This window comes from Drosophila persimilis, unplaced genomic scaffold (assembly GCF_003286085.1).
Source record: "Drosophila persimilis strain 14011-0111.01,24,50 unplaced genomic scaffold, DperRS2 tig00000191-arrow-pilon, whole genome shotgun sequence".
Lineage (NCBI taxonomy): Eukaryota > Metazoa > Arthropoda > Insecta > Diptera > Drosophilidae > Drosophila > Drosophila persimilis.
In genome coordinates, this window is record NW_020825298.1 from 11240306 (window position 1) to 11507554 (window position 267249).

A 267249-nucleotide genomic window follows, 5' to 3' on the forward strand; every position below is an offset into this window, starting at 1 on the left:
AAGCAAAAAAAATTAAATTAAATGCAGTGAACCATTAAACGGGCACATAATCATTGATCTTTTAATCAATTTGGGCAGGGCCAATAAAACAGGGAGAGCAGAGGGACAGCGAGAGAGAAAGAGAGAAGGCGAGAGAAAGCCAGAGTCATAAAACATTGTCTATATGTAAGTTTACCTTTGGGTACGGTACGGGGTCCGTCCGCTTGTGCAGATTAGGCCAACTTTTAAATGGTTTTAATGTGCTTTTTATGGTCGAGTCTTTGGAACCTACGACTACAACCAATGCAGGGAATACGAGGGGTAACAAGGTATGGCAGGGCCAAGCACTGAGCGAAAACACTAGGGATAGCCTGAAAGTTTGTAATTCGATTCGAATTTTTAGCAGTTTTCACAGAAAACACTCATTATTGTACCCTGTACTTGTAAGAGGAGCGGGTAATCTGGCACTCACTCTAAGACACAAGACACAAGAGCCGAGCGTAAGCACACAGTCGGTTATACCCTCGGCGATCACTCGGTAATCCAAAGCATTCGATCGCATCGGCGCGTCTCGGTTTTTGCCTTCCTTCATTCCACCCCAACGACGTCGAGCAGCCGTATTCCCTTGCTTAGGCAGAAAGAGAACGCAATACAAATGCAAAATATATTGCTTTTGCTTTGCCTTCTGCCTGCAAATATTTATCAGCCGAACGATCAGCCGCGCGGGCAGAAGCCAATGCAAATCGCAACAACAATTTTTCCTAGTTCTCGCTTAGCCGTCGCTTTGTCACCTTCGAGTCGTGTACCTGCAGGGACTTTCCAGGCAAGGCAGGCAGGCCCCATAAAGTATGGGAATTTTTTGTATTCTTTAATGGGAACTAGTCCCTCAATAATTTAGCTAATTTCTGCTTAGTTTTGTGTATTTATCAGTGCATGGCATACAGTCTTATAGCAGGGATCGGCAGGCATATTTGTGACATGTTTTTACAGCGTGTGTGTGAGCGGCAGAGGACTTTTCTATGCACATAGAATGGGGGCTTGCCGATTGCTGATATATTCTTATAGAATTTTACCGCTGGCATGACTATAGCTGTAATTTCTGCGTGTCTTATAGTAACTCCCTCATTATCGCTCGTTTCGTTCCTTCTTTTCTCCCCGTGTAGTAATCATTTCACCTTCCTTCCTGGCATTTCCTGGCATTCGCTGGCATATGAGTAATGAGAGTTTTAGTATGCTGCATTGATTTTTCATTTCATTTCAGGACCGGACCCCCCCTCCCCCCAAACTCGACCCTAATTACAGGACCTCCTCCTTTGGGTCCTTCTGTTTTGGGGCCTGTCACAAGATTAGAGGAGGGAAAAGCAAAGTTTTTTCTGGCTCCCGAAAAACTTCTCTCTCGGCCTGGACCTCTGGAGGCTCTGTTATGACATTGTAAGCGACCGATAAGCAAATGTCATAGAGGAGAAAAGTCAGAGGGGGTCAGAGGGGGGTAAGCGGTCATGGATAGGGTCAAAGTTGCAGTCGCCTTCTGCCATTTGTCATTTAAATTTTCCAGTGAAAGGGCAAAAATGTCGGAAGAACGAGCAAAATAAAACGGCGAAACACACACAGAGGCATGGAGACACGGAGACTCTATAGAGAACTCGGAGAAAGCAGCAGCAGCAGCCGGTCTCTGGGTTTCTTGGGGCGGAATTTGCATCTGTCTCTGGTATAGACCTCTTTCATCTGTTCCTTTGTTTTGCCTTTTTTGGTTTTTATCTTCGGGGCTCCACTCTCCCGTTTGCGGCTCCAATCTCCTGATGCCCCCAATGCTGTGCCGAATAAAAAAAGTTGAAGTGAAAAAGTTAAGCAATTAACAAGCTGATAACTTTTTCGGGGCCCCCACTTGCAGCCTTCTCGCTCTCTTTGGCTTTCTCCAAGCCTTCTCCGAGGCTTCTTTTATGCCCTACCCCCTCCCATCCCCCCCCCCCCCCCTTTCGGTCGTATCACTTTTCATTTACTGTTTGCATACAATTCGGTGTCAGTTTTCGTTGGTTTTTGGGGTCAAACGGGAGTGCTGCCTGCCTCACTTTTTGGGCTAAGAGTTTTATAGCCACAAGGGTCTGCCGCCATAAAGAGAGAGAGTGGGCATATCCCGGGGGCTATAAGCGTATCCGGGGTTTATGTGCTCATACGGTTCATAATTGCGGTGCGGTAATTGGCCTGACAATTGCTACACGAATGCCGCACACAAAAATGCTTCACTGCCCGCTTAAGTATGCTATACAAAAAAAAGTGCTCCATTCTTCTTTGTGCTCCGACTGGGAGAGGTACAATAGAGTGAATGAGGGAGCCTGTTGGATGTGTCATCTGTGGTAGAGATGGACAGGGCTTCGAATTCGAAGTCTGGATGGAAACGATAGAAACTCACGAATTTGCACAGCCCAAAAAACCTTATAGGGATATCTGATAGGTACAGCCTTTTTGTCGCTTTTTTCCACAAAATTTTTCAAAAATTATACTACAAAAAAGTAATAAAAGAATGGAATTTATAAATCTTCAAGAAGTCTTAGAATCCATTAAAAAATCACCTATTTGAATTTTCTTATTATTTCCGATGAAACTAATATTTAAAAAATATTAATAATATACTAATAAATAATATTAATACTAATTAGAATTTCAATCAATTTTTTCGTTAAATAAATTAAGCTAAATACTGATTCGTAATCTAATATATTTTTAATAATTTGTAGGCACAAATTTCATGCACGAATTCCCCCATCACAAGTCCTTTTTGTCACGCGGAATACCTCCTTCTAAGACCATCTCTTAAGCGAGTTGCAACCTTGTTGAAAGGTTATCAAGTTTAATGCAGCAGACATGTAAAACAATGAACACGAAATGCTGCCTTTTAGCTCTTTTATGAAAGACAATTAAAAGGGAAACACAAACCAAAAGGCTTTAAAAAAATTCCCTTGTATTTCCATCTTTAAATCTGCCTAAATATAAACCCAAGAAAACCCATACGGATTAATAAGCTTTATTAATGTCCCAAACTTTTCCCAATAGTTGATTAATTGTTCCGCAAAGTTTTGGCCCATAGAAAACTTTTTTGCAACAAAATTTATGCATTTTTCAATTAAAATCCACATGTCGCCAATAAAAATGGACATAAAAAAGATTCAAATGAAACGAAAGGAAAATTCAAGCCTAATAAACAAAATATAACTAAATAAATCTTATCTTTCTTTTATACAAATATTTCCCCCAGAGAAAGTTCCATCGAATTTGAGCCCCACAATAAAGCACTTAATATTCAAATTAAGCCAATTCCCAGAACATATCCGACTAAAATACCAATAAAAAATGTGAATCATGTGATTTCCATTTCAAAAAACTAAACTGCAAAACCGCTTCATGGACTGTCAACCCCTTGAAGGGAGTGGCATGCCACAGGCCATTTGACACATTCCGCCAGCTAATGCTAATGCACAGTTCTCTGGAGTTTACAAAAGAAGATAAAGGAAATGTTCTTTCCCAGAGAGGGGGAGCGAGACAGATCCAGAGAGAGAGAGAGATTGAGATAGAAAGTGGGTTGGGGGATTGGGGGGTTGGGGAGGGGCTGAGAAAGATGGCCATCTTTATGTTTGGGGCCAAAAACTGACAGAAATAAAGTGAAGTTGGTCATAAATTTGCTTTTACGCCAAGATGACTTCATAAAGCGACAAATACGCAAAGCATAATGCCGAGTGCAGTCAACCTAAGACTGGAGGGAAAGAGAGGCAAGTACACAGCGAGAGAGAGAGGGAGAGTTATATGGGGCGTAAGCAGCAGAGGCGCCGCAATGCAGGCAGGCACCCAAAAATTGTTGTGTTTTGTGTCTGGGGCTTTGGCATTGTCGCCGGATCAAAGATGCAGGAGAAGGAGGCGCAGCTGGAGCTGTTGGAGGGGGTGTAGAAGACAAGAGACAGCGGTGCCAGGGCCCTGTGCCTGTGCCTGTCCTGTCGCCCGTTCCCAGACGACGCTGATTTATATGCATATCTCACACACACCAAGAGAGAGAGAGGGAGAGAGAGAGGGGGGTGGTGGGCGGCCATAGAGATAGGGACAGCCAGGCAGCAGCCGAAAAGTGGATCCTGGATCCCTGGAAGAGGAGATGGACGACGCCGTCGGAGGTGCTGCCACGCGCATTTTTTCCGATTTTGCATTGCATACTTTTTGGCTGAACGCGTCGCTGCCTGTTCAATGTGTGTGGGGCAAAGGGAGAAGAAGAACGCGGGGGGGTGGAAGATGGTGGAGCGAGGAAGGAGGCGCATGGATGACACTGTGCAAAAGTAGCAGAAGAAAAGGTAAGGGCCAAGACACGGTATGAGAAACAGAAGGTGCGACCGTGCGAGATTTCGATTCCAGAAATCCGTGACCGCGCGCAGGAACTGTAGAAGGGATCTGCTTTACCTGTGGTTTAATAAACGTTTGGGTAGAGAGGCGCAAAAGAATGGATCGAGAACTAGAACTGGAGAAGGGAATATGAGTACAGAAGAGAGAGGAGCTGGACACAAGTATACTAAGAAAAGGAAATGATTTTCCAGAGATCGCTCCCACGATAGGGACATATTTATGGCACGTCCTGGTTTTAGATTTTGTAGATTCGCAGTCGAAGGCATAGTGTGACTGCCTCACCTCACATCAACACACCCTGCACCTATGAGAGGAAGAGTAGAGGGAGGGAGTAGCCATCCACAAGAAGAAGTGCAAAAAACGTCTCCGATTTTTTTCACTTTGAACACAAATATTGAACGTTTACATTACTACCAACCGATTCACCCCACCCCCACCTCCCACCCCTGTTCCCCATGAATGCCCGCGTACATCCCCCCTGCCTTGCCCCGCCCCCTTGCATTCCGTCCGCTCCTCGTTCAGCCGTCTGCTACGCATGAGAGCATTGCAAGTCAGCAACGCGAACGAAGAGAAATTGCCAAAACGAAGCAAAAGCAAAAGGAACCCAAAAAAAAAACAGTAAGCAGCAAAGGCAACAACAACAAGAGATGGGAAGCTACTCGTAGGTTCGATGATCGAGGGTCTGAATACCCTAAGAGAACAATCTTTGTTTTGGCAGGGATAGGGAAACGTTTAATAATGAGATACATATTTGTTTTCCGAACGATCGTTCCTATGGCAGATCCAAAAGATATCCTTAAATGAAAGATCTGTGACCTTTTTTTGCGAGAGGTAGCTGAAAAAAAGAGATCTTAAATCAATGGAAACAGACAGATGGAAAGAAGGATCATCGTTGATTGATGGAAAACAAGAATATACATATGTAATATATAGGGCCTTCCTTTCTTCATGACAAACCTCTTCCCAAAACCAATATACCCTATCTCTGGGGGGGTATAACAATAACGACAATAACGGAGCCATGCAAAAGATAGCGGCACCAAAGGGAAGCAGCAGTCTGCGTGAGTGAGCGAGAGGGGGGTGGGGCGAGAGCGGTACGTAGGGAGAGCGGAAAGGCGGAATGGAATTGTGAGCAAAGAATATGCAGAAGAGGAAGCGGGATGATGACAGCAGCAGCAGCAGAAGAAGGAGAAGGAGAAAGGAGAGGGAGAGGGGGAGGTGGCACGAAGGAAGCTTACAAGCGCATTTCGATTATTGTTGATGTAATCATAATTTTTCATTTCCAAAGTAAACGATACGCCAGGCCACGCCTCCTTCCAATGCCTGTCTGTGGCACACCCCCTTCTCCCCTTCCTCCCCCTCTTTTTCACATAAAGAATCGACGAGAATTAAACGAACTTTTCATTTATTTACACGAAAAGCATGAGAAACGCGTTTAAAACGCGCTCCGCGTCGATGATTTAAGCAAACAAACAGTAAAGGGAGAAGTGGAGGGAGAAGCGACTGTGGGATACCCTAGAAAGAGGGAAAGCCATATCTTTTTCAGAGATCATGGATGGATGGCATCTCGTGATGCACTGCCTGCCTGCGGTTTTTTTGTAAATCCCTTTTCGAGGGTATGAAAAAACAAACAAAGGCGCAGGACACACAGGATGACAAGGCCTACCCGGATCTGGCAGAGATTTTCGGTTTGGAGCCGACTGTGGTCTGTACGCGGGGGAGAGGAGCAGCAGCAGCAGCAGCGGATGGGGCCGGGCCGGGCCGGGCCGGCTGTCTTGCATCATTAATTACAATTTGAGCTGCACACGCAGAGCCGAGATTCGAGGGAATAAACAGCTGGAGAGCAGGAGGCTGGTGTGGCGGGGCGGGGGGGAGCGTTACATAACCAATACTGGCCCGGGAAGCCTACATTGTATATCTGTATATGTAGCGATATCCCTGGCAGACTGTGGGCTGCGCTGACATTTTAATTGCACTCCATGACTCCAGTAATTCGCTTAATTAATCAACATTTTTTTTTCGCTTATCAATATCGGAAGGAAGGCGTTTTTAAAGGAACACGCCCATAAACTGCCAAACAAATTGGCATGAAAATTCAATAATTTGTCTTCTAAAAAGGAAAACACATTAATCATTAAAGGATTCTACAGTTTTTAAAGATTCCATTTAACCATTCAAACACTTCTTGTGTCCCACATAATTTTCATATTTTAAGTATCCCCACATTCCCCAAAAACAAATTCCAAAAGGCACTAAAAAAATGTTCAGGCAATTTCCAGAGCAATTGTTTTAAGGATCCTTGGTATCCGCTTGAGGTCTGGGGCTTCCAAAACCTAATGCGTAAATTACCATCGTTGCCACATCAGCTGAGCCATAAAATCAGCACACAAAAGCATTTGCCGTGGTTATATGGGTCAAAATAGGGGAGCCCCCGCCCCCCAGAGTGGGGGAAGGAGGAAGGCCGAGGAAGGAGACCAAGAAGGAAACGGTGTAGAAGCCAGGTGACGCGGGTCGGTAATTTTGCAGTAATTGAAACCATCAAAGCATAGGTGGGTGCCATTTGTGCGACAGGAATGGAATGGAATGGAATGGAGAGAGAGGGAGAGGGAGAGGGAGAGACCGAGAATGGACATGGACTGAGGAGAGTGAGATGGCCAGATGTGGCCGTGTTGGGCAATTACAAACACACACAGGCACACACACACACAGACACTGGGACACACACGACAAAACGATAATATTAATGCATATGGAGGCGGTCACCTGCACTTGCAGTGGGGCCTCCTGAACGCTCGGTCTGCTCGACCCTTATCGCAAATGCGGCGAATATTATCTGCGATAATGAGAAAACTAATTGTGAGCTATGCAAATGTGGCACCAACAGATGCACCTGTACATCAGTTCTGTGTGCTTGTGTGTGTGTGTGTGTGTGTGCGCTTACCAACACTGGCCAAGTGTGAAAGCAATTAAATTTGATAGTTTATCAGAGAGGGGGGTGGCAGTGGGAGAGGGAGGGTTCATTTGAATAAACGGAAATTGGAACGACGACAAACACTCGACTGCACTCGAGTTGCCAGCCTTACTTTTGTTCGTTCAATGAGCAGCACAGCAATCATTAGAGATAACCAAATTGGAGACTTAAAGCTTAATTTCTCGTCTAAGAGCAGCTCTGTTTAAAGGCGATACCTCTCCGCAGCGCAGTGCAATTACCAATGCAAATGCCGGGCAAAAACTTTAAGGACAAATGGGAGAGACTCTTGGGGGCCGAAAAGTGAAAGTCGATAGGCGTCCCCTTCCCCAAAATGGCCGCCGCTGATGAGAGCAGCGATGCAACTTGAGAGCTTAATTGCAATGTCAGTGGTGACGATCTCTCTCACGGTTGTATCCTCCCACTCTTCCACGCTTTTTACGCCCATTTACTACCTCTCTCTCTCCCTTTGAGTCCCTCTCACACTTTAAGCTGCTCATTTTCCAACGGCAGTTGCAGCCCAAGGTATGATTTGACAAGGTGGGGCTTTGAATAACATTTCTGTGGCACATAACGAGTGGGATACTGTATACCTCACCTTTTTCAAATACACCTTGTTCCTGTTAGCTGATTATGTTCCCCCTTGAAACTTAAAGACGCAGCCTTCTCACTCACTCGCACACTCTTTCCCCCTTTTTGTCTCCCTAAGCTCTGTTCAATTTGCAATTCAAATTGTTCGTTCAACAATTACCCTGGGCAGATGGCATGATGATTTTTATCAGATGTTTGCAACGTGGAAGCAGACCTGAAACAAAATTAATGCATAAGGTTCAGCTTACCTTTTCCTTAACGAAATAAAGATGAAATTGAAAGAACTTGCATCGCTCTCTTCATTTTATTGCATTACAGGAATTAGAGGGTGGAAGCTGATGCTCGAAGCGGGAGAGAGTCAGATCTCCAGTATTTGGAATGCCTCTCACGCCAAAATGAGCTTCACTTTGAACGCTCTCACATTCCGTTTTGATGCTCTTCTTCACTGCGATATTTCATGATGAGTGCGAAAGGGACATGACTTCGCGTCTTTTTTGCCAATTTTCCAAAAACGCGCACAGAACGGAAAAAAAAAATAAAATAAATACAGCTGTATCACACTTTCCGCACTTCTCCGCTGCCGAGCTGCCTTTTTGTTGCCATCTTGCGCTGCCGCTCTTGATTTAACGCATTTTCTTGCATTGCACACACATTTTTTGCACATTTATATCTAATCACTACAGCAAACTTTATTTCACACACCAGCAACATATTTCCCATTGGATTTTTCACCATTTTCCGCATTTTCAGGGATAGAAGCGCGGAGCTAATTTGCCGACGGGCGCTTGGGCCGGGTAAAAAAAATTGGAGTGAGATCGGCGCTAATGCATGCGTTGTTCGATCTTCTGCTCCTCTTCCTATTTGCTCTCTCTCCCACGATCTATTCGGGTGCTTTTGCGAAAACGAAACGAAAAAAAAGTGAGAAAACGGCAAAATAACGCATTGTTTATTTCTGCACATGAAAAAAAAAGAATTTATGCAAAAATAATTTGTTTGTCAACATATACATATATCACATATCAAATATATACACTTATGTACATACATATATATATGTACATATATCACACATTGCTGCACTTTTCCTTCGTAGATCTGCTTTTTTTCGCCATTTGCCTTTTTGTGAGCCCTCGCCTTTGATCAAACACATTTTCTTCCACCAAAACACACTTTGTTGTACATAATCACTGCACCAATACACTAAGCTTTACTTCACACACCTGCGCCCGATTTTTCCCATTGGATTTTCCACCATTTTCCGCATTTTCAGGGAATAAAACACGGAGCTGACTTGCCGACGGGCGCTTGGGCCGGGTGAAAAAACTGGAGTGAGAGCGGCGCTAATGCATTCGTTCTTCGATCTCCTCTTCCCATTTGCTCTCTCTCCCACGCTCTCCCAGCTACTTTTGCTTATGATGTGCAAGGTGGTCCGCTAGCTCTACAGCACTACTGAGAGCGCTATGACGTCATGTTTGCTGTTGTACTAAGCAAAGTAAATGTAGCGGTATAAGTATAGAGTGGCGGCCCTAGCTGCGTTTCATGTTGTGGTTCTATGCGATTGCCGCTGTCGCTGCGCTGTCTGTGGCAGTGACTGAGGCCGCTGGCAGAATCAGAAGCTGAAGCAGCAGCAGAGGCGTTGAGTATGAAAATTAATTCAAGCGAATTCCAGGTGTGCATTTGACATCCACCTGACAGGCATATTGGGCCACTTTTGTCACATTATAAACAATTCATTTGCAATTTGATTGCAGTCATTGGGATTGGATTGTGTATTGAACAAAGACACGGCATTAAGTGGCAATCGATGGATATGGAGCTGTGCAAATGCAGATGGAGATTGACAGGGTAATTACGCTATGGGCGTTATATCTGGGGTGGCTTTGGTCTAGCAATCACAGACATGGGGGCGATTCCGTAATTAAATTGAATATCCAAAGCACTTGTTGCATTTATTAAATATTTAGCACTAGCATTTGTCTTCTGTTTTGTCTTTATCCCTGATGAAAATCCAAAAACTGTCAACATTTCTATCGCTTTAAGTTTGCACAGTTTCAGAACTCTGCTCTGTAGGGACATCTTTCCATCCCAGCCTCCCTCGCTGCCAAGAACTGCAATGAAAACCACAATTTTGATTAGAAAATTGCACAAAGTTCTGGTTCCCGTTGTGCTGGCTTGCATAGCAATCCAAAGGGCCCCAAGTGCCCCTCATGCCCCACCTAATTGACGGTTAGCTAGTGCGGTGGCTGACTCTTATCTAACCCTTACTTTTACCCTTTACCTATACCCAACCTTTACCCTTTTGTCTTGGCCAGCACAAACCACCGAAACACGTGCTAAATTGTTTGCACTTTACCTTTTGTTCCTCCGCCTTCACTCTTCACCCTTCTTCCTTGTTCCTTGCACCTTGTATTTTCTTTATCAGCAGGTTCCACCGCCCTACCAGAGCCCAGCCCACACAAAAGCCACAAAGTGGACAGCTCTGGTTATAACGGTGACAGCTGTTCTCACGTTGACAGCTCATTACATAACCTCAATCTTCTCCCGCTCCCCACCCACACCCGCTCCGCACTGTCTTCTCTGGTAGCCGCTCTATTAGTGGGGCAACGCTGTAACGCTGTAAGTGTAATTTGCAGTTCAATTACCTCACTAATATGGCATGTCGATATGGTCGCCGCGGTGGTCTCGGGGCGACAGTCTCCCCCACTGTCATTGGCCTTCGGGCTCCTCATATGCTCTGCCCACGCATGTAACTCGAATTCGTTAATTATTTTGACAGTCGGACGGTCATGTCGACAGCGGTAGGCGAAAGGGGGCCTGACGAAGACTGATTACTCTCTCTCCAGAGAGCGGTTATGATTCCAAATGGCAGATCTCATTCCAGGCCAACAAGTAGCCATTCCCAAAATGTGGGTAAACTTTCCGAATGGCCGAAACCAACGTTCGCTGTAGGACAAACCGCACGACAAAGTTGACCGACCCTCATCAATGTCCCGGTCCCGGTGACCGAAGAAGTTACCAACTCGAGAAGTCCTGTTGTGGCCACACATGAAACTTGCATGACTCTCTCTGTCCTTCCGGCTCTTCTTCTTCTTCCGCCGCGCCTCCTACTACTTCGAGGCAGTAAGCCAATGTAACTGTAATTTGTGTGGCAGCCACAGCCACAGCACAGCACAGCGCCCAGTCATTTTGGCCAGCCACTGATTATGCTATCCCGAAATGGACATGATGTCAAATTGCCGGAGACACATGTACCAGGGTACGGCGTACATAATTTACGGAACACACACAAACAACTGTGACAACCCAGTGAGAGAGATTTTGAGTGGGATACATGCCAAAAACAGGGCGGGGTTAGATATATATTAATTCAATTCACTTAAGATCTATTTACACGCGCGTGCCAGTCGGAGGCTCCAGCGGCACCGGCAGCAGCATCTCCACCAGCAGCCAGCCCAGCAGTAGGGCATAGGCCACAACGGTCCAGAGCAGCCGCCGACGCCGCCACTATATGATCGTGGTCTTCTCCTTCTCTTCGTTATCATCTTTGTAATTATTATTATTACTGAGGAAATCGCGACGCAGGGCATTCCAATTGGGCGCCGGATGATCCTTAAGCAGGCTCCAGTTGGGCGAATGCACATCCGGAGACAGCCAGTTGAAGTCCGCCACATCCGTGTAGTTATTCTGGGATTTGTTCAGTCCAGAAGCGGAATAGTCGGCCTCTAGTTCCGGGTAGTCGTAGTTGAACTCCCCAATCTCGATTTTCTTGCAATCCTCGATGATGGCCCGACAGGTGACATGGAGATAGATGCGTGTGGAATGGGAGGAATGCAGGCGCAGCTGCTGACAGGCTATGGCCACGGTGCAGCGATCCAGTTGCTCGGCAAAGAAGGAACGCGCCACGGGCCCACACAGCAGGGTGCACTGACTGGCCTTGGAGACCTGCACAGAGCCGGGATGACCCTGTAGCTCCACCAGGCATTGACTTAAGTTGGAAATGGTTATATCCTGGCCATTGACTTCGTCTGCGCTCAGTACAATATGAGCATTCCTGCGATTGGCAATGGTCCAGGTGAAGTTGCTGCCGCTCTGCTCCTTCTTTGGTGTCTTCTTGTCCTGTGGTTCGCCATCGACGACCACCGGCAACGACTTTTGCTTGGGAGCCGTCTTCTTGCCGCTGAAACCAAACTTCTTTTTGGGCATTAGCCGCTGACGGGCCTCATCGTTGCTGCTGGTCAGGGCGTTTAGCATATTCTGACAAGACTTGATTTTGAAATCCGAAAGAAACATCGTCGATGCGGTTAGATAACGCTGCAGTTCCTGTATCTGGAGAGTAATCTCTGGCAGCCTCTTGCTGAGATCGGGTAGCGGTGCATCCCCACTGTTCATGTCCAGCATGAGGATGCTCTTCTCTATGTCGTAGGCACGCTGGCCAAACGTCTGAGCAAAGAAGTCCACGCCCTCGTTCTGGATCGTCTCTTTTGAGCGCTGCTCCAACTTTACATCCAAATAGTTTTTCCTGTCCTTGTTGCGCTTGTTAATGCGATCCAGTATGAGATCCTTGCGGGCGCCGGTATCCCCATCCACGGAGTCCTCCATTATATTGCTTATCTGCAATGGAAGTAGTGTTAAAAATCAATTTATATCCCAAACTTCTTTCAAAGAGATGAATCACAACGCAGTTGTTGCTGTGTTTCAGTGTTGTTGGGGCTGCGCAGCTGCAGCAAAAATCGACAAAATCTTTGCTCTTCTTTCTCGGTCAGTCACTCTTTTCAGGTTTTTGGGTATTGCCATATCAAAATGGTGTAATATTTGTGCAGTTTATTAACCTTTTTAGTCTTTCCTTTTGCTTAATTTTCCAATTAAAAAAAGAACAACAAATGAGCGGGGGTGTCAGCTGTAACCGAAAAAGCACTAAAAAATACCCCAGCCATAGTACAGCTAACACTAATAATAACCAGTGTGACCGCGGTATAGCCAGTATATCAAAATATACCATCTCATTTTAAAAATATACCATAAATATACTGACGAATTAAAGTTCTATTATACATATTCCTCGATTTTGATATTCCGTCGAATATTATTAGCTAGATAGAACATTTTGCAATGCCCACATAGTTTTATACAATTGATGAATCAATTTTGTACTTGACTGGCCCATTCTTAATACTTGCTTTTATTTGATTTCTATATACCGTTGAAAATGAAATTTAATAGTTTGATAAATTTTGATAAATACCACAGCCATACCACAGTGTAATGTTAAAGTAAGTACATGTGTAATGTTAATGTTAAGTGTCGAATGTTAATGTTAAAGATAGAGCGCGGTTGCAAAATTTCAAATAGCCCGCGAAATTCAAATCAAATCAATTCCTTTCATATTCTATGAAAATGTCTTGCTATACTCAAAAACTCTCAAAACTTTCGTGGCTTCCTTCAGTTTTTTTTTTATTTTATTTTAAATCAAAACTACAGGCAACAGATTGAAGTTTTTTTTTGTTTTTTGAAGCGGTCTTTGAGTGGGGTTTATTTTTGAGGTGGTTGTGGGTTCTGGAGTGGGGGTGTCTGCGAGTGGGTGGCGTCTACTCGTGAATTGCTTACAATTGGGCTTACAATTATGAATTTTAACATATTTACAATTGAATTTTCGTTAAATACATAAACATAATATGTAAAGTTAGGTATAGTATATATATATATATATATATATATATGAATATAAAGAGTATATATAGATAGTTGTGTGTGTGTGCTTGAATGTGTGCCCTATATTGCATGCAAATGTACTAAACAGCATTTGTACTTTTAACTTTCGTTAATTAGCAACATTTTCAACACTTAAGTACTAGAAAAACTATTAAATACATCTTGATTTCGTTTGTTCTTTCTCACTGCTCGTTCCTTCCTTGGTTGCTATTTCTTTCTGTTTTGATCTGAGTTTATCTCGTCTTCTCTTGTTTTGTTGTTGGTTATTTTCTTTTATAAGGCACCTGGACACATTCCTGAATATAATGTGCGTTTCATATGATAGCGTTATTTAATTTTTAAACAAATTAAAATCTATTGACTACACAACGAATTGATATAAACACGAAAATTCGTTACGGAATTAGTACTCCAACGGAGGGTAAGGTATCAAATTCTATAATTCATATGACCAGCAAATGACTAAAAATCATCATCGAAAATGATTGGATGATGAGCGAATCAATAAAAACATTCTACATCAATAAAAGTACGTTTTTTTCGGAAATGTTTCTCTGCTTCTTTCAGCACGAAATCAATCGTAGGTCCCCCAATCCTTATATAGATCATGAGAGCTCGCCAATGGGTGCATTCTGCAGCCACAGATCGTGAATGAAATTGTACAGATTATCGCTGACGGAAACCTGGGAAACGACAATAAAATCATTATAAATTACACAACATTTGATGGGTTTTCTGCCTCACCTTATAGGGCGTTGGGTTCAGCGTACGCTTGTGATCATTCCTCAGCGTCTTCAATGAGATTTGCACCTTTTCGCGCACCTGCTCGAGAGTCGGCAACTGCTGGCATATCTTGCCCGACTTCCAGTACACCTTGTACAGTGACTCCACGTGCGAGGGTATGACATAGGCGCGCTTTGACTCCTGGAACGGATGACGACACAGCACCTTCTGGCCCACAGCTGGCGGGGGTTCCGAGACCTTCTGCAGCAGATCGATGAGTGCATGTCCATCGGCACTGTACAAACGATAGGCATTCTTATTCCCCGGCATGGTGACCTTCTCCACATCCTGGCTCAGCTTGATCCTGGGCTGGCCATTGATCTCCACCAGCTTGTAGACACAGCCCAAGGCAGGCTGACGCTGACAGGTCACTGGGGAAGAGACGAAACCATTAAAATCTGATCAAATAGGCTTGCTTTGAAAAGACTCACCCAAATGCGTCCCTATGCCAAAGCAATCAATCTTATGTCCTTGCTCATTTAGGCTCAAGATAGTATCCTCGTTAATGTCATTGGAGGCCACAATAGTCAGCTTATTGAACCATGGCACCTTGAAGCGCTCGGCCACCTTCTCGAAGGTCTCTCGCGCCAAACAGCTGAGATATGCCAAGTCTCCCGAATCAATCCTTATGCCCAGTGCATGATAGCCCAAATCGTTGAGGGCCAAAGCCACGGCACTAAAATTCAGCAGACCGCTCCTATGGAAAAAGCAAGAAAACACCGAAAAATGTGATTAAAAAGGATGCCTATAAATGCCATCAAGTGCTGCTGGGCTTTGGTTCTCAATTCAACAAAAATATCTTTCTCTTTAAGTATTTCGTTTGCCACTAAATTGAAAGCGAAAGTTTATACAAAAATATATATTTTAAGGTGGAGGGTGTAGCTCTATAAACGTGATGGAACCACATTGGGTTCTCTTTGGATTTTGCAAGTGCCTCTAGGGAAAACCATTTCCTGTGTTGGAATTTTCATTGTATTTTTGCTCATTTTAGAGAGCAGCACAAAATGTTGAATATTCTTATTTTTTTTCTTTTGTTCATTAAGCCATGCAGTGTGCTCTCTCGGACGCTTTCTTTCAACTATTTACAGGTAAAAAATACTAAAGAAAAATTGTTGAAAAATATTTAAGGGATTTCTCTTCGAAATTTCTTCAAGGGTTCCATAGGCATAATGGTTCTAACATAAAAGACAACGAATTTATCCAATTCAAAAAATAATGGGAATCATTTTCGATGTAAACAGAAAATAAATGAATTTGGTTCCCACAAAATGTTAAAGAAATCGAACAAAATGTTTTTTGCGGAGAGTTGTTTCAGGACAAAGGACAAGTTCTAGTATCACAGGGTTAGGCGGAGGTCTATGACAGCATTAGGGTGATTCAGTGTGTGTTTTTAATATTGTTTCCCAACAAAGTGCATAAAACAATTGGTAATTCTTTAATTCTTTAAAGTATTCTTTAAATTTGTAAAAATTTTTAAAGTTTGATCTTTAAGTGCACGATTTACAAGAAGATGTATACAAAAAATCTCAGGGTTATTATGTATTAGGTTTCCTAATGTCGCGTGACGTGTGCCTCAACCTAAATGTTAAGATTGTTTTTTTTACAATACTGTTTAGAAATATTAGCTTTCAGCATTGTTCTTTTTTTATTTTTTTATAAAACATTTACTATTTAAGATCTTTTTAAATATTTTACATTACAATTTGCTTGATTATGCAATTGATTTTCTAGTAAAAAATATGCCAAAATATTTGTTCAAGTATTTTTAAAATTTTTCCTGCATTATTTATTTTTTTTTGCCATCTTAAGACTCTTTTGCAATTGTTTTATGCACCTTTGGGTTAAATGTAGGCTCTAAAATCATATATTTATGCATCGAACACATGGTATATGGTTTTTGGTGGCTTTTGTGGGTGAGCGGAGGGGGGATAATGCCATATGAGATCATAGTGTAATTATTTGTTGTGTTGGTTGTTTCTGTACGAGTAACTTTGAAGACGTGTGTTTTACATACCTCTGCCAAAATAGTGCCGGAAGTCATTTTGTTTACTATGTTAGAATAGGAAATTCTTTTGCTATGTTTCAAATTTTGTATTCATGGGGTTTTTTCTGATTCGTTTTCACATAATGTTTTATTAGAGGGGAGGCACATTTATTAAACATTCGGGACGATCAAAAAATAAAAAGCCATACGTAACGAAAGTGAGTTAAAATGAATGTTAAAAAGGTAAATATGGTTTAAAATGATAAAGGGAACAGGAACAGAAAAATGTTGAAAAGCAAGAGTATACAAAAATTAGTGAAGAAAATATAAAATTAGAGCCGGAAAGGAAGCATTGAAAGGTAAAGGTCAAAAACTTACTTCAAATGAAAGCAGAAAGAATAGATTAAAAGAGTAGAAGAGTAAAAAAAGGCGAAAGTTCAAAGAGAAGTACAAAAACGGAAGAAACTTCACCTGTTTTTCTGCATTTATCTTTAGCGTTTTTCCAATTTTCCCAATTATACGAGGACTTAAGGACCAATGTAAGGACTTAAGGACCATTAAAAGTAGCAGGACACACACACATAGACATACAATATATATGTATTTGCATGTTTATGGATGGCTTGTAATTTTACAAATTTAATAGCAATAATTTAGGATAGTTTTCAATGGATGTTTTTTGATGATTTTTAGTGGTGAAGGAAGGGGGGGAATCATGCAGCACCCAAGACCATAGGAAAAAACCACCCAAAACAAAAAGAGATCTAGAATAAAAGCTTAAGTTAAACAAATAGCAGTGGAAATTTTTTATAAAATAATGTACATGATTCACATGAATAGAAATGTTTCGGGTTAGGTTATTTCTTTTCTTTTTTGTTTCCTATTTTAAAATTCGTTTTTGTTTCTGGGGGGGGAGGACATTTACCTGAATGACTTCTCGACATATTTTGGTAGGTATGCCGTCCCATTGGACGTTGTTCTTGTTAACGTTGTAGCTGTTGCTGTAGCAGTTGTTGTTGTTTCAGCTGTTTTTGTTGTTGTACTGAGATTCGTATCGTATATTGTATCTTTAACGGGCGATCTACAACTACCAACACCACCACTACCACCGTTCTGTGAAGCAGTACCATTCTGATGGCCCTTGTGATTGTGTGTCTTGTGTCCATTGGCTGATGACTGGCTCTTGCCATTCGTTATTGGCTGTCTCTGTTTTTGGCCATTTACAGTGTGGCTCTGCGGCTTTGACGGACTGCCGCTTTTGCCGTCTTTTTTTGATTTGATATCATTTTGGGTACTCGATAGAAGATCTTGTGTAAGTTGTTCTGTTTCTCGGCTGTTGGATAATACTTGTTGTTGTTATTATTACCAATACAAAATCAAAGCAAAATTTATGAACAGAAAAAGCATTTTTGGGGGCAGGAGACTATGATCATTAAACAACTGAAGGATGAATTTAAGTATTAAAAAAGTTACAGGAGTTTTGACTAAATTCCGCTGTTTTATATAGTTACTCTTTGGGTTGTTGTAGTTTGGTGCACGTCTCAAAAGTTTCAAGTTATACACATACAAAAAAGATCAAATCTAGGACTCAAAAACAACACATAGGAAAATTGAAGGTTCAAAGGATGAAGGAGAGTTCTAAGGAGAGGAATGATCACAAAAAGGAGCATAATACCCCTGTTCCACTAACGCACATTCGTTGAATGATTAGGAAGGACAAATTTCACACAAGCGAACGGCTACATTCGTTACCGTTGAATGCGCTGCTAGTGGAACTGTGGTATTTCGACGACACGACGGAAGAATGGCATTTGGGAGAGTCCTTAAAGGAATAATGGCAGTATGATATTCAGGAAAGTTCTAGGGACAGCAAGGAACACAATCAGGAGTCTCACAAAGAGGGGAAAAAAGGGTTCCAAACACACAAAATCATAATAAAAGACACAACAAAAAATACAACAAAAACCCGACGTTCCGAGAGAATCTGCCTAAAAGCGAAATACCTCTTAACATCGTACGTATCGACAAGTGCCATAAATCCATCCGGAAATGCAATGGCATATGAGACCATTGCCGCCAGTTCTCCCTCACTGGACTCCTCCGTGGAGACATCCAAGACATGGGACAACATCCCGCGATGCCTGACTGCATGCTCCAACAGATCCTCCATCACACCTAAAAGAGAAGACATATATAAAGCTGTTTCTTTCTTTTATTCAAAGACGGGTTACACTCACCCGTTTGCTTGTGCTTGAGAAGACGCGTCTTGAGCTCTCCAATGCTGCTGAAGCTCGTGATGTATGCATGGGCATGGGTGCCCTTAACGGGGATGTTGAAGAGTTTTCCTGCGAGCACATTGGAGGTGCCATCAAAGCCACCTAAAGGTAGGAAGGGATAGTTTTATTGTATCATATGGAACACATTAAGGAACCAAAATATCATAGAATACGATTTCAGAAGACTTTTCCATGAAATAAACTCTGAAAAACCCTGAAACCTCTTTGTTGCCCCAATTTCTGACATCATACGTCTTAGTATCCGCCTCAATCCATTAACTACAACAATGTTTCCCTCAAACGTTTCAATTTGAAAGCCTGCCTAACCCATTCTTTCGGAAGCCTTGACAAGAACCTTGACGCCAACTGGACGCCGCGTGAGTCACGCGCACGCGAACCCATCGATTGTTTGGATAAACCCTATCACCCTCACCCCCCACCCCCACACGAGCGCCCCCAAGCTAGCCTCCAACAATAATTTGGAACGCATTAAAAAGTTGGAGCGTTGCTTGCCAAACAAAAAGATTGAAGCGGAACCCAGAAGTTACGATGTGTGAGCGCCAATTGAAAGGAGCCCCTGCTCGATGGAGGTACCTGCCAGAGACCTGGCACCGATTTCCCCAGTGCATGGACACCCCACACGGATCTCCCACATAACATTCTTTATCATGGGCGATGGGCATTGCGTGTGCCACCCACTTTTAGGGATTTCTTTACAGCCTTTGGGGCGCACATTTAGTTTAACACATAAACAAGAGTTCTTGAACTTTGTCCCACTAGAGGAGAGATGTATTGTAGGTGGAATGGAATGGAATGGAAGGAAAGGAAGGAGGCCTTGAGCTGGGAGGAGGAGCCTTGGTTCTAGGAGAATCCTTGGCAGGGTAGTGGTAGGAGGTTGATGCCTAGGTTTCTGACAGTGACACGTGCTTTGCATGCATGCACATCATAAAAACTCAGGCACAAAACAATATGAAAAGCGGTGTTTTTCTTCTGTTAGTCACCCATAACCCACAGAAAACGATCAATGCGGAAGATGTAGGGAATAGTTGGGTGCTTGCAATACCCCTTAAAATTATTTTAGGTCATATGGATTCTATTACAATTTTGCTTTTTGCCATTAAACAGAACAAAATGATTTTAGTTCCTAAGAATAAAAACATTTTTTTATTTGAAATAATTTCCTTAGTGATATAATTAATTAAATCAGTTAAAACTCCTTTGTTTTGGAGAGAGGCACTTTGGGAGAACCAAAACCTGGTAAAGATATATCATCTGGATAGGAATCCTAATATTCCTATTCCTGAAATGGCATATATTTGCATTTAATAAAACCCTTTTCAACGCTCCTATGACAACCATTTAGTATCATTTAAAACCACAAACAATGCGAGTCGGTAACGTTGGTTTTAATTATCAAAAGATGTCAAACAAGTTTGTGGTTTCGATAGCCGTTTCACGACTAAGAATATACTACAAAGATATAATTTCAAGGCGTTCAAAGGCATACATGCAATTTGTTTCATTCAGATAATTAAATTTACAGGATTTCCAGATAAAATTCTGATGTTTACAACGTATAAAACCATGTACAACCAAGATAACTTAATAACTAAAACACTACTCAAAGTATTTCCCCCAACATCAACAAATATTCAATGTTTCCTATAAAAATTAGCACTTCACAACTTTCAAAATCCCTCCTTTCGCAGCTAACCAACTTCCCAAAAAACCCATACAACCACTACTTCCATGGAATTTCCAAAATAAAATCATTTTTGGAAGTGACTATGACTCCGCGTTGATTCCATCCTTCCTTTGCCCATTTCTCCCCCCCATTCCTCTTAATTGATAATGAGCTGTCTGCATGCAATTTGGCAATGCCAAAAAATGTATGTTTATATCGCACACGGATGACCTTACTTGTCACGGCGCTGGCGAAGAGAGCAGTAGGAGGATGAGGCGTGTGAAAGTTGCAGCTATTTTTTATGATATATATTGTTTGATTTTGTATAGTACCTGTGTAGGAATATTTCGATGCGGATAGGCCCCCGTCGGGTCCCTGGGCACGACGCAGTCCAAATTCCAATAGGTTGACATGTTTGCCGGCTACCATGCGATACCTGGCTGCATTCGTGGCCATTAAACTGTTATTGTGAGGGGTAATATATTATTACAAATACACCAAGTACAAGCGATATATACGATACAATACCTAGCATAGTTGACTAGTGTTAGGAGTGTGGTCTCCAGGATCTGTACAATGATCAGGGGTCCCTCAATCTTAATGATGGGCACACTGTGGAACAAAAGGATGTCATTAGAATTTGTTTAGCCACATGAATCGTGTAAATTGTTGTTTGTTTCTTGAGTTATCTCTTCGACTATGATCTTTATTATGTATGCTTAGAGATGTGCTATATCTCAGCTCTTAATATTCATAATCTTTTGGGCTATAATGATATTTGAGATAGTATTTCTTGTTGTTCTAAGAATATCTCAAGGTTGTACTTAAATCCATAACATAAAACTTTTTTTAGTCCTGTTCCTTTTTTGATTCGCTGCACAAATTTCTCCTAAGCGAATGGACACATGACATTCACGTGTGAACGTCGCATAAAACATACCATCATTTCCGCAAATGATGATAGTACTATTTATTTTGCCATTCCAAACCTCTATAGAGGTCAAAACTCACCGTGGAAATGCCACAGTGCCCTCATCAATGGCATACAAGGTGACCTCCCGCGCTGTTAGATTGCCCAAGTACTCGAAAAACTCATTCTCAATGCCCTCGGGCAGTGTTTGCTTGAGGTATTCAATATCTGAAAGTAACAAAAATATTGATTAAAGCAATATTGATATATATAGTAGATGCAGTACTTACCGCTTTGGGAATAGTGGAAGCTATCCAGGAATTTGAGGCACTCCTCTAGGCCAGCGAATATGGTGAATTCACCATGGAATGGATTGTTTCGAAAGAATAGATCGAATACCGCCTGATCGTCGATCTTATCCGATTTCCAGTATGCGTATGCCATTGTTATTTGATATAAATCTGCAAATATGCACAAGTAATCCAATAAAAGTCTAGACATTGATGTATGTTGGCTTTTGATATATATGTAACCTCAACTCAACCGTTTATGTGGTGGCAAGCAAACTCTAACCTAATTGGCCAAAGGCGATAAGATAAGCGGGAAAAAGTCCAATGGCAAATACGAAATGAACCAAATGCAAATTCTTATCTAAGTGCAAAGACCTACAGATCGTGCATTGTATTTGCTCGCCTACATTGTTTTCCATGTGTCTGTGTTTGTATCTCTGTCTATAAATACAAGTATTTGGCTATATATATGTATGCACATATATATCGTACTCGTAGTAGCATCGCAACGCGCGGGGCTATATAAATGTCAATCCGCTTGAGTTTTTTTGGAACGAGTTTCAAATATAAAAAGCGAGATTTTATGCGATTGGTACTAGCAGTATAAATTTAGGTATACCTATTTTTCAGACACCAATATGGTCTTTAATTGGGAGATATTTCACATTTCTTCCTCTATGCTGGTTCCTCTAACATACTCTATGCTGGTATATACGTCGGATCTTATCCCATTATCAGCCACATATTCCATAGCATCAACAAAACAACAAATATTCATTGTATCCTACCAAAAATCGAATTGTTTTGTATACCATTTAGTTATATATCATCATCTGATAAGATGGTACGAAGAGGAATCAAGACTTAAATAAGGCTACAATGGTATTTCTATATCTCTATTTGTATTTCTACGGATATTTGATGATCATGTTTTACATATGTACATATGTCGTTTTTTACTTACAGTCATACATATCTCGCTATTTTATACAAAATTCTTGGGTAGTCATCCCGATATTTTACTCATATATGTATAAGCTGTAACCTTAATATAAGTCGTGAGCCGAACGAGCCTCCTAGTTCTTATATGTATTATATCACAAAAATACCCCACTAATATCATTCAATCTCAAGTACTTCACAAATATTCAGTTCCCAATTTCCTATTCCCGCCAAAAAAAAAAACAAACATAAGCACCTTTAAACCCCGAGAAAACCCAATCTACACCGAGAAAACCCAATCTACAGATAAAGTATCAATTCAGCGCCAGAATTTCAATTTCCACTTACCGGTTAGCAATGGCTGGACAACGCCATTCTGATTCATTCGTCCGCGATCCATAAACTGGCCGCCCGCATTGCAGCTCAATTCACGGTCATTCATTTTGTCGCCGATCCGATCTGCTGTTCCGATGGATGATATTTCTGTGTGTTCTCTACCGAATGCCGTTGAACTTTTGTCGGATATCTGTAAAGGCAGCAAAATTGGTATTTGTTTGTATGGTTTACAATTGCGTTTGTTCAATTATATCGTTGTAATTGTAAATTGCTGACGATGATGTTGCCTCTTGATGACGTAACCGATTAGGGGTCGCCACTGGAGCACCCAATGTCCGCCTGTCGTTTGTGTTGAAATAATTCAGCATAAGAATGCAATAGAAATTATATGGGAAGGTTATTACGAGTAGGGGGGACGGACTACCCTGGATAGTAGAATATATTCGTTGTGGATTGCACTTCTACTATTTTTGAGGGTTCTTTTAATTCTCACTGGAAAATGCAATCTGAAAGTAAATCTTTTGTTTTTCATATTTTTAATTTTAATTTTATCCGAAAATAATGATTTTTGTCATATTGGTAGATAATAACATCATAAATCACTCTCCCAAAAAAGAGAATTCTATCACAACTTTTTCTAAATTTTGTTTCTAAGTTTTTCTACAATTTTGATCTGATGGTAGATGGCTTTTCATTAAATTAAGTTCCTTAGCTCTTATAATACCATAGATTCAGTTTGATATACAGACAAACTCTATAGAGAGAGCACACAAGCCAACAAACCCCTGCACTCTACGATTGCAGGGTACCAAAATACAACGCAAAAATAAAACACCAAATCAGTGAAACATTGGAAACGATTATGAAATACAAATTAGCATACGAGAAGCGAAAGAGGCGGCAAGCGGCCAAAGAAATATAGATAGACGCGTCTTATCAATTGGCTAATCACGATATTATTGTATTCAGGCACTGGGTCAGACGGCCGGCTGTCAGGTTGATAACGCGGGCGAATCGACTAACGTTGATCACTTTTTTTAGATTTGTCGGATGTGTCTCACGGAACGAAAGCTTGGCGCAAAACTTTTCCGCTGAGCGTTTGGGGCTCAACTGAGCAAAAAAGCTGCGACGCAAGCGAGTTAACTGCGAGTCGGTGCACAGTGGGTGTCGCTATCCGAAAAGCATTCAATAAATCAAACCCATTGGTTGAACGTTTTGGTCAAGGCACACGGAAAAATACTTGCATGTTTTTGGAATAAATTTCCTTCTTGTGATGAAAGCGATTTTACTTTTGGTTGGTTTATATTTAAATATGGGCCAATTATCACATGAATGATGTCTTGGTTTTCTTTGGCGCAGGCCCCACTGTCCGTTGGCAGCGACGCGAGCAGCAAAAGCGATTGAGCAGAGAGCGAGAGAGCACAAAGAAGAGAGCGATTGAGCGGGAGAGTGCAACAAACAGATGCAGTTATGATGTGCTAGCAGAGGGTATGATGTTTTAGTAACGCAGAAGGAATGCACTGTGGACTTTATGAATATTCTTGACCAGCATCAACACCGAAGTCTTATCATATATAGATCACTATACATATATACGTATGTATATGCATGGAAAATTTAATATAAATCAAATGACTATCAAAGCCACAATCGATCTGCGAGGGTATCAAGCTCTTCAGTCCTCTGTCTGTCTGTCTGTCTCTCTCTCTCTCTGCGGCCATCCTCTCTTGTTTTGATTGAATTGTTAGCGCGTAGAATTTGTTGATTGTCGGTTACCCCTGGCAGCCGGCAGAGGGCGGTGAGGGAGCCATAGAACTTTTTTGGGGTATTTTGTTTGTTTCAGCGGCTGCTGGTGGCTGCTGCTGGTGCCGCTCCCTGGCTTCTGCCTGCCCCCTGATGACGCTGCTCCTGCCACTGTCACTGCTCCTATTGCTGATTCTATTGATTACACACAACGTGTTGCTGCATGTTTTGTGGCCTGAAGGTTGTGTGAAGGTCGGAGACGCTACCAAAACGCTTCATTTCGCACGATTTACACAAACACAACACCGAGACACGCGCGCGCAAGTTAACGTACCCAATTCCATTGAGCTCTTATACGAGTTGTAAACAATCTTTGGCTTTCCAAAACGAAAACAATTTCAATCTTGGGCCTCCGCCTAATTGATTTCTAAGATGTACAATCTCAAGCGCCCCCGCCGCAACCCCAATCTTTGACACTCGCCTAAATGGAAAACCAATGTTTGCCCACACCCGGCTTCTCATAAACAATCTCACTCCCGGCTTTCTGCAGATCCTGCACTTTAGGCCTTTTACAGTTCTCTCTTTGGATGACGAAATCCAATACTCGGGATGGCGAAATCAATTGAAATGTTTATAGAAAAACGATTCCCGAAAGGGATCAACGATGCAAAGATCAGAAAGTTCAAATCAGTCTTGATCCAGCAGCGACACCGCAAAGTCTAGCTAAATATTAAGATCGCGCAATCCCTTGGCCCGGAATTCCTTTGTGACCCTCTACTTAAATCTATATCAGTGAAGTTCGAAGTAAAATAAAAACTTTTTAAAAACACAATCCGCTACCGCAGTTGTTTAATTGGCGCCCAACGTGGGGCGACGTTGTCTAAAAAGCACCGAATGATAAAAGTGTTGCGTCGTGCCGAAACCCGAAGGACAATTAATTAATGGAATAAATCCTTCAAAATTAAAAACGCGGAGTGACTGTGTGATATAGATAAAAAAAGTGAGATAAAAAGGAAACAAACCGGAGCTTAGGGTGTGCAAAAACAAATACAAATACAAATACAAATACAAATACAAATACAAATACAAATACAACGCAAAATACAAATAAAACAAAAAGCTAATCAAGGCAATTCGTAAATACAAAAAAAACCAAAGAAACCCAAAGTTTTTAAAAAAACAAAACCAACAAAACCGACAAAACCAAAATACAAAGAAAGTGAAACGATCAGCGAAGCCAAAGAAGGAAGACCCCCAGAAGACCCAGCTGAGCAAAGAAATTTAAGAAGGAAGACCCGTTCGAAGATCTGCCAAACTAAGAAGGACGACCCCTACCGGATATTTCGTGAGCAAGAGTTGTATTAATAAATATATAAGTTCAATTAGGATATATAAGATTATAAAAACTAACATATAAGAAAAATTAAAAGTGGATCAGCTAACTTTAGATTTTGAAAAACTAAAAATGATTAACTCTCAAGCAAGGACCGATCTCACAGCAGATCTGGTCAAACAATTGATAGCACTTCAAATTTCACAAGTACAAGAGCAAATTGTAAATTTAAAACAGCAAATAGAAACTAAATCCGATCAGGTATCGGATTATCAGGCAGAAACAATAGACGAGACAATAAGAGACGACACCACATTGAAGGTAATAGAATCCCTACCAATTTTTAATGGTGGATTAAACCAATATGTAGGATGGAGGGAAGCTGCAGAAACTGCAGTGAAGTTATATAAGAAAGGAAGTAAGCAATATTATATTGCATTAACAATTTTGAGAAACAAAATAACAGGACCAGCACATGACGCACTGACCAACCACGGGACAGTTCTAAATTTTGATGCCATACTTTCACGGCTTGACTTTGTTTACAGTGACAAGAGACCTATTTACATAATAGAACAGGAATTAAGCGTTCTCCGACAAGGGAACCTTTCAATTATAGATTTCTATAACGAGGTTAACAAGAAAATGACCTTGTTAATAAATAAGACAATAATGACTCACGGAAAGGACAGTGAGATCACCAAGGAATCAAATAAAAAAATTAGAGACAATGCCTTACGCATTTTTGTCACTGGCCTAAACGGCGGCATTGCTGAAATCCTATTTTCATTGAATCCCCCAGATTTACCGAATGCCTTAGCAAAGGTACAGGAATTGCAATCTAATAACATTCGGGCCCAATTTGCCTACCAATTCAGCGGTCCCAGAAATTCAGGGAATAATAATTTTAATACCTTAAGATTCAACCAACGACAACCTAGGACTAACAGTTCACCATTCGACCAAAAAAGGGATTTGCAGAGGAATAACATGTCTTGGGGACAACCCTATTTCTTGGGTAATAGACAACAAAATCAGGCCCCAGAACCAATGGAGGTAGACGAATCTATACAAATCCGGAACCGACAGAACAGCAATCAATTCAGGGGAAATAATAACAATAGAAATTATCGGGAGAATACTAACGGTTATTTTAGGAGAAATAATAACAATTATAGCCAAGCCCAGCATTTTAGGGCAAACGTAGTCCCGAATAATCAGTCTAACGACAATCCAGCGCAGAAACGAAAACTAAACGAAATGTCGGAACAACCGGCTAATAAAGCAATGAGGATAAATAACATTGAGGAGGATCATTTTTTAGATCAGCCCCCGAAGTAGGTCTGCCCTACCTAAAAAGAGTAGACAAAAAATAAACAGAGAATTAAAAGTTTTGATAGATACGGGAGCAACTTCCTGTTATATAAAAAAAGGAATTTACGACAATAAAAATGAATTACCAATCTATAAGAAAGTTGCTACAGTGAATGGGTTTTCAATAATTAAATATTTCCATAATATAACAATTTTCAACACAAAGCAAGTGTTTTATGAAATAGATGGAATGGAGGCAGATTTACTAATAGGATTTAACCTATTAAAGAAAATCGGAGCGGTTATTGATACAGGAAAGGGGACTTTAAGTTATAAAGACAATGAGGAGAAACTAATATATGACGAGGTCCTTTCTTTAAACAAATTAACCTTTATAGAAGGAAAAACCATCCTTCCGTTGAAGGAATATATAATAAAAAAATATTTTGAAGAAGAAAAAGAAATGAAAAGCGATTCAGTAAAGGTAGAAGGAAGTTTATATAGCTTGGGATCAAAAAATCCTGAGCACGCCGACGAAGAATTATCCGTCAATAGTTTGGGATTCAAATATCCTGAGCCCGCCGTCGTTGAATTATCCGACATCCAAAGTTTTAATAGTTTGGGATTAAAATATCCTGAGCACGCCGTCGTTGAATTATCCGACACTAAAAGTTCGAATAGTTTGGGATTAAAGAATCCTGAACACGCCGTCGTTGAATTATCCGACAATAAACAATTTAAAAGTTTGGGATGCAAAAATCCTGAACGCGCCGTCGTAGAAATATCCGACATTCAAAATTATGCAAATTCTGAATTGAAAAAAATGAAATTGTATAACACAATAACCTACAAAGAGGACAATTTAGAAAATCTCAGAGAGAAAATGGTATCTATCATCGAAGAAGACCATGCCAATATAAATTTACAGTTACCGTTCAGAACGGATATAAAAGGAGAGATTAACACTGAACACGATAGACCGGTATATGGCAAGCAGTATCCATACGCTTATTCGGTTAACGATTTCGTTAATAACGAAATAAGTAAAATGTTAGATGAAGGTATAATCAGACCTAGTAAAAGCCCATATAATTCACCGGTAATAGTAGTACCAAAGAAGGGAGTAAATGAGGACGGAACTCCTAAGCATAGATTAGTAATAGACTTTAAGAAACTTAATGAAAACACTATACCGGATAGATACCCTATGCAAGATCCTTCAGTAATCCTTGCCAATTTAGGTAAAGCAAAATATTTCTCGGCCATTGACTTAGAGTCAGGTTTCTATCAGATTTTAATGAGGGAATCAGATATTGAAAAAACATCTTTTTCCATAAATAACGGCAAATATGAATTTCTAAGAATGCCTATGGGATTGACGAACGCTCCCAGAATTTTCCAAAGGGCAATGGACGATATACTTAGAGAACAAGTTGGGAAAACTTGTCACGTTTATATGGACGATATAATAATATTTTCAAAAACTATAGAACAACATTATAAAGATCTAATTCATATAATTCAGATATTGCAAAACGCTAACATGAAAATTTCACTTGAAAAGTCTAAATTCTTTCAATTGGAAACCAAATTTCTGGGATACATTGTTTCCCAAAATATCATTAAAACAGATCCAGACAAAATCTCCACAATACAAAACTATCCAATTCCTAAAAATATCAGAGAGCTACGTAGCTTCTTAGGACTAACAGGGTATTACAGAAAATTTGTCCGAAATTATGCCACAATTGCCAAACCTTTAACAAAATATCTGAGCGGAGTAAATGGGAAAGTTTCACGAAGGGCATCCAAGAAAGCATTAATACAGCTGGATGAACCAGCAATTGGAGCATTTAATAATTTAAAGGACAGTTTAATAGCACATATTGAATTAGTACAACCAGATTACAATAAAAAATTCACATTAACCATAGATGCATCGGACATAGCAATAGGTGCAGTTTTGTCGCAAGATGGGAATCCCATAACATTTATTTCTAAAACTTTAAGTAAAACCGAGCAATTATATGCTACTAATAAAAAAGAATTATTAGCTATTGTATGGGCATTAAAAAATTTGCGAAATTATTTATACGGAGTGAGTGGAATTGAAATACATACAGATCACCAACCTTTGTCCTTTGCAATGTCGCAAAAAAATCCAAATGTTGAAATGAAACGTTGGTATTACTTCATAGAAAGTTTCACACCAAAAATCATTTATAAGCCAGGCTCAACTAACGTAGTAGCGGACGCGTTATCTCGGATTAAAATAAATCATATGACAGATAGTGATGTCGACCAGACAGAATCAGAATCAGACATAAATACTCAGCATTCAGCAGAGAGTAGTTTCGAAAACGTCATTCAAGAGACTAGCAAGCCTCTAAACCAATTTAAACAGCAGCTACTATTAGCGCAAGGGAGATTCACAGTTCATGAGTTAGTAAGAGTTTATGAAAATACCCGACATATTATTGAATTTGATACGGTTGACAATCTGCTAATCATTTTAAAAGAATTTATTCAGCCTCACTTAACCACAGGAATACACTGCACTTTAGAAGATTTATACCTTATCCAAAATAAGCTAAAGGAAAACTTCATAAATAAATTTCTCTTCACAAGAAAGTTCCTCCAAGATGTAGTAAATTCAGAAGATAAAGCTATAATTATAGAAGAAACACATTGCAGAGCCCATAGAGGACTAGACGAAAATTACAAACAAATAACTAAGCTGTATTATTGGCCAAACCTGCACAAAAAATTAAAAGAATATATAAAAAATTGTGAGATCTGTAACAAAAACAAATATCGGAGACACCCTGTAAAAATTCCAATTGGGGAAGCTCCCATTCCAGCAAAAGAAGGAGATCAATTACACTTAGACATATACTATGCCCAAAACCTAACATTCATAACTTGTATAGATTCTTATTCCAAATACTTGGTGGTCAAGGAAATTCAAAGTAAATTAAACATTGAAAATAAGGTAATGGAAATTTTACAACACTTTCCGTTAGCAACATCATTAATGACTGACAACGAACCAAGCTTTACTTCAGCACAATTTAGATCATTCATACAAAGAAGTAACTTAACTATTTATTATGCTGATCCCAGACACAGCACCTCAAATGGTCAGGTAGAAAGGGTACATTCCACACTAACAGAAATAGCGCGGTGCATCAAGGATGAACTAAATCTAACAGATTATTCAGAAATAATAATAAGGGCGGCACTGAAATATAACCTGACGATACATTCAACGACCAATCAAATGCCATATGACATATTGTATAACAAAATAGAACACAAACATAATCCAATATTACTTAAGGAAGCTCAGACCAAAATGCTTAAGATACATAACAAAGATAGAAGAGAAAAAGATTATAAAATAGGAGAAGTAGTCTATGAAAAGAAATTCGGGGAAAGAAATAAACTTCAATCCCGATACAAAAAGCAGGTAGTTAAGGAAAATCGACCGAATAAAATTATAATCAACAATAGAAACAGAATTATACATAAAGATAACATCAAATATTAAATATTTTTTCCAGAAAATGTATGCGAATATACTAATACTGACTTTTGTTATATTGACGACTGCGGAAGTAATTGACTATACGCATAGTGACTATCTATTGCTCAAAGACGACAGAGACGTTTACACTTATGAAACATACGCTGAACTTTTCCATATTACTAATTTGAGTTTTTATAGAGAGATAATTGATAAAGAATCCAAATATGTCAACAAATCAATTAATTCAGACGATGAGTGGGAAATATCAATGGACTTAAGTCTATTAAAATTAATGATTTCAGAATTAGTTCCAAAACGGAAAGAAAGGGGAATAAATGAATTAGGTACCATTTGGAAATGGATAGCAGGCAGCCCTGATCATGACGACTTTTTGAAAATACAAAATAAAGTAAATGAATTAACTGAAAATAATAATAAACAATTTGTAATAAATTCCAAATTTTTCAAAGAAATTGAATTGCTATCAAATTCATTAAAGAATGTCATCTTCAATGAAGAAACGATACTGAGAAAGCATCGTTTAAAATTAATAACTTTTGACCTACTAAATTTAGTTGATACCATAACCCTCTTAAAAGTAAACATTTTCAATACAAAAATTTTAAATAAAAACGAAATAGAGGACATTTATAAGCATGAAAAACATAATGTTGAACTGTCTGATCTGTTGGACATTGCAACGGTTAAAATAATTCGAAATGCAGATTTAATAATCATTTACATAAAATATCCTCAAATTAAAGATATTTGCAAGTTTTACCATGCAAGAGCCATCTCACAAAATGATGGAATGTTAGTTATAAGTGAAAAAGTTTGTGAATGTAAGGAGAAATACTATTTAATGAATAATTTTAAAAGTGAAACTTTTAACAATTACGCACAAATAAATTTAAAGAGTACCTGTTTCACCAATTTACTTAATGGCTTTAAAGCCAACTGCACTAAAAAAAGGGAAAAAAAACAAAGAAATAGACATCATTCAGGATGGTGCCATATTAGTTTCAGGCAAAAATATCGTAGACAATACTACTTTGTTAGGATCGTATCTCCTTATATTCAACAACACAATTGTAATAAATAATATAAGCCACATAAATGATAAGGGTAAAATTCTAAAATATATATCGCATCATAGATATAGCGATTTTGAATTAGTTGATTATATACAATCAAATGATAAGCAATTTTCTTTTGATAATGTTAATATTTTAAATCCCCTTATAACATTAGGTAATACGGCCTTACCATTAACAACATTATTTTTAATCATTTTGATATTGTTAATGTTATTTTACTTCTGCTATAAATTAACCAAATTTGTACTTATTAAATCAATAAGAATACCGTCAGAAGAAATAGTGGAAAGCAACATTCAAATACTGTCAGAAGAAATTAGAGCTCTATCAGAACTTCAAAATGTATCGGGACGAAACATTTAAGAATGGGGGGAGTTAACGTACCCAATTCCATTGAGCTCTTATACGAGTTGTAAACAATCTTTGGCTTTCCAAAACGAAAACAATTTCAATCTTGGGCCTCCGCCTAATTGATTTCTAAGATGTACAATCTCAAGCGCCCCCGCCGCAACCCCAATCTTTGACACTCGCCTAAATGGAAAACCAATGTTTGCCCACACCCGGCTTCTCATAAACAATCTCACTCCCGGCTTTCTGCAGATCCTGCACTTTAGGCCTTTTACAGTTCTCTCTTTGGATGACGAAATCCAATACTCGGGATGGCGAAATCAATTGAAATGTTTATAGAAAAACGATTCCCGAAAGGGATCAACGATGCAAAGATCAGAAAGTTCAAATCAGTCTTGATCCAGCAGCGACACCGCAAAGTCTAGCTAAATATTAAGATCGCGCAATCCCTTGGCCCGGAATTCCTTTGTGACCCTCTACTTAAATCTATATCAGTGAAGTTCGAAGTAAAATAAAAACTTTTTAAAAACACAATCCGCTACCGCAGTTGTTTAATTCGCATATGCATTAGGAGGGTGTTTGAGGAGTCGAAGGCTTTTACTCCCAAAGTGGGCGTGGACCATGGATAGATGCTCTATGTATTTGCAAATGCAACACTCACTTTCGATTTTTGCGCACGTTTCAATACAACAATTTGTACAAATTCCAGCGGCTATTTCGGTTTTATTTGTATGCCACTTATTAATAGCACAGAACTTTGTAGCAGGTGGACCAGAGAGGAAAGTGGCCGTTCCAAGTCGAGTTATTTCAAGGACAGGAAGTCAATGCACCAGGCAACCAGTATCGGACCTGTAGTATACGCCAATGTCCATTAATACACTTTTTTATTTCATTGAATAGACGGCAGCCTGGAGGCGCACGCTCCAGCTGATAAGAAATAGTGATGGTTCATGAACGAACTGAACTGGCTCGTGAGCTGCCAGTCGCGAGCAGTGCTGCAAAGGGCAAGATTTGAACTCATTTCAACGTAATTTTTGTACAAAAAACTTTTATTGGGCAACAGAATTATCCACCTCGGGCGGCCAGTCCAGATCAATGCCCACCACATCAAGGGCCTGTATATCTATGGGTTTGCCTATAATTGATGAGAACGAAGGCGTGGTCCTGCCGAATTCGCCGTGAACCAATTCTTTGATGTAAGTGCCCGCCTGGGTGACTATGTCGATGACCAGCACCAGGGGATTGTCACGTTGCAGTCGCGCCTTTACGCTGTAGATTGTGCGAGGTCGTGTGTGCAGCGGCCGACGATGCAGGACCCTTATGGGAGTCTTCTGTTGAATGTCAAAGCTCTCGGAGATCTGCAGTTTTTGAAGCATTTCCAACGTAGCGGGCTCTTTGAGGGCACACAATGCGCGATAATATTTGCGTTTCTGCTCCTCGCCCGTCTTGATGTTCATCGCCTGCTCACGGGGCACCACCTGGAGATTGAGTATGGATACTTTGCCAGATGTATCCACTGCTTGTTCCATGGCCAGGGCCTGCTCTCTTGTCAGTGTGCTTCTCCTGGAATTGGGTATCTCCAGAACAAAGGGACGACCCTTGCCCAGGCAACGCACATCCACATCCTCCCTTCCGCTGGACATGAAGGTGATCTTTGGCACGGTCTCTGTGAAATGCGGTCCCACACTCCGTATGATAATCTCCTCGATGCTGTCCTCCATCTGCCGCACTCCTTGCAGCAGCCATGGGGTGTGGGAGAGCTCGCGGCTCAGCTTCCGGTACCGGCCTGCCACACAGACCATGGGACCCTGAAGATCCACGGACTTGAGACTGAGGGACTCGTCCACAGCTGGGGGCGGAATGGGCAAATACTTCTCGAACGTCTCCGCCTTCACACGTGACGGCTGGTATTGCTTCTCCAGCAATCCACGGGAGATTTCAACGCGTCTCAATGCCTTGCCGGGAAAGGCCGCACGATTCAGTTCCACCAGTTTGTCCACCTCTTCCTCCTCCACCTTGTGTCGCAGATCAATGCTGATCACCAGTCCATTGGCATCGTACTTCTTGTCCAGCTTTTTGCATATTATGGGATGTAGAATCAGCTTCACCGCCTCCTTGATGGGCACATCTGGCGGGGAATTGCTGTGAACAGTGGATCCAAACTTCCTCTGGAGGGCAAACCACATGGAGAGCTGTCGCAGCTGCAGGCTCATGGGCATTGTAATGGCCAAAACGATGCCCTCGCTATCATATTTGCCAAATTCCGAAGCGATGATGCCCTCGATCAGCTCCCGCTGAAAGTCCTCGGAGAAGATGCCCAAACAGGTTGAGCAGTGGGTTAGACGGGGCTTCTTGAGCGGCTGTTCGTCTGTGGAGATGACATTATCTTCATCCTCTACCTGATCTTCAGTCACTTTTACTCCCAGCTGTAGAAAAGTATACGTTTGAAATATTGTCTTGCCAGTAATGCCTATTTTTACTCACCCGCTGGAGAGATTTGTGGATATCATTGTACTCGGAACCGCGTGCCCTAAGATAACGTAACTGACAAACCTTGCAGACGCCACAGGACATCAAATAGTCCACGAGTTCTTGGTTTTTCATTTTGATTTAAACAAAACGTGGAGTGCGTCCGGTGCCGCTAAAAGCACTATCAGCTGTCGGGCGATTCAAACGTTAGCCAACACTAAGCGCTGGTCGGTTCAAGAAAAACACGGAAAGAAATTGTTTTCATTGCCAATTTATTGGAATTTAAGGTGCGTGGCGAGTCAATTTATAAGAAAATCCTACAAAAGAACGAATTAAATGAGCAAATTCACTATTTAAGTCTAATTGCAAGCCAAAGTGTGCCTTCTATGAGCTTTGTTATGGTTACGTCACAGAAGGAACAGACAAAATCTCCATACTGACTCTCATGGATATGTTTTTCTTTAATACGCAGGCAACATGTCTCTGACGCCCTTCCTGCGCCTGCCCCTCACGGATCTGACCGGCTGTCTGATCAACCATCAGACCTACGACAAATGTGGAAAATTTGAAATGAAAATGATGGACTGCTTGGAGGCCTACGGCCTGGAGCGCGGCAAAAAGGAGTGCGCCGATCTCATTGCGGACTTCCAGGAGTGCGTGGGCATGAACAAGCAACTCATGCGTTTCCATGTGGGTTTTCTTACGTCTAAGAAGCAAGGAATTGCTTAAAACTTCATTTTAAATCTCTGTTTTAGGCCATGAGGAACGAGCGCTATAAGCAGTGGCTGTTGGGAGAGCGTAAGAAGGCTGAACTCTTTGCTGAGGCACCGCGCGTAGATGCCTATTAAGAAAGGGAGCAATTTCGTGTATAACTTCATATGAATAGCCGCAAATTGTATAAAAAAAATAAATAAAATAAAACGAAATCTGTATCATCTGATTTGGACAGTCTGGCAACCCTCCCAATAGTTGAAGTGCTGTACAATGACGAATTCCAGAAATATTGAATTTTGACTCATTGAATAAAAAAATAATTAAATAATAATTGTAATAAAACTCTAATTCAATGCCAATTTTTTTATAATAGTTTAACAGAGAAAACTTGTAAAATAAATAATGGAAAATTAGTATCGCAGTCTGGCATCACTGGCTGACATCAAATTGTCATCTCTAGTTGTTTTTTTGCCGAAAAAATTTCTGCCTTCTACGAATTTTGTAATATTTCTGTATAAAATAAAATAAAATGGGCACTAAACGACCCCACAACAGTGTGGTACCAGCCCAGGAGACAAAGCGCAGTAAAAATGATATAATAGCATATACAAATCGGGATAAAGCGCTCTTGGAATCGGTAAGCGTGGTGGAAAGAAGAAGCATCAGGATTTCCCTATGGAAATTTGTTAAATTTGTTATTTTTCAGGGTGTAAGAAGAACATCCAATCTGCAGGCACCCATAATGCAATTGGAGGGACATGAGGGAGAGATCTTTACGACAGAATTCCATCCGGAAGGAGAACTTTTGCTGTCCTCTGGCTTCGATCGCCAGCTTTGTAAGAAAAACCCATCTAAAACCATGGGAAAAACACTACCAGTCAATTTTCATTTAATTTCCTAGATATTTGGCAAGTCTATGATGACTGTGAGAATGTAATGGCCATGTCCGGACACACTGGAGCCGTGATGGAAGCCCATTTTACCCCCGATGGCTCCCACATCTTCACCTGCTCCACAGACAAAACGCTGGCCATTTGGGATATAGTCACGGGCCAAAGATTGCGTCGTTTCAAGGGCCACACGAGCTTTGTGAACAGTGTCCAGGGCACGAGGAGGGGACAACAGCTGCTGTGCTCCGGCAGCGATGATCGGGGCATCAGGATTTGGGATGCCAGAAAAAAGCACGCCGTGCAGACCCTGGAGTCGCCATACCAGGTGACATCCGTGTGCTTTGGCGACACTGGAGAGCAGGTCATCACCGGCGGCATCGATAATGAGCTGAAGATCTGGGACATACGCAAGCAGGAGGTGCTGCACCATCTGCGCGGACACACGGACACCATCACGGGAATGTCCCTCTCGCCAGAAGGTGACTTTATCCTCACCAACTCCATGGATAACACCTTGAGGGTGTGGGATGTGCGTCCCTATGCCCCGGGCGAACGGTGTGTGAAGGTCTTTCAGGGACATCAGCACAATTTCGAAAAGAATCTGTTGCGATGTGCTTGGGCCCCAGGCAGCGATAAGGTCTCTGCTGGTTCCGCTGATCGGCAGGTCTATATTTGGGATGTGAACACAAGGAGGATACTGTACAAGCTCCCTGGACATAATGGCAGTGTAAACGATGTCGACTTCAGCCCCAAAGAGCCGCTTATACTCTCCGCCTCCAGCGATAAGACTTTGTATCTGGGAGAGATTGAGGAATGACACTACTTCGGAGACATTTGATGATTAATAAACCTTATAATGTCGATTCTTTTGTTTTAATTGTATCACAAATAAGTTTTGTTTTGGATTTATCGTAGGGCTAAATAAATTATTTCGTTGTGTGCGCGCGGGCTCTGCCACCGTTTCACACCGGCAAAGCACTGGTTGAGGCGGAGACGCTGCTCTTGAAGAGCTGTCCAAAGAATTTCAAGCCAGTGGCTCCACCCGGCACCATGCCCAGGACCATGAATAGCAAGGCAATGATCTGGGCTACGGCAAAGAGCACTGTAAAGGCTGTACTTTTGGCCACCAGAGCGCAGTAGAGGGTCAGCACCAGGCAGGAGCTGTAGGAGATCGATGAGAGCAGCCGCGGCTTGGAGAACATCTGCTTGAGGAAGGCCCCAAACCCAGAGAGAAAGCAGAAGGCCATGATAAAAAAGAGACTGCCTAATGTGTAAAGCAGGGCAAATTTCCGCGCTTTGAGGATCAGCACGGGAATGTAGAAGGTGGAGAGCGTCATGCAGAGTCCTCCCATACCCAGACACGCCACGAAGCCAACAATACGCTGCAGGCGGGACTAAAAAGAAAAGGGTTACGTTACACACTCTTTATATGCCATTTGCTGTAGGTTATAGACGGCTCACAAGCTTGGGGCAGCACGAGTCCTGTGTGTCCTTCAGCCAACTGTTGGCCTCCTGGGGCTCTGTCTGGCGCGAAAAGATGCCCCCCAGGCTGGGCACCTTCAGCTGTGGCATCTTTACATTGAAATTCTTCTTCTGATCGCTCTGCAGCAGCAGATATTCGTCCAAATCCTGTTTTAAATTGCTCATCGCGTGTCAAAAAACTTCTTCCAAAACAAAACAAAAGTGGGTTTCGGTGTGACGGCAGATATTTCGATCAAATATACGGTCTTACCCTCAGAAATATACCCAAAATATTACCGTAAATATACAAGTTCCATCATACATATTCCTCGTTTTTGATATTCCGTCGAATATTATTAGCTAGATAGAAAATTTTGCAATGCCCACATAGTTTTATACAATTGATGAATAAATTTTCTACTTAACTGGCTTATTCTAAATACTTGCTTTTATTTGATCTTGTCTAAAAATAGGTTTTAGTGAAATTGGTCAAACAAAAAAAGGATTTACCAAAATAGGTCACACTAAAAAACAAAAGAGTATTGTCGTTCATATTGTTCAATTTTTATATTCCCTTGAATAATTCTGGCTAACTAAAACTCTTAGTTCTGCCCACATAATTTTAGGCCGTTGATGAATAAATTTTCTTCAAGATTGGATAGTTTTTAGTCCTTGCTTTTATTGTATTTTGACTAAACCAAGGCTTAAACAAAATAGTTCAACAGTTCAGTCGCAATGTTGCTGATATTTGAAGTCTTGATGCGTGTATAGGCCTTGGTATACTCTATTTCGTTAATTCATGGAAATTATTAGTATCTTGTATATATGTACATATCTCCATCCTGATACCTATTGAATGAGCTTTAAAATGTCGTTGAAATAGGTTTAAAACAGAGACTAAAATTGGAGCCTGGGATGACAAACATTTTCGCAGTCCTATAACATCCATTTCCCCCAGGGTATGTGTGCATGGAATGGGACTCATTGTTGTCAACCGGTAATGACGACTAATTCCTGGTTATTCTTTCTTCCGTCGAATATTTTGCCCAGATAATTTTATATGATTGATGAATCAATTTTGATCAAGATTAACTACTTTTAAGTACTCCATTTTATTATATTGTGTGTGCGCAACGAAATTTGTTTTGAGTTGCGCGCCTTGGCCGCAGAAAGAATGCTAGAGACTTAGTTAGATCTAGCTTTTCTTGAAACTGGGCTTTGACTACATATATATGTGCCAAGGCAATAGCTCATTGAAAACTCACCCACAATTGGGTGCACTATGGACAATATGCAAAGAGCGCCTTCAACTCTTTGTTCACTGTATTTCCAACGTCATACACAAAAATTGTTCTCGAACACGGCCAACCACATTCCAATTTTCGTCGAGCACAACAAATTCGACGAAGAAGTTCGACTGTGTATACCCACCTTTAACAGAAATATCCACCGTGCTTTAAATATTAGTAAATTTAGTCCTTTTAAATTTAACGGCTCCCGTACCGATCTATTGCTAACGAAAATATCGATATAGCGCAATACATCGCTGTGCTGCACCACCGATAAAAACAACCTGAGAGAGCAGAACAGTGTTGGCCACTTCTTAGCCAAAAAATAGCTATAGTTTTTTAAAAAGATGGCCAACTTTTTTGTAACAACTAATTTATTAATATATTGTGGCATCATTGCATTTTGAAATATTTTAGGAAGAAAAGCAAACATGGCTAAATATGTAGTTGAAATAACCAGATTTCTGCCTAATTTGAAAGTTCAAGAAATCTACATTATATATAGCCAAAACAACTGTAAAATAGCTAGATTCCCAACGCCGGAGAGGAGAGCGGGACCGCAATGACCGAGTGGGGGAGATTGAGAGCAAGAAAAAGCGCCAACGCTGCAATGTAATTTTCAGTTTACTTTTGTTTTGGAGCTCTCTCGAGCAGCAGTTGATAAATTTTCGTTGGATCCCGTGCGCTCCATTTTGACCGTGCGCTGCCGTGTTCGTTACGGTATTTGAAAAATAGAAAACAGAATTAATCTAAAGCTTGCTTTGAGAATGTTGTTGAATGGAAATCGCACATATGTATATTTCCTAATGTCAAATTTCCGTTAATAAATTTACAGTTTTAAATTGAAAATAACCCAAAAAAAATACGATTTCCCCAAAATTAAGTGTTATGTTGTGTGGAGTGTGGTGTGGCTGCTGCTCCAATACAGATCCTGTGCATATCCATACATAGCCGTTGCGGGAAGCTAATAACAGTTTGGTGAGTCTCCTTCTTCCAATACGCCATGCCCACGTACTACGTTCCAATTAGAAACTGTGTAACTGTAAAAACCCCTGCCACCCATTCCCAGATAGAACCACGAAAATAGTCCAGAAATGGTTCCGTTCCCCCAAAAATTGATTACGCAGTACTACACATCCCATCCAAGTCTTCTTCGTCGCCAGTTCGGGTTTCTTTTTCAGTTTTGTGTTGGGTTTTTGTTGAAAAATGCGTTGGTTGCTTTTATTAATACAACACACACACACACACAGCCCACTGAGAGAGCGAGAGAGAGAGAGAGAGAAAGAGCGCCATATAAAAGCCGCAGAAGCGCAAGTGTAAATGAGAGGACGTTTGGAGCACGGAGAGCCGGAGAGAGCGGCTAAACCAGCTTTTCAGAGAGATGGAGCATGCGCAGTGGTAGGCAAGAGCGGCAATTGGCCGTGTTGTTTTTATACCCCGTACTCAGAATAATGTACAAAGGTAGATTACCATAGCCAGATTCGATGAGATCAATAAGATCAATCAATTTGAAGAAAATAATAGCTAGAAAAAGTGTATGTTTCCGCCTCTAAAACTAAGAAAAACAAGATCCAGTGGCACTTGTAGATGCTAGTATTCCATATGGCTCCACCGGACACTTGGTAATGGGCATATCTTTGTCGAATCACTCGACTTAATCGGTCTCTCTAGCTGGTTAGTGGGCGGGTGACGTTAGGGGGGGAGGTGGCTCTTGCAGGTGAATGCTGTTGCCGTTGTAATGTGGATTTGTTGTGGTATGTGCGCGCGGCAAAAATCGCTGGCCTGCCACGGCACCGCGTCCATATTCCCCAACTGAAAACTAACTTTGAAAACGTATAGCATCGTATTCAATCGCCAATGCATTGAAATTAAACAACTGCGGTAGCGGATTGTGTTTTTAAAAAGTTTTTATTTTACTTCGAACTTCACTGATATAGATTTAAGTAGAGGGTCACAAAGGAATTCCGGGCCAAGGGATTGCGCGATCTTAATATTTAGCTAGACTTTGCGGTGTCGCTGCTGGATCAAGACTGATTTGAACTTTCTGATCTTTGCATCGTTGATCCCTTTCGGGAATCGTTTTTCTATAAACATTTCAATTGATTTCGCCATCCCGAGTATTAGATTTCGTCATCCAAAGAGAGAACTGTAAAAGGCCTAAAGTGCAGGATCTGCAGAAAGCCGGGAGTGAGATTGTTTATGAGAAGCCGGGTGTGGGCAAACATTGGTTTTCCATTTAGGCGAGTGTCAAAGAATGGGATTGCGGCGGGGGCGCTTGAGATTGTACATCTTAGAAATCAATTAGGCGGAGGCCCAAGATTGAAATTGTTTTCGTTTTGGAAAACCAAAGATTGTTTACAACTCGTATAAGAGCTCAATGGAATTGGGTACGTTAACTCCCCCCATTCTTAAATGTTTCGTCCCGATACATTTTGAAGTTCTGATAGAGCTCTAATTTCTTCTGACAGTATTTGAATGTTGCTTTCCACTATTTCTTCTGACGGTATTCTTATTGATTTAATAAGTACAAATTTGGTTAATTTATAGCAGAAGTAAAATAACATTAACAATATCAAAATGATTAAAAATAATGTTGTTAATGGTAAGGCCGTATTACCTAATGTTATAAGGGGATTTAAAATATTAACATTATCAAAAGAAAATTGCTTATCATTTGATTGTATATAATCAACTAATTCAAAATCGCTATATCTATGATGCGATATATATTTTAGAATTTTACCCTTATCATTTATGTGGCTTATATTATTTATTACAATTGTGTTGTTGAATATAAGGAGATACGATCCTAACAAAGTAGTATTGTCTACGATATTTTTGCCTGAAACTAATATGGCACCATCCTGAATGATGTCTATTTCTTTGTTTTTTTTCCCTTTTTTTAGTGCAGTTGGCTTTAAAGCCATTAAGTAAATTGGTGAAACAGGTACTCTTTAAATTTATTTGTGCGTAATTGTTAAAAGTTTCACTTTTAAAATTATTCATTAAATAGTATTTCTCCTTACATTCACAAACTTTTTCACTTATAACTAACATTCCATCATTTTGTGAGATGGCTCTTGCATGGTAAAACTTGCAAATATCTTTAATTTGAGGATATTTTATGTAAATGATTATTAAATCTGCATTTCGAATTATTTTAACCGTTGCAATGTCCAACAGATCAGACAGTTCAACATTATGTTTTTCATGCTTATAAATGTCCTCTATTTCGTTTTTATTTAAAATTTTTGTATTGAAAATGTTTACTTTTAAGAGGGTTATGGTATCAACTAAATTTAGTAGGTCAAAAGTTATTAATTTTAAACGATGCTTTCTCAGTATCGTTTCTTCATTGAAGATGACATTCTTTAATGAATTTGATAGCAATTCAATTTCTTTGAAAAATTTGGAATTTATTACAAATTGTTTATTATTATTTTCAGTTAATTCATTTACTTTATTTTGTATTTTCAAAAAGTCGTCATGATCAGGGCTGCCTGCTATCCATTTCCAAATGGTACCTAATTCATTTATTCCCCTTTCTTTCCGTTTTGGAACTAATTCTGAAATCATTAATTTTAATAGACTTAAGTCCATTGATATTTCCCACTCATCGTCTGAATTAATTGATTTGTTGACATATTTGGATTCTTTATCAATTATCTCTCTATAAAAACTCAAATTAGTAATATGGAAAAGTTCAGCGTATGTTTCATAAGTGTAAACGTCTCTGTCGTCTTTGAGCAATAGATAGTCACTATGCGTATAGTCAATTACTTCCGCAGTCGTCAATATAACAAAAGTCAGTATTAGTATATTCGCATACATTTTCTGGAAAAAATATTTAATATTTGATGTTATCTTTATGTATAATTCTGTTTCTATTGTTGATTATAATTTTATTCGGTCGATTTTCCTTAACTACCTGCTTTTTGTATCGGGATTGAAGTTTATTTCTTTCCCCGAATTTCTTTTCATAGACTACTTCTCCTATTTTATAATCTTTTTCTCTTCTATCTTTGTTATGTATCTTAAGCATTTTGGTCTGAGCTTCCTTAAGTAATATTGGATTATGTTTGTGTTCTATTTTGTTATACAATATGTCATATGGCATTTGATTGGTCGTTGAATGTATCGTCAGGTTATATTTCAGTGCCGCCCTTATTATTATTTCTGAATAATCTGTTAGATTTAGTTCATCCTTGATGCACCGCGCTATTTCTGTTAGTGTGGAATGTACCCTTTCTACCTGACCATTTGAGGTGCTGTGTCTGGGATCAGCATAATAAATAGTTAAGTTACTTCTTTGTATGAATGATCTAAATTGTGCTGAAGTAAAGCTTGGTTCGTTGTCAGTCATTAATGATGTTGCTAACGGAAAGTGTTGTAAAATTTCCATTACCTTATTTTCAATGTTTAATTTACTTTGAATTTCCTTGACCACCAAGTATTTGGAATAAGAATCTATACAAGTTATGAATGTTAGGTTTTGGGCATAGTATATGTCTAAGTGTAATTGATCTCCTTCTTTTGCTGGAATGGGAGCTTCCCCAATTGGAATTTTTACAGGGTGTCTCCGATATTTGTTTTTGTTACAGATCTCACAATTTTTTATATATTCTTTTAATTTTTTGTGCAGGTTTGGCCAATAATACAGCTTAGTTATTTGTTTGTAATTTTCGTCTAGTCCTCTATGGGCTCTGCAATGTGTTTCTTTTATAATTATAGCTTTATCTTCTGAATTTACTACATCTTGGAGGAACTTTCTTGTGAAGAGAAATTTATTTATGAAGTTTTCCTTTAGCTTATTTTGGATAAGGTATAAATCTTCTAAAGTGCAGTGTATTCCTGTGGTTAAGTGAGGCTGAATAAATTCTTTTAAAATGATTAGCAGATTGTCAACCGTATCAAATTCAATAATATGTCGGGTATTTTCATAAACTCTTACTAACTCATGAACTGTGAATCTCCCTTGCGCTAATAGTAGCTGCTGTTTAAATTGGTTTAGAGGCTTGCTAGTCTCTTGAATGACGTTTTCGAAACTACTCTCTGCTGAATGCTGAGTATTTATGTCTGATTCTGATTCTGTCTGGTCGACATCACTATCTGTCATATGATTTATTTTAATCCGAGATAACGCGTCCGCTACTACGTTAGTTGAGCCTGGCTTATAAATGATTTTTGGTGTGAAACTTTCTATGAAGTAATACCAACGTTTCATTTCAACATTTGGATTTTTTTGCGACATTGCAAAGGACAAAGGTTGGTGATCTGTATGTATTTCAATTCCACTCACTCCGTATAAATAATTTCGCAAATTTTTTAATGCCCATACAATAGCTAATAATTCTTTTTTATTAGTAGCATATAATTGCTCGGTTTTACTTAAAGTTTTAGAAATAAATGTTATGGGATTCCCATCTTGCGACAAAACTGCACCTATTGCTATGTCCGATGCATCTGTGGTTAATGTGAATTTTTTATTGTAATCTGGTTGTACTAATTCAATATGTGCTATTAAACTGTCCTTTAAATTATTAAATGCTCCAATTGCTGGTTCATCCAGCTGTATTAATGCTTTCTTGGATGCCCTTCGTGAAACTTTCCCATTTACTCCGCTCAGATATTTTGTTAAAGGTTTGGCAATTGTGGCATAATTTCGGACAAATTTTCTGTAATACCCTGTTAGTCCTAAGAAGCTACGTAGCTCTCTGATATTTTTAGGAATTGGATAGTTTTGTATTGTGGAGATTTTGTCTGGATCTGTTTTAATGATATTTTGGGAAACAATGTATCCCAGAAATTTGGTTTCCAATTGAAAGAATTTAGACTTTTCAAGTGAAATTTTCATGTTAGCGTTTTGCAATATCTGAATTATATGAATTAGATCTTTATAATGTTGTTCTATAGTTTTTGAAAATATTATTATATCGTCCATATAAACGTGACAAGTTTTCCCAACTTGTTCTCTAAGTATATCGTCCATTGCCCTTTGGAAAATTCTGGGAGCGTTCGTCAATCCCATAGGCATTCTTAGAAATTCATATTTGCCGTTATTTATGGAAAAAGATGTTTTTTCAATATCTGATTCCCTCATTAAAATCTGATAGAAACCTGACTCTAAGTCAATGGCCGAGAAATATTTCGCTTTACCTAAATTGGCAAGGATTACTGAAGGATCTTGCATAGGGTATCTATCCGGTATAGTGTTTTCATTAAGTTTCTTAAAGTCTATTACTAATCTATGCTTAGGAGTTCCGTCCTCATTTACTCCCTTCTTTGGTACTACTATTACCGGTGAATTATATGGGCTTTTACTAGGTCTGATTATACCTTCATCTAACATTTTACTTATTTCGTTATTAACGAAATCGTTAACCGAATAAGCGTATGGATACTGCTTGCCATATACCGGTCTATCGTGTTCAGTGTTAATCTCTCCTTTTATATCCGTTCTGAACGGTAACTGTAAATTTATATTGGCATGGTCTTCTTCGATGATAGATACCATTTTCTCTCTGAGATTTTCTAAATTGTCCTCTTTGTAGGTTATTGTGTTATACAATTTCATTTTTTTCAATTCAGAATTTGCATAATTTTGAATGTCGGATATTTCTACGACGGCGCGTTCAGGATTTTTGCATCCCAAACTTTTAAATTGTTTATTGTCGGATAATTCAACGACGGCGTGTTCAGGATTCTTTAATCCCAAACTATTCGAACTTTTAGTGTCGGATAATTCAACGACGGCGTGCTCAGGATATTTTAATCCCAAACTATTAAAACTTTGGATGTCGGATAATTCAACGACGGCGGGCTCAGGATATTTGAATCCCAAACTATTGACGGATAATTCTTCGTCGGCGTGCTCAGGATTTTTTGATCCCAAGCTATATAAACTTCCTTCTACCTTTACTGAATCGCTTTTCATTTCTTTTTCTTCTTCAAAATATTTTTTTATTATATATTCCTTCAACGGAAGGATGGTTTTTCCTTCTATAAAGGTTAATTTGTTTAAAGAAAGGACCTCGTCATATATTAGTTTCTCCTCATTGTCTTTATAACTTAAAGTCCCCTTTCCTGTATCAATAACCGCTCCGATTTTCTTTAATAGGTTAAATCCTATTAGTAAATCTGCCTCCATTCCATCTATTTCATAAAACACTTGCTTTGTGTTGAAAATTGTTATATTATGGAAATATTTAATTATTGAAAACCCATTCACTGTAGCAACTTTCTTATAGATTGGTAATTCATTTTTATTGTCGTAAATTCCTTTTTTTATATAACAGGAAGTTGCTCCCGTATCTATCAAAACTTTTAATTCTCTGTTTATTTTTTTGTCTACTCTTTTTAGGTAGGGCAGACCTACTTCGGGGGCTGATCTAAAAAATGATCCTCCTCAATGTTATTTATCCTCATTGCTTTATTAGCCGGTTGTTCCGACATTTCGTTTAGTTTTCGTTTCTGCGCTGGATTGTCGTTAGACTGATTATTCGGGACTACGTTTGCCCTAAAATGCTGGGCTTGGCTATAATTGTTATTATTTCTCCTAAAATAACCGTTAGTATTCTCCCGATAATTTCTATTGTTATTATTTCCCCTGAATTGATTGCTGTTCTGTCGGTTCCGGATTTGTATAGATTCGTCTACCTCCATTGGTTCTGGGGCCTGATTTTGTTGTCTATTACCCAAGAAATAGGGTTGTCCCCAAGACATGTTATTCCTCTGCAAATCCCTTTTTTGGTCGAATGGTGAACTGTTAGTCCTAGGTTGTCGTTGGTTGAATCTTAAGGTATTAAAATTATTATTCCCTGAATTTCTGGGACCGCTGAATTGGTAGGCAAATTGGGCCCGAATGTTATTAGATTGCAATTCCTGTACCTTTGCTAAGGCATTCGGTAAATCTGGGGGATTCAATGAAAATAGGATTTCAGCAATGCCGCCGTTTAGGCCAGTGACAAAAATGCGTAAGGCATTGTCTCTAATTTTTTTATTTGATTCCTTGGTGATCTCACTGTCCTTTCCGTGAGTCATTATTGTCTTATTTATTAACAAGGTCATTTTCTTGTTAACCTCGTTATAGAAATCTATAATTGAAAGGTTCCCTTGTCGGAGAACGCTTAATTCCTGTTCTATTATGTAAATAGGTCTCTTGTCACTGTAAACAAAGTCAAGCCGTGAAAGTATGGCATCAAAATTTAGAACTGTCCCGTGGTTGGTCAGTGCGTCATGTGCTGGTCCTGTTATTTTGTTTCTCAAAATTGTTAATGCAATATAATATTGCTTACTTCCTTTCTTATATAACTTCACTGCAGTTTCTGCAGCTTCCCTCCATCCTACATATTGGTTTAATCCACCATTAAAAATTGGTAGGGATTCTATTACCTTCAATGTGGTGTCGTCTCTTATTGTCTCGTCTATTGTTTCTGCCTGATAATCCGATACCTGATCGGATTTAGTTTCTATTTGTTGTTTTAAATTTACAATTTGCTCTTGTACTTGTGAAATTTGAAGTGCTATCAATTGTTTGACCAGATCTGCTGTGAGATCGGTCCTTGCTTGAGAGTTAATCATTTTTAGTTTTTCAAAATCTAAAGTTAGCTGATCCACTTTTAATTTTTCTTATATGTTAGTTTTTATAATCTTATATATCCTAATTGAACTTATATATTTATTAATACAACTCTTGCTCACGAAATATCCGGTAGGGGTCGTCCTTCTTAGTTTGGCAGATCTTCGAACGGGTCTTCCTTCTTAAATTTCTTTGCTCAGCTGGGTCTTCTGGGGGTCTTCCTTCTTTGGCTTCGCTGATCGTTTCACTTTCTTTGTATTTTGGTTTTGTCGGTTTTGTTGGTTTTGTTTTTTTAAAAACTTTGGGTTTCTTTGGTTTTTTTTGTATTTACGAATTGCCTTGATTAGCTTTTTGTTTTATTTGTATTTTGCGTTGTATTTGTATTTGTATTTGTATTTGTATTTGTATTTGTATTTGTATTTGTTTTTGCACACCCTAAGCTCCGGTTTGTTTCCTTTTTATCTCACTTTTTTTTATCTATATCACACAGTCACTCCGCGTTTTTAATTTTGAAGGATTTATTCCATTAATTAATTGTCCTTCGGGTTTCGGCACGACGCAACACTTTTATCATTCGGTGCTTTTTAGACAACGTCGCCCCACGTTGGGCGCCAATTAAACAACTGCGGTAGCGGATTGTGTTTTTAAAAAGTTTTTATTTTACTTCGAACTTCACTGATATAGATTTAAGTAGAGGGTCACAAAGGAATTCCGGGCCAAGGGATTGCGCGATCTTAATATTTAGCTAGACTTTGCGGTGTCGCTGCTGGATCAAGACTGATTTGAACTTTCTGATCTTTGCATCGTTGATCCCTTTCGGGAATCGTTTTTCTATAAACATTTCAATTGATTTCGCCATCCCGAGTATTAGATTTCGTCATCCAAAGAGAGAACTGTAAAAGGCCTAAAGTGCAGGATCTGCAGAAAGCCGGGAGTGAGATTGTTTATGAGAAGCCGGGTGTGGGCAAACATTGGTTTTCCATTTAGGCGAGTGTCAAAGAATGGGATTGCGGCGGGGGCGCTTGAGATTGTACATCTTAGAAATCAATTAGGCGGAGGCCCAAGATTGAAATTGTTTTCGTTTTGGAAAACCAAAGATTGTTTACAACTCGTATAAGAGCTCAATGGAATTGGGTACGTTAACTTTGACGTTGCTTTTAGTTTTGCTCGCTTTTCTCTGTCGTTGCTATTGTCATTCTTGGCTATTTGTGCCTGGGCTGTAGTCGTGCTGTAGGTGACGTCACACACTGGGCCCAGCTACATATATTTAAAACTCGTTTCGACGCTTTTCAAATGGCCATTGTTTTCGGAATAGTCGCCAGTGCCTAGCCCAAGCCATATTCCAGCTGAAGGTAAGGCACACCCAGACCAATGGAGCTGTCTCCAGTTGGCACCCAAACCAGATTCAATCGGAGATCGGGATTAGACTACCTTCTGTTTAATATACCTTGCCCTAGCCCATCTCCCATTTCCAACTGTAGGAGGAGTGCTCTCCGTCCAGGGTCGCCTTTCTATCGCATTCTACTCACTCTTTTATGTTTGCTTTTCCACTCGTCTTTTCAATGTTTAAACAGAACAGCGATAAGCCCGATTAAGTGTGTGTGTGTGTTTGTTTGTGGCTGATATGATTTCGATGTCGTCACGTGGGAGTTGTCGTTGGAGTTCTCCACAGCACAGAATGGAAGAGAAAGATAGAGAGGCGGAGAGTAAATTGCATACTCCTGCTGATAGTGTCGTCAATTAGCGGGTCGCTATATTTAGAAATGATCTTCGTTCCAGCGAGAAAGATAGAGAGAGAAAGAAAGAGAGAGAGTTGGAAATGTTCTTCGATTCAGCGCATCGAAAAGGAGTAGCGAAAGGGGGATAGAAAGAGTTCCAAATTCGAAATATTCGATTGAACAGTGAATGAAGTAGGAAGAAAAAGAGAGAAAGAGAGAAAGAGAGAGAGAGAGAGCTGGGAGCTGGGAGCTAAACATAGAACAAAAACAGAGAGAAAGAAAGCTTCGGATAGCATTGCATATCGATCGTTGCTATATGAATGAGAATTTGCAGTTAGCCTTTGTCCTAGAGAGCGCCCCATCAAGTACCGTAAATGTACTATGGTATGGGCGGTAGCGGTAGTGCCCTATATCTCAATATCTTCATCTATTTTTGCTTCCGTTATTCGCACGGCCCGCCCCAATGTCATGCGATATAAGTAGTACCTACACCTTTGGCGCCCGGCTTGCCACCTATCTTTGGATCTGGGCTTAGTCGACATGCAAATGTGCCATAAAAAGCCCTCCGGCGTCTTGACTTTTCAACTTTAAAATCAGGAAAAGGAAGTGCATGGAGGGGTGGGCAGGGGTGGACAGACGTTGGAGCGCATCGTATAACCCAGCTGAGGTCCAAAATTCTCTAAAGGCACGCCAACTGCTGCTTAGCTTTGGAAAAGGTTACAAATTTGCATAAAATCGAACATTTACATGTGTTTTCCTATGGGCATGGGTATGGGTATGGCTGTGTGTGTGCGTAACAGTTTCGATGATGGGGTCAACATCGTAAACCTTCTTCTGGTGGGACCGCAGACCCATAAAATACATTCTCTTATGCAGATTAGTAGATGAAGGCACGCCCTTAGACCTACAGAATAATCCGCCCTTTGGGGAAATTGATAGGAGAAAACTTTAGATAAGGGAACTTAAGAGATCGGAAAATATATGGGATACAGGGGAAAATGTATGGAAATTTCCTTGGAACAGTTAAATAAACCAAAACCAAACGGTGTACCCCTTCAATCATCATATTTCCAAGATACTCCATCCACTTTCCCCTGTTTATTTTCTTGGATCCTTCGCGAAAGAGTGTTCCCCATTCGAGACTACAGGCTGTTACCATCAATTGTTTATGGGATTTATGTTTATGCGGATGCCAGCAAAACTGACGACTTGATAGAATGACTGAATGACGGAGGGAGGGACTGCGGAGTGATGGCTATATGCATATGTATGTACATATGTATATCGATATGGAAGCCATCACCTACATACAATATATGACTACGACGAAAGGAAAAGTGGAGCAAATAAGGCAAAAGAATTGTGTCTTGCGGGTGGGGGAGCACTCTGCCTAGATGGGTAGGGTAATGGGTAATGGTTGGGGGCAAGACCACTCATAAAGTTGGTAAAAGCGACAAACAGATCACATGTTTCCACTCAATACATAGACACACTCATACATACATATATGAAGGCGCCATACATATAGGTGGAACACCCTTTGCGGAAAACATCATTTATTTCCATCCAATTAAGGCAAAGTCAGGTCTCTCTCAGGTCTCACTGTGCAGGCGGCCTTTGTGTGTCTGCGTGACTGTGTGTGGGCGCATTTGTTGCTAACAAACGAAAGAAAGAACAAAAGCTTATAGTAGAAATGTTATATTCCAGGGGTTACGACTAAGAGATACCACCCATCTACTGATAGACTGCGAGGAATACAGGTATTTTTGTGTATCATTATCATTGATCGGTTTCACCTGTCAAGCTGTCGCATCCATTCACTTCTATAGGGTACTCGAATAATAGTAAACAATCGAATTTGTTAATGAAAGATCGCATGCGGAAGCGGCAAACCAAAGACCCCGTGTGTGTGGGCTTTCCAGAAGTGATTTAAGACACTTTGGCGAGAGTTTTACTGCTTTACTGTTGCTGCAGAGCCATTCAAAAGTTTTGTAATAAATGTAGATTCTTTTATATTGTTGCAGTCGCCAAGCAGCAGTCGTTGGTGTTGTCTCCGTGCCCCCTTAGACGTAGCCGTAGCCGTAGCCGTGTCCGATTCCGAGTCCGAGCCCCATATCCGCTATGATGCTGGACGATGACAACTCAGATCTCTTGGTCTGTGCATCAGAAATGATGAAAGGTAAGTGAATAATCGAACTTCCTTCGAGTCTCTACAGACGCCTAATACTTGTATCTCCCCCTGTAGACCGTTTGTATTTTGTGGCGTTCAAGAAGAACATCAAGCCCAAGAATACCGTCAACACGCACTACTTCAGCATCGATGAGGAGTTCATCTACGAGAACTTTTACAGCGATTTTGGTCCCCTCAATATCTGCATGCTGTATCGATACTGCATGAAGCTCAACACGAAGCTGAGTGCCAAGTGCCATGCCAACAGAAAGATTGTCCACTACACCTCCATGAATCCGGCCAAGCGGCTCAATGCGGCATATCTGATCGGTTCGTATGCCGTAAGTATGGCATGAAGATCACTTGAAAAGAGCCAAAGTAATATGAATTTTCCTTGATTATAGATTATCTACCTGAATAAGACGCCTCTGGAGGCCTATAGGCCTCTGGTGTCTGGCGAAATACCCGCCTATACGCGCTTCTGCGATGCCAGCTATGGTCCCAGCAGTTTCAAGATCTCCCTGCTGGATTGCCTGAATGCCGTGCACAAGGGCCTGCAGGCGGGCTTCTTCAATTTCGATGACTTTGATGCCGAGGAGTACGAGTACTTTGAGCGCGTGGAGAACGGCGACTTCAATTGGATTGTCCCCCAGAAGTTTATTGCCTTTTGTGGGCCACATCAGAAGAGCAAGACCCTGCCCAATGGGTATCCGTGCCATGCACCGGAGCGATACTTTTCCTACTTTCGGGAGAACCATGTGACCACCGTTATTCGACTGAATGCGAAGGTCTACCATGCCTCCTCGTTTGAGAATGCCGGCTTCGATCACAAGGATCTGTTCTTCATCGATGGAAGCACACCAAGCGATGCCATCATGAAGAAGTTCCTCTCCATCTGTGAGACCACAAAGGGTGCCATAGCCGTGCACTGCAAGGCGGGACTAGGTCGCACGGGCAGCCTCATTGGAGCGTATATGATGAAGCATTATGGTTTTACCGCACTAGAGGCCATTGCCTGGCTAAGGCTGTGCCGCCCGGGTTCCGTGATTGGCCATCAGCAGCAGTGGATGGAGGAGTATGTACAGATATAGCCAGGAGTATAGTAATCCCACTAATCCCCTGCATTCTCTTTACAGCAAACAAAGCTGGTTGTGGTCCGAGGGCGAACGTATGCGCCGTCGCACTGGTGTTCCCATGCTACGGCACACGTATGGCATCTACAGCCTGGAGCTGAAGACCAAACTGACCGAAGCCTCCGCCGCCTCGAATCCCCCCGTGGATCTGCTGATGAATCGAGTCAAGGGGATTTCCCAACGTGTGGACACAATGCATCTGAATGACCAGGACACAGCCCTGGATTCGGGTGCCGACCAGACGGACGAAGAGATCTCCGAGCAGCGGCGCCTAGAGCGGAACGAACGAGCGCTGTACCAGCGCTGCACCACGGAAGATCCCAATTGCAATGTCAGCGACAACGACACGGATACGGCCAGCGCACCGGCCGAAGCCCCACCGCTGGCCGCCACCTACACAATGTCAACGCGACGCCGCAAGTCCCCGTCGGCGGCCAACAAACCCACAGTGATTGCCAACTCCCTGAGGCGCCTGGTCAATCCGGTGGTCACCCATCGTAGTGTGCACAGCGCCACCCCACTGATGACAACTCCGGGTGTTGTTTATGCCACGCCCGACGTCACCACCTGCACTGAGAAGAAGCTGCGGAAGCCCAGTGGCAATGTATTCGATGCGGCCCGCCATACCATCGCATCGACTGTGCGGATGACGCAGACGGCGCTGGAGAAGAAACAGGCCCAGACGCAGGGCGACAAACTGAATCAGATCAAGGCGCTGCGACGGCACCATTCGCGCTCCGTAAATGTTAACAGCAACAAGTAAGTCGCAGAAAATCCCTTAAATATTCGTACAGATTAGCATTTGCAATCTATCTTTTTTAGCGAGCTGGACTCGAATCTGAGGCATACGCGAGCCCGTTCTCAGCCCTTCCGGAACAACAACAATGGGGTGACGGCGACAACCCACGCGACGATAACCGCGAGATGTGCAACGCAGACCACGCCCTCCCTGCTGCAAGGAACAGTGCCGGGAGTGTCGGCGGCAGCGGTGGCGGTTGCTTTGGCCAACAATCTGAACAATAACACCAGCAATAGTACCCTCTCTCACAGCAGTACTCTAAACCCATCCCTGAATAACCAGAATTATAATCAGAACAAAAACAACAATGATGGCACCACTAACAATCTCCTGCCCGGCAGTCGCACCCGCAGCCTGGCGATCTACAGCAAGAGGTAAGTGGTGACCCCTCTACCTCGCCAGAGCTCGAACTCGAAGCTTCCTCCCTCTCGAAATGTAGTCAATAGAAGCCTCAATATTTATGTTGGATTCCATTTGTTCCGTGTGGGCGCGCGGGCTTGCTTAAATCATTTTTTATTGCCCTATTTCGTTGCCTCACCCCCATTCCCGCCCCCATTCCTTGAGTTGTATATAGAGTGTATCTTTATAGGTATTTCCATTAATTTTCCGACCCCTCCCGTAATATAATTTGCACCAAATTAAACCAAACACTAACCTATCAGGAACTATCGATAATTATCGACCACCAAATGATCGATTACTAAATTAAGCTACAACATGGCTTATGTACAGCCACACTATCTATTGATAACCAGGAGAAATCGATCATCAATCGATTATAATTGATATTGATCGAAGATCGATTAAAAACTTAGTTACAAAACGGCGTATGTACAGCCAGACTAATCCAGGAACTATCGAATGATCACTGATCAATTATCGTTGATCGATTACTAAATTTAGCTACTAACTTAGTTTAGAGAAAAAAAAACATTTTGTATTTGGCATTCTCTGCAGTTTGTTTTAAACATTCCGTTTAGTGCATGCCCAAAAATTTGCAAAAAAAAAAAAACAAAAATTTATTTGCGCAAAAAATAAACTATCAAAAAACTTATCAAAATTGTATGTAAGCTTGCGATTATTATTTTGTTTATCGAATGTTTTGGCCTTGTTTTGCTGTTGGTTTGGCATTATGTTTTCCGTAGCATCCCCCTCTGTCTCCTTTGATCTGTATCCGTACCCCCGGTATCCATACTCTGTATCTCTTTATCTGTATCTTTATCTCTTGTGCCGCCATACGCCATACGCTCCATATATGCTCTCCTCCCAGAATGGAATTGAAACACCTGCGCAAGGCGGAACAGCAGGAGCAGCCGGTATCCACTACAACGAACAGCGTCAAGCCGCCACCGTATGCCACCATCAACGAGAGCAAGATCCCTGTGGTGATGATGAGCAGTGCTGCCGCTGGCAGCTCGGCCACCATTCCCCCCACGCGCGGCAGTGCCGCCCGCACCTCGCACCACCATATGACTCTGCGCGGTCGCTCGCGTATCCGCTATCAGCGTCCAGCGGCCGGAGAGCCCGCGCCTGCGGCCGCTCAGGCACAGCCCTGTACGGTGGCGACGGCGCGCTACTATCGCGATGTGTCCGCCATACCCACCGCCATGTCGTCGTTGATTGCTTTGGGAACTAGTTCTTCCAACTCTGCTTCCACTTGTACTACTTCTACTGCTGGTTCTGGTTGCTATAATATAGCCACACGATCCTCCTCCGCTACGCTCGATCTGAACTCGAATCCATTGCCAGCGGCCACACAAGGCACTGGGAGTGGGACTGGGGCTGGGGCCAAGTCCAAGCTATCCAACAACACGAACAACAACCTCAACAACAACTGCAATTTGAGTAATGCCCATTCTTCTGTTTCTCCTCCACCCAACCACAACCACAACCACCACCTCCCATCATCCTCTCCAGACACAGGCCGTCTTAGTGGGCGCGGCAGTGCCGAACTGGAGGCAATCATCGAGCACGTGGGAGCGAGGCGGAACAAGCGATCTCTGAGCTCCACGCGCCTGGACAAGGACAAGTGCGACGAATACAACACGAAACTACTGCGTAAGACGAGCATCGTAGCAGCGGCCGCCGTAGCAGCAGCAGCCTCCGCACCCACTCCTGCCAACCACAATCCGAACAACAACAACCATAGTGGAGGCAGCAGCAAATACAGCAGCAACAGTGGCACACCCACAACACCCAGCACTGGAGGCAGCTTCAAGTTGTCGCGTCGGGTGTTTGGTGAATCGGGTTCCTCGGCATCGACATCGGCCTCCAACTCGGGCATACCCACGCCAACGGCACCGGCACCGTCATCCACGCAGCAGTGGCAGCAGCACCATGTGGCACCACGTGTTGGTAGCCGCCTGTCCAGCGATCGGGAGCGAGAGCGCCAACAGCAGGAGCAGCAACAGTCGCTGAAGCTGCGCAAGAAGATCAGCTACTGAGCAGGAGAAGATTCCCTGTCCTTCCTTGTTGCCTTTAGTTTTACAAACATACAACATAATCCTTTGTTAAATAGTGAGAAATTAAACTTTTGGGAATCTATAGATTATGTCGGAATCCGAATCCCCTCTCCAAATAGAAAGAGTTTCCCCCGCTTTAAATCATATATTGCCTTTGCAATTCTTGTACAAAGTTAACGAATCATTAAAATCAATTTAAACTTCTTGATGTTTTATCACACACGAACCCAAATCCTTTTAGATTGTATTAACGAACGAAATTTATGTGCATTATTCAGACTCGTTTAGAGTGTAAATAGGATACAAGTTTATTTAGTTGTAAGGACCACTATATATATAGCAAAAATAAAAATGTTAATAATATAATATACTTATACTTTGGGAACGTCTAGATTCTCATTAGTATTACAGGGGTGGCTGAAGTTTTGAATGATAAATGAAGCTTTTAATTTTCAACAAAAAATTTCTGGGTAGTCTGGGATTTAATCCGTTCTGCGACCCTCATTATAGAATTTGTAGTAGAAAAATGCCAGTTCCGGAAAATTACAAATTATAGATATGTTTCTAGTCAAGCATATCCTTGAAGTAGCCAATCATGTAGCCATAGATATCGTTCTCATAATCAATAAAAACGCGATCAAAATCAACGTTTAGCTCAATTTTGACCATTGTCTTCATGGATTTTGCTGGAACTGTTGAGAATTCAGGTGTGATATTCAGGGCTTTCAGAATGTCCATAAGCTGATCCTTTTCGTTTTCGTACTCTGTGGAATTGATGACCTCAAAAGCGGCCTTCTTCAGGTGCGGAAAGAAGTCCTTATAATAGTTGTGGGCATCGCACACTTTGCGCCCATAGAATTCCGTTCGGCCCGAGTCGGTGAGGTCCCGGTAGGTGGAGAACATAAGACGACGTTCGGTCTCTATGTCGTTGTTGGCATCGACTATAGGAATTGTCCCCTGATCCGAGGGCTTGGTGCTGACAACTTCCATTTCGGTTACCTTGCCCATATCGGTTGAGATGACCGACAGCATTTCGATGGCGGCCCGCTGGCGGGCATCCTTCTTCTTGTCCGACTTGCCGTAACGCTTGATGGAGGCCACCGAGCAGCAGGCCAGGAATTCGGGAGCGTCTGGTGTGCCGCACTGCTGCACAATCTCTATAAGGGGCAGCGGCATTTCATGGCGAACGCAGTAGTCGCGTAGCTCCTTGAGCATATCCCGATTAAGGTTCTTTAGCTCATCGTACAAATCCGAACTATTGTCACCGATATCGTCCGACAGATGCTCACTGAGGCCCGGCAGTCTGCGCAATTTCTTTATGATATTTGAGGCCGCCAGGTGTTTGGAGTCACGCTTTGAGCGGCCTTTTAAACGGGGAAATGGATGGAACTAATGAGTTGAAAGTACATACATATGTACATATGTCGAGAAGAACTTCAGCATGTAATTACCATTGCCATAGGATTCTATATCCATAAGAACGATTTTGCAAATGTATCCTCCATCTTCCCCATCGATATAGTCGTATTTCGGCACCGGTATCTTGCTCTTGGCGCAAAATTCCTGCAAATTCGAAACGGCTGACTTTTTATCCATCTGCGTTTCAAAACTTCAAATTTTATTTTATTCTATTGCAATTTATTAGTGTGACTGTAGTGTTGTGTTGCAGTGTGACCAGAAATATACGAGCTTAGCCCACTCGCCCCCTCAATTTAAAATGGTTAACAGCCTGAGTTAAACCGCGGGAAAAAACACTGAATGTAAAATATTCCTATAGAATTATCCTAGCCTTCCTTTTTATCTACAATCAACATACGTATTCACGATATCTGTCCCTTGAACTGCGCTAAAACTCTTCAAGATTCATATTTGTTGTGGTTGTATAACAACTTGCTGGTCGAAGATGGATTAATCGTTGATTTTCGAGCTTAGAGATGAGCGATATTAGCGGAAAAATATCAAGTCACAGCGATGTTTTGAAAATAATTCGCTAATACTGTATAGAAACACGGAATTCAAATGTTTTTAGCCTTCGAAGGTTATGTTAATAGCCACTGCGGCAATGAAATAGGTAGCGTACAATTTAATATGCATACACGTCAGCGTATGCTACCAGCAGGTTGGCAGCTCCCAAGAGTCAAGGCAACCCTGTTGCTGAATGTATTGTGTTAACAAGTGTTGCTGCCAGAGATGAGCAGGAGAGACAGCCCCAAGTCACAAGAGATATATATATTATTTTTATAAAAGTGCTACTAAGAAAAAAATATACTCTAAAATAATAATAATTTGATTAACCAGTAGATATAAAATCAGTAGTTGTGAAATTATGTATTCTAGCCTGCAGTATTTGATATTTTTCAGCAGCGTAAACTGTGACTTTTAAAATACTTGCGACAAGTAGCAGGCGAGTGAGGAACAAGTCATCTCCAGTTTCAGATCAGAATCAGAAACGAAGGCGAAAATTCCGACTCAGGCCACGGACGGACGTTTATAACTTCGTTTCATAATCAATAATTTCTCTGCTGAAAGCAGCACAACACACGAAACGAAACGGAAACATATCGTTTTCCATCAGAAAGTACAGCATTCCAAACTATTTTCGGTAGCAAAACAAAGGGGAAAAGAGCCAAATCAAATGTAAAAGTTTGTCTAAACATACAAACATCAATCGTGCGCGAGCCCGAGAATAGGAAGAAGTGAACAACATTGGGGCAGCAGCGAGTGCGAAGCTGAAACGGAATCACAAGATCACTAGCAGTAGAAAGTGCGTTCGGAGCTAGCGTTGGGGGTCACACAATTATGGACGATACTGCCGCATCGCCCGCAGCGGCCACAGCAGCTGGCTGTGATGCTGCCCGTGACAAAACAAACGCTGGCGTTGCTGTTGCCGCCGCCGCAGCGGCCAGCAGCACAAGTGTGAGGCTCCTAATTAAGTCGTCAAATCAACAGTATGACGACATGAACGTCGACAGTGATCTCTCCTGGACGGTGCAGCGTCTGAAGAAGCAACTGTCCCTGGTGTATCCTGGCAAACCGGTAAGCGTCCCCTCATTAATTTCACTCGCTGTTGTGTCATTGTTATCGTAGTTTACGTCAGCTGTGGCGTGTGGATTGGCCCCGCTATCTTATCGTGTTATGTTTTCGGTTAGCGTTCCATTCAAGTCGATTCTGTGCAATTTGCGTCTTAGTTTAGTACCAAGTACACGTCAGTACATCCAGCGGCAGGCAGAGAGGCCTTGCATCAAGCTGTAATTTATAGCATTCGTCATGTTTCTTGCGTCATGGAGCAGCGTGCAAATTTAAAACCGTAGCAGACTCAAGAGTGTGTATTTCTCTGCTTGCAGGACATCAACGATCAAAAGCTCATTTACTCTGGCAAACTGTTGGATGATGCCCAGAAGTTGTCGGAGGTCATACGCAGCTACAAGGACGTCTACCAGCAGCATCACATCTTTCACCTGGTCTGTGCCAATAAGCACTTTGCCAAGACCCCGGCAATGCCCACTGCAGTGCCGAAGAACGCAGCCCCACGCCAGGAGGGCAACCTCAACGCCAGCACCAACGAGATTCGTCAGCGTCATGCCACAAATCAGCAGCAGCAGCAGCCGCCGCTGCAACTGCCCCAACAGCAGGCCGGTGTCGACAGTTTCCTGCACGGGGATGTTAATAATCTCGCATTTAGAACATGGTATCCCCTCTGGCTACAGCAGCAACAGGCGGCCACCCATCCCGATCCGCATGTGGCCTACCAGCAGCGGGTACTTCTCTACAACGCCTGGATGAGTCAGGTCTATGACGCATACTTGCAGGATCTGATGCGGGGGTGAGTTCCAGCATTTTATGTGGCATCTCTGTGGCATTTTTAATCAACGTAAATCCTCCACAGCGCGGAGTCACCGCCTGGGAACAGAGTTCCCCTTCTGCCGAATATGATGCCGCAATGGGAATTGCAGGCCCAGCAGCAGATGGCTGCGCATGCCGCCGCATCTGCAGCTGCGGCCCAACAGAATCCGGCGCCTGTCGCCCAGCCGGCGGAGGCCGCGCAGCCAGCAGCTAACAGACCAAACTTCCCCCTCATCCAGGAGGAACCCGAGAACCGGGACTGGCTCGACAGTTTCTTTAGCTTCACGCGCCTGGCCATTTTCGTGACTGTCTTGTACTTCAATTCGTCGCCGCTGCGTTGCCTCCTGGTGATGTTCATTGCCGGGGTGATTTATCTGTGAGTGGCTCTCTACAATGCTTTTGAATTTAGGCTAAAGTCTTTCATCTCCCTGTTAGATATCATATTGGTGTTCTGCGACGTCGTCGTGAGCGAAACAATAACAACATAAATCGCAACAATAATGCTGGCCATCCTGTTGCTGCCTTCGCCGCAGTGCAACAGATCCAACGCATGATGGATGCCGTGGAGCGTGAGAACAACGATCCACAGGCTGCAGTCGAGCCAGTGGCCGCCGGTCAGGATGCACCCGATGCTCCTCTCGGTGCAGCGGCTGATGCTCCTGCTGATCCAGCTGCTGCTCCTGCCGCCGCTGCTCCTGCAGCGCCAGTTCCAGCCAGTGCTGCTGGACCCGAACAGGCGGCTGCCGTTTCAGCCGAAGCTGCTGCAGTGGAACCACCAAATGCCAATAACTCTGTGATTTCCGCTGTGCGCACCTTTGTCATTACGTTCTTCACCTCGCTGCTGCCCGAGGCACCGGCGCTGTAGAGGAATCTGTACTTCTACTATAACCATTCGCGGGCGCATCCGCTTTCAGCCACCACACCACACACACCCCCCCATAATCAAAATGTTATAACTTCTTCCTTTCGTTTTTGACTACCTGTCAAAGTAGGTAGCAAAAGCACTTTGTTTTTCTAGCTTTAAGGATTTAGTATATTTATTTAATGTCTGTGCGTGCGCGCTCCGTGGCTGCTGCTCGCTGCTCCTCCCTTCCTCCGTGTAGCCCTTAGACATTAGCTAATTAAGAGAAGAAACACTGTTTTTGATGTGAATACCAATGCGAAAGGGAGATGATCTGCTCTGGACGACTGCCAGAGACGAAACTATGAATCCAAGATGCAATTACAAATAAAAATTATGCTTTAACACTGAAACCAAACACAGAACTGCTCAAATTGTACTCTTAATTCGCAGCGAAACTCTCTTATCAGCAGGAATGGAAAATTTTCAGCCAAAAATTCGGAATTAGGATCGCTCTCTCCTCCGCGGGTAAGTAGATTTCTCTCTGCCTCTCTGCTAACGCACTCAAATTTTGGTTTCTTTTAGCTTCGAGCGGAGATGAGATTGGAACTGAGAGCGGCTTATCGGTGGGGTTTATGGCTCGGTCTGGCTGCTGATTAGGGGCTGGTCTCCGTCGTCTCGGGATTGCCTTTAGAACACCGCGAACACTCAGAGCAGACGGATCGCATCCACGTACTGAAACTGAAAACTGAAGAATATTCTGAAATCCGCATTCAACTGCTGCCGAACCATGTGGCGAGTGATTCAACAGCGCGCAACAATCGCGCATCCGCTGGTCAGACAGCGCCATGTAAGTTGATTGACCCGCCCAACAATGCCGCCCAATTATAGCTGGGTATTCTTCTCATTTTCAGAGTCGAGTGATTGCCATAAGACGCGAGGATCAGTCCGTGTGGGAGCGACGGGCTCCGTTCGGACCCACCCATGTCCAGAAACTGGTCAAGCAGAATGTTAAGGTCATCGTACAGCCCTCCAATCGTCGCGCCTATCCCATGCAGGTGAGCCAGCATCAGAAGAGATTCTCCTGTAATTTTCCATGCCAACGAAATTATGGAACCACCTTCCAATCGCTTTCCGAAAATCATATCAGAAGTCATGCCAGATAGATTAAACGCATTATATGTGTAGCAACACGCCCCCCACAGTGCCGCACCATAAATATATCCGTTTGATAAGCCTCTTCCAGTTCATAGAGCTCTAAATTTGGCAATTGCGGCCAGGCCTTGAAAAATACCAAAAACAAAGGCAGAAAAGCGAAGAGAAATCAACAAGGCTTATCTCCACGGAGCGGAATGATTCTATGGTAGCTATAGGCTATAGACAGAAATGATTTTAATGAATGATAGGAACGATAAGCGAACGACGAAGTTTTTAAAGAGCAAACGTGAGGATTGATACGAAGCAGAAGCAATATTTTGAGATAATACGCCATAATAATAGTATAATAACAATAATGTTTGTGGTTTTCATTGAAAATATATAGATAAAAGATTTCTATGGATAGGTGGAGATAGTAAGCTGGAATTACTTTAATAATTGAATCTTTGAGAGTTCAATTATAATCATACCTTCCTTCTTTGGATGATTCTTTTGATAAAGATATGTTCTATACAAAACTATACAAGACTAATGAAAAAATATAAATATTTATAGAATAACCCTTTGAGAGAATAATGATAACAATATCAAGTATCCCCTCACCCTTTGTCGAGGAACTAATTTTTGTAAAATATTTGTATACTCAATACAATTTAAACAAACATTTCATTAAATGATAGACCAACTCCTTGAGATTATAGTATTTTGCAACAATAATACTGCTCATTCCTCAAAAGATAAACCATAAACACACACAAATTAAATAAGATAACAGATAATAATGTTTTCTTTGTGATACCCAGGCCTATATGCAAGCTGGAGCTCACATTCAGGAGGACATCAGCGAGGCCTCTGTCATATTTGGCGTCAAACAAGTGCCCATCGATGCTTTGATACCAGGAAAGACATACTGCTTCTTTTCGCACACGATCAAGGCCCAGGAATCGAACATGCCACTGCTGGATGCTGTCTTAGAGAAGGTTTGTGTTGTCCATCACTCCCCCCATTCGAACTTTAATAAATATATCTCTTATCTTGTCTATGATCTGCCATATAGAAAATCCGTCTCATCGATTATGAACGCATCATCGACGAACGCGGCGCTCGTCAGGTGGCCTTTGGCAAATACGCTGGCGTCGCTGGCATGGTGAACATTCTTCATGGGATCGGGCTGCGTCTGCTGGCCCTGGGGCATCACACACCCTTCATGCACATTGGTCCCGCTCACAACTATCGCAATTCGTCGATGGCCCGCCAGGCCATACGCGACTGCGGCTATGAGATCTCTCTGGGAATGATGCCCAAGTCGATCGGACCTCTGACCTTTGTCTTCACCGGCTCCGGTAATGTGTCGCAGGGCGCCCAGGAGGTATTCTCGGAGCTGCCCATTGAATATGTTCCACCAGAGATGCTGCGTAAGGTGGCAGAGCATGGAAGTGAGTGGAAATTGTTTTGGAAATCATGTGAATCTCATTAATATTGTATTCCTTACAGATCAGAATAAGTTGTATGGCTGCGAGGTGAGCCGTTCTGATCACCTGGAGCGTCGCGATGGCGGCGGCTTCGATGCCAAGGAGTACGACGAGTACCCCGAGCGTTATATATCCACTTTGAGCACAAAGATAGCACCCTATGCCTCTGTCATAGTGAACGGCATTTACTGGGCGGTCGGAAGTCCGAAGTTAATCAGCATACCAGATGCCAAGAACCTGCTGCGTCCCGCCAACACACCCTGGCTGCCGGTGAGCAAGGGCAGTCCTGCCCTGCCCCATCGCATGCTGGCCATTTGCGACATCTCTGCGGATCCGGGCGGCTCCATTGAGTTCATGAACGAGTGCACCACCATCGACACGCCTTTTTGCCTGTACGATGCGGACAGGAATAAGGATACCAAAAGCTTCAAGGGACCTGGTGTGCTTGTGTGTTCCATTGACAATATGCCCACGCAGCTGCCGCGCGAGTCAACGGATCTGTTTGGGGAGCTGCTGGCCCCCCATGTCCACGATATCATCAAGAGCGATGCCAAGAAGCCGCTGTCCGAGGAGCAGTTCTCGTACCCCATCCAATCGGTGAGACCTTATCAGCGTCTATCTGTGTTATCAGCTATTTAATACCCAACCCCCTCAGGCGATTATCGCGAGCAATGGAGAGCTGACCGAGGGCTTTCAGTACATTCAGGAACTGCGCGAGTCCCAGAGCAATCGTTCGCGCCACAAGATGGAAGGCAGCTCCGAATCGCACAAAAAAGTACTAGTGCTGGGCGCCGGCATGGTCTCTGCTCCTTTGGTGGAGTGGCTGCACCGCGAGAAGGACGTGAACATCACCGTCTGCTCGCAGGTCAAGGACGAGGCCGATCGGCTGGCCAATCAATACGCGGGCGTGGACAGCGTCTACCTGGATGTCAACGAGAGCACGGGCCATCTGCAGGAGCTCTGCGGTAAGGCGGACGTGGTCGTCTCCCTGCTCCCCTACAGCCTTCATGGCATGGTCGCTCGCTACTGCGTGGCTGAGGGCACACACATGGTCACGGCCAGCTATCTGAACGATGAGATCTCTGGACTGCACGATGAGGCCAAGGCCAAGGGTGTCACCATCATGAATGAGGTGGGATTGGATCCGGGCATTGATCATCTGCTGGCGCTGGAGTGCATTCACGAGGTTCAGGAGAAGGGAGCAGTCGTCGAGTCTTTCGTGAGCTATTGTGGCGGTTTGCCAGCCCCCGAGCACTCGAACAATGCCCTGCGCTACAAGTTCTCATGGTCGCCGCGCGGCGTCCTGCTCAACACCCTCTCTGCGGCCAAGTATCTGAGTCGCGGCCAGATCGTGGAGATATCGGGCGGCGGGGAGCTCATGTCCACGCCTCGCAGTCTCGACTTTTTGCCAGGATTTGCCCTGGAGGGCTTCCCCAATCGGGACTCCACCAAGTACGGCTCCCTCTATGGGTTGGGCAGGGATGTGCACACCCTGCTCCGTGGCACCATACGGTATAAGGGCTTCTCAGAGTCCATTAAGCCCATGCAGCTGCTGGGCCTGATTGACCCGGAGCCACATTCCATGCTGCATCCCAGCGGACCGGATGTCACCTGGCGGCAGCTTGTGATCCACCTGCTGGGCATGTCCGATTCGAGCATCTTCTACGAGAACCTCAAGCAGAAGCTGAACGAACGCATCGGCGATGTCGATTGCATTGAGAGCTTGGGTCTGCTAGAAGAGACGCCCGTTGTTAAGCTCAACACACCCTTGGACACGCTTAGTCACTATCTGTCCAAGAGATTGGCCTTTGGTGGGTATTTCTAGCGGGTATTTCCTGCATACTCTTATCTAATTTCTGATAATTTCCTTTGCAGAAAGGGAAGAGCGTGATCTGGTTGTGTTGCGCCATGAGGTGGGCATCCGCTGGCCCGACGGCCGTCGTGAGGAGCGTGGCATCAACTTCGTGGTCTATGGCCAGCCCCAGGGACACTCTGCTATGGCTATGACGGTGGGCAAGCCCGCCGCAATAGCAGCCAAAATGATACTAGATGGTGAGTCTCCTATAGGATCGGTACTAGTTCGTATAACCCTTTTCTAATTCTGGTAACTCTTATTTTTCCAGGTGAGATCCAGGAACGCGGCGTCTTGCTGCCTTTTACCCCCGACATCTATCGTCCCATGCTGCAGCGTCTGCGCTCCGAGGGTCTGACTGCCACGGAGACCTCCAGATGGTTGAATTAGTCTGAAACGAACCGAATCGAACAGAACCGTACTGCCGGGAATAGTATATCCCTTAGGCTTAAGTCATGAGTGCCTTTCATTCATTCATTCATTCAGCCATAATTTGTGTTGCTGTTTTTATCGCTGTACTTTTTGGTGTTACTTTTTGTTGGTCGATAAGACATGTTAACGTTATCTTTCTACCAAAATAAGTTTTATGGTTAAAGCTACTTGAGTGCACAAACACTACGTTCAAGTTGATGTCGAACTTGTGAAATTTGTTTCCCCTGCGGGAATTATTATTGATGGACGAATGATTTGAAAAGAATGTGGAAAATTATAACGAAATTCTATAATATTCAATTGGTTTTATTTGAGAAATTATTGGAGGAACTGTAATGAAGTCAATTTTTAATAATTTTCAGATGTGGATTCCATTTTGATTCCATAAATTCTTCATTCCCATATACAGCTATAAAAGGTTTCAAAACATAAGGAAGCTATTAATTGGAAAACGGTTTACCATTATGGAGATAATAATGATATATTATTGGATACATGTGTCTAATTATGAAAAAAACTTTATTTTTCTTTCTTTTTTAAAATGTGGATTTCATTTATGACTTCAAGACGATTTCTTATCTCTGAACCCATTTTAAACGCAAAATGATTTCGGTTTCTATTTCAATTTTGATTAAAAAAATGCACATAACTAGAAGAATTCGGAATATTGTAACACAAATTAGGAGTAATTTACTTTTATTTTTTTAAATGAAAAATAGTTTCAGGGAGTCGTTTTAATGTGCTTTCATGGTTAAAGGTAAGAATGTGGTTTCAAAATAACAATTTTCCTGCATTAAGAAATTCCACTTCTTCCAATGTGGGACCCATTCAATATTGTACGTAAAAGCAATATCCTCTTTAGGAATCTGTTAGCATCTGCTCCTTAATATATTTAATTATATTTATAATTTAATAATAGGTTAGGAAGACTACTTACCCCTTTTACACGAGCTTGCATATTTTTAAAAACCTTTAACGAAGAGTTTTTGAACAGTGAGATAGGGAATATACTCATATTATTCACATTCACATTTACATATAATATTTCTATCAAAAATATTTACTGAGCCATTGGTTATCTTATTCCAATAATATTTATAACATTACCCATCACTTTCATTTACTTAAAATGTTTCAACCATCACTCATAAGAACGGAAACCCATCAAAGCGGACATTTATTTCTGATCATTGTGATGTTCCAATTCCGTTTAATCTTCAAGTTTCAATTTCCGTTTGGCATCGCCCCCATGGCAACCCGCTCCCCGGCTCGAAGGGTTATCGCCTGAACTTGAACCACAGAGCTGTGGAAACTCTACTACTACCGACGAAAAATTGAACATTACTTCGATTAAGAATCAATTCTATATTTAGGTCCAATGCCTGCACGAGCATGACATGATGATGATTACAGGGGTTTTCAGAGCCGGATCCGATTCGAACCGTTCCGTTCCGATCAGATGATTGTACCTAGAGCATACACGACTGCACCCATGGGGATCCGAAACCGAAGCGTTCCGAACCAATCCGTCCCCGGTCATTAGCGTCGGTTATAATTGTAATAAACAACAGCCCATATGATGGTGCACTTGGTGTCCAAGATTGGGGGCTATCATCGGGCCTCCGCCTGATAACCTCTGCTGGCGTCTCTGCCCGCTGCTGCCCACAGTTCTAGGAGCGGGGGCGCAGGCTCTGTGGATTTTACAAATTTCAATTCATATTCATTCAATGCAAATACACACACACACACAACACAGAATTCAAAACAACAAAATTCTTGTCACCGCGATAGCAATGTGTGTAATGGGATTTGTGTTTGTTTTTATTTTTGTGGAACTTAAGCCAGCGCCGGCAGCGACGTCTACGCTGGCGTTGTGAATTAAGCGCTGGGAATTTGGGGCTGTGCTACGCTCCATTCGTCTTCAGTCTTGATAATACGACCGAGCGCGGCGTCCGGCCAGTCAGCAGTCACTAGCACCAGTTGTCGCCGTTGTCCGCGTCCACAGAGGCAGGGGCAGAGCAGACCATATATTCCACAATCCAATGTCTACGTCCACGTCCACCTCGCCTTCTTCGCTTCTTTACTCGATTTAAGTCTTACAGTTATTCTTGTTCGCTCTTTAATAACGGTTGTTTGCGTGTTGCGTGTGCGAAAGGGAGGAAGCGATTATTTAATTTAAGTACTGGCCGTACCGCGTGTGAGAACGAACAGCCGCCGTGTGTGTGGGTGTATGTGTGTGGAACCGCATCGAAATTCCAGATATTATACATTATACAATAAGCCTCAGTGAAGTGTAGTTTTCAGTTGTTTATTGGCACCATAACCAGTACCAGAAACAAAGGTCAACTCAAGCCCGATATCCGATAGCCGGAGTGGAGCGATTGCCTGGACTCTCACTCTCTCTAACCGATTTCCCCGATCCAAGTTCAACGGTGCATTCGCTCTCGCATTATCTCTTCTAAAGTTCTTCCCGCTCTCTCTCTCGCGCTGTCGCTGTCGCCTCTCTTTGGATCTGTTATCAGTAGTGCAGTAGCAACAGAAACTACATAGAAAATGGGTTGCACCGGCGGCTATTTGTCGGAGGCTCATTTGCGGGGCTTCGAGCGTTACAAGGTGAGTACTGGGGCACCTAGGGCTGGAGCTGCCCACCAATAAAAAATCAATGTCCTGCCCATCTGTGCCGTGCCCCAAAAGACACGACACCCCGTTCCTCCACTGCTCCCTGCTCACATATGCACTGAGTGAATCAATTGTTATTAAATTATATATAAAGCAAGACGATTATCGTTGGACAATTCAATACAATGCGTGTACCAGTTCCGGTTGCTTCTGCTTCTGTTTCTGTTTCTGTTTCTGCCTTTGCCTGGCGATTAGGCAACGAATGTGTGGAAATTGCCGTACTATCAATAATTTTTAATGAATTACTAGTGTACTCATAGGGTCATCAATCCAGGGAGATAGGAAATAGACATAGACATAGGCTCAGTCAAACAAATGTTTCGCAAACGTTCTCTAATAGAAGGCATTGAACTGTCTCTGGATCGATGTTCCATGTGTTCGTTCCGCGTAGCCTTCCAATACTTGGACAATAGATAGGGAAAGAGTGGAATTTGTACTTGTGAAGATTACAATTACAGGGTTCTGTAACATTTCATATACACGTACATACAAGATGAAGTAATGGAGTTGGGGAGAAGTAGTTCATGAAAATTTCACTATCTTTTTCCCATAGTACAACTGCATAGACACTGGTTTCGTCAGTGTCTATATAATGCACCCATTCTGGAACTATTGTGTTAAGGTAAGTGATCTATTTTCACACCAAAGAAACGTATTGAAACTCTCTTCTAAATGGACAGTTCTTGCCCAGATGGCTGGCCCCCAATCTGCTCACGTTTGTGGGCTTCCTCATGACCGTAGTGAACTTTATACTGATCTCCTACTACGACTGGGACTTCAAGGCCGCCAACGACAAGGAGATCGGCAATACAGTGCCCGCCTGGGTGTGGACTGTGGCGGCCATTAACATATTGATCTACTACAATTTGGGTGAGTATTAAACGGAGGATCGATCCCCTCGAAAATGTCATTATATTAATGTGAATGTGTGTGTTCTCCAACAGATGGCATGGATGGCAAGCAGGCGCGTCGCACTGGCACGAGTGGACCGCTGGGAGAGCTGTTCGATCACGGACTGGACTCCTATTCCGCAGCACTGATACCCATATATATCTTCTCCCTGTTCGGCACCCAAGACCTGCCGCCTATTCGAATGTTCTTCGTGATATGGAACGTTTTCCTTAATTTCTACCTAACTCATGTGGAAAAGTACAATACGGGTGTGATGTTTCTGCCATGGGGCTATGACTTCACCATGTGGGTGAGTGGTATACGATCTCTTTTAAGGTTTGAGGCCCCATTTTCATTGGAATCCCGTTTCCTCTTTCAGGGCGTGAGTGGAATTCTCTTTCTGGCCACTGTTTTTGGACCGGGAATCTATCGTTTCAGCATGTACGGCATTACGATTGCCAATGTGTTTGAGTTTACGCTAATTGGATCTGGCATGGTTTCAAGTCATCCTATTATAGCCAGAAACATCTACCTGTAAGTGTAATGCACTTTCTTTAAGCCAAGATAATCTACTTGTTTCCCTTTAAGTTCCTACAAGAATAAGACGGGCAAGATGCGTCCCATGTGGGAGATGCTGCGTCCCTTCTTTGCCTTCGTCTGGCTGTTTGTGATCACCGTGATCTGGTCGTTCTTCTCGCGGAACGATGTGATCAACCTAGAGCCGCGCATTCTATGGATACTCTATGGCACCATATTCTCCAACATAGCCGTAAGATCGGACAGAACAACATTTTGACGGACAGTTGCGTAATTTCTAATGTTCCCCTGCGTTTAGTGCCGTTTGATTGTGGCCCAAATGTCGGATACCCGTTGCGATGGCTTCAATGTGCTCATGTGGCCCCTGGCGGCCACTGTGGGGGTCTGCTGTTTCCCCTACTACGAGCAGGTCTTCGGAATGGATCTCACAGCGGACGGAGAGCGTTGGATAGTCCAGGGTCTGACCATATTCTCTACCTTAGCGCACTGGCACTACGGCTATAGTGTGGTAAGTACTTTATATATTCCCTGATTCTGCAATCCAGTCAAATCTATTCTCGAACCCCTTCTAGGTCTCTGAAATGTGCAATCACTTCCATATCAGATGCTTCAAAGTAAGACAAACTCGCAGCCAAATGGCAGATCCACAATCACAACAATCCCTGCAGAATAATAACAAAATCAAGGGCCATTGAAACTAATTCGCTCACTAACACCCCCGCTCCCAAAGAAACATCATCAACGACAAGGCCACAAACAAATCAACCAACCATCTTGTGATATATATATATATATATTTATATGGGGATCGATCCGAAAAAACAAAAAAACATTTAACTTTATACCTCGCCATCGCCATCGCCCTCGTTTCGGCCAAGTCCGAGTCTAGGTCCAAGTGGTCCATACTCAATTCTAAACACTTAACCGATACTCTTTCTCCTTCTACTCATGCGGTGTGCATATAACGTGGTAAAGTCCATACGAAGCTACTATTATACCCTACTACAAAATACCTAACCCTAGTCCTAAGCAGCTAATCAGCCAGTACTTAACTCTTTTGATAAGACTCTTAGACTCGTAAGTGCATCCGAACCGATCCGTCTTTGAAGGCAGCTTTAACCCGCATGTGCTATGAGAGATCTCTAACCGCATGACCCGATAAGTATTATGTGCCTGAAGAGTGACTATTGAATGAATGGCAATTGCTGCAATGCTCTACTGACTGTACCGCCTCCATCCAATTGTAATTTCTGTAGATCAAAAAACAACCGACTGTCGCCGCGGAACAGGAACTGCAGGAGGAGTCCAAAGCCATAGAGCCCACGGAAACGGAAAACGTAAACATTGAAGAAGTCTAAGCCCCAGCAGCAGTCGATTCTACTCTTTCGCTTTTGTGTGTTGTGTTTAAATTCGTTTGCTAGTGTTCAATTATTAAGCAATGTTCAAAGTGTCTGTAGGTTAAGTATGAAATGGCAATGAAAAATACATTTGTTAGTCGAAAAGAGAGAGATAGAGAGATTTGAGATGATTTTGGGGGAGCTATGAGAGCTTTTGGGGATAAGAAATTATAACAATTCCATCACTCATGGATACAAATATCTAAAGCACAGATCAGCAGGATTATCCATATAAAAGACTCAAAGAGCCATGAAACGTGGGAGCCGAAAACTATGAAAGTTACTTCCTTGTTTTGTTGGAACCTCTCTTGAACGAGTGTTAATCCTGTGCTTAAATTTTATTCAGAATACTAACTTCGATTGAATATATGAAAATAATTTAGCAAAACTTTCATTATCTTACATTATAAACATAGCGCGCGTCATGGTATCCCGCATCCGCATCTATCGCTCTAATTAAGCAGCAGTTGTGCCACAATGCTGTTGTCGTCGGATGGATTCGATGAGTGCAGGCCGGAGCCGCTTTCGAGAAACTCGCGCAGCTCGTTCTCCAGATCGCCAGCGACACCGCCACTGGGCTCATCCTGCTCGTCAATGTCCATAGGCACTGGCGGCAGCTGGGGCAGGGCCACAGGCTGCTGGAGAAGTTCCGGCAGTTGGACGCGCGGTGAGGCGGGCGGTGGTGGCGGCAAACCAGCTACGGGAACAGAAATTTTATAATTAAAAGGGGGAAACTAAAGAAAAGGAAAATCGGTCTTATGATTACTCACCATAAGACATTCCCATGGCCTTTCGCAGAGCAAAGGGATCTGCTATGGCGGAGGGCGGCAGCTTCTTGGCCAAGTCGCTGATCTGCTGCGTCAGTTGCTGCGCGGTTTGGGCCTCCTCCTGACCCGCTGGCTGCACTAGACCCAGGTGGCTGGGCAGCGGTTGGGAGAGGCGTTCGTGCTGGGTTACCCGCAGCTTCTCGATTAGAGTGAGATTATTGCTTAGATGCTCGTGCATACGGCGGTTGAGCTCAAAAGTCTTCATTTCCGTCTCCATGCTGTCCAGGAAGCTCACATCGATGCCCAGTTCCTTGAGGGATTGCAAGCGCTTGAAGTCCACGCGAGTGTTCTTGTACTTCTCGTACTCTTGCTCAATTTGCTCTTGGGTTTCCTGTGGCTGGGCCTGCGCAGTGGATGACTCCTCGGTGTCGAAGCATTTCTCGATTTCCTGATGCTCGTACGAGTGCAGCTGCATGTTGTAGAGCTCGTCTAGGGACTTGCTGTGCTCCCCGTTGGTGAGAATGTCCAGCAGGCCGTTGGCTATGTTGGTGCCAAAGCTAGAGTCCTTGGTGAACTGAAGAATGCTCTCGGCGTACTCCGCGCTGGAGGCATCGCCGTAAGTACGCAGCACGAGCTTCGTCTCCTCGGCACTCAGCGTGGAGAATCGGGAGTCGAAGGTGGGCGCGAAGCTGGCATAGGCTCCGTAGCTCAGCGGCTTCACGGGCTTCACCACATTGCGGCTATCGACCTGACGCACTTGCAGCTGAGTGCTGCCGGTCTGGAGTTTACCCACCAGATCGCCAATGGTTACGACCCGCTCGGGGCCCTCGGTTTCCTCTTTTATGAGCAGATTCAAGGTGGTGCTGCCATCGCGGCCTTGACGCAGGAAACCCATTTTGTGGGCATTCTTCTTGGCGTTCACACGCTGTTTGGCCTGTTGGGCGGCGTTCTGTACCTGGGCTAGGATCTCCTCGCCAGTCAGGTCATCTACATACGGCTCGAAATGGTTTTTGGGTGCATTCTCCAGGCGCAAGGCTCTCTTGCGCTCCTCCTCCTCCAGTTGAGCTGGTGTGGGTGGCTCTTCTGCCCCCGTTGAGGCTCCTTCATCCGCCGAATCATGCAGATCGTAGCCCATCTCATTTGAGCTCAACTCAAAGCCCAGCTCCTTGGCCGTCAGCTCTCGCATGAAACCAGAGAGGGGCTTGAGACTCCTCATCATATTCTCCGGCTGCAAATGCTTCATTCCGACCTGGAGCAGCTTCTTGGCCGCCTTGTTGTAGACCGTGTCCACGTGGTTGTATTTAATGGCGTTGTCGCACATCAGCTTGAAGTCATCGCTGAATTCGGTCAATGTGGAGTACTCGTGGCCATCGATCTTTTGGCGCATGGTGGAGAAGTCCATGGGCTTGCTGATGATCGACGAGTAATTGGGGGCAATGTCGTCTGTGACGGGCCAGGCGAAGAACTGGTGCGGATCCCGCTTCTCCAGGAAGCGCAGCAGATGCTCAAGCAGCTTGTTGAGCGGCGATTTCTGCTGCTTCAGCTTGAGGACGCAGGTTCGTGGCTCTCGGCCGGACTCACTGCTGCTGCTTGGAGTTCTCGGCGCCTCCAGAGCTTTAGGTGTTAAAGTATTCTGGGAGCTGGCGCCGCCTGGTGTGGAAGGTGATGGGATATGGAGCTACAAAAGGAAACTCAGTTGACCCACAAAAATTAATTTCATATTCGAGACACTCACGTCTGGTAGTGGCTTGGTGGGACTGCTGCCTGCCAGGCCCAGCGATGACGATGGCAGTGATGATGATGCGGGCGAGGAAGCCATTAGTATCTCATCCAGTTTGCGCGGGGCAATCGGCTTGCTCACCGGGCAATTGGACGGAGAGTTGTCGGTGGTGATGCCGGCGTAAAAAAGTATATTCTCTGGAAGCGGCTGCGACTGATCGTCGTCCATGAAGCTGAAGCCGTCCTGGCTCGAGTCGGCATCAATTGGTGGCGGTATAACCGCCTGTTGCGAGCCAAATCCACTGCAGGCCGCATCATCGTTGAGCGCTGCAAGTTCTTCATCCACCGAGTCCACATCTCGATGTTTGTCGCGGCTCTTGTGGCGCTTCTCCTTGTGGTGCTTGTGCTTCTTCTCACGGTCCTTCTTCTTTTTCTTTTTCTTGGACTTTTTGTGGCGCTCACGGTGACCACCCGTTTCCTGCAATTCATCAGGCACCGGAGACATCATGGCCTCGGCCGCCGTGGGGGGTCCATCTACCGCGCTGGACGTCATGTGGGAGTTGGAGCTGTACTCAGGAGTGGCCACTTTCAGGATGAGCTTCAGTCCCCGCTGCAGATGGGCCGGATTCTGGTGCTGGCTATATTCTGCACGAACGAACGCAAGCGGCAAAAATGTGTCAGTGGTGTCTCCTCGTCGGGGCGGCTGCGCCATCCACTTACCTTCATATTTATCCCGGCGCTCTGATTTGTTCTTTTTGTGCTTCTTGGAGGAGCCCATGGTCCTGGTGAATGTGCCACCAGTTAGGAAAACAAGTGATAAATTAATTTAATATAAACGAAAAAAAAAGCCAGCGAAAAGACGCGTGTGTCAGTGTGACCAGATCGATAAATATACCGTCCGACTCTCAGAAATATACCAAAATATACAGTGTCGTTACGAAAATATACCGGAAATATACTGACGAATTAAGTTCTATTATACATATTCCTCGTTTTTGATATTCCGTCGAATATTAAATCCTTTTGATGAATCAATTTTCTACAGGATTTACTTCTTTCAACTACTCCCATTTATTGTACTTTGTCTAAAACAAGGTTTAAACAAAAAAGTTCAACAAAAAGGTACATTTTTGTACATGGTAATTACATAGTTGGTACATATTAACTACATATTTATGACATGTGGGCATTTGTGTACTTTACAGCACTTAAGCGATGTATCGATATGCGGTCGATTTAGAAATGCCGCCCTCTCGTCAGCCCTTTGTTATTTCAAACACGTACTTAATTTTATGTTGATTGCTAATCTGTGCTAATTTTATTTAATAGATTTCAGAGCCGTGATTTGTTTAAAGTAAAGTTTGTTTTTGAGACTCCCAGCTAATATTAGAGAATAGCATAAGTCCTAGAAATTTTTCCCTGACCCGCGGCGTTTTGATGGCGAGCGATCTGACATTCGACGCTTATGAACGATGCCACTCGATCGGCTACTGGGAGAAGCAGCATTCATCAGTCGACGGCCCGGTGAAGCAATCCTGAAAGGTCGGCGACCCGGAGAGGCAGCACTGAACGGTCGCCGACCCGAGGCCAAAGAGACCACCTTAATGCCTGAGTTCTTCTTAGCCTTCGCTATGGTGCCTGTGATAGTGCGAGTAGCTGTGAGGCCCTGGAGCGACGTATCCAACTTGTGTCGGATCTTTTCCAGATCGTGACGCATCCGCTGTATGTCCAGAGCTATGGTCTGCCTGTCGCGCTGCAGTCTCTTGTGCTGCAACAGCATTTGCTCCAGCATTACCTTCTGCTGCAACACCTCTCGAATGCGACGCTGATTGTGGAAACTCTTGCCACCAGTATCGTTCAATCCGCGCCGCATCATTACCATTACCTTCTGGTCCAGATCGGCCTTCATGGCCGAAAGGGGAAGGTTTTTCGAATTGCCAGTCGTCACCACACCCGTGGTACTGCCCCGGTTTGAGGAACTGCCGCCTCCTTTGAAGCGCGAGGACCTGCTGCGCGTCACAGACCTGCCGCGCGAGGCGGATCTACTGCGGAGGGACCTGCTGCGTACTGACTTGCTGCGCTTCCGAAAAGTTTTCTGTGGTGGTGCATTCGGAATCACAGCTATGGGCGCTGGTATCGTGGGAATTGCTCTCCGCGGCGGTTGAGTAGCTGTGGCCATAGCGTGCTCGATTTACGATGATTCGCACTTAATTTCCACTCAAGACTTACCCTTCATGGTGGAGTGTATGGTCGACACCATTTTATCAAAGGTCTTGATCACATCCGGCTTCTCGGAAAAATAGGTATCATTGGGAATCTGTTCCTTCGGTTTGATCTTCATGGCGGTCTTATCTCTTTTGTTGCCCAGCTTAAAAATCCCCCCACCCTGCACACGGGGTTCGTTCTGCAGCTGATTCTGCAATATATGAGGCAAATTCAGTCGCTGTGTCATCGTGCCGCAAGCTTATACTCTTCTTGATATTTTGCTAAGGATCAAAAATAATTTAGGTTGCGAATTTTGATGCCAAATGATGCTAAAAGTTTGAAAAAATTAGAATTTTAGACGAAATTGATCTCTCATTTTAGAATTTAGAAATTGAATGCACAAATTTTGTTAACACATATCTCCAGCACTCTATTTTTGAATTCGAATTTAAATTGGAAATAAATCGCCCCCCGAGGCGTGCTTTGCAGCACTGTTGATTGCGATTACCATTCCGATACTATTCCCATCGATTGTTTGATTGTTTTGTTTGCGCTTTTTCTCACATTTTCGTATTTATTTAATTTTGTGCTATATTTATGCTAAATCGTACTAAAGATCGGTGTTATAGATGGCTACTGATGTTCTTGCGGGCCAGCTGGGCATAGATGGTGCCATGCGGCTTGTCCACCGGGATGAAAACCTCATTATTGTCCCCAGGTACAATCTTCTGGAAAGGCTTCGTATCGAAGTTGAAATAATGCTTGTTCGGCATGGTCATGGAGATGACCGACACCTGCGGAATCACATCCAGAACCTGCTTCTCGCTCAGGTACAGGGTGTGCTGGACGGAGGGCGAGGAGACGCCCACCTGTGGATCGCCGGCAAAGTTCCTCAAGATGATATTCTTCACCGTTTGCCAGGCACGCGAAAAGTTGACCGTCTCTGTGTCCGAGTACTCCCAGGAGCAGTCCACTACAGTGCTGAAGATGCGATCATATTGGTCCGGCAGCGAGCGAAACTCATCGTTGACAAAGTTGACGAACGAGGATTGAGTGGTCTTCAGGACGCGAAGGCCCTTGATGCCAGTGATGACAGTTTGCTTGGGATCTACAAGTCACAAGTGGAAGTGGAGTTAAGTAATACTCGATTTGTATTGTCCTGGCACCCACCTGTCCTACGGATTACCACATCGCAGTAGTGCAACGCCGTGGGCGTAAAGATGAAGGCGTGGTTGTGCAGCGAGCGATTGTCAATGGAAGTGAAGTTGTTGCAGCTGCCCTGACCCTGATTATTGACAGACTTTGTCTCATCCTGGCAGACACGCTGCCAGGGATAGGTCTCCACATGGACGTGGGCCTCCTCCACATGCGAGTACTTGTTGAGGAAGTGCTGCCCCAGCATCAGAGCAAACTTCTCGGGACTCTCGATGCCATACTTCTTGGCCAGCAGGTAGACGGTGTTCTTCTGCGAGTCGGTGGCCACGATGTCCGAGTTGTTGCCCTGGTAGTAGTCCTTCTTGCTGTACAGCTTCAGGTGAGTGCCCACCTCGAACTCCTGGATGGTGTGCACGGGTCCCTTCCTGCTTACGTGCAGCACCTTTACAGCATCCTTGCCGTAGCCGTGATCGGTGATCTCGTACTGAAACGGCGTCTCCTGGCCATCCATTGAGACTGCTGGCCTAGCACCGCTGGCATTGGTGGGCTGTCTTAGGGGCGTGGCAAACATTCTAACTGCAATTCTGTTCGGATAATGACTGACTGATGCCTAATCGCCTCCAGGCCGATCTTTTTATACAAGCGCAATCTTGATCACAGTCACGTAGTGCAAGTGTACCACGGGATTTGATGCGCAAAATTTAGTAGAAAGTGGAGCGGACCGTGTGCGCCGTTTATCTTTTCCCCCAACTTAAGTTCTTAGAGGGCTTACGAGTGCTCATTCTACGTACATTTCTACAGAAGCCCATTTAACGCCTTGCTGCATGCAAATATGACTAATCCCCGAATGATTGTCAAGGTCTGGAGCCCTGTTGTCAAGCTTTCTATCTCCAGACCATGTAATGACCATGCTTACTTTCTTTGGGTATAATATTTGAACACTATTTTGCAAGTGATAAGGTGTACATATAGAAATGTTATTACAAAGTCTGAGAAGTTGTAAGATTTTACTGCTTCTCTTAATTCACAATCTCCACCGGCTCTCTTTCTTGGTAACATTTTTAGTTGAATATTGTAAATACTTTATAGATCCTAAGTGATCAGTAGGGTAATAGGGCACTATATCTTACAATATCTTAGGAATGGATATAGAATTTTAGCAATCTCCTCAAAGAAAAAAATTCATAGAGTTTTGGACCTTGGACCTGGAAAATAATGACTGTTACGCCTTTGAAAGAAAAATTGAACACCTTTCATCAGAGCTTTATATATCAAGATCCCAAGATTTTCTATAACATTCTTAGGCTAGACCAAGCGAAAGGCGCATAATGATGTGATCGTTTTTTGGTTCTATTCATTCGAGACTCCTTTACTGATTTATAGATCTTTCTCCACACCGATATAGTCATAAATTGTATATTTTATGAGTTTCTCAATTAAATTTAGGGATCGGAGACTATAAGTAAATGATGACTATAAGTTGAACCTGAAATTAAAGCTATAAACCACACCTGGAAGGCCTTTGGGAACTGCTTCTGCTTGAGATTTAAAAGCTACTCTCTTAGAAGCTTAGAAATCTTCATAGCACCGCTTATCAGGCAAAGTCTTTGCCAAATTCTGGGTAGGATTCATGGTAATTCCCCATGTCAACAGCCAAAAGCAACCCAAGAGGAGATATATATGGTATGGTCACAAAAAGCTGTTTTATTTACTTGACACTGTTTTTGTTTTGTTGTAGGCAAGATGCAAGACGCTCCCACGACTCGAAATATTTGCGTTTAGCTCATCGGCAGTTACATAAGTGCCATGGCTATGGAGCCCCGAACCCAGCGGAAATATAAAACGTTTCGTTTTTGATCAATGTTTGTGAAGTGAGAGTTGGAAATGGTTTTACACGGGGCAAACTTCCGATTTTAAGCAACAACCCAAGAGGAAAATATTTGAACAGCTGCCAGAACAAACAAACAAGTGAGAGCGATAAGTGCGACACATCAACTTTATAGCTAAGGGGATTATCCGGTGGTATATGTTCTGCCCCGAAATGAAATGCGACTTATATGATCTTGGATGATGGTAGATCATAAACGGAGGAGCTACCCCAGAAGTCGCAGGAGACTTCTGATGAATGGAATAAGAATAAGAATGAATGGTGATTAGATATGCACTCGGCATATTTGTATGATCTTGATGATGGAAGAACCCTCCCCTCACATGTGGGTGAATCATCTTTGCCAAACTTTAGCTTGGAATGCAATCTAATAGTTGGTGTTTTTATGAGGCTTTTGGCACCTCGAATACTTGCTGTCCACCTGTTAGGAGTACTCCCTACTTGGCAACAGGTTCAGTGAACTAAAATGCCAGTTATGAATGAGATGGGGCCCAGTCTGGGGGACAAGTGATGGCTTTTGTTGTGCGGTCGACAAACAAAAGTGCAAATTGTTTGGGCCTGCGGCAGAGTGAAAACCCAAGCGACGCACCCCACATATTTTCGGAGGCAAACAGCAGTTCGAACTGCGAAGTGAACCGCAACGAGTTAGTTGCGTTTCAGAGCGCTTTAACAGCGGACGGACACATCGGACACATGGCCCTCAAGGAGCTACCACCAGCAATTATTGCGTTCGTGCTGAGTCTCGTCTGTGGGGGACTCCAGGCAGCCGTGCACGATGAGCTGCCCCAGTGCGGGCTCCATGGCATCTACAGGCAGCGGCAGAGCCTCATCGAGTCGCCCAACTATCCGGACAACTATCCGGTGAACACCTGCTGGGATTACGTGATACGCTCGCCCTACCGCTGCCCCACCAAGTTCCACATCCAATTCCTCGACTTTAAGCTAGAACTCTCGGAGAAGTGCAGCCGGGATTACCTGGCCATTGGCCTGGAGAACGACGGCGAGGACATGGATGTGCTCTGCGGTCAGGTGCTGGGCATCAAGAAGTATCACACACCCGACGGCGTCCTGCGGTTGCGCTTCCTCAGCGACGAGTCGCCATGGACTACAGGAGGAGGCTTCCGACTGCTGGTCACACGTTTGGCCTGTGAGAGAGAGGACCTGGCCGCCCGGGGCTTGGATGCCGACGACGAGGACGGTGTGGATGTGGGTGATGATGACACGGTGCAAGTGAATGCCAAACTGCCGTCCAAGAAGCAACATCATCATCACCATCTTCTGCAGCCGCAGCAGCCGCAACAGCAGCTGCCATTGAACTTTACCCAGCAAAGTCCTTGGGGATTCAACGTGGGCTGGCCTGCTTCTGTGCCGCCTCCACTCTATCCCCAAGGAGGACCACCTGGAGGCTTCTACCTGCCTCCTTCAGGACTGCCACCTCAGCACTCACCGCCCTGTGTGCCACAACAGCAGAAGGAGCAACTGTTGCAACAACAGCAGCAATTTCTACAGCAGCAGCAGCAGCAATACCTACAGCAGCAACAACTTTTGCAGCAGAATCCCTTACAACAGCAGAACCTTCTACAGCAGCAGCAACTGCAGCAACAGCGACAGCTGCAACAATTGCAACAGCAGCAGCAACTTCTGCAACAGAATCCACTGCAACAGCAGCAGCAGCAGCAACAATTGCAACAGCAGCAGCAACAATTGCCGCTAATCTCTGACCAGTATCAAACAAGTGCCTTCCAGCCTCAGGCGGTGACCCTCAAGGACTACGACTCCCAGGGTCTGCAGCAGTTTGGTGGATCGCTGGATCTGTGCTGTTCCAGTAGCTTCAATCAGAATCACTTCTATCTGTCGAGTCCTGGCTTCCCAAGGACTGTCCTGAACGCCTTGCTGCCCAATCAACAGAGAGATTGCGTATTCTACATCGAGAAGAGTTCCCCGAACGTCTGCCGTCTGAGGATTCAGTTCAAGTTCTTTGATTTTGGCCAGAATTCAGGAGGAATAGGAAACGGAATTGCTGGAGGCCTGGGTGGAGCAGGCATCGGTGGCGGATTGGGAGGAGGCTTTGGAGGAGGCGGTTTCAGTGGAGGCTTGGGTGGACAACAATCCTGCACTGGCGACTTCTTGGAACTGGATGGTCAACGGTATTGCGGCTGTCGTTCCGGCTACGTCCACAAATCCCACTGGGGCCAGGGCCGCAAGGCATTGCGCATGCGGATGGGCCAGTCGGGCAGCACAACTTCCAATGGCTTCCTGCTGGAGATATACCAGGACCAGGACTCCGATGGCTGCCGTCAGGATCCCGGAGCTGGCTTAGGACTGGGCTTGGGCGTGGGTCTGCAACAGCAGCCGCAGCAGCAACAGCAACCGCAGGCAGGCCTGGGTCTAGGTCTAGGCCTCTGGCCCCAAGGGGGATATCCTTCGCTGCAGCAGCCACTGCACTCTCAGATCTGGCCCATGCAAGGAGGCTACCCGGGATACTTGAATCCAGGCTATCCACTGCCATTTGCTGCCTCTCCATATCGTCAAAGCAGACGCGTGTCCTGGGCTCGGGGCTTGGATGAACATCAGCCTTCGCGGGTGGTCGAAACCAACTCCACGCGTAAGGAGTTCTACTACTTTGATGGCGACGAGGCTTTTGCCCGCTCTGCCTTGGACGACGAAGAGGACAAACTTCCTGTTGGAGTGCAAGTACAGCCACAGGCGCTATCCCAGACCCAGACACAGCCTCAATCCCAGCTGGCCACGAAGGCCTTTGAGCAGAGCAGCTGCACATTCGACTACATGGAGGTCCTGAAGCTATCCGTGGACACACTCTGGCTGACGAAACCGCTGTGCTTTTCCCCGCTGAGGAGCTGGTTCCCCAATATCTTTGGCTAGGCGGAGCGGAGTATTTAATGTAGTTGAATATTGTTTCATCAAGTAGATGACGCGGCTTTGTGTGTTCTATCCCCTAATCTGCGATCTTAGCTCTCTGTATCTGTATCTTTGTATCTCCACGAGGCAATTGTGTTGACGTCATACCAAATGCATGAAATATATGACAGAAAAAGTGCCTTGCCTGTAGTCTCTCTCTCTCTGCTTAGTCATCGGTGTGGGGCACTCTCACACGCACTGTGGTCATTACCAAGAATGAGGCACGAGCTTCCCGCCTGGCCCTCCTCCCCACCCACTTACTGTGACGCTACCCGCTTCCGCTGTCATCCACAGCAGCTCGGTCTCTTCATATAGATAACCTCTGTGGCAAGTTGTTGTCTGACAGCAAACACAAGAGCACCGAGAATCTCTGCTCAATGTCAGGGCAGAGCCAGTGCCAGTGCCGGCGCTAGCGCCTTGCCAGCATTCTAGCATTCACACTTCCATCCAAGGTGTCACCTCGTTTTCACAATCACAGTACTTATGTGGGATAAACAAAGAAGGGGATTTGTAATGGAAGTGGACATGGCCGAGGCTTACAAAATCTCTCTTTGAGTCATTGTATTCTCTGGAAAGTTAGCCTCCAAAGATCTAACCTTGAATCTCCAAGGAAATTGAATGGTAATTGGGACAAGGCATTGGATTAGTGCCAAAGAAAAGATCTTAGTACTAAACAAAGTACTCGCATTTCAAATTTAATAGAAAGGCTCTCGCATAGTATTTGCGTGAATCAATAGCTGATTCGCAACCAAAGCTAAGTGTCTCATGGAACTCCAAAGCATTCGAAACATATGGATCGTATGCATTCAAAAAGATTCGAATCAACAGGAATCATTAAACAGTTGTGCAGATCTGGAATCATGTTACGTTGTGTTTCGAGTCCAGGCACTAAAGTATTCCTAAACTTTCTTTGCTTTTCCTTTACATTTATAAGTTCTTCTTATAAATTTCTTATCTAAATCTGATTGTTATTCCTATATTATTAATGAAAAATATTATTCACTATCTCTATTTTTTTCTGCTGTGAAATACTCTTTTGAAATAATTGTTCTTTCATTTAAGATTCATGTATTCTTCAATTAATTTCGAGAAAACAATCTTTTTTTGTTGGATTTGTTGACACATTCTTCTCCATTATCTGATCTCTCTTCTTTCCACCCAATCGAAAGAAAAACTCACTTTGCCGTATATAATTGCACAGGAATAATTGTATTTTAAGGATTTATTTATCGACTTTACATTATATATAGCAGATAATACATACACATAGATATTAGTACACACGTAGATATATCGGTATATATATACACATTGATATAGCAATGATATTTAGTTGCGGGGCTCCGTTTATTGGATTATAATACTCGTGGCTTGGACCGTGAGGGAGAGACGGGACCGTTCACGGGACGATTAAAACGTTTTAATGATATGGCAACATATATTTTTTGTTCGTAATCGTTTCGTTTAGCAATTAACACTTGGAACGAGAACGAGAACAATAGAACTTTGTCTAAATAGTTAGTATATACAACACATTGAGAGCTACTATAAAAGTTTTAATTGTCTACAATTAGAGTTAAGGTAGAAGGGGTTGTGGGGGCGAGGGCAGAAAGGAGCACGAGATATCCGCTCTAAATGTTCTCTACAAAGTTTGCTTTAGTTAGTTAGTTTAGGCTAATTGTTAGTGCTTGTTGTTCTCCAGTTTAGCGCTCGACTTTGTCAGCAATATACAATTGATGCTTGGTATACATATGTGTGTCCTCTGTACGTGTGTGTGGCTGTGTGTTTGTGTGTGTGTGTGTGTCCTCTAGGGTCCTATAGGAGAGTCCGTCTTCTTCTTAGCCCAGAAATCGTATATTGGTGAAGACCGCCTTGGCCGGACGCTTGCGATTGCAAAAGTTCACGGTCTTGCTGTGATTGCCCTTGCGATTCTCATGGAGATTGATGAGAAGCTTCAGGATATCCTCCTTGCTGGGCGTACAGGCGTAACGCAGCTCCGGTTCATAGTTGCTGTTGATAGAATTCATGTAAGAACTGATAATGGATAACAGTTATGTAATTAGAAAGATCTTTCACGATATCACGTTCATTAGACGGTAGTAATATTCGCAGAGGGTTGGTTGGTTCTCAGTTGGGATTCGGTTTCAGTGTGTCTTTCTGTGTGTGGCCTAGAGAGACTCTTAGAGATGGCATTAGACATGTTATAGACATTTAATGTTCGGGGTTGCTCCTCAAAAGGCCAGAACGGATTCCGATCGGAAACTATGGTTTTGAAGCTTAAGTTTTTGGGGAATCCTCTGCTGGCGCTTTGAGCAACATTCCCCTGATTATTTCTATGGTTTCGAAACAAAAAAAAAACTAGAAGGTTATCCTGGGTTTAAGCTACTACCAAAAACATTCACTAACTACAAACAAAAACGTTGGGGGGGTAGCGGGGGGAAAGGTAACTAGGGATCTAAGACTATGGCAAAGCTAGCAAGTGTTTTTGGGGGAGATTGGAGTGTTTTGGGTGATTGTGTGGGATGGAAATGGAGACCTACCCGCGATTCTTGTTGTGACGCTTCCACGGATAGCGACGGTAGTAGCGCGAACGCTTCGGCTTGCTCTGGCCCAGGACCAGGTCCTGAACGCTGTTCTCAATTTCGGCATACTCATCCGTGGCCGTGGCCGGGGCGGAAGCAATCACGCCCTCGGGCTGCTCCTCCTCCTCTTCGACGTAAACCAGGGGCAAAGTCTCCAGCGTGGGGTCCTGAACGAAACACAAGAGGTTCAGCTAGCTATTTCCTTTACGTTTCCTCCCACTCGCGTCTTCACGTACCTCCAGCATTTTCATGAGCAAAGCGGATTTGTCCACCAACTCCTGCTCGGCCCGTAAATCCTCCTCCAGCTTCTTGAGCGTCTCAAACTGATTGGCCAACTCCAGTTCATTGTAAACGGTGTCCGCATAGTCGGGCTGCTGCTGCTGCTGCTGGGGGATCATTGCCATGCCCAGTCTAAGGCCCAGCTCCTGCTCCTGCTCCTGCTCCCGCTCACGCTCCTCTTCGGCATTCAGGGCGTGCAGCAGCTCTGCCATGAAATGAGCAAACCAAAGTCCTTATTTGCGGTTTTAATGTTTACTCAAGTTGCCGCTAATCCGGCCACAACTTCCTTCAACCATTTCCTACTCTCGGAGATGGATGCCCCGCCCTGCCTCCTGCCCCCTCCCATGAGCACTTCCGCCGTTTGACATTTGAAAGTTTGAATAGTTTGTGTTTGTTTGTGTCTGTCGACTGCCTGACGCCTCCTCGGCTACCGCCGCTCCATTCCGAGGCTTAAAAAACATATTTTCCCTTTGCGTCGTTTCAATACTCGTACACGGACGGAAATTGACTGGCGGCAATGAGTTTCACTCTATATTCAGTCGCATCTCCATCTCTTTTGCGTAGCCCTATTCCCGTCTTGTTGACGTCAACAGTCAGTCAGTCCGTCCGTCCGTCCGTCCGTCTGTTGACTGCTGCAGTCTGCCTTTTGTCTCCTGTCTGCCTGTCACTCTACACCCGGAGGCTTTGTGTTCTCCCCGGTTTCAACCTACAGAGTGAGGCCCTTCACAGTGAAGTTCAGCCAAAAATGCCTAAAAGTGCAACTCTTTGATCCAAAGGAGGTTTAAAATGCTTGCTAAATCACTGCTTTGATATCATTGATAGATGGTAATCATAGGCACTTAAGCTTCTATTGTTTGAAGTGTTTCCTAGAAATATGCCATAAAGGGAGCGACTGTACTTGCACTGTATTTGGTAGAATGTTAAAGAATGCCTTAGGCCATTTCCATTTGCTCGTATAAAAAATCAATTGAAAAACCAGTCGAATTATCAATATTCAGTGATAGCAGTGGGCGCAAAGGGTAGGGTTGCCAATGCTGCTGAAGTGGAACTGGAACCGGAGCCTTGGGGTGACGTAAAACGCAAACGTCAAATCAAATTCATCAAAGAACTCAAAAAAATAGCGACAAAACTGTGGGCGTGTTAAGTGCTGTACACACACACACACACACAGAGGGCCACAAGGACACAAGTCAATACATGTGTTAAAGGCACTTCAAAAATTGTTCATTGACCGAAAAATGTTCAGCGAGCAATCCCTATCTTCACCCATTGTGTCCATTATAATCACGGACGATGGCGCACGGGCAGTGGTTCCAGTGGTTACGGCTAAGTGCATGCCATGTATCACCATTCCCCCCGTGTGCCGCCCCCGTCCATGCCCTTCTGTTTGGGTCGCCTAAAAGTCGGCAAACACAAAATTTGTCCACAAATGAGATTCCCCGGTTGCCTGGCGACGAACTTTGACCCATTTAATTGTCATATCAATGCCTTTTAGATGTGCCCTTGGGCGATTTTCCAATCGAAGTGGGATTAGCCACGCCCTGCACCTGGACTAAGTCCCTCAAGATTGCCTGCCTGTTGGGGCCATTGGCAGCAACTCTTCAAGTAATTCAAGTTTATGACTCACCATCGCCGGGATCGTAAACCGCTCGTTCCTGGGCATCGGCATCCAGCGATGGGGGGCCCTGACGACGCGCCTGATGGGACTGGAGGCCACCAAAGATGGGCGCCAGATGTAGTCTCTGTGGCGAGGATGCACCATCGACGCCACCATCCACTGTGGCGGGTGCTGCGGCTGCGGCCGTTTGGCTCTGGGAAGTCAGAAAGCCAAAGACGTGCCGTGTGCTACAGCCCAAGATCAGGGTGGCCAGAATGCAGACGGAGAGCAGGTCGGGCTTCATGTTGGCGCTGTTGCCGTTGCTGTTTGCACTGGTTGTATGTTGTTGTCCTCGGGATTACTGCAAGGCAGAAATGGAGATGTATGTACATGATGGTAATTACCGTCACTACCATTACAGCTAGAGCTGAATGCCACTCCCACTCCCACTCCCGCCTCCAGCCTCCCTCCGTTTCGGTGCGTGTGCGTGTGGGCGCCTCGCTTTTTGTGTTTAAGCAAACAATGCACGCATAAACACGCAAACAAGACAGGAACCCACGAAGAAGGAGGCGACAAACGAAGAGTGTGAGAGAGGGAGAGGGAGCAGCTCCAAAAGCGTCTGTTAGATAACTTCGCAGCTCCCTTTCGTTGCTTCTCTCCCTCTCTCCGCCTTCTTCCTTGCTTAATCTGTCTTCTCGCGCGCGTGCACAGTGGAATGGCATGCGATGACAAAAAGTGTGTCATTTGTCATTTACAATATTATATTTTCTTGCATTTCCGCATTACGAGCTTGGGCGACATGGGCGTTCGATTTGCAGTCATTTATCATTATTGGTATACAGCCACAGTTAAAGGCCAAAGGTCTAGACTAAACACTGAAAAACATCAGACAATTCTTGAGGTGAACATTGAAAAAGGTTCCCCAACAGTTCACCATATCTCAAGTATCTCAAGACATTACAAAACTTCAGACAAGAATCAAAAATAATACACTTCTTCAGGTAGCATTGAAAAAGGTTCCCTTATGGTTATGTCCTTTATATCTTCCATAAGGAACTGCTAATTCCTTGGTCGTTCCCCTGGTATCCCTATTTCTTGCAGCTCTTTTTCGCCCCACCTTGAACCACTGTTCGCTGGCGGGGTCCTGTTGTTTTTGGTGCTGCTTTGTCATGGACTGCACCGCGTTTCCATTATGCGGCCACTGTGGTATGCGTTGTTGTCGTCTCATTTAATTAGCTGGTGGGGCGGGGAAGTCGGGTGTTGGCGGCGATGACAAGGAACGAGTGGGTGCTGCTGGGGGACTAGGACCGAAGGTCGGCTTAACCCTTCCGATGTGGATTTGCAGCCCATTAGCCGAGGCTGAGCCCCGAGCCCAGGAGCCCTGGAAGGGGCTTCTCCTAGTCTTTTATCTTGTTTTTTCTTGCTTCGTTTAATAACTTTTGCCCTGATGAATATTATAAATGGGTTGCAGGGAACTTTTGGCACTTGTGGCCGCGTGGAGACGTCTAGGATTGGCTTAATTTGTTAGCCAAAGGAAACCGAGAAAAAGCAGCAAAGAGAAAACAGAACCAAGGAAGAAAACCCGATGTTTACTCTAAAAATATAACAGCGTGAATGGGGCTCAAAAGTGTGAAGACTTATCCAGTGAAAAGTGATGAAAAGTAATTTCTAAAAATGGTTGAGGCTTTGTTGGCCGCAGCTTTATTTTCCATTTATTTCCAGCCATTTTCAGCAGGAGACAATAAAATTCCAATAAAATGTCTTGCCTGCGGAAAACATTTCCCATGTAAATTCAATAAAATTATACGCCTAATTAGCCTCATGAACCCGAACATATAAATCAACTCATACACGCCCCAATCAAAGAAAAAGAAACCACGAAATCTGCTACAATTTCCCATTTGCCAATTTATTAAAATTGTCTCTGGGAGGCAGATATTTTCTGTTTACCATTTCCCGGCACGTTTCGATTCAGCTTGATTGAAATCATTCAACTCAAGTGTGAAGCTTTTAATTTGCATAAAACAAAAGAAAATTCTTCCTGTTTGCATGTGACATCGACATTTTGCTGGTAATTGTGGCCAAAAATAAAGTTTTTCACTTCATTTCGCACTGTATTTTTCTTGAAATGCAAATAATGATAATTCTCAACATAAATTGCAATAAATCTCTGGCTTCGGGCACTACCTCTCACCAGGGAACAGGGAAAACTTTTTCAATTACTTCATTTTGATTGGCACTCAAAAGTAGGCAACACTTTTCGGGCTCGTTGTTGAAGAGCGGAAGTTCAAGAGAATTGGAGTAAACGAGTGGGAGCTTCAGAGAGAAAGTGAGTCCGAAAAGAGAGTGTCAGGAGGGAAAAACAAACAAAAACGGAATCGTTGTCAAAATGCTTTAATTAACTTGTTGACACAAAGTCCAAAAGTGGATGAAGACCGAAAAAAAAACCAGTAACAAATTAGAACTATAGGATACCCAATAAAGAAAAGATTGGGCAGTACTTTCTACAAGATCTTCGTTGGCATTGATGAGACTTCCATTGGAAGTAGTTTTCTTCATTGTAGGTTTACCCCGATCCCAATACTAGTAGGCAGATCCTTCCAACAAGGAGTTAGATATTCTATGGAGTCCATAACACTTCCTTCTGCCATACAATATACCCTCAAACATCCTACGAACATTTGGGGTACAAAAGTGTCCCAGAGGTAAAATGAAATTAATTTAGTGGCCAGAACGGGGGGCAGGACGAGGGGCAAAATAAGTGAGTGTATGGCAACTGTAACAGCATATCCTTCCTGTCACCTGTTTTTCCTCCTTTGTTTTTTCGTGTGTGCCATTCGTTTTCGCAATAACCGCACGGCTAATTGCTAAATTGAGCAAAAATACAGAAGAAACTGGGCCCTTGCCCAACGGGGAACATGGGGTAAGGTTTGCGTGGGCTTTGACTTTCTCCCACCTCCGCAAAACTTGACATTTGTAGTGCACTGTAGGGCAAAAACTTGTTTAATTAACGTTGACTAAGCGTGATTAAACGGTAGGATAAACCTGGACATGGTGGGAATTCGGCTTGAGGCGAGACAAGTGCATCTGACATATGGCCGAGGACCAGAGCCAATTAGTCAGGCTCTGCCCGATGTCCTAATCCCCAAGAGATGCCTTTACAGTCCATGCCTTTGCAGTTGATGTCGATTATATAATTCCATATTTATTGGATTGGACCAGCTGGGGCACCTGTTAAAAGTACCATTCAATGGTGGCGAGACAGTGTCCAAATTTGGCAGGAAATTTCAAAGGTTACATAAAAATGTTGAAGGCGAAACAGATGTCGGAGAGTAGCCCGTATTTTTGGGGTTACAGTTGTGGGTGGATAGCTCTGTACTAATTTCATCTGAGTATTTTCGGGTGCACTTTCATCAGCAATAAACCAGAATAAAATCTCCATTGATGAGGCCTACCCTAGGCAGTATTTAAGCCTAGCAACGGACCCTGCTTAAGACCTTCATCGCAGGCAATATTCAGTCAAGTACGAGCCTCACATGATATGGGATATTAGGAGCGATCTTAGAGGGGGAATGGTACTGCCTGCGGTCTTGAATTTGATCCCCAGGATAGTTGGAGAAGGCCACATACAGAAATAGTACAGGACAAATGCCAGTGGGGGACACCGATGGAACACCTTCGATTTCTCTTGTATTTTCAATAATTTCTTCTTTACTTTTGATTCCATTCTCAAGGAATTTTCGCACGTGATACACAACGGGTTTGAGCAAAACGGAAATGGAGGGAGAGCCAATGTCACCTCGACAACATTTTTCTGCAAGTACTCGTATTCAAGGCGTCTATTTTTTTCTATATTTGTTTCCCAAAGAGTCTTCTGCATTGGTTTATTTGCGCTTGACATTTATGTCTGTACTCGAGGGGAATTCCTTGAAGCTGTGAGCATTTATAAAATATTTAATCAATGCTCTGGACAGGCAACAAAAGTTTTTAAATTTTTAAACATTTGAAACAGTCGTCATTACTTTTTTGTGTGATTAAAATGGCACTAAAAATGCTACCTATAAAAAATGGTTGGATAGGTGATGGATTAATTGTTAAAAAATAAAAGAGTCTTTCCGAAATTACAAAAGGAAGTTCGTTTTTCAAATAGAAGAATGAGAGGCGTTAGAAGTTGTGTAGGAAACTATCGAAATTTTATAGAATCACAAAAATTCCGGACCAAGAATTTTGAAGGTTATTAATTTGTAAATAAAACTTTTACTTTTGTTTTGAAATCATAGTACATCCATTCTACCCAAACTTTAGAATTAGTTTTTATTTTTTTTATGTCACTTTTAAATATATTTTAGCCAAGGGCCAAGCTCATAAGCAAGTATTGTTCTCATTAAAATGTCTTCTATTTTTTTTGATATTATATACTTCTGAAGTTCTTTAGGTTACACCCACAACAAGTAAAACCTTTCATTTGACACGCATTCTGTCCGACATTAAAGTTGATGACGAAAGCGACGGCATTTCTAAGATTTCGCGTTGGGTCTTTGAGTATCCTTTAGGCTTTACGCTTTAGGCAAATGTCTTTAAACACTGACCCCAAAACTGAGTTTATTTTGGGAATATCTTTCAGGGGTTTACATATCGTTTATTCCGTTTGGCGGCGTACTGCGTTCTGCACTCACTTTCAAGTATCGTTTTAATCCGTTTCACTTGCTTCTCTCCTTGGATGGACACTGGGAACTGGGAACCTGGAACCTGGAGGACTGGTCTGTCTGGTCTGGTGTCAACTGTTGCTCCTACTACTTGTTGAGCACTGCGTGGTTGACTCGCCTAGCCGACTCCTTTTATAAAGGCCACGCATATGCCGAACCGACGGCGAACCCGATACCGACTGGGGACGAACGATGACGAGGCCCCTCCCGACCGGGGCGGTTGTGGGACTCCACATCCGATGTTAAGGCGCCAAAAAAATTGCCTAAAAGCTTGCAAAGCTTTCACGAGCCGCCACCAAAAGTGCGTGGCTTCCTTTGCACTCTCCTCCGTCGGGTCAGGTCTTTAGATTCCCAAAAATGTTTTTCTTCTTATCAATGAAATATTTAGCTCGCATTTAGAAAAATTTAGCGCCCGCTCGCGATATTGTCTGATGAAAAATTTGGGGGCGTAAAACAAAGCCAAATTTTAGGCAATTATTTAACGAAAAACAAGGATATGCGCCGCTAAGTAGGCAACAAGTCAGCGAGGAACAGGCGTCACAGGGTCAACACCTAGGGAAAAGTGACGGGAGCAGGTCCTGGCTGCCTGCCACAGAGAGTGGGATTTGTTGACAATACACCGCGTGGAATATGCCAGTGCGACGCGGCTTTTGATTCGTGGAATTTCCAAGAAGCGTGGGCGCGTCTTTGCCCTCTTAGGGGACCTCTCCGATGATGACGTCGCGGAAATCCCTATAATGCAAATCCTTCTAGAATTTAAAGCGATTTTGGACTTTGTTTTCTCCCCTTCCAAAAGCTGCATTGTCATGATTCGACTGGCGGGATATACATACCAATGAGGTTCCGAAATAACCATTTATTAATAGTTTATTAATAGACTGGTGTGATGATTGTGGTAATGTGGGGCACAAATAGACCGACGGGATCATAAATCTCTGATTGAGGGTGTTGATTGGGGGAGGGCTAATAAATCTGGGGTGTAGTACTGGCACTGCAAGTGTTGACTGCCAAAAATTAGCCGGAACTTAATATAGGGTGATTCAATGGTAGGGGTCTATGGGTTGGAGACTGGAGTACTGGAGCTATCGATAAATTATCATTAAATTATTGTTCTATATCGATAAATGTTCGATCTGAGCTATTTATAACCCCTCCATTTCCATTTGTTAACTCGAATTGAAGAACTTTCCTCCAGGTTTCCATTATCCTTCACCTCACTCAATCGTCTCACATAAGCCTTCTCTTCTTTCACTTCCTCAGGAACAAATCCCCGGCAAAGGCAGACACAAACAGCCCGCAAACCTGAAACCGTGTGGGGGCAGAGCGGCGGAGCGAGAGGGGCAGGACCACTCAGAAGTCAACAACCGCCGTGGCGACTGGCCGCAGGCCAAGAATAAAAGACACTTTAAAGTGAAATGGCCGTGAGTAATGGAGAACAATTCCACCTGATTTGCATGCGCTACGATTGTCCCCCTTCGATCCCCCCTCGGTTTTGTTTTCAGTGTGTGTTGTTTTGGCCTAAAAGGCGGCACAAGAAAATAAGCATATATAGGGTTTTCTGGCCAATTGCCTGGGGCAACCGAAGATGACACTTACCCTCCAAACAAAAAAAAAAAAAAGAAAACAAAAACCAATAGCAATATCTCGCTGAAAAGTTAAAGTGTTCCATGAGGGAAGAAATGGGGGGAAGCCATATAGGGGCTGAGAAAAGTCATATTTTTGGATATAAACAGGACTATTTTTAGTCATTCTCTTGTTTTGTTTTCTTTTCTATCTCCGTGTCCTTCACGTTGGAATTGTCTTAAACGGTTTCTGCGAATTGCATCAGTCCGAAATTCCCCGAACCCACCCACACACCCACACTCCACGGGAGGGCCTCTTTCAAGTGCGTCACGGTGGGGCTTGTGCAATCGGGGCATATGTGTCGCGTCGCTCAAAAAGCGGGCGACGTGCAATTGATAATGAAATTATCGCTAACTAATTACGCTGAGATTTTCCAGGGGTGTTCTGGAAGACTCTTTCGCTGGCAATCCGCTTAGAGTAATGATTGAAACATAATCCTAATTGATTTCAATCAGTTTTCTTAGTCTTCAACGTCTTTTTCCAGTTGAGAGATTTTCAGGCGAAACTGTTTCGCAGAACATCCCCCATATCTCCCGCTGGTCGTATCACAAAGCAAATATTTGTAGCATACTTGTCGGCGGGCCCGTGAAATGTCCAATAAATAGCCGATGAGTCTTCCGCTCAGTAACTGGTGTGTTTTTGTATGATTTTTCGGTACGTTTTATTGGTATGATTATACGGGACTATCGGCTCGTCAGCTCGTTACAGCCTTAATTAAACCTCCATGACAGATATCAACAATCAAATCATAGCGTCTGATGGACAGTTCTGCTGACGTTTCCCAATGATTGTATTCTTGTAACAACAACAAATCGATGAGGTTTCTGCAAAATTTGTGTGAAATATTTCAAAACCAACAGGGAAATGAAATATTTGTCCAATCTTTTAAAAAACTGTTGTTTGGAAATGGAAGCAGGAGAAGCAACTGATGGTTCTCTCTGCCGAACGATGATAAACGTTGAATAAAAGCCTCTGGAGCTTAGGCTGGCTTGGCCTCCGGCTCATGATCGGAGCTGGGTACTTCGATCTCTTGCTCCTCGGCACCCTCCTCTTCGCCCTCTTCGACCTCCTCAATGATGTCGCCCATTATGATCTCTTCAGCCAGTAAATACAGCTCGCGAATATCCTGGAAAAGAAAACGATATTAGAACGATTTTCCCATGTTGAGCCTCTTTCGGAGCCACCTTGGCATTGCGGAGGGCCACAATCTTCTCATCCTCGAAGCGCAGCTGATCGTACTGCTGCTTGGAGATGAGCAAGCCTCTGTTGAACTCGTCCTCCATCTCGGCCTCCAGCTCCTCGGCGTACTGCTGCTTGGCCAGGGTCAGGCTGACGGCATCCTCACTGATAATGGTCTCGTCGGAGACATCGGTGATATCGTCCATGTACTTGGTCGGCAGTTGACCATGGATCGAGTCCAACGATGTATCCCGAATGGTCGTCTCATTGCTGCCGCGGTGCGCCTCCTCCATGAACTCGTTCAACTCCTGGCCCGTAATCTGGGTGTTGCCGTCCTTCAGTTTGCCCTCCAGCTGGTTCCGTATACGCAGCTCCGTTTCGCGGAACTTTTGTCTAAAAACAGACGACTTTCGGGTGACACATGCGGCAGGGTTTGTACTGAACACCTTACCTAGCCCTCACTATGTTCTGTATGTCCAACGGATCCGACGAGAAGGGCTGGGAAACGCGCAAGGAACGCTCCTTCATTTTGGCACGCTCCGACTCAAGGAACTCCTTCAGGCTCTGCTCGCACTCGCGCCAATCCTCGTTCTCAATGCTGTGGGCGAAGGCGGAAAGGCAAAGGTTTTTTTTTCATTAGCCTCGCGATTCCGTAACATTCAACTCATGCATACTAATGGGCGGGCTCCTGGCTAAAATGCTTTAGCGACAGCAAAACGCTTCTATCGTACAATACCCTTCTTGGCATAGGGTTATTAGGGTGATTAGAAGGGAGTACCTTTCGGAATCGTTTAGCGGATTGTATCGATAGAACTCCTTAATGAATGTTAGCAGAGAAGAGCTGCACTTTAAAGGAAGAACATGATAGATTTAGGAAGTGGTAACTGTTCTTCTTCTGGATGAAGTATGATTAAAAAATTTCAAATACCTATAGGTAGGTTTTGTAAAATCAGAAGTAGGAGAAATTCATATTATCTAACCATTTATAATACCTTATGTGTCTTTCCTGTTCCTTTTAACAGATCGGTTTGAAGATATTTTGAAAAAGTAGGACAGACTTTTCAGAGTTGAAATTTAAAAGGGATATCTTCTTCAAGGATTCTTACGTTACTTCAAAGGGTATACCTTTTCTATCATAATTCCTATACTATACCAAATGATCATCTAATCTTTCTTCAAAAACATTAGAGTATATCTAGAATCACAGTCAAAACTTGGTCATAATTTCTCGCCTTGTAGCCCATTTAAGCCATTGGGTTTATCTTGACATATCTCTCCGCCCACGTTCCGCGAAGGATAAAATGCTTCCCAGGCGGCGTTAAGCGACAACGCGGAATAATGTACTGTTATTGTTGTGCCTTTTTTTAATTTTGCCAACTTTCGCCCGCACATTAAAGACTCATTAAAGGCGGAGGAAGGACTTACCGCAACAGGTCCATGCCTCGCTCGGCATCCTCCGTTCGGTACTGTTCCACCAGGAGCTTTTGGGCGCGCTGCCTCTCGCGTTTCTTGGCCAGGAGCTCGGCCTCCTGGGCCGCATGCTGGAGGCGCTCCCGTTCCCATTTCACGCCCTGCAGCTTCAGACGTTCCGCATTCTTCTCCCGACTCGTCTTCAACTGCAAGGTGCAAGACGATGGGATGAGGCTGTGGTCTTGATCTGGGCCCGGGAACTCACCTTGGAGCGCTCCTTCTGTATCTCCAGGTTGGCATCTTTGTTGACCATGAATATGGGATCGTCGGCCAGTTCGTCTGGTATCACATCCGATTTACCCTCAATAATAAGCATGCGTTCGCGTTCCACTTCTTTCATCTAAGAACATATTAATTTCGTGGCACACAATATCTTTAGTAGAGTTCCCTTGATGACATTACAAGCTGTTAGCCCCAAATATTTGTGGCCGTTTTTGATTAACGATTTGGTTTGTGGTTTATATTAGGGACGAATGCTGTGGTTAATCGCTACAGAGCCTCTTGTTATACCCAGTAAAAGGAGGGTAAAAGAGGTGTGCTACTTTTTCGGAAATATTTGTTAAGGAAAGAACATCTGGATCTCACAGAATATATAAAATCTAAAGCAATAAAACGCCGCTTTAGCAGGTAAATCTCTCTAATATATGAGAATCCTTTGGGTCGTCGTAGTTTTACTCATATCGGCGTTACCGAGGTTGAGCAAGTGAGCCGAACAACCGAAGCGAGTGAGCCGGGGTCGTCGCACGAGCGACTTGGCAGGGGGCTTGCCCTTAGTCTCTACTTTAAAGAGCAAATGGAGGAGTTATATTCCCGTTTCTTTTAGACACATTTTAAGAGACTGTTTACCATTTACAGGATATCTTTTATTCGAAATATCCCCTATAGTGTAGCCTCTTTCTTCATTAAAGATTTGTCTGCGGCTAATATCAAAGCCAAATGTCCCGAGTAATAGCTTCTGAGCCTCTTAGCGGCTGGCAAAGCTTTTATTTTGTCTTTGGTCTAATTTGAGGAGTCCTTGGCGCCCGTTGCTCCCTAAAGAAATGCCTCTTAGCACTCAAGGGCCATTTCCTGACACCTTATACTACTGTCTGGTACTCGTGCCGCATTGCGCAGCACTCGTCAACAGTGCAATTGGAAGCGTGAACAAAGTTAACCTTCTTCGAGGAGCTGCAACTGCATTTAAGGACTCGTATCGGGACGGACAGATCTCTAAGTATCTGTATCCGCAGTGAAGCACAATGTACTTCATAGTTTTGGCCCCCCCCCTCGCATGTCTCACAGACATAAAAGGCGCTCCAAAAGAAGGCTGCTCCAAGTATCTGTACGGACCGTGTATCTGTGTCGGTTTCTGGTCTAATTTTTATTACTTTGACGGCTTGGATTTGCCATTTTCATGTCGGGGGCTCATTGAATTCAATTGTTTGTGCTTTGGAGCCAGGCCCCCCAGAAAATCCCCTCCCCTAAAAGAGGAGTCGCAAGAGAAAAATGAGTGGGCGATGGCGGTGTCGGCGTCATTGAAAAACTTTGGGACACTTTCGCTGAAAAAAGGGCAAACTTGAGAAGGGTAGGCAAGAAAATGAAATCGCAGCCAATAAACAAGTGGAAAATGAAGCAAACAAAAGCCAATCGACTGGGGGATACCTAAAGTACAAGAGTGGGAAATTGTATTTAAAAAATGGAACGAAATAAGAAGGGTAGAAGGTGTCTTTTTAGTGGAAGAAATGTTACCTAAATGGTTAATTGTTCGATGTTATGGAATGAGTAAATATTTATATGTCTATACGGTGTTTATTGAATAAAACTATGGAAGAGTGTATCAGTGGAAAAAGATCAAGGGTCTATAAAGGGAAGATATATTAAAATTAAGTTTAAATAAATATTATAAGAGCTATAGTTCTGGATAGGCAGACATTCCTTAATTCTTATTTGAGGAATAGTTTGTCAATAAACGTCTTGAAAAATCATTCTAGTACTCGTAAAGTTAAGAGCCCCATAAATTCACACAATTAAAACTAGACATTAAACACTTTATGCAATATCTTGAACACCTTGTACCACTTAATAAGTCAATACTCCATAAAAGGAATAGGGAGAGTCGTTACTTGTTACCACAAATGAATCAGTGGATGATATTGTAACTCAAACCGATTCTAAGCTGCGGTTCAACCTCTAAAAGTAATCCTGAAGTGGGAACTATGATTATCTTCATAGAATTTACACATAAAACTCTTCAAAACCCTTCCCTATACCAATTTTGGAAGACTTAAAGTTCCATCTTTCGTTACAAATGCACCCTCAAATCGAGTAGAACCCTTCCTCCTCCTTCATTTTGCTCTTCTACGTGACTCTGGGGCGTCAAATTTGTTTAGGACTCTTGTCTCAGATTCTTTTTTGTTGGGGAACTTTATGAAAATTGAATTACCAACCAAACAAATTGGTCACATTTGTGCGTCGTCCGCTCCCACCTCAAAACTCAAAGCTAATTGGGGTACAAAATAAAGATGTGCCAGATTTGGGTCCTTACCTCGCGGGCCCGGATGCGGGACAGCAGCTGCTTGCGGTAGTCCTCGTCGATGCGTTCCCGCAGCTCCTTCATGTAGGCGCGATCCGTCAGCTTGACCACATTGGTGCCCATGAGGCGCTCCAGTCGGGCGCTAATGCGCGGCAAATTGAAACTGTTGTGGGCGAAACGGAAAGGTGCAAATATAGTAGCAGGACTGGACAAGCGAATATTAATGACCAGGGGTTAATGTGAGTCAATAATTTTTGCCGGTTAATTACAGGCCGAACCTTTCTAATCCTCCCACCGACCGAGTGGCCGCCGGCGCTCTCTCTCTTCTAGGTGGGCGAATCCCACATGGAACCGCGGTCCGCACCGCGTTTTGAGCGCTTGTAACTCCGGGCAACGAATGAGGTCGGGCCGCATATTTTTTGTGTTACTATAGCGTCGTAGCTGTTCATACGCTGCGTTCGCCAACTGCCGCCGCCAGTCAGTCAGACAGTCAGGGGATTTTATTTTATTTTATTTTGGTTGCCAAACACCCGAAACCGACAACACAAGGACAAGGAGCACCGATAGGACACCGCTCCGCCGACATTCGTTGCTCCTCTCCGCCCCAACCCACTCAAACACTCTCTCTAAGGCACAGTGGGGCAAAATCGAAGCTTAAAGGGTTCTTCAAATGCTCAAATCAATAATTGCAGGCAGGATTCTTTGAGGGGAAAGACAGCATCTTTGGATAGAGCTTACAAAGGTTTTAAGGAGAGCAAAATCGTCTGATAATTGCAGTCCCTAGAAGCTTTAAAGGGTAAAGCCAGAGGATAAGTGTTCTAACTAGAATTCACTATATAACAATTACTAAAAGTTTCAAAAACTCTGGGAAAGTTTGTGCTATATTCTTCCATGTCAGAAGGGAATTACCATTGCTTTATCTATATGCAATAGTCACCTTAAATCTGTGTATCTTTATACCCCCAAAACAGCATAGGTCTTTCCATTAAAATCTTAGCTGAGAAAAACTACATAGATATAGCCATGTACCTCTCCCGTTTACTAAAAATGTGATCATTTCACTATACTATAATATTATACTATAGTAGGTCTATCTAAGAGTATTCTCAATATATCCACCATCTATGAGCTATAAAGAAAGTGAATAAACTACAATGGGCTATAGAAATAGATATTACAGATCAAATGCAAGCTATTCAAATGAAAATCTCAAGGAGTTCTATTCCAGAATGACTGCAGTATTTTAACACTTAATTTACACATTCCCCAAAGCGATAGCCTTATATTTTCCCCCAAATTAGTTCCAAAGTAAAGGCATTTATTTTAAATACAACAATTTAAGTTTAGATTGAGTTCTAAAGCTTATCCTCAATTAAAAACCTATAACTTTCGCACCTTCCTTTGGTTCTTTTCCACCCGGCACAATCCACTGTTCCCACGAGCCTGGGGCTCATATTTTCCACATGATATAAACACCAGCCAGCAAGAATAACAAGAACAATATATAACCTCGCCTCACCCGCAGTACTACACCTCCCACCTCCCCAAGCCGACAATTTAGTGTAATTTTAGACATGCAGACTAGAACTCTGAGCTCTAAGCTCTGAGCAATGGATGTGGATGTGGATGTGGATGGGTTTTTAGAAGGAGTACCACTGGGGGGCGGAGGAAGACTGTCTCGACTCGTCAGAGACTTTCGCTAGGCTTTTTAGCAGAATAGCAGACAGAGGAGGGCTCACATGGCGCATTCTTTATATGGTAAATAGGTATTTTATTTCTACATGCCATAAAGGAGTTTAATGCAGTCAGGTCATGAGATGCCGGTGTATCCCCTTGGTTGCGGATTAGTCAGCTCTAGTTAATCATTGTCGTTCAGCTGACAATTAGATAGGGTATAGCCATTGGCCTGATTCGTGGCCACAGGATTGCCTGACTGCGGTTGCCGTTTGGTTCAGAGCCAAGAAATTATCTCTATCGTTTTGGGAGTCATGCATTCCAATCAGAATGATTCTTCTACCCTTTTAAAACACTTTCAACAGATAAAACATTGTAAGCTTTGATGTCTCAACTGCGACTGCGACTGCGATTGCGACGACCTCCGAAAATCGCAATTCGCAATAGTTCAAAGTCGTCAAAGTTCAATTCAATCAATTTCCAATAGGGGACAGACAGGTGGATTCTCCCCCTTTATTTCAGCATTGACATTGATAATGAAATTTCAGGACATCAAAACATCAATGGATGTTGTCGTCGTATCAATAACTTAGGTCGTGTGTCACATGGCACTGGGACTGGAGCTGGAGCTGGGGCTGGGACTGGGGCTGGCGACACATGCATAAATTATCGTCTGGAGTAGGGAGCCTAGAGGAACCAATCTGTCATGTCTGTGTGGCCTACAAGAACGAAACCCCTGCTCTTACGAGCTTCGATTTATGTCCTGCCCAGGCCTTCCTTCCACGACTTGATGAACGGAAGTACTACCTACAGGAGATATCCACCTCGTGGGTGGCGCGTTTTTATTGCAACTTCCGCGTAACCTAACGCGAGTGCAACTCCCATGACATTTGCACTGCTCATCGTCGCCGCATCCGCTCTTCCTGTCACGAATGCTCGCACAGGTGGGCCATGATTTATGGCCCTCCGATTCGCCTTGCAACTTCGCCTCCGTTTCTATGATTATTACACCATTTGCGCAGGAGTTGGGTCGAGAGTGCAATGCGTGGGCTGTCGTTCTGTGAGTGTTCACTGAATGTTCACTGAATGGGTTAACCGCCAATACGTATTTGCCCTTAGCCATTTGTGGCCATATTCCGCTCAATCCCAGGCAAACCATAAAAAATATGGGATTTATGCATGGTTATAGCTGTAGCTGTGGGCCCTTTGGGTTTCAGTAATATCCATTTCCATAGTAAATCTTACGCACTTTATGAACTTGTTTTTTGTATATTCGATCGGTTTTGCATGTACAGAAGATATCAAAAAGGGCTATAACAGGGGACTCTTGGTAACGGAAAGGGTTCTGGAAAGGTATAGGGTTCCCCAAGTGAATACTCTCTTCAGGGGTATAATGAATGAATGGAGAGACCGCTTGCCAGATGTACTTTTAGCTAAAGGGTCTCTCCTTCCTTCCCTACTAGATTCCCTAACGTTTGAGGACATTTCAGAAGAAATGTATAGTCTATTGGTTTCTATTGGCTTTCGTACCATATTTGGGTACTATTTCGGTGAGATTTAAGAACATATATAGTACCTTTGATAGAAAAATACAATTTGTTAAGAATCTTGTCTTCTTTAAGGAACAGTTCCCGGCTTTGAAGTACTTTCCTTTAGTTATAGTCGGTATTTTATTCAGGTTTTTATGTTGTTTAGCTTTTTTGGGGTGTGTTCTGTACTCAGGGACTTCTGAAGTACCTTTATAATACAACCATCACATTTCAATACTACTTTATTTGAGAAGATTTTGTCCCGAACTTTTTTGCAGCTTCATTTCTGATATTCATTTAGGGACAGTCTTATTTAAGATCTCTTCAAACTGCTGGGTTGTAATCCCAGTTCCCATTTATATATAAATCCCTATAGCCCTCCATTACTTTCACTTCTGCTCTTGTTTCTTATATATGTCCTCTCATGGAAATTTTCTAGCCATCTGAGACTCCATTGCAAAGTGACAGAAAAGAAGAGGCTGGTCTCCATCGCATCGATGACATTTATGACTTAATTAGCGACTCTTTTCTTTGGCCTTTTGTGAGGGAAATGGAACCATATTAGTTTACAGCCTGGCTCTTCGTCATCGTTGTCATTGGCTAATTGAAAGGGAACTATAAAACTTGGGAACAGGAGAACTTCCTTCGTTTGGCAGGATGCCCTGCAAGTGTGTGCAACGCTAATTAATGCCTGGGACGTGCATAAATTTACCGAAGAGCCTGACATTTATGCCCTTTGCCATTCGCCATTCGCCATTTTGCCATTAAAATTGATAATTGCCCCACGTAGAGGGGCGACAATAAATATCCCCAGGATGCTGAGTGCCGAAGAGGCGCAGTGGGTGGAATATTGAAATGTGATTCTCTCGTGGGAGATCCTTTGTCGCGGGATTTACCTCGATTCCGGCTCCAGATTGCACTGCACAAAGTCAATGAGGAAATCCTCCTCGATCTGGATCTCCCTCAAGTGCGAGTGTTTTCGTATACGTTTCTTCTTCGATTTCGTGGACATCTTTGGTCAACTTTGGCCTCAAGGAGGCACTGGCACGTTAGTCACTCATTTTTGCACGGGGATTCAACGCGGGACGACTGGCTTATGCGGGAGGAACTTGGCGGAACTTTCACGGAACAAAGGCGACCGGCGAATGGGACGACCTTTGACTGGGATTCCTGGTTTTGGTGCCGCTCGTGGCACACATGTGTGTGGCGTCGAGTGGCAGACGCCAGCTCCCACTATGCTTCACTTTTACTTTTACTTTTGCTGTCGGCGTCGCCGCCGCCGACGCCGTCGCCGTTTCGCCCTCTCATGCCGCATGGCTTCGCGTTTCAGTCAGCCCCGATTTCAGTCCTGGCATTGCCTTTCCAGTTCTGGCATTGTCCTGGTGGTAGTCCCATCGCATGTTGTTGTGCGGGAACCCAGCGTAAAGCGTTTAATGCTAGGCGTAATGACATGACACCATGTCAATATAATGACAAAGTATACGACGCAGTGTGTCAACAAGTTCCCCATTGTACGACCACATACACTGGCGAAAGATTTGTGGACTCTAAAGGAAGTCCACAAGCTTTAAAGGATTGGTGGAGATGGCAACTGTTAACAAAGAGAGCTCATTTTTAGTAGGCATGGGGTTTAGCCAGACAGGAGGTGATATTTAAAAAAAAATCCACCATTAATGGTGCAATGGGAACTTGAAGTCACCAACCCTGGGGTGAATGAACCAGTAGGTGCTGTTATGAGCGTGATGAACGAGGTATTTTTTGATAATTACAGAGAGAGAAGATCGCTTGACTCTTCTACAGAGTATCTGTCGCTCGTTTTGGTGAGGAAGAGGATTCAAAGATGTTTTAGTCTTTCATTTGTTTAAAATTACTTAGAGATTGTGGAAGGAATTTCTTTTAATTTTTGTAATCCAACAAAAATCAGAAAAATTAGATATCCTCTATCTAAGATTGAATTAGGTGCACAGTTCTACTGGAGGTGTATCGTATCCTCTCCCTGTCGAAGGGGAACGAGATATAAAGGCTGGTGTTGCTGTGAGAAGAGGGAGAGAGCGGTACAGAAGCTGATGGGAAACATCAAATCAATCACAGGCGGTTTTTATTCTTTTTCAGTGTTTTTTTTTCCTAATGTCTTTGTTCTTGTCAACCTATCCTACCATAAGTGTATTCTAAATACCTTCTCCATGGGATTTTCTAGAGCTTTAATTATGAAAATTCTCAAAGAACCTTATCCATTTGTAACGTACCTTTCTACATTCAAAGAGTTTCCTCTAGTTACTGTCTTTGGAAGATCCTTCCCTCTTTCGTTCAGTGCAATGAAAACGCCGAAAAGTTTCGAACGTTTTCCAGCCTGTAGGTCTGCAGGTGACAACTCTATTTCTATGCCGCGGGACTGGAAATCAGCTCCTCGTACTAACCATTTCCCATACTCCCTTTCGGTGTTTATTTCACCGTTAGAACTCGTTTTTCCTTGTCACAGTATCTGCATGTGTGTGTGTGTGTGTGTTTAGTTTTTGTGAGCACGAAATCGGCGACTTAAAGTTTCCCCCGCAAGAGAATGGCACGGGCCTGGACTCGGAAGGGAGTCTCACATTACCGCTGAAACCAGATAACAATTTCGCTTTAGGGCCGTCTTTCATGCGAACAAGACATACAATAATTTCCTCTAATCGACTCGGAGCGCGGAAATTGAGCAAACACTTTGTATCGAGCTCGGGGATTCCATTGGTTAGAGGTGGGTACGGTACCTCCTTCGCTCTGACACTGACATTGCAACGTGCAACAACGATGGCAGCCACTTTCCGAAACTCGTCTCGTATTTGTTGGCAACGCCCTGTTATTTCCGGTCTATGCCACTGTGCAATTTTGAGGCATCTTTGCCCCCCAAAAACTTTAATTGCAACGTCTTCCGTCTTCCGACATCGCGAAAAGGTTTCCGCTGACATTTCAACAAATAACTTTGATTGTTGCGTTCCGTTCCGTTTCGTTTTTCGTTTTAAGCACTTTCATCTCTTCGTTTTTGAGTCCTTTGTGGCTTCATAGGATACTCCACAGTCAGCTCCACTTTATGTCTGGTTTGTGCGTTAACTTAGGGGGTCTTCTGGGAGGCAATGCAACTGCAGCTTGCTTCTTCCTCTAAAACTGCTTCATTCCATTGGAGTGTCATTTACTACATGTTTCTGAGTGAAATCACATTATGAATTTATTAAATTCTGGAAATCTGATATCTCTAGTCTTTGTTGAACTATTTTCCTTCCAAAGTTCTAGTTAAAGGGCACAACTAGGTGCCCATCTTTCAATCCTCCTCTACCTCCAAAAACACTTTACGAGTGGGGTTGTGTCTTTGCTAAACATTGAAAGGAACACGCGCGGGTGTTTGTCCCCGCTAAGCTTTTGAAAAGACTTTTTCTGCGGTACACTGAAAACATTATTGGCACTTTGAATGGCAACAAATCGTGCTCTAGAGAAACTATGAAATGTGGAGAATAGATCCAACTAAATATGGATTTAGCACTAAAATCCTCCGCAAATATGTATTATCAAATCAAATCCCTGTAAATTAATCCATAGCTCTGGCCATATCACCTTTATACTAAGCTCTCAAAATTCAGTTTTTATTCTGAACACTATCAAAAATCCTTTTATAGAAGGAGAATCGGAAGAACACGATTATGAAACACAGGTCCCCGAGATGACCAAATTTGAGACGGAGTCTTGGTAAAGACGCGAATATAAATACATATCTCATAACTCATATAATCTTTGCTTCCAAAATCGAATTCAGTAGGTACTGGTCAAGATATATGGAACTCAGATTCTATATAAGAAATATATTAAAACACAGCTCTGTACTTTGATAAAAGAATCCCAAATCCCCAATCCTAAATAAAACAGTCCTTCAACTAATTTAAACCTTCTCCACAATATACCCCACTTTCTCTAGCAAACACCGTATAATCCTTACGTGCACTTGACCAGATCCTCCAGGTCCTCCGCTGACAAAGCGTACTCGGGATCCAAGCTCGGGCCATGGCGTTTTTTGGTTCTACTGCGATGCTTGCGACGGAGTCCGCTCGAAGGCTTCGAACCGGATCTCAGAGGAAGGTTATCGCTCGACTGGACACTGGTTCTGGGTACAGGTGTATCCGCAATGATGGCCATGCCGCTGGTGGAGCGATCGTCGGGGTACTTGGCCGCTGTGGCGGCGGCGCTGGCGGCCGCCACCTCCTCGGCCTTGGCCTTCTCCGCGAAGCTGTCGCGTCGCCAGGAGGGCGTGAGAGTGCGCAGGATATTCTGGGTGTCCGCATAGCCCTCGTAGTTGTAGCGCTTCCGGAGGCTCAGCCCGGACAGATACTCGAGCGTCTGCCACACGTTCATCTTGTTCGCACTGTAGCAGGGCTCGTCGTCGACTGACCAGCAAGCGTTGCGTGCTATGCGCTGGGCCAGGAGCATCGTTACGGTGGCACAGCGCTTGCCTGGCGGCGGTGGGGCCCATTCCAGCGACTCTGAGCGAGCAACAGTCGCCCCCCCGATTCCTCCGGCCTGAGCGCCTGTGAGTGACATATGCGGAACAGTTTGTTTAGCAACGTCCCAGAGTCCCAACGCCCCAACGTCCCACGACGTCCAGGTGTACGGTTCACGTCAGTTGTCTTGGGTAGCACAAATTGAAATGTAATTAAGTTTCCTTCGGCGTTGTGCATTTAAAACTTCGTCCTCATCCTGCTTCTATTTTGATGGGACTACTATACGACTATACTGTGGCGTGCGAAGCCTCCGACGACCGAACTTCATGTGAGACCCCAGCCGATCGGCGCTGGGTGGCGTTATCCGTGTATCTGCTGTATCCGTGCCCGTGCCCGTGTCCGTGTCCGTTGCGTGGCAGCCACGCGTTCGTACTCGGGTGTTTATTGTATCCATTTTGCGCCATTAAAAATAATATCATTCTGATTGAGTGACGCGCCGCTTAAGTACTTTCTTCGCTGTCCCCGTACTGACACCGTTTTCCGCTTCATTCGCTTCACTTTGATTTCCCTTTTTATTGAACACGCAAAGAGTGGGCTCGGGGCCGGGGGGCACCGAAAGAATAGAGGACATTACCCCGTTCTCGGTTCCATTATATTCCGATCCATTGTGGGATACGCAGCTTAGACGAAAGTTTGCCCTTGCCCCCTTCTTCGGGCCATAAACTTTAGATTGATGGGTGTTTTTATGGACAAGGGAAGACGCTTTATCTATTGATATGGCAAAGAGTTATGGCCAAGAAATGGTAGTAAGTAGAGGGCTAAGAAGTTGTACTGTTGAAGGTCAAAAGGTTGACTGATCGATTATAAATTCAGTCTTTTGAGTATGGGTTCTGACTGATCAACAGAAACATGTTTATGGATAAAAAATCTGCCTTTTATAGGGGGTTCTATGGAGGTACTTAGAAGCTATTTTATCTGTTGACTTTTTTAGGGGTTATCTTTAGGATATGGCAGAGAATTTCTCAGCGGAAGAAACTATCTTTTCTTCATAGAGAAAACTTTCGGGTTGTCGTCGATCCGATGGGCGAGCTAAGCAAGTGAGTCAGGGGTTGACGCACGAGGGCAGGTGGCAGGGATTCAAAACGAATGAAGAAGGACGGAACGGAAGTGCTAAAAGGCTGCTTCCACGCCAATCCGAATGAGTATATCTTTTCTAGAGAATGTGTGGAACACATCGACCTACGAATGAGGCCTCAAAAAGTTCGTGTTTCAAGCTTAGAAATACTTTGGAAGATAAAAATAACGAAAGGCTATTCAAAGTTTATTCCATTAAGAACAGGAAAAAGTCAAGAAGGGAACACCCACTGTAACTAATAGTTTCTTATTCCATTCACACTTTCCTTAACCTTGAAGGCGGATTCCATGAACATTGACACCACAGAGAACACAGCCCCCCCCGCACATAGACAAGCCACGAAACCCGAGTGAACCGACGACCCAGTGAGCAAAAACCAAAGCCAATTTCCCTTTTCCATCACTTGTTCCCCAATTACTTGGAAAAGTTTTGCCGACAGCCGATGGCTGCACTTGCTCCTCCGAACCCCCCCAGACTGGTGTTCATTTGCATTGGAGGAGGCACTGAGGCATCTATCAAATGCTTCGTTAGCATCGCGTGACTAAACTTAGTCCGGAAATTAGCGACCTCCACTCGAGGAACGGGGCTGCCAGAGGAATGGTGCTCCAAAAGGAGCGAATTTTGGCAAGTTTTAAGTTTTAGGAAGCGCATTGAGGAAACGTGAGAGAACCAGAGATAGTCTTATCAGACAATGTGATGCAATCGTGTGTAAGTATTTCCCGCGAGAGAGTGGGGGCCACGATAATTGCCATGGAAATATTTCTGGGTGTGGCTCTTGCGCCTGACACTCTGATGGATGCAATAAAATATTATGAGCATGGCTGTGGCAAAGAATCTTAATTGAATGGCAGTGGCAGCGGCAGCGGTGGTTCCTTCACCGGCGCCAATCGATGTCAGAGCGAAACGACCACTCGACGGCAATGGGAGCTGGCACACGTGTCGTGTGTTTGAGGCTGAGAGCGATTCAATGGTCTGTACTCACGCAACAATGACATCGGGATCCTCCCACCACTTCTTGTGCGAGGGCTGCAGCAGCAGACTAACCTGACGCCAGTGGTTCTTGTGCACCACCTAGGTATATGGCCATATCATTTTATTATTCCCACTTTTTGCCAGGGCTCCAACTTACTTTGTACTTTTTGGGATCGTAGGCACTGTGATCTTTGTCGGAGAACACCAGACGAGCCATTCTGCCGCGCTTCCGGGTATTCTTTCTACCTTTTTTGGTTTATGTTGTTTTCTGTTTTGGGGGAAATATTTTATATGTTATATTGCAGGACTGATGATTTTGTGTGTTTGCCAACTTGTCGCACTGACAGTTGACTGAAAGGGGACCATGAAATGGAATTATTTCCGATATTTTATTCAACCACAAAATGTACTACATATATGAATCGATGGATTCAGTTTTCAGCTTTCGGAATACGAAAGAAATATGTATTATTTATGAATCGATTATTGGTTCGTTCAGAGGCTAGCTCTCCATCTAAAGATTTCTTCCACAGAGCTATAAGTTCTAGATAGTCCTGGGATCTGGTAAAGCATATAATAGTAACAGAATAGTAGTCTTATTCTCTATGGAGTTTTGAAGGTCTTACTAGTGATAACAAATATTTTTTTTTCATCAAAAATTTTGCATAAAGACCTTATTTCAATTCAAATATAATATGTAGAAGACGTACAAGGAGAATGTCTGTCAATAAAACTATCTTTTGGATCAGTTTTCAAAGATTTCTTGTACCTAGATCTCAGATATAAGCATTTCTCGGACTCTAAGGCTCTGTTAAGAGAGACCCTCTTCGAACACCTTTCTTAGATCGAAGGAAAACCCACCACTCCATGGTTTTGTTGCATCCCAATTCTTTTTGAGTCTCATTTTAGGCACCACTCTATCCCACAGCCGCGAGCATAGCCCCCGCATTGGCTGCATTAGCGATATGCAAATCGGTATATGTATCTATATAGTATTTATACATATATCTGCATCGATCGAGACCAAAATGGTTCGGTCCAACGCCTGGCGGCGGCTGGGGCATTAATTTCAGGGCAGACTTATTGAACTGGATATAATTATATTCAGCTGATGAAATTTTAATGGACAGCCGAGTGTTCGACTGTGTACTGTATTGTACTGTACTGTGCGAGTGAGTGAGTGAGTGGTTCGCCCATCCATTGTTGTTAGGGGAGATATTACAGACATGTGGGGTGGAGGCTGGGGCTGGGGGTTTGGGGGGCTGTTGTTTGCGCCGTTTTCAATTGATTGGCCGAATCAAATGTGTCTTGTCCGGTTGGTATCTTGTCAACCGGCGTGGCTAATTGTCGCCGCACTTGAACGGTGTCTATGGCCCATGGGCTCGGAGATCTCTTTGCCCTGGCCATGAGCAGAATCGAGTTTGTTTGTTCTCCAGGGGCCACTGGCCAGTTTCCGCATTAGTGCAGCAAACATACCGAGAACTGGCCTTATATGCTAAATGGTATTATGGATCTCTCGCTCTCGGTCGTTAGAGCTATAAAAACGCCGTGACCACCGGCAGATGTCAGTTAGTAACGTTTCAATCGTCGCTTAGATCACCAGAAGCCAACATGAAGGTAGGATACTCGCACTTCTCCCTACAACCAGCCAGGAATTAACTCTCTCTCTCTCTCTCTCGCTTCCAGTTCGCCGTTGTCGTAGTCTTGTTCGCCCTGGCCTATGGAGTCAACAGCTCTGTGGTGCCGCTGCTGACCAGCATCCATGGCGGCCATGTGCTGGTGGGTGCCGGACCCGCCGTTGCCGGTTCTGTGGCCATCCAGGCCTCTGCTGTGCCCGCTGCCGTGCCCCTGGTCCTGTCCCCAGCTGGACCCGTGCTCATCCAGTCGGCCCCAGCCCATGCCACCATTGTGGCTGCCCATCCGCCCGCTGTGGTCGCAGTGGCTGCTCCCCCTGCCAGCTATGTGGCCAAGACCCGTGGCGCCGTCCACGTGGCACCCCTGCCCGGACACTCGCAGTCGGCGGCCTCCGTCAACCTGGAGCCCGCACCAGGCACCTGGTAATCATCCACTGAAACGGAACCCCCTGGATAAACGATCCCCCTTTGACCTTGCCAGCGATTGTCTCTGTCGCGCCGTCTCTCTGTCTCTATCTTCAAGTCATGTTTGGTTTTAGTTTCCCAAAGGTTTTTCCACTTGCCATCTGCCGCGGACCTCACGCACTCCTCACAAAACTTTCTTCAGCAAATCTAAGTCAATCTCTGAGTCCTTCCTATCGATTTCTGCTTTATTTTCTCTTATGTTATCATCTGAAAAAATTGTTTCTTTGAATAAAAAACTGTTATCAAAACAAATACGGGAAAGGTGCTTTTTCGAAGGGGATTTCTTAGGGATCAGCTTTCGATCCCAGTTCTATCCATATTCCCTACTCCCACGCCTTCAAAGTCTTGAAGTCTCTGCAAATAGCTCTCAAAACGAATCTCGATCGATTGACGATTACCGATTACCGATGCCGGCAATTAATCAATTCCGGGGCCGCCTCGATCCAGCATCGATCAGCAAGCTACTTTGAACCAGACCCAAAGCAGGGGCGTTGACAAAGCCGCTCTCTGGAAAAGCAGCCAAAGACAAGCCCAGGCAGCTGGACTACATTGTTGCCAACTGGTTGGAGACCCCAGAGACCAGAGACCAGAGACCAACAAAACTGAAATCGAGAGTACCGAGAGTACGGGTACGAGTACCCGATAAACTGGAGCAGGGGGCGGTTTGCCTTGATCGCCGCACACTCGCACTTGCAATTATTAATAGAAAATGTGGCGCGTAATAGACGGTAACAAAAGCCACAGCTTTATATGGCCAAGACGGCGACAGAGCACGGAGGACAGAGCACAGACCCCGGTTAAGTAATGTGTCTATGCAAATGCAGTTGCAGTTCAGATCCGCCTCAACGCCCACTGGGGGCTCTTAAGAGCCCCGCTTTAGTGCTTTTCGTTCCCGTTTCCGCAGCCCAAGACTTCGAATTGACCAAAATAATGATAAGCCAAAAAGTGCTCTGAGCTTTCAATAAAAGTGTCAATCGTGGGGGTAAAAACAAGCGAGGAATTTGACACTTTAGAGGGTCGACACTTTTGATACCCTTGCAGAACTTTTGGCACCAAAATCTCAGCTCTAGTACCCCCTGGTTGGAGGGTACAACAGACGCCATCAGAAGGGGAGACAAACAGCAAACAGCAGCATTTTTGCCGCTGTTGTTCGGTGTCGTGTCGGCAGCCAAGCCCCATAGCAATTGGCCATAAATCTGGTCCCCAGCCCCAGCCACCATTCACTTTTGTTTCTTACTCGATCAGCGGCCCCTGGCCCCACCCTGCTGCTGTTAGCTGCGTGCGTGTAAATGCAAGACGCAAGACGCATGACGCAGCCACTGCAACTGCCTCCTCCTCCTCCTCCTCCTCCATCTCTGGTGGCAAGTTCAAGTTTACGCACTGCTCTGTCTGCGGTCTGTGGTCTGTGGGCTTCCTGCTCGACAGGTTCAACGGACGGCAACGCACTTGAGCAAAACGCATTCGTAGTCGCATTTTCTTGGTTTCTGGTTTTTTGGCACGCAGCACGCATGGAATCGAGTTCAAGTTGGCCCACTAAAACCCCTTTTTGTGGGGTATTATCTCATACCGCTTTTTGCTGCGTTGCGTGTGTGGGCGATGAGTCATTGAATAAGGTCAGTAGACCAATAAAGGATCGGATCGGGTCTTTAAGCGAAGTGATTCATTCGAAACAGAACCGAGACCACGAGACCACGAGAACATATGGCTGCCAGACCTGCCAGTGGGAGTCGGTAAGCCATTTGCTGGACTCGCAAGACATGACCGAATGCCAGCAAAAAGTATTTCGTAATAGCCCTGGTGTACAGTCTGGTGTACAGCTTTCTTATCCGCACCCACAACTGGTTGGCTGGTTGGCTGGTGGCCTAAATATAGTAACAACCTGTAACCAAATATACGCCACAGAAACAGAGAGACAACCACTCGTATCTCGTGTTGCATGAACCGCCTGGAACTGGAAGCAGCCACTTGCTAACGTCATAAACACACTACACAACGTGGCCCATAGAACTTGTTCAATTGGCCATTCTGCGGGCACTAGAGCTCTCTGTTAGTTGTGACAGTTGTGACTACGATTTAGTGACAGCCGCGACCGCGTAAGTGGGTAATTATTGGCTTCGCCTAATGACCATTAACCGATGCCTTAGCATACTAATTGTATCTGGATTAATTGCCCCCAGATCTTGATCGTAAACCAACGGTTTTCAATCGATTACGTCTACGATTGGCCATTGCATCATCAGCACAGAGCACAGTCCCAAAAAATAGTAACAATTGCACTTCGGAGGCCACATCGACCGAACGGCCGACCACTCGAAAATTCCTCGCAACGGAGTCGAGTGTGATTGCCTGTGTGTACGTTAATTAAATTAACTTAAATCGTCTAGAAATTAAAACGGATACAAGTTGCTGGAATAGTCGACGGGGAATTGCTCTTGGCTCCTAGATAGCCTTCCAACACTTTAATTGATCAGTGCTGCAAAGAGAACCGACTTTCTGCTTCCCCCTTTAGTGTTGCTTCAGTAGGGTACTGTACTTCCAGCCTTGATTTCCACATAGGCATCTGAAGCTAAGATTTACATCCGTTCCACATTCAAAACTCCCTTTTAGGGCTTTCAGATTGCACATTTGAACATTCAACATTTCAAAACCCTATTATATTCAAAGCTTTTCTGAACCAGTGCTGGAAAGCGTGCCTTCCTTTAGCTGTACATAAGTTCTTTATCACATATTCAGTGCCTTAAAGCGCATCTTTAGCCTTTGAAGTCTTGTTTTGTACTCAGTTTTCCCATTCTCAAACCAGTGTTGCCTGGATTTCTATGCCGCTGCCAGTGTTGAATAACAAAGGGCTAGGAGTACACTAGTACCCTTCAGTCTTCACTGTTGAGTAGAGTATGAAAACCAAATTAAATAATGGGTAACACGCCAAAGGTGTTGGCGGAGTGGGTGGAAATGCTGCTGCAACCAAATTCGTTGGACTGCCACCGTGCCACACCGCCCCACTGGCCCGGTCAGCGCTTGTTTGCAGTTGTAGCAACAATTGGCAGCAGCAACAGTCGGCCGGCGGCCAAATTGAATTCAAGCGTGGCTAACATTGATTTCCTAGCCCCGTCGCGGGCCCCACCGCCATTCACCATAATTAGTTTTATTCTGTTTATGCGATTTTAATATGGAATTCGCATTAATCTCGCCGGAAAAGTGGGCGGCAACCGGGTCTGGACTGTGATAAGGACCTGGCTCTGTGCACCACGGACTGTGGCGGCTGATGCATGATGCAATCGACCAGTGAGATTGCAACAAAAGGCTGGAGAACGCGGGGCTTTGCTATTAAAATGCCATTAAAATTGGGCCAAACGGTGGAAATACTCGTACGAAATATGTTTATGTTTTGGGGCAGCACCGTGGTGCCGCCCGGTCCATTGTTTGGCGTCGGTTGTGCAACCGTGTCAATCTGATTTATGCCACTTGACCGAACGAGTGCCATGTCGCGTTGGTTAACGCTTTGCCGCTTGGACGCCTGCGCCACACGACACGTACACCCCAGTCGAGGAAGGGGCAAGATCAATGCCACCTCGGCGGCGATTTGCATTGAGCGAGCATACTCGTACACCCGTGTACCCATGGTTCTACGGAATTCTGGGAGGGGCCTGCTGCTGCTTTATTGAATGCACCTGGTCGCAAAACATGTGTCTTGTGTACTGTGTAGGGGGGTATCATGTCTGTGTAACGTAGCAAGAATTGAGGAAACATTTCGGAGTGCTTAGACCTTGTAGCCCACAAAGTGGCGACGTCCGATCACCTCGCCCATGTAGAACCAGGTGATTACCTCGACGGTGACCAGGATGTTCAGCCAGGCCTCGCGCACTGTGACCTGGCCGAGACGGCCGCCCAAGCCCTTCACATCCGTCTTGAGTTTCTTCGTGGACTTGGCCGCGGTCTGCAGCTTCTGGAAGTCGCCGGGCAACGGCGGCGACAGCTCCACTTTGGCATATTTCCAGAATTCCTTCAGCTGCGGACGTGCCAAAGCAGCAAGATCTGCGAATACATACCCAATACAGAATACAGAATATATTATTATGATGAATGGAAAACTTACTATTGGCGAGTGCAGTGGCCTTGGCAACGTATTGACTCATCTTGGAGCGAATTTTATTCAGTTTCTGTGTTTCTTTCCAGCAAAGACGACACAATAGTGCTGCCAGACAGTTGAAAGCTAAACGATAGACTGCTTTGATGGCAGGCGATAGGCCACACACGAATCCCAGGGGGACGAATGCCCAGGCAAATGTGTTTTTGGTTAAATTTGCATAATTGCCCAGTTGTCGAATGAAATCTGCGCCAATTATGCGATTTTGCGGCGATAAACTGACCGATCATTACGGCACCGACAAGATAGTTATTAGTAGAGCGCGCGGCTCAAGATCCCCGCCCACTGGCCAGTGGAAGACAATAGCCATGGGAGAGAATATGAAAAAAGCAAAGAGCCAAAAGCACGCCCTAACAAATTGGCCCAGACATCGATGGCCTGCATTGTCTTCGGGACTACGGAGCTGAGGAGTATTTCATCATCGGGTTGGCTGTTGTTGGGTGGGTTTCCATAATGTTAATGGATCACAAATGGCCACTAAGCCAGTGAAGGGCTCTCATTCTGCCAAGGAAATTGGTCCAGTACGAGTGCTAGTATATCGTATTACTAATTGAGAATGACATTCCAAACACAGACCCGTTGTGCTGTTGCCGTTGCCCTATGCATAATCATTAATAAGATGTGATTAATGCTTCATAAATTTGTTTCTTGCGCCCGTCACTTGTGCCATGCAGCTGTCTTCTAAATGGTTTGGTTCCACTCTCACATTCGGGCCGTTCTGACACTTTGACCCTCGTCCGAAAACGTGGCCAAAGTTGATTTGCATTCCTATGACAATTTCAAGTTGAGGCGCTGCCATTTCATGGGGGGATTGCTATGGTTTGGATTCGGTTAAGAGCTAAGAGCCCCCACCAAACATGGAAATGTAGTCCAACAATTCGTTTCGCTATTTTGCATTTTTATTGTTTGCCAATGCTGACAGCGTTTGATTATATTTATTCTTGGGCGTTGGCCCCGCAATGCCTTCCTATTTCTGGGGGAGCAGCGCAGTGCAGTGCAGGCCCCACCGCAAACCGAAAATCGAATACCGAAAACCGAAAACCGGGCATGAGCTGCAAAAGCTAATTGTTTATTTAGAACACTGCGCAAAAGTTCCATGGGTTTTGGTTGGGGGAGATTACGCGATTTGATGCTGGCATTGTTGGGCACTGGGGCTGTCATAGTTTTGCTTCCCCTGAAGACTCTTTATAGGCCTAGAGATTGATTGCTAATTTCGGGGGATTTGTTTTGCTTAAGTCTTTAAAGAAAGGTAAGAATTGTAGCTATCGATTTGGCGACTTATCGCTGGGCAGTCCTGCAGGTGCGATAGGTGCGCATCTATCGATTGTTGAAGTCCTTTTTCATTGCTGAGGTTTTTTTCTGAGCTGATAGATGTATGATGATGTTACACTGTGCAACAAAATGCAACTTTTGATAAGTATTTTGCACCAGACAAAAATAAGACTTGCCGTATGCTCCCAAAATATTTAAAGAAAATTCAAAAACTGCATATTTATATAATTTTCATTAGGTATTTGCAGCACCGATATCTTCAACAATTGATGATCATATTGATGATTGAATTGATGATTAAATTGACGATTATACGACCTTTTGCAGGGCGTTTGATTCCTGTTGATAGAGTGGATTACACCTGAAGATCCAGCGATCCAAAGTAAAAGTTTTAAACCATTTTTAATCATTTAATTATCGTACCAAAAGGCTCTCAAGAAAAATTTCGAAGAGATTAAAAATGTTTAATAATTGCCACGTTTTTTTTTAAATGTTGTTTTTTATGGTATGTTCCTACATATTATTAGGATCTAATTCTTTAGTGCCATTAACTCTTTCGAAAGAATATTAAAGGTACGTGCTATTGCGTAAATCCAACCCATTTCATAATACCTCAAACATTCATGTATATTTTTCTGTAAATTGTTATTGTTTAATCAATCTATAGAAAAGGCATACCATCGCTATTGCCCATCACTTAAGATATTTCACAGTTGACTGCCGCTGCGGCTGCTCGATGGTTATGGTTATGGTTATTGTTATTTTATTTAAACATTAATTAAGTCATTGTAAAAGGCAAAGGCAAAGTTCTTAGCCTGCCTTGGGCAATGGCCAATATTCAATTGTTTTTGCAGTGTAGGCACGCGACTCTAGTGGAAATTCCATGCCCCAACTAGCGGCAGCACTCACATTTGAGTTGCAGGCAACACGGACGGACAGATAGACAGACAGACAGACAGAAACAGAAACAAAAACAACAAAATAAATATATAATTGCAACAAAGAATTCTGAGCCGCGTTGCGACTTTGGGGCCTGCTGCTGCCATTGCAAATTGAATGCTTTGGGCCACATGCTTATGACTTTTTAAATGTGTTTGTGCTTTATCAGTATAATTTGGTGTTTGTGGCAATTTTCATGTTGCTGATTGGGCTCCCCGATTGGCTGGAGCCCGCGTACTAGCTGTGTGTGTGTGTGTGTGTGTGTGTGTGTGTGTGTATGTGGATCTGTGCTCGTATTACCCTCGGCTCTAAATTCTTGTTTATAGTAATTTGCGCAACCATTGACAGCACCGTAGCGCCCCATGCCCCACGCCCCCTATGCCCCGCCATGAACCTGGAGAGAGGAGGGAGCATTGGTGCTATCGCCACCCAAGGCAGATCTCAGACGGACGATTGACGCAGCTGGGCAGTGAAAGGTCCCGGCGTCAGAGCACCCGGAGCACCACAGATCCAAAGTGTACTCCAGTTCTCGTCGTCGTCGTCGTCGTGGTCGTCGGCACGAGCCCCAGTCTTGGGCGTCGGCGTCAGAGGCTCTCGTTTTTTGTTTTGTTTTCGTTTTTTTGATATACATTTTCTTGGCTGTGACTGTGACTGCGCGGCGGCGGCAGCTCCGGCACAGGTTTCCATTCGGAAAAGCCAGGCAGGTCTTTTGGTATAAAAGTTGCCACAATTTGGTAGTCGAAATCAGAATCAACTCGTTCGCTGAGTATTCAACACAAGTTTTCCTTCTTCTCCTCCAACAACCACTTCTTCAACACCCCCCCCAAAAGCAACATGAAGGTAAGCCACCCACCAGGCAGGAGCCCCGCCTAGGATCCACCTTCTGACTCTCCGACTCCTGATTCTCCCTCCTCCTGCAGTTCGCCGCCGCCGTAGTCATGCTTGTGTGCGCCCTGATCGGAGCCGAGGCCTCGTGGAACGCACTCCAGATCGCCCCTGGCGTCTCCTACGTGAACTCTGTGGCCCATGGAGCCGGTGCGTGGGGCGGCCCATGGAACGGTGCCTGGAACGGCGGCTGGAACGGTGCCTGGAACGGTGGCTGGAACGGCGCCTGGGGTGCACCCGCCGCCGTGGCTGTCCATGCTGGTGCCGGTGCTCCCTGGGGTCTGACCGGTCCCGGCTGGCATGGCGCCTCTGTGCCCGGCATTGCCCTGGCCCAGGGACCCGGTCTTGCCGCTGGACACGGACATGAGGGTGTCTACGTGGCCAAGACCCGTGGTGCCATCCACACCGCCCCCCTGGCCGGACACATCAACTCGGCCACCTCCGTGAACGTGGCCCCCGCCCCGGGAACCCTGTAAGTCAATCGCCATCCACCGCCGACCACCACCACGACCGACCTATGATGTCTCACCAACCGATGCCAAACGGATGTGGCGGACGGGGCGGATGGGCCAGGAGCCAGGAGCCACCTTCGATCTCCTCCATCTGCTTCAGCGACCGACCTTCCACGACTCTAACCGGATACTTCCCCCCAACTCTCTCTACACACCTATTGTTAAGCACACACCGCTCTTAGTCCCCCCCCTTCGCCCCCGATACGAACACGATCCTGATCTTGAGGCGATCCCTCAGCAATTTAAGTCCAACAACAATTACAACAACTACAAGAAACCAACAAACGACAGCATGTTAATTTTATTATTTGAGAACTATATCTTTCAAATGCCTTCCCATCTTCCACTCTCCACTCTCCTCCACCATCACCACTTTTCTCTGTACTTTCTATATGCTTTCCTATATCTATCACTATCTGTCTCTCTCTATACATATCTGGCGTGTCTTTACGAAGAGATATGCTTTGACCAAACTGTAAATATCCATTCCCTGTACTCTAGTAATCTGCAACAATGTAAAGATTGACGAAAGCGTTATAAATAAACTCAAACAGCGTTTTTTATACGAAAATTTCTATGGAAGATCATATGGGGGCTTTGGGGGTGGCAGTTATTAAGAATCCTTGAGTTTTTACCCAGGTTTCCATGGAGATGTCAACCCTGTGGCCCGTGGAGCCGGCCCGTGGGTCTAGAGTTTCTCTACTTCTCTGCTCTACTTCTAGAGTTTCTTCCTTAAAGATTCAGGGACTGTCTCTAGTTTCTCCTGGGTCTCTCATTCATTGAAACCTTCTAGTAACTTCCCTTACGACCTTGAAGCACCTGTACTTCTGTGCACCCCCGATTATATCTAAACACTAATATAATCTAATTATTGGCTTGACTGGGGGTGTGGCTCTGTTTCATTGGGGTTTAGTTTTTGCACCTGCTGGACCTTGAATGGATCGCTGAAGAATGTCTAGATCAAATGTGTCTTTGTCTTTTAAGTGTACTATTATTACGGCAATCCCAATTTGTTTGAGCACACACAGAACAGCAGCCGCTGAACGGTAGTCAAGTTGGAGGCCAATGGTCATTAGATCGAGTTAATTGTCCAGCTACGATACATCTACATCTGCAGTGTATTGGGAGCACAGGGCGTATGCTTAATTATGCAAACGCTTAAACGATAATTACAGAACCAAGACTTAGTTTCAGTCAGCACCTGGTCTTCGAGTGCAGCTAAATAATTGACTTATGAGGCAAATTATAGCAGTGGCTAATTACAGACTATCATCGAGAGATCTCAACTTGAACTCTTTCGGATCTCTGCCCCCACATCCATGGAAATGGAAACCAGTTCTAAAGCTTTCCAAACACCTCCGCCACTGCCGAATCGAAGGCTTTTTTCGGCATGATTGAATTGTCTAATGGGGCCTGGGCCATGTGGGAAGCCTGCAGACACCCACCCACACTGTTCCTGCCACGCCACTCCATTAAAACCCAGGGAATGTTGTGGCTACATCTATTAGGTAATCCGAAAGGGACTTCTTTGGGTAATTCCATTCCCCTTTCTCATGGTTTGCCCAGGCAAATCCCACGCCCAACCAACGACAGATCTCGGTTATGGCCCTTAAGACACATAAATCAGTTATTAGCTGGCCGCATTCAGGATATGGATCAGACCATAATTAGATTTGCTTATAAATCATACTGAAATGCTAATCGAACACAAACAACAATTAAGTAATTAAACCGACGCGTCGGTGTGATGGAGTGAAAAGCAACTTACCGGAACTGCAGCTTAAAAGTGGGTTGGGCGCACTCAAAGCCACTCAGAGAGATAGAAACACTCACTCGGAATGCACTTCTGGGGCGGTGCAAGTCGTCAGAGGTGTGCAGATCCGTGTCCGTTCCGATGGGAGCTGTTTCCAGGCTAAAGAAACTCAGAGGGAACCACGAGTTGGTTCAAGATTCGAGTTCTTGCAGGAATTATATCAGAACCAGTCGGAACGTTTCCTGCAAAAGCACACGTCCCTCGATATCAAGATACAACTTTGTATCTCTAGGAAAAAAGACACTTATACCAGATCAGATGGCAGGAAGGATAGGGCTATATTTGGGAGAGTGCTGGCCGTGGAGAGAGTAGCTTTAAATCAGGTTCCCAGAACCATATTTCACTGCAATCTAAACAGGAACGAAACTATTTCTATAACTATCCGTAGAACTAGTTCTCGGAAACGATCAGCTCTGAGATAGTGAGGCAGAGCGCAGCGGGCGGGTGCAGGGCGAGCAAACAATGTCTCAGTCAAGGCGGTGATCTGTGAGATCGCTCAGACGATAGATCGATAGATCGGTGTAAGTCATGTCATTTGCTCTGGCAGCATATGCAAGCGGACCACTGTCCCGTGTCTGAACAATGTGTGAACTCTCACTTTCATGAACCTTTGTCGTTGTCGCCGGTGCGCGCGCTGGTGGTCAGCCATGTGGGGCCTGCAGTGGGTATAAAACTGGCCGGCAGAACCGTCCAGAGATCAGTTCAGAACAAGAGTTCAACAAGAGCGCTACCAAACCCAAACCCAAACCAACAGCAAAATGAAAGTGAGTTTGGGTCGGGACTGCCACACGGCGAATCCTTTGCTAATCCGGCTATCCTTTTCCAGTTCGCCATCGCCGTTGTCTTCACTGTGGCCCTTGCCATGGGCGTCCAGTCGTCGGTGATTCCCCTGCTCTCGCAGGTGGCCGGACACGGACTCTCCTACACGGCCGTGTCGGGACCCGCTGTGATCGCCTCTCCCTGGGCCCATGCCGCCGCCCCCTGGGGTCATCCCGCCGCCGCCTGGCCCGCAGCCGTGACCGTTGGCGCCTGGCCCCCAGCAGCCCCCGCTGTCGTTGCCGCCCACTCCCCCGCTGTTGTGGTCGGCCCCGTGGCCCATGAGGGTGTCTACACAGCCCAGACCCGTGGTGCCATCCACACCGCTCCCCTGGCCGGACACATCCAGTCGGTGGCCTCCATCAACGCTGCCCCCGCTCCCGGAACCCTGTAAGTGAGAGGATCTCCTGATGGACTACAATCCACCACCACCGATCGGACCGCCCCGCCATGCCAAGGAACTGCCATTGATGGATCCTCCCTCCCCGGGGGGCTCCTCAACTCAACCCCAATACTGTTGTACATAAATGTATATAGATCTATATAGACAGGGTACTCGCACCTAGCACTTGAACTTCAACCACCCCTACCATAACTAGCCATCAAAATTCCCTTTCGACCCAAGCACCGGCCAACACTGGCTGTGTCCCTTGCGCTCTTTATTTATTTCGAATACATGTTCCAAGCATTCCTGTGAAAACTAGGCAGAAGGACTTTCCTTTGAAGGAATGCCACGACCATTCCCTGGGGAAATGTTTGAAATTTTGCAAATAAAGAAAATGTAACCAACTCGAAATGTGATTTATTTGGGAAGAGGCCTTAGAGATTGGAGTACAGTTTGAAAAGGATCTGTGATTGGTTGATTGAAGATTCAACAAAGTATTCTAAAGATCCCACTACTATATTTAATAATTAAGACCCCTCTGAAGCGATTTGTTTTGAAATTTCGCTAACAAAATCCGAATTCCAAGTAAAAATCATAAATCTCCGTCTCTAGCATTGGTTTTGTCACGTAACAAGCCATAAAAGCGACAAATATTGGACTTTAGATTTGTCTCAAGCTCGTAATGGATCAATTAAGCGCATAATAGACGCCTCTTAAACGGGTTTAAATTACACAGCTAGTCCATGATCGACTGGAAAATACCTTGCATCTCAGGCATTCTCCGGCGTGGAGTCAATTAGTAAACACAGTCCGTTGGCCGATGACTACAATGATTTTCACAGTGTTACGCCTCCGTATGCATTTGATTGATTCATTGACTCAAATGGGAACATGAGCCTCCACTGAGTATCCATCCCCCTTGCTCCTCCACTCCTCTAACTATCCCCAATGCTACAGTTCTCTGAACAGAGCGACGCAATTGAACGAAAAGGCTGAAATGTCAAGTTCATGCGCATGCGCAGCGTTCAACGTTCAATGGCGCAATGCATCCACAAATCAAATCAGAGCATTCGCACCCCTGCCCCGGCCCCACCGCTGACCACAACAGAATCCAACTGTTGCTCTGGCAACCCAATGCGTGACTGCCCGACCCCCCCTCTGCGATTCCCTCGCTTGGTTTTCTATTCCCACTCTGCGTTTCACGCGCTTGTTTTTGGTACCCTTTAAAGAGGGTATACCGATTGTCCACAGAGGATTGTAACACAGAGAAAAAGTGTACGAAAAGACAAACAATACATTCGAGATTATCAATAGATTTATGTGGGTTGGTGTACAGTACGCTGATCCCTAGACACAACGAGAGTTAGGGAAGATACGATCCCTAAGGGAACGACGAGCAACGAGGATCCCATTGCTAGGAAGACGACGAGGAACGAAGAGAGAGAACGAAAGAGTGTGTTCACAGAAAGAAGACATTTATTCGAAATTTATGAAACATGAACTAAAAATTAACTATGAAACCTAAAATAGATAAGGACCCCACATAGACTTCTTTATATCACTATCCCCAAGGGTATTACTAGATTCGGCTCCCGAAATCCGCATTGCTATCTTGTTTTTCATGTTTCGCATTGCTGCCGCATTTGGCTGTTGAATGAAATGCGTCAGTGTACCCTGCGCCTCGCCCCCCGCACTCCAGCAACCACACCCCCTTTTGGAATAGAGCATTTGGCGATTGAACGGACTCACTTGACTGCCGTGATTTATTGCCTGCCCGCGGCCAAGAGTCAATCGTCGTCAATCGTGTCGACAGTCTCCCCTTACTGGGAGCACGGCTCGGACTCGTACCCGTACTCGTAAATGGTAAGAAATTTCCTACTGGGCTTCCTTTTGGCCAGGCCCGGTAATTGTTATAGCAAAGAGAAAAGAGCACACAAAAGTTGGGGGGGGGGGGGGGTCACAGCGAACTGTCGGTGCTCTTACTACCCAAACACGTGACACTCTTTGCGTGACCCCTTATGCCCCTTGCCCTTTGGCAGGATTTTGGGTTATGAGCGAACACGGTATGCTCTTGGGAGTTTGTCTCTTTGGCTAGGACTGGAGAGCATTTAAACGTCATGACGACTCGTTGCTGCTCTCACTGCCTTTTGTTTGCCACTCTTTAGCACCTTTATTGCCTAGAGTATTTTAGGGTACACTTCCTTCTCAAGTAATTTCCTTTGCCTGTCTATGTAGGCTACAACTGTAGAGCATTCGGAGGTCGCTCACATTTCCAGAGCATCAAAGCCGTGTAATAGACAGGCACGCTCTCTCTCTCTCTCTCTCTATCACTCTCTTTTTGCATTTCTCCCAACAACAACCAAATTGGCAAAAGAGTAAAAATAGCAAAAACAGCAGACGGCAAACGGCAGACGGCAGCGATAAGAGACAGCAGCAGCAGCAGCAGCATTCGGCGACTATCTGGCTGCGTCCGAGGCAGAGCTGCCTCAGTCGTTCAGTTGGAAGCAACGTGCCGTCGGATTGGGAATCGGAGAATCGCAGAATCGGAGAATCGCGCAGAACAGAAATCAAAGTGCATGGGAAATACGTGCGTGATTGCAAAAACTGTCGCCGGCTGCAACTGTGAAGTGCAAAGAGAGGCAGCGAGTGGAGAGTGTATGCAAATGTGAGTGCCAGGTGCGTGATTAGATTGGAGGCGGGCGATAAGCCCGTTAAGGCGGCGCCTGTGCCGCTGTCTTTGTTTGAATTGTCTTGTGCGAAGGCGAAGAAGAAGAAGGAGCAGGATGGATGTGGACGGAGCTGGGAGAGGGAGAGGTGGAGGTGGAGCAGACTTGGCTACCACTTGAGACGCCAACTTTTTGCGTCTTTTTGCTTGGCCATATGTATCGTGTACACAAATATGTACATATGTATAACGATGTGCGATTGTTCGGTTATGGTTAGACTTTCTTGAACATTTCTTTTTGCAAATTTATTGCGCTTTATAAACATTTCGTTTCGACTAATTGGACACGTTTGCCGCACTCTCTGGTGGCAGCGGCCACCACCCGCAGAAATAAACAAACAAACTTCAAGTCCACTGCGAATTACACAATGCGGGAGAGGCACAAACAAAAAACAGCTGATTTACACCGCCCTCCCTCCCCGTGTGCCCTCCCGCAATGTTTCACACCCCTGGTTCTACACTTGTTGAAGCGTTTCGGCGAAGAGAGCGGCCTCTCTCGGGCTTTCGTTTCGGACGAGCAATGTCAAGCAAGGTGTATTGGGCGAGAGGTAAGGCAGTCGAACCTCGCAGCGACTGCCGGCAGTGGGACTCTGGCAATGCCTTACCTCACTCACACCTTGGCACACACCTTGGCAGAGACCTCCGGCATTGAGAGAGAGAGAGCGATTGAGAGAGAGCGTAAGAGAGGGCAAGTGCAGCATCAGCTGGTGCTGTGTGTGTGTCCGTCCATTGCCCTCGTTGGCCATCCCATTGCGACGTCTATTTACTTCCATTCCGTTCCGATTGTGATTCGATTTGATTTAAATAAAACATCGCGCTCCCTGTCTTTGTTTGCGGATTAATTCCGATTTGTTTTGCTTCCCATGTCGCGACTTGTTGGTTGGAATCCTCCTTTGTTTGCTCTTATCGATGCCCACGAGTACGGAGTATTTTTACTGCATATATGAGCTATTTGCGTCCGTCCGACCGCCAACGAACTACGGCTAACGGCAGGGCAATGTCATGGCACAGTGGAACACGCTCCCATATATACCCTCTAGTCTTGCCACTTTTCCCAGCCCTCGTCCCACTGTACTCGCACACGCATGCACAAAAAAAAAATAGTATTTATTATTTAATTAAATTCGTGATTTGCTGCGCTCTTTGTTGCTGTTGTTGCTATTGCCGCTTTTATTATTTTGCTTCATTTAGTGGCGGAGAGTGAGAGCGGGGAGTGCCCCATCAAATCGCATCATTTGTCGCTGAGCATCTGATGCGACCGCTTGGTTCCGACTGCGCTTGGAGTTCGTATAATACAAAGTCTCGGTGCCGGATCGGTCTGTCGGTCTCTGGGGTGAAGTGTCGCGTCGTGACGAGTCTCGATTTCAATTAAAGACTGCTGCTGGCAGCTATAACATCTTATTAAGTCTCGACTACTGGCCCATTCAGAAGATTATCCATAGACAAGCCAGCGAAAAAAAGACTGCTACCTCGGACTGACCCAGAAACTCCGGGGAAACTGGGTCAAAGTGCGGTACGAAACGGAATGAACTTGGAACGAGGAGAGCAAATAGTGCCAAAAAAAAAGCTGCGCCATCGTAAGTGAGATTCTCAGGGGAATCTCAGGTGTTGCGGAGACACTTCCGTGGGTGGAATACATGACGTTGGTCCGCCCATCATGAAAGGCATCTGCGGGGAGCAGCTCAACAACTGCATGCTGCTGGGCGACTGCGAAAACGGTGGAGATGAAGCCGCAGCAGCTGGAGTAGAAGATGGAGTTGCTGTTGGAGGAGGCGGAGGCGGAGGAGGAGGATTGGCTGCCTCAACGCGCCGCGTCCGTCTGCGGCAGGTGCAGAGCATGGCCGTGCCCACGACCAGCGCCTACGACACCCTGGAGCGGCCCTACCGCCACGACAAGGCACGCGGACGCTGGGCCAAGTCGGCGGACTTTTACTTCGCCAGCTGCACCCATGCCTTCACCCCGCTGATGTTCTCGGAACTCCCCACCTTCGGCCTCGTACACGGCGGATGGGGTAAGTGCCAACGGTCCCATTCCCGTTCTCATTATAATTTCTTATCAACAGATTTCAATTAACCAAAGCAAAGGTTATCGGGGGGACTGCGTTAATCGCTGGGGATTCTGTGCGTTTTTATTATATTATGCATAATATTAATTTGGCGAGCGATAAGCTGGAAGATTTGAAGACGACAGCAGGCAGGGTTGTCATCGAGCCAGAGAAACCACAACAATAGAAAGAGAGTAGTAGTTTCGTCAGAAACCACGACAATAGAAAGAGAGAACGATTCATCATAAACGGGGGTATAATCATCTGCCAACTGGTTACGAACAGATATAATCGGTGGCGATTGTGGGGTCATTAGTTAATGACATAATTACACTCGTTCTATACACGATTCTAGATAAGGCGAATAATGACGGAGTGCTGCGGCAGATAAATCTCTCGAGGGAGAGCATATTAATAGCACTTTTATGCGACCGCAGATCAAGGGTCTAGAGAATCCTGAAATGAATCATTATCAAGCATTATGTTTATTGAAATTTCACTCTACAGCATTTACTCCACCAATCCCTTTATCCAATTCCTCTTCTTTTCGATCTCTTTACAGTATTAATTATTATCGCCTATCTTATGGGTATTTTCTTCTACTCCCTGCCCATATTTTTGATCCAAGCATTTCTGGGACAGTTTTCCACTTCCGGATCTATTTCAGCATTTCGTGTGGCGCCCATTTTCAAAGGTACTCAGAAACCGCTTGCAAAACACTCACTTGTTCGGGTTGTAATGGGGCATACTTTCAGGCATCGGATATTCCATACTGCTCATAAATCTGGGTACACTCTCGTACTACAGCATTGGGGCAGTGGTGCCGCTCATCTACGCGGTCAACGCCTTGCACGCGGTGATTCCATGGACGCACTGCAACAATACGTGGAACAGCGACGACTGCTCCACCCATGACAACTACGATCCCGATGTGAGTGGAGTAAAGGCAAATCTTACTCTATCGTGCTTATTTTATCTGCTTTCTTTACAGAGTCTCGCTGTCGATCCACATTCCACTGTGGAGTTCTTTCGGTGGGTAGTAGAACCATTCAATTACGAGTTTAAGATTGATATCTTTCGATGATTCCAGGTCGATGATTGCCTCCACAGGCGAAGGCTCTACTGCAATGACCATCTCCTTGTCCATGCTCGTGGCTGTGGGGGCCATCTGGCTGCTGGTTCTGGCCCTCCTGCTTAAGCCTGTTGCCTTTGTGAGTGTCTTTCTTGTTACACAGCATCTTTAATCCTTTGTGGTGATATCCCTCTAGATTGGCAAGACCCTGCGTTGTGCCTGTGTCCTGATGTTTGCCTGCTTTGTGGCCGTGTTCTTCTATTTGGCCATTCACGAGGGAGTGGACCTGGGAACCTTTCACAGCTACCTGCTGCCTCCGTTCTACAACGTGCAGGATCTTTTGGGAGTTGGAAGCCGTGCCTTCGTAATGGCCGGCCTGGCCCTCGGCCCCGGCTGTGGCAGCATCATCAATCTGGCCAGCTACAACAGCTTTCGCAGCGACGCCGAGCGGATGAGCGTCTGGGTGTGCCTGACCCATGCCACCATTGGCCTCATGGCCGTGCTCTGCTGCAATGTGGCCCACGATCATTTCGAAGGTGACAGTCCCACTGGATGCCTAAGTTTCTGTGACTATATTCCTATATTCCTTCCTTGCAGATCACGTGGGCATGCTGCCGTTTCATGTGGATGAGAAGCATGATTTGCAGTACTTGTATCTCAGCTTCTCGTACCTCTTTGGCCGCTTTAGTACTGTGCCCAATCTCTGGGCTTTCCTGTTTTTTGTCGTCATCTTTCTGGCCGAGCTATCAGCATTGGTGGGTCTCTATTTCCAGCTATTTCCAGGGCCTTTTCTTAATGGTTTCGTTTCTATTGCAGGTGATCCAGCTTCTGTCTGTGGTGACATCCCTCTTCGATGAATTTGAGTGTTTGAGGCCTAGAAAGATGCCTATTATCTGTACGCTGATATTCTGCCTTGCGGCCACATCCGTGTACTTTTGTACGCAGGTGAGTGAGGGATTTCCTATAAAAGATATCACTTTTATAGCTTTATTATTGCTCTTTCAGTTGGGCTTCAGTCAGTTGAATCTGCTGCCACGAATGGCCCTGTTCTCTAATGTCCTCATTTCGGGTGTTCTCGTGCTGATGGCCACTGTGGTCTATGGCCGAGTGCGCTTCCAGTGCGATCTGCAGTTCATGCTGGGCAAAACGATCTCAAGCTTCACCATATTCTTCATACGCTTTGGCACACCAATCTTTCTCGGGCTGTGTCTGGTAGGCAATCGATGTTCCGTCTCCCGATTCCGAAGATCCTAAGATTCTTTCGTTCTTTCGTTTTAGGGTCAGCTCGTCTACTATTTGATAACCTTCAATGAAATCCATCAAGGTGTCATGTGGCTGAGCCAGGGACTGCTGTTCCTCCTGGCCATCGTTTATATGGTCTACAGGGTGACCAAAACGAACGGCAGCTTTCGGCAGCGGCTGCAACAGTGCCTGGCGCCACATGACTGGCATCCGGTGGATGCGGACAACCGACGCTTTTACGAGGAGATCATGGGCATCTCCGAGATGCTGGTGATCGATGCCAATGCCAACAACACATAGTGCCTGTATCTTAGAATACTCTTAGAATCGAATCAAAACAGCGCCTCCTCCCAAAGGGATCGCATTCGTACTTACTTAAGTCGCAGCCCCCATGACACGCGAAGGACCTCTCTGCCGCAGGTCGCGGCGCGAACTGAAACTCACTTTTATTATACACCCATACACGACATCCCTCGGAATCAAAACACGGATCAAGGGCAATTGCTGATGGCTGATTTTTGATGGAGCTGTACTGATATTTTCCAAATGCTAGCTATAGTCAACAATAAACTGGTGATATTTAGTAGTTGCCTACAAAAAACCGAAACTAAAAACTAAACTTTGCCAAAAACAAACGGAAGTTCCACGAACTTTGGCCAAAAATAATGTTTAAAACAATAAAATTTGAACACACAAATGCATTCATCTGCGGACAGTTGTAGCTTAGAAAGGGAATGAAAGTGGAGAAAGTATTTTTCCGAACGGAGTAATTCTTAGGGTTTGGCTTTCTTTTTAATTTCATTAATTTAATTTCATCATCGAAGAAAGCTCAACGCTCATTACAGCCATGAGACATCTTATGACGATGCTCTCCAGCCCCAACCTCAAGAGAGAAAAATGAGAGATGCCCTCGGATTTCATGCTGTGTGGCTTCGTGTTGATTATTCTTCGAGAGGGGTTTTCAGATGATTCAGTTCCAGAAATACAGTATTATGTTCTTTATTGAAAACAACAGATTAACATATGTACATATGTACAAATATCAGCGGTCAGTTTATTCTGAAAATTGTTTCTAGATGATACTTGTAAATGGGGTCACGCTATCGACTGGAATCCTGTGGATATGGAAAATGGAAAAAGTGTGGGGAAGCTGTGGGAAACAACGAGAAGGAAGCTGACTGCATCTGTTCGATTCAAATATTTCTGGTAATTTAGGTATCTCCCCACCCATTTTTGTAAAAATCCATTTCAGAACACAACCGCTTTGTAGATAGCACTTGTTGATACAGATTCGCCTACGCAGCGGCCCCAGCCGAGTCTTATATAACTGCGCCTACTGCTCTGTCGCGTCTCCCTTTACACGTTTACTTCCTCACTTCTACTGCTTGCTCTCCTTCTTGGTCTCTCTTTTTGCATGCTGTGTGTGGTACACAAAAAACAGAAAAAACAAACAATACTCGGGAAACGAAACATTGATACCCTTGCAGTCTCGTTTCCATGGTAGCAATACGATAAATAGTCATATTAACTAGCCAATGGCTACTAATGAAGAATATATGTACATAAGAGATTTATGAATTTAAAGATGCTTGTCAAACATTTCGCTATAACCCGAACACACACCCTGCAAGGGTATGCATCGAATAAGACAAGGCAAAAAGAAACAGAATATGCATACATATGTATGTATGTACATACTTACACACTCACACCGCACACATGATCGCAGACTGGAGGCCGCATAGCTTCACGAGATATTATTTTTTTATTTACACCGACGCGACCGATGCCGAAAATATTAGTACCCGATTATATTCCGTTGTTACTGCAGAGATTTGTCATTTCTTTCTTTTCAAATAGACACTCGCTTACACACACGTACACAACATAACGGTGTACTCGGTGTAGAGGCATCGCAAGATACGCGCCAAAATGCAAAGAGAGCGGCATATCAAGAAAAAATGCACTAAAACACTAGAAAAAAACACACACACAAAAAATAACTATGGCAAACTCTGCACAGCACTTTCACAAACAAAATAAACACTAAATTACAGTTTAACAACGATTTTAAACGAAATAAACACAGGCAGAGAGCGAGGAACCGAGCAACTGATCAAAGCCGTGATTTGGGCACACTGCGATTGCAGACCTATCGACCTATCGAAAATAAAAAGAGGTGGCTGAAGACTGCGGAGGATTTAAGCTAGCCATAAAATTATTATCAATAGATTTTAAAGGGATCCCTAACCAGCAGACCTATTAATTTAAGATATTGAAGTAAAAAAGATATCACAGATGAGAATTGGCCACACTGCAACGACCTATCGAGTGCCATTTTATCCACTACACAACACTGCCAGAAGCTTCTCAAATTTTCGTTTGAACCGCAACAATGCGTATAAATAAGAAAAACAAGAAAAATGTGGAAACCAAAGCCAACGGCGCCATCAAGAAGGCTCCGCAACCTGGCTTGGGGGATTTCCATCACCATGTGGATAACAATGATAAAGTGCATGCAGAACTACAGCTGAAAAGCCCATGCCAAGCATTAGAGCGGGAACTTGGCGTAATGTGCGAGAGCAAGACAGCAAGCAGTTCAAGGGGATGCGGCGCCAACGACAGAGAGCAGAAAATCTCCAGCGGGATGCCAAGGGCTACCCAAGTGCCACCAAAACCCTTGGGACAGTTATCGACACCTGAATTTAATGGCCACAACATCTCTAAGAAAGTACCCGAGTCGGTTGAAGCCGGTTCGGTACGGAAAATGTACGGAAACCGGAACAGAAAGAAACCAAAAGACCCATGTGATGTTTCCCAGCGGGCAACGCCTGAAATGAATTGTCACGAGGTCCCATACGTCCACAATATCTATAGCGAAATATCCGAGCTGTACCCGAAACCTTCGGGACAGAGTGTCCGATTCGTACCCCAAAGACGCGACGGCGGGTCCACTGGCAAAACGAGACGCGAAGAAGAGGACAACTTTAACGGAATAGACCAAAAGCCACTAAATACCTGGGAAAAAGCACTAGCTGCAATGTATGGGCATGGAAACTCCGACGACCACATCTACCGCGGAGTATCCGAGCTGTTTCCGGAACCTTCGACCCAGAGCCAGAGTAGCCCATTCGTACCCCTGCGAGTGGCCAACAACTACAAACAGATCAGCCGCGTGGAAGGGGAACCCTCCAAGGCTCGGATACCCTGTGTACAGGCACGCAAAGAGCCGCAAATCAAAATTATGAAGAGGCCGGAGCCAGACAAAGTTACGTTCACAATTAAGAATGAGCCGATCCGGGGACTGCCTCGCGGTAAGGTCAGAGTGCAATCCTGCCACCCGAAAGCACCGCCAGCGCGTTGCGTGCCGAAGGAACTGGAACAGGTGGATCGCATGACATCGGCAGACTTCCGGCACGACAACAACGCCCACATGCTGAACATGCGCACGCAGCTCAAAAACCAGGACCACATGCACTACTTTGCGATGGTCATCAGAGAGAATGCGCATCTGTTCAAGGGGCGCGTCATCCTCGTCCTGTCCTGCGGCGTGGGCACCTTGGCCCTGATGGCCGCCCGCATTGGGGGGGCGAAGCGTGTGTACGCCGTGGACCACTCGATGGTGACTAACTACGCGGAGCTGGTGGTGAAGCAGAATCACTTCGAGCACACCGTGAAGGTGCTGCACGGGCGCATAGCCGATCTGAAGCTGCCCGAGAAAGTGGACGGAATTGTGTGCAACTGGATGGGGCACTCGCTGCTGTGGAACTCTGAGATCCTGGAGGTGCTCGAGGCACGGGATCGCTGGCTGAAGAAGAATGGCTTCATACTGCCCGATCTGGGCGCTCTCTATCTGGTGGGAGCCGCGGAGCCAGAGCTGAAGGGCCTTTGCGACTGGTGGCGAAGCGTCTACTACTTCAAAATGAACGCCATGCGTCGGTGTGCCCTCTCCGAGCCTCGTTACGCGAAGACCCACGCCGACTGTGTCCTTACCCTTGCCCATCGCGTGCTGGCGCTCAATCTGAAGAGGGCCACCCCGGAGGATCTGCAGATAGATCGCGATATACGGCTGAAGGTCACCAAGGATGGGCACCTGGAGTGCTTCACTCTGTACTTCGATGTGGCGTTCAGCCAATGCCATCGCCAGCGCACCCTCAGCTGCAATCCCTGTCTCTCCAGCGGTTACAATTCGCTCTGGCTGCAGACGGTTCTCTTCGTCGAGAGGTCCTTTGTGCTCCGTGAGAACCTGCACTACGCAGGTCGCTTCATCTTCCGCCCCTTGGAGAGATTCGACACAAATCAGTTCGAGATTGTCATCAAGCTCTCTGAGAGCAGGCGCTTCGAGGGGGAAATGCCGGGGTTCTTTGGCAATCGTTTGGTCAGCAAGCGCTGGCTGATGATGGACCGCCACCAGACGGTGGCCGAGGTGGACAGCTGTCAGGACGAGGATAATTGAGTGTAATAGTCATATATTATATGCTTATGATCGCTTCTTCCCTTCGTCCATCGATTAATTTTCTTCTCTCTCTGCAGGGATCAATTTAGATGTAGAGTGCGCGCAGATGCGCTCCAGGCACGTGAGCTCTTGGCTGCTCAACAGCAGCAGCAACCATCATTCCATCTCCATCATCACAATAATAAGCAAAAACATTACCACTATCAGCATCAGCAGCAACGCATGACAACTCGAAAGACGCAAAGCTCCAGCTTTGCACTTGCACCGGCACCGGCACCGGTTGTACAGCACTCAACAACAAGAATAAGAATAGTATTAGTAGTAATGTATGGCAACACGGGGAGCAGGAGCTCTTCCTCATTGCCTTCGAGTGGCTCCTCGCTGCAGAGCCACAGCAACGACCACCATCAACCGCGGGCAGGACCGTCACCTGCAGATCAGTAGTATCTACCAGGTAAGTCCTTCGGCAGTAAATGGAAAGCCCAACGTGTACTTCTATTTGACTTTTCGAAAACAGCAATCGGAGATGACCAGATCCAAACACCAAACCGTCGCCCAATAAGACTAAGGAATGTGCCCGAGCAAATCTCGGCGGTCTGTGATTCAAGGCCTCCGCCACGGGTGGCATCAGCAGCGACTCGTCAACGTACACAGCCTCCGCGTTATCCACCTCTAAGCCTAAGCCAAACGCCATAACCAAGCTCCTCTCACGCATCAGATCTGGAAAGTCTCCGCCGGCTTATTTTTAAAATACCGTATATATACGTACTGTTCGTAAGTACATTGTGCTCGTGTCTTAAATCGTGATCAGCGATAAGAGCTAATCCTAATCTTTAATCAGTGATGCGAAAAAGTTGTGTTTATAAATTTGTATAAATCTATTAAAACGATTCCCGACACTGTGAAATCTATTTCGCTTTCGGGCATTTCCTTTCTGATGCTCAACGAGATCACTTCGATTATCAGAACGAAAACTATTCTCTGAATAAAAAATTATTGAATAATTAGCTTTCAATTCAACTTGTCAACAAATGATTCAAAGTTTATTTATATTCTTGTTCCAAATAGTATTCAGTGTTCAAATGCTTCTAAGAAATGTTATTCCTACTATAAGCAATTATTGATTGATGGTTATCTGAATCAGCATATCAGAAAGTGTGTAAACTGTAGAGTTTTTGTTGGATCTACAATCGGATTCGATGTTATTGCGGTTCCGTCCGTCCGCCCATTTTTCCCAAACACACAAATATCAGATCGGTTTCCATTCTACGCCATATGAAATTTTCCAAATGAACTTGGCGATGTGTGATGTCCCGCACAAGTGGCACAGTCGGGCCATAGACACAGATAAAAGAGCGTTGATAATGAAAAAATGCAAAAATAAATGTATAGTCGAGGAGGTATATACCCTAACCAAAGAACTTTAGAGTAAGCTACCCCTTACATTCTTATATACGCTTCAGCTATCATATATGTCGTTCTTCCAGCTAATCTTTGGCCAGGTTCTCCCTTTAGGTACTCATAATATGGACACAGAATCACACTTTTGTTCTGTACTGCTCTGCTAATCAGCCTCCCAGCTTTCTCCCACCTCCTACAAAAGTAGGAATACCCCGCTTGAGGGTAGCCACATCTGTCGTCCACTGGGATGAGCTCGACGGCGGCTTGCAGTCCGATTTGGATTCAGTTTGCCGGCATCGGCTCTACTAATTAGTCCGTCAATTTAAAGTAAAAACGCGCACGGATCGTTCGCAGCAAAACCAAATAAACATACATATATTATAGGACCAGCTGTTTTCAAAAATCATCTGTAATTCTTTGGTCCAGACATTGGCAAACATTAAACCAAGGCTGCCATGGTCTATGAGACATCTTATGGCACGGGCCAGAAGCCCTTCAGCCCGGACCTCGATCGTGGAAAATGGGAAAAGCCCACCGATTTCCTATTCGCCTGCTTTGGACTCGCCCTGAAGCTGGACATCTTTGTGGCCTCGTATTGGTTCTTCTTCGATATGGGAAGTGAGTAATGGGAATATTGAACTGCACTTTTAGCTAGGAATAGAATCAGAGCACTACGTATTATACATATGGTAGATAGAAGCTCCTAATCTTTTTAGGGGCGTTCCATTACCTGACCTACAGAACTCGCATATAACTGAAATGATTCATCGGATCGGTTTTCGTTGCATATTGCAACTGAGAGACGACAAGATCTTGAGTTGCCATGAGAGATCGATTGAAAGACAACAGACAAATTTTTCTCAAGATTAAATAATTTCTTTCCAGTTTGCGGCATACTTCCCTACTACATATACATGGTCATCTATTTGGTCCCGATTCTGGTGATACATTCCTTCATGGGGCAGTTTTCCAGCAGCGGCTTCATATCAGCATTTCGTGTGTCGCCGTTTTTCAAGGGTAAGCTACGGAAGAACTGCTTTTACTTTGGAGGATCTTTAATCTTTACCCTATGTTTTGTTATGTTTTCAGGCATGGGGTATGTCAGCACCTTCTTAACCATCTCCATGCTCATCTACTATGGGATCTTTGCGGCTGTACCGCTTTTGTTCATCATCAACTCTGTTCATCCCACGCTGCCATGGAGTTGTGAGGGCATGAAGTCCTGGCACAATGAATCCAGTGACCAACTGACCGTGAGAATAGAGCTTCCAAAGTTTCAGCTAACTATAATTAACCATTTTCATTCTTTAGATTTGCAATTTTTCAAAAACCGAGGAGGACTTACTCTATCTAAACGACAACGGAACAGTCGACTATTACACAAAGATACTCCATGTACCATCGGTTCTCTATTTCCAGTGAGGCACTGAAAGCATTTACATATTCCTCATTTATGTCTTATGCTCTTCTGTTTTTGTAGAAAACACTTTGACACCCTTGATGACTCTAGGTTTCCCGATCTGAGTCGGGAGTACGAGCTATCCTGGCACTTTGTGGGCTTCTTTATCCTGGTCTGGGCCATCATTGGCTTCATCTTTTACAAGTTCTCGGAGACTGCAAAGTTCGGAAAGTTGCTGAGGTTCATGGTCTTGATTACACTGGGTCTTTTGGGAGTCTGCTTTGTGCGGTTCCTCTTCCTACCCGGATCCATCAATGGACTTTTGAATTACTTGACGCCGCGCCGCGAGGACTTGATAATGGGAAGCGGCTCCACCTTTATTATGGTGCTGCAGGCCTTCGGAGCTGGCTGGGGAAGTGTGATGGCGCTCTCCAGCTTCAACGGCTTCAAAACGAACATAATGTCCTACAGTTGGATTATTTCCTTTGGCCAGATCTTCATTTATATATTTTTCGGATTGGTCACCTTTATGCTCGAACATTACTACGAAGGTGGGTAATGTGTTGAATTGAATTGGGACTGTTTAAGATGCAAAAACCCTTCTTATGGTCCAGAAATGAAAACCGAAAACTTTGACACACATGTCATAAACCATTGGCTGTTGTTCCTGTCGAGTGCCAGTGCTTTGGCCTCCATGGAGTGGCCCAACATGTGGACCGTGATATACTACTCGATGCTACTGCTGGCAGCCCTCATTGTGATGGTATGTGGAAACCCCTTCTGAGAGTTCTCGTTCTCATTCTCATTCTCATTTGCAGATCACTCAAATATTCACGGTACTCACGAGTGTGTTTGACGAGTTCGAGGGGCTACGAAAGTACAAACAGGAAGTGACCTTTGGCCTGATTGGTGGCCTGGCCCTCTGCTCCTTCTTTTTTTGCACAAATGTAAGTAGAGTTGTGTATGCTTCGTATTCTTAATTTCTGTAAGTCCTTCCCCGCAGCATGGCATCGTGTACTTCTCTGCTTTGGCTCTGGATGCCATCTGGTCGCATAGCATTCTTCATTTGCTGCTGCTGTTGGTGGTTCTGTGGATCTATGGACGGGAACGCTTTCAGCGGGACATTGAGTTCATGTTGGGCCAGCCTTTTGCCTCATGGAAGATTTTCATTCTCCGCTTCATAGCTCCCCTTATACTGATAGTGTCGCTGGTTTGTTTTTCATTTTTGACTGGCAATACTTGTCCTTATACTGTCTTTACCCTCTGTATTTCGTAGTTGATGGGCATAGCCGTGGCCATAATGGAGCACTCTTATTCCTCGATGATTGTTTTGGTGATCAGTGTGTTTCTGGTGGTGATACCATTGCTGGTGATACCCGGCTATGGGCTGTACAACATGTACCAGAGCACAGGCAGCTGTTGGGAGCGGTTCAGGCGAACATGCCGCCCCACCGATTGGTATCCTGTGGAGATGGAGCATCGACAGCAGTACGAGGAGGCTGTGGGCAACACCGATGTGACCCATCAACTGTTCGAGGTCACCGACGAGGTCAACTAATGCGTGCTGTAAATACAAATCAGTCTTTATTGACAATCACTTAGTTTTGTATTGTAAAAGTTAAAGATGTTTGGCATTAGGATTGGGGATTATTTCATCCCCTCCGCGTCTGTGTCAGACATGAAGGCCGGCATTCTGCGCTGACGACGGAAGGCCTCGTACTTTTCGCGATCTTCCGGATCGGCAGGGGTCCAGTCCAGGGGCTTCAATCGCTTCTTGAGGCTGTCGCACATAGTCTCCCGCTTGCGGATCATGATGTACAGGACGTACAGCGGTATCCACATGACGGACGACACGAAACTTGCCCATCCAATAATGATGGCCCATTGGGGGAAGACTTTACCATGGTAACTGATGGTCCGTATGAAGATGATGCTCATGAAAAAAATGAACTGCAAGGAGCTCAGAAAAAGGTGGAAAAAGATATCCGAAAGATCGCTGGATTCTACTTACGACTAGAACTATAGGAGTGACCCACTTCCAGAGGATCTTCCAAATGATGGAGGGGCGCTTTCCCATCATGAACTCCACATCCAGCATGAAGTTGTCTATGCCGTAGATGAAGGACACCATGATGATCTCCACGAGACAGATGGCTATCACGGATATGGCCGAGGAGTACCAGTCGAACAGTTGCAGGATATACATGCCGCCCTGGGAAAAAGTTGGGGGACCTTTAGGACCCATGCGAATGATGTCCGACGTCTACTTACATGCGTGGTCATTATAATCGCGCAAAGGAAGAAAAAAGTGCAGCACACAAGCGTGAGCTTCCACTTGTGATTCCTGAACCACCTTATTTCGTCCAGTATTGAGGAGGTGATGGCTTCCAGTTGTACAAACTGCGGGTGGAATGAAGGAGCTAGTATCAGAAAATACCCAATAGCATGTGGAGGCACAGAGGATAACGATAACCTACCACACTGTCGATACCCAGGAGGAAGAGCATGACGAAGAACATGATGGCCCACAGCTGTGGCACCGGAAGCTTTGCTATGGCCTCTGGATAGGTGACAAACGCCAGTCCGGGACCAGAGGTGGCCACCGTAGCCACGGGGATGCCCGACTTCTCTGACAAGAAACCCAAAACGGAGAACACCACAAAACCGGCAAAGATGCTGGTGAACACATTGACGGTGACAATTAGAATGGAGTCGAACTTCGCGTCGTTCCGGAAATCGCTGAAGCTGGCCATGTTGACGATGCCACCCCATCCGGGGCCGAGGCCGAAGAACATTTGTATGGCCGCATCAGCCCAGACTTTTAGATCAAGGAGGCGGTCCCATTCGGGGTACATGTAGAACTTGATGCCAGTCCAGGCCCCTGGCAGGGTGATGCCCCGTACGAACAGAATGAAAAGCAGTACATAGGGAAAGGGTGCCGTAAAGTAGACAACCTTGCCCACCTACACCAGAAAACACTTTAGCCGTGAGCAACACTTGGTGAGCCTTTCGGTGTACGATTCTTACCGATTGAATCCCTCGAGACACACATAAATAGATGATAATCCATGATAGAAAGAGGCTAAGGGTCTGCTCCCACACAATGCCGCCAAGATCGTCGATGCCACTTGAAAGTTGAAGCACTTCGCGACTGAAAATACAGAAATGTGACAGTTTGATACAGAACAAAACTTGCACAAAGAACTTACTGAAAGAACTCGTCCGCTGATGTCACAAAGTCCGACGAATTTTGTTTTTTCAGCTATAATATTGATTGTCAGAGCTGGGGGATTGAACAAATAATAGGGCCGTACTCACATCATCTATGTTAACACAGTTGTCAGTGTTCCACGAATGGTCGCAGTCCACCCAAGGAACTGTCTTGTAGAAACAGTAGGATATCATGCGAATGGGATATGATAGGATAACCGAGTAGTAGCACACACAGTACATGTTGACGATGACCTGGGCTATCCCTGTGCCCTTCAGTATCGGCGTCAGGCGGAACATTCCCGTGCAGCCCGTGCCCGAGAACTGGCCGATGAGTACCTCCAAATAGAACAGCGGTATACCAGCCAGAAGAACCATTAAACAGTACGGCACAAGGAAGGCACCTGGAAAAAGAAGAAAATGAAGCCACAAAAAAGATATCCTTCGAGCCGGATTTGAACCAGCGACCTATGGATTTCAACATATCGCGAATCATTAACTGGTGGTGCAAGAGTAGGCGCTGTCTGGGTGCCGTGGTATTGTTAGGCCCAGAGTCCTGCCGCTGCTCGTCGCACATCACCAAGCCTCGGAAACTCTACAGTCCACCGCTCTACCAACTGAGCTATCGAAGGCGTCCCCCACAGACCGGCAAAGAGGCCATCATAAGCGACGAAGCTTTTGTCCAGCTTTCACTCAAAAGCTAAATGAAATGGGGCTAAAAATAGCCCCAGCCCCAGCCAGAGCCCCAGCCCTGACCCCACTGCACTGCACTCCCACTTGGACAGCGCTATTTTCTGCTAGTGAAATGAGCTTCAAAGAGAGAACGTGGCGACTAGGTGGGGCACTGAGTGAGGTGGGCGAGTGATGAGACTTACCGCCGCCGCTGCGGTAACAGAGATATGGAAAGCGCCAAACATTGCCAATGCCGATGGCATAGCCGATGAGCGAGAGTATGAACTCGGTTTTGGACTTCCACTTGCCGCGATTCGTGTCGCGTTCGATGCGCTTTGACTTCTTCGGTGGTGGCGGGGTGGTATTCGCCATTCAGTGTTAAATTTTCGGCTTGTTTATGTTTATGTTGAATTGATCATTCTGATTTTGAAGTAAACCACTCGGATATGTGAGAGATTTATACTTGAGAACAAGCCCAACATGAATTTGTTTTTCTGCTTAATTTGTTTAATTTTTTTTGTTATGCTCATAACTTTATGTATCTGATTGCCAGATCGTGTCTGATATAAAGTTATCTGTAAATGAGATACGAAAAATTAAAAAATAAAATAAAAAGCAGCTAAGCAAAAGGAGACTCTGTGGGTGATAAATAGAAAGGAAATATTAAGAGCAATTGTAGACTATTATTTTAAAAATAAAATGTATGTCTCTAAAGAACTAGGCACAAAATTAACTAACAAAATAATACAAATGTTACCTAATGATAAAATTAATGATTACTTTGAGCCTACAAACGGACGTTCTAAGCTATATATGTGTTTCATGAATATATTCAAGGCTGAGCTAATATAAATTATAATTTTTAGAACATATAATATATATAAAATAACATATGAATATTGTCCAGGGGCACGAAAAAATAGGATAAACATTTTTCCTAGCATAGATCAGATCAGATTTCCGTCCTCAGTAATCGTAACTTTTGTTTAAGGCCTACAATCAAACTATCACACTATCAACTATCACTATCACTTATGGACTTTAAACTATGGACCATAAACGATAAATAATAATGTAAATCCTATGACTTTTATTAAATATGTAATGCGTTGAGTTTTAATATTAAGAAAGGTATTCTTTTTGTTTTAAATATATATACATATATATCGTGTTGGCCCTGCGTGCGTGCCGACCTGCCGTTACCTTGCCGGCATCCATTTTACACATATAATATCATACAAATCATACAAAGATTTTTTATCCGCTTCACATATGTTACATTTCCTTTTCGAACAATACCAAAACCTATTAGAAATGCTGGAAAAAGAATAGGAAATCACCTTCTGTGCCAGTTTCAGCATATAAAGAATATATATACTTAATGGGATCGTAAACGCTTCCTTCTGTACGTTACACACATCCATTTTAACCACAAATCTAATAAACCCCTATTTATCGGGTATAAAAAGCACATCTCAGAACTCACTGATACTCGTACTGTGCTAGGGTTTTAGTAAATGTTATAACACTTTATTGGCAACATTTTAGCATCATTAGATGTACTTAGCTCGGGTTTAGTTCACGGCTTAGATTAGTCTAACTTAGGCACTATGTGAGTGGGTTTTTGTTAAAGCTTCGATTTCCTTGTGGTTTCCACCCGCAGTGGACAAAACCTCTACCAGATCAGGGCCCCTAAAAGAGTCACCACTACCATGGGGAGAGCCTTGAGTCCTTGACCGGAACTATGACCCGCAATGGCCGTGAAGTCATCTGGTCCTCGGGAGGCTCGTTTCTCTGCCTTCTCGCAGAGATTGCCACAGTTGGCATGTTCGCAGATATCGCAGATATTAGACTTGGGAGCCCGATAGAACTGTCTGGCACGTCGCGCTAAAATGTAAGAAGTGACCCCGTGAGATCTATGGGAAAACGAGGAAGTTATGGGCTCTCTTACCGCTGTCATAGTAGTCATACATGACGACGGCCACCGGGCGATGCTTGGTCACCTTGACCGTCTTGTAGGCATGCAGCGTGGGGCAGACCTCTCGTCTGTCCAGAAAGTCAAAGTAGATGACGACCTTGGTGTCTCGGTTCTGGGTCTCCACCTTCTTGATCCGCTCACTCGACTCCAGCGTCGGCAGAGTGTCGGTGTCGACGACAAAGCCGCTGGGTAGCTGTACCTCCATCACAGCCATGTTGGATCTCTGCTCCGGCTCACCCACCACGGAAACGAAGCTGGCACAGGCCGAAAGGTGCAAATAGTCGGCATGGGAGTTGCGATTCACCGTGGGATCCAGTACAAAACGCGGCCAAGCACTGGTCACATTGGTGTTGTATCTGTAGCTAACTTGGGCCAAAGCCATGCCCCGACCAGTGGCGGAAATACTCAGGTTCTTCAGGTTGCTGGGAAGCTAATTTGGAAAAGGGGATGGATACTTTAGCAGATACTTTAGGTTTGGAGTCTATGGTCTCCTACCTCAACAGTTTGCAGTGCCAGCGAGTTCTCAGCATTCACGTTGAGTATGGTTTCGGCTCCTTCGCCGTAGTGAAAGCCAATCTGCAGATTGTTTCCCTGGCTGGAGAAGCGTTCCGCGAACAGGAGCAGTGCCTGCAGTCCCACTACTGTGTCCTGGGAGGCGACAAACCCACCCTGAGCGTTGCGCTGATCCATCAGCCAGTTGAGCACGGGCAAGGCATCGCCCACCAGGTTGTTCTCCAGCAAAGCCAGCGCCGCATAGGCAGAGATCTCAATGTTGACAGTCCGTGTGGCATTGTACCAGGGAGATTGCTGCTCACCAGCCGGCGCTGTCTTGTTCCACCATTTGCGACCATCTAAGGGAAGTATTTACATTTACATTTTGTCCGGTAGGAAAGTTATGAATTATCTACTTACCCCCATTGATGGCCATCGAGTCGAGTCGCTGGAGGAAGGCTGCCTTGGCATTGTGATTGGCACGGGAGAGCACGTAGGTGCCCAGAGCCATGGCATGCAGATTGCTGGAGCCATCGAGACCCCTGGTGATGAAGTCTAGGGCCTTGTTGATGTTGTTCCTGTACTCGGGATAGGAATCCTAGTGTAGGAGGGGGCTTGGTAAATTAGGGTTAACCTTTCAAAGGAGGATTCCACTTACCACACTTTCCATCAATGCGAGGGTCACAAAAGCCGTGAGACTGATGCCATCGTCGCCGAACTGCTCGAATATATCACCATGCTCCTCGAAACCACCATTTCCTGACTGGACACTCGCCAGGTAGACGAGGGCGCTCTGCAGGACATGGCTATCTACCTGGATGAAGGGAGCCGCCTGGCGCAGGGATCGCGCCACATAGGCCGTCAGCCAAGTGGAGCTCCGTTTGGCATCCAGGCCGAAGGCACTGAAGGCACCATTCCCATGGCGATAGTACAGCAGTCGCTGGTAACCAAGAGCCAGATTATTGGTGGCTCGCAGCTCCATCTCGGGAGTGAGCTGACGAAGGCGCTAAAGGAAGAACATAATCTTGAGAGACCTGGGAATAGGAGAAATCACTGGACTTACGCCCAAATAACGCAACACCATAAGATTGGGCACAAAGTGCACCATGGTCTGCTCGCCGCAGCCCGTGGGCAGGAGGATAAGGCTCTCCAGATTGCCCAAAACGCTGCCGATCAGATCGCCCACAGCGGACACCTCGATGCTGGTCGACTCTGGAATGGCATTTCGGGGCACCATGATGCTGACGTTCTTCCTGTTCGGCGCATTCGAGTTTAGTTCGAAGAGGAAGCCCCGGTTTACACGCTCCGTGGCTCCGGGATGTTCCACCAGAAGCGTTTGCTCTACTGTGTCGCCTGCTTGGGAAGAGGCAGCCATGGCTTTCACCTGAAGGGCACCAACACGTTTGGGGGTGACAATGAAGGAGATGGAACGGGCGGACTTTGCGGGCACCTGAAGAGATCGGCGGCTGTACAGTTCCACTTCTGCAAAACAATAGAAAATTTTTAGATGATTGGATGGATGGGATTAGGGAGGTACTCACTTGGCTTGCTGGTGGCCTTCGGATCCAGTTGCGGGAAGTCAAAGTCCAGGGCTGTGTTATAGAAAGTGACATCGACACTCAGGTCACTTTCCCTGTTGTTATGCACCACAAATGGAATGGCAATGAGTTCATCTGAAAGAAGAAAACACGTTCAAGTAAACCATATGGCGGATTTCTATAGAGCTTCACCTCTTCTTATGGAGTAGGGCAGATCAGTGGAAATGTAGAACTCCTTGTAGGCCTCCAGTTTTCCATTTGGCGAGGATAGACCCAAGCCATTGACCGGATCCAGAGCAAAGGCTGAGACGGCCCAGGAGGTCATGTCGCTGGGAATGCGTCGATGGATGGTGTTACGTCCATCACTGCTCGCCGAGATGTTAAGGAAGAGCCAGGTGTCGGCTGGATCACGCATCACATGCACACGAGGATTGTGCCAATACGGTTTCGGGGTGTAGGAGAAGGCGTATCGTCCTTTTCCGGGTGGCAAAGTGTTCACCTCGATCTTGTGCGCCGGCCCAATGTCTGTCTTTCGCACAGTCGTCAACTTATCCTCCTCTGGGCCAGTGGAGGCCTCCCGGCCTATGGCTGGCGTGCTCTCTGCCTCCTTTTCGATGAAGTAATCCGTGTTGGACATGGTTATCACACCAGATTCCTTGCCAGGTGAGCCCACGGGGGTATTGACATCACTCAGCTCGTATGCCTTCAGGGCATCCATGAGCCGTCGGTGGGTTAGGTCATTGCCAGTCCCCAAAGCGGCGGCGTTTTGATCTACCAGCATTAGGCCCACATAGGAGTACGGCTTCGTGCTGATGCCAATATCAATGTCCTGCCCGGGAGGTGCTCTGATGGGAGCCTCTATTTGCACCTTAAAGTGAGAATTAACTGGTAACCTCATTTGAGTGAATAGTACTTTGATATACTTACAGCATTGAGTAGATTCTCCTCGAATTGGATGACTTGTTCGTCATAGACAAACTCTCCATTGACGACCATGTAGACGAGCATTTTGGCACGCGGCATCATGGCAAACGAGGCCAGGAATTTGATAGTGTGGAAGGTGCTGTCGGGTACCTGAAGGAACAAACTCTTATTGGTTTATATGTTCGGAAGAATTACTCAATCAGACGTACGTCTACGGTGCGTGAGAGGATGATGTCTCCACGCCCAACCAGTTGATACATAAAGTACTTCATGGGCTCATTGGAACGCACCACCACGGATATCTCCTGATTGACCGTGGGTCTGAAGGATACAAAATCATAAGAGACATTAGAGGAAGCTTTGGGTCTTGTATTCAATGCTTACTTGTCATTCAACACCTTGGCTGTGATGTAGTTCTTGCTATGTAAATGCTTGCGTGGTACCTTGCCCACCTCGCTTATCACACCCAAATAATCGACAATAATCGAATGGAATTCATCGCTATCGCCCACAGGTACCGTGAACTTCATCTTGACTTCCCCGCGAGCATCCAGGCTATAAGTAGAGCGATTGTACATCTCACTGCTGCCATAGACATTCGTCAAATATGCGTTGATCTCTGGCTTGAAGTCCCTCAAAGGACTGCCATCGTTGCGGGCAATGCGAGCCTTCGAATCGAAGAAGTTTTATAATTCTTTAAACTATTTAAATATAACTTTCAGGAAATACTTACAGTGGCTTCAAAGGGCACTCCGGGTATGTAGTAGCTGGGAATCTTCACTGTCTCCACGCGGTAGTGGTTCAAATGCAAAGTGAGAACTGTCGAATAGTTCTGCACAGAGCCCGTGGACTTCTCCTCCACTAGAGCATCCAAGAGATACTGCCGCTCATAGTCCTGCTTCAGACGGAGCTCCTGCTCAATGTCAAACTCAAAATAGGCAGTACCATCGATGGGCACCACCTTGCGGGTGATCAGATCATTGACGAATGGCTGCAGGGACCCAAAGAAGGTGGGATAAATGGAGAGGGTGGCCTCACCCACAATCGGCTGGCCAAAGGCATAGCTGCAGGATAAATAATCAAGAATAATCCCTTATTTTTGTGCTGATCAAAGGACTTACTGCGCTTTTACTGTGGCTGCTATCTTTCCATCCTTATAAATGGCATCCCTGGGCGTCTCGATGTCTACCACGAACTTGGGCAATATATGATCGAGTATCTCAAAGGTCTGGGCGTGCATCTGCTCCGCCACTTCCACGACAATGGACCACGTTCCAAAGCGCGGATAGTCGGACAGGCGAAGCTCATTCGAGTAGATGGCATTGGTTAGGCGTACATCCTTGTAGCTTCTTATGACGTTATTCCCCGAGTCCTTGATATCGACATGGACACGTCCATAGCCACGAGCGGGCTTTAGATTCGCATCGAGCACGAGCACTCGATAATGAACCAGGTCTCCGGGCTTATAGATGCCCTTGTCCGTCTGCACCAGAACTGTGTGTTGTCGGGATTCAAAGTGCAGCTGCGTTTCGTTGGTGAATTGTACGCCGCCCAGACCCTCCGATGTAAGGCGATATCGGTCGGGCTTGAGATCGGGAATCTACCAAAAATAAAGACAACGACCAAGACTAAGAAAGGAGTACAGCATTAATGGAAAACTCACCTCAAAGTGCAGCAACTGTGTGGAGTAGGGCCGCAGCTCGACTGTTTTGAAGTCCGTGTAGGTGCTGCCCAGTATTCCCACCTTGAAGCGCACGGGTTCCGGTGCCTTATGGAGGCTTACAGCCACATGAAACTGAGAGTTGGGTCGCACTGTATTCGGGGCAATGATGGAGTACAGACTGTAACGGAAGACAGTGGAAATTTTAAGTGAATTGTTTTTTGTAAGCGAATTACACCTATGCTATCTGAATCGGAATCGGAATCTGAATCTTCTCTTCGCGTCGCTATTCATTCACGCGCTTAACGGAAGACAATACCCCGAAACGGAACCCAAACCCAAACCGAATCGTACCTCTGTTACAGGGGTAATGTACTCTGCCTCCACCACAACCCCCACCTCCTCTGGGGTCAGAGCATCAGACTCTTTGCGGCAGCAGACTCTTTGCGGCATCTGTCGGAAATGCTTGGAGTCGGGGGCTGTGGCAGAGTGGCTCGAGCTATAACTATTTTTTTGTGGTTTTTCTTTCAACTCTTCCTCGCTTGGGGAATTTATATCATCAGCAAAACCAAAACTATGCCATCAATAGACATTTGAATATGGTTTCCATGCCCATATTGTTATGTTAAGTGTGTGTCTCAAGATTCCCTTTCCGAAGAGCATCCAAGGGGCGGCTCTGTCTGATCACTGTTTGGTTTTCAATTTGAAAATCTCCACTCATTACTTGCTGGGGTTTTATTTTTTTTGGCGCTGTCTTACTTTGTTGCTTTCGTAGCAAGCTTCGGGGGCTATTCATTTAGTTGGTAGCAAGATTGCGAAATTTATGGACTGCCTCCTAACTGTGCCACACCGTCTGTCCTTCTGTCCGCCTGTCCGTGCGTCCGTCCGGTCTGCTCTTTGGCGTAATTCACAGTTTCAGCTTGTTCTAATTCCAATTGGTTTCTTGTGGCACCGCCTAACCTGTTCCCACAAAAATTTTCTTTTGTGTTTATGTCACGTTTGTTAGCCCAAAAAGTAAAAACAGGTTCGCTTAGGCAGTAAAACGGTCTTAGTAAGAGCAGGTAAATGGCAAAAAAAACAATTTCGCTTTTGCTCAAATTGGCCGCAAAAGTTACAGCCTGAAATTTCAGTTGCAGTTGCAGTTCCACCACAGTGTTCCACCTGATTGGTTTTTGCTATGGACTACGATGATCACCTACATGAAATCGACTGAAATCAAGCCTTGAATGAGTGCCCGCCCCATATAAGGGGCAAAGCAGACATATCGAACGGGTAGCAAAACAGATCATGGACCCCGACAACGATCAGGAGAGTGCCAGAAGTAGCCGCCTCCAGTCTTTCACTCGGCCATCAATCAGAATTACTCTGTAGATGTACATAGATACTCGGGCTCGTCTGAGTATTGCCCCGGACTGGTCAGTCATTGAGTGTTCAAGGTGACTGCCATCGGAAATAAGTACAGACATAAGTGGCAATCCGCGTTTATGTGTCACCTTAGCAGCAGCAGAACTTGTAGCAGCAGCAAGAGCATCAGGGTGACTCAAGACGGAGAGCTTTTTGCTCCTGTTTTGCTGGCTCTCGGCCACATTGCATCACCCTAACAAAATTGGAAGCTGGAATCTGTGTGTAGGCGACAGCATCACCTCCAAAAAAACTGCGTTGGCCTCAGGTTGTTTCATATTTTAACTGCCATAATATAAACCCCATGGTTAATTCCCTGATTACATGTTGTTAATAATACATCTTCTTCCCTCACAGATGATGATGAAGATGATGGTTTCGCACGCTTGTTTCTTAAGTCTTTCATTTTCGTGGATTGTCGGGGATTAAACTGGGAGTGTGGAGAGTCGAGTGCAGAGTGATGTCATATCTTCTCACATCTCATTTTCATACGGTTTGTCACTCTGTTTGTCAGGTCTCTGGGCCTGACATAGTGTGGGATACTAACCCCTGAGCAGCTGTTTGAGTGAGTAAACAAGCTGTGACGACGACGATCAGCACTGGCGACAGCAGCATGTTGCCCATTTCCTTGCCTCTAAGCCGCATTTTGTGGGGTTGTATTTCCCGATATTGTGTGTTTGAATTGTATTAGCAAATTAAGTGTAAACACGTTTGTTCGATTGCCGCCGAATTGTGTATTGGCATCACATACTATACAGAGTCCGACTTTATCGTTTCGGTATTCCACTCTACGTGTGGGTAGAGTGTGCCAGCTATCTCGGTCTCTGTCTCTCCGGCGATTGCAGCAGCACCAGAAGAGCACCAGAGATTGCCAAAGACGAGTCGCGCGTTTTTGGAGCGACTTTGGTTCGTTCGTTTTTGTTTTGTTTTTTGTCTCGCGTTTTTTCTTTCACTTTCGTTTCGGAGCGCGCCCGTTCACCTGTTGCCCGCTTGAAAGCTCGCTGCCAACTGATTTTTAGTCAGGCCAGCGGGGCCGCGATTTGCAATAAAGCTGGAACCCACAGAGTGGGCGCTTCAGCTTTTGTCCAGCTTGAAAGTTTGTAACATCGAGGGTTGTTGTCCCGACTAAGCGACGATAAAAGCTCTACAAGTCTTATTATTATTTTAAGAATCTCGAACTGTTTTTAAATCTTTGATAACAAAAAGAACAGATTAAGGAGTAGTAGTTCTACTAGTACTTATATTATTCATTTCATGCTGTATTGTTCCCCAAAGTTATCTCTCTTGGAAGCGCCATAGCTTTTTGATGAATAGTTTCATAAAATCAACGCTTAAATTTTGTCGGGGTATATCCCTCTTAATTAATTGCGTAAGAAAAATACCCAAATCACATTCAATATTTACATAATATTTAGCACAAAAGGGCGTCTTTAGAGCGTTTTCAATGCACGATGCGGTTAATGCTCTCACCAGAACATCTGGATTTCTGGAAAAGAAATATAAAAGAAAAGAGAAGTGAAAGAAAAGCTGAATATAGGTCTGACATGCGACTACATTGCTAAATAAATTCGTTTTATTTAATTTTGATTTTTACGTTTAATGGCATAATTAATATTAAATACATAGCGCGGGCTTAACCCGTAAAATCTTATCGGAACGCTACTAAGAACTGATAACACAGGTCAAACATCTCGCTGATCTGCCTCAGATCTCACACTGCCTTTGGTTCAATCAAAACAAATAAACACAGAGATTTATCATCAGTGACGTAGAGATCGACACTGTATGTATATGTATGTGCCTACCGATCGTGCGGATCTATTGGAGCGCGACAAAACTCCCCGCAACAAACAAAATAGAGAGACGCGACGTCCCAACGAATGGGAGAGAGATCGGATCGGGAGCCGATGTCCGATCACTTGGAAATCGTATTTAAGCCCCGTCTCGTTTCAAGCGCAGCTCATTTTGGATCGTGCCGGCCACTGTGTTCGTCTCTTGAGGTCAGTTCTTGATTGTTCGCGTGTGAATGAGAAAGAGAGAGAGCAAAAAAAAAAAACATTGTCATAAACCTTCGCGTGAAATAAGACAACATATATACAATATTATGTGCCAGAAATAATCAAAATTCTTTTACAGCTTGTGTCGTGACCCGTTGCCAAAATGTTGAGGATATGTCTCAGTGTTTTTCTGTTGCAATTCGCATTGTTAATCAATGCCACCGGGTGAGTTCTGTTATACAGAGTCATATACATGCATACATATGTATACGTACATATGTATATGGTCCAATCGATCGCTTATCATTTAAACTAAGGAAGCTTACTGTCAGGTGCCATATGAACCAATAAACTGATATTCAAATAATAGACTATGTCAATAAAGTTGTGTATGCACCCAGCCAGTGTATGCCTGGCCACGTCTACTATCCAGATAATGTTCAAGTGTCACTCTTTTGGTTCCCTTCAAACCGGTTAAAAAAAGCCTTGCAGTCTGGAGTAGATGGCTTTCTTCTTTGGGGAGAGGTGCTCGTTCCACTGATTATCGGAACACGCGTCTGCCTAGGGGGGAAGCACAGCGGGACATTCAATGGGGGAAAAACAGAGAACCTTTTTGTTTGTAACATACAAATTTTGTGAGTGTGGGATCCGCTTAATTGCGGGTGTCATAAAAGTTTAATATTCATATACCCTGTACCCCATCGTGATCTTGGGAGTATGTTTTTGATTACGTGAGACAGGGACAGTACAGAAACTACTATATAAAGCCAATGATCTCTATTTTTAGAGATAAATCCGAGTATGGACTATAAAAACATCATGTTTCATGTCCGACAGTATATAAGAGGTACCGCACAGCTTGTTACACTCAAGAACACCATTATATTATTTGTTTTGCATTATCAGATTCAAACAGAATCAATCATAGAGAATAGAGAATCAGAATACAGTCATTAATTAGCGAATTATACATGGAATTGCAATTAAGAAATGGTAATCGTAATCCGCGAATGATAGTTCATTGCCAGCAATCAGTTTTGTTTAATTAAACAAATCTTTTGTGTACATATATTGCAGCCTCTATTCGGTTGTGGGGCCTGGCACCATCCGCTCCAACTTCAGGTACAATGTGGCCGTGTCCGTGCACAAGGCGGACGGCCCCAGCCAGATGAGAATCAGCCTCAATGGACCCTCCTACAACGAGACAAAGGAGATCGAGGTAGAGCCCATGTCCACCCAGAATGTGGGGTTCGATGTGCCGAAGCTGGCCAGCGGGGACTACAATCTGACAGCAGTCGGAGTGACGGGCATCGTCTTCCAGAACTCCACCAAGCTGAACCATGCCGACGATAAGCTCCCGACCTTCATTCAGACCGATAAGGCCACCTACAAGCCCGCCGATCTTGTGCAGTTCCGAGTACTATTCGTCGACGAGTACACTAGACCGGCCAAGATCGACAAGCCCATCACGATAGCCATCACTGATGGGGCCCAGAACCGCATTAAGCAGCTGTCGGACATCAAGCTGACGAAGGGCGTGTACTCCGGGGAGCTGCAGCTGTCCGAGCAGCCAGTGCTGGGCACCTGGAAGATCGCCGTGAGTGTGGACGGCGATGGCACGGAGACCAAGACATTCGAGGTGGATAAGTATGTGCTGCCCAAGTTCGAGGTGATCGTGGAGTCGCCCAAGGACGTGGCCGTGCAGGATAAGGTGGTGAAGGCCACGATCAGGGCTAAGTACACCTACGGCAAGCCGGTCAAGGGCAAGGCCACCGTCTCGATCGAACCAAATTTTGCACACTATCTGAACCATGAATTTGGAAAACAGGAAAAGACGATCAATTTAGATGGCAAGGGACACGTGGAGTTCAGCATCGAAGGCAACCAATACCGTGGCGGCTACTCTCCCCCTCTGAAAATCCTGGCCATCGTCACCGAGGAGCTGACGGGCAACAAGCAGAATGCTACAACGATTGTCAATCTGCACAGCCAACGCTACAAGATCGAGGGTGTCGATAATCCTCCCTCATATCAGCCGGGCAAGGCCTTTGTCTTTCAGATTGTGGTCAAGAATGTGGATGGTTCGCCGGTCAGGGATTCCACGAAGAAGGTCAAACTGAGCTTCATGAACGGGAATCGATTTTCCGGAGGAACTCGGCAGGAGTTCAACTTTGAGGGACCTCTAAACGAACACGGCATGGCCTCCTTCAACGTCACTCTGCCCGAAATGGAAATGAGTTATGTGAGCATAAATGCCGAGTTCGGAGACTCCTCATCCTACGTGGGGAGCATCTCAAAGTTCCATCCTGCCTTAGAAACCGACGAACCACTCAAGATTGAAGTGAAGACCAAGACGTAAGTACGGCGGAACACTTTCACCGTAATGTGATAGGCTAACTTTTGCTTTTCTTCAGGCCAAAACTAGGCGAGACTGTTTCCTTTGATGTCAAGTCGAATGCCGATATACCCTACTTTGTGTACACGATTGTCGCCAGGGGAAACATCGTGGACACCGACTATGTGGATGTACCAAAGGGCCGCAAGACTCACACGGTCAAGTTTGTGCCCAGCTTTGCGATGGTACCCCTGGCCACGATCTTCGTGCACTACATCTTTGACAACGAGTTGCGCTTTGAAGAGAAACGAATCAACTTCGAGATGGATTTCACCAACTCGGTGGGTGCTCAAGGGTTTGATTTGAAGCGGCACGTACTAACCAGAACAATTTAATAGATTGAAATATCTGCGCCGGCGGATGCAAAGCCCAGCGAAGAGATTAAGCTGCGTGTGAAGACGGATTCCGATTCTTTTGTGGGCCTTCTCGGAGTGGACCAGAGTGTTCTGCTGCTGAAGTCCGGCAACGATCTGAGCCGTGATGAGATCTTCAACAGCCTCAGCAAATACCAAACGACGACCCCCTATCGTCGCGGCTTTGGCCGATATCCTGGAGAGACCTCAGGATTGGTGACCCTGACCAATGCCAACTATCCCTACAATACGGGTAAGACTGGGTTTGTATGTATATTCTGTAGACTACTTTGAGGGATTGTTAAATATTGCAAAGAGTTTGTTTGGTCGCATTGGAAAAAGGAGAACTTAAGCCGCATTTCCATCAGATTTCCCCGACTATGTTAACGAAGAGCCGCAAGTGGAAGCAAATTTTCAAGCCATACCTATTAGTGTTGGCAGTCCACCATTGGGATTTGGTAATGCCATTTACAATCGCGAGCCAGTGATTAACGGCGACCCAGAAATGCCAATACGTCAGAACTTTGCCGAGGTCTGGATATATGACGAAAGCCGGAGGTGGGTGCCGCCCTCGAACGTCTACACACGATATTGCACCTTAACGCACAGCTCTCTATGCTTCCTAATCACAAATCTATGGCTTTCTAAGGCTGAGGCTCTCTCGACGCCATGCACCAATACTAATACTTGAAACTTGCTTGTGCAGAACATCCGATTTTTCGTAGATACTCGTATAAAAGAGTTTCCAAAGAACTCGGAAAGGTACTACAAGTAATCGTGATTGAAAAATCGAATACCCCCCACCCAAATTTTAGCTGTTCAGTATGCTGATGCTGGTTTGTATATGACGGACAACTTTGAGTACGAAGAAGCAGAAGTAGACGACGATATTGATACCGTTGATTCGCACTCGCCGTCTGAAACGAAGGTAGACATCGTACGCACAAACTTTGCCGAGATCTGGATATGGCATTCGCAATCCACCGGCCACGGGAGGTGGGTCTACGGTTATCTAAGTAGTGCATGAACCCCCCTCCGAATGCACACCAGTCATCTCTATCCAAAAAAGTAGATTAAAATCTAACTCCACCTTGAAAAAACTAGTTCAACTTTAGGCTTTAACCATATACTAATGATATACATATATATATATCCCGATGCAGATGATCTTATAGTACCTTTCTTTGTACTAAATTCGCCAATGCCGGTTGCATTTTCGATTGCGGGGGCATCTGGAATACCCGGCCCTCCAGGTCCTGCTTCAGCCTCAGGCGCAGTCCTTCCACAGATTCGGAAAGAGTTTCCGGAGAATTGGATATTTTACAATGCCGAAAAGTAACCATAATTGAATGAATACTCTTCCCCGTTGTGCTTTTTGTGTGTGTTTGGGTATCAGTAGGATTAACTCTCTCTCCACGCTTTGAATGCCCTAGCTTCTTCCTACTAAAATCAACCGTCAGTTGCAAGAGTCTTCCTTTAACATACTATAGCGATGGAACTGCTGTCTCCGCCCTTCATTTGGTTTTTACATCGAACTTCTATGCCTATTAGGAAGACGGTGGTTCTCAAGACCTCTGCAGCGTTTTCCAGCATTAGGAAATGGTATAATGAATCAAAATCTCCTACCAATGATACCATCTGTATTTTTGAGCACCACAACGCCACCATCACCTACAGCCTCAGTGCCCCATATTCGAAAAGAGTTTCCGGAAAACTGGATATTTTACAATGCTGAAAAGTATGACCCTTTAGGCATAGTTTTTGTGTGTAGAAGGTGTGCTCTATGTGCTTGACTAACAACACTACTTTTAAGTAATGGCTACACAAATGCAAAAACATATCTCACCATTATCTATTGTGCTAGATCTGATGGGACAGCCTCGAAATTTTTTTTGGTTAAGCTCCTCAGGGGATGCTTTCTTACAATTAATCAATATCTTATTAGGTTATCCTAGGTGGTTTTCCTCAGGAGACTATTTCTTAAGGTCTGGAGGAATTGAAGCACGTACTTGGTATGCGATGCCCCAATCCCGCGCCTTTGGCTCAGGCCTTGCGGCTGCTTCGGCATCAGAACCACAATATTACGAAGAATTGGCACCATCGGCACGAGCACCAGCCCCACCACCAGTGATACGTAAAGAGTTTCCGGACACGTGGATATTCCTAAATAGTTCCGAGTAAATTCTATTCACTTAATGGCATGACTTTGGGGGACTCACAAGACATTCCCTCATTAGCCCATAATAAATGGCATTCAAATTTATATTTCAAGAACCAAATGAATACAAGTGCAAGCCCATATCTCATCAATACCTATTGTGCTAGGTCTGATACGCCCTACAAATTGGTTATAGGTTGAAGCTCCTCAACGGATGCCTACACAAAGTTAATCAACATCTAATTCCCAGATCTCAGACAGTGGTCTGATGACGTGGTTTATCACTCACTAGCTGAAGAACCCGAGCACCGCCGTAGTTATGATCACATTATTGTGGCTCATGCTGAATATTATGCACCACCAGCACTTCCACTGATACGTAAAGAGTTTACAGATACTTGGATATTCTTAAATAGTCCCAAATAAATTCTGTTCACTTAATGCCATGCACTGTTAACTGTCGGGTGACTCATAAGACATTCCCTCATCAGCGTAAATGAATATTTCAATAACCAAATGACCAGTCGGCATACCTAAAAAAGTTCCGTGAAACTAAGAAAAGCATTCCACCGAAGAGTAACCTAACTGAAGTTCCTTTCCACTAACATTTTCCCAGCTCTTTCCCCCTGCATGTTGTCATTGTTTTAGAGGTGGAAGGATATATGTATATATAAGTGTCAACTAAATCGTCAGTTCATTTAATCCATTATGTGGATCGTCCGTTACTGTATATGTGGTGTATCATGCTTTGTTAATGAGGTGGAAATTAATCGTATAATCTTCAATAGAACGGATGCCGATGGCTTCACTTTTGCGAAGAAAGTCCCGGATACCATTACCTCATGGGTTGTCACGGGCTTCTCGCTGAACCCCAGCTCGGGCATCGCCCTGACCAAGAACCCCAGCAAAATCCGAGTATTCCAGCCATTCTTTGTGTCCACCAACTTGCCGTATTCCGTGAAAAGGGGTAAGTGCTCAAATCCCTAAGCCAAAATCAACTTCAACTCATCCCCGTCTCTTGGGTTCACTGAAGGCGAAGTGATAGCTATACCCGTGATCATATTCAACTACTTGGACAAGACCCTCGATGCCGAGGTCACCATGGACAACACGGATAAAGAGTTCGAGTTCACAGAGGCCACAAACGAGGTGGAGGAGAAGGCCAGCGACGAGGTGCGCCGAGTAAAACGCGTAACGATACCCGCAAACAGCGGCAAGAGCGTCTCGTTTATGATTCGCCCCAAGACTGTGGGCTCCACCACCCTGAAGATTACCGCCACTTCGCCCCTAGCCGGCGACACCATTCACCAGAAGTTGAAGGTGGAGCCCGAGGGTGTCACTCAGTTCGTGAATCGAGCGGTTTTCATCAACCTGAAGGAACAGCCCGAGATGTCGGAGACTCTCGAAGTGCAGATACCCACGGAGGCGGTGCCCGACTCGGAGTTTATCGAGTTCTCGGTGATGGGCGACCTGCTGGGTCCCACACTCCAGAATCTCGACAATCTGGTGCGAATGCCGTACGGCTGCGGGGAGCAGAACATGGTGAACTTTGTGCCCAACATCCTGGTGCAGAAGTACTTGGAGGTGACCAACCGCAAAATGCCCAGCATTGAGGCCAAGGCAAGGAAGTTCCTGGAGATCGGCTACCAGCGGGAGCTGACCTACAAGCATGACGATGGCTCCTACAGTGCTTTCGGCAAGTCCGATCCGTCGGGCAGCACTTGGCTCACCGCCTACGTGATGCGATCCTTCCACCAGGCGGGCAAGTACACCGATGTGGATCCCAAGGTGGTGACCGCTGGCCTCGACTTCCTCCTGTCCAAGCAGAAGGAGAACGGAGAGTTCCCTGAGGTGGGTAAGCTCTTCGATAACGCCAATCAGAATGAGTTGGCTCTCACTTCTTTCGTCCTGCTGGCCTTCTTCGAGAACCATGTAAGTACTGATTGGTCTTTGAAAATGAAATCTGACTAACTTTTGGCCATCTTTGCAGGAGCTCATTCCCAAGTACCAGAGTGCCATTGACAAGAGTGTGCAGTATGTGGCCGAGGAGGTGGACAAGACGGAGGATCAATATGCTCTGGCCATTGCCGCTGTGGCCCTGCAGCTGGCCAAGCATCCGCAGGCCGAGAAGGTGCTGGCCAAGCTGGAGAGCGAGGCCAAGCAGGAGAACGACCGCAAGTGGTGGTCTAAGGCAACGGAAACCAGCGGCGAGCAGTCCAGTCGCCTCACCATCTGGCGTCCCCGCAGCAACGATGTGGAGATCACCTCCTACGTTCTGCTGGCTCTCCTCGAGAAGAATCCCGCGGAGACGGCGTTGCCCATCGTCAAGTGGCTGATTGGGCAGCGCAACAGCAACGGAGGCTTTGCCTCGACCCAGGACACAGTCATCGGCCTGCAGGCACTGACCAAATTCGCCTCCAAGACAGGCTCGGGCACTGGCACAATGGACGTTGAGTTTGTTCCCTCGAACGGCACCAAGTCCACCATCAAGGTGGAACCCGAAAACGCCCTGGTGCTGCAGACCCACGTACTGCCAAAGACCACGCGTAAGGTCGATTTCACGGCCAAGGGCACGGGGTCGGCGATGGTTCAGCTCTCGTATCGCTACAACCTGGCCGAGAAGGACAAGAAGCCCAGCTTCAAGGTTACGCCCACGGTGAAGGACACCACCTCCAGCCAGCTGCTGGTGGTCGACATTTGCGCCGAGTACATTCCGCTCGAGGATGGCGACAAGGACAAGGACTCCAATATGGCTGTCATGGAGATCGTTCTGCCCTCCGGCTTTGTGGGGGATGCCGATAGTCTGAGCAAAATCCAGGCCGTCGACCGGGTGAAGCGGGTGGAAACCAAGAACTCCGACTCCACGGTCATTGTGTACTTTGACAGCCTGACACCCGGCGATGTGAAGTGCCTGCCCGTGGAGGCAACCAAGGCGCATGCTGTGGCCAAACAGAAGCCCGCCGCCGTTTCCCTCTACGACTATTACGACACGGAACGCCGTGCCACCGAGTACTACCAGGTGAAGTCCTCCCTCTGCGATATCTGCGAGGGCAGCGACTGTGGCACCGGTTGCAAGAAAGAGTGAAGGAGTGAAGAAGAGTGAAGCTTGCAAAATAAATAAATAATCTAATCAGGTCTATGAAAATGTACTAGGTCTCGTTTATTTCCTTGCCTTCTCTGCATCTATGAGTCTAGGGAATAGCAATGTTTAGAATAGATTTACGGTGGGATTGTTTGATAAACTTACTTTTGAACATCGGGCACCAACAGCTGCACATTGAACGACTCCTTCGTCACCGTGTTGTTAAATTCTTGTAGCACCCTTGGATGTACCATTATGTCCACCTCGTTCTTGCCTATGCGCCACAAATTATACTAGATGAAAGGATGAAAAACAACATTATTAGTAAATGAATGCCACTCGTAAAGCAACAGGTAATCTCTCACCATCTCGGGATCAGACAGCAGAAATTCGATCACTTCAAAGTGACTTTTAGTGTGGATTCCCACCCGAAACACCTTATAATTTGCATAGGAAGTCCTTATGGATGGCTTGGTGGTTTGAGGTTCCACTGTTACTGAGACTGGAGCTGGGACTGGGAGCCCCGTGGCTTGGAGAACACCAAAACAGAGCAATGCAATCACGAACAGCATTCTGAGAGAACTGGCGCTAAGTGGGGCTCAAAAGAATGCTTTATAAATATAGGAATATTTCCTCAACAGATGGCAGCTGTTGCTTTGTCCCTTGATTAATAGGTCGTTTAGCTGGAAAAAGTGTTCCAGCATATGAATTCCGGGGTACCGTCCATCGAATACTCATAGTATCAAATGTAGTTTCAGGGCTGCGGTAAAGTACAAACTATCGGATGAGAGTATCGGTGATATAGCAATGATAGACTAAAAGTACCTATCAGCAAAGACTATAAAATACCGAGATATTCCATCAGAATTCTTCACGGTAAGGTGTAGTGGTACTTCAATTCTCTCTTGGGCTATCCTTCGCCTCTAACAGCGACCCCGCTGTCCTGTGCTGATTCGGTCCACAGAATCCAAAAACAAAACACACAGCAACAAACCCTCGCCCTAACCAATGTTTCAAAACGGAATGCCAGATAATACAATAGCAAATTCTGTATCTTCTATACCTTCCAATTTAATTGAGAAATACCAATGAATATTGCCAGTAAGCTCTTGAATTTCTGTATCTTTACAACCCAATTGAGACTAAGGAAAACCGAGCGATAAAGCTGGCTGGCTACCTGAAGAGAAATAGTCGCTTATTCTATGCCAAGCACTGAACATGGGCTACACCTTCACTTTGCTCTTGGCTCTGGCACTGCTCCACATCGCCCGGGGGGCATCTGTGGGTCAGGACAGCAGGATACGCTATGACAACTATTCCGTCTATAAGATCAAGTACGAGAGTCTCGGACAGCGCAATCTTCTGCGACAACTGGCAGAGGATCGGAATAATGTGAGTGAATTTCTACGCATAAAGTCTGGGAGTCTCTAATATAATACCCCCTTCAGTTCAGGCTGTGGCATGAGGCCAAGGATGAGCTGCACCTGATGATCAGCCCCTACGGTTTGCCCGAGTTCCAGGCGGAAGTGTTGAAGGCCAATGTCAGTGCAGAGATCTTCATACCCAATGTGCAGGAGTACGTAGTGCCTATTAAGAGGTTCGGTTCCCTTATGTAATTCTCTTCCATCTGTTGCGTAGGCTAATCGACGTGGAGACGGATGAAAACTCTAGAGCCTCGAGCGATGATTTTGGCTGGAAAAAGTATAATTCGTTGGCCGAAATTGAGGCCTGGCTGGACGATATACTCGCCAGATATCCGGTAATTACGGAAGGTTTTGTCTTGGGTACATCCTACGAGGGTCGCACCATACGCGGCCTGAAGATCTCCTACAAATCGGGTAATCCCGGTGTCTTTATTGAGTCCAACATTCATGCCCGCGAATGGATAACTTCGGCCACGGCGACATGGCTTATCAATCAGTTTCTCACTTCCGAGGATCCGCTGGTAAGGACCTTAGCCGAGAGCCACGACTGGTACATTGTGCCCGTGCTAAATGTAGATGGATTTGTGTACACCCATGAAAAGGTAAGGAGATCTGTACCTCCTTTATAGCTCATTAACATTTTTTGATCTAAAGGATCGCATGTGGCGCAAGACGCGTCAGCCCTCGGAGATTTCTGCCTGCGTTGGCGTCGATCCCAATCGCAATTACGACTCCCATTGGATGGAGAACGGTGGTGCCTCCTCGAACCCCTGTGCCGAGGACTATGGGGGACCGCATGCCTTCTCCGAGCCGGAGATCCAGGCCATGTCCGACTTTGTGGGCAGCATCAAGGAGAAACTCAATGTGATGCTGGCCTTTCACTCCTACAGCCAGCTACTGCTCTCGCCCTATGGCCATACCAAAGAGGAATATCCCGAAAATTTCGACGATCTGATGGAGGTGGCCAAGGCCTATGGCGATGCGGTTGAGGCGTTCCCCTATGGCACAGTCTACAGATATGGTTCTGCTGCGGGAATACTTTGTAAGTAGTGCGGGGAAACTGGCCATTTCTGAGGGTAAATAATGGGTTGTTGTTGTGTGTAGATCCCGCCTCGGGGGCAACCAATGACTGGGCCTACAACGAGCAGGGCATCGAGATATCCTACACCATCGAGTTCCGGGACACGGGTCGCTATGGCTTCATCCTGCCCCCGGCGCACATCGTGCCCAATGCTGAGGAGGCGCTCATTGGGATTACCGCATTGTTAGATAAGTGTAAAACGTTGGGTTATCTGGAGCTGAAATATAATTTGTAATCGAAAGCATAATAAAAGAATTAAGATTCGATTACGAAAGCGATTACGATTGGAAAGGTGTTTCTTTTGGGCTGATGGGTTCGCCAGAAAGTCAGTTAATGGTCAATATGCGTCTGCTTTGGTTGTGTGCCGCCACGCTGGTGGTCCTGGCTAATGCTGGGACCCTCAAGGATACCCCCAAACTGAGATTCGATAACTACGGAGTATACAAGCTGACGATTCGGAACAGGATCCAATTGGCTTTGATCGAGAAGATTGGTGAGATCTCCAATAAGGTGAGAAAGGCTTTCATTTGGAATTGAAACTGAGGATTACCAAGGAGACCTATCCTTGTTGTAGTACGACATCTGGAAGGAATATGATGAGCATACCAAGGAAGTGCACATCATGGTTAGTCCCGAGGAGCTGAAGCACTTCCAGGAACTATTGAGAGTCAACGACATCAGCAGCGAGCAGATGATTGAGAATGTTCAAGAGTAAGTACGCAATCGACAAGAGTGGATGGCCGATGGACGTGGCCGATTAGCCAACAATTATGCGGGGGTTTATGAGAGGCCATAAACATTACGATCCCATTCTCCACTTAGGCTTATCGATGGAGAGCAAGTCACTGCCGCCGCAGATAGTGGCACCTTTGGCTGGACTAAATACTACGAGCTGTCCGAGATCGAGGCCTGGCTGGACAGTGTACTGGCCGCGTATCCCACGGTGACCGAGGAGTTCATCGTGGGCCAGTCCTACGAGGGACGCACCATTCGCGGCATTAAGATCTCCCACAAGGCGGGCAATCCGGGCATCTTCATCGAGTCCAATATCCATGCCAGGGAGTGGATTACATCCGCCAGTGCCACCTGGTTCATCAATCAGCTGCTCACCTCCGAGGAGCCGGCAGTTCGGAATCTGGCAGAGAGCTACGACTGGCACATTGTGCCCGTGTTCAATGTGGATGGTTTCGAGTACTCCCACGCGAAGGTGCCGTACACTTTCCTCTACTTTCTTCTCTTTTGAACCAATTTCTTCTCCTCTTTTAGAATCGCATGTGGAGGAAGACCCGTCAGCCGCATGCCACAAATGAATGCATTGGAGCCGATGCCAACCGAAACTTTGACTCCCACTGGCTGGAGAACAATGGCGCCTCTTCGAATCCCTGCAGCGAGACCTTTGCCGGAGACGAGCCTGGCTCCGAGCCAGAGGCGAAGGCTTTGGTGGAGTACCTTACCCAGATAAAGGACCAGTTCAGCGTGTACATATCCTTCCACTCCTATGGCCAGTACCTGCTCTCTCCCTATGGACACACTGCCACAGAATTTCCAGACAACTACGCGGATCTCCTGGAGATTGGCGAGGCCTTTGCCACCGCCATCGAAGACCTGCCCTACGGCACTGTCTACCGCTATGGCACCACAGCCGATGTCCTTTGTAAGTTCACACCACAATGAAGGGTCCTTAAACGATGAATAATCGAATGTTGCTCTTTGTAGATGTGGCCACGGGTACATCCGTGGACTGGGTGTTCAATGAGCTGGACAAGAAGGTTGCGTTCACCATCGAGTACCGCGACCTGGGACGCTATGGCTTCATTCTGCCCCCCGTGCAGATTATCCCCAACTGCGAGGAGCTGATGGCCGGCATGCTGGCTCTTATTGACAAGTCCAAGGAACTGGGATATATATAAGCAATGTGTATTGTATGGGGCTACCCCTGATCCTGATCAGTAAAGTACCTCACGTAGGAGGCCAGTAGATCGTCCATTTTGTAGCCCTGGGTGGTGCTGCACAGCAGCTTCGAGGCTCCGATCATGTTGCCGAAGCGTATGTGGAAGTGGTTCTTCCCCGAGCTCCACATCCCGAGCTGCGAGTACTCGAAGCTTCGGAGGGTTTGCTTCGTCTGGGCGTCCAGCAGGTGGAAGCCGGAGCTGTTGATGGCGATCAGAAGGCACTCGGGCAGGGTCTCGTCATTCTGCTGCTTTACCACAAAGAAGGTGGAGCCGAAGCACTGCTGCTGGGAGAGTGCCTGCAGGAACAGCAGCTTGGCCTGGTCTTCGGTCAACTGCTCGTGGTGGATTCGTGGCAGGATCTGCTGGCGCCAATCAGCCACCGTCTGCAGGGGTATCAGATCCTCGGGCACCAGGCGGGGCAGCACTTCCGGCAGTCTCTGCAGACTGACCTCCTGATCCGCACTGTAGACGAGTCCCGCCAGCTGCGAGGCCTGCTCGCAGTCTATGGGATAGTAGCCCTTCAGATACTTGTGCAGCTCCTGGGGATAGCTGAAGATCACATCCCCATTGGGATCCTCGCCCGGCTGGTTGTTCAGCCAGAGCTTCCGCATAAAGTGCAGCTGGTAGTGGCCGTCGCAGGCGGAGCGAATGGTCTTCTGCTGGCGCAGCCAGTACAGCAGTTGGCTGATGAAATCGAACACAAAGTCCGCCTCCGGCATGGCGTACACCTTGTCGCCGGTCTTCAGGAAGATGCTGTAGCCCACGGCGGTCTTCAGCTCCAGTCGGTGGGCGATCTCCGTGATCAGCTCTGCCCCGCGCGTATGCGACTCAATCTCGAAGGCCTCCACCGTGTCGTCTGGGAAGTAGATCTTGTGGTAGATGTGCATGCACCGCTGCTGGATGCCCTCCACCTCGATCAGATGCGGCGCCTGCTTCCGCTGGCCGTGCTGCACGGAGCGCTTCAGGCGCTTCAGACAGGCATCCGCCAGCGAGTCGGCGCGCATGCGCAGCAGGATGAGCAGCTCGCGCATGATCAGGACACTGGGCGCCATCAGACCCGTGGCCAGATAGAGCAGGTCCCAGCCCCGCTTCTCGCCCTCCGTGGAGGGATTGTCGCTCAGCTGCTTCATCAGCTGGCAGTAGAGCTCATCGCACAGCAGCGGATGCTGCAGAGCCGGCTGGAAGATGAGGTCCGTGTTGACGGGCAGATTGCTCCTGGCTATATCACCCATGTACTAGGGGGAAAATATTGAAATTTAGTTTGGAAAATCACTCCGGAATAGCCCTACTACCTTCAGTATGTGATGGTAGATGACCAAGGCCTGTTGAAACAGCTGCGGCTTCGATCCCAGCGCCTTGAGTAGTGGGGCCTTGAGTGGTTCCGGCGAATACTTCGAGAGAGGAGCCTTGTCAGATCTGAGGAAAAGGAAAACTTGGATTATCTTCCCTCCATTGCCGACTTTCCGAAGAACTCACTCTATGGCCTCCCTAAACTGCATCTCAGCCAGCTGAGAAATATTGTGCTGACGACGGCGTAGAACAGCTTTGCGGGGAATCGGCTTGGGTGCCTCCTCATCGAATCGGCCTTCGCGGAAGATCTCCTGCAGCTTGGCGGTGGGCTCCGTGAGTGTGGCCAGGACACGGACATTGCCAGCGGCGAACTGACCCCACTGACCCTGGACACAGCCACGCCAGCACTGCTGGGCATTGCCGGCCATCAGTTGGGCCCCAGTGACACCCGAGTCGAACTGGACGAGATCCCCGGGCGAGAGAGTGAGGAAGTCTTCGTCGTCCAACTCCTGGGAGTGGTCGAGGGCCACGCCGAAGCTGGACCGCTGCCGGAGATTGTCCAGCATATAGTTGATGACCTCGCTGGCATCCTCGGCGGCGCTGCACTGCAGCACAAAGTTCACTTGCTGCACGGTGCGCACGTGCAGCTCCTCGTTGGACTCCGTGTGCACCTTCAGCAGCTCGGCGAAGCTGCAGGAGGCCAGCACCTGCTCCGTTTCGTCGATCAGGAAGAGCCCTGTGGCATTGATGGCCAGCATCAGCTCGTCGCTCTGCAGCTTTGGGCCCTCCTTGCGGAGCACCTCGAACAGCCGCGAGTGTCGCATGGGCCACGAGAGATGGGCAAACAAACAGATGTCCTCCTTGGCCCTCTGCTGGCTGGCCGCCAGCTGCTCTGCCTCCTGCTCCTGCCTGACATACGAACTGCGCTCGTAGGTGGCTGCAATGAGGCGACTCCAGTTCTGCACGGCACGCTCGCCCGGGGCCAGGAGATCACTGGGGACGAAGGCCGTGATCTCGGTGGTCTGCAGGCTTCCGATGGCGCCCGGGCCGTGCTCAATGAAGCAGGCCAAGGCACAGACCATGGCAATGTCCTTCTCGGAGCGACAGCGATACTCTCCGCACTTGAGGCCGTTCATGATCTGCTTGTAGATCAGATGCGTGGCCTTGGGGTCCACCGCGGGATCATGCCACGTGGCGAACATCTCCTTACGCAGGTACAGCTTCCAGGGGGCATCCAGCTGGCGCTGCTCGCACACCGAAATGGCGTCCAGCACGTGCTCTCGTCCAGCGCCGAGTGGCATGAGTCTGCCGTGCAGCGACATCAGCAATCCGAAGCCAAAGCAGTCGCTCAGTCCCAGGCCTTGGCACAGCTGCTGCACGGCCTCCCTGGCCGTGCTGGCGGCATCCACCTGCAGTCGACGCGTCTCTCCGTCCATCAGGTGAATGTCCAGCTTCAGGGGCTGGCGTCCGCGGATGGCCTGCAGCTCTAGCAGCGACGGCGGCTGGCAGCGGGCGCCATTCATCAGAGTCCGCTCGAGACGCTGCAGCGAGGGTGCGGCCTGGAGCTGGGCGGTTCCCTGCTTCATGAAGCTCCGGAGATGCGGCTCAAAGTCCGTGCTTGGCGGAAAGCAGCTCAGGCAGAGGGACAGGAGCAGCCAGCCCCGGGAATAGGAAGTGCGACTGGGATTCAAGTACAGCTGCTTGCAGATCTGAGCAAGAATTTCATCTCTGGCAGGAGTTGAAAGGTTAATACGGATACGTTTTGATGCACTGCCAAGCCTTACCTCAGGTTATCCTTCAGGATGCCATGACCAATGATGAAGTGCAGCTTATCCAGATGGCTGCTGGAGGCATTGAGCCAGTGCTGGTAGAACATCTCGGCCTCCCTCTGGCTGCTGCCCTGCAGCTTGGAGGGACGCTTGAGGGCCTGACGCACAAATAGTCGGGGCTTTGAAGAACCAAATGCGCTCAAGAGCCGCGACAAATCACTCATGATATTGGCATCGTCCAAGGGGAGAATGGGCGACGACGGGGCTACCTCTGGTATATCGCCCATGAAGCGCAGAATCGTCAACCAAATGGCCTAAGTAGGGGATACGTCTTTGAATAAGTTAAGTTATTTTTAGAAAGGACTCACCTTTGAGGCCATTTCATCCAAAGGCAGCTCATGCTTGAGCAGGGCCTGCTTCAGGGGCTTCCTCTCATGCTGTGCCGAGGCGCCACCGCAGAAGTAAGTGGAGGCATATTTCAGATAGCTGAAGTCCGAGGTGTCTATGTTCTTGGCCACCGGCTTGGGCAGGCGTATGGTGTCGCCGGAGGCAATGGCCTGGAGTCTCTTCCGAGCAGCCTGCAAGTAAAGAAGGTTTTCTGTTAGTGATTTCTAGGGTAAACTCTTTGCGACTCGTTCAACTATTTAGATCTCTCTCCCTCTCTCTGTGGAGCCCTCAAGTGGTGTTCTCTTATACTCTTAGACATTCAATTCAGTTTATATTTCAGAGGTATTAATTATTTCGACAGCTGTAATCTGAGTGCCACTTATCGAGAGGTGCTTTAGGCGTAAGCTTTTATAAATATACGGGGCATGCTGCACCCGAAGATATGCCCTCGCGATAAGGACTCTGCGGCCGATTATTTACGATCGGGGTTTTATTTCATTTATCATTTTGGGTATTTGTTTTAAACTTCTGCCGCCCCACTGATAGCGGCCTGTCGCCCGCCATTGACCACGCTCCACATCCATTTTCCTTTGGCTCCAAATTCAGTTGCTGACTAAAGACGACCCGGTGTGGATCTCCGACTTCTGGGAACCTCTTCGAAATCTGGCTAATAAACTCTATTTTTTTGTTACTGGTGTGGTTGCTGTTGTGCTTTGTGGTTGTTTTATTTTGAAGTGGAAATGGTAAAGGTTACTGGGTAATATTCTGGCCTGAAGGAAGATATTTCTCGAGTAAAATTCTATTAAATATAATCCAAAGTTCTAGGAAATTCTTGGAATTTTTGCTATATGCTATAAAGTGTTTCCAGGGGAAATTCCTCAACTATTTTTATACAAAAATGTATGAAATTCCACAGCGATAGGAAATACGGCTGTAAATTTTAGAGGGAACCCTCTATGGCTTGGCCTATGGCTTGGGGGCTGTAAATAACCTTCTGGCTAATCTTTTTGTTAATGAGTCCAGCTTTTATGATGTAAATACAATAAAAAGAAATAATTTCCGCTTCAATAAGAGCCTTTAGATCGGTATCTATGGCATAGGAATATTTTAAGAACTCTAAAAAGCTCTAATCTTTAGAAAACCAATTGAAAAAATAAAGAAATGAATGTCGTATCTGTATAGAGATAATCTATTCCTAAAGTCTAGGCAAATGAAATAAATATATAACCAAATTAGTCATAGGTTCATGGTATTTGAATATAATGGTGACATGCGATCCCAGAGGGTGGGTTATTATGGGGACACTCACTGGCATTGACGGGGACGATATACAATAAGCCAAAGATTGGGGGCGAACGGAAAGCAAACCACAACCAACGCAGAGCAGACGAGAAAACGAAACATTTATCTCTAGATTCCTTAGATATCACCAGCAATGGGTTTTATTTACAGAGTATAATAAATATTATGGTTATACAGATACTACGATATATACATTCATCGATTGAGGAAACTGTAACAAAAAGCGATCACAAACACAGCTTTTTCTCATTCTACAAATACAATATACACTCGTGTACGTATATATTATATGGAATATACAAGCTGCATTTAATAGATTTGTACATAAAAAAGTAGGTAGCCAAATGGAGTCCCAATGAAGGCGAGTCGCAAGGCTGGAAGACGACCCTGGCAGCCAAGGAGTCGTCGTCCAGCCTTGGGAGTAATATCATCTACAGCTAGGTCTAGTTTGTTCAGGGCCCCTCTGTCCCGGCCGAGCGTCCCTACTAGAGGCGGGTCTGGTTGACGATCTTCCGCGGCGCCGCCTCGTAGTAGTTGACGGGCCGGGACAGGAGCTTCGTGGGCACGTCTTTGCGCAGGCGCAGCTCCCGCTCGAACATCAGAGACTTCGCCTTGACATTCGGCCCCAGGGGACCACTCACATCGGGCTCGTCGTTGAGGAAGCCGAACACATCGTCCACCATCTGCTTGGAGGACTCCACGTCGTTGTAGCCCTGCGGGCTCTCCGGTATGGGGGCAATGCCGTTCGTGGCCTTGGCGGTGGTCTGACTGGCGGGACGCGTGGCCACAGGAGCAGCGACGATCAGAGTGGTCGGTGGCGGCGGCAGGGACATGCGCGCCTGCTGGGTGGGCGCCTTGGGTGCCTCCTGCTTGAGGGACTTTGTGCGCTTGGGCTGCTGCAGAGCGGCCATGGCCAGGGCATTGCGGGTGGCCGCCTCGTCCTTGAGCCGCTGCTCCTCCGCGGCCTTGAGCCGCTGCTCCTCCTCGGCCTTGAGACGCTGCGCCTCCTGTTCCTCGCTGAGACGCCGCTGCTCTTGCTCCTTCTGTGCCTTTTGCTCCTGCTGCTGCATGAGCCGCTGCAGCTCTTGCTCCTCCTTCAGGCGCACCATCTTCTGCTGCTCGTCCTTCTGCAGCTGTCTGCGGGCCGCCAGCTTCGACTGGAAGTCCTTGCGGGTGAGGTAGCCCCGCGCGAGGGCCTGCAGCTTGATGGTGCGGCATCTTACCATCGTGAATTTCGTGGTCAGCTGCTGGGAAGCTACGCAGGCGCCCAACCGGTGGAAGCCCTGGCGCATGATCTGGTACTTACGACGCTGGAGGCGACCCCGCCAATGCCGCTGCACGGTGACGATCGCCTGGCGGTATCTCTGCAGATATCGCCGGAAAAGCACGCGCCGGAACCCTCGCTGTATGGCCACAATCGACTTGAGCATCAGCTGCGAACGCTGCACCTCCAGGCTGGCATCATCCTCGTCCCGCAGGAAGAGCTTGGTCTTGCCGAACTGGCGGTCCGAGTCGGCGGGCAGTGTGGCCAAACAGATCTGTTGCGCCACCTGGCGACAGTCGCACTTCTCCAGGGGTCCCGTGGGCGGCACCAGCAATCGATAGCGCTCCACGAAGGCGCGGTAGGCGGTTCGTATGGGATATCCTGCGCGTCGGATGCGCGCCGTCTCCATCATGCCCGAGTAGCGTAGCTGTCGCACACAGAGCTCCTTGTCAAAGTTCTACAACAGGATACAAGAGGGTCAAGAACTGACAAGCCTTTGGTCTCCGTCACGCTACTCACCTTTGGCTCCTTGTATTCGTTGGGCTTGATGCACCTTATGAAGTAGGGATGCGCCTGCGCGAGGGTCCTCATCAGCATGTCCAGGGAGTTCCTGAACTTCACGCACAGCGTCGGCTGTTTCTTGGCCGTGTCCATGGGCATTTCGTGGGGGAAGATATCCACCAGATACTTGTTCGCCGAGCGCTGAACCAGCGCCCTCAGGTCGCCGCTGAACGAGTCGCGATTCTTTTCGAGGAATCCCAGCGGATTGTACATGACGACACCCGCATAGTGGCGGATGCCAAACAGCGAGGTCTGCGTGGTCTTGCCTTTCACATAAATCGAGCGATTGCCATGCTGGACATGGAGCTTCTCCAGCAGGGTGCTGTCCGTGCCCTTGGGGAACTTTGATTCCTCATCGATCAGGGACATGAGGTTCATCGGTTTCATGCCAATGAGGTCGAGTATTTGCTGATTGTCCTGGAACTCGATGTGATGCCAGTTGATGTGCTCGTTCTGGTATTCATCTTGTTCCATCTAAAGTAGAGAAATGAAAGATTGTTGAGAGGGGGAGATCTAGAGGTAGAGCACTTGATGGTTACGATGCGAATAGGTATTCCGAAGAATATCTTAAGAATATGGGATGAATATATGTATAGAAGCACGTGCCAGCCCTGAACATGAACAGACATGCACGTTGAGACCCGTTTGCTTCGCTTTGTTTTGTATTTGCTGAGAGAGAGAGGCCCCACGACAGAGAACGGGTCTTGCTGTTGCTGAGAGAGAGCCATTGAGAGATAAGAGGTGGTCCGCTTACTCTCTTTCGGGTGCTCAGCACTACAGAGCGCTTGGACGCCCTGTTTGACGAGAGAGAGACGCACGAAATGGGCTGTAAGACCCGAAAAGAGAGCCCAAGAGAGAGAGACCCTCTCTTGAGTGCGAAGAAGCCAAGCTATCGAGGGATCCTATGCCAGACTCACCTTGAAGATGTGCCCCACAAAGAACTGCTGTAGATTCTCGTTGGCATAGTTGATGCACAGCTGCTCGAAGCTGTTGTTGTCAAAGTTCTCGAACCCAAAGATGTCCAGGACCCCGATGCTGTTCATCGGCCGGTCCGGCTGCTTGTTGATCGTCTCATTGATGCGCCGCACGATCCGCACGAAGATGCCGTCGTACAGGGACTTCACGAAGGCGTCGCGTCCCTCCAGGGCCGACTCCTTGGACAGGCTGGTGGTCACGTGCTCGCCATGGACGAATATTGTGCGCTGGGTCAGGGCCAGGTTCAACGGAGCCACCGGTATGCCCAGCAGCTTGGCCACCCTTTTGAGGGTCTCGTCGTCCTGCACCTCGGCCGCCTCCTGGTTGGCCACCTCGGTGGCCTTGAAGCGCAGGTTGCCCAGGTGCAGGATGGCCGCCAGCAGGCAGAGTATGCTCCACATCTCCTCCGGCTTGAAGGAGAGCACCTTCATGGCCGCCCGGATGTCGGCAAAGTCCTTGGCATCGCCCCTGCCGGGCAGGGTGAAGCACCCGCCCTGCGAGAGGTAGTGGTACTGGCTGGGGGACTGCTCCTGCAGCATCAGACGCTGCCGCTCCGGCGGCGTGAGCCCCGCCAGCATGCAGTAGAAGATGTGGTAGTTGCGCTCCTCCCGACTCTGGAAGACGATGCGCGATTTCTCGAGCAGGTACTGCTGGATGCGGGCCCCCTGGATGGCGCCCTCGGGCGTGAACCGGATCTCGATGTACTTCCCGAAGCGCGAGGAGTTGTCGTTCCGCACGGTCTTGGCATTGCCGAAGGCCTCCATTATCGGATTGGCCTCGATGATCTGCTGCTCGATCCACGAGTGCTTGCCGCTGATCGCGGCCAGGTACTGCAGGATCAGCTTGGTGCTCTCCGTCTTGCCCGCCCCCGACTCGCCGCTGATGACCACGCACTGGTTCTCCTTGTGCCGCTGCAGCCGCTGGAACGCGTTGTCGCTGATGGCGAAGATGTGCGGCGGCAGCTCGTTCAAGGCCTTGTTCCTGTACAGCTGGATCTCCCGATTCGTGTAGATCGGCAGGATCTGATAGGGATTGATGGCCACCAGCATGGAGCCGGTGTAAGTCTGAAAGAGAGAGAGAGTGGCGTTTAGTCACAGCCTCGGATATCCTTGTGGTTCCCATCACTCACGTATATCAACTGCTTGGCGTAGCGGTTCTCCAAGTTCCTCAGGATCGTGTACTCCTGCAGGTCGCCCAGCGTGATCATGTCCTCCACATCCTCCTGCGACGTGATGTGCATGGCCTTGAGCACGTCCCCGGCTGGCACCCAGAACTGCTTCTTGCGATCATCGCACACCAGGGTCTGGGTCTTCTCCGTGCGCACGATACGGGCCCCGAAAGGCACTGCAAACTCGCTCGTGGCATTCTGCGGCTTCACCCACACATACTCGCCCTGTCGATAGAAAGTTGAGGGACTCCCCTGAGGTTAGTTTTCACATCATAAATGTAACCGATAAGAACTGATAGGCCACAGGCGTCGTGTTATCGTGTTACATCGATAGTTCATAAATCACGGGGCAGTCCATAAAGACCTTTAAATAGAACTGAAAACTAACGACAAACGAGATATTCGAAAGACCAATGAACTTGTAGAGTTTTCCCATGAAAAAACAAGTCAAAAACCACCCATAAATCTCTACTTGAAAGATCTCTGATGATCAATGAGTTTTCCTCAACGATTATTGAGCTCTTTTTCGTAGAATTTGCCCCCCTTTTTAAGCGAGACTTCTAAAACACGATATCGAGTCAACAAATAGCTAGATTTACCCCTTGGTAACCCCCTAAAATGGCACTTATAAACGTTTATATCGTTTGGTGCCACACCCAACCCGATATCGGCCAGTGAAGAGGAAATTATTTTATGTCCACAGTAGAGTTTGCTCTGCAAACCCTTGAATATCGTGGCCTGATTTAAATATAAAAGAAAAGAACACAAACGGTAGCCGACTTTGGGCAAATATGCGCAGCTGTCGGCAGACATTATCTTATCATTGGAATGCCGATATACAAAGCAGGTCTTATCGGTATCTGAGCATCGAATCGACACGACAAGGCAGCACCAAACAGGTGATAATTGCCAAAACGAAGGGGTCACACGGGAAGATATGACCTTGCCTATAGAACCATCCCACCCATCCCAAGATTAGATTACTCGGCCGGAGGCCTATTCCCGGCCATGAGCCATGAGACATGAGCAAACACCTGCCATAAAAATCGAGACTAATGTCTCACTAAGTGCCTTCCAACGATCGTAAATACAGATCCCACAATCGGGAATTCGCTAATCGAAATGTCTGCCGTGTCGTGTCGGTGAGATCACCTCCCCAAAAAGTGTGAGTCATTAGTTTTCCGAATCAGTAACTAAACATTCCATGAATTAGATGGAATTAGGCACAGTGGTAGTGGAACAAGGCAGAGAGTAGGCTGTGTTGGGATTCCGGGAAGACACAAAAGTCGTACAGACAGATATGTGTGCGATTTATAATGTTTATTCCGTTGAAGACACTACATCCCGTTGTGGCTCGGTGGTTTAGGGCTGGCCAAAGCCTTTTACAGCGCTCTCAAGACCTGCCCCGTATCTGCTTTCCTATAATCTTTAATTGACTTTTCGCCATTTCGATAAGAAGTTTGCTTTGGCTGCGAATGGCAGGGAGTGAAGGGTTTTTACACGCTCAAACTATGGCAACCCATGACTAGCCGCAGTGACGGACACAATTGAGTTTTGAGCTACCTAATCATAAATACTTTATGCTCATAATCTCTGGGTATTATTATGTACATTCCTCGTACAGCCGCAGGTGGAACAACACAATTAGCACACGTGTAGGCTCTGCGGAGTCGTGGAGTCGCGTCTGGTTGATAAGTTTAAAATTAAAATATGCCCCATGATGGCAGCGGGAGGGGGTGTCGGTGTCGTCTGATATCAGTTATCAGAGCAATTTTCTGATAAGACTTTTGGAGGGGAGACTGGAAGACAGGCTATTTCGGTGCCACGACAACCAGGAAGTCTCTATGGAAATTTCACTTACATGTTCCCGCACAAACTCGGACATCTCGTAGACGTATTTCACTCCACTCCACACTCCCCCACTTCACACACGCGCCGACAACAACGACGATTCTTAATTGGCAAATGTTTGCCCCACAAACGTTTTTTTGGTGTCTGTTTTCACAGCCGTTTTCACTTTCTTGCACGGCGATCAAAGATTCTTTTCTCAGTTCTTTTCGTTCTCCTTGGCCAAGTTCTGTTCCGTTCCGCACGGAGTCTCGCACACTTCTGAGCGCTCTTCAATGCGGCCCCTCAATGGGGCCTCTGACAGGGTGGTTGGGGCCTCTTATCTGATGGCTGATAACGAATATTGAACGCTTTTTGGCAGCCCATATCGCGGCTGCCACCCCACAACGACTCCGCCATATGGCGGGTGTCGCACAGATGGCCCGGGGCTCGGAAAATTGTCTGCCTGCTCTGGCAATATGCATACTACGTCACGATTAACGTTGCTCTAATGTATCTCCCGATACCCGCTTATCAGCCTATAAATGCTGCATGGTACTGACCCCGCTCATGAGTCATGTGATTGGTCATGAGTCTAACGCAAGTTTAGGGGCCCATAGTGTAATACCAGAGCAACAAATTGTTCCAGAATTGTGCTGTGACAAAGGTTGATCCGATAGACACGAGCCACTCTTGGGTTTTGTGTTTAAAGGTTCCCGGAAAACGCTCAAGAACGAGTGCAAGTCGTATATCACTCGATTATGTAAAGGAAGGGAGCTCCACCTCTCGAAGAGAACCCTTTTTGTTGTTCCATTCCACTGTTCCCATGCCATGACGCACTCCTGCAGTCTCGCACTTTGATTTGTGATGTACGGACAGTCGCATTAATCAATCGAATCCGATTTGTCAAGAGCCGAGCCCATGTCGTATTTAATATATTTCTCAAGTTTCCAATTACGCAGTTTCATTTATAGAATTACCCATAAACAGATGTTTTTTAGAGAATTGATGAAATACCTGCTATCCACTCTCCTCCGCACACAAATTGCAAAGTCCAACAGTTTTGGGTGATTCGTCATTCAGTGCCCCACTGGCGTCGGCTATCGGTCGATAGCGACAATGCCTGTCATCTACTTAAGTAATTTGTTAACCATTTTAATCATAATTGAAGGCGCCGAAGCCCGAGAGCTACAACAAACGTCGATAAAGAACAGACAAAAGCAAAGGCAAACAACATTAACTCCACTTCGAGTGCAGCCAAAGCCATAGATGGCTTTAAACTATTAGTTAGGCGACTGCCTTGTAGCTCTCTTTTGTGTTTGTTTAAAGCCAGTTTATTTTAGCCTTGACTTTGGTGCCCGCCCGCAACGTCATCATTGTCAGTAGATTATTTTGGCTTTAACAAATAGTTGGGCGATAAGCCAGCGCCGAGAGAGAGAGGGAGAGCTGCTCCAAGTGGCTGCAATAAATTGTTGATAGCGGGGGGCCAGTCACGTGCTAGATGAAACATTCCAAAGGAATGTGGGGGGTGGAGAGTGCAGAGTGCAGAGTCGTGTTGCTGCCAGGCCACAAGCAGCCTTCTGCCACCGTCCTTGACGGAATGCAATGAACTCGCGAGAAGCGATGTTTCTAGAGGGGAAGGGGGCGGGATTGGGGCTGGAGCTTGCTTGTGCATTAAAAGCGCAATTAGGATTATCCTGCGAATGTGCTTAGCAGGAGCAACACGGACAACAGCCAGCCAGCCAGCCAGCCAGCCAGCTGGGGCGAGCTCAACTTTTGACCCAATTTCGGACGTCATAAATCCCAGCAAGACAAAGACAAAGACAAAGAGAAAGAAAGTGCCCCAAAGGGCACAAGGAAAAGGAAAAGCGTTCTCTTTCTTCGCCTGTCAGGCCGCCTGTCCGCTGCTTGCCGGCGGCGCATAAAAATTCAATTAAAGGACATGCCTACAGAGTGCTAGATGCGAATGGAAATACGAATGTTGCCTCATAAATTCCGCGCTGATAACATGGCGTATGCGCAATGTCGTGCAATTTGTTCAGCGCTTCGAGGTCTGCCCCAGCAAGCAATCATCGTCGAGGCGAGGCGAGGCGCACAATTTACAATGTTTGCCGTGTTCCGTCGAGCGCAGATAGTGGGCACAGGAGTAGCAAAAGGTGTCTGTGGCGGCGGCACTCAGCTACCATTCGGTGGTGCAGCCATCGCCAAGTGACACTGATACTACCGATGACGATGGGCCACAAACCCCACCCCTACTCACCCCCTACCCACAGTACCCACTGCCCACAGCAGCTCCTCTCGAACACATTGTTGACCTATATTCGGGCATCAATGAAACGCGAGCAGCTGTGCAGGGAGCGGGGGGCGGTGAGCAGAGCCAAGGGGTGGGGAGGGGAGGAGGCAGCGCACTTTCAATGCTATTGAGTAAGTTGAGTAAAAGCTCCCAGTAGCCGCTTGGGCTGGAGGCAAAGCTCTCGCTGCTCTGCTCTCTCTTCGAGGAAGCTTTGGGACTGGAAGTAAAAGCTGCTGCCGTACGGCGCTCTCCCTGCCAGACGCTTTCATTGATGCTAACTGTATACCAGAGATGCAAAGCGCTACAAAGAAATGGATGCAACAGAAAGGGCTACAGAAAGTCGGATAAGGATTAAATAATAAATTAAATGATAAATTAATAAAAAATCTTGAAAAATGTGTGATTTTTATTAATTATATTAATATATAATTAATATAATTATTATTTAATATTATTAATATAATTATTATTTTTTCGGAATTTTTGTATGTCTCATATTTTACATTTAAAGATATGGGGCCTGCATATTAGAATGATTTGTTAGCCCTGAAATTTCGTCATACTTTCAAGTTCATATAGAATGATATTTCTTATTTTATTTAAAATGATCTAAAAACTGATGAACAGCCGAGAAAGAACTCCTACAAAAATTTGAGGAACATTGAAACAACTGATTTATGAAATTATATATAAAATACAAAATAATATAAAATAAAATTAATAAAAATTATAATTAATAAAAATATAATATAATATAATATAAAATATATACATGATATATATATATATATATAAATATATAAAATATATATATATATAAAATATATAAAATAAAAATAATACAAAAAAAAAATAATACAAAATAAAATAAGTATATATTTATAACAATATATAATAATAATAAAAGAAAATAAAAATAATACAAAATAAATATTATGTAAAATAAAAATTTAAAACCCACATTTTGCTAGAAAATGCTAGAAAAATATGCTTCAAAAGCAATATTTGATAAAACAACTATCTTAGGAAGTCGAAAAAATATAATAGGACAGATATCGTCTTATTTTCGGGTAAATACTGTTCAAAAAGTGCATCCATGCCGAGGAGAACCCAAAAACAACAACCAAAACAGCTGAGAGTTGCCTCGAGAACAGCGAAATCTCAAACCGATTCTTCTGCTGCTCGGACAAGACTCGAATATACTGGAAATGGACGAACAGCTGGAGACAGAATTCGAGAGAGACAAAGAGAGACAAATGGGACAGCATGGGGAAAAGGGTGTCAATGGAAGTACAGAAATGGAACCCTATAGATACACTCCACCTCTCTCTCTCTCTCTGTCTCTCTCCCTCTCTCTGACGCTCGCTGAAGGAGCATCCGGCGGCGTGGCAGGGCAGCTTTTCAATCCAGTTCGAGTCAGCCAGCGGTGTGGACGTCTCTCAGCACTGCCGCTTCTTTTGCAGTCTCTTTCGCGACTCTCTCGCGCGTCGTCAAGTTAACGGTAAAGTTGGGTTCTAAATTTTAGATTCGATTTTTGTTTGAAAGCAAAAGTGCAAAGTGAATCAAATTCGTGAAACAGACCGACGAAAAATTCCATTTTTCCATACCAAATTGTTCAAAATTCTCTCTCTGTCTCGTGTTGTTTTCGTTTTTGGGAAAAAGCATTTCAAATGCAGTAAATTATTAAAGGAAATTTATTTTGATTCACTTTCGTGCGTGCTGCTGTTGTTGTTGTTGTTTGCCCTCCAGTGGGAAAGAGAGAGCCAACGAAAGCCGAAGCCCAAATACTCGGCGCCGAGCACTCAACTGCCGAGCGGAAGACCAGCCGAAAATACCGAATCGCATTCACCGTTATGCTCGTATCAGTCGCGTTATAGCATCGCATCTGAAAGCATCGCCGAGCGCCACACAGCCACAAGACCACAGCAACAGTCTCCCATCAGCAGCATCCCATCACCATCACCATCATCGGAGGTATCTGTGAGATACAGCAGTTCGCGAGTGCCAATTGCAGCTGCAACATGTCAATTAACTAAGTCCAACGTCCAGCGACAAACTCAAACCGATTACGGGCGAAAAGCCAGCGACAATTCCGACTAAACAAAGCTCAAAGCTCCTTCATATTCCTTCTCCTGGTTACAGGTGAGTCCTCTGGCGGGTGGGGGTGGGGTGCAGGCACTTTATGACCTATTTGGAAGCAAAGGGAAGGGAAGGGAAGGGAAGCGAAGGGCTTACAATGCAATTATTCGCACGGCCACAGCCACAGATTTTGTGGGGGGATGTTGCAATTCAAATTCTGGTCGAGATCAAAGCCAAAAGTAATTAAGAATCCTGGCTAAACTAATGGCTTGTTGGGGATAATTAATGTTATTCAAAGTGGATTAAAATACGCAAAAAGTTTCGTTAGTCAGCAGCAAACCCAAAGCCGTATAGAATTCATCAGTTCCAGCACTTTTGCATTGGCTTTTCCCCATAAAACTTTAAAGCATCGCAGGCCCTGTGGGAGAAGAACATCCTCGAACCCTCGAAGGAGTTCAACAACTTTTTGCACAGAACTTTCCCCTCGACTCGAGTTCAATTGCAATTTGCCAGCAATTCAAAGTAATTTCCCTTTTGCTTCGTTGGCTGCTGTATGAGAGAATATAACGCATACGCACCGTCGCACAAGGATCCATATAGTAGAAGAATAGCAGGGCGTCCGTCTGGAGACCATTGATATTTTCCGTAATTGCTTCTAAAACTGCCTGAACTATTCCTAATGAGACAGTTAAAACGCAATCGTCAACGGGCTGGTCCTGTGTATTTCGCACTCACTCCTGCCCTGAAGGACCCTCGAGGAATGCGCTTGGATTGCTTTGAATGCCGCTGCGCTTCTTTCTCAATCTCAATTGGAATGCATTGAGCCCAAGGACATCAGCCGAAGCAGCAGCAGCAGCATCTGAGTATCGCAGGAGGTGGCCAGGGAGGGGTGGTGGTGTGGGGCCTGGGTCCCTTTGCGGTAGGCTACCCATTTTATGGCCGGATTAAAGCCGTAAACCATTCGGAAGTTTCTTGTTTGGAGACACCGAGACACCAGCTAATGCTGTCCTCTCCATTTTTATGCATTTACCCGAAGGGCGACAAAAACTAACCGAAAAGCGAGAGGGGATCTCTAGCCCGAGGGGACAACCAAAACATGAAGCACTTTACCCAGCGGGGAGGGAGAAAACGGAAATTAAATTGGGGCATCCTTCCAGGGATCCTAGCTCTCACTTAGTCATGCACTCAGATTTCTGCCAGTGCATGTCCAAGTCCTTTCTTAAGACAAAAGCCACGTTTTTTATGTCCCTTCCCTGTCCCTGTCCCCGTCCCTTCCCTGTCCCTTCTCTCTCCCTTCCCTGCCCCTGTCCCTTCCCCCTCCCTCTCCCTTCTCTGTTTTGTTGTGTTTGCCCAAACATTTTTATTCGATTTCGACTTTCGCCCCCCCGCCGGCGCCCATTTGTTGATTTGATTTTCATGTTAATTTTGATCGCTCGCTTCGCTGGATCGATATTTGTACTTAGCCCCTCTGTGGCGCAGATAACACTTAAGTGCGCCCAAGTGTCGCCTACAATATTCCCCGAAATTTATGCTAATTATGCAAACGCCTTCACAGCGTATGCGTATGCGTAATATTTTCGGAACATTTGCTTTGTTTTGTCAAGAGTCGAGATTTGGTGCCTGTTCCCGAAATAGACGACTGAGCTCATAGATTGAATAACTTTTTTTTGGAGGGGCGCACATCAGAAGGGGATGGCTTCCTCCTACTGGGCACTCATGGCATGCGGCCAGACAATAACCCTCTGAACCCATTCCTCTTCAGTATTTTGCATATCATTGGGGGGATCCGAGCATTCCCGTTCCATAAATACCCCTTATTTCCTGCTAAGGGAATGGCCAAACCGAAGCTTCGAGAGACTATATCTGTCCTGCTTCGCCCCCTTCCCCGCAGCCACCCTTCCCATAGCTTTTAGACTCCTCTTCAATCGTTTTTGTATCGACAAAATGCTTTGGTTTTTCGCTGATTTATGCCTGGGCCCTGCCCCCTTGCTTAGAGCCCCCTTTTTTTTCCTGTGGGTAGCCCGAGAATTAGTTCATTCTGCCATGTTGGCCACGCCCCATCACTCACGCCTCCCCAACCCCCACCCCTACCTACTGCCTGGTTTGTTTTGTGTGTTGCTTTCAATTTGTTTGTTTTATTTCACTTTTCGAAAAAGGTCAAAGTTGGCCACATTTCGCTTTGGCTTTCGCCCGGCGGCTCTTGCCTTTCTCCCATGTGTGTATGTGTGTGTGTGTGTGTGTGTGTGTGGGAGTTTTTGGTGGGCGGGGGCGTGGCTCCTGAAATTTTGTTTATGTGCTTTTTCGACATTCATTAAAAGTCCAGCCAGCGCCTGAAACTTTCTAGAGATTATCGACTCCAACGAGCAGTCATAATATTTATGGACCTAAGACCGAGCCCCAACCCAAGCCCAAGCCCAAGCCCAAGCCCAAGCCCCTGCCTACGCCACCCGCTGTCAAAGGTCAAGCCTTGACCTTTGGCTACACCCAAAATTGGCCGCATTGTCGCCCCCCTTGTAACAAATGACAATAACACATGGATCTGAGATACAAGAATGGAAATCAAACGACAGCTCAACAAAAGCAAAGCCCAAGGAAATTATTTCTTATCAGAGCGGCCCAGAGAGGGCGGACTGGGGGCTGGGGGGGTGGCCTGTCGCCGTGGGCGGTGGCACGGAGGCGGGGCTGACATTTTACAAATGCCAGCAATAAAATTAGCTTAAATAACGTTTATTCTGCGCATCGAATTTCACTCAAGTGGGGCCGAGGGGGAGGCCGGGGGAGCTTCAACCTTGCGAGGGTAAATGCCTTTGACAGCCAGGAGGGTGGCACAAAGTGCCTGCTGATTGGAGGGTGGAAAATGTTTCTCAGGTGAAGCGAGGGCATTAATTGGGGGTCTGCTCGGAGGAGCAGGCTCCAAAGTGCCAGAGTCGCCAATTTCCATACACCTCTGTCGTCCATGGTTCCACGGTAACCCCTACCCCTACTATCAGGGTGTTCCAATAGATGCATCATTCAAGCTTTTGCTGCCACCGGTATGACAGGCGTCTCCCTCAATGTTAGACCCCCCCCCTCCCTCCCCCCATCGATGTGTGAGTTATTATAACCTCAAGGCAATACCTCTCCACATTATTTCCCTGCTCCTGCCCCTGCCCCAGCCCCAGCCCCTGCCCCTGCCCCAGCCCCCTTGCCACATTCATATGTGGGGAATATGTAAATTTTTCTTGTGTCAACATATTGACAGAATGTCGCTGGCTGTTGCCACAGCCACAGCACTCACGGGGCAATATGATTCTAATTTATGTGAACCTGAAATCAACACAAATGTGCAGCGTCAGCGGAGATACGAAAGATGATAGATGGTGGAGGGTGGATGGCGGGTTGGGTGGCAGGACAACTAATTAGAAAGTTTTCCAATAAGTTTTGTGTGGACTTTGTGGCCAGAGGGTTTTTAATGAAAGGGAAAATTGCCGCACAAAAGTAGGCTACACTTTTGATGTCCTTTTAGGGGGTAGATCCCGATAAGTAGGGGATATTATAAGCAAACATTGCTACGGATATACATATATCTTTACCCACACTCTTCCGCCTTGCGAGAATTCAATTAACAATCAATTTGCATAACAAACGAAGCCACAAACACACACACAGGCACACAGGCACCCGCACACACGTAAGCAAACAATTAAATGCACAAACGATATCTGTGGCTGTGTTTGCTCTTGTTCTTATATATGTACGATACAAGGCACCCCCCCCCCCCCCCCCCCCAACACACATATGTCCTGGACTTAATCCTTTAGCCATGGACGGTGCTCCAGTTTAAGCTCCAGTTTTGGTTCGACATGCGAACAACTTCCGTTTCCGCCGCTCAAAACCGAAACACACAAATCATACTTCCGTTTTTCCCCGAAAACGTTTCTGCCAGGTAATGAGAATTGCGACCTAATGACCACCCAGCACACACACGGCACACACTGTACACAGCTGCCACACACAAGTGGCACGCTCATGTAATTATAAAATTAAACACGGCGCGGCGTTCACTCGCATTTGAAATTTCGCATTTCCGGTTGGCTCGTTGCTGCCGCCGTTGCTGCCACTTTGGGGACAGTTTCATTTATTTATTAGCAACACAATCTGCGGGGCTGACCAGCGTGGAGCCAACCACCCCCACCCGGGGAGGAGAGGGCTCCCACTTTGTCCTAGTTTTTCCACGAACGAAAAGGAGAGACGACGTGGCTCGACAATGAGATACCCGGCAGTTATTTGGGTTTATATTGGGCATAAATCACCCCAACTTTTATTGGAGGAGGAATCCCTTCTTTATGTTTAATAATCCCCTAATAAACATCTATTTTGGCAACAAAGTAGAAAATATCATTCCCTCCTGCTATGGCCGACCTGCTCACTAGCACAACAGACCCTCGTTCGTTATCCTTTGCTCGGAGGCAACCCCGACCTGGGGGGGGCTCTGCAGGTGCTCCGGGAGAGTGGCTGGGCGCTCTGGGGGGGGTCTTGGGGGCACATTCGCTCTGTTTACAGGTGAGCCGCACTCTGACGACATTATTACGATGTGCGGCGGTGGTCTGTGTCCCTCTTTTTTTTTTGTGTTTTTTTGTGTTTTTTTGTGTCGTTTGGCCTGTCCTGTCGTTGGCTTAACAGCTAATGGACTCAAATGGTTGTTGCGGCTTCCGCTTTGCATAGTCTTTGGCACTCTTTGGTCGGGTGTCCTGCCGTGCTTTGTCCTTTATTTCCTTCAGTTCAGCTTAATCAGAGTTTGTCATTTGTTTTCGGCTTAACGTGGCTTTGCCGAGCCTGGCAATTATAATTAAAATGTTGGACAGTCCTCTGACATGTGGCACGATGCATCACCAGCTCTTTTGTAGTTGCATGCACAGAGAAAAGTCCCCCACACAAAGCCGATGCCGAAGGGGCTTTCAAAGGAGGGCAGATCTTCAGGTATGCACGTATTCGTATATAGACCGCAAACCGCATTTAAACAGGCACCAATCCGACCCTCCCCCCCCCCCCCACACACGGCTTAAAGCTAGCTGAAAGCCTATTCAGGTCATACAGAGAGAGACACCGAGAGACAAAGAGACAGACAGAGAGAGAAAGAGAGACCCAGCGCCCTTCTCAATAAGCAAAATGTCAAGTTGTGGTAGCCCGTTATGACCAAGAGACAGGGACCAGGGACCCCCAGTGGAGTAGTAGTAGGAGAGGACCATATGCAAATGATTCAACGAATGCAAGTTTATTGTAATTTCTAGCATAATTACTTATCCAGCTGAGATAATGGAAACTGGAGCACACCAGCCACAGCCCGGGGACGCCTCAAGTCAACGTGCATTCATTTGCATTTGCATAATCCTCAAGAAAACAGAGAGAGGGAGAGTCGGAGGGCAGAGGAGACCTGCATTAGCCCTGCCCCAAGAAAACAGAGAGAGGGGGAGAGGGAGGGAGGGCAGGGGAGACCTGCATTAGCCCTGTCCTGCAGCTAACTGAAAAGGAAGAGCGGGTCCCTCTGCGCACATCTGAACGGGTTAATCGATTGTGAATACAACTTTTATGTGGCTCTGCCTCCTTAAGGCTCTTCAGAGCCTTGGCCCCCACAGTTGACTTCTCGACTCGACTCGACTCTGTATTAAGAGATAAATGGTTTGTCTCCATTGAATCTGAGGCTCGGGCAGTGTTGTTATTGAAAAATGATAGCCAAAGAGTAGGGGAAAAAAGGGTCTCGGACTGCGACTGAGGTTTGTGGGCCAAAATGAGTGACAGCCAAGGAGATGGGCGCTGAGTAATGGAGAGAAATGGAGGGTGATTCAATTATGCAAAGGACTGGACTGGACTGGACTGCCCGGACTGTCCAGGGGGGGGTACGTAAACGGTCCTTTGCGTATCGTTTGCCAATAGACAGGACACTACACGGTTGAAAGGGGAGAAGCAGGAGGTGGAATCATTAATCATTTATGCACATACATACGAGTATACTCTATGTAAGCACGTGTGCGGTTCCATATTAATTGGATACGTTTCAGGCACGCAAATCGCTTGTTTGTCTCGTGGAGGAGTAACGGACAGACGGTGGAGGGGAGGTAGAGCCGTACGTGCGACCATTGTGAAGTGATTCACGCACATTTCATTCGCTTCTGGGGCTTATCCCCCGCCCTCCACAGCCCCCCACAACAAATTGAATGCATTATACATGAATAGATTTTAATCATTCGCCAATCAAGCAACACTGCCTGGCGGCAACAACAAAGCAAGTAGCAGGGAAAACAGTTTAAGGCCTTCCGCCACCTTCTCCCTTTGTCGGGGTCACCAAAGCCTTCTCTTGTGGCTTATATTTCCCACAAATTGATTACAGATTCTTAATTAGAGGTGGAGTGTCTGGTCTTTGTCGGGGTCACCAAAAGCTGTCAGCATTCAGTAAACAAATACGAGTATAGGGAAGTCTTCCTTTGTGGCTTTGCCAAGCTCAGTTACCTTAACCATCGAAGTGGCATAAGGAAAGCCCACTATAAGCCCTTTAAGAGGTTAGTTTTTGCCTTTTGGACAGAGTTCAGGCCCGAAAATAGACTCCCCGCAAGCCGTAACCCAATTTGGAATTCCTTTCGACCGTCTGGCTGTCACTTTTGACAGCTCTGCTCACACGCTGATTAGAAACCCGTGCCATGCCATCATCTTCCAGCTGACAATTATCCCCTTTCGGTCCATAATTCTTCATCAAGTGAGACAATCCGTGGAACATGGCACAATTTGCTTGTCTGATTGCCGCGAAAACAAAAGGCTGCCACAGCCACAGCCACAGCCACAGCCATGGCCTGACAACTGTCAACATCTTGTGACTGAGTGACGTTGTCAGAGGCACATTTCAGAGGAGTTGCGGTTCTTGGACCGTGATGAGGATTAATCGGAGGCCTGACGTCAGGCCTTTGTTCGAGGGACTATCCGAGGGGCAACTCCCGTGCTAATTAACAGCCAGAGAGGGAGAGGGGGGGGAGAGGAAATGTGCAAACTGGCAGCCGAAATAGGTTAATTAATCTCTTTACCGGTTGGCGAAACCGAAACCGTTTCAGCACCGTTTTGGTGGCACTTCCGGTGGGCAGGGGCAGGGGGGTGGGGCAAATGTGTGTCAAGGAAGCCGTGTCCTTGCCAGCGCCGTGCGGACAATATTTGAATGCAAATCAGCGAGTGCCGCAAAACATGCTCCCAAACTGCCAGACGATGCCACAAATATCGTCTGAATATATAGTAAACTTATTTTCGCTTGTGTTTTTATGGACACTCTTGCCACACTCTTGCCACACGCCACACGCCACAGTCCACCGTCCACAAGGAACTTTTCAATTTTGACAGAGAGATAAACAGAGAGAGAAATCCACAAAAAAACACAAGACTATCTGAGGGAAGGGAGGGGGCGGTAGAAGGTCGTTGAAGGTTGGGTGGGGGGGATTGGTGGGTGGTGGCGTGGTGGGGTGGTGGGGTGGTCCCATCAAAATAATAAAAACGTGTGAGCAACTCAAAGAGAGATTTTTGTGCTGAATTCAATTTTCTGTGCCGACAGCAAGGTCATGCAAGGACTCGATCAACACTTTTGTGTTTGCTCAGTCTCGCTACCGATTCGAAACGGCATCGAAATAGTACAATTTATGGGCAGGGGGGCAGGGCGGCAGGGGGGCAGGGCGGCAGGGGGGCTGGAGGGAGTGCCTGCAAACGTGGCTTTTAGACTTCCTCGAGCGCCAAGTTCAAACTCTAAAATAGAATTACTATGACCTTCAGCCTTCTAGATAGAAATCGCGATTTATGGCTGGGGCCAGGCGTCCCACGTGTTTTGTTTGGCTCGTCGGGCAATTACAAATGTCGCCTTCCACATAAACACATTGTTGTGCAATCAAACAGACCGTAAATAACAAAAAAAACCATCCAAATTTACGAGTCAACACAGGAGGGGAGGAGGGGGGAGCTGCACTTCCGTTGCATGTCCGTCTTCGTACGTTTTTTATTACATCCGGTTGGGGGGCATCCGCGACGACGGCGTTGACTCTTTTGTCATTACCGGGGACTCGGGCTGAACATTAAAAACGCATTTCAAGTTCCGCCTGGGGGCTCCGTGTGGGGGGTGGGGGGGGAGGGACCTGAAATTCCTGACCTGCCCAACAAAAAAAAAAAGTCCAAGTCGAAGCTCGCCAAAAGAAAAGCTTTTGCCTCCTAACAATGTTCTTTCTTTGCTTTTACTTTCACCCTCCAGCTGTCCCTCTCCCCCCCACCCTCTCTCTCACCCTCCCCCTCTCTCTTTTGTTGCTTGTGTGGCGGCGGCAATCAATTTTATTGATTTGAATTCCCATTTGATTGCAAAACGCATTCCATTTGCCGACTTTCACTCGAGAGTTTTACTCTCTCTTTAATTGAGTTTTTACGCAATCCACTCACACACACACACACAGGGACACTCTCTATATCTACGGAACAATTCAAGGAACGTACTTTTCTGTGCGGATAGCCGGCGTCCATTTTCCACGCAGACTTGTGCGGAACTGAAAACATGAAAGCCCTCGAGGGGCGCCCCAAAGCGTGATTTGTTTATTTGCTGCCCACATTATCGAGTTTTCCTTTCGCTTGTTTGCCTTTTGCCCCTCTTTTCTTGGCCATTAGCATTGTCAGTGGCATTTGGTAGCGGAAATGGCAGAGATGTTCCCCCCTCCCCTCCCTAAAAGATACCCCTTGAAAGTCCCAGCCTTAATTTTGATAATTCTTACACCCTCTTAAGAGAAAGTTCTTGTACTTTCCTCTCAATTAAGGTTTCCTAATGCCTTTCCATTGACAGCCACTCGAAATGGCTTAATTAATGTTATTAACCAAACGCTTTGGCTGTTTCGCCAATGGCCTACTAATTAATGTTTTCGTAAGCGATAATCATAATAATATATACGCCTCCTCGGTGCACGACGCACGAGCAACACGCCTCAAATTGTGCGACAAGAAAGTCTAAGCGAAACTTTGGCCGTGCCGCCAAATTATAAGTTTACACGCAACGACACAAGGGGGGGGCTGGGACTGGGCCTTGAAAGTTTTCACTCAACTCCTGGCCAGGCCAGGCCGGGCCCCCATGCAGAGCCCCATGTGGGCCTTCCTCAGGGCAAAGCGATGATAAATGAACAGCGGCTGAAGGCGACACAGATTTTCGGTCAGCTGCAGTTGATTTCCAGTCATCGCTGCGTATGAGTAATGTGCCCATTGACAAGCTCCTCTCCAGATAACTTTGCCCTGTGGTGGGGGTTGGGGGGGGGGGGGGGGGGGGCAACATTATTGACAATTTTATTAGCCCAAATTTTGTTGTGGGCCCGCATAAAGTAAACTCGTTAATGCCAGGAGGCTGATGGGACGGGCTGGGGCTGGGGAGGGGGCCAGAAGTGTTTGCCTGGAGCCTGGTGAATACCCGTAGTATTCCCATCGCTGCTGCACTCGATGATCGTGATTCAAAGGAAGGAAGGAAACAAATACATACCTCCTCTGCCGCTGCCAAGGCTGTGCTGTTGCCTCCTCCTTGGAGAATCCTTCGTAATGCCATCAGAGATAAACCATCGCCAATTCCAAGGCAAAGCCGATTTTCTGTCTATCAGTTTCGAAACCGAAACACACTCGAAATCAAAGCCAGAAGCCTGCCCCCTGCCTCTCCCTCTCCCCCTTTGGACTTTTGCATAATTTAACCATTTACAGTTTTTTGGTGGCAGAGAAGGAAATCCATTTATGCAATGCACGCCACTATGCCACTATGCAAATTCAAGGCGTTTCTCGGACACGCCCTGCCATTTGCAGCCCCCCACAAAAAAAAAAACTTCGAGTTGAGAAATATTTTCCAAAGGCAAATCGGCATCAGAATCCTTAGTATCGAAGGGTGGGGGGGCATCGTAGAAGGCCTGGGGAGTCAAGGGGAATTTGTCGAGCCGAGTTTCGAAGATCGGAAAATCAGTAGAGCTCCAGGAGCTACAGGCATACACAACAAATATTGTGCGTGAAATAAATTTGAAAATAATACTTAGTTGCAACTCGAATCTAGACTAAAATTCACTCAACCTCAACCACGATGTACAAGCTATCGGTCTTCGACTCGGACCTGATGCGATTCATCTTCCACCCGTTCCCGTTCGGGAGGGCCAAGAACGAATACTCCATTTGGAAGATCGCCTATCCGAAGGGTAATCTCTTGAAGCACTTCAACGATCTGAAGACCTGCAACTATTGCACGCCGGGCCTGTTCCCGTACGTCTTCTGGCTGGTGCTGCTCCTGAGCCTGGTCGGCGTCGGCTGCACTATGAGTCAAATGCTGAGGCTGTGGGTGTGCCGGGAGTGTGAGCTGCGCATGTGGCGCAGCCGGGAGTTCCATGTGTTCGCCGCCGCGATACTCCGACGCGCCCGCATGATGGGCTGCTGGATCAAGCTCATGACCTGGGTCAGTCTCATCGTGGGCGCCACGACGGTCCAGCCGCAGTTGATACGCCCCTGGATCCTGTACAACAGCTTCATGATGGCCGCCGAGATCGTATTTTGGGTCCACGAGGTCCTGTCTGGTCAGATCCAGCTCGAACTGCACTCGATTCTGACCCTGGTCCTGCCCTGTCTGTATATCCTGATGGTCAAGTGTGTGCAGGAGGTTTTCGAGCTGTCCGTTAAACGTGGTCTGGAGAGTTTGGTTCGAGTGGCTTGATTCTAAATGAAACTCAATCGTTTGTTTATTTTTACTAAAACCCGTTGGCCTTCAACTTTCTTTTGGTACTTTCCATCGATCGGAGCTCCTTTCTTGTTCGGGTTGGATAAAGTGGGAGATGTGGATCGTGTGGATCGTGAGAGGGAGCACTGGTCCGCGCTCAGAGCTCGCCAGAGAGCGGTAACAGTGCGAGCAAAGGCTGTTAATGGAGTGTGATAGCAGGCAGCGATAACAGACTGTTAACGGAGAGTGACAGTTGCAGGCGATTACAGTCTGTTAACGCACAGTCTGGAGAGTGGGAACCTGGAGCGATAGCAGACTGTTAACGGAGCAGAGTGGTTACTGTTAAAGCATAGTGTTTACCAGCAGACTGTTAACAGACTGTTAGCGGAGACAGGCAAGCGGGAGCGAGCATGGGCTGTTAACGGAGAGTGGCTACCGGGAGAGATAACAGACTGTTAAAGGGAGAGTGGTAGGCAGCAGCGATAGCGGACTGTTAGCGGAGAGTGGCTACCGGTTAATGGACTGTTAATGGAGAGTGGCTACCGGTAGCGACATCAGACTGTTAAAGGGCGAGTGGTAGCTGGTAGCCGATAACAGACTGTTAACGGAGACTGTCTGTTAACGGATAGTGCTTACCGGCAGACTGTTAACCTGGGTTTCCTCGAGCTGCTGCCCGTATTTGCACCTTCTGCTTTCCCTTTTGCTTTCCATTTCGTACCCAAATGAATGTCAAACAGTCGCCCCCCTGGCCCTGCCCCCCTGCCCGTGTGTACGTCCATAAGGGAGTTTGCCTTCTGCTAAAAGTTCAAAGTTCAGGCGCGTGTCACCAGCAACATGGAGCATAAACATGACATGGCATTTCCAGAGAGACTAAATCAACAGATTGCCATTTGCCCCACCCTCACACCCCCACCCTCACCCTCACACCCCCACCCTCACCCTCACCCTCACACCCCCACCCTCACCCTCACACCCGCATCCACAGCCAATCCTCTACCAATTCCATTTCCATTTCCCTGTCCATCTTCTCTGTGGTGGAAATGCCAAAAGCCAACGGAAAAACATTCAAGCCAAAAATGTTGCCGGCTCCTGGCGCCCTACGCTGCCTACGCCGGCCATTGATGATGATAATTGCGAAGGCGGCAGCCACTAAAACACTGCGAACGCTTCATTGAACAAGTCCGAAACGGTGGCCCAAACTTTGCCAGGACATCCGTTCGGCTCGGACCCCCAGCCGGGCTTCAATCAGCGCAAAGTACTCTTGAAATTCGATGAGCAGAGCTAATCTCTCGCTCTGCGGGCTCTGCGGGCTCTCGGGCGGCCACGGCATTGTTGGCCAATAATATTTAGGCAAAAACAAATCAATAAATGGGTAATTACAGCGACAGGAAAGCCAATGGGCTCAAGGAAAGGGAAAGTCGAGCTGGGAAGCGACAGAGATTCGAGGAAATTCATTTGGGCTGGGGCTTGTGGGGCTTTCTAAAGGTTTTTCTATATTTAAACGTTTGCAGAATCATTTCTCTGGCTTCACTTGGAAAAAAGGGGAACATTCGTGAGGCGCTGAGCATCTTTTGAGTACATTTCTTCCAAATCAAGGAGTTCCAAAGAGCCATTGGAAGATCTAGCTAAGATTATATAAATAGTAAGAGGAGTAACGCCTCTACCCAAAACTTGGTGGAGAGGCCAGAAGAGAGCCCCCTACAAAGTCAGGATTTGCATTCCTCCCAATACCAAATACATTGTACTTGGATTTCTGTTAACCTAATCTCCTTTTGCCACTAACTTCCAGTTAGACAAACCTCCAACAGGCAACTTTGTTGGGATTTCGTTTACTTAAGAACTTTGGAGCCTTGGAGCCTGGGAGCCTGGGATCCTGGGAGCCTTGGAGCCTTGGCGCTCCGCTGCATGCATAAATCACTCATCAAAGTTTTCTCAATGTCTGTTTTCGTTGCAGAAAACCCAACTGTGACGTGCCCTTAGATGAAAGGACCGTGCGATGCAATTGAATCCAAGCAGAACCACTGAAACGCACTACTGGATTGTAAGTACCACAGATACCATATATACATATGTACATCCTCCACTGCCTAGCGACCTTGGACCCTGAACCTTGGCTGTGGTTTCATTTTAATTTTCACAACTCGACAACTCCTTGTGGCCGCAATTATCGAGCCATCAAAATATTGCCAGCCAAAAAGTCGGGGAGCCAAAAAGTGCACAAAAAAAACAACAAATGCAAATCCAGACATTCAGAAATTTCTGCAAAGGCTGACGCGGCATTGTCTCTGCTTTGGCAGGATGCCAGGATGGCAGGAAGCTCCCGGAACGGAGGGCGATGGAATTTTATTGCAGCCAAAATTGTTTGGAAAATTACGAAAATTGTCCCCCACCCACGCCCTGCCGCTCTGGCCAGGACTCAATTGAAAAGAGTTGAGGGCGAGCCAAAAGGCCATTCCACTTAATTTACTAACCGGAATGGAGATGTTCGGGCGTCTTCGATTAGGGCTGATGCATTTTCGATGATCTAGACCAGACACAAAGTCAATAAATCATCCAGCCGTCGCGTCGTCTGTGGCACATTTCCATGCCACAATGCCACAATCGACACACAGATTCCTCTGGCATACCGACCCGACCTCTGACCTGGAATGCCAACTGCAATCGACATTTCTGGCTGCAAAATTGATGATCCAACAGAGTCGGATTCCGTCAGTCTCGGCCATAAAATTGAAGAGAATCCTCCTCTAAAATGATTTGTAAGCTCCTTGGGGAATCTCCTTCTCCTCCTCCCTACCGGCTGCCCCCTCCTGGCCGTAAAGCGTGAAAACACAATTTGATTAAAAAGTCCAGAGCGCGGTGTGACCTTGCCTGGGAGGGGGGTGGGGAGGGTCTGGGGCTGTGAACCTTTTAGCTTTCCTCAAAGAAAATGTCAAGTTTTTCACATTGAACTTTTCTCCGGGGATATTTCGCCAGGGATTTGGCGGACGAACCTTTTGGCAAATACTAAAATAATTGATTAATTTAAGCTTAAAGATTTAAGCCGAAACCAGGCACTCCTTGAAGGTGTATAAATAGGCCATTTTCTCTACCTTTAAGCCCTTGGAAAATATCCTTTAATTCCTTTCCGAAATTCTCTCTCTTTCAGACCCTTTTTTGGTGTGCCTTGGGAGGTTTGATATTAGGTGGAATCGTTGTCATCTCATACTGGATACGACGATGCAGGTATGTATCCAATCATCCCCCCTTCCCATGCCCCTGCCCCATGTCCCTGCCCCCAAGCGTGGCAATATCTCTCGAATGAAATGATTTTCCCAATATGAAGACGAAAACGAATGCTGAAATATGCGTTTGGCCAGCAATCCAATTAGTGCCGCGGGGGGGGGAAAACGCATTCGTATTCGTTCGTTGTTTTTGTTGTTTTTGTTGTTTTTGTCTTTTGAAAAACTGCTCAAATTGTCATCGGCCTAAGCCCCGCAACACGTGACTCCTGGTGGCGGATTCCGGCGGCTGCACGTGGGGATTGATGGGCGGTGGATGGGCGGCTGGCTGGTGACATTAGAAAAGACGCAAAATTGCCAGTTGGCCGAGCAGAACAACTGAATAATTCAACTCGGCAATTGGACCGACGACGAGCGACCGACGAGCGACTGTTTGAGCAATTAAGTTAATGATGCAAGGTCACTGGAAATGGGCCTGGCCATCGTCCGCCTGCGCCTTCGCCTCCGCCTCATTCCAAGTCTCCTCCCATCTGCCAGGACGAGGGAGGACGAGGGCTAGTCCTAGTTCCGCCCCAACAATGACGCAGTTGACTTTCAGGCCGCCAACCGAGGGCGGTGACCAGTGGGGCCCACCCCCTACCCCCACCGTGGAGACCCATTACGTGGCTTGGCGCCAGTTCGTCCGCCACAGACAGAGAAATAAATTGTACAAATGTATGTTAAAGGACACACACAGAGACACAGAGAGAGAGCAGGGCACAAACGCACTAAAAGGACAACCGCCCGGGTCCGGGCTCTGCCCCATTTTGGTTTGGGGGGGGGTTAAAACTTTTCCAATTTCCATATGGCGCGATCAAAAGCAAACCCCACAAACAAACAAAACTGGAAATATTTGCATACGGACAAGTGTCCCCTGCTAGGGGGGGGGAGTGGAGCCACTGGTCGCTGGGTGGTGGAGTGGAGTGGTGCCGAGGCTGGTTACTGGTTACTGGTCAGGGCAAAGGTAAACAGTCGTTGAGCGGGTCATGATTAATGTGTCACAGCCATGAGGCAGGACAAAGCACAGTGGAGCCAGGAATACCAGGATATAGGAGACTACCCATAAGTCCAAAGTCCGCCTTAATGGTAGAACATCTGTAGTTTGCTCTCATTTACACCCCCCACCAAACATCTGTAATATCCCCTCCGTAACCCCCGACGCCCCCCCCTATCTCTGCTTGGGCCCACTGTCAGCGATCCGTACATTGTTATCCCATTGTCGTGGCTAAACAAACGACGGCCATGTCAAGTTCAACAGGGACTGATAGGGTGGGGACCCCCGCACACCCCCAAAGAAGAGCAAATACTAGTGGAACGACGACACTGGCCCGTGAGTCAGTTGGAAATTGTCATAAAAATTAAAAATCAATTTTTATAATCCAGTTAGAAGGGGGGCCAGGGGCAGAAAGAGAGAGAGAGAGCGAGAGGGCAATACATGAGAGAATGAAAGAGAGAACGATTCCACCTTCCACCACAAATATAAAGCGATATGGACACGCAAACATTCTAAGCCACTCCACCCACCCACACCCGCACACACACACACACCTGCACACACACACACACCCACACACATACACACACAGAGAGAGAGAGACAGAGAGAGAGAGAGAACCCACCTCGTGGCCTGGAATGGAATGAAGAAATTTCATAGTTTTCGCCCGGGCCGAAACGATATTCGAACGGCACCTTCATTAACGGACGACCCGAGCAGCGCGTTGGCCGCGTTTTCTTTAACCCCCCAGTTACAGTTATTCGGTTATAACGGTTAAAATTCCCAATTTTCGGCGCGTTGAAGAGTGACAAAACTTTTGGCGACTAGTGAAAACTTTCGTGACGAAAGCAAACTATTTAAATATTTATCATAATTCCCGGGCACCCAATCAACGGTGGTTGAGTGGTGGCATAATGAAGCTGAAGCTGAAGCAGAAGCAGCAGCGATTGGGGCAGGTCCTGGTTTAGGCCAACAACAGCAACAACAACAACAGCAAGCCACCATCAGAGGCAGGTGCCTTTTGTGTCCCCTTGAAGCCCCTCTTAAACCCCCCCTCTCCTCCTTCATCATCATTTTTAATGTGCAATTCTGTTTGTGGCAAGGGCATTATTCCGTGGCACCAGATTAGACCTGTGTAATGACCAAAATTATGGTCTTTTGTGGCCAAAAGATGAGCATAAAAGAATATCCTAGGCAGGTGATAAATTCGCCTAATAAATGTGATATATTTGGGCGGCTTTAAGAGAAGGTTTTCGCCAAAGACTTCTGGAAGAGTCCCCCACAAAAATTCCCTTCCGCTTCGTAAACTTCCCCCCCAAACTTCTGGCCCGAAAAATAATTAGTAATCGTCTGGTGGCTATTTTTAAACGCTTCGCATGAGTAATATCTCCGAACCGAACCTAAGCCCTTGGCCGCAAGCGATTCAATTAAAATGGTGTGGCATTAATGTCTGGAACATTGAACTAAGCCCCGGGCTAAGACCCCCGCTCCCCCTTCACAGACAGTGGCAGGGGGGGAAGGGGGACATGCACTTGGAGCAAAGCAATATTGATTAATGATATTCGACGGCTTTTCGCATTTCTGGCTACTGCCTTCGTGGCTCGCGTTACTGTTGGCCATTTACCAAAATTGACAATTTAATTTGCAATGAAACAACAAAGTGGCAGGCGGATGGACGCACGGACGGACGGACGGAGGGACGGACGGAGGGATGGCACAGAATAATGCAATAATCATAATGGCAGGATAAACTGAACGAAACTCGAGCCTCGAGCCGCGTCTATCGTGATGGCAAATGAATAGGAATATGAATTTGACACCCAGACAGACAGACAGACAGGCAGGTGGGAACGTGGCAGAGGCAGGGGCAGAGGCGGTGGCAGAGGCGGTGGCAGAGGCAGTGGCAGGGCCTCTTGAAAGCCAAAAAGAAACGAAAAAATCAAAGAACCTGCACTGCCGCCCCCCACTGCCGCCCCCCACCGCCGCCCCCCCATAGAAAAATCAATAAAAATGTCTTGAAAAAGTAAAAGGCAAAATGTGTCTGTGTGCGATGGCTGTTCCTGATTAGATAAATGCCCCAAAGGGGGGTTGGGGGGGGATGGGTGCAACAACAACAAAAAAATACAATTTAAAATTAGAATTACACAATTAGGCAAATGGGCAAAAGAGAGCATCTCGTACACGTGCAACATGCCACATGGCAAAACGCAGCAGGGGGCAGGGGGCAGGGGGCAGGCAGTAGGGTGTAGGCTATAGGGGGGGGGGCGAGGGGCCAGTGCACTCGTCGTGGCATATAGAACTCAATGTCACGCAGCCGCACACAAACACAGAAAAGCACTTGGCGGCAGGAAAGGCGCGTCGCGACATACGAGGCGTATGATTTATTTAAGCGTCTATTAAGGCGTCCCTTCCTAGGCTGCCACAGCGGTTGCAATGCCCTTGAAAAAGAGGCTACGAAGCCGCCAAGAAGGGATAGCCCTATCATTCCTGTGGAGATCTGAGATTAAATCTCCTTCTACCAAGTAAATGTCCCACAAATCTGTTGGGTTCTGAAAGAGTATCTTAATTATCGTCTCGAGCCGCATCTAGCACTCGTTTTACAGGCTTTTCTGTGAAGGTTTCTCGTGGAACTGCCAGGCATTGGCTTTCGGTGTAAAACGAGAGGCGTTTGTACGTTTTAATTATCCACAAAAAAGGCCAGGCAGAAAGGAGAGTGTGATAGAGTGAAGTAGAACCACAAATTTGAGCTATTGTGCCTGCGTCAGACGTTTTAATTGTGGTCGATGGTCAGCAGACAGACACTTGAAGCACAGTGGAGCCCCGAGGGCATAAATCTGCAGAAGCCACGGCACAGGGACCATTCATGGGGGGCATTCACTGTACTCTAGACCCACAAAAAGCAATTACAATCACAGAAGCCATCAAAATGTACGATTTCCCAGGCAAATGAAAACAAATTGAAATTTAATTATAGCCCAGGCCGCTCTATAGGGACGTCTATGCATCCATAAACCATATTCCCCCCGCCCCCCACTATAACCCGAATTGTAAACTAAATTTCTGTCACCATCGAACCTCCTCCCAGATTTAGGTGTCCTTCAGCCTTGGTGGATTGTAGCGAAGGTTGCGCAGGCGATCGCGAGCGGTAGGTACTCGGAAAAAACTACTGCCTTCGTTACACCAAAGCAAGTCTGATCCGATCGGACAAAAGTTGAGAGCAAAGCTAAAAATTCATCACCAGAGCAAAACCAAAAAGAAAACCAAATACAAATTTTCTATTGAATTATGATTTTCTCCAAAACAAAGAAAGAAAACTCCAAATCGAATTGGCTGCAAAAAGTTACACGCTAAAATATTTCCACATTTTCTTTTCAATTTTTCGATTTTTCCAAGCAAAATATTTATCTTTTTTTTTTGTAAAATAAATTGTAATTAGTTTACGCTTTCGTATCGTATCGTATCGTATTGTATCACAAACATTGGCTGCAAATTAGTTTAGTTGAATTGAAGAAATTTTTGGAGTATGACCTCTGACCGGATATGAGAAAAACGCATGCTCTTTCACACAATTCGTTAATATTTTTGCGTTTCACACACACACACACCCACACCAATACACCCCCAAAGGACTGCTCAAAGTTCTAGTTGCTGCTTTTGTGATTGTCATTTTCAGCAAAAACAAACAAAAAACAAAACTCCACCCTATTTTACACTCTTTAAACGATTGCCGAGGGGGAGATCAAGCCTGAAGTTATTTACCATAGCTTTTGATTATCCTTTTTCCATTTCCACGAAGCGCTTCTGTCCGTTCTTTTCGTTTCGTTGCTATCGCCCACGCCTCGCCTCGTCTCTCGAGCAGAAAAGAGCTCTGATTAAACGAATTTATGCATATTTCTTTCCATTTCTTTGGTTCGAATTCTCACTCACAACGAAACACGACACCGCGACCCATCGACCGACCTATCGACCTATCGACCTCCCATCACCACCACAGGACACTTGCAGCGAGGTCAGCGCAGCGCCAGCGCCGCATCCGGAGCCGGAGCTCATCGTCGGCTGCCCCCAACAGCGGCAGCCCCCGAGGGACGCAAAAGTCATCGCCAGATCACAATCATCGTCGTCGTCGGCGCCGCCTGCTCCAGTGCATCAACTGAAGCAGCAGCAGTCCCTGCCACAGCCCCTGCACCAGCAGCAGCAGCAGCAGCACCCAAGCCACCACCACAATCCGCACGCCTCCAAGTCCGTGTCCATCCTCGTCTACAAGACCCTGAACACAGTGTTCCGGAGCAGCCGCAAGATCATCGTGCGCGTCTGTGACTTGGCCAGCTCCAAGAAGTCCTTCACGATGTTCAAATTCAACAAGGCCGCCCAGCAGCAGCGGATGGACAACCGGAACAGCGCCGTCACCGGCCACGATCCGTTTGTCCGGCCGCCGGTTCCCGAAAAGTGAGTGGAAAGTGGCCCAAAAGAGGGTGTTGGAAGAGCATTGGTATTCCTGCAGGACTTTCAAGGGGTAAAAAAGGGATTAAATCTTTTATTTTCCCTGAAAATTTGGGTAATTAATTTTCAAAAAAAAACTTTGTACTACAAAAGAAACGAAAACCCATTGGAAAGATCATAAACATAACATAGCAACCACTTTTGCAAAGGATAAATCGATCAAAGATTACCAACTGTTTAGCAATCGATAAATTAATCGAACTTCCGATTGCCAATGCTTTTCCAACCGCTCGACAACCCCCGTTATGCGGTGTTATACCAATGTATCTATGTGTGTGTGTGTGTGTGTGTGTCGATAGGAAGGTGAAGCACATTATGAAGAAGCTGCACAAGGCGAACGGCTTGAAGCGCTCCAATTCGGCGATCGAGTTCGATGTCTCGGCCTTGACGGCTGCCAATCGCCGTCAGATCTACAGTAGGTGAGTAAACCATCCCAGCCCCCCCACCCAGCAAGTGTATATAGAAATATTCAAAGAAAAGATGGTGGTCACACTGGCCGGCTCTAGTCTTACTTTTTTCGGTTTTCTTTGGTTTAAGCTTCTTCTTCTTCTTTTTCTTCTTGAACACTAAACAAAATAACAAATGAAGAAAAACAAACACACTTATTGTTGTACTTTTATTTCGCCCCCACCCCCCCACCACGCTCCACCACGCTCCCCCCACCCACCACACCGCATTGCCCACAACATCCATCCTTCTATTTGCAGCAATCGGTCGGCCAGCTCGGAGCAAGATAACATGTCCGACATGTCCGAGCACTCGGAGAAGTCGCCGCTGGTTAGCGCGAGGTTAGACAATCTAGCTAGGCTCTTCTTTAGCAAATCGATGCCAGCGGAAACCGGAAGTAGAGATACCATAGATTCAGTACTGACAACAAGGTTGCATTTACTCTAATCTCTAAACTCTAATCTCTAATCAACTGTATTTAAATACCCATCACCCATCAGCATTTGTACGGAATAGTTTTTTGGTTTTTCTGTTTTGCCTGCTCGACTTTTCCCCCCCTCTAGTTTTCCTCCGTTTGTACTCCTCTCTTGCTCCTCTCTTTTTCTTCTTTTTTTTGTTGTTTCATTGCATGCGAAAATACCCTCAAAATGAAATGCTTTCAATGTCTTGCCACACGTAGCCTTTGCCGTAGAAAGAACACACTTTACGAATATTTTTCAATTTGTTTTTTCCGTTTCGCACACACAAAAAAAAGTATATATATAGCCATAAAACTAGAGATCCCTGGAATCTAGCATCCGATGTGTTTCACATTTTTCAAGAGGCCCAAAAAAAAAAAATTAACTTGAAAGCTTTTTTGGGAGTCAAATAATTTCCTGCCCCCGCCCCTCTTTTGGATGCTGCTAAAAAATATTTTGTAAAACTTTATTTGTAAAGTTTTCTCATTTCAAATGAAAAGCCAGCCAACGCCATGATAGAATGCATTTCCCTCCCCCGCCCCCTGCCACCCATATGTTTCCCCAAGGTGAAAATGCCTCGAATTAGATTCCAGGGTAGCACACAAAAATTGCAAAATTAAATTATCAACTCGGTGAAAGTTCACTCGCAAAAAGGGCAGAGCATCGATGGGGGGGGTGTGTGGCCCTGCCCTCTGCCTTTCTCCCCCTTCGGCCAGGTACGTGCTGAGCCGTGTGATGAATGTGCAAGCGAGCGTGAGCCTCTGTTCGTGTGTGTGTAAGTGTCTGCCAATGTCTGTGTGTCTGTGTGTCTGTGTGCCTCCCTCTAACGAGCTCCTATGTAGGGCTGCTTGGTTGTGTGCTGGCAATAAAAAATTTCACACACGAGCACGTTAATTACTCGCGGCATCCGAATATTTTTGAAAAAACTCAAACCACCTCAAGGCACAGCCCCACCCAAAACCCCAATCGATTGAGTCCGCTATCTTCCGAGTATCTGGGAAAGTATTTGTGTATCCAGGGTGGGGGAAAGGTGAAAGGCAGGTCTCTCCTGCAGAGGGATATTCGCTGTAAAAATAAACCAAATAAATTCCCTCTTTAAGAACTCTTTAAGAACTCCTTTTTTGCGAAATGCAAAGTGTTTTGTTAACCCTCCCTCCAGCCATCCTCCAATGACATGGAAGCTCCTCCATCTTGAAGCCCTCTCCACTGGCGCCCCTTCCCCGCCCCGCTCTCCCCACTCCAGAGTCGACAAACAGCCAGAGTGTCGAGAGCTTGGCACATATTTGAGCTGCAGTATAACCAAAATAAAGAACACGAACACGATGGCGGGGCTGCCCCTCTGGCCGGGATGTGCAGGACACAAAAAATTAGCTTAAATCAACAAGAAAGCAGGAAAACACAGCGCCACACAGCGCCACACAGTGCCACACAGTGCCACACAGTGTGGCTACAATCTGAGTCAAGGCCTTGGGAGCACATACGCACCGTTGGCCAAAAGAGACAGGCATCGGGGGCGGGCGAGGGGGGAGAGTTCGGCCCAGCTTTCCCATGTTTTGCACAATTCTGTTTTCGTTTTCGTTTCTGCAAAATCTTTGTGACGCAATGAAAGTGAAATGTACGTGTGGCAGGGGAGGCACCCACCAGCACCAGGAGGCACCACCAACAAGCACACTCCCCCCCCCCCCCCCACCCCTGACCCGGCTTTCTCCACCACTTTCTCTCTCTCTCTCTCTCTCACTCGTTGGGCGCCTTATTAAATTTTCAAACACATGCTAAACTTAACCCGAGGATGTGCTTAACCTTCGTTCTGTTTTGATTGAGTGGCCTCTAAGTGTTTGTTTATGAGCCTGTCTCTGCCACAGCCCCCCCCCCCCCCCCCCCCCCCCCCCGTTCCCCCTCCCCTGCTCCAACCTGACCATTCCAAGAGCCCACTACTCTTTGGTTACACTTTCTATGCCCCTTGTAGAAAGCACAGGCCTGCCAGCACATACGAGTCTCTGGCACAGGGTATCAAGGCTTCGATCAACCGTTTTTGTGTCTTTTTTTTTGTGCGGTTTCTTTCATTATTTCCCCCACACTCATTGACTGTCTGTCGAGCCTCTAAGCCGAGTGCAGTTTTTCCTTTGCTTTTGCTTTCTCTTTTGACTTTGACACTGTTTCCGTTTTGTGTTTTTCGTTTCTCTCTCTCTCTCTTGCACCCTTCTCTCTTCTTTGTACCGACCTTTTGTGCAACAAATAAACTAAATAATAAACATTTTTCCACCTAAAACAACGAAAACGAAACGAAAACGAAATGAAATGATAAACTCTTGCTTCCGTTTCCGCTGCGCCATTGTGCAGGCAGTTACTTCCTCTTCCTCTGCGTCCCCCCCCCCCCCCCCTTTCCCCCTGTCCACTGTGTGCCTTTCATTGAGTTGCAAATTTCTTTGCCCCTGGGGCGGGGGGAGGGGGGCCCCGTCTCCACTGTATTTTTTTTTGGCAACATTCCCTGCTGCTCATGTCAATGGATTTTCCCCTGTGGTTTTTCCCCCCATTCCTTTGTGGCCAACAGTTGAAGAAAGTTTCAGCCTGGGTTATAGGAAAAATGTCTAGAGTTTTTTTTGTAGATTTTTGGTACATTTTTTGAGGGGGAAAAACCCATCCAGAGGGCCCCTCAAACGTGTGTGGCTTTCGTTGGTTATTGTCCATCCCCGAAGGCGTTCTTTGGGTGCCTGAAAAACTCTCCCCAATTGGCATAAATTCCCCTTCACCGCCTTGGTAAATAAATCATTCGCATAATTGAAATTAAAACATTTTTCTGGTGTTTTTCCTCCCTACAAGAGCGCTGGCTTGAGGGGGAGGGTGAGGGTGAGGGGGTCTCCTTTTGTAAACTAAAACCCTCTCGGGGTCACCGAGCGTAATGTCATCCGTAGGCATCGCCCATGATTAGTTCTAGTCATAGTTTTAGTTGTTTCCATAATCAGCCCTCAACTCCGTATTCCGTATTCCGTAATACCCTCCAGCGAACCCGTAAATTGATTGGCGTTGAACATTTTGCAGGCCGAACATCAAGTACCAGTACTCGGCCCTGGACAGCGGCAATGGGATCGTGGAGCGGAGTCCCCGGGAGCGGGCCCAGCGAGAGCGGGCCCTGAACGCCACCCAGGAGTGGGTGCAGAGCGCCAACGGGCGCTACGAGGTGATCGCCCATCTGGATGAGATCGGCTCGAGGCACGGCAAGAACTGGTTTCTGGTCACAGATGCCTCGGTAAGTGGCCACCGCCGAGTCTCGACAAGTGTTCGGTCCCTAACGAGGGAGGCTCTTTTCAGGTCCGCACAGATCGTCTGCTGACGCTGCTGCCCCTGCCGCCCGACTGTGTGGCCTTCGAGGATATGCCGCCCGACGAGAGCCCCAGGGAGATACTGATGGAGCTGCTCGGCTCCCTGCATCATCCCTACATCTATCCCGTGCTGGATCTGGGCTTCTTGCGCAGCAGCGCCAACGGCTATGCGTGCCTCGTCACGCCCTTCAACTCGCGCGGCAGCCTCAAGGATCTGATCTACAAGGTAAGCGGGATCCAAGCGAAGATACCAATAAATACTCATTCCCATTGCGAAACCCCAGGCACAGTGGAACGAGCCGTGGGTCAAGAAGTACACGCGAAAACCGAACGGTTTGCCCGTCAGCCAGGTGCAGCGTCTGGGACGGCAGATCCTGGAGGCCCTGCTGTTCCTGAAGGAGCGCGGCTTTCCGCTTCACGGTCACCTGCACAGCGGCAATGTCATACTGCAGAATGGAGCCGCCAGGTGAGTCTCCACTCGGCCAGTGTCCACTCCACTGGTGTCCGCTCAACTGTGAACTAATTCAATAATGGCTGCAAAATGTTTTGATATCAAAAGAGGCAGGGACAGGGGCATGGAGAGGGGCAGAGACAGGGCCAGAGACAGGGGCAGAGACATGGGCATTAAGAGGGACAGACACAGGGGCATTAAGAGGGGCAGAGACAGAGACAGGGGCATTTGGGAGGGACAGAGACAGAGGCAGGGACAGGGGCAGGATTGGGGCAGAGACAGGGGCATGGAGAGGGGCAGAGATGGGGGCCCAGACAGGGGCATTTGGGAAGGACAGAGACAGTGGCAGGGGCAGAGGCAGGGCCAGAGACAGGGCCAGAGACAGAGCCAACACTCTCGACAAATATGAGATGAAAAATTCAACGAAACATAAGAGCGAAATGGTGAAATGGCCAAAGGACGATTTCATTTCATATTCCGCCTAAATGGCAAATTAAAAGCAATTCCACGGAATCGTTGGACACATTTTGGTGGCACTTTAAATGCATGTCCCTGCCCCTGCCGCTCCGGTCCAACGCCCCCCCCAAACACCTCCTCTCTTTTGAAAAACATCGAATGGGTGTAACAAAAATAAAGCTTTAGCTCTTTGCCATTTTAAAAATAAATGCTGCTGCAGCACAGCATAGGGCCAAAGCGCGATAAAGGGCGTGGCTGGGAGCGGGTGCGAGGGGGGGGCATGTGGCATGTGGCACACAGCCGTGTGCATACAGCTGAAATCCGCTAAATGAAAGTCGATTAAAGTGCGGACGCTTTTGTTCGAAGTTTGCCCCAAGTGCATGACCCAATTTAGCGGCTGCCTTCAACGCCCTCGAGTGGGACACTGCAAAAGCTGATTTTCATATAAATTGGGTGTACACACACATACACACACACATATTCGTATACGTATACGTGTAAGATGTGTGCCAGTCATCGATGGGATAGCGATATGGGTGCAGGGGAATGTCAAGAGAGGGTAAGGGCGAGGGCTAGGGGTAGGGGGCAGGGGCAGTGGTGGGGGTAGGGGATGGGGCAGGGGTAGGGGATGGGGCAGGGACAGGGGCAGGGATGGGGCCAGGGGATAACAAGAAAACCTGATTGACAGAAATGAAAAGAAATCACATGCTCACAGGAGATTTTCCTGGCGAAATCCCATTGCTAGGCAAATGAAAAGTCTCTGAAGGTGGGGCACACCACACATCGATCCAATATCATTAAATATCATTAAGGGAGGAAAGTCTCTAGAGAATAAGGGCTTTAAATGGCATGAACATCACTATAGAAGGATAGAAAATGAGATCTTTATAATGGCTTTGGCATCTTTATCGAAAGTTGCACATTTTATTCCACTTTTCTGGAGTTCTTTAAAGATTCAGGGCATAAAAGCTACACTTTTTACATAGGATCTGCACTCAGAGAGAAAAGACCAGAGAATCGAATAGTTTTAAATATTTATAACATTATTTTTGCACCGAGAGTGGAGATATTAAAATGGAAGGGCTTTCTAAATATATTTCATATTTAAATTAAAAATATTTCCTGAAAATTTAATACGTAAAATATATATATTTACAATTTTTTATATATATTTTTTAAATATTTAAAATAAATATATTTCATATTTAAATTAAATTATTTTCCTGAAAAATTTAAAACATAAAATATATATATTTTAATTTTTTTTTTTTATATATGGTTTAAAAAGACTTTCTAATCTCTCTACTTGAGGCGTCGTTCGAAACGAGTGAGCCTGGGGCGGAAGCCCCCAAGCGATTCCTAAAGATTGCTCCACTGTCTTGAAGATATGTAAGATATATGTATGTACATATATCCCTGACTTCGATATCAAGATATCTATCCCCTATTCTTCTCCGTCTCTGTTTCTAGATTCTATGGCTCTCTCAAGAACCTCTTTCTGCCTTTCTGCCTTACTGATCATCTATTCAAGAGCCGAATATTTTATTTAAATATGTTTTCCCCTGAGCACCTCAATAAGGCCTCTCTCCATCCAAATCCAATCCCTTTTAACTACTCCCCAAAATTAGGTATTAAAAAAAAACTTGTGGCTTAGTTTTCGGCTCATAAATCTCTCGGCTGTCGGTCTCGACGGCTTTTCGCTGACGCCTTTCGTCAGCCAATATGCACTCGTAAGACACGTACCATGTGCCCCGCCGCCTAGTCAGCAGTAATCTGCACTAATAGCACCCCGCCAGGCCTCGCTCGGTGGGGAAGGGCTCATAATATTGTGATATAAGGCCTGACATACGCTCTTTTGTCACTCGGCCGAGTGCAAGGGGGGGATGGCCAGGGCGGGCCTCTCGCTCGCACAGTAATCCATAAAAGTAGACACTTTGTGGCGGCCGCCATTGCCACCGGGTCGCCATTGCCACGTGTTGGCCATCAATAAGGCAGAGCCATCGAAAGTGTTGCATAATTAAGGGCGCAACAACAAAAGGGTTGCCAGGGGCCAGAGGGGAGGGGCAAAGGGGCACAGGGGGTGGCACAGGGGCGGTATCTGTACCCATTTAATTATGCATTTTGTTTGACATTTATCTTTGTATCCGTCGCTGTGGGGCAGGCTATCGGGCCTGGAGAACGGCCTGCTGGGCCTCAGCTCGCGGAACAACGCCGTGATGTGGTCCCGCTCGGTGACCGAGATCGAGAACGTCGACATCGTGTGCTTCGGCCACCTGCTGTACGAGATGTGCACGGGCCAGGAGCTCAACACACCCAAGCCGTCCATACGGGTCCTCGAGATGGAGCTGAATCACTATCCACAAATTGGCCAGGTACACAGCCATGGCACCCCCCTTTCATCCCTTAGCCTGTAACGCTTTTACTCTTTAGATTCTGGAGATCCTGGGCCTGATCTTTGAGCCGCCCAGCGGCGTCTGCCCCTCCGTGGAGGACCTAGTCCTGTGCGATCTCTTTCGCAGCATTGATCTGCGGGAGCTGAGGGGTCCCTGCTTCAGTGTAAGTGTGCCAAAGGCCTCAGTAATCCCCCCTCGTGCAGTCATTGAATCATTCCACTTGCAGACAATTAAGCCGAGCCTCAGCCGGTCCACCCTGAATCTGCTGCATGCCGTTAAGAAGCGGCAATGCGCCTCCCTGGGCCACTCCCTCAGCGAGGCCAGTTCGCCCTGTACGCCGCCCTCGACGCCGCACGATCGACGCACTGGGTAAGTGATTGCTGGTCAATACCCCACCCCCACACACACCCACACACCCCCCACACACACCCCCAAAGGCAAACTCGGCAGCTCTGGCACTCATAATCCCCCCCCCCACACACACGCCACACAGACACTCACTCATACATACAGAAATCATCTCGTGTCTTGTTTTGGTGCGACAGGGACAACAACAGCAGGTCTTGCATGCACTCCGATCGGAACAGCCCCCACCCCCGCCCCCTCCAGGGGGGTCAGAGCAGGGCAACCTAAAGCGGGGGGGGGAGGAAAAAGGGATCTTCGGAGGCCTCTTCGAGTCGAATAAGCCCCCCTTTGGGCCCCTAAAGCCCTCCTTGGCGTGCACTGGCATTTCGGGCTAATAAAGAAAGCCCCCCCCCCACACACACACACAGAGGCGAGGCGAGGAGCCAAATGGCAAACAGGCGAGAAAAACTAACACAGAAAAAAAAGGAAGGCGGGGGCAGCAGAGGGGAGCGGGGAGCAGGCAAATGTTTCCATAAAAGCTTGACGATGTGCGTGTGGCAATGCCTCTCTCTCTGTGTGTGTGTGTGTGTGTGTGCGTGCCGCAAGGTAATTATGGTAATGTCCTGGACTCCGCTCTGCCCTGGACACACCCCCCCCAAACCCCCCTCAAACCCCCCGCAGAATTTAAAATTATGCATACAAGACAGGAATATAATTAAGTGATAAAAAAAAAAACGAGAGGGACTCGGAAGAACAATCAAATAGAACGAAGCCTCCTCATCCGTTGCCTCATGTATATTTAAGCATATCTCTCTCTCTCTCTCTCTCAAAATCTCCAAAACTCAATTTCTTGAGCCCCTTGTAAATTAACTCCGCCCCCGCCCCACCCAAAAAAATTTAAAATACTCAAATGCATGTTTTACTTGTATTTATATTACAAAAAAAAAACAAAAACAAAAAAAATTAATACTAAAAATTTATGTAGTTGAGGATTTTTTCAACTAAAGTATTTTTTTCCGTATGCCATGTTTTACTCTCTCTTTCTCTCCTACTACCAAAAAACTACTACCAAAAATACCAAAAAAAATACCAAAAAATACCAAAAAATACCGATATCAAAAAATATATATATGTATGTATTCATGTATATATATATATATATGTATATGTTTGTTTCTGTGTGTGTGCGTGTGTGCTGTGTGTGTGTGCTGCGCCCCAGAATACCGTTACAGTTACCGTTACCGTTACAGTTGCCGTTCCACCAAACAACCCATCATCTGATACTCCACACATACCGATCCGCTCTTGAATGTCTATCAACGTTCATTTTCGTTTATCTAACATATGTGTGTGTTTTGTTTTTGATTTACAAACTTTTGCATTTCTGCATTTGTTTATTTACATAACCAAAAAAAAACAAAAACCAAAAAATACCAAACCAAACAAACTCCAACAACAACAACAACAACTACGTTCCAAACTACTTCAACAACTTCTCCAACAACAACAACAACAACAACTATAGTGTTCTGCCTGCGCCCTATGAAGTCTTTCGTATGTACTAACCCAACAACCCAACAAAAAACAACAACAACAACTCAACAACAACTCAACAACAACCCAACAACAACCAAACCGAACCGAACCAAACCCAACAAAAACCCCCCTCAACAATGAAATTTCTATATAAATAAAAAAACAACCTTTAATCGTGTTTAAAAAAACCCCAAAATAAATATAAAAAAACCCCCCTTAAAAACCAGAAGAAAAAGAAAAATAAAGTATTTACCCCATAAAATTTTTGTACGAAAATTGCAATTTTTTATACGGAAAATCGAACGAAAAAAAAAACAGAAACAGACAGAAATTTTGTTGTAGCTAAATTTGGTAAGTGGCAATATTTTTGTATGAGCGGCCAGAAGCCGCCACCCACCACCCACCAGAAAAGCAAAAAGCACACCCACCTCCCCCCAGTCACCGGCGGGGGAAGGTCAGGAGGAGGGGAGTACGCCTCCCCGTAAAACCAGCCACATTAGCCAATGCTTTTTATTTGCTTGCCGGTTTATTTCGTTTTCGATTTCGATTTCGATTGAGTGTTTATGCATGTTTTCGTTGCCTGACCTTTAGACCCGTATAACCCCCATATTTTTCTAGTATTTATGCTTGTAATTGTTGTTGTAGAATACTCGTAATTGCCGTAGATACCACACTCTGTACATTCATATGCTGGCACCCGTCCTGCCCTGGAAGTAGCTTCGTTTTTACCTCTAGAACGCCAGTCATTTACATCTCCCAAGTCTCCACATCTGCCACATACAGGGTTTGTAATCAAAGACTCTTCCAATACCAGGCTTTGGCATCGTTCGAAGCTCTTTTTGCCTCTGGATTTGGCGGCCGAGTCCCTGTCAGAAACCTTTTGCGCCTTGCCAAAGACTGTACCTCCAACGTTGTTGATTTCTGGGACCGACTTAGCAGCCCAGAAGAGACCAACCTGAGGCCAAAAGAGCTTCGAGACCCCGCCAGCTCGGGGCCTTTTGGTGCCTTCCCTCAAGCCCCATCTTGGTCTTTGTCTAGTCTTTGATAGAAAGCTCTTTCAGCCCGTGCTAGTGATGGTTTTCTGCTGTCAGAACCATAGAAACAAGACACAAAACTGCTTCAGCCATCAAAGAAATAGGCGAATCCTCACACAAGGATTATGGCCCCCGAACATTGTAGGAATATCGAGATGCACATTTCTTGGTCTTTAATTGCATTTCCGCAGCGAGAACTTGGCCTCGACTTGGTCCTGCCAGTGTCCTGCCTGTGTCCTGGTCACTAATTGAGTTTTGACGTGCTCCGAAATGCATTTGGGGCCGAGTTCCGACCACTTGGTGGCAGCCAAAATTGAGCTTAATTGAAAGCCAGCACGTATTGATGCTTTCCACAGTAGCCACACGCCTGTACACCCACGAATACACCCACGAATACACCCACGAATACTGAGAGGGACATGTCATGGCTTTTTGCATAAAAACCCGCACAAAAGAATCGAAACCTGAAATCAAATCAGGGATCGGATCGGTGCATGGCAAGAAAATGCTGAAATTTCTGATTGTTATTCTCTTCTCTCTCATCTATCCTCTCTCTCTCTCTCTACCCTGTATCACACACACACGCACACACGTGTGCTCTATAGAATCAGCCGAACAATGGACTCATTTGACATATCAAGCGACTCGGAGGAGGGGCTGCTCGAGGAGATTGTCGTCGGGGGCAGGTGCCACCAGCAGCACCTGCTGCGCCTGCAGCAGTGGCACTCGGCCCACTCGTACACGTACGAGCCGGCCACGGAGTCGCCCATCCACTACTGCGACCATGCGGCCCTCTACTCGGACGACAATAGCCTCCACGACCACCAGCCGCCCACCATCCGCTGCAGCACGAGCAGCCAGAGCAATCTCAACGTGATGCTGGCCGAGGGCATCGCCGATGCGGAGGGGGAGGGCGAGGGGCAGGAGGAGCTGCAGGAGCTGCAGGACCAGGACGAGGCGGAGGCGGAGGTGGCCAGCGGCTCGTCGGGGGCCCAGCGGCTGCAGGCGCCCGCTGCCGGCGGCAGCAGCTCGGCGGGAGCCTCCTTCAACCACCAGCTGACGGCGGACATGTGCAACTACAAGAACTCGAAGAGCCGCCGGCTGGAGTACTCGCTCAAGTGCCTCAAGTACGGGCGCAGCAATCCCTCGCAGGACTCGGCCTTCGGCTCGCTCACCGACAACGACCTGTCCATCGCGTCGAGCATCCGGCTGAGCAGCTTCCAGTCCATCTCGTCGCCCATCGACGAGGGCGTCGAGGACATCATCATAGCCACGACGACGGGCGGCAACGAGACCTGCCTGGAGCTGGCCACCGTTCCCAGGAGCATGGTCTCCCAGGACTCGGCCATCTCCTCGCCCTGCCGCGAGAGCTCGCCGAGCAACTTCCTTCACATCGACGACGCCATGTCCGGCTCGGGCTCGGGCTCCACCTCGTCGGGCTCGGGCTCGGGCTGTGGCTCCTTCGGGAACATGCGGCCCCAGCAGTTTCCCGTCTCGCTGTCCCCCAAGATCCTCGTCACGGCCACCAGCAATTCGAGCAGCTCCTCCTTGGCCTCCAACAGCAATGCAGGGCAGGCACAGGCCCAGGGGCACTCCCATCAGCAGCAGCAGCAGCAGCAATTCGATCCGCCCAAGATCCTGGTCAACGATCAGAACTCCATTTACACCACCTCGCCCTCGAAGCGGTCCGGCATGATCGAGGTGTTCTCGCAGAAGTACAGGGTAAGCTCTTCCCCCGACGATGGCCGGTGCCCAAAGTGTGTTTAATCAGTGTCCCTTCCAGGTGAGCTCCTTCGAGGACATGTCCCCCAAGAGGGGCAACGCCGACAAGCAGCACCTGAAGCACGTCAATCGGCTGGCCTTCCGCTCGCTGGAGGAGGAGCGGCGCATCGACAACGCCTTCATGCCGATGGCGGATCGCACCCACTCGGACAATCGCGTCAACATGCAGAGCGAGAAGTACAAGAAGCTCACGCACGCCTCCTTCCGCATCAGCAAGACCTCCAGCCAGGACTCGCCCACTGCCACGGCCACGCCCACCACCCCGAATGGCGGGGGGAACAGCATGGAGATGCAGCGCACCGGCCGCCAGACACTCTGGCGGGACAGCAAGTTCTACAGGAAGAACCGCATTGCCAAGAGCAACGACAGCCTCATGGAGAACACGCCCTCGCCGCGGCTGTCGCCGGGCTCGCTGCGGGACAATCAGTACGAGAGCCGGAGCAGCTCCCAGGCCAGCCGGCGATCCCTGAGCGGCAGCCAGCAGATGCTGAGCGTCACCACGAGCTTCTGTGGCAACGGCAACGGCAGTGGCGGCGGATCGGCGGCCCGGAATGCCGCCCGCTACTGCAGCTCCAAGAGCGAGGATCTGGGCGAGTCCTCGGACTACCTCAGGGTGATGGACGCCAGGAAATCCTACTCGGAACGCCACTTGGTGCGCCTCAAGCAGACGGCCATCAACAACACGCACAGCGAGGACGACATGAGCTTCAACGATGACAATAATCCATCAGCATCGGGATTGGGCATGGGCTTGGGATTGGGTTTGGGTTTGGGATTGGGTTTGGGTTTGGGCCAGGCGCACCACCACCAACAACAGCAGCAACAGCAGGGGGGGCGGTGGAGCAGCTGCTCCATCGGCAACCACCTGAAGACGACCAATATCAAGACCACCTCGTTGGCCACGCTCACGCTCTCCTGCCAATCGAATTTAGTAGCCAAGGCTCCTTCCGTTCCGTCAACTGCCAGCTACCGCACGCCCTCCAAGTCCCTGGACCACTCCCTGAACATCAAGGTCCAGCAGAGCACCACCAGCAACACCAACAACACCAGCAGCAGCAGCAGCAGCTCGAGGGATGAGTCGCCATCGCGTCTGACCCTCAGCGGGGCGGAGCTGTCGCGGATCTTCGTGATGGACATGGACGATGCCCCGGGGAGCAGCTGCAGCGAGGAGAAGACACCGCTCCTGGACAGCGTGGAGATGTCGCCAATAAGTCCAACCGAGCCGGAGGAGCCAGATCTAGAGAAGCTCTAAGAGAGCCCCCAAAGACACCCCCAAAGACACTTATCGAGCAGCCGAAATGCAAAGCATGTGATAAAGAAACCAAATGAAATAGAGAACGGAAATGGAGAGAGGTGGGCACTAGTGCCAGTGTTGGTTAAGGCAAGGGCAGTGCCATGAGACACGATACAGAGAGAGAAATATATAATTGGGGGCTGCTTTCGCCTTTGCTTGAACCCACACTCAAAGCTTTCTTCTGGTAACAATAATATTTTCGTCTTTATATTGAACTTTAGCCGATTGCTTTTACAATCTCTCTCTCTTTACAACACTACAGATGCGTTCGGTTTTTTTGTACAGAGCAGAGACAGAGGATAGTTTTTGGCGGCATTATACGGAATTATACAATTTACTTGGTAGTCGATTCGATAGTTAAGACTTGAAGCTTCGCGGCAGATAATATTTTACTGTAGACCCCCCCAAACAACCGGCCAGAACGGGGCATGTTTTAAAAGTATACATATACATATATATATAAATATTAGGAAACAAAAACAATGCCAAATGGAATTTGGTGAGAGGCAGAATTCGGGAATTAAAATTCTTTGTTAAACACATACACACACACACACACACACTTATAAGCAAGCACACTAAAGATTATCGCCTAAGAGTTAGCAAAAAAAAAAACGATAAACGATAACGATAAACGATAAATACAATACAGAAAGCAATCAAATTTACAAAAGAATATCGCAACAAACAAAATATCACACACAGATGAATCCACACACAAATCAAATACTACATATATAGAGATAATTATAGACGCACGCACTTAGACGATCCCGAACCCCGAAAACCCCCTTAATGGAACCACCCACCCACCATCCAAGAATCCAGACGAACCGCCACGGTTGCCCTTAGTTTTATTATTCGTAATTATTGGAAGCGTAGAGAGCATTGTTTATGGGACCCCTAGTATGTAATTGTATTGTATTTCCCCACTAAACCTCCCCGCCCCCGACCCCGATCGTTCAATCTAAGTTGATTTGCTCCCCAATAACCCCCCGTTTACTTGTGTAATGTTACGCCCTTCGGGGAAGCCCCCCGAGAATAACAATTAAACGAGAAAGCAAACCATAAAACGATGTTTTATTTATTGAGTGGGAAAAGTAAGCATTCAACCGGTATGAAATGTTATCCTTAACATTGATGGCAGCTAACAGCTCTGTTAACGCCAGCGCCTCTACTTGTGGCATTGCTGGTGTAGATGCTACATGTTATGCTACATGGCATTTACATGCTCGTAGTACATTTATTTCACACTGAGGGCGTGCGTGCATGGTTAGTGCAATACTTCGCCGCTAGGGTTTTTTATATTTATTCTTGATCAACATTGGGGGAGAGCCTCGAGCCCAAGGGAATATTTGGGATCTAATTAATCCGCCCTTAATCCAACCGACAGAGAAACACGTCTCTATCGACTGGGCTATGGACATTCATGGTGATCAAGAATATACAAATGTCCACTCGAATCCATTGGTAAAGGGGTGGAAAGCAACGCAAAAACAACAGGACGCAGAAGTTTGCCAATAGTCAGTGGCGGATATGAGAATGGAATTGGAAAGTGGCACTGGTACTCGTAAGTTCGGTAAGAAGAAAGTAACAATATTCCTTTGCTTATTTGGGGTATTTTTGCTTTCAGAAGAATCCATTAACAAAGGCGCAGAGTGCATGAAGAGTTCACCAATACCTTAACTAAAGTGTGCGAATCGGACGGAATGACTGTATATTGATGCCCAATATTGATTCCCAATACAGGTGGAAAAAATTGTTCTTTCATCAGTAATTAATCTTATAATTATTATAAATAAAATTCTTTGTAGACGGAAATTTATAATAAAATGTAGGTGGAGCAGACTCACCTTTCATTTAAATCTCTTGTACTGCTTGCCAGTCTTTATTCATTTCTGTGGATTCCATTGTTCTTATTTCCACTCCCAGTTTAACTCAGTGTTGGCTTTTATAGCCTTGCACTGCTTATAGTTTTGTACTGCTTGTCGCTCTTTTTTGTTTAGTTTTTGCGGTACATTTTATCGTTCTTCTCTTCACTCACGCACTTTCACTCACTTTTTGCCAATATCGCCTTTCACTGCTTGCCGCCTTACACTACTTGCCGCCTGGCCGTCTTGATGACCAATCTGCACTTTCACTCACAGAAAAAAAAACACTCATAAGGATTGACTCTGCTGCCGCTCTTTATTTAGTTCTTGCGGTAAATTTTATTGCTTTTTTTTGCCTCGCACATTCACTGAATTTTTGCCAATATCGCCTTATATTCATTGTCGGCCTCAGCCTTTCACCCCTTGCCGAAAAGATGACGCCCTGCTTGAATCTAACTCACGCAGAAAAGAATGAAAAAAAAAACTCAAGCTGAAAGATGACATCATGGCATGGTGGCATGGATTCCGCTCAAATGTGTTCTTGCTTTCTGGCACATTTTCATTACAAAAACTTGCTACACTTATTAAAGGGGTTTTTATTTAATTTTCCGAACATTTTCAACTATTTTTTAAGATTTTGTGCGTCTGCGCTGGGAGCTCAAAACATCACTTGGAACGAGAGCATTCATTCCTTTTGATTCTCTTCTTCACTGCATCGCACTACTGCTCTCGAGTAATGGGAGAGGGAAAGGGACAAAACTTGACGAATTTTCAAGCACGCACACATAGACGTTGCTGGAACTAAAACGAAAAAAAGGCGAGGCCTTTTTGATTCTCACATAAAAAAAAGGAAATTATGCCAAAATAACATGTTTATCGCTTCATATATCAAATTTATATGGATTTATCGCGAATTGCCGCACTTTTCCTTCGTCGAGCTGCAACGATGCCGCCATTTTAACTCTTTTGCGCCCCCGCTTTTTTCTCAGCACGTTTTCTTGTAGTAAAACATACTTTTTTGTGTGTATTCGCTGCTGCACTACTCTAAACTTTATATCCCACACCTGCGCGACATTTTTCCCGTTGGATTTTTCACCATTTTCCGGATTTTCATGGATTAAAACGCGGAGCTGACTGGCCGACGCCCGCTTGGCCCGGGTGAAAAAATTGGAGTGAGAGCGTTGCAAATGCGTTCATTCTTTGATCTCCTTCTCTTCCTAATTGCTCTCTCTCTCCCACGTTCTATTCAGCAAGCTTGGCGAAAACGAAACGAAAAAAAGGGAGAAAACGGAACGATATACGGTTTTTTATATTTACGCATGAAAAAAAATAATTGATGCAAAAATAATGTTTTTCTATATATATGTATATCGAATATATGCACATATATCACAAATTGCAGCAGTTTTCCTTCGTAGATCTGCATTTTTTGCCGCCATTTTTCCTTTTCTTGCATTAAAACACTTTTTTTTGCATTTCTATTTAATTATTGCACTAAAATTCACTTCATACACCTGCGCGACATTTTACCCGTTGGATTTTTCACCATTTTCCGAATTTTCGCGGACAGAAACGCGGAGCTGACTTACAAATGCGCGCATGGCCCGGGTGAAAAAATTGGAGTGAGAGCGGCGCAAATGGGTTCATTCTATGCTCTCCTTATCCTCTACCTATTTGCTCTCTCTCCCACGCACACGTCAGCTACTTTTGCAGGGTGGTCTGCTAACTTTTATTTTACGCTCCGCGCTGCTGAGAGCGCTTTGACGCTTTGCTTGATCTACTGGGCATAATGAGATAAAAAGCGCGATGAGAGAGCGGACTCTTGGACCACCTTGTACAATTCATCATGCTCCTTGTCTTCTTCCACTGCTACTGCAGAGAGAGATCCAAAGAGTGTGGGAGTGGGAGTGAGATGGAAAGACTGGTGAGAGAGTTACAGTGCGCGGTGTACCTGCAGCCCATGGCTTAATTACTTAATTTAATTAAAATAGTTGTTCTGTCTTGGTCTAATTAAATTAATTGATCTCGCTTTGCAGTAGCAGAGGATGAAGACAAGGAGAAGAGTTCAGCATAAGCAAAAGTACCCGAATAGAGCGTGGGAGAGAGAGCAAGTAGGAGGAGGAGGAGGAGATCAAAGAATCGCTCTCACTCCAGTTTTTTCACCCGGGCCAAGCGCGCGTCGGAAAGTCAGCTCCGCGTTTCTATCCGTGAAAATGCTGAAAATGGTGAAAAATCCAACGGGAAAAATGTCGCGCAGGTGTGTGATGTGATGTTTAGAGTAGTGCAGCAGCGATTACACACAAAAAAGTATGTTTTACTACAAGAAAATGTGTTGAGAAAAAACGGGGGCAAAAAAAGGCAAAATGGCGGCAAAAATGCAGATCGAAGGAAAAGTGCGGCAATTTGAGATAATTGTAAATATGTATGTGTATATATATGTAGAAAAACATATTATTTTTCCATCAATTATTTTTTTTCATGCGTAAATGTAAAAAATCGTATATCGTCCCGTTTTCTCCCTTTTTTTCGTTTCGTTTTCGCGAAGCTTGCCGAATAGAACGTGGGAGAGAGAGCAATTAGGAAGAGGAGAAGGAGATCAAAGAATGAACGCATTTGCACCGCTCACATTCCAGTTTTTTCACCCGGGCCAAGCGGTCGTCGGCCAGTCAGCTCCGCGTTTTAGTCTATGAAAATCCGGAAAATGGTGAAAAATCCAACGGGAAAAATGTCGCGCAGGTGTGGGATGTAAAGTTTAGAGTAGTGCAGCAGCGATTACACACAAAAAAGTATGTTTTACTACAAGAAAATGTGTTGAGAAAAAAGCGGGGGCGCAAAAGAGTTAAAATGGCGGCATCGTTGCAGCTCGACGAAGGAAAAGTGCGGCAAATCGTGATGAATCCATATAAATTTGATATATAAAGCGAAAAACCTGTTGTTTTTGCATAATTTCCTTTTTTTCATGTGTAAAAATCTAAAAGGTCGTGTTCCGTTGTATCGCCTTTTTTTCGTTTGGGTTCCAGCAATGTGTATGTATGTATGTGTGGGTGCTTGAAAAGTCAAGTTTGTCCCTTTCCCACTCCCATTACTCGAGAAATCTTCAAATTAGTACCTTTTCTATGCTGATGATCTCATCACTGCACTGACCATCTCCCCCCCCCCCCCCCCCCCCCCCCCCCCCGCCCCTTTCTAGAGCATAAGCTCAAGCAACTACACACACACGCATTGCAAAAGCAAAGCCACTCTCAACTTTTCGCCTCTGCTTCAGTTCATTGCACTCTCACCAACTGCAGTGGGAAGAGAGGATCAAAGACAAAAAATCTTCACATTAGTTGACTTATTCTATGCTGATGATCTCATCAATGCACTGCCCATCTCCCCCCGCCCCTTTCTAGAGCATAAGTTCAAGCTTAAACACACACTCAATCAAAGATTAATAAAACTTTTGTGCCCATCTCCCACCCACCCTTCAAGAGCAGAAGCTTTAACACACACACGAATTGCAAAAGCAAAGACACTCTCAACTTTTCGCCTCTGCTTCAGTTCTTTGCGCTCTCACCAACTGCAGTGGGAAGAGAGGGTCATGGTAAGAATTAGTCATTCCAATTAGTAGAGATTTTATATGCTGATGATCTCATCATTGCACTGACCATCTCCCTCCGCCCATTTCTAGAGCATAAACTCAAGCAACTACACACACACACAAATTGCAAAAGCAAAACGAGAGCTTAAATGCTCTCACCTATTACGGTTCGTTCACCTACAAATGACCGAATGCTTTGTCAAATTTGAGCTCCCAGCGCAGACGCACGTTTTTCCGTGCCGTGGAGTAAAAAAATCTTGAAAAATATTGGAAAATGATCGGAAAATTATATAAAAACCCGTGTGATAAGTGTAGCAAGTGTTTATAATAAAAATGCGCCAGAAAAGTCTTGTAACAAGTCGGACAAGTATTGTGAAAAGCCGAAAAAGTGATGAAAAATGGTCGAAAATGCAGGAAAATGCAATCCCATGTGTGTGAAGGGCCAAAGGTTTGGGAATAATTGAACAAAAAGATCGCAGCAAGTGTGAAAACCGCGCCAGACAAAATTGAGCGAAATGCATGGCACCAGGTCATGATGTCACCTTTCAGCTTGAGTTTTTTTCCCTTTCTTTTTTTCCTTTTTTTTTTGTGCGAGAGTTGGAGCGAAGCAGGATGGCCATCAAGACGGCAAGGAGTGCAAGGCGGCAAGCAGAGCAAGGCGATATTGGCAAAAAGTGAGTGAAAGTGCAGGATGGTCATCAAGACGGCAAGGGGTGCAATGCGGCAAGCAGTGCAAGGCGATATTGGCAAAAAGTGAGTGAAAGTGTCAGTGAAAACCGTACAAATATAAATGTACCGCAGGAACTATATAAAAAGAAATATTGAGCGCAATGCGTGGAAGTAAACTATTAGAGTTTTTTTTTTCTGTGAGTGCTAGATGGTCATCAAGACGGCAAGGGGTGCACGGCGGCAAGCAGTGCAAGGCGATATTGGCGAATAGTGAGTGAAAGTGGAGGATGGTCATCAAGACGGCAAGGGGTGCAATGCGGCAAGCAGAGCAAGGCGATATTGGCAAAAAGTGAGTGAAAGTGTCAGTGAAAACCGTACAAATATAAATGTACCGCAGGAACTATATAAAAAGAAATATTGATCGCAATGCGTGGAAGTAAACAATTAGAGTTTTTTTTTCTGTGAGTGCTAGATGGTCATCAAGACGGCAAGGGGTGCACGGCGGCAAGCAGTGCAAGGCGATATTGGCGAATAGTGAGTGAAAGTGGAGGATGGTCATCAAGACGGCAAGGGGTGCAATGCGGCAAGCAGAGCAAGGCGATATTGGCAAAAAGTGAGTGAAAGTGTCAGTGAAATCCGTACAAAAATAAATGTACCGCAGGAACTATATAAAAAGAAATATTGAGCGCAATGCGTGGAAGTAAACAATTAGAGTTTTTTTTTTTCTGTGAGTGCTAGATGGTCATCAAGACGGCAAGGGGTGCACGGCGGCAAGCAGTGCAAGGCGATATTGGCGAATAGTGAGTGAAAGTGGAGGATGGTCATCAAGACGGCAAGGGGTGCAATGCGGCAAGCAGAGCAAGGCGATATTGGCAAAAAGTGAGTGAAAGTGTCAGTGAAAACCGTACAAAAATAAATGTACCGCAGGAACTATATAAAAAGAAATATTGAGCGCAATGCGTGGAAGTAAACAATTAGAGTTTTTTTTTTTCTGTGAGTGCTAGATGGTCATCAAGACGGCAAGGGGTGCACGGCGGCAAGCAGTGCAAGGCGATATTGGCGAATAGTGAGTGAAAGTGGAGGATGGTCATCAAGACGGCAAGGGGTGCAATGCGGCAAGCAGAGCAAGGCGATATTGGCAAAAAGTGAGTGAAAGTGTCAGTGAAAACCGTACAAATATAAATGTACCGCAGGAACTATATAAAAAGAAATATTGAGCGCAATGCGTGGAAGTAAACAATTAGAGTTTTTTTTTTTCTGTGAGTGCTAGATGGTCATCAAGACGGCAAGGGGTGCAATGCGGCAAGCAGTGCAAGGTGATATTGGCGAAAAGTGAGTGAAAGTGCAGGATGGTCATCAAGACGGCAAGGGGTGCAATGCGGCAAGCAGTGCAAGGCGATATTGGCGAATAGTGAGTGAAAGTGGAGGATGGTCATCAGGACGGCAAGGGGTGCCAGGCGGCAAGCAGTGTAAGGCGGAAAGCAGAGCAATGCGATATTGGCAAAAAGTTAGTGAAAGTGTCAGTGAAAACCGTACAAATAAAAATGTACCGCAGGAACTATATAAAAAGAAATATTGAGCGCAATGCGTGGAAGTAAACTATTAGTTTTTTTTTCTGTGAGTGCTAGATGGTCATCAAGACGGCAAGGGGTGCACGGCGGCAAGCAGTGCAAGGCGATATTGGCGAATAGTGAGTGAAAGTGCGTGAGTGAAAAGAAGAACGACAAAATGTACCGCAAAAACTACACAAGAAAGAGCGACAGCAGTAAAAAACTCTAAGCAGTGCAAGGCGATAAAAGCCAAAACTGAGTAAAACTGGGAGTGGAAATAAGAACAATGGAATCCACAGAAATGAATAAAGACCGGCAAGCAGTACAAGCCAAGAAGAGCAAAGAGAGTTGTGTCGATTTAAATGAAAGGTGAGTTTGCGCCACCTACATTTTGTCCCCTGTATTGGGAATGGGCGGTGGCCCGGAGGGAATTGCATTTAAAAGTACATTCCGCACACTTTAGTTAAGGAATTAATTTACTCTTAATAAACTCTTCGCCTTTGTTAATGGATTCTTCTGAACCGACCGCCCCTCCAAAAAAAAAACTTTCGAGTACCAGTGACTTTCCAATTCCATCCTCAGATCCGCCACTGACTTACAAATTATGGAAACACCCAAAAATAGCAGTAGTATCCATATCTTTTATAGCTACGGCGCCCTACTGTTGATATGACAAAAGGAGAGGTCAAATGAGATTCTCTTTTGTATCCAGTGCCATGAGTGTCGGGAAAGTGTCCTCCAAAGTCTCGAAATTCCTCTCGTCAAAGATGAAACCTGAATCTAAGGGGAGGGAACGGAGCCATCAATCTGGCTAACAAGCTGGTTGATTGATACGCAAATATGTGGTCAACTTTCATTTGAAATTCATTCATCAAACGACTGCCACGGGCAGTGGCAGTGGCAGTGGCACAGCTGGTTCGTGCCACCATCCAACGACTAACCCATTTCTGGGCGTGGACTCTCATCGTCTTAGCATGTTTCTTCATTCCAGCTAGAAGGTGCGACTAAAACAAGACTCTGATTAAATAAATTGTTGGGGGCTTCTGCGATCCGCTGGCAGCGCATCGAATGGCGCAAGCGTGACCGAAGACCATTCGGGAAGGGTGCAAGCAGTGTGGTAGGGGCAGGCAGGGGGTTGATTGTGCCCTGTTTCATAATTTAGTTGCCATATTTATTATTATGTCCTGTCATGTCCTGTGTCAGTGTTTCCTTGTTACTGTTGCTCCGGCACAGCATCCTAAACAAACAATCGATGAGCATATGACAGCAAACTAATAAAATATCCCACTCCTACCTGACGGGGGTTCCCCCCGGGCGATTGCCTGTCCATCGGTGTGTCCTTGCCCTTGCCCCCCCCTCCTATGTCCTGTGTCTGATTGCCTGTCCATTGTTTCAGGAGCTGCAATTATGGGAATTTCGGCAATTTTACGGCCGTCTCGCATTGGGCACTGGACGTTGGTCAGTCCGGTTCGGTTCGGTTCGGTCCGACTTTCTAACAATATAATTTACAGCGCTTTTGTGTAGCGAGGCGTGAATTTACTACTCAAAACTGGCCTACGGTGTGTGTCCTGCGGCGCTGCCCGGCTTTGGTCCAGTTAATCGCATTTGTTGGTTTTGTAATTATAATTCCGGGCATTGAAATGATTTTAGCATTTCAATTTGTACTGTGCCGACCACAGGCCGGGGCGTTCTCAAACAGTTTTTCGACCCCTTTTGGTCACTGGAATCCTCCTGGCGCAGGCGCAGCTGCCTCTTCCCTTCCCCCCCTCCCCACACCCCCGTTGGCGCGTGCCGCACGCAGCGGGACTCTGTGTCCAGCAGCCATTGAGGAAGGGAATGTTTTCCCATCAGTTTTTCACCTTTTGAGTGGCAATTTCAATGTTTCCTCTGGCGCTGCAAAAAGGATTAAAAGGACTTCTCGCGGTTGCCTTTGTCCTCATCCAATTTACCGTGAAATTCACTGCGTTTCTCTTTTCTACTATTTAATACCTTTTATTTCATTATTGTGGAAAGAATTTCTTTTCTCTCTCCTCTTTTATGTTTTCTGTTTTTTTTGTGCCTTTTTCCTTGTTTTTCACGTTGTTTTTTTTTTGCACATTTGTCAACTGTTTTTCCAGCGGTGAAAGTGACACAATTTTCGGTGTCCCATCTGAAGATTTATGTGTGCATCGCGTCTGCCTCTGCCTTTGAAGTGGCTGAGTGGTTGGTGGTGCAATTCTTGCCATTCGCTCTCAAGGGTTGAGGGGCGGGGCCCCGGCCGGAAGAGATTTATGTGCTGGATCGGATGATCCCGGGGGGAATACGGAAAAGCCAGCTGATGGATCGCGTCCCTCCCTCCAGTCTCTACTTGGAACTTTTCCATCAATGCCAGGCCACAACAATTTGAGCCCCACTTTGGGCCACAAAACCGTTTAACCAAAAACAATTTGCAACATTCCGTGGAGCCCCGTCAACTCCACCTGGACTGGGACATGGTCAAGGTGCCGCTTGACGGCTGTCTGGTGTCGTGTCCACTGTCCCGGGGTCCACTGGCCACTGGCCATTTTCACAGCCTGTTGGGCAGGTGTTTTTTTTCATTTAGTAATTCTCTTTTTCCGCCATTCAAAATTATTCTCGCATGAAAATTAGAAAACATGTTCTGTCGCCGAGGGAAACCCAATACGCGTGTGCACCGGCCACCAGCCACCAGCCAAGCGACAGACATTGTCATTCACTCATTCATTCATTCATTCATTCGCTGAGGCCCGTGAGGCCCGTGAGGCACTCACTTATTCATTCAATTCCAAAACAAATTGGCAGCGACATATTTTTTCGTTGTTGTTTGTCGCTGGTAGCGATTTTTTAATTAAAAAAACATTTTCAGAGCAAATCAATCGAAACGACTGCTGGGAAATTGGCCTCAAGTGCCAGGGTTGTCAAGCTGTGCGCAGGCGCACGAGGCAGAAAGCAGTCCTGGACCAGGGACCCGGGCAGGCGCCTGTCCAGCTGTTCATAAATCATCCATCTACGAGTAGGCGCATGCCCAGCCGGATTCCGATTCCGTTTCGCTATTTTTTACGGCCTTTTGCACGAGTGACCTCTTCATGTTGACCTCCTACTACAAGCCCTTGGCGGAGCGGGGCGGGGCGGGGTGAGGTGGGCACAACACAACACCACCGTTTCCATCGGGTGGGTAATCCTTGGTCCTTAGTCAAAGTTTTGTCAACGTTTATGATGATTTTCGATTTTTCTTTTTTTTCGGTGGATGATTCGGCTTCGGTGAAGTGTTTCCTTTGTTTGCTGATGATTTTTTGCTGTTTTGCTATTTTAAGAGATGTTAAACATTATAATATTTAGATGTTGTACTGGAGTGAGGGTTGGCAGGGGCAGAATGGAGAGGAGGGTAGGGGAAGGGCCCAAAGACACTTCTTGGAATATTTCAAATAAATTTAGACTTCTTAAAAAGGGTTTTCGGTGCAAAGGAGTTTATTCAGATTTCTTTTAGATTTTTAAAGATTGTTTCTCCACATTTCAGCTCCATTTTAAATACCCTGCCATTTCCCAACTTTCCTTCAGTCTATTCCTCTCTTAATTTGCCCCAATTTCCAATACAATTTAATTTCCTTCATAATTTCTATTGGTTATTAATCGCCAAGCATTTAACATCTGCCCATTACGAGCCCCACTAAAGCCCTGTCGAGGCCTCACAGCAGCACGCCCATTATGATCCATTATGACATAATTGAATATATATGTACATGTATGTATTTCCAGTGTTTCCATTACAAAACTGTTTGCTTGGGCTCTTTTTTAATGGCTCATTGCCAAAAGTATAAAAACTTTCTTTTATTTTCGTCGCCCCATGAGGTGCAATACATTTTATTGATGGACACATCAAGTATCCCCATCTTCATCTCCATCAAAGTAGTCATCATCATCGTCGCTGAGAGATACGCTTTGTCATGGTCTGGGGACCAGGTGACAGACCCGAACAGACTCTTCCCCGATTCGATCGAAAGGGAATCTTTAATTTCAAGTTTGATTTTCTGAATCTCGCTTTCATTTCACGTGCCAGCGATTAATTAAAGATACTTTTCGATAGGTCTCATCCTACTTTTTTCATCCTCCTTTTTACATCCTCCTCTTTTTTTTTTTGCTGCTGCTGTTGTAATCCTGTGGCAGCGTCCTGCGGTGCGTGCTGATTGTGGCTGTCGGCTGCCTCTCGCTTTATGCACATTTTCTTGGCATTTTGTTTTCACCTTTTTTTCCCCCGTTGCGGTTTTTGTCATTCAATATCGTCACCCGCGGAGCGAGCACCCAAGAGAGGAGGAGGAGGAGGGGGGGGGGGGGGGGGGGGGGGGGGGGGGGGGGGGGGGGCGGGGGGGTGGGGGGGGGGGGGAAAGGACAGTGCCAGGCGAAATTAAATGCCCTATAATTGTCAGTCGATTGCGGTCGGAAGACGCAATCGATAAATGGAAAAAAAAGGAAAACGCTGCAGGATGTGGACTACCAAAAAGAAAGGATGGGGCACCAAGGGAGAGTTTCGCTTGAGTGAGAAGGAACAGGGGGGAAAGGGTGGGGTAAAAAGAGAGAAATTGTACTAAGATTTGTACTTTAGTGGCACTGAAAATAATATAATATAATATATAAATATACAATAAATAAATATATAATAAATAAATATATAATAAATAAATATATAATAAATAAATATATAATATACAAAATATAAAACCGACGAATTTCCGTACATAGAAGCTTTCTATGTAACAAATTTATTTTAGAAAAAATTAATTCTATATTACGAATTTTTGTTACCACAAATTCCCCTTCAGATTCGCTCTTTAGAAGTTCCACTGTAGTAACGCTCATAAATTTCTTTGTCAAGGTGGCTTTAGAAAGTGGCTTCAACCAGCGCCCTTATCTCATGCCCAGAACCCAAGGTGCTCCCAGGCAGGTGCTCCCAGAAATCCTTTCAGTTTTACACCAAAAAAAACCTCCTCCTTTAAGCACTCGAACACCCCCATCCTTCGACGAGCCCAACCCTTTCACAGCCAACCCTTTGCTGCCCCGATTTGCATCGTGTTGTTTTTTTTTCTCACTCTTAGTTGGCGTGCAAATCCCGACAATTATGCGGGTTTTAAAATGATTGCTAACCCAAAGCCAAAGCCTAACCCGGGGACCGCCCTCCGTCCTCCGCCCTCCGCCCTCAGTGGCACTCAGCCCTCTGGCTATTTGCGCAACTCTCCAGCATCTGGACGGGATGAGATGAATGTGTGTCTATATTAAATGGAATTGCCATGTACATTACAATTTTCACGGCTGAGCAGAGCGGACACACCTCAGCATCCAACCCGGCGACAGCTCCTCCTCGGCGGCATCGGAAGTGATCGCTCCAGGGCAACTGTAGCCGCGGCCTTGTCCGGCACAGCCCATAAATGCAATCAACCACTTCATATCATCCAAGAACAAAGCAGAACTCACTCTCTTTCGTCCCTGGAAGGGGAAGGGGGGGGAGGGGGAGGGGAGGTATTCCTGTGGTGTCTGTACATTTGCAACAGATTTTGTTTCAAGTGCAGGCGGCAGCGGACTCGGTCTCGAGGCACTTCAGCCACGGCCACGGCCACGGCTTCGGGGCAGCTCCGGTTTTAACCCTTTTTGCCTCCGCCTCCTCCTCCCTGCCACATTCTATGGGTAATTTATGCAAATTAAAGCGCACTCCATTTCGCGCCATCACATACGAGGACGCGAGTGCGACGTAGAGTACGAGAGTATATTCTAGCCTTTGATTTGTTGTTTGTTTTGCTGTTGTCCGGGGCGCAGGCGCATGTGGCATGCGGCATGCGGCATGCAGCTGACTACAGCTACAACAATTGTTAATTGTTTCGCTTTTTTTTTTGTCGGAAACGGAAATATTGAAAACATCGCAGAGAAACGTGCCAGGGGGCCCCAGCCGGGCCCAGCCCTTTGGCTATATAAATTGCCGTTAATTGACGGCTAGCTTTACAAAATGTCACAGACTGTACACAGAGTTCCAAGAGTAGAGCTAGCTGAGTCTCTGGCAGGGATCTTGGCTTAAGGAAAGCCCCTGTCACACCCCTGCAGCCCTCTATCACACATCCCTCTATCTACCATCTTTCCTGTCAAAATACGAGCACGAAAACCCACTCATAAGCGACAAATATGTTTTCTTATCGGTCCCCAGCATCGCCACTCTCCATTTCTGTTCATTTTCTGCCTCAAAATATTGTTTTGGGATTTGTCAAAATACACAGCAAGGATATATGGCAGATCCAGAGATACAGCGGCATGGAGCCTGTCGCTGGCCCTTGGACTTTGTTGATTTTTAATCTCCGATTTGGCGGCGACCACTTGAATGAAGTCCTAGAGGTCCTGGGTGCTGGGTCCTGGGTCAAAATGTTTCAATTTTGAGCAGAGATTTTAACGCGGATGCTGTCGGTCCTCGTGGACCATCAACCCTCGGCATCTAAATCTGCATGTTTGTTGTTTTTTAAAACGTTTTTAATACGAAAAACGTCACAAAAAATATCAAGAGCCAGGACTCTGACGAGAAACGGGTTCATTTGAATGACAAGGGGAGGATCTGCTCTGCCAAAGAGGCTGGGTGCCCGGGGAGTTTGATGAGCTTGTAATGCTCTCTCTCTGCGATGGGATGAGCTTCCAATGGGCTCGGGGTTTGGGTTTCAGTCGGGCTCTGGGTTGCAGCTGCTGTCCGAGGCGGAAATTGTTTTGTCTGTCTGAGGTTTATAGATCGCTCCACGGGGCGTGTCGGCTGCTCTTTTTTTTCCGCTCCTTTTCGTGGATAAGCTGACGTTTTCTAGTCGCAATTATGCATGCCACATTTAACAATTTCCGTGCCACAGAGAAACGTCGCAGCAGGTCATCAGGATGATTAAGTTGTAATTTGTGGCCCGGCTGTGGATCAATCCTTGTGTCGGTGGATCCTTGTCCCCCCGCCTCAAGTGCCGCCTTTAAGCGCCTTTTGTGCCCAGACACTCGACTGGGCCTCCCCCCACCCCGGTTTGCTTTTATCTTAATTACAAAAAAAAATGCTGGGCCGGAAGAAGCGGAGTAATTTGCAAGGCGGAAATGCGACAGTAGCGGGTGACCCCCACCCCCCGCACTTTCTAGGTTCCAGGTTCGTTAAATGAAATTGCAGCAGCGGCTTTACTGCAGGTGACTCTTGGCTGTGGGGCCTCTCTGTGTGTCCTGGGCGGTGGGGCCTCCACTCATGCTCTGGCACAAAAGGACAGTGGAGTGGAGGTGCTAAAAAGAAGGGGAGATATACTCAGAGGTTGCAAGGTACTACTGGAAGCTAGAGACTAGGCTTTAGTCAATGATTTCCTATCTATTCTCCACATTCATCAATCTCTTCCTTTCTAGATCTCCTCCTGATCCATTCCTCTTGAATGCCAAGCCACTGTTGGCACATCCTTTATGCAGGGATATCTTTAAAATTGTAATGTTCATTGCGGCTGAGCCCTGCTCCTGCCTGCCAGCCAGCTGGCAAGTGTAATTACACTAAACAGCCAACGGAATGATAATTATTATTGCATGTCCTTGGCCCGGACTCCTTTGGGGTTGTTGTTGTTTCGGGGCTAATTCTCGAAATGAAAACAGGGAAAACGGGAAAACATTCGGAGCATAATCAAAAATAAATACGCACTGAAGTACAAATGAGTAAGCACTTGGAAAAACAACAAAAACAACAACAACGAGCAACTCTTAACTAAACAAAGTTGCAATTTCTGTGTGCAACAAAAGAAAACAGAGGAAAAGTGTGGAAAGTGGGAAATGCTTGTCGTATGTGTGTGTGTGTGTGTGTGTGTGTGTGTGTGTGTGGAGGGAGCTAGAGCATGAAAAAATCGAAAATGCATCAGAAATTCAAATGCCACGAGCTCTCTCCCTGTCCCCCCTCCCTCTTCCTGTCCCCCTCCCTGGCTTATTTACCTACAATCCACTATTTGCCATGTCCTGGCTGGGAATGCAGGGTAGCCAGGAGTGTGAGGAGGGGTGATTGGGGGGGAAAATACTTTGTCCTGATTCTGCTACTGGTTCCGAGTCTGTTTACACGCCTCCGGCTGCCTTGAGCTGCTCTTGCGTGTTGCTTTCTGGTTAAGTGAACTGTTTTCTCGCTTTCCAAAGAGGGGAGGGGAGGGGGTGCTCTGTGTGGCGTTGGGCGTTCAATTAAGGCTCCAGTGCGTGCCCCAGCAAGCATTCCATATAATCCCTATCTCCAGTGATTGAAAAATTCCCAGAATTTCACTTGATTCTATTTTATAGAGTCTTATTTTCCCTGAGCCTGTGATTGTTTACTGGAAGAAGTAGTGCCAGGAAATAATATATAGGGGATATATATATTCCCTTAGTTCCAATCCCAGTATTCCTGGCCACTCGTTCCCAAGTCCTTAATTGGCTTGAAGCACAGCTCAATATTTTCCCCGAAATGTACTCGTAATTCCTCCATTCAATCTGCACTTAAGGGCTTCGCTTTCTGTGTAATTTTCATTCATCTTTGTGGCCAGCTTATCTCCAGCCATGCACACATGTAGCCGGGGTACAGTTGCGCTCCTTCCCCCCGTTCCATGCCGTTTCGTTCCATTCCGTTCCATTCTGGGAGTGAGTGTGGCTTTTGTCTATTCGCTCGATTGGCTGCATTTCAACACCTTCGGCACACGCCACCATATCGATTGCATCTGTGAGCTTTTGTGTGTGCCTAATCGACAGTTAAGTGGGGGGTTTGGAGCCCCACAACCCCTTCTTGTTTGCCCAACTGAGTGCCACAGAGATTTGTTCAACAAATTGCTTCACAGATGTGAATAAATCTCAATTTGCCAGAGGCATAAACGTGGGGATACTCTTAGCACAAAAATTGAATTAAAAGCCAAGAAATATCTCTAGAAAAGCATACAATCTAGGACATCCCATCTTCGGCTTGGGGTCTCCCATTTCCTGCATTGAAATTCGATTAGTTGGTCTTTATGGCTTGACCAATTGTGTTAATTTATTCAGGCGACATCTGTCCAACGAGAGAGATGCAAATGCAGCCTTGATTTATGTGTCTGTGTGGAGGATTCTATCCCGTTCGGATTCAGCTTCCTCTCTGGCGTATGCAAATGATAAATGATCCCCTCTCCTGCCCGGCCCTGGTAATCCCCTTAACCCTTTAGAATTTCATTTCATTCCATTCCATTCGAATTTCCGCAGCAACCCTTGACAGAATTTTCCAACATTTTCCGTTGCCAATCAATGACAAAGGCCCGAATACAATTTTTTTCCCTAGTTTTTTACACTTAATTTTTATTTGTTTTTCCAGCCAGCGATAACGCCAGAGAGGAGCACCCAATGGAATCGTAATCGTTTCGGCTCATTAAGTATGCAAATTATGCAAAAACCACTTGAATGTGTAAACATTGATCCCCGTTCCCAGTCCAGAGGCAGCTTCGAATGGCGACTGTACCTCTGACAGATACCCGCTATCTCCCCCCCCTCTCTTGCTATCTCTAATTACGCCTGGCACGTAAATCCTATTAAAGGCGGACACGCAACTTGACCAGAAACATCATCCAGTCATCCAGTCATCCGTCGCGAGAGATCCCTCGACCGACTACTGTTCTAATTCAATTTCCTAGCACTCGACATTCCTGCTGACCGCTGGTCACACGTCACTCAGAAACCAGTTAACCTTTCCAGGTAACCAGATATCCCGTGAGACCCACGCTTATCGCTGCTGCCCCCGGGACCATCTCCTGCGTGTCTCGCGTGTAATTGAGACAAATGTTCAGGGAATGACCAATATTGAACAGTTTTTTGATTGACATTATCGCGTGGGTGCTCCAGAATGGATCGCAGACAGTTGTCCGAAGGGATCGGGCAAACGCCCCCTCCCCCAGACCCTCCAACCCCTAACCTATCCCAACCCGGAATCGAAAGCGAACCGAAACGAAACGAACCCGAAAAACCTTTTGTTCTTAGGGCAAACCCCTTCCTTCTTTTATTTTCAATATGCATGCAATTTGGAAAATTTTGCATGCCTTTGGCTGCTGAAAATTATAATGAAATTATTAGGCCCGTTCCAACCCGATCCCGATGGCCCATTGTTGGCGTTTCTTCACACTTTTTGGCCGTGGAAAAATGTTTTGTCATAAATTTGCATCACACAAAGGGCAGGGGCAGGGGGCAGGGGCAGGCAGGGGGGGGGGTTGCAAAAATTATAGATTTTGATTCTTTTGATTTGTCAGAGCAGATCATAATTTTGGGTATTTTAGTGCGGGGCGGGGCGTGGCCTGAACAGCAGCTGGCACGGCAGCAGATATGCTTGATTATCAGCCGAATGGAAGGGGGAAGCTCCTCCAGAGATGCTCTACTAATTTCACTTTATCTTTGATCTGTTTCCAGACCTATCTGCAGAGCACTCAACAGTCCAATCTTATGCTAATTTAATGGACATGGAAATCCCTGCGGAGCGAGAGGTAAGCACTTCATTAACAAACTACTAAAAACTACAAAACCGAGACGCCGCTTAAGATATCGCATTACATAAACCCCTGGGCCCCCCCTCGAAAGGCCAGTCCCAGAAATGGGAAACGAAAACGGAGATGATGGAGCGGCGGTGGCGCGTGGGTGGCCTGGGTATTCCGTATTCCAATAAAATTTTTCAATTTAGTTCAAACTCTGTGTTGACAGTTTTTGGTGGCAGGTCCAGGTTTTTGACTTAGTTCCTCATTAATATTCCCGCCTCATTATGCCTGGCCTGCAGTGCCATATATAACCATTTCGAGCATTATAATCAAATTAAAAACACTCACCGAATGCAATCAAAACAGCATAAATAACATTTGGCCAGCCGCTGACTCGTTTACCGAGCCCCCCAAATAAGAGTTATGCGCTTATAATTTGGTCTTATAAAATGATGTACCCTACGCCGGGGCACCACGGGTTCGTTGAATCGCCTAGGATATTGGGGAAATTCTGTGCCAAGGCTGGGAGAGTTTTCAGCGCAGGCGCAGCCCCTTGATTGCCACACAGCCAAAGCCTTGAGGGGAGGCACTCAAATCTGCACAATTTATATAGTATCTTTAAAGCTTTAATTGTTTTTAATTGTGTTTCGGTATCTGCTTGGGGCGCTCATTACAGTATTTCTTGTATTCTCTTGATTTCGAAATGTATCTTAAATCGGTAATTACTAATCGCAAAGCGTAATAAAAGTGTGAATGAACGGAATGATGTAATGGAGATATGGAGAATGGAAGATGGAGATATTACCCAAATCGAGTGCAGGGGATCGTGTCTGCTGGCTAGCCCCATCCTCGTGGTTGGTGGTTTCCACTTCCTCCAAAGACACTCATTTTTTATATGACGCGTGCGACCAATTTGACGACGATGCTGGCGGAGTGCACGACGTGATGTCGGCGGCACAAGTCCGCTGCTCCGCGGACAGCGACAACATCATCGACCCACGCACAACAGGAAGCCTTTCGGCCATCCGAATCGACAGCGGCACGCATGCCCCCCTCCACTCCACTCCACTCTCCGAGCCCCTCTGTAGGCAAATCTCATGTGGCCCCACGATCCCCTTCGTCTGTGGCTCTGCTCCGCTCCGACTCTTTCTCAGGTGGAACAGAAAATGAAGTTGGTCCGCAGAAACAGAAACACTCGCGGCAACAGCATCGGGAACAAGAAAGAAAGGTGGGCTATGGGGGGTCGAAGTCTGGGATACCCTGGAATCGAACAGGAAAAAACGGGAGTCTTTCAAAGTCCTTTATTGGAGGAGTTACGAGCTGTTGCTCAAACTAATTTTTATGTATTCTGTTAGGCATAAATTTTGTAATAATCAATATTATTTATGTGTATTTATATTTATATTTATTGAATATTATATTAAATTTATATTATATTAATATTAATTAACTATTATATAAAATATTATATTATTATTTAAAATTCAATTATTTAGATAATTATTTTTATTTATTTATTTTTAATTTTTTGTACTTTTTTTAGTTTATTTTTTTAAATTTTTTAGTTTATTTTTTTTTTAATTTTTTATTTTTTTATTGCCATTTTTTATTTTATTGTTATTTTTTTAAATTTTTTGTTATTTTTTATTGTATTTATTAATTTTTTTTTTATTTATTTTTAAATAAATTTTTTTTTTTAATTGGTGGATATCTCTCTATTAAATAAAAAAGGCTTATTCTGTCCTCATGGCCCGATATTGTACTCTTAACGGCGCTTCCGCAGCAAGTGGAAGGAGAAAAGCGAGTGAGCCGGGGGTAGGCTGTATATATTTCTGTATATTTCTTTGATCATCAGATTTTTAATTGATTTTTAATTTATTAATTTCCTATGACTTTAGTTTGATACAAAATATAGCTCGTATATCTCTTGAATTTCCTGAAGGAGAATCAGCATTAGCTTCAGAGTTTAATGAAGAATATAGAAGAGGTGGCTTTTCTTTATTTTTTATAATTTTTTGTGTAAAAATTGCATGCAAAAACATGGCCCTATCGACTCTGTTTGGTCCGAGATGCTTTCTCCTTCTCTTCCAGGGTATCAAAACTACGTAAGTTTTGTTGGTTGCTGGTGTGTGTCGCCTCGCACAGTCGCTTGTTATGTTCGATGCTTGTTGTTGGGTCAACAGCCACACAGATTGTGGCTCTTGTCTGTTTTGCCTTTTGGCTTTTGCTGTTTCTGGCCGGTGTTTTGGCAGCAATTAATCGGCATTAAAATTTATAACGCTGCCATAATTAATGGTCTGCTAATATGCCATAAAATTAGTTACTTAGCAGCCGAGCAGCGTGTTCAATTAAGGATTTGCTTGTCCACCAGAGTCGCTCTTCCACGATGGCATAAATCAAAATGCCTATCACGCAGCCCAGAAACTCCAAGACCCCCTATCCAAGCTCCTATCCTCTATCCTCTATCCTCTATCCTAATTGCCAGTGAAATTCGCCTTGATTGCCGCCGCGTAATTGTATAACTTGTGCGACCCTCTAACCCCAAGACACACACACAGAATCCCCATCTCATCCCCATCTTGTTCCAAGACACACACAATCGCACCTTATCCTCTGGGGGAGAGTGAGAGGGAGAGAGAGGGAGGCAAAGGCAGCAGGAAGCGTCATAATTTGCCATATTGTTGTTGAACTGATTTGCCCAGAGAAAAGACCATCGAATGAAGTAGATCCAAAGGTAGGAGACTAAAAGATACCCTGGGGCAGCAGTTTCTACTGCAAATCTGTCTTTTGAATCATCCAAATCGGTTCAGATATGTCTCAAATGGAGCTGCTAGACTGTGCTCATAATTTGTAGAGCTCATATCTTGATCCGACATCCAATTATGGCAACAACAAAGGCTAATAGCACACATTTCTTCGAGCATTTACATAAATTAGCATTCAAATTGATGGGAAAAATGTAAATGGTGGCCTGGAACATATGTTTATGGGGTGTTAATCAGCTGCTAATCAACCTCTGGTCACATACCCAACACAGGCACCTAAATGCCTCACTCTCCTTCTCCTGTAGGGTATCCCAACAAATCCCTAAGGCGGCCGCTTTTTTTTTTCTGCTGCTGCTTTCAAATGTCTTGCATTGAGAAATATGATTCGAGATTTTGCTTGGGGGCCACTCAAAAGTCAATAAGGAATGCCCTGCCTCTCTCGGGAGGAAGTCAGGAGCAACTGGTTTCGGGCTCCTTTGTTCGGTTGCTATTCATTGTATGTCGATAGAGGGGGGGCGGGGGGAGGGGAGGGGCCATCTGCCCATCTTTTCAGCCCATCTCCAATGACCTTTTGGCTTGGCGAAAATTGCAAAGAAAATGCGAAAAGTCTTTGAGGCGGCAGGCGAATCATATTGTTGCAAATGCCGTCATCATCTCTCTCCCTCCCTATCTCCCTCTCCCTCCCCCTCTCTCTCCCCTTGCCCATAATTTGCTGCTTTGGCTTTTTGAATTTTATGCTTAGAGCCAATATGATTTATGGCTAATGCTAATGGCTAAATGTCAAGTGTCCGAGTGTCTTCTTGGATCCCGACTTTCGAAATGGCAACATCTACAAGTAATTGAGTTTTAGTGTTATCAGAGCCATTGAAAGGTCTGACAGGCGAACAATAAATACTCGCGAGTGCGGAAATAGTAAAAAGAAAAGGTAATAAAGAGGTTTTAGGCAGTTATGGAGGTGCCAAAAGCCACCTACGTCCTAGTCCTGGTCTTTGGATACAGCCGGAGACTTAGTACAGCCCCTAAATGCAGATATTTCTAGCCTTCAAGCAATACTCTACCACTTTTCATTCCTCCAAGCCGTGGCCTCAAAAGCTACAACCTGCTTAAATGGGTTGCTGGGTGGAGCACGAGGAGGAGGTGGAGGAGGGGCACAGGGCACACACATGCCAGCCCCTTTATACTGTTGGGGTTTCCAGAGCCCCCCCCCCCCAATAGGTGCCAGCCAATTATTTTTATTTATACTCGTATTTGCAGACAACAACCTCAAGGCTGGGCCTCTGTCTCTCCGTCTCTCTGTCTGTCCGTGGCGAGCATGTGTTTGAGTTCTACCGAGTATCTAATGGTTTTTGATAAATTTGTTTATTTTGAACCCCGAAAATAAACCAAGAGGGAGAGGCAGCCACTGGGTGGTGGCTCCCCTTCATATTTTGTATGTGACTGCATTTTGATTAAGTAGAAAATTTAATTTGTTAACATTTGAACCTCCATTCGAGACGGAAAATTCTCGAGTCGCATAAATCAAAACCGCATTGACAGGCGGGTATATTTTTCTGGATTTTTTTTGTGGAGTGATAAAGTCTGAAGGCAGTTTATCAAAATACTTGTCAGTTAGTTGCGAGTGTATCTGAGCGACTGCGAGGCGGTGCCTTGGGGTATCTGTGTTGCAATTAAGAGAAATTGCCGGCCAACAGACATAAATAGAAATTAAAAGCGCAATGCGAATGATATTACACCATTAAATGCGCCATTTAAGTGCAAGACACGGCGACGACAAGCAACACGATGCGATTTAATTACAGCAAATTGCAGAGATGTTTTCTTTTGCTTTGATGGGGAGGGTGGGGAGCCAGCTATGTGTTAATCCAATTTGTGTGCCATTAGATGGCCCGTTGACCCACATAGAGCTCCAAGGAGGAGGAGGAGGAGTAGCGATGCACTCACTAGGTAATTGCTGTGGACGCACACCGCATTGGCAATGTCAAGGTAACCAGTTTTGATTACAGTCCCCAGATCTTCCATCACCATCTGCGTCATGACATAATTGGCAATGACTTTGTGACTGATTCGAGTGCAGGGCAGAGGCAGAGACAGGGGCAGAGGCAGAGGCAGGGCAGAGGCAGAGTCAGAGGCAGAGTCAGAGGCACAGGCACAGACAGAGGCAGTACCACATTTCACTGCAGGATATCCGTCTCAGAGAATTTCATAATTTTCGAAAATGCTCGCTCTCTGCAGCCTGGCACTTGACTTGATTGATTGCCAACTCAGTGACTGCCATCGGAGGCAATTTCCACTCGAGGAGCTCACAGGAGAGAGCCGTCTAAGCCCAGAGCCACATTTGCATGTGTGTGTGTGTGTGTATCTGTGGCAGATTACACTTCTTCGAGTGTGCAACGAGGAGGCATGACAGCTTTGGCATGGCGAATGATCGATTATCGAAGCAGTGGGTTACCCCCCCTGGTTACCCCTTGGACTTGTGGCAGAAGAAACTCATTATGTTGTGCAAATATTTAAAAGATTTCGAAGCAGGCCTGTATTTGGGATCTCCCACAGCCCAGGCCCTGTAGGGTATCCCTGGGTTTTTCCATTACTCGAGTGCAGCAGATGTCATTGGCATTCAGGCAGCTCCATCCAGACAAGGCCTCCCCCCCTTTCTATCAGTGTCGACGGGTAAATGACTCCAATTTGATTTGTTTGGGTTTGTTTGATATTGCTTTTGAGGCAGCCAGGCAGGGGGGGAGAGGGAGGGGGGACAACGTCTGTGTATTGTATAAATTGTAAATTGTCTTTATCAATTTGAAGTGCTGGGCGGATTATTTATGCAACTTGCCATGAATATTTTCATAGATAAAGTGCGTGCCCGGTTCTCAGGCCTTAGGCCGAGCCACAGATACAGATACATTCACAGAGTCCGAGTCCGAGTCGGCTCAGTGACGGTTTTTGGGTCACTTTGGGCTTAAATTACCCGCCAGAGACCATGGGCAGAGATTGGCGTAGCCGTTGAAATATTTAAATGCTTTTGCCGCTGACAACTTCATTCGAGTGCAAGTGTGGCATGTGGCATGGGTGGGAAGTGGCAAATCAAGAGTCCAGTTCTGGTCATTGGCAGGCGATTATGCCACATCTCTAGCCCGAAGCCCGACAGCCAGGCTACTGGCTGCAAAATAACAAAATTAAGGCAAACAAAGGCAGGGGATTAAAATAGGAAGCTGCCCACACACAGCACACACCACACACAGCACACACAATGGGCAATCAGCGAGGGTCCTTCGCTCTAATTGCGCTTCCTTTGTGCGTGAGGCGGGGCGTGAGTTTCGGGACAGCAAAACAGGATTGTCCCAGCGTCCGTCCAGCGGTCACTTTCCCCATACAAAATCGCTTCTTGCCACATTAGCGTGGGCCCCGGGACACAGTAGGGAGTGGCAATCGAACCAGTAATCGTAATCGCCGAAGAAGAGCCACCGCATAGCCGCAAAATATCGACAGCTGCCGCTGCACATCCCTCCTCAAATGAGGCGCATCTAAGCCTTTGTTGCAAATATCTCTACGCATTTTTGTGGATTTAGGTGTGTTTTTCTTTTTTTTTGGCACTCTCTCGAATTGCTTCATTTTTTCGTTGAACTTTCACTTTGTTTACGGTTCGTTTTTAATTAATTTTTATGATTTTTTTGTCCCAAAAAAAGACGTACATCAATTTTTAACCCTTTAACAACTTTTGACAGATTTATGGCTGAGACTTTTGCGGGCAAAAGGGTGGGGAAAAGGGTTGGTTATGGGTTAGTTTTTGGGTCGCTAGTTGGCACTTGATAACTCACATGTGTTGAAGGCAAATGGGCGGAGGGGTGGAGGGGTGGGGGTCCCTGATCGAAAATGTTCTCATTTTTTTTTGCTGGGGGGTGAAGCAATCATAATTTCATATTTACTTTGCGAAATTATATTTGTTTTACTTTCGGGCGGGTCTGTGCCTCTGCATCCTCGTAGATGAGGAGGGTTTCCTTTCAGTGAGTGGCAAGGCATATCCACAAAAAAAAATTACTTTCCTTTTAATGAAAATTATGTTTTTTTTTGGGGTAGAATTTCAAGAATTTGATACCCAAAATTAGTGGCAGAAAAGTCTTTAATGGATTAAAGGCCCAACAGATATTTAAGGCCGATTGACTGTTTCTGCCAGTGAATAATAATTGTTTCAAGTTCAAAATAGTCTCTGTTTTTTTCTGGGTCAGGCTTCAGGTCAGGCTATAAATATTCTTCTGCGTATATTTTTCTAGACACTTGAGGTCTGCCATCTCCATCTCCATTTTCGCCTGTCACTTGAGAGGCTGTCGGATTTTGAATTGTGGCTACCTGTTCGTGGAGTCCGAGTGTCGTTCTCCATGTGTTTTGACTGTACTTCGATGAACAGCAGCTGCCGCGCCCCGATCACTCGATCCCATGACTACATGAAAACTAAATTGCAGTGGCAGTGGCAGTGGCAGGGGCATTGGCGGCGGCTACTTGAAAACTGTGGAACAGGGCGTGAAATGTTGTGTGACGCTGTGACGCGGTGCCGCGTTGCACGTGCAGCAGGCAGAGATAATGACGTTTGACAGACGAGTATCGGGCCACGCGCTGGCTCACGGGTGTGAATCGCTTACGAATGACGAATGTGTTGTTGTGCCAGCTCAGGGACACTTTCGAGAGGCCAGAAGGCAGCAGCCAGGCAGGCGTAACTCCTAGTTCCTGTCACAGACAATTTGTCACAAATCAAAACGAAAGCAAAGCCAAGCCCGGAAGCGCGCCCTAAAGGGGTGGCTCTGGCTGCGCCTGCGCTTCCTTCTGTCAGTCCTTCCTCCTGTATCTCCTCTGCCGTGCTCTGCCGTGCTGTGTAATCCATCAAATGACATTCGTTGTGCCTCTCGCTGGATGAAGCGTGTCAGTGGCACGCCTACCAGCTGGCTCCTGGCCGAGCCGAGCTCCTATCCCAGTTCTAATTGCTCGTAAAACCCTGCAGCTCGTGCCATAAAAATCATCGACCTGGAGAGCAGCAGATTTTCTGTTGTGACACCACGAGAGAGGTACAGCCAGGCACTGGTTTTATGGGCTCGTAACTTGGCCTAATTAAATGCAATTAGTTCAGACAGGCAGCTGCTTGCAGGACACTCGCCAAATAGGCTGGAAAAATGCATAAAAAATGTACATATATATATTTTCTTTGTGTCACAAAATCATAAAAATGTTACAAAAATTTCCTATACTTTGATTTGATTTTCCTGTGCCCTGCCCTGCCTCTGCCCTCAGGCGTTTCCACTCTCCAAAGGGGTTCGGTGCCTTTTTTTAATGTATTTTTTATGAATATTTTGGGCTTGTTGCACGCCTAATGACTGCACACCCCTGAGCGCACAGATTTCTATGTATTCCACGAGTTTATATGAAACCGAAGAAGCATCGACTCATTGGGCAGCCTTGACGCGCCTCCAAAGCAAAGAAGAGAACATATTTACACACATCTTGCGGCCTGTCGTCACCCGAGCCGTGCCTCATGCCTCATGCCTCATGCCTCACCTTCTAATTAATTAGCCGCCCCAGCAGATGGTGGAAGGTTGCAGGTCTTTTGCTCGGGTGTGCTGTCTGCATAATTAGGCAAAGATGCGCCCCGAATGATGACGTATGTACGTGCCCCGAAAAAACCAGCCCACAAGCTGCTTTCCGGCTCAAGGCTGTGCTCGACTGAACTCCGTTGAACTCCGGGGACTCGGGCGGGTCTGGAACGGCTCTTAACTATTCCGATGCCAAACTACTTTGTAGTCATCTTTAAGAGTCTGGCGGAACTGGTTTCGTTCTGGATTCCTACACAAAGATTCCTAAACGATCGTAAATTTATAGAAACAGAAAGTAAATGTTGCCTGGTTGTGGGCTGATTTACGGCGGAAGAGTGACGAGGGGAGTTATAAGGTATTTAATGGGCTACAAGTGGTTTCCATTAGGGTTAGAGGGGGTTATAATACAAGCTTTATAAACTAGCCATAGACTAGGGATAAAACCCTCTTAACAGGCATAGAGTAACGTCCAGATTTGCCCTATAAAAAATGCCAATAACTCCCAAACTTTAAACAGATTTATAAACACTTAGACCCCCCCAAATATCCCTGCATTTCCGCTCATATTTTATCACAGTAGTGGGCGCTCCTTCCCCCCAGAATAAAGTCCAATTTTTTATGTAGTAACTTTCGTGCCTTGCTTGCTGCATAAAAAAGTTATGAAGCTCCAACTCCCAGCACTTTACAACTCCATTTTCACCGCCACCCGAAAAAGGAAACCCAGAGGCAGGGGGGGAAATGCAAACAGAACTTGAGACTTTTTGAAAATTGAATTCAGAGCACGTTCCGGCGTAACCGAAAAGCATGTGTGCCTCCGTATCCGTATCCGTATCTCTATCTGTGGATGGAACATATTTACTTGTGGCCGAAAATTCCATTTCATTTCCATTTGCAAGCGAATTTCCAATTAATGAAGCATTAAAATTTTTTCGGCACAAAAGATTGCAATGTCGAGATAAAAACCCACCGCAGAACCGCAGAGATAATAAAGGAGAGAGAGGGGGGTGGGGAAAACTGCGTTGATTGCAATCAGGAGTGTGTCCTGTGTACCGTTTAAGGATCATCCTCGATGAGGGAATATGTAGAGCAGCGGGGGGTTGCAACATACTCGAAAAATATGCCACAATTCGGTGGCAGTCTCTCTGTTTCGAGTGGGATACGATTCACGCTTGAGGGAATTCTCGACAGGCTGCATAATGAACTAGAATGTGGCTGCCGCCAGTAGGCGAGTGCCGCTCGAAACCACAGGCACATTCGATTCGATTTTCGATTAACGAATGTATCAATCTAGACAAAACTATTTAAGCGATCCATTCTCCGCTGTCAATCGGGTTCTCTCTCTCTGTACCGAAAACGTGGGAGCCCCGACCACTGGCCATATATCAATCTCAATCTGGGTATTCGTATCAATCCGCAGGCTCCACAAAAACTTTGCAAAGCGTGCCACACCGCGCGGCAACAACAAACACAAAAACACACACACACGAGAAAACGAGCCGCGACTTAAATGAAATTGGTGCAATTTTGATTGATTTATAATTGAATGTGAATTGTTGATAAGATTATGATAAACGACATTCACATCTGCGGATCTGGGGCAGGGGGGACTTGGGGCATGGAGAGTATGCCATGGATCTGTGGCAGCTCCTGCTCTGAAAATCCCAAAAAAAAAAAACAGGTTAACGGAGGACTGTGTCCACGTCCACACTATCGCTCGTCCATCGTCCATCGTTTGGCGTCGGCGGCATTGCCAATTTGATGGCAGCCGCTTCTCGTTTGTCGCCACAAGCCAGCGAAACGCTTGAAAGCCCATGAGAGGGAAATGAGAAAGGTTGAATGAGGGATACTCTTCTACTGAGGAGGGGAATCTCTAGAGCAAGAATTTGGCTGGGCAGGCTTGAAGGATGTAGAAAAGGGAAGGGAAAGTGGGAGAACAGGAGGAGCCAAAGGAGGCGCGATAGATAAATGGAGATAGCTATATATAAATAGATAAATATGTGAACAGATATATACATAGATAAAATAAAAGAACTAAAAAACGTACATATTCTAGGTAATATTCTATGGAAAACTTGGTTTAAATATCAAGGAAAATTTGGAAAAAATAATAAATAAATATTATAAATAATAATGAATATAATACAAAAATAAATAACAATCAATATAATAAATCATAATAAAATACTAAATAATAATAAATATACTAAATAATAATAAATATACTAAATAATAATAAATAATAATAAATATAATATAATATAATATAATATAAATAATAATAAATAAATAAAATAAATAATAATAAATATAATAAACGATAATAATAAATATAATAAATAAAGTAAATAATAATAAATATGATAAATAATAATAAATATTATAAATAATAATATGTATAATAAATATGAAATAATGAGATGTGTAAATGCCCTAACATTTTTCAGACAATCTTGCAACAATTTCAATCTTTACCAATTCCAAAAATCCTGTAATTGAAGCACTGAAAATGTATTATATCCTTTAGAACGATATCTTCTGGAAAAAGATACATTTAATTAAATAGTAACCTCTTTAATCCGAAGGTTAAGATCATTTTTGACGAACTCTAGAGAAGATAATGAAAGTATAAGCATAAGGAGAAATTCTTGTAGGAAATACATAATATTTATAATAGATTAAGACCTCAAAAATGTATCTGATAAACCCTATCCATCTTCAAACAAAAATATCGTCATGTTCCTTATGCCGAATACCCTTCCACCGTCCCAATCGATAGAGTAGAGTCGTTAAAAAGTCTATCGTCGAATCGTCGTCAGATTGGCTTGAAATGCATAATTTTCGTTTGATATCCGATGGCGATTTGCATTTTTGTCGCTTTTGTGGCTGGCTTTATGCATAATAAAATCAATAAACGAACATTGAAAACTGCATATCGCGAGACACTGGAGCTCTGCGAGTGCTCGTTTTTGAAGGCGACATTTAATTGCGATCGAGGGGCAGAGCGAGGGGGGGTGGGGAGGCCAGATTTAGTGCGTGGAGCTGTAATTTTTGGTTTGTCACTAGGAAATACAGAGTTGGAGTTGAGTTAGGAGCCAGCCCCGAAATGCGGGCCAGAGCTTAATTTAAACAGGAAATTATGAATGTTGACTGCAATTTGTTTATGCAGCTGGTGACTCAGGCCCCCTTCAGAGCCGCCAGTGCCGCCAGTGCCACCAATACCCTCCGAATGATTGGCCAAGATTGGACGCGTGTATGGGACGATAAAGTTAATTTACTTTGCTGTTTTCTCTGTCTGTTTTTCTGTGTGTCTTGTGTGTGTTTTGTCGTTATTTTGATGGCGAATATTTCACGCTACTTGCTGTCGATCGGCGGTCAAAAGGTGCCTGCCTGCCTCCGATCAACGTCTGTCACGGATCATTAGTGTGGCTCAAAGGAGCCGTGGCAGGAGCCCGATCCCCAGCCCGAGTCCGAGTCATGGTCTAGTATTGTCGACAAGCTGCAATATCCATAATTAGTCATGTGCGTCGCCTGTCACGGCGCCTGAATGGAGTTGCTGCCTTCTGCTGACAGATGTCCTGCTCTGTTCTTTGAACAATAAGATCTCCGAACCCGCACTCGCAAGTAGGGGGCATATTGAAGGTTATTAGTCATTGATAGGCCGCACCTTCCACCGCATTGTGCACGAGTATCTACGTATCTACGTATCTGGGTATCTGGGCCTGGCCTCAACTTTTGCAGTCGGCCCCTGGAACAGAGGTGTTGTCCATATGCGGTGAGGGTTACGTTGGAAGATTAACAATGACAGTGGGGTTTCTCAGGAGCAGGAGGAGGAGAGGGAGGAGGAGAGGGAGGAGGAGAGGGAGGAGGAGGAGGAGAGGGAGGAGGAGATGATTGAATTTATAGAAGAATATTGCGGGAGCTGCTGCCTGTGGAAAATCTTAAAAAATTAGTTGGAAAATTTATTTTTGTGGTATTTTTAAGAGATCTATGATGAAAATCTTGGAATCTTGGGAAATCTTTAAAATCGGTAGAAAACAAATTCCTAAAGGCCCCCTGCTCCCTCGTTTCGTTTGCTTGCGCCTACCCCAGGCTCACTCGCTTCGTCCGCTGGCTCCGATATGAGTCAAATATTGGACTACGATCCAAATCTTTCGTATAAATTAGAGAGATGATCATTGCAGGAATATCTTAGGAGAAATCATAGGAGATCTAAGTAAGATCTAAGCAGAACCCATCTCAAGGCTGATCGTAACCGATTAGTGGATGATCCGTCCCACAGATCGAGTGGCGGAACCCTGCTAAAGACCGTCTAAAGCAATCCCCTATTTATTTCCTTCCGGCTCCTCTTCTTTCACCTTCTAGCACTTCCGTTTGTGGATTCCCCAGGCCACATAGTATTTAAGCACTTTCCAGCAATCTCCTTTAATCTCAATCTCCTTTTCAAGCCACATAACACACTCCGGCGTTTATCTTCCAGTTACATCATTAGCCGAGACAATCTCCTACGAAAGTGGGGAATAGTTTCCCCCAAAATAAGCACCACAGATCATGTCTCCCCCCAAATCGAAATCCCCATGCAGCGAGCCACAGTGAACACTCATTAGGCGCACGCCAAACAAGCCGCCAACCATTCACCGACTTTTCTCCCGGAAAGCAAGCCCCCGCCCCCCTCCACGAAAAACTACTATCGCCATTCTCTCTCCCAATTAATTACCCCCGGAGTGGCCGGACAACAAAAAAAAAAAAGAGTCACTAAATCATTTTGAACTTGACATTCGGTGCGAGGCGAATGCAAATCGTTGGCTTTCGACTCCATGCGAGGCGATTAACGGCGGGGGGCGGGCGGGCGGCCGATCGGATCGGAGAGGTGTCGTATGGCCTTTAAATTTATGCCGAAAACTGGACACCCGACAGCAAGTTTTACAGAAGAAGGAGCCAAAGCAACGAGCACTCGTATTGGCCGGCAAACATGATTTAATGAGCATTTATGCAAATGATCGGACCCGAATGTGTCCGACACTGGTCCTCCTGGTTTTCTGTGTGTGTTATCCTTTAAGCAGCCCTCAGCTCGAGGCTCGTAAATCATTCGAATCCGTGTGTGTGTGTGTGCCCTGTGGAGGGGTGTGTGTGAGAGGAAAAACAAACCTAGGCCCTGGGAGAGAGAGACGACACTTTGAGCTGCAATCAGGCGTAAAAAGATGCTGCCCAAAAGCAATTTTCACTTTTGGTTTTTCGGTTTTAAGGTTTTTGTTTGGGTTTTTCCTTTTGCCATTCGATTGCCCTGGAGGGGACAGGGGACGGGGGACATTGACTGAGAGATTGAGGTGGGTCCATCATCAATTTTGCAACAATGCGACAAAATCGTCTGCGGTGAAGTGCAGCAAAGGGCAGTAAAGACTGCAAGATACCTAGGGAAATGGTTTATACATGGAAAACATGAGAATATCTTGATGAAAAGGCTTTAAACCATCGGAGGGAAGATATATTCCTCCATGATCAGGGTCTTGGGGGGTAAGAGGGCTCTTTAAACCTCCTTAAAATCATCTGTAACTAAAAGTACGGAGATATACCCCATGAATGGCTTGATTCCCATAGAAATCTTCACTTCTTTTCGCCAAAATATCCACCCCACTCCCTGCCCTGGTGGCATACATCATCCACTCCTGGGCATGCCCTTCAAAAAACCCCATATGATGGGCAAAACAATTGTCTGGTCTGGTCCCTGCCATGCCTCAGTGGACCGACGCCCAAGCAGCCGCATTGACAGTCCCCAAAGCCCTTTCCCTCTCCCTCTCCCCCTCCCCCTCCCTCTCGGTTGATTTCTCTCTGTTTATGCGGTTGCCTTTTGGCTGCTTATTGATTTTGGTCAAGTTTTGCCTCTCGGTTCCATCTCCCTTTCCCCCAATGTTGCCGTTTGCGGCTGAGGTGTGAAATCAATTGGAAAATGCGCTTAATGATTTTCCCAGATTTGAGCTTTTGCTCTAATGGCTAAACTGTACTTTTGCCGAGAGGGGGCTGGGGGTTGGGCAATCCGATTGGGCCACACCCATTTCCTTGGCTGGAAAATGTGTAGCAACTGTCGGCAAAGGAATGCAGCCAGACGACAGACACCCCTTGCAGATGGGCAGGGCAGGGGTGGGCAGGGCAGGGCTGGGCAGATGGGTGCTGCTCTAAGGGTTGCCCGAGACAATGACTTCTTGCAGGCAGCCCAAAACGATACAAAAGTGCAGCAGGGCATACCTTCTACTCCTTCTCCTTGGGCGCTCCTTGGTGCTGGCACAATTATGTCAACTTTTTGAACTCCTTGAAGAATGGAACTCCTGCCATTCGCCTCGGGGCGGAAGTGTGCGCCGTGCATCGCTTGCAATTCGAAAACGATCAAGCGGAACTCTCTCTAGCACCGTAATTATGCCAGCACCACGGGGTGAACCCTTTTGAGGGTGGCCCCTGCACTTGGGCCAGTCTTTCGATATGGATATGGATACGGGCTGCATAAGTATCTCTCAAGATTGAGACAGCCTCCCTTTTTGATTGGAACTAGAGAGGTCTCTCAGCCTCTGCTTGTATCTGATGTTAAATTATGGACTCCCACAGAGATGATTGCCAGAGCAAGAGAACGGCTTGAAAGAAGGCCGCAAAGGGAGATACTTATTGTACTTCCTGTAGTTGATAACTACCCCTCCTCTCCAGACCCTCTCCTGGCCCTAGTACTAGAGCCCAAAAGTTTTCAATTAACTTGATAGCCAGACCCAGGCTAAAGATACAAAGATACATGCTACTCATATGCTTGCATATGGCCCCAAAAACCGAAATGGGAGGCCATTAGAATCGACTACATTAACAATATTGGCAGTGACCCCGCTCTGGGAGGGAGAAGGGTCTCCGGCAAAAGGGTTTTAAACAAGAAAATTATGCGTGTCCATGGCCCTACCCCCGACTCCCTTCCCTCCATTCCCTTTCCCCAGAAAAACCGAAGGTGAAAAAAGCTTTTAATGCCCAAAAAAGAGAATGAGAGTTTTTCTGCTTTGCACACCAAGAAGAGAGGGGGGACGGGGTGGGGTGGGGGGCGGAGAGATGCCCAACGACGATTAATATCACTTAATTAAGGTGAAAATTTAGATGCCCGACAGCTGTCAGAAAGCGGCCTATGAAACGTATCAAATGGCATAAAATACTCTGGAAACACAGGAAATAAAATATCATTTTTTTTTAGCCCAATTTTTGGGCTGTTTTTTTTCGGGTGGGTTTTTGCCCAATTGTCCGTGTGCTGGGGATTAGGGATTTGCCGAAAACATATATTAATAGTCTCGGGCGGCCAGGGACAATGACGGCAATCAAATCGTATTTGCCGAAAGCGGATTTTGATGGCAATCAATCAGAAAATATCCCAAAAAAAAAAGAGGTCCCCTTTCCGGGGTAGGAAATCAAAGCGCATTTAACTTTTGTGGTTCTGTGCAGAATCAGCCCCTGAAAAAAAATTGCAACGAGCTGTCAACGAGTCGAGGGGGTCGCCATAGGAATCGAAGTCGAGGGTCGGAATGGGAGTCCGACTGGGCGACTGGGAGACTGGGAGGAGACTGGAACTGTTGTCTGACTGCAATTTAATCTGTCAGACAAGTGTGGCTTGTCTCTTCCGCATTTTGTCATGTGCAAACTGGATTCATAGGCATATGCCACAGAGCCAGAGAGGCCACAGAGCCAGAGACCAGAGCAGAGTGCGGCATTGTCTGGGCCGAGTCATGTCTCTAATGCAGTCGCCTGCACACCACTCGCATAGATGGATAATGGGCCTTGTGGCTTGGACAAACAATGGTCTGGTTAATTGAATTGCTTTCAATGCGTGGGCCCCCTGGCCCCCGACCACCGACCACCGATCCCCGCCCCCGCCCCAAGGCTCTCTCTTGTGCAACAGTGTCTCACGGCTTTAATTGTATCGATTTCATTTGAATTTCGCCTTTCAGATAGATTGATAGATAGATTTCCCTTCCGCTCCCCCCGCCAAACTTTTCGAATCTTTATCTTTTTTGCTACTCACTTCTTAGACTTTATTCAATTTACATACACATAAAAATAGTCAAAGAAATCTCATTAAAATCTAGCTAAAAACTAACTTAAATTCGTACATATAGCGAGCGCGAAGAAGAAATAAAATACAGATACGGATAGAGATAGAGATATAAATAACCATTACAAGATACAAGATACAAGATACATCACTCTAAGACTTGGGCTTTCGACTTCGATTGGGCGTGGTCCGCACTGAGCGTCGCGTTGTGGTGCTGCCTTTGGCACTGTGGTTCGTCGATGTGGTTCTGGAACTGGCACTGCTTGTAGGCGTGGGCGTGGGCGTGGCTCTGGGCGGCTTCGGGGTCGAAGTGGTGCTGCTGGTCGTGGTAGTCCTACGGCCACTGGGACGCTCCCGATAGACGCACATCAGCTCGTCGGCGGCATCGGGACAATCAATTTGCTGTGGATCAAAGGAGGGCTTAAGGGGGTTCCTGCTTTAGGGGGGTGGAGGGGTTTCCCCTACCTTATCGCACAGCTGACTGACGGTGATGCACTTGCCACTCACGCAGCGCAGCTCGTGGGGCAGACAACCCCCTGGGGCAGTCACCGCTGTCTGTGTTGTGGGTGGGGCCTTGGTGGTGGTCGTCGTGGTGCTGGTGCTGGTGGTGCGTCCTCGCTGTTGCACCAACGCAGAGCTGGGAATCGCACTGGCTGTCCTTGCCGCCGGCGTCGTGGGTCCACTGATGCTGAACTTCACGGAAGTGCGATTGGCCCTCTGGGAGTACTTGAACTTGTTCTCCGAGTCGCTGGTCATCATGATCTCCTTGCTGTCCCGAAAGTTTACTAGAGGGGAATGTTTAGCGTCTCAGATTCCTGGCTCTAGGGAGTATTTCTAGTCTGTCTTACCAAACCCCTTGGGTCCTGGTCCTGCCTCGCCGCTGGAGCCATTCACTGGCGTTGGAACGGGTGCAGCCACCTGGTGGATCTGAAACTTGGTCTCGGTGCCCGCCTCCTCGTCCGTGGTGGCCGTGATGTAGGTGTACAGCTTGTCGTTGGTCTCGTTGGGCGACAGGAAGCTGGCGTAGGAGAAGACCCTGGGGAAGGCGTTCAGCTCCGCCTCGTCGAAGGGGGCCGAGTCCCCCGAGCCGTACTCGTCGCAGTCCTCCTCGTCGCTGCCGTCGAGGCAGTCAAAGTTGAGGTCGCAGCGCTGGCCCTCCGGAATGCACTTCTCGTTGGAGCGGCACCGGAACTCGTCCTGCTGCTCGCACACCAGACACTGCTCGTCCTCGTCCTCGCCGCCCGAGCAGTCCTTGATCTTGTCGCACTGCCACTGCTGTGGGATGCAGCTGCCGTCGTGGCACTGGAACTCATTCGCATAGCAGTCGTCCCGCCGCCGCGTGGGATCCTCGCACTTGTGGCTCTCGTGGGCATCGGGGTACTGGCTGCAGTCGAACAGCTCGCTGAGGACATCCGAGTTGGATATAGCTATGGAGCAGGCCTCCAGAATGGCTACAAAAAGGGGGGGGGGGGGATATCATCACTCTAGGATTGGGTGACTCTCGCTGACTGGCGCTTACCCTTGCAGATCCTTCGACACGGCGGCAGCTGGCCCACGGGCGAGGGCCGGCACTCCGGCTCCAGGGCCGCGCACACAAACTCGATGGCCCGCGCCGAGCAGTTGGCCCGCAGGAGGTCCTCGTACGCCGCCATGGCGGCGGCATCCCGTGGGGCAGACCCCTCCCGGTTGTAGGTGAGGTCGTAGTCCAGTACGCCCTGGCACATGGGCAGCATGGTGGAGTAGCAGCCGCTGTTTGTCGGCGACGGTGTGGTGCTCATGGCCTCTGTGGGCCGTCCGCTGGCCGCCGACGGGGGCGGCAGAGTGGGCGAGACGCGTGTGAGGGGCTGCTCGTGGCCTGGAGGCGTGGCCTGGGGTCTGGGCAGTAGCTGCAAAAGGTGGACAATACAGTGTATCTTCTCCCCCGCTCTAGGCCCCCCCCCATCGATCGACTTACGTCCTTCAGCAACTGCAGCATTCGCTTGTCCTGCTCGATGGGCACCCCGAAGCTGTTCTGGTGGCCAGATGTGAATCGAATACTGTCTGCCGGCAGCAAGGTGTCGTCGTAGTCCTCCTCCTGCCCCTCCTCCAAAGTCATCTCTGGCTGGAACTCCGTTGTGTGCTCCCCCCCCTCGACCGCTCTGAGTCGCGTGGTCTCCTGGGGCTCCCCGTCCCCGTCCGGGTCCGTGCTGGTGGTGGTTTCCTCATCGTAGACCTCGGAGCTGCTGCTCGTGGAGGACGTGACGGCTGATTCGTGGCGGCGCTGCAGGAAGCGTGCCCGGGCCACACTCACGTCGTGCAGCCACAGGCAGTAGGTGATCAGGCCGAAGAAGAGCAGCACGCTGGCCACGAAGATGATGGGCCAGCGCAGGTACTTCCAGCGACAGGCGCGCCGGGCATAGCCCAAGAGCATCAGGGGCGTGGGCTTCTGCTGGGCCGCCTCCAGGTAGTAGCTGGGGCTCGTCAGGGGATACTTGTAGCGGCGCACCTGGAGCTCCGCCAGGGCCTCGGGGCTGCCCAGCATGCCAATGCGATATTTGTGGGTGTCGCTCCAGCAGGCCGACTCCTCGCTGGAGGAGCCCTTGCTGCGCAGAGTCGAGGCGCGGGAGTAGTCGTCGTCGATGGTCTGCACCGTGATATTGAGGCCGTGCGGATATTTTGTGGGCTGACGTCTCAATCCACTGACTGATGAGGCCTCATTCGACATGCCATCGAGGTTCGGTTGTGGCTGCTGCTGCTGCTGGGGCTTCTGTTCATCCATGATTATTGCCAGAGATCGCCTCGGCTCACCTTTGTCTCCGACTTTTTGTCCAAATGTCAATTGCAGCTGCTGCCGCTTCTGTTGCATAAGCCCTCCTCGCTCGCTCTCTGCGGGGTAATTGCTATTGTCTAACCGATCTGGCGATCTGGCGTTTTGGGTATCTGGGGAGCCTCTTCGTGCCTGGGGGTTCACCAGATTAGGGCCTTGAGCGCAGTCTCCTGTTTTTTGGTTTTTTTCGGCGAAAGGAAATCGAATTACAAATGAAAATGAAAGTCAAGATGGCATTTCCACTATTTGGAAAGTTGTCACCCAACTCGCGATCCCCCGGATCGGATCTGTCAGATTGAACGCCGAGAGCTGCTTCAATTAAGCTTCATTAATTCCCCACCGCATCTCGGACACATCTTCCTCGCCTTGCAGCACTGCCACTGCCACAGCCACAGCCACAGCTGCAGTTCCCATCGGCCATCGGCGGCCATCGGTATCTCCATGTGAATGCTCGTGGCTCTGGGTCTGGGCGCACGAGAAGCCCCCCAAAAAAAAAATCTATTGGCCAATAGTTTAGAAAAATTGAAATGCGAATTGCATTGGCCAAGAGGGTACCCTCTTGTGGCCGCTACTGCGGCACACAACGGGCCCAAAGCCTGGGCCAAGCTCAACTTGTTAGCCGGAAAAACGAACAACAGAAAACAACAGCAATAAGAGTTAGAAACAAGTCGGTCTGGGGACAGGGCCCCACCACGAACAAGAGATGCTCTATATAGGAGGAATAGGCGGGGTTTATGATAGGGAACTAGAGAGCTATATAGAACTATGGTGTCCTAAAGGGTGCCTCATGGAATCCCCAACAAATTGTAGGAGAAAAACCATTAGGAAAAGCATAAATTGGCTGATGATTGCAGCTAGGGAAGGGTTTCCTCTGGTTAAAAAAGGTCTATAGTCGGAGGTTTGATAGGAATACGCCCAAGGATTGTAAATAAAGTTTTAAAAGTCTTGGTATACAAATTATTCAGATGTTTTGTCTACCAAAAATTATTCAGAAATGAATGCTTTTCAAGGCAATTTCCTATAGGAAAAAAGAAGGCCTAAAGAAGGACTATAGTCAGGTGTTTTGATAGGAATATATCCAAGGACCGTAAGGAATGTTATAGAAGTCTTTGTATAACAATTATTCAGATATTTCTGGCTTCTTGTTTGGAGAAAAACTGTTCAGAAATTAATATATTTCAAGGTTTATTTCTGTAGGAAAAAGAAGGCCTAAAGAAGGACTATAGTCAGGGGTTTTGATGGGAATATATCCCAGGAATTATTCATATATTTCTGGCTTGTTGCTTGGCAAAAACTATTCAGAAATGAATGCTTTTCAAGGAAATTTCCTATAGGAAACACTTTAAGCTTTTCAGTTCAAAATAATTGATGATTTCGGGGGGTATTTCCCCCTAGTAAAACATGCCTTGTCTTGCAGAGAACCACGAGAAGAGTTGTCTAGGTTTTTGCCTTCCATAAAGTACACCTTCCAAGCCACTCGAATCCCCCAAATGGGGGCCAAAGCAGATGCAGATACTTTAAAGAAGTTAAACGGATTCCCAGCTTGGGGTTTTCTTTATTTTGTTTTGCTTTTCAACCAAATTAAGTGTTATGTATTCATGTTTTATGTTTTATACCCTTTCCTGAGCAAAATCGCTTGAGCTTGGCGGCCACAGTTGGCTGAATGTTGAGTGTCGACGAGTGCTTAGAGACGACTCCGACTCCAGCTGCGACTCCTGCCTGACTGCCTGGCCCCCCTCCCCCTCCCAGTGGTGGCCCCAACTGGTGCTAGTGACCTTTTCACTTTTGTTTTCGTTTGCCTGACTGCGCCTGCCGTGTTTCTGCGGGCTTCCTCAAGTGTTGCACAGGAGGAGGATGGGGCGGACTCTGCGGCCTATTAAGGGGTAGCAGCTCCACTCGAGAGCTCTGCTCTCTTGCGCCGTTCGTTGCTCGATTAATGAGCTGCAACCCGAGACACCACTTCACTCTCAGTTGTGCAAAAAAAGAGTTATTAAGAGTGGGGCTTGGGGCTCTAAAGATTTCGCTAAGGTCAGTCGGCGATGTTGGGCTGGAAAATGCTACCAAGCAAAAGCCATCGACAGAAAGGTCATAATAGCAATTGACGGAGTGCTGTGAAGAACCTTGTTGTAGGGTCGAGACTCTCGCTGCGGCGAATGGGTGTAACCAAACAATACGATCGGGTCGGGTCTGCCCAGGGCTCTAAGAGAGTTGTTAATGTCTGCCGCTTTGGGATGCTTCGGCTGCGGTGAGGAAACCCGTCTAATGGGCGATGAGCATGTCGCAGGTGGAGAAGAAGGTTGGCCAAGACGTCTGTCTGTCTGTTGTGTAATCCCCGACTAATGAGGGTCTCAACGGCAGAACTTTGGAGGGAAGTCTTTAGTGGTGAACATCGGAAGATCAAGGGAATAGCTTCCCCCACCCCACCCCAAATAAAGTGAATGGCCAGTCTCCGCTCCAGTCCAAATTACAGCCTCCTGCACGCACCTATCTAGATCTTGGGTAACTTCCACCCACAGCCAGTCGGAGCCGCCTCTAATTAGTATATCTGGTGTATCTCCCAGCCCGAAAACCACTTCCAGGCATTGTTCAATAGCTCATTTGGTCAGCCATTAGAACACCTTTGAGCAACCGTTCGGTTACGATTCGTTCCGCCTGAATGCCCCGCCAGACAGCACTCTGCTTCAAGTGCAATCTTCTATGCGATCGAGGGAGTGTGTTGCATATTGCTTTTATTTCACACTGTTTAAACGAGAACCTATGCACCACATTCCACTGGCATGGCAGTCCAGTAAATTGCATTGATTACACGATTCAGACGACTCCGACTTGGACAACCAATCGTTGCAGCATCCAATGGAAAATGCCAGCTTAGAGCAAGTCAAGTCATTCTGCGGCTCGGCAACTGCCTGCAGTTCAAAGTTATTTTGTACAAATAAATTGTTTATGCCTTTTTGATTTTATTTTTGCCTGAGACTCGAACTGAGAGCCGGCTCTGCTACGTGCCACCAAGATGTGCAATGTGCAATGCGAGGTGAGCAGGCCACTCGGACTCTGGCCAGGGGATTGGGTCTGAGGCCAGCAGGCCAGGCAGGCCAGGCAGTCGGGCAGCCTGTTAGCGGGTGGATTATGGCTGTTAGACACGCCGATTATGGCCAGACATGAGCCGAGATACTCAGATACCCAGATACATGCATGCTACACTTTGGTTGGGCAATTCTAACGATGCGTCATGGATGCTCTACAGAGGGTTGCGACCAGCGATCGAACATCGATCATAATTGACATTTCCAACAAGAACCAGAAGCACGTGGGCTCAAGAGGGGGACTGCAGGGGGGGTGGCACTGTTTCGAGTACAATCTCTTTGTGGACTTTAATTACTGGCTCTTTGTATTACCCATTACCCATTACCCACTACCCATGGGTTTCTTTTATGAACCGTCATGCCTGCCAATCAAGTTGCAAAAATTAAGTTCTCTTTTATTTAATTTTCCACTGATTGATCACTGCCCGAAACCACTGAAAAACGAGTTAACTTCTTACGCAAAAAGATCTCACTCATTAAGTACTCTTCTTCTTGGATGCTGAAATGATCTCTGAGGAGATGATCTCTAATAACCCGTTGAACTTTGAGGCTGAAATCAGCCTGTCATCGTAGCAATTATGCCATCAATCACACACTTCCAAGAGACTCCACAGATTCTTGGCCGTTGCACCTGTTTTGCACATTTAAATAGTTTTATTTTTTGACACCAACCGTCTTGAGCGATCCGATGATCTAGAGTAAACTCACACGAGAACCACACTTTTGTCACTTTTCCACGCTACAGTTTTTGGGGTCTCGGCACTTTTGCGGTTGCAATGAATACCCCTACGAATACCCCCACGAATACCTCTACGAATACCCGAGACATTCACATGTTGGCTGCCTTGTTTTATGTTAATCAATTTTGATTGCAACTTATTTTTGCTAGCATTTTAATTAAAAGTGCAAACTTCAAAATAAATAAAGTCACTTTTGTGTCGGACTGATTGCACAAACAACACACGGTACACACTGCAAGTACAGTGGTAATTACCAAAGTCATAATTTGCATAAAAATTTCATTTTCGAGTGGTATTTTATTTGTTTTTTCTTCTTTTTTCTTTTAGGGGGGAGGAGGGTGCAGCCTCCTTTTTAACCATTTTACACTTTGGTGGCACATCGAAACTCACTTTTTATGAGCGGCAAGCACTTGTTGATGCTGGACTGGGTCTGGGACTGGGACGCGCTTCTTACAGGTGGCCGCATCCGCACGTTCGGCTGCCAAAATAACGACTAACAGCAGATACCTTTGGCCCAAAGCCAAAGCCGAAAGATGCCGAAAAAGCTGGCCACCGAATCACCGAACCTCCTCTCTTTCGGATTTCGGTTTGGCTTATTCTTTCGATGTCGATGTCGATGTCGAAGAGAGCCGCCGCGCATGCGCCTCGCTTGGCTTTCGGTTTCGATTTGATTTCGCTTTCAAGCTCGGCCCCGCGGATCGTGGGGCCTGGCCTGGCCATAGCTTTTGCTCTTAAATGAGTTTTTCTGTGGGCTTTTGGGGCCCACTCTTACTCTCTTAAATCGCATCGATTGTTGGGGCCTGTGTCTGCAATGTCTATTTTGGTTTCAGCTTTTTTTTGTTTTTTTTTGGGGGGCTACCATTGTCGTCAGAGCCAATATTTAAATGGCTCTTGCAACGTGACGTTTAAGTTATGATGAGATCGTTTTGTATGACTTTTATATGTGGCCTGTACGAGTATCTGTGCTCCATGGCTCTCTGTGCGCTGCCTGAAGCGTGCCCAGAGGCTGTAAAGAATGTTTTAATGCTGGAGCTTTGACAAAAAAAATAACTTGTATTTCAAGAGAAGCTTTTCTGCAATTGGCTGTGCAAATGTCGCCCATGTGGGTGACGACGACCGGCTGCAAAGTGGGTTAAGATGATTCATGGGATGCTACAGGGAAAAAGACAACAATTTAGAAGCCAAGATTGATTCTGAGCGTGGGCGGTGATGAGTTGGTGTAATATTTGGCAATATGTGGGATAGCATGGGGTGCTAGGGAAGGTAGAACTTGATTGGGGATATGCCAGATGATCGATTAGGATCGAAAGATCTCCCACAGTAATCGAATGTCTTTACGGCAATCATTTACCCTGAAAACCGTGGGAAACTCCACACTTAAGCAATCGTATATGGTTTCTAGGCAGACATTTCCCAGATTAAAGCTCTAATTATGGGTTTTCCACTTCCTCATTGTCTGCTAGCCTTCCACCAGATCCGTATATGCCCGTATTGGCTATAACCTATTCATTATTCTTCGAATTACACTCGTACCGAACAATGACCTTCCTTGCAGATACGATTCCATAGACCACATACCGATTTGGGTATTGGATCATTGTATGGGCTCTAGCCCCCACTCACGACATGGCAGAAACATTGCTCAATGCACTTTGCGGCATCGGTGGCAGCGGCGGCGGCGGCATGTGGCACCACTCAGACAACAGCAACAGCTCCTGCAGCACTCTGGACCGCACTATAGGCTCCGCCATTGGCTCTGGTCTTGCCTCACTTCGTGGTTCAACTCCTGGCCCCCACTCCCACTCCCAATCCCAGAGTCAGCTGTTGCTGGCGGACAAGTGCACTATAATTGGCCTGCAACCAAGCGGCATGCCCCCATGCGAGTGCCACTGCGACTGCGACATGGCCCGAAATCAATACGCAGCTTTTTATGGCCCGAGGGGGGGCACAAGGTTAGTAGATTTGTGGACTTTCAGTGCGTTCGATTTCGATTTCGTTTTCGACTTGGATTTGGTTTTGGTCTTTGGCGTTTTTTCTTGTTGCTCTTTATGGCATTTTTCGCAGCAATCCGCAATTATGAATGGCCCGAGCCTCGGCCCGGGTTTCGCCCGTCGCTGCTGCATTCTAAATGTCAATGTTACCGCACTCCAGCTCCAGTATCTATGACATCGAGTTCGAGTACGAGTTCGAGTACGAGCTCTGTGTGCATCTATGCATCTGCGAGATATTTTCATTTCCATTTTGAGTTTCGTTTTTCATTTCGGTTTATTTTTTCCTTTGGCGGTGATTGACTTTTGTGCGAGGCGGTATCCGAGAGCTCGTGTGGAATTTCCGCTATTCACGACGACCCACCTTAAAAGTCACAGACTCCGACTCCAATGCGACTCCAATGCGACTCCAATACGACTTTGAGACTTTGAGACTTTGATTTGGAATACGAATTATCTGCGTCTGTTACAGATACCCTAGGAAGGGGTCAATGCCGGAAAGAATGATCTTTGGGGTGACTGTCCAATACGTTTCCAATATCTGCAACAGCAACAGATTTTTGGGTGTGAGGTACTATTTTTGTTAGAGAATTTAATCGAAATTATGGAACATGGAAATATCGGGATAATTTATACATTTTCTTATGTAAAAACTGTTCTGTCTGTTAATATATTTATTAGAATATATCCAACAAAAGTGGAGGAAAATGCGGTCTACCAGAAAACCCGGAATGAGATGATATCAATAGGGTTCTAGGGGTATTGTTTCGTTTGGGAATGATTAGGGTCACATTTTGTTTTAGTTAATATTTGAAACCTTAATATTGAAATTTAATATATTTATTTAATATTTTTTTAATATAATACTAATAATATTTATTTAATATAATAATAATAATATTTATTAATATACATTAATTTAATATGATAAATCTTAAAGAAAGATTTAAAAATATTTCATATTTAAAGAAAACAATTTAAATACAATTATCAATATATTTATTTTTTTTATATTAAATATTATTATATTTAAATCAAATTAAGTTCTATTTGATTTCTTAATGTTTGAATTTAAAAACCGAATATTCTTTTTAAATATGGATGTTTCCATTTACTATGATATTTTTCTCTGAGTGTATCTATATGAGTATTTCAATCAAATTTTATAGATATTTTTATTTTATTTTCTTACGATATTCCCAAGTTTCTAATAATTTAACAAGTTTAATAGGGAATATCAATTTGAAAACAATGTTTTAGTTGGAAAAATATTAGCATAAAGGTTCCATTATATAGGAGTATTCCAAATAATATTTCTTAGCGTCAATCTGTAGACTCGTTTCTTGGTGCCTTTAGGATATCCCTGTAAGAGTATCCCATAATTCTACCAGCTGCCGCCCCCCATTATGTACCTTGGTTGCATGTAATGAACAATTTCATGCACTTGGAGATTTGAGCTTGGGGCTTGGGGGCCATAAATAACGTGGCTGGGCCCATTGTGCGTTGGCTGCCACTGAGAAATCGAATCAATCATTTTGCACACACGAAAACGGAACAACTTGAAAAGAAGACAAAAAATGCAATTGTTTTCCACGTGGTGAAGGGGGGGGAGTTGTGGAGTTGTGGGGTGGAAATACGGACAGGCCGTATTATGACAGCATTAACAAAGCGCCAAAGCCAAATTAAAGTGTTTAATTAACACAGAAACAGAAAAAGAGTTCAACAAACACACGGCTACACGGGCACACGGGCAACCGGGCACACGAGCGGAAAAGAGAGGCTCGACATGCTCGAAAATCGCTCATACGCTCCGTTGAACCTCGGCAAAACACGCATGAGGAAAGACTAAACAGCCGGCGAGTGAGTACGAGTGAATGCGACTGAACGTGAATGTGAGTGTATTCGAGTATGCCAAGGTGTACCAAACTCTTGATTAATTGTGCAATTGCAATTGAATTAAAAGCGTGTAAATAACTCGAGCAGCGAGGAGGAAATCAAGAGAAATGCTCAAGGAGGAGCAGCGTCACCTGATATGCAAAGGAGGCGCAGGGTGGCGGTGGCGGTGGCGGGGAGGGGGCGGGGATTTTGGGAAAAAGACAACCTGATGAGCGGACAGACCAGCCGGACAGCCGGACAGCGGGTTAAATTGAATTTATGGTAAATGCAAATGAGCGGGAAACAGAAAATAACAAGAAAGACAGAGAGACAGAGAGACCGAGAGACGGTGTTTTGTGGCTTTGAGAGGCGAAGTTTTAGATACACTTTAAGGTACATTATCAGGCGATTAGCTTTAGCTGAAATAGTACTACAATTAGGACAGTTTTTATGGGAATCTAGTACACCGATTTGTACGATTTTGTATTACAAAATTTTCCATGAAATTTAAAGATGGTTTCAGCCAGAAATCGTTTAAAATTATTGCATCTAAAAATGAATAAAATATATAAAAATATACAAAATATATACATATAAATACATGTATCTTATGAGGTCGTAGATGCTTCCTTCTCTGCTTAATAGTCATACTCCTCCCTTGTTAGGGTATTCCATTCCACATGAAATTGATTGAGACGAGAGAAATATGCAAAAAAGTAACAAAACACAGACATGTAGATGCAGATATGTTTTTAAACATGATATCATACATATCATACATATATATATCTATGTATATATGTTTCTCCCAAGACTAACAAAAAGGCAAGGAATAAACTCCGTTAACATTGTGCACACGAGCGAATTGCTCTCTGGCGATTACGATTAAACACGCTTGTAAATACTGGATCAAAGCAAGAAAAAGCAGCAGCAAAACTACAACAAAAAACAACAACGAAAAAAACCCATAAAAAGAAATACTGAAAAGAAAAAATACACGAAAGATATTCATAAGTCAAGCTGCTACTGCATCGAGGTCGAGGCGAAGGCGACCCAGGAAAGGCTTCCACAGCCAGAGGAAAACAGGAAAGAGGTAATGGGAATGCAAAGATTTGATGGAGCCACTCGATGAACTTCCGCTGGAGATGGAGAAACGCTTAAAGGAGAAAGAGGGAGAGGGAGAGAGAGAGGGAGAAATTAATCGCAATAAGGAAATGGAAATAAAGTTCTAAGGAGTAAGGGAGAAGGAAGGAGAAATGAGAAGGGGAATTCAATATAAATTGGAGGAGAATTTTTTATAAGGGTTATAATATAAAGAACATAATATAATATATATATAAATAATAATTGACCTAAAAAAAAAAAAAAAAAAAATAATAAAGACTATGTAAATACGGGAAAATATAAAAAAGTGACTTCTGAAAGCTGAAAAATCATGGAAAAAGTCAAGGAATCAGCGATTAAGAAGATTCATAAATAAAAATTAAAATAAAAAATTATCAAAATATAAAAAAAATTGTTTAGAAATCGGACGATTATAAAAAATTAACCAAATATGAAAGAACCCAAAATATATTGAAAATGTTGCAGAATTTAAATAAAATAAAGAGATAGAAGATGCAGCAGTTCTGTAGATCATTATATAATTATATCAGAAAAGGAATAGGTACAACGAATCTTATGCTATTTTTTCTCCTTATCTTTGTACAACTTTAAGTAAATTATTTCTAATAAGATCCATCAGAAACATTTTCTTTAAACTTTATTCATAGAAGCACTCTCTAGTCTCTACATCTACTGGACTTATCCTCTCTTCCATTATGCCCAATATACCCCTTGGCTGCCAGGGTAGCCGTATCGTGCGATAAAAACTTTTCGCTTTTCGCGTTCAATTGAATCCGCTAACTGTTCGACTGAGTGAGTAATGTCCAAAACGTTGACAACGACACAGATCTGAGGAGGAGGGGGAGTGCTTAAGCTACAGCATACCTCTACCTGTACCTGTACCTATAGCTATACTATATATATATTTATATAGAGATGTAGATATATCTGTATCTATAGGTACAAGCAATCATCCGTATCCGAAGCACACAGACACTCGAGTACTCGACGGCCCACGACAACGCACTTAAGTGCCTTCGTCTACAGCTCCATAGCTCCGATTCCCTACCCCTGCCACTGCCCCTCCCCCTGCCCCTCTAAGACTCCGTGGTCTGTGGTTCCGTGCCTTACATTACTCGACGACTCTTTACCGATTCGCATTAAGCCGCTCGCTGCCGCTGCCGCTGCTGCACGTTTCTTACATGCCAATGGATATTTTCTATATGTAGATATGGGGTCTTTTTTTATGGGTTTAGTTTTGTGGTCAAACGGGTTTAAATTTATTTATGATTGGATTTGATTTTATTAAAATAAAACGAGCAAAAAGCCCCACATACTCGTCGGAAAAAAGCGAAACAAAGTCAGCGGGCGGTGTTCGTAATTGCCACTGCCCCAAGGAGTGCTGATCAATTGATGCGGGTGTTGAACGGACGAGGAGGAGGAGGAGGAGGCGGGGGGCAGCAATCTCTAATGGCTAATACAGTTGTTAGACAAAAGAAACATTTATCTGTGGCCCCACTTCCGCATTGAAGCAAACGAAAAATAAATAATAATCTACACACGAAAACACGATCGACTCAAGATGAACATCGCAGTGGAGGTGGACTTTGGAATGGGAATGGGAATGAGAGCGGAGGAAGAGTATCTTGTGCTGGGGAAAAGTCAGCGCTTCATTCAAATGCCGATTGCCTCCACATTTATTTGTTTCGCCTCTGATTCAGTGGGCTATTTGCTGGCGCAATGCCTTGCCTGGTGAGACTCCGTAATTGCCTGCCCTGCCGACTGCGAAATGCCCGACAACCACTAGAGATGAGAGCGTGAGGCCATCAAGGAGTTCATTCCAAGATGGCCAAAGTCAAGGGCTTAGAAGACTGAAAGAATGGTAAAGAACGTGGGGTTTCGGCGTGGGAAGAACAGTAAATGAAGTGGTGAACAGAATGGAAAGAAATCTTTACAGATGAGATCTTAAAAGACATTGGAGACAGGAATTGATTGACTGTCCAGAGTTTCCAATGGGAATGATGAGAACTCAATCTCTATAGAAGGGTAGCATGTCCTATGAAGTTCCTTCAAATAAGGAGACGCTTTGGTTGGAGCTAATAGACCCATGGAGCTGCTGAAGTAAACCCGTCACTGGAGTGCCCTCTGCACACACAGAGATATCTCCCCTGGGTCTCACGCTGCCATCTCCATTTGCAGATGATACCTCGCACCGCCTTAACCGTGTCCACATTTTGTCAGCGATTTGCACAATGTGCACATGCCTTTTGCCTGCTACTTGTACTTGTATCTACTATAATTTAGCGCTTGCCTTCTTGCCAATACTCGCATTGTGTGAGGCTCCAGAGCCCCAGCGACGCGACGCGACGCGACGACTCCTCCTCGGCCTTTTCCTCTCAGGCTCTTTTTTTTCGCTTTGTTTGGCAATTACAAAATTTGTAATTTCAGGTGCGATGCGCCGCGGGAATCTTAAAAAAAAAAAACCAAGTCGCTGGTCGTCGTTGGGGCTGTCAAGAGGCTTGCGCAAACTCCAAATAAGAAATAAAACTCGTTAGAGCTTGGATCGAGGCGTCTATGGTCTGTGGTATCTATGGTATATGGTAATCCATGTAATCGCTCTAATCTTAACAAGAATGCCGCACCGCCGTGTAGCACTTGGGGCCCGCGGCAAAGAATGTCAAAAAACTTTCATGAAATTGTTTTCGAAAATGATTGCCCTCCAAAATTGGAGCCAAAAATTGGTTCAAAGAGAAGTCTATGGCAGTGCAAAATTGTTTTCTTGCGGTCGGCCGGGCACTCCTCAAAATAGTTTTTCAATGCGGTAGCCATGTCCATGTCATTTGGGGCCCTTTTGTTGCGGCCATCTATCTATCCGTATCTACTCGTATTCGTATGTATCTATGGCTCGTATCTGCATACAATGCCCATTGAGGGGGTCTCCGAAGTCAGGTATTTATCGCCAGATATCCAAAGCCCATTGTTGGGCCGGGTTTTTAATGTGTAGCACCGGCACCGCCAACGGTGGAGGGTGGTGGGGGAGGGCGGGACCTCGTCTATAATGACACTAAAAAACATGATATTGCGGTTTTTTTTTTCGCCCAAAGCCCAAAAATTCATCTCATCTTTCTCTTGAGTCATTATTGGGTAGCATTGAACGGTTTGAATTGGCGGTGCGATGACGATGATGGGCCCCGTTTTATGTTTGTTTTTTTTTTTGTGGTAGCCATGAAATTTGCATAGCAAACCTCTACTCCTCCTCCTTCCGCCTGACAATTGAAATTCGCTCCTCAAAAGGTTAAATCTTAAATGGCATTTGGATAATGCGATGATGCCAGGGGGAAAAAAAAACAACACCAAGACAAACAATTGAAATCACTCGACTGCAGATACAGATACAGATACAGATACAGTTGCGGTTGGCTACAGATACAGATACAGATACTCGTACAAGAAGGGGAATTGATTTCGTTTTCGTCGCTTTTTATTTGACTTAACATTTAGCCCTGATTGATGGGGGCGTGATAAACTATTTTGCATTTAAAGGTGAGGTCTGATTCGGTCTCGGGTTTTGCTCGATGGGAAGCCATAAAGGTGAAGATTCATTTTGGGGAGCAGCATTTTGGGGATGGGAAACCATTCCTTAGATGGAAATGGTAACAGATGATGGATGGATGACAATGCAGATAGATAGATTGATACTTGTTTGGGTAGATCCAAGGATCTTTTAGGTTGGAAGATGAATATTTCAGAGAACTCTTTAAATTTGTTTTAAGAAAGAGAAGATCACATAAATTTAAGTACTTCCCACCCAGAAACATCCTAATCTTTTCCTTAAAGACCACCACGATTTCTTCAGGTTAGCCCCAGGCTTTATTCAATTTTTGCTGAACAACTTTCAACACTTTCCATCCCACATCTTATAGCCCCGATTTCTTTCAGTAACCTATAGCAATCCATCACAATCTATCGCAATTTCGATACAGCTTTTATTCAATAATTAATTAATGTTTTCCGTACCTTTCGCTCGGCTCCTCCCAGGTCTTTAATCTCGGTTTTGTGCAGCCAATCCCCACAATCGCCCACAGTCGCCTCGCAGCTCTTTAACCTTGCGGCACACATTTGGCACATGCCACACGGGCCATGATTACCCCTATATCATCATAAACAATCGGCCAGACGGCCGGCTTTTGGGGCAACACCCCCAGCAGGTCCATATAGGCCTATCTATAAGTCTCCCGATCTGCAGCACGCCTCTCCTCTCTCTCTGTGTCTCTCTGTGTGTCTCTCCCCGTAAGTAAGATTAATGAAAACATATGCAAAACAAATGCGAATGCGTAATGGTGGGGAGTGGGGGGGAGGGGAGGGGACAGGCTCCAAGTGACACAGAAATCGAATGGAGAGACCCGGCACGTAATTGAACAAGCTCGATTGTCGCCGGAGTCGGATACCGCGTCGAGTCGGTGATTACTCCAAGTCAAAAGAGAGAGAGAGAGAGAGAGACAGTGGTTACAGCGAGTGAAAGAGCAGGGGTGTGGGGGGGGGGGGGGGAGTGTTTTGCATTCGGATTAGCATAAATTGAAGCCCGGCTCTGGCTGCGAGTGTCAATAGGTGTGTGTTTGTGTACGGCAGACGCCGCGCCGGCAGTAACTAATGAATACATTTGCATGGGCATGACTGTCCCGATGTACTATCCCCCCCCCCACACCCTCCCTGCCATCGCAGTGCTCCAAAGGGGAGAGATGGGGAGATAAAGAGGTCAGCAGCTGATCTGGGTAATAGAGATGGCACATATGATCGATATTATCGGGAAAAGTATAGTCGAAGAATTATGAAAAATATAAAAGATACATAAATAGAACTAATTATTGATGCCATCACTTACAACGATGGTCTTTGTATTAATAATTGATATATCATCGAAAATAAAAAACTTAAATAAAAAAATAATAAATAATAATAAAAAATAATAAAAAATAACAAAAAATAATACAAAATAATAAAAAAAATAATACAAAATAATACAAAAATAATAATAAAAAATAATAAATAATAATAAAAAATAATGAATAATGAAAAAAAAAATTATGAATAAAAAAAATTTCTAAATAATAAATAATAAAAAAAAATAATAAATAATAAAAATATATAATCGAAATATTAAAAAATATATAAAGGCAAGATAGATTCAAAACAAATTATCACTAGGTTAGGTTGGGGCGGAACGGGTCACTTGGACCTCTAAGAGGTCCATTGTGTTGCCGCATAAGTTCTCATTTAAATCGATATTCTTTTCAAAAATCGATATAATAAAGTGCAGTACTTTTCTTGGAATCAATATTTTCTTCGATATATACATTTTCCTTTCCAACTTTTGAGAAATGCCTCCATTTCTCCATTAGAGGAGGAATTTATTAAATATTCGATCACAACCTCGATATCTCGATATATTTTTCCCATATTATATTTTCATCTTCAGGCAATTATCAGTCGAACTTCAGTCAATCAATATTTGTTCCGATCTTTGCCTTTCAACATAATCACATCCCCAATCAGCTGTGCCCGCAGCCTGCGCTTATCCGCATTCAGACAAAGGCTCTCGTCTATGCTGCACTGCTTGCTCCACACTGCACCGTCGACTCTCTGGCTCAGGCCTGCTCATTCGCACTGTTCAACATTCAACGGAGATAATTGTTTCGCATTCGTCTCGCTAGCAAGTCACGACATGACTGCATTCCACACAGCAGAGCAGAGCAGAGCAGAGCAGAGCAGAGCACAGAGCACCGCAGAGCAGCGCAAAGAAGTGCAGATCGGATCGCAGCAGAGTGAAGCAATTATAAACAAATCAACGCAATATACAAAAATTGTTTTTTTTTTTTTTTTTGGTCGTTGCACTCACGGAGAGACGCCACTCCACTTGGCTGCACTCGAAACCACTTCCGTGTCGAAGAAAAAGGAGCTTAAGCTGCGAATGGGAATGGGATTACCTCTGGGGAGAGCGCGCGCATCCTTCGGCGCCATTAAGCTGACAAATTGTTATCGTGGCCGTCGCCGAGTCTCCAAGTCGTAAATTAAGAGTCACTTGCTCCGCGCCAGATACGGATAGGGGATTGGATAGGAGGGGATTGGCTTGCCATCCGTCCGCCGAGAGCCTTTCACCCACTTTCGGCCACCGGGGCAATGCATCATGCACTTGTCAGAGAGTGAAAAAATCAACAACAGGCAAATCGAAAGCGGATTCCAAAGCCAAAATGATTATACTCTATACAAAATCAGGCTACGACGATCCACGATGGTTATTTGTATAATATATTCATCGCACAATCTATTTATATCCGAACTCCACTTCCTCGGGCATCCATACGCCGCCCCCGGCACTTCTTGTACAAATTAAACGACTCTTCCATTGAGAAAGACTCTTCAGCGAATCAGAGAATGTGTGCCGTTGGGGGAGGAGAAAGCGACGGTGGCTGCTCCACTTTTGGCTGCGTTACGCAATCACCATCACGTTGCCGTCTCCAACGTCCGTCTGTGTGTCTGCAACGCAGTTACAGTTACAAGACACTCGAACAATGCTCACAAAAAGAAAGAAGCAAAACAAGACTCGATGCGTCTGGCACAGTCCCAGTCCCAGTCTCCACCCCCCTCCCCTCGGTTCCCTCGTAACGTCTCTGAGTGGCAGGCAGCCCCGTCGTCTGCTGACCCAAGAGTGGACATCCCATGTTGCTGATTGGAGTTTCATTACCATCGCAAGTTGCAAGTCTGGCTGCTGCCCCCTTTGCCGCTGCCGCTCCTCCTCCGGGGTGATATAAATCCAATGGCCTGAGACTCCGACTACGACTGCGACTGAGACAATGCATCAACTGAAGGCGCTGCTAATGCCGACTCTCTCCGTCTCCCTCTCTCTTTCCCCCCTGCATCTGGCTCTGCCTCTTAAGTGCATCTCTCTCTAATGGTTTTAGTTGGGACAAATGCCACAGATATTGACATTTTCCGTTTACATTTCGCTTCATTTCGTTTTGCTGTAGGGTATACCCTTTAAAGGGGGGTAGTATGTTTTTCTACAGATGTTTTTTATGGAGTCAAGGAAGCTTAATGGATCTTTAAAAGTATCTACAGCATCCACAGTAACGTACATAAAGAGCATTAGTTTCTGTGAGAACTTAGGAACGCCCTTGATTTTGTATACCTTTCGGAATCGTTCAGATCTGTTTTTGGAGTGTTTAAAAGTAATATTTTGTAGGATAAACTATACCGTTTGTAAAGATTTATACCTGAATTCTGTGCATCAGACAAATCCTAATCAAATCGGATCAAATTTTAGTCCATTTTTCATTTCAAAAATTGTAAAATAAATTCAATAAATTCACGCCCATAAAAATTAGCCAATCTTATAGAAAATTGATTAATTTATTGTATAAAATTATTTTTTCGTTGAAAATAGCGATGGAACAGCTCTTAAAACAGCAGTAAACTGAAAAGTTGTTGCTAGGCCAATACCTATGACCGGCACTGTATATCAAGGAATATATATAAATATATCCCTCAAAAGATCAAAGAATAACCTTATTCGTACTTCTGATGTCCCAATCAAGCTTAAAGAACTATAGTTGAAAATATATTCCATAAATCATACCAAATCGGAAACCATATATCTCCCAAAGGGTATCCATCGCTTCGTTCTCTTCATCCCAACTTTCCTTCTTTGTTTTTTAACTGATTTCAAATCTCCAAACTGACATGAGAGACAATTTCTGTTACGTTTCTCCAAGATTTTTGGGGAGAAGGGCACCACCACGAAAACCCAGACTCTTTGTGGCTCTTTCTTCCTCCTGTGTTTTGTGTCGCTTTGACATTTTGTAAACACTTCCGCGTGCTCTGATTGTTGTTGTTGTTGTTTTGTCGATGTTGGTATTATTGTAATTGATGGTTTCATTTCGTGGATTGGCTCTGATTTCTGTTCGCGTGCGTGTGTGTGTGTGTGTGTGTTTGTTTGTATCTGGTTGCATTTAATGATGGTTATTTGTGGGTGATTGTGCTTAAATGACAATCGCGTGAGTGGTTTTCGCCTCGGGGGGACTTTTAGTTGAACTAAATTATTCACATGCATTCATTATAAACCTTTTATGATGAAAGAGGAAATACGTCAGAGCATAGGTCATTTGTTTACTCTTTCCCTGGGCTTTGGGGTCATCATTTTGTCGTGTATTCGTAATCGTTTTTGGTAAGGGCTACTGTCTGAAATATCTTGTTCCCTTTTTTGGAATATTTGCTTCTGGTTTTTGGGGGTAAGTTTGGGGTATCTCTCTGAAATCTATCCGCTAATTGGGAGTCACCTTTTTTTTTTTGATAATTCTTCTTAGTTTGGGGTCACCATTTTTGAAATAATTTTTCGTGGTTCGGGGTCACCTTTTTTTATATAAATTTTTCTTGGTTTGGGGTCACCTTTTTACATATAATTTTTCTTAGTTTGGGGTCACCTTTTTGGATAATTGGTACTGATTATCAAAAGTATCCTTAAGTTACTAAAATATACTTCATTGTAGATTGTTTCACACACTTTATTCCGTGTAATCTGTGACTCAGATTCTTCGATTCTCCTCTCATTCACCTCTTAAGACCATGACCTACATATCGCCAAAAAGAAAATCCAAGTATTTATTTAGTATTTAGTATTTATTCCACACCTACATAAGTGATGTCACCACTTTTCCATTTCCAGCTTCCGTTTAAGCCACCTTTTTTGTGACGAGAATCTGCCTGAAGCTTGAGATGTAGGTCAGGGCTGCCTCTTGTTACTGCAAACTTCCTCTGGGGGAATCCCCTTGAGATTCTGTGGCTTTCATCCTTCATCCGTTTCACAAAACGCATCGAATTACCTTGCTGCCTATTCACGAAACACCCATCCATCTAGCCATCTGTTTACCCAGTGTCTATCCATCTTAACAACCTACGACAAGAGTAATTACATTAATCCACAGGCACGCGCCGAGGCGGCTGTCAGCGGCTTCTTCTTCGACGCGCACCTTCGAGTCGACTCTCGTTGTGGTGCGTGCACCGCCCGCAGCGCCATGAATATCAAATAACCAATCAACGGATAACAAAGTTGCTTCTCTTTTTTGAACACTAATCCAAAAGGCAAAGAATCAATCAATGGCTTGGGGTGGGGACAAGGACAAGGACAAGGACGAACCCAAATCAATCAAAAATCCAAAAAACTTTTGTGTGTGTGTGCCAACAATATTCGTTTACATGCAAAGTAATCCACGCAATTTTTAAACTTTTGTTGGTGGCCAACAAAAGAGGCGACAAGAGTATTCATAACCCTATCAATAGGGGTGTTTGTGCCTGGAGCATCCCCCTGGGCCAACTTTCGGGGCGAAGAATCAGGCTCTGGATTGATTATCCCAAATGCAAATTGAAGCGAAATTCAGTTTTTGCGCCGAAAGTCATTTGTCAATGTGACAACTGCCGCCAGCCACCGTCTCATCTCTCCTTTTTTTTGCGAAATTATGTGCGAGCATTCCGCTGAATGATTAATTTCGATGCGATATGGCCAGTGCTTCCAGGGGATTAGCCTGGACATTGGCTACTCCCCGTGCGATTTGCCAGCCTGTTTGCACAAATGTTTAAGTTGTTGTGTCAACAGGAGGAGGAGCAGGAGAGAGAGAGAGACACAGACAACGCAATGTGCTGATAATTAATGATCCGAAACATACACACATTCGGGGGACGAACAGGATACCAGGGACCGGACTGCAGTGGACCAAAGGTATTAGCATGATAAATGAGCCTCACCTCTCTCACTCTCTCTGGCACTCGCACTCTCTCTCCCTCCCTCTTTGCTCTGCTAACCCACTCACTGAAAATCGCTGAAATTATGTAATTGGCCAACGCATTTGGCCAGGTTCAGTGCGATTATTCAGTGCCCTGTCAGGTTGTTGTGCCAGACCCAAAGATGATTTATCTTCATACGCCTCCCCGCCGTCAGAAAAGAAACCTCCAGATATCCCAGACAACCCCGACCTGACCCAATTCCTAGTTCCACCCTTCTTTGTCCTGTCCTTTGAGTCGTTTACTGCATTATTGAACAGCTGCCTGCTGTTTAAGGTGACAAGCACGCTTCGCTCCTGTAAATATCCTTCCTGGAGGGAGGGGGAGGGTCTCCTTTTTCGACTGTTTCGCACCTTAATGTGGTGGCTTTTGTGCTGATGGCTCTACGAAGAGTAGTCCATGTGGATGAGCCACTCCGAGGTCCAAAGGGACTGGGATAGAAGTAGGTCTGGGGATGAATGCGTGACTCACGTTGGGGTAAAGGTAGAGGCCAGGAAAGAAGGCTAGAAAGAAGAGGTAAAGCCCTGTCTTAAGCTGCCCGGAAAGATCTATAGAACCTATATAATGGTAGGACTTTTGTACAAGTAATCAAAGGCTCACGTGGCTCCTTTCCCATCTCTAGCTGAAAAAACTAATCGACAATCGACAGGAAGAGCTCTTCTTGGCCAATCGCGTAAACAGCTCACGTGTGGCATGGCCTCCATCACTGATTGAATTACGGGCAAGTTGGAATGTGCCTGCCCTCCCCCCCACCCACCGCTGACACCTCTTCGCAAGCACCTAAGCACTGCCCCGCCCCCCTATACAAACCCATTTTCCGATAACTTTTGAAACATGACCATTCTAAAAAGTTTCCTGACAGATAGAAGGACACAAAGTCCCCAGCAAATTGGCTAGCTCTCCAGGGAGGGGGAGGCGCCTCCCTTGGGGTGTCCTTTGGGGTTGAGCGGCGGCTTGGCCTTTATTGATGGTGTCCATTTGGCGGCTGAAGCAATCACCCATCCACCTGTTGCTCTGTGGTGGAAAAAAAAAGGTTCAACCTCCTGCCATTCCGCCGTATCTTTTCTGTGGTTTCACGAGTTTTCCCCCCCTTTGCGGGGGGTGGGGAGGAGGTGGGTTGAGTAATGGCCCACGTACGCGTTTTGGCGTTTAACTTTTAATTGAATTTGATCGAATGCATGTGATAAAATTAATTGAGGACCAGGCTCTTACCGTTAACCCACCTCCCTCCCCACCCCCCCAACCCCTACTGTTGCCTGGGTTTCCTTCTACCTTTCCTTCAGGCTCCCTGCTCAGCTCCTCATTTTGACAGTTGGCAAAGTCTGAGCCACTTGACCGAAAGTTTTTAATTGACTTTCGAGAGTACAATTTTACGCCCAGAGGCTCCCAGCCGAACAGCCAAAAACCGTCTAAACCGACCAACTAGTTTGCATATGTATACCCCTCCCCTGACATGTGCCTGCCCCCCAATCCCCCCCTCTTGGAAGCCGCTAATTTCTCCCCTCTAATTGCTGGGATGCCCGCAAAACTTTTCGACTTAGTTTGCTGCGGCATTTCATTAGCGGTTTCGCTTTACAGACCTGATATCGAATTGGCCCAGGACCAGGCCTCCCATGCGGGTTGATTGAACGGAGTAAAAGGCTTTGCCTTTTGGCTTTTCATGGGGGCTGTGCACTTTGCAGGGCTTTGTTCTGGCGGGGAAAAGGGGCGGGCCAAGCCATAATTTGTTGATGCTTTTATGATAAATAACCCAACAGCAGCCACAGCGGCCACGGGGCCACAGAGTCGAAAGTCGAGAGCCCCAAACGAGCCCCGCCAGAGCCGCAGCAGCCGCAAAGTATGCCATGGAAAAGGCTGCACGACCCAAAAAAAAAAAAAGAGTCGAAGACTTCTAAAGAAAATAAAGAAAAGAAAAAACTGAGCAAGCGACTAAGGACTAAGGACTAAGCCAGGTAGTTGCCCAAAAAGGAGAAAAGCTCTTGAGCAGGATGTGGGCAATTTTTGTGAGTATTTTTCCATAATTTCCGCACACAAAACCCCACTTCCTTCTTCTACTTCTTCTTCAGCTTCCTATTTATGGTTTAATAAGCTGCCAATAAAAATAAAAGTATATAAAATAAAGGAAGAGCCCAAAACAGGCACTGACATCATTATAATAAATTTAATACTTTTGGCATTGGGAGCAGATTTACGGCGGCTTTGAGCCGCTCGCTAATTTCATCAAACATCAAAAGGAGAGCCATCAGCCAGCCATCAGCCAGCAGCCAGTAGAGTCCTGTGACAGTAATGTATGCAAATGCCACGGACGAAGGCCCTGCGATTATGTTGTATGAATATTATCCTTTCTGGGATGTTTGTGTAACTTTACCCGAAACATACGCACGGCACACAACAAAAATTTGCATTTCGAAGGGAGTGAGGGGTGGTAAGGGACGGGGGATGGGGACGGGGGACGGGGATGCATGTTAATGGAAAATCAAACGACAAATGATTTTCTGATTTGCACGCGTCGCCTGCCA

General features: G+C 45.8%; 34 protein-coding genes and 1 long non-coding RNA gene across 54 annotated transcripts; 19 read left to right on the forward strand and 16 right to left on the reverse strand.

Moving 5' to 3' along the window:
* Nucleotides 1-11246: 11246 nt before the first annotated feature.
* Nucleotides 11247-12807, reverse strand: LOC6589394 (tubulin-specific chaperone C). Its single transcript, XM_002014607.2, has 2 exons — nt 12748-12807; nt 11247-12529 (listed from the first exon to the last, which is right to left on the reverse strand). Exon 2 carries the CDS (start codon nt 12515-12517, stop codon nt 11423-11425), a length of 1095 nt encoding a protein of 364 aa, XP_002014643.1. The 5' UTR covers nt 12518-12529; nt 12748-12807; the 3' UTR covers nt 11247-11422.
* A 1024-nt stretch (nt 12808-13831) lies between these two features.
* On the reverse strand, nt 13832-33073 carry LOC6589393 (nicotinate phosphoribosyltransferase). 4 transcript variants are annotated; one of them, XM_026988271.1, is made up of 12 exons: nt 32858-33073; nt 22845-23022; nt 21555-21725; nt 21366-21492; nt 20883-20966; nt 20687-20814; nt 18632-18772; nt 18398-18569; nt 17320-17727; nt 14842-15107; nt 14372-14781; nt 13832-14310 (listed from the first exon to the last, which is right to left on the reverse strand). In XM_026988271.1, the coding sequence occupies exons 2-12, from the start codon at nt 22936-22938 to the stop codon at nt 14233-14235; spliced, it is 2079 nt and encodes a 692-aa protein (XP_026844072.1). In that variant the 5' UTR covers nt 22939-23022; nt 32858-33073; the 3' UTR covers nt 13832-14232. The 4 variants fall into 4 exon arrangements, with proteins under 4 accessions (XP_026844072.1, XP_002014642.1, XP_026844073.1 ...); XM_002014606.2 differs by lacking the exon at nt 32858-33073 and adding an exon at nt 23716-23916; XM_026988272.1 differs by lacking the exon at nt 32858-33073 and adding an exon at nt 23856-23895.
* Nucleotides 33074-33224: 151 nt separating this feature from the next.
* Nucleotides 33225-34814, reverse strand: LOC6589392 (putative tRNA pseudouridine synthase Pus10). Its single transcript, XM_002014605.2, has 2 exons — nt 34681-34814; nt 33225-34622 (listed from the first exon to the last, which is right to left on the reverse strand). The coding sequence occupies exons 1-2, from the start codon at nt 34798-34800 to the stop codon at nt 33246-33248; spliced, it is 1497 nt and encodes a 498-aa protein (XP_002014641.1). The 5' UTR covers nt 34801-34814; the 3' UTR covers nt 33225-33245.
* A 72-nt stretch (nt 34815-34886) lies between these two features.
* On the forward strand, nt 34887-35605 carry LOC6589391 (NADH dehydrogenase [ubiquinone] iron-sulfur protein 5). The gene is made up of 3 exons (XM_002014604.2): nt 34887-34952; nt 35138-35355; nt 35421-35605. Exons 2-3 carry the CDS (start codon nt 35143-35145, stop codon nt 35511-35513), a joined length of 306 nt encoding a protein of 101 aa, XP_002014640.1. The 5' UTR covers nt 34887-34952; nt 35138-35142; the 3' UTR covers nt 35514-35605.
* Nucleotides 35606-35864: 259 nt separating this feature from the next.
* On the forward strand, nt 35865-37132 carry LOC6589792 (U5 small nuclear ribonucleoprotein 40 kDa protein). The gene is made up of 3 exons (XM_002014603.2): nt 35865-36016; nt 36086-36215; nt 36281-37132. Exons 1-3 carry the CDS (start codon nt 35909-35911, stop codon nt 37084-37086), a joined length of 1044 nt encoding a protein of 347 aa, XP_002014639.1. The 5' UTR covers nt 35865-35908; the 3' UTR covers nt 37087-37132.
* LOC6589791 (protein transport protein SFT2) lies at nt 37127-37934 on the reverse strand. The gene is made up of 2 exons (XM_002014602.2): nt 37731-37934; nt 37127-37663 (listed from the first exon to the last, which is right to left on the reverse strand). The coding sequence occupies exons 1-2, from the start codon at nt 37914-37916 to the stop codon at nt 37232-37234; spliced, it is 618 nt and encodes a 205-aa protein (XP_002014638.1). The 5' UTR covers nt 37917-37934; the 3' UTR covers nt 37127-37231.
* A 1625-nt stretch (nt 37935-39559) lies between these two features.
* On the forward strand, nt 39560-56249 carry LOC6589790 (dual specificity protein phosphatase CDC14B). 2 transcript variants are annotated; one of them, XM_002014601.2, is made up of 7 exons: nt 39560-39997; nt 51340-51494; nt 51561-51826; nt 51890-52560; nt 52622-53377; nt 53441-53791; nt 54688-56249. In XM_002014601.2, exons 2-7 carry the CDS (start codon nt 51437-51439, stop codon nt 55859-55861), a joined length of 3276 nt encoding a protein of 1091 aa, XP_002014637.1. In that variant the 5' UTR covers nt 39560-39997; nt 51340-51436; the 3' UTR covers nt 55862-56249. The 2 variants fall into 2 exon arrangements, with proteins under 2 accessions (XP_002014637.1, XP_026844677.1); XM_026988876.1 differs by having other exon boundaries at nt 39576-39997; nt 55335-55417.
* Nucleotides 56250-56297: 48 nt separating this feature from the next.
* LOC6589789 lies at nt 56298-57500 on the reverse strand. Its single transcript, XM_002014600.2, has 2 exons — nt 57331-57500; nt 56298-57243 (listed from the first exon to the last, which is right to left on the reverse strand). The coding sequence occupies exons 1-2, from the start codon at nt 57473-57475 to the stop codon at nt 56444-56446; spliced, it is 945 nt and encodes a 314-aa protein (XP_002014636.1). The 5' UTR covers nt 57476-57500; the 3' UTR covers nt 56298-56443.
* Nucleotides 57501-58301: 801 nt separating this feature from the next.
* LOC6589788 (homocysteine-responsive endoplasmic reticulum-resident ubiquitin-like domain member 2 protein) lies at nt 58302-60976 on the forward strand. Its single transcript, XM_026988878.1, has 4 exons — nt 58302-58915; nt 59224-59702; nt 59766-60098; nt 60158-60976. The coding sequence occupies exons 1-4, from the start codon at nt 58679-58681 to the stop codon at nt 60585-60587; spliced, it is 1479 nt and encodes a 492-aa protein (XP_026844679.1). The 5' UTR covers nt 58302-58678; the 3' UTR covers nt 60588-60976.
* A 35-nt stretch (nt 60977-61011) lies between these two features.
* On the forward strand, nt 61012-65756 carry LOC6589787 (alpha-aminoadipic semialdehyde synthase, mitochondrial). 2 transcript variants are annotated; one of them, XM_026988877.1, is made up of 9 exons: nt 61012-61091; nt 61149-61413; nt 61478-61621; nt 62525-62701; nt 62779-63157; nt 63216-63790; nt 63849-65004; nt 65069-65245; nt 65317-65435. In XM_026988877.1, exons 2-9 carry the CDS (start codon nt 61354-61356, stop codon nt 65433-65435), a joined length of 2787 nt encoding a protein of 928 aa, XP_026844678.1. In that variant the 5' UTR covers nt 61012-61091; nt 61149-61353. The 2 variants fall into 2 exon arrangements, with proteins under 2 accessions (XP_026844678.1, XP_002014634.1); XM_002014598.2 differs by lacking the exon at nt 61012-61091 and having other exon boundaries at nt 61354-61413; nt 65317-65756.
* A 1650-nt stretch (nt 65757-67406) lies between these two features.
* Nucleotides 67407-71092, forward strand: LOC113564871 (ethanolaminephosphotransferase 1). 2 transcript variants are annotated; one of them, XR_003408707.1, is made up of 9 exons: nt 67407-68090; nt 68710-68778; nt 68837-69026; nt 69101-69357; nt 69427-69581; nt 69636-69816; nt 69883-70092; nt 70157-70553; nt 70841-70892. XR_003408707.1 is itself a non-coding variant. In XM_026988396.1 (9 exons), the coding sequence occupies exons 1-9, from the start codon at nt 68031-68033 to the stop codon at nt 70940-70942; spliced, it is 1266 nt and encodes a 421-aa protein (XP_026844197.1). In that variant the 5' UTR covers nt 67407-68030; the 3' UTR covers nt 70943-71092. The 2 variants fall into 2 exon arrangements, 1 of the variants encoding a protein (XP_026844197.1); XM_026988396.1 differs by having other exon boundaries at nt 70157-70198; nt 70841-71092.
* Nucleotides 71093-71304: 212 nt separating this feature from the next.
* LOC113565669 (bromodomain-containing protein 9) lies at nt 71305-74303 on the reverse strand. Its single transcript, XM_026988395.1, has 4 exons — nt 74188-74303; nt 73484-74112; nt 71752-73426; nt 71305-71678 (listed from the first exon to the last, which is right to left on the reverse strand). The coding sequence occupies exons 1-4, from the start codon at nt 74243-74245 to the stop codon at nt 71434-71436; spliced, it is 2607 nt and encodes an 868-aa protein (XP_026844196.1). The 5' UTR covers nt 74246-74303; the 3' UTR covers nt 71305-71433.
* Nucleotides 74304-74762: 459 nt separating this feature from the next.
* Nucleotides 74763-75966, reverse strand: LOC6589894. The gene is made up of 2 exons (XM_002014595.2): nt 75697-75966; nt 74763-75636 (listed from the first exon to the last, which is right to left on the reverse strand). The coding sequence occupies exons 1-2, from the start codon at nt 75917-75919 to the stop codon at nt 74873-74875; spliced, it is 987 nt and encodes a 328-aa protein (XP_002014631.1). The 5' UTR covers nt 75920-75966; the 3' UTR covers nt 74763-74872.
* A 271-nt stretch (nt 75967-76237) lies between these two features.
* Nucleotides 76238-77417, reverse strand: LOC6589893 (uricase). The gene is made up of 2 exons (XM_002014594.2): nt 76843-77417; nt 76238-76780 (listed from the first exon to the last, which is right to left on the reverse strand). The coding sequence occupies exons 1-2, from the start codon at nt 77396-77398 to the stop codon at nt 76296-76298; spliced, it is 1041 nt and encodes a 346-aa protein (XP_002014630.1). The 5' UTR covers nt 77399-77417; the 3' UTR covers nt 76238-76295.
* A 1719-nt stretch (nt 77418-79136) lies between these two features.
* LOC113565739 lies at nt 79137-81759 on the forward strand. Its single transcript, XM_026988760.1, has one exon. It carries the CDS (start codon nt 79226-79228, stop codon nt 81596-81598), a length of 2373 nt encoding a protein of 790 aa, XP_026844561.1. The 5' UTR covers nt 79137-79225; the 3' UTR covers nt 81599-81759.
* A 1082-nt stretch (nt 81760-82841) lies between these two features.
* Nucleotides 82842-90884, reverse strand: LOC6589892. Of its 2 annotated transcripts, none has more exons than XM_002014593.2 (5): nt 90769-90884; nt 86123-86453; nt 84453-84700; nt 84175-84383; nt 82842-83668 (listed from the first exon to the last, which is right to left on the reverse strand). In XM_002014593.2, exons 2-5 carry the CDS (start codon nt 86394-86396, stop codon nt 83473-83475), a joined length of 927 nt encoding a protein of 308 aa, XP_002014629.1. In that variant the 5' UTR covers nt 86397-86453; nt 90769-90884; the 3' UTR covers nt 82842-83472. The 2 variants fall into 2 exon arrangements, with proteins under 2 accessions (XP_002014629.1, XP_026844930.1); XM_026989129.1 differs by having other exon boundaries at nt 83473-83644.
* A 2171-nt stretch (nt 90885-93055) lies between these two features.
* Nucleotides 93056-129240, reverse strand: LOC6589891 (probable DNA double-strand break repair Rad50 ATPase). 2 transcript variants are annotated; one of them, XM_002014592.2, is made up of 8 exons: nt 107513-107641; nt 107366-107454; nt 97595-97745; nt 95276-95410; nt 95026-95216; nt 94052-94198; nt 93606-93993; nt 93056-93547 (listed from the first exon to the last, which is right to left on the reverse strand). In XM_002014592.2, exons 1-8 carry the CDS (start codon nt 107570-107572, stop codon nt 93401-93403), a joined length of 1308 nt encoding a protein of 435 aa, XP_002014628.1. In that variant the 5' UTR covers nt 107573-107641; the 3' UTR covers nt 93056-93400. The 2 variants fall into 2 exon arrangements, with proteins under 2 accessions (XP_002014628.1, XP_026844929.1); XM_026989128.1 differs by lacking the exons at nt 107366-107454; nt 107513-107641 and adding an exon at nt 129007-129240.
* LOC6589890 (adult cuticle protein 1) lies at nt 108927-109627 on the forward strand. Its single transcript, XM_026989131.1, has 2 exons — nt 108927-108972; nt 109042-109627. Exons 1-2 carry the CDS (start codon nt 108967-108969, stop codon nt 109414-109416), a joined length of 381 nt encoding a protein of 126 aa, XP_026844932.1. The 5' UTR covers nt 108927-108966; the 3' UTR covers nt 109417-109627.
* On the reverse strand, nt 113086-113621 carry LOC6589177 (ATP synthase subunit g, mitochondrial). Its single transcript, XM_002014590.2, has 2 exons — nt 113548-113621; nt 113086-113486 (listed from the first exon to the last, which is right to left on the reverse strand). The coding sequence occupies exons 1-2, from the start codon at nt 113585-113587 to the stop codon at nt 113212-113214; spliced, it is 315 nt and encodes a 104-aa protein (XP_002014626.1). The 5' UTR covers nt 113588-113621; the 3' UTR covers nt 113086-113211.
* LOC6589176 (adult cuticle protein 1) lies at nt 116565-117518 on the forward strand. The gene is made up of 2 exons (XM_002014589.2): nt 116565-116649; nt 116730-117518. Exons 1-2 carry the CDS (start codon nt 116644-116646, stop codon nt 117168-117170), a joined length of 447 nt encoding a protein of 148 aa, XP_002014625.1. The 5' UTR covers nt 116565-116643; the 3' UTR covers nt 117171-117518.
* On the forward strand, nt 119712-120624 carry LOC6589175 (adult cuticle protein 1). The gene is made up of 2 exons (XM_002014588.2): nt 119712-119783; nt 119846-120624. The coding sequence occupies exons 1-2, from the start codon at nt 119778-119780 to the stop codon at nt 120227-120229; spliced, it is 390 nt and encodes a 129-aa protein (XP_002014624.1). The 5' UTR covers nt 119712-119777; the 3' UTR covers nt 120230-120624.
* LOC6589174 (sodium- and chloride-dependent glycine transporter 1) lies at nt 122708-128005 on the forward strand. 3 transcript variants are annotated; one of them, XM_026989126.1, is made up of 11 exons: nt 122708-122896; nt 124137-124957; nt 125553-125684; nt 125746-125921; nt 125982-126022; nt 126081-126201; nt 126259-126598; nt 126660-126817; nt 126879-127007; nt 127068-127274; nt 127341-128005. In XM_026989126.1, the coding sequence occupies exons 2-11, from the start codon at nt 124603-124605 to the stop codon at nt 127602-127604; spliced, it is 1923 nt and encodes a 640-aa protein (XP_026844927.1). In that variant the 5' UTR covers nt 122708-122896; nt 124137-124602; the 3' UTR covers nt 127605-128005. The 3 variants fall into 3 exon arrangements, with proteins under 3 accessions (XP_026844927.1, XP_026844926.1, XP_026844928.1); XM_026989125.1 differs by having other exon boundaries at nt 122708-122885; XM_026989127.1 differs by having other exon boundaries at nt 122708-122885; nt 124374-124957.
* A 484-nt stretch (nt 129241-129724) lies between the features above and the next one.
* Nucleotides 129725-133544, forward strand: LOC6589172 (protein arginine N-methyltransferase 1). Its single transcript, XM_002014585.2, has 4 exons — nt 129725-131762; nt 131838-132214; nt 132278-132534; nt 133248-133544. The coding sequence occupies exon 1, from the start codon at nt 129877-129879 to the stop codon at nt 131758-131760; it is 1884 nt and encodes a 627-aa protein (XP_002014621.2). The 5' UTR covers nt 129725-129876; the 3' UTR covers nt 131761-131762; nt 131838-132214; nt 132278-132534; nt 133248-133544.
* Nucleotides 133545-133551: 7 nt separating this feature from the next.
* Nucleotides 133552-136154, forward strand: LOC6589171 (sodium- and chloride-dependent neutral and basic amino acid transporter B(0+)). Its single transcript, XM_002014584.2, has 9 exons — nt 133552-133779; nt 134047-134178; nt 134251-134414; nt 134473-134579; nt 134642-135111; nt 135175-135323; nt 135379-135507; nt 135564-135770; nt 135837-136154. Exons 1-9 carry the CDS (start codon nt 133617-133619, stop codon nt 136116-136118), a joined length of 1803 nt encoding a protein of 600 aa, XP_002014620.1. The 5' UTR covers nt 133552-133616; the 3' UTR covers nt 136119-136154.
* On the reverse strand, nt 136126-138960 carry LOC6589195 (sodium- and chloride-dependent glycine transporter 2). The gene is made up of 8 exons (XM_002014583.2): nt 138646-138960; nt 137879-138174; nt 137770-137822; nt 137588-137711; nt 137038-137523; nt 136832-136960; nt 136572-136772; nt 136126-136510 (listed from the first exon to the last, which is right to left on the reverse strand). The coding sequence occupies exons 1-8, from the start codon at nt 138812-138814 to the stop codon at nt 136208-136210; spliced, it is 1761 nt and encodes a 586-aa protein (XP_002014619.1). The 5' UTR covers nt 138815-138960; the 3' UTR covers nt 136126-136207.
* A 985-nt stretch (nt 138961-139945) lies between these two features.
* Nucleotides 139946-147434, reverse strand: LOC6589194 (CD109 antigen). Its single transcript, XM_002014582.2, has 15 exons — nt 146983-147434; nt 145038-145215; nt 144496-144974; nt 144108-144438; nt 143759-144042; nt 143584-143695; nt 143378-143524; nt 142643-143318; nt 142454-142585; nt 141976-142394; nt 141571-141918; nt 141333-141510; nt 140916-141271; nt 140394-140850; nt 139946-140329 (listed from the first exon to the last, which is right to left on the reverse strand). Exons 1-15 carry the CDS (start codon nt 147078-147080, stop codon nt 140118-140120), a joined length of 4407 nt encoding a protein of 1468 aa, XP_002014618.1. The 5' UTR covers nt 147081-147434; the 3' UTR covers nt 139946-140117.
* Nucleotides 147435-148571: 1137 nt separating this feature from the next.
* Nucleotides 148572-156487, forward strand: LOC6589193 (CD109 antigen). 5 transcript variants are annotated; one of them, XM_026988263.1, is made up of 8 exons: nt 148572-148657; nt 149510-150787; nt 150847-151108; nt 151166-151433; nt 151549-151738; nt 154127-154305; nt 154372-155270; nt 155329-156487. In XM_026988263.1, the coding sequence occupies exons 1-8, from the start codon at nt 148596-148598 to the stop codon at nt 156421-156423; spliced, it is 4233 nt and encodes a 1410-aa protein (XP_026844064.1). In that variant the 5' UTR covers nt 148572-148595; the 3' UTR covers nt 156424-156487. The 5 variants fall into 5 exon arrangements, with proteins under 5 accessions (XP_026844064.1, XP_026844066.1, XP_026844067.1 ...); XM_026988265.1 differs by lacking the exon at nt 151549-151738 and adding an exon at nt 151996-152176; XM_026988266.1 differs by lacking the exon at nt 151549-151738 and adding an exon at nt 152344-152515.
* Nucleotides 156474-157399, reverse strand: LOC113565645. The gene is made up of 4 exons (XM_026988268.1): nt 157246-157399; nt 156786-157180; nt 156586-156713; nt 156474-156529 (listed from the first exon to the last, which is right to left on the reverse strand). The coding sequence occupies exons 2-4, from the start codon at nt 156990-156992 to the stop codon at nt 156499-156501; spliced, it is 366 nt and encodes a 121-aa protein (XP_026844069.1). The 5' UTR covers nt 156993-157180; nt 157246-157399; the 3' UTR covers nt 156474-156498.
* Nucleotides 157400-157623: 224 nt separating this feature from the next.
* LOC6588910 (zinc carboxypeptidase) lies at nt 157624-159203 on the forward strand. The gene is made up of 5 exons (XM_002014580.2): nt 157624-157812; nt 157869-157996; nt 158059-158446; nt 158499-158886; nt 158949-159203. The coding sequence occupies exons 1-5, from the start codon at nt 157639-157641 to the stop codon at nt 159158-159160; spliced, it is 1290 nt and encodes a 429-aa protein (XP_002014616.1). The 5' UTR covers nt 157624-157638; the 3' UTR covers nt 159161-159203.
* A 42-nt stretch (nt 159204-159245) lies between these two features.
* LOC6588908 (zinc carboxypeptidase) lies at nt 159246-160904 on the forward strand. Its single transcript, XM_026988267.1, has 5 exons — nt 159246-159435; nt 159500-159636; nt 159748-160132; nt 160192-160579; nt 160642-160904. The coding sequence occupies exons 1-5, from the start codon at nt 159259-159261 to the stop codon at nt 160833-160835; spliced, it is 1281 nt and encodes a 426-aa protein (XP_026844068.1). The 5' UTR covers nt 159246-159258; the 3' UTR covers nt 160836-160904.
* LOC6588909 (myosin-VIIa) lies at nt 160822-171689 on the reverse strand. The gene is made up of 10 exons (XM_026988261.1): nt 171455-171689; nt 169555-169818; nt 168368-169489; nt 167409-167924; nt 166267-167346; nt 164305-164514; nt 163952-164250; nt 162354-163895; nt 162170-162293; nt 160822-162112 (listed from the first exon to the last, which is right to left on the reverse strand). Exons 1-10 carry the CDS (start codon nt 171476-171478, stop codon nt 160856-160858), a joined length of 6438 nt encoding a protein of 2145 aa, XP_026844062.1. The 5' UTR covers nt 171479-171689; the 3' UTR covers nt 160822-160855.
* A 3751-nt stretch (nt 171690-175440) lies between these two features.
* On the forward strand, nt 175441-209843 carry LOC6604486 (slowpoke-binding protein). Of its 6 annotated transcripts, XM_026988421.1 has the most exons (12): nt 189668-189725; nt 194749-195200; nt 195554-195673; nt 195962-196132; nt 199199-199406; nt 199469-199705; nt 199764-199945; nt 202548-202758; nt 202817-202942; nt 203006-203148; nt 206300-207416; nt 207478-209843. In XM_026988421.1, exons 1-12 carry the CDS (start codon nt 189720-189722, stop codon nt 208726-208728), a joined length of 4224 nt encoding a protein of 1407 aa, XP_026844222.1. In that variant the 5' UTR covers nt 189668-189719; the 3' UTR covers nt 208729-209843. The 6 variants fall into 6 exon arrangements, with proteins under 6 accessions (XP_026844224.1, XP_026844222.1, XP_026844223.1 ...); XM_026988423.1 differs by lacking the exons at nt 194749-195200; nt 195554-195673; nt 195962-196132 and adding exons at nt 175441-175855; nt 188458-188544 and having other exon boundaries at nt 189649-189725; XM_026988422.1 differs by lacking the exon at nt 195962-196132 and having other exon boundaries at nt 207466-209843.
* LOC6604207 lies at nt 185714-186555 on the forward strand. The gene has a single exon (XM_002029094.2). The coding sequence runs from the start codon at nt 185880-185882 to the stop codon at nt 186498-186500; it is 621 nt and encodes a 206-aa protein (XP_002029130.2). The 5' UTR covers nt 185714-185879; the 3' UTR covers nt 186501-186555.
* A 15906-nt stretch (nt 209844-225749) lies between the features above and the next one.
* On the forward strand, nt 225750-226865 carry LOC113565845. The gene is made up of 3 exons (XR_003408826.1): nt 225750-225814; nt 225871-226133; nt 226839-226865. It is a non-coding gene; the product is annotated as an uncharacterized LOC113565845 (long non-coding RNA).
* A 16462-nt stretch (nt 226866-243327) lies between these two features.
* LOC6588906 lies at nt 243328-250538 on the reverse strand. Its single transcript, XM_002014576.2, has 6 exons — nt 250323-250538; nt 245258-246279; nt 244823-245189; nt 244152-244754; nt 243769-244088; nt 243328-243705 (listed from the first exon to the last, which is right to left on the reverse strand). Exons 1-6 carry the CDS (start codon nt 250396-250398, stop codon nt 243457-243459), a joined length of 2637 nt encoding a protein of 878 aa, XP_002014612.2. The 5' UTR covers nt 250399-250538; the 3' UTR covers nt 243328-243456.
* Nucleotides 250539-267249: the final 16711 nt, after the last annotated feature.

Coding starts and splice junctions, on each gene's coding strand:
- LOC6589394 (XM_002014607.2), bottom strand. CDS start 12,517: ATGGAGGACTCCGTGGATGGGGATACCGGCGCCCGCAAGGATCTCATA.
- LOC6589393 (XM_026988271.1), bottom strand. CDS start 22,938: ATGAATGACCGTGAATTGAGCTGCAATGCGGGCGGCCAGTTTATGGAT. Junction 20,967..21,365: donor GGCACTGTGGCATTTCCACG/GTGAGTTTTGAC, acceptor TTTGTTCCACAG/TGTGCCCATCATTAAGATTG. Junction 18,773..20,686: donor ATCGAAATATTCCTACACAG/GTACTATACAAA, acceptor TCCTACCTTTAG/GTGGCTTTGATGGCACCTCC.
- LOC6589392 (XM_002014605.2), bottom strand. CDS start 34,800: ATGAAAAACCAAGAACTCGTGGACTATTTGATGTCCTGTGGCGTCTGC. Junction 34,623..34,680: donor TCCACAAATCTCTCCAGCGG/GTGAGTAAAAAT, acceptor ACTTTTCTACAG/CTGGGAGTAAAAGTGACTGA.
- LOC6589391 (XM_002014604.2), top strand. CDS start 35,143: ATGTCTCTGACGCCCTTCCTGCGCCTGCCCCTCACGGATCTGACCGGC. Junction 35,356..35,420: donor AGCAACTCATGCGTTTCCAT/GTGGGTTTTCTT, acceptor TCTCTGTTTTAG/GCCATGAGGAACGAGCGCTA.
- LOC6589792 (XM_002014603.2), top strand. CDS start 35,909: ATGGGCACTAAACGACCCCACAACAGTGTGGTACCAGCCCAGGAGACA. Junction 36,017..36,085: donor ATAAAGCGCTCTTGGAATCG/GTAAGCGTGGTG, acceptor GTTATTTTTCAG/GGTGTAAGAAGAACATCCAA. Junction 36,216..36,280: donor TGGCTTCGATCGCCAGCTTT/GTAAGAAAAACC, acceptor TTAATTTCCTAG/ATATTTGGCAAGTCTATGAT.
- LOC6589791 (XM_002014602.2), bottom strand. CDS start 37,916: ATGAGCAATTTAAAACAGGATTTGGACGAATATCTGCTGCTGCAGAGC. Junction 37,664..37,730: donor ACTCGTGCTGCCCCAAGCTT/GTGAGCCGTCTA, acceptor TTTTCTTTTTAG/TCCCGCCTGCAGCGTATTGT.
- LOC6589790 (XM_002014601.2), top strand. CDS start 51,437: ATGATGCTGGACGATGACAACTCAGATCTCTTGGTCTGTGCATCAGAA. Junction 52,561..52,621: donor CAGCAGCAGTGGATGGAGGA/GTATGTACAGAT, acceptor TTCTCTTTACAG/CAAACAAAGCTGGTTGTGGT. Junction 53,792..54,687: donor CTGGCGATCTACAGCAAGAG/GTAAGTGGTGAC, acceptor CTCTCCTCCCAG/AATGGAATTGAAACACCTGC.
- LOC6589789 (XM_002014600.2), bottom strand. CDS start 57,475: ATGGATAAAAAGTCAGCCGTTTCGAATTTGCAGGAATTTTGCGCCAAG. Junction 57,244..57,330: donor TATAGAATCCTATGGCAATG/GTAATTACATGC, acceptor CCCGTTTAAAAG/GCCGCTCAAAGCGTGACTCC.
- LOC6589788 (XM_026988878.1), top strand. CDS start 58,679: ATGGACGATACTGCCGCATCGCCCGCAGCGGCCACAGCAGCTGGCTGT. Junction 59,703..59,765: donor TTGCAGGATCTGATGCGGGG/GTGAGTTCCAGC, acceptor AATCCTCCACAG/CGCGGAGTCACCGCCTGGGA. Junction 60,099..60,157: donor ATTGCCGGGGTGATTTATCT/GTGAGTGGCTCT, acceptor TCTCCCTGTTAG/ATATCATATTGGTGTTCTGC.
- LOC6589787 (XM_026988877.1), top strand. CDS start 61,354: ATGTGGCGAGTGATTCAACAGCGCGCAACAATCGCGCATCCGCTGGTC. Junction 61,414..61,477: donor CGCTGGTCAGACAGCGCCAT/GTAAGTTGATTG, acceptor TCTCATTTTCAG/AGTCGAGTGATTGCCATAAG. Junction 65,246..65,316: donor AGCCAAAATGATACTAGATG/GTGAGTCTCCTA, acceptor TTATTTTTCCAG/GTGAGATCCAGGAACGCGGC.
- LOC113564871 (XM_026988396.1), top strand. CDS start 68,031: ATGGGTTGCACCGGCGGCTATTTGTCGGAGGCTCATTTGCGGGGCTTC. Junction 68,091..68,709: donor GGGGCTTCGAGCGTTACAAG/GTGAGTACTGGG, acceptor TTTTTCCCATAG/TACAACTGCATAGACACTGG. Junction 68,779..68,836: donor TCTGGAACTATTGTGTTAAG/GTAAGTGATCTA, acceptor CTAAATGGACAG/TTCTTGCCCAGATGGCTGGC.
- LOC113565669 (XM_026988395.1), bottom strand. CDS start 74,245: ATGGGCTCCTCCAAGAAGCACAAAAAGAACAAATCAGAGCGCCGGGAT. Junction 74,113..74,187: donor GCGCCGGGATAAATATGAAG/GTAAGTGGATGG, acceptor TCGTTCGTGCAG/AATATAGCCAGCACCAGAAT. Junction 73,427..73,483: donor CCACCAAGCCACTACCAGAC/GTGAGTGTCTCG, acceptor TTCCTTTTGTAG/CTCCATATCCCATCACCTTC.
- LOC6589894 (XM_002014595.2), bottom strand. CDS start 75,919: ATGACACAGCGACTGAATTTGCCTCATATATTGCAGAATCAGCTGCAG. Junction 75,637..75,696: donor CATACACTCCACCATGAAGG/GTAAGTCTTGAG, acceptor CTATGGCCACAG/CTACTCAACCGCCGCGGAGA.
- LOC6589893 (XM_002014594.2), bottom strand. CDS start 77,398: ATGTTTGCCACGCCCCTAAGACAGCCCACCAATGCCAGCGGTGCTAGG. Junction 76,781..76,842: donor TGTGGTAATCCGTAGGACAG/GTGGGTGCCAGG, acceptor TGTGACTTGTAG/ATCCCAAGCAAACTGTCATC.
- LOC113565739 (XM_026988760.1), top strand. CDS start 79,226: ATGGCTTTTGTTGTGCGGTCGACAAACAAAAGTGCAAATTGTTTGGGC.
- LOC6589892 (XM_002014593.2), bottom strand. CDS start 86,396: ATGAAGCCCGACCTGCTCTCCGTCTGCATTCTGGCCACCCTGATCTTG. Junction 84,701..86,122: donor GGTTTACGATCCCGGCGATG/GTGAGTCATAAA, acceptor ATTTCATGGCAG/AGCTGCTGCACGCCCTGAAT. Junction 83,669..84,174: donor CGTCACAACAAGAATCGCGG/GTAGGTCTCCAT, acceptor ATCCATTATCAG/TTCTTACATGAATTCTATCA.
- LOC6589891 (XM_002014592.2), bottom strand. CDS start 107,572: ATGGCTCGTCTGGTGTTCTCCGACAAAGATCACAGTGCCTACGATCCC. Junction 95,411..97,594: donor CCCGCATCCGGGCCCGCGAG/GTAAGGACCCAA, acceptor ATATGTTCTTAG/ATGAAAGAAGTGGAACGCGA. Junction 93,548..93,605: donor TGGCCCTCCGCAATGCCAAG/GTGGCTCCGAAA, acceptor TTTCTTTTCCAG/GATATTCGCGAGCTGTATTT.
- LOC6589177 (XM_002014590.2), bottom strand. CDS start 113,587: ATGAGTCAATACGTTGCCAAGGCCACTGCACTCGCCAATA. Junction 113,487..113,547: donor GGCCACTGCACTCGCCAATA/GTAAGTTTTCCA, acceptor ATGTATTCGCAG/ATCTTGCTGCTTTGGCACGT.
- LOC6589174 (XM_026989126.1), top strand. CDS start 124,603: ATGAAAGGCATCTGCGGGGAGCAGCTCAACAACTGCATGCTGCTGGGC. Junction 125,685..125,745: donor TGTGGCGCCCATTTTCAAAG/GTACTCAGAAAC, acceptor GCATACTTTCAG/GCATCGGATATTCCATACTG. Junction 126,818..126,878: donor TGGCCGAGCTATCAGCATTG/GTGGGTCTCTAT, acceptor TTTCTATTGCAG/GTGATCCAGCTTCTGTCTGT.
- LOC6589172 (XM_002014585.2), top strand. CDS start 129,877: ATGTGCGAGAGCAAGACAGCAAGCAGTTCAAGGGGATGCGGCGCCAAC.
- LOC6589171 (XM_002014584.2), top strand. CDS start 133,617: ATGGTCTATGAGACATCTTATGGCACGGGCCAGAAGCCCTTCAGCCCG. Junction 134,580..134,641: donor CCATCGGTTCTCTATTTCCA/GTGAGGCACTGA, acceptor CTGTTTTTGTAG/AAAACACTTTGACACCCTTG. Junction 135,771..135,836: donor TTATACTGATAGTGTCGCTG/GTTTGTTTTTCA, acceptor TGTATTTCGTAG/TTGATGGGCATAGCCGTGGC.
- LOC6589195 (XM_002014583.2), bottom strand. CDS start 138,814: ATGGCGAATACCACCCCGCCACCACCGAAGAAGTCAAAGCGCATCGAA. Junction 136,961..137,037: donor TCCTGGGTATCGACAGTGTG/GTAGGTTATCGT, acceptor TTCCACCCGCAG/TTTGTACAACTGGAAGCCAT. Junction 136,511..136,571: donor TCACTCCTATAGTTCTAGTC/GTAAGTAGAATC, acceptor AGCTCCTTGCAG/TTCATTTTTTTCATGAGCAT.
- LOC6589194 (XM_002014582.2), bottom strand. CDS start 147,080: ATGCGGCTTAGAGGCAAGGAAATGGGCAACATGCTGCTGTCGCCAGTG. Junction 142,586..142,642: donor GCCCTACTCCATAAGAAGAG/GTGAAGCTCTAT, acceptor TTCTTCTTTCAG/ATGAACTCATTGCCATTCCA. Junction 140,330..140,393: donor GTATGACTACTATGACAGCG/GTAAGAGAGCCC, acceptor CTTACATTTTAG/CGCGACGTGCCAGACAGTTC.
- LOC6589193 (XM_026988262.1), top strand. CDS start 148,596: ATGTTGAGGATATGTCTCAGTGTTTTTCTGTTGCAATTCGCATTGTTA. Junction 148,658..149,509: donor TTGTTAATCAATGCCACCGG/GTGAGTTCTGTT, acceptor CATATATTGCAG/CCTCTATTCGGTTGTGGGGC. Junction 150,788..150,846: donor ATTGAAGTGAAGACCAAGAC/GTAAGTACGGCG, acceptor GCTTTTCTTCAG/GCCAAAACTAGGCGAGACTG.
- LOC113565645 (XM_026988268.1), bottom strand. CDS start 156,992: ATGCTGTTCGTGATTGCATTGCTCTGTTTTGGTGTTCTCCAAGCCACG. Junction 156,714..156,785: donor TGCTGTCTGATCCCGAGATG/GTGAGAGATTAC, acceptor CCTTTCATCTAG/TATAATTTGTGGCGCATAGG. Junction 156,530..156,585: donor TTGGTGCCCGATGTTCAAAA/GTAAGTTTATCA, acceptor GCTATTCCCTAG/ACTCATAGATGCAGAGAAGG.
- LOC6588910 (XM_002014580.2), top strand. CDS start 157,639: ATGGGCTACACCTTCACTTTGCTCTTGGCTCTGGCACTGCTCCACATC. Junction 157,997..158,058: donor TTCATACCCAATGTGCAGGA/GTACGTAGTGCC, acceptor TCTGTTGCGTAG/GCTAATCGACGTGGAGACGG. Junction 158,447..158,498: donor TTGTGTACACCCATGAAAAG/GTAAGGAGATCT, acceptor TTTGATCTAAAG/GATCGCATGTGGCGCAAGAC.
- LOC6588908 (XM_026988267.1), top strand. CDS start 159,259: ATGGTCAATATGCGTCTGCTTTGGTTGTGTGCCGCCACGCTGGTGGTC. Junction 159,637..159,747: donor ATGATTGAGAATGTTCAAGA/GTAAGTACGCAA, acceptor TTCTCCACTTAG/GCTTATCGATGGAGAGCAAG. Junction 160,133..160,191: donor TCGAGTACTCCCACGCGAAG/GTGCCGTACACT, acceptor CTCCTCTTTTAG/AATCGCATGTGGAGGAAGAC.
- LOC6588909 (XM_026988261.1), bottom strand. CDS start 171,478: ATGTCCGAGTTTGTGCGGGAACAT. Junction 164,515..166,266: donor TCCTCAACGACGAGCCCGAT/GTGAGTGGTCCC, acceptor CTTTACTTGCAG/GCTGCTCGGAAGAGACTCCA. Junction 162,294..162,353: donor CAGTTTAGGGAGGCCATAGA/GTGAGTTCTTCG, acceptor CCTTTTCCTCAG/ATCTGACAAGGCTCCTCTCT.
- LOC6604207 (XM_002029094.2), top strand. CDS start 185,880: ATGTACAAGCTATCGGTCTTCGACTCGGACCTGATGCGATTCATCTTC.
- LOC6604486 (XM_026988421.1), top strand. Junction 199,407..199,468: donor TTCTGGTCACAGATGCCTCG/GTAAGTGGCCAC, acceptor GGCTCTTTTCAG/GTCCGCACAGATCGTCTGCT. Junction 203,149..206,299: donor CCGCACGATCGACGCACTGG/GTAAGTGATTGC, acceptor TGTGCTCTATAG/AATCAGCCGAACAATGGACT.
- LOC6588906 (XM_002014576.2), bottom strand. CDS start 250,398: ATGCGGCCACCTGTAAGAAGCGCGTCCCAGTCCCAGACCCAGTCCAGC. Junction 246,280..250,322: donor GTGCTTGCCGCTCATAAAAA/GTGAGTTTCGAT, acceptor ACCAAAAAACAG/GAGACTGCGCTCAAGGCCCT. Junction 245,190..245,257: donor TGCTGCAGTTGCTGAAGGAC/GTAAGTCGATCG, acceptor CACCTTTTGCAG/CTACTGCCCAGACCCCAGGC.